At 36.4% G+C, this 288,358-nt stretch overlaps 4 protein-coding genes across 7 annotated transcripts in view; 3 read left to right on the top strand and 1 right to left on the bottom strand.

The window, feature by feature from the left end:
• Positions 1 to 10,347: 10,347 nt before the first annotated feature.
• On the top strand, positions 10,348 to 151,918 carry LOC123547592 (DNA replication complex GINS protein SLD5-like). Its single transcript, XM_045334819.2, has 7 exons — positions 10,348 to 10,515; positions 33,426 to 33,572; positions 61,600 to 61,653; positions 63,074 to 63,177; positions 63,333 to 63,421; positions 86,185 to 86,275; positions 151,520 to 151,918. Exons 1-7 carry the CDS (start codon positions 10,417 to 10,419, stop codon positions 151,614 to 151,616), a joined length of 681 nt encoding a protein of 226 aa, XP_045190754.2. The 5' UTR covers positions 10,348 to 10,416; the 3' UTR covers positions 151,617 to 151,918.
• A 9,125-nt stretch (positions 151,919 to 161,043) lies between these two features.
• LOC123547593 (protein phosphatase 1 regulatory subunit 3B-like) lies at positions 161,044 to 175,326 on the top strand. 2 transcript variants are annotated; one of them, XR_006685676.2, is made up of 3 exons: positions 161,044 to 161,203; positions 166,326 to 168,090; positions 169,425 to 175,326. XR_006685676.2 is itself a non-coding variant. In XM_045334820.2 (2 exons), exon 2 carries the CDS (start codon positions 166,334 to 166,336, stop codon positions 167,333 to 167,335), a length of 1,002 nt encoding a protein of 333 aa, XP_045190755.1. In that variant the 5' UTR covers positions 161,044 to 161,203; positions 166,326 to 166,333; the 3' UTR covers positions 167,336 to 175,326. The 2 variants fall into 2 exon arrangements, 1 of the variants encoding a protein (XP_045190755.1); XM_045334820.2 differs by having other exon boundaries at positions 166,326 to 175,326.
• Positions 175,327 to 199,540: 24,214 nt separating this feature from the next.
• Positions 199,541 to 242,969, bottom strand: LOC123547594 (E3 ubiquitin-protein ligase MARCHF5-like). 2 transcript variants are annotated; one of them, XM_053551880.1, is made up of 7 exons: positions 242,833 to 242,969; positions 219,708 to 220,094; positions 219,018 to 219,220; positions 218,197 to 218,327; positions 210,522 to 210,708; positions 206,990 to 207,153; positions 199,541 to 202,574 (listed from the first exon to the last, which is right to left on the bottom strand). In XM_053551880.1, exons 2-7 carry the CDS (start codon positions 219,746 to 219,748, stop codon positions 202,437 to 202,439), a joined length of 864 nt encoding a protein of 287 aa, XP_053407855.1. In that variant the 5' UTR covers positions 219,749 to 220,094; positions 242,833 to 242,969; the 3' UTR covers positions 199,541 to 202,436. The 2 variants fall into 2 exon arrangements, with proteins under 2 accessions (XP_053407855.1, XP_053407856.1); XM_053551881.1 differs by having other exon boundaries at positions 219,018 to 219,246.
• Positions 242,970 to 260,793: 17,824 nt separating this feature from the next.
• Positions 260,794 to 288,358, top strand: part of LOC123547595 (cytoplasmic polyadenylation element-binding protein 2-like) — a 76,518-nt gene continuing 48,953 nt past the window's right edge. The window contains exons 1-3 of one of the 2 annotated variants that reach the window (XM_045334824.2): positions 260,794 to 261,747; positions 280,281 to 280,386; positions 282,646 to 282,669. In XM_045334824.2, coding sequence (XP_045190759.1) covers positions 260,866 to 261,747; positions 280,281 to 280,386; positions 282,646 to 282,669 — 1,012 coding nt within the window. In that variant the 5' untranslated portion in view covers positions 260,794 to 260,865. The remainder of the gene's footprint in view (positions 261,748 to 280,280; positions 280,387 to 282,645; positions 282,670 to 288,358) is intronic. The other variant, XM_045334825.2, reaches the window with a different exon arrangement.

The following is a 288,358-nucleotide window of genomic DNA, read 5'->3' on the forward strand; positions in this document are numbered from 1 at the left end:
AATTTAAAAAAACACACACTCACATTACTTTTGCCCAAATTTAGAAATAAAGATTTAAACTGATTTACCGTTCCGGTTCCCCGGTTCAAAAAAAAAAACGAAAACTAGGCCATCGATTAAGGACACATCAATATTACATTAAATTATTCAACCAGTTTTTAACAACTTTAGTCATAATACGGTTATGTTCACCGAAGCATATACAAATGGAAATCAACTAAACACGATTAAATTATTCAAAAACATAAATGCGGACAATTTTAATGAAACGGAGCCAAGTTTTTTTAAACCAAAACATTTCATTTTTATCAATTTTATGCAGAATTTTAGTTAAAATCTTCAAGGTTAATTTAACAAACAAAACTGTCAATTAATTGGTTTAGTTTTTTTAAAAGTGATGTAATTTAAAAATTGAGTGTTTAAATTTACCTTCAAGAACCCAACCCAAAAACATTAAAAAACCGCAATCCAGGTCTGTTGTGTCTTTTAAAATATCTCTTTCTAATGAAACAGTACAATAAATTTATTCTGTTTAGTCTTTAGGAGAGAATCATTTTTGTCAAAATTTTAAGAACAAATTCATCAAAAAAAATAATTGTTGAACTAAAAAATATTTTTTAAAAACACAATTTTTAAAAGGGAAAGTAAGGGGAAAATCAGATTAACCCCTTTCTCAAACGGGTTCCAAGGGTTTTTTTTTTTAAAATTGAAATAAAAAAACAAGACAGTGTTACCATAACCACACATTCTATTTTAAAATTTATTCCGGGGGTTTTTAGTTCCGTACTTTAATACGTTGAAAAAAATTAAGCCTTACATACATCAAAAGTGATTCCCTCTTTCATTTAAATAAAAGAAAAATTAAAAATAGCGGGACCATTTTTAAAATACTTACCACTCCAAATCAATTACTGCCCTAAAATTTTCACTGACTACTGCTTATAAATTATTTGCAACCTTTTAAATTTAAATAAAAGTATGTTTTACGTAATTATTTCTTAAATGAAGATGCTGATTTTGTGTAAAAACATTGCACATCAGCCCCTTTTTTTCCCAAATAACGGGACTAAAAAAATCTCCATTCAATTTGGGTGTAAAAACCCCTGCTATTTTTAACATACCTCTTTACAATTTTTTATACTGGCAAAAAATCAAAGATAAGAGACAGGGTCAGAAAATGGCAGCCTTTTTGGGGCTCAAAACCCAGGACCTTGCTTTCTGGCGGTGCTCTAAAATGACCCAACTACACAAATTCTCCCTTTATAATTCCTGTTATTTGGAAATTTTTCCTCAAATTTTTAGGGATGAGGATTTTGAACATGATCTCGGACTATACGGACCATCCCCTGTAGGGGGGAAAAGCCAAGGGCGGACACTTGTGGTTTTCCAGATCCCGGGACACTTTCCTATCACCAAAACGAAACCTACACAATTCTTTAATTTTTTGTAACATATTCTAAAAACCCCCAAAATTAAGAACTAAAGAAGTAATAAAAAGTTTAAATTTTATCCAAAATAGAGATTAACCCACCCGCTCAAAAACCAAAACCCCTCTTACTTTGAATCATAAAAACGGTAAGACGACTTCGAGAAAAAACCTTTAACTGCATTTTCAAAAAACTTATAAACGTACTCAAAAATCACCACACCGGGAAAAAACAAAGACCAACTTTCCCCTCTGTAAATGCGCGGCATAAAATTTTTCTAAAAACTTCACTGCACTTTCCGTTTCATCCGAAAAAAACATGAAACCCTAGGTCAAAAAATAATTCTGCCCCAACAATTTTTATCTATATATTCACATAAAAAAGTTTTAACCCAAATACTGACCAAACCTTCGTTTTGTAATCCCAACCCGCCCCATTGACCCAGACCCGAGCAAGGGGGCCCAAAAAATTGCAAATGAGGTTTACCACATCCAAATGCATTTTCGGCTGTTTTCTTTAACTTTTTAACCTGTTAAATGGCCGTAAACAAGAAAAAGAGATGTTTAATTAACTTTAATGCCATACAATTTATACCCTTTTTAAAATGCCGTAAAAATGTATGATTTAAAATTTCCCAAAATTTAATGAAAAACCCCTTTAAATAAATATTTACAGGTTTAAAATTTGGATGGAAAAGTCGAGATTAATATCATGGAAACAACTACATTGTTTTAATAATAAGTTCTACATTTGTTACATCATGAAAAAACCACAAAACTCTGTCTGTGGCAGACAATAAAAAAAATATCCCCGGGAAAAGTAAAAATGTTAGTGCTATAAAAAAAGGTCATATGCTTTTTTAACGCTTTAAAAAAAGTCTTTTTTTTAAAGTCTTGGTTTTATTCATCCTTTAGCATTTTTGTTTTTAAACATTTTGTAGTGTTTTTTAAACGTCAGCGATTTCTGGAGGCCTGTCAGGGGAAACATTTGAGTAAAAATTTTTGCAAATTATAAAGAAAAAGACCCAAAGTATACTTAAAAAATTGGTTATAGTATTTAGAGAGAGGTGATTTAAGTCCGCGAATTTGTCGCAAAGGGGTGGACTGGGAAAAATTTTTTAGGGGCGTTCAATAGTTGATAGTCCGGGGAAAAAAGGAATTTGCATTACAATGTTTTTGGACGGGGGAAATTTAAGAAGTTTTTAATTTTTGTGTCTGTTGGGGATTGATGGTCCACTGCCCTAATTTATTTCTTTTCTTATAGGACAAATCAGCGGGAGATTTTTTTTTGTTCTAGGGGCTTTCCAATTAAAACTGATAACAATCCGGGCGCTACCCGTATAATGGTAGTCATTTAAAAAAAAGCGGGGCAGAAATTTTAAAACCCCTTTCTACTTTAAAATGAATAATTTTTTCCCGGGGGGCCAGATGTTAACAGTACTCGACCAGGGGGGACAAAGTTTTAAAAGACATTTCTTTTCCTATTGTTAGCGTTTTAAAATTCCAAAAAGAACGAAGGGGTTTTTTCACCATGGCTATTATTTTTTATTGATTTACCCGGTTTAGTTTTAAAAATTGGTAACACCAGAAATTTTTCATGGCAGTGGGCTAAAAGTTGGGGCTTTTGTAGGGGAAGGGTATAAGACAGGTTTCTTTTACGGTATATTTTTAAACTTCACATTTTCGGGATTAAATTCCTTGACCATTCTTTTTCCCATAATAAAAGATCCTTTCTGAAGCTTTCTCGGAGGATTAGATTTGATGTAAAAAAAGACAAACCCTTACCTAACCCTTAATCACCTCTCATCTTTTTTTATATTCTGGGCCCCTTTTATACTCTAAAAATTACCGAAAAAATACTGGCGCAAAATCACAAACCTCAATTAAAAGCTAATTAAAAACCTTGAATTCCACAAAAATAGAGAAATTTCTAAAAATAATAATGGAGAGTAAAAAACGCCCCCCCACCCCCCCCCCCCCCCCCCCCCCCCCCCCCATTCCCCATCCCCTGTTAAATTTTACCGCTGCTTCACTTTTTTAATTATTAAAGTACTTTAAAAAAGAAATGAAATTTTAATTTTTAACCTCTTATTAAACTTTTCATTTTAAGATACTTTAAGTTTTGTTTTTTTTTTTATTTTGGGTTTTTTCGGCGCACCCAAACATATAAAATTTTTTGGCCCAAAAAAATACAATGTTTTACATGTAAGCTAATTGGGACAGGGTTTAACAAGTTCCGTCACATCATTTTAAAAAAATGTCCATCAAAAAAACAAAACAAAAAGGTTTTAAAATTTATGTATGCATCTTTTTCATTTCTTTAATTAAAATCCAAATAAACATCATATGGTTTGGGGGATAGTTAAATTTTGAAAGGTATATAATTAAAGGGACTTTTCATTCTGCGGTCTGTCTTTTTTTTCCCGTGTAAGTGCGCATGCACAAATTTTGACATCTTTCCCGGTGAAAACCCTTTTTTATATTTAGTTTAGTTTTACTATATTGAAAACCCATGTTACTTACCCAAAGTTTTGGACATCAGTAACTAGTTGTTTTATTCTTGGGGTTCAGATGTTCTCCACAAACTGACCCAGTTTTGGGGGAAAAGTCAAAAAGTTGTTTATATTTTTTTTGTGTTCCCGAAAGTTTAAAAACCCTAAAACTGAAAAACAGGGTGTTCGATTATTTTTAAAGTTTTATTTTCTTGGTTTTTTTTTCCCGAATATTCTTTTTTTTCTTGGAAAAGTTCTGGGGAACCTTTCCCTAACTTTAAAAAACAAAATGTTTGAGGGTGGAAGCCCAAAGGAAAAAGAAAAGTGGGAAACCCACAGGGCGCTCAAACGAAAAAATGAAAAAGTTCAGGCCGGTTTGATTGACTGTTTATGAATTATTGGAAAAAATTTTCCCGTAAATTTTTAATTACGGGAAGATATTTTAAAAAACCCCATTTTTATGGGGATTGCTTTACAAAAATTCAAAATATTTTGGGGGTTTTTTTGGTAAAATTATAAAAATTTTTATTAAAAAGGGCACCCAACGTTTTGGGACAAACCGCAACCCTCAATCAAAAAGAGAAAAATTTTCTTTTTCGAGGGCTTAGAGCGAAAATGGTCATCTGCTTCAATTTTTTAAATAAAACCAGTTTTTCCCCTAACCCCGTTTTGTGTGTGACGAACTTTTAAGTCCCACTTGTTCATTTCATTTCCGCGCATTTTTGCCGTGTGGTGCCCCTAAAAAAAGTCTCCCCCTCAGAGCGGGTTTTTTTTGTTTTCAATCGGTTTCAAAACGACAATTTGTTTGTTAGTAAATAAATGTTTAAACTTTTTTTTTAGTTGGGCATTTTTGACTTGGGGTTTCCAAACCCCCAGTTTCTACTTTTGCATTGTTTAATCACTCCCTTTGGTATGGTGCCGTATTTTAATTTTTTTCCTTTGGCAGTTTCTGGGAAATTCAGGCCCTAACATAGATCCCCTTTTTAAAATTCCAGTTTTTTTTAAACCCGCCCAGACCGAAATTTCGAGATAAAATTAAAAAAGTACACATACTACAAAAAAATTCTGTGAACGATTGAAGGAAACGAAATTACACTTGATTGAATACAGGAACAAACCGGACTGTAAAATTTTTATTTTTGTCATGTTGAGCGACCCCTGGGTTTCCACAGTTTTTTTTTTGCAATTTCAAAAACCTGCGAAAAGGTTTATCAAAATTGACTTTTTTGATAGCCCCCCCTTTTGCAAACTTTTAAAATGGTCATGGGGAATTTTAAAGGATTTTTTAGAAGATTTTTAAAATTTCATTAAAATAGGTTATGACTGATATTTTGGAACATAACATGTTTGGTTTTGCTCTTTTACAGAAGGGGCCACTTTTATTTTTTATTGTGTCTCACGGGCAGTTGGGGGTCTCGTGATAGAAGTTCTTAAACCTACTGGAATTGAACTTCTTTTCATTTCCTCTGGGCCCGTTTTACTGGCCGTTAATGACGTTTTCTGTTGCTTTTCTCGAAGGAAATGCCTGACATGCCTTTGTTTTTTTCGGTTTTCTTTTATAAAATTTTTACGACATTTTGAGATAAACCTGGTCTGCTAGAGTCCCTTTTACAGTAAATCAAAAAGCTGTTGTATATGTTCATTTTAAAGGCCTTTTTTCGCTTAAAATTTTAACCCTTTTTTTTTGTACAAAAACCTGTAAATGTTGAGTTCGTCACCCGGGGGCTATAGGGCATGGTAGTTGCATTTTCCCCTACCCTTCATGAACGTTCCCGTTAAAACCGAGGCCGCAACATTTTATTTATGTTGTTGAAACCTGTGGTTTTCCCCTTTTTCTTTTTTTACCCTTTTGTTTTATTGTGGACCGGGGCTCAGTTCTAGGCCGTGTATCTTTTTCTCATATATAAACGATCGCTTTTTGGCAACTAAGTTAAAGCCAAAATTTTTTCAAGATAACCGAATTATATCTTAAAGTCAATTCTTTGCAGATTTACAAACCGTTTCAAAATACCCAGTTTTCTTTACAAAAAAATAATGGACTGGCCATAAATTCAATTCACTCGATCTCGATCGAACCGAGTCCCGCTATTATTCGGGGTTTTGGTGCATCCCATGGTTTCCAATTGATCAGTACATTTTAATTACTATTCAACCCGCAATTTATAAATGCCCGGTGGCACCCCTTTAAAGGGTTTCTCTTCTTGGGATTTGGTGTTGCCTATTTTTTTTTTTTTTTTGGTCCTTTGGAAACTGGGGAAAATCCAAAATATTTAGAGAATTCCGCTTTTTAATATAAAATTTCGCTAAACCGGGTGAGGTGGGGTTTTGACTTTCAAGACCCCATAAAACCGGGCAACCAATTTGCAAAATTTTTCTGTTGGGTTGCATTCAAGTTCCAAAGGCTTTAAGATTTTACTTACTTCCAACAACTATTAAAAATGCTTTTGGCGGGGGGTTAAAAAAACCCCGTACTTATTCGGTGTTTGTTACATTTTGGTCCTTGGGGACAGGCTATTACTCATTTTTTTATAAAATCCGCTTTTGTTATGTTCCCTTCAGCTGTTTATGGGCCCCAACCTCTCCCCGGACGGAAATCTCAACAAGTTGCTTTAAATTGGCTTTTTTGAAATTCTATGCTTCCCAAATGGGTTTACAAAATTTTATTTACTATCAAAAGTAATTTTTCGTGTCCCCTTTGGGGGTTTTGGGTCCATTAAAATTGTAAACAAATTCCGCTTTTATGGAAAATTTCTTTTCCTCAAACATAGGGGGAATTAACTTTTCATTAACCCTTTTCTTTTTTGAACAAAAAATCGTGTTGGGGGGCCTTTGGTTTTCCCCATTTTTCTATTTTATTTTTAAACAAACCGATTTCATTATTTCTTGTTTTTTTTCTATTCTTTCCCAAAGGATCTTTAAGACTTTATAAGGGGCCTCCGTGGCCGAGTGGTTAAGGTCGCTGACTTCAAAAACACTTTCCCCTCTCATGGGGTTCGAGCCTCACTCGGGGGTTAATTCTTTTGGAGGAACCATCCCCCTGGCTTCGGAAACGGTGCCCGTCGTGATGACAAAATGCACGGAGGGGGACCTGGGGGGCTTCCTCCACCATTAAGCTGGAAAGTCACCATAAAAACTAACATGTCGGTGCGACTTAAAAACCAACAAAAAAAAATTTACCAACACAACCGTAGTAAACAAAAACTAAGGACCCATGAGCCCAAAGCTTAAAATTTTACCCGTCTATTACGTCAAGTCTGCCCTCATTTCATCCACAAGGGAAAAAAAATTATTAAAATTTATATTTTCAAATTAAAAATAAGCAAAATCCAAAATTAAATTTTAAAACCAAGATTAAAAACCAAAACCATTTATCTTACACAAAACAAATACTGTCAGTCATCCATTCTCATTTTTTTATTTTTGTAGCTATTAATATAAACCCCATTAACCTTTAATCATGGGACTTTTTCTTTTATTCTTTTAACTTATTTGCTATTTGTTTTTTGTTTATGTGTACATGTTTGTTTGAAGTGGGAAATTTAAACAAGCGGCAAAATTCACATTTTACCCTTTTTTTAAAATTTTTCAAAAAGATTCTTTCCGGGGGCAAAAAAAAATTAGAAATGAAAACCCCTTTTTTTTTGAAAATTTTTTTGCTCTTTTTTCAGGGAAAATTTTTAATTGATTTTATATGACTAGATAAAAATCTGTTCTTGTTCTTTTCGGGGGGGTTTTTTAAAATGAGAGAAAACGGTGTTTTTGAGATTCTCGCGCTCGCGTGCTGTTTTAACACCCTTTTTAAATTTCGCGTTCCGTGCAAAGAAAAAACGTCATTCGGCCCCAAAACGGATAATTCAAAAACGAAAAACGTCAACGTAAAAGAACAACTAACATTTCCCCCCATTTCGTTTACAAACACAAAAAACGTACTTCGCAAATTCAGTGCTTTTTATATCTGATATCACTTCCCCCATTTATTTTTTTTGTCAACAGAGAAAACACTGATCTTAAAAAAATTTTGTGTATTCAAATATACGTTGCTTAAACACTAAAAAAATCAAGAAAATCAAATTAGTTGATTAATTTTTTCTTATTTTTTGACACTCATATTTATTTTCTGCTCTCTAGAAGCACTGTCCACCAATAAAATAGCCCCTCTTTCCCCCTTTGTCCTTTCCAAAGCATCCTGTTTATTTTACAGTTTATCTATGTTTTTCAGTATATATTGCATGCTCTGTACTGCTTGGTAAAAAAATTTTTATCCGTCCTAGGTTTTTCACTGCTCGGAATTGCCCAATATTGCTCTTTTTGAGCCCGGGAAATCAAGGGCTGCTCTTAATGATAATTTTTTAATTAAATGACTCGTCTGTGGCAGAGAAAAATCAGCATGAAGTAAAACGTTTTAATGATTGTATTGCTTATGAAAAGGAAGACATTTTTTTATATACTTGCTTTAAATTATTTGTTTTTATTAAAATAATAAAAAGTAGATAAACATTTTTTTCTTTTTTAAAAAAATTTTATTTTCCCTTTTTTGTATGAAAATAAAAAAACTATTAAAAAGTGAGTAAAAACTAAACAAAGTTTTAATTTCAAAAGAAAGATTTATAAAAAAATATTTTTACTATAAAACAAATTTGGTTTGTGCATAGATAAGGAAAAACTATTCTTTAAAAACTGAAATCGTGAATTTAAAAAAAGGTGACTAAATTTTTTTAAAATGAAAAATAATAAGAAATTTTCTGATAAAATTTTCATTTCAATTTTTAAAAATAAAATAGTGAATGTTTGGCATCGATATTACATTTGAAAAACAAATTGTAAACACCCCCCTAAAAGGGGCCCATATGTCCCTTTCGAAAAAATTTTTCTTATTTCAAGATACACACCTAACAAATAAAAATCACTGGCATTTCAAATTTAAAAATTTTAAAAAATTGTTTAAGTTATTTCGCATTCATAATATCTGAGAAATAATGGAAATCAGTTAAAGAAAACAAAATAAATGTTGTTGATATGTCTTTAGTAGATTTACACAAAATATTTAAGTAATAGGTCTTTTAACAGATATTTTGCTACACCTGAAACAGCATGAAGTTTTGTGAAGGGTTTTTTACAAAATTCTAATTTTTTTCCCGTTAAAAAGGTTTTTTAAAAAGAAGTACTTTATGATGACTTTAGGGTGGGTATTTACAAAATGAATACAGGGTGTGCTTTAAAATAATTACAATAATCGCCATCGGAAACATTACAGAATCGTTTCATTTGCAACCCCTTCTTTGATACAAAAAAATTAAACAAGGGAAAAAAAAAAAAAAATAGTCAAATGCTTGGGCATTAGACCAAAAAAACAAGTTTTTTTAAACTTCTATAATCGATAATCAAATTAAAAAAGAAAATTAGTGGGGAAAAATTAAGAAGACTATGATTAAAAAAAATAATCTCATCCCGTGATTTGTCTTAATAAAACATTTTTTGGGGTAAAACGAAAGGGAAATTTTAATGAGGGGCAAGCCCGAGTGATATAATAATACCATCTGAACAACAACAAAAATTTATTGAAGAGCAAAAACCTAATGAGATATATTATTTTGTTCTAACACGTTACCCAAGTTTTTAGGTAATCCTTTTTTTACATATTAAATATTGCCCCTTTTCATTTTTTTTTTTTCCATGCAGCTATGCCCTTTGACGCCATGACGTAATAATTGTGACATCAGAACAAAAATTTGTTTATAATAATTCTCTTTTTTTCCCTTCTTTGTTTAATAGGAAAATGAATTGGTCGTGTAGAAAAAAAAATTCTTGTCACTTTTTCAAAAAATTTAAAATTTTTTAAATAAAAAAATTTGGGGCCCTGATTTTTTTTTATATAAGGTCTAATCTTTTTCATTTCGCTGATTCTGGTTATTGATACATACACAGAATGAAAGGCAGCCTGTATAAATAGTGTCATAACATAAGATAAGATTAATTAGTATAGTTGCAGTGGCGTAGTGGTGCTGACTAATTGCTAGCAATCATATGCACACAATAAGAACCTAATTAACACCTTGGTGTGAGAAGGAAAGAAATTTTGTAGTATTTTTGTTTTCCCCGGGCATATTCCATGGACTGTTGTCGAAATTCTGAAAGAACCTTGGTAGATGAATGGATAAAAATGGCAGCATAAGAATTTTATGTCTCGAGAAGGGACATTGAAAGAAGGAAAAAGTGGTAAATTCCGAGGGTTGTACATAATAAAGCAAAACATTCTGATATAAAATTAGCACCCCGTATTCTAGAAAATGTAGAGATAACGTTATCAAACTTAGTAGTAAGTGGATTTTATATCAAATAAAGATCAGCTAGATTTAGTAGTTTTTCACCCTTATCGTAAAATAGTATGGTCGTTGTGATTTCAGTTGTTATTTTTCATGGAATCGCAATAATTACGGGCGCATAACATATGGCGGGAGAATTCACGTTAGATTGTTTACAAATAAATAATTACTAAAAATGTCATCGGCTCTTGACGTATTAGAAGGGTTAGAGGATGACAGTGGAGATGATACAGAGGCAATGACTGCTGCTGATGTTCTACAGAAATTGGAGGAGGTTAAATGAATTACTTGCCAATTAAAACTCAAAATATTTCGTACGAAACAAAAGATGATACAAGATACAAGAAAATTTATTTAAACAGGTTGGGGAAGGTATCAAATTTAGCTATTTATAGCTAATATAGCCACATATGGCTTAAAAGTCCCTTGCTCACATTTTTAACAGGAGCATCCTGTCACTAAGTCCATCTATGTCACACAATTCTCTACACATGAATTGATCAATCAAGTACAACATTTACCGATGCAGTTTTTGTTAATTGCTTTGTTTAATTGGAGAATTAAGCTCAGTTGTGCCAGTAATCACAATAGCCTGTATTAAACACCTAGAGTGACTTTAAGGCCAAAGTAAATTGAATCCGTGTTTAACATCCCCTGAATGGTAGTTGTCTGCACATTACTAGATCTATTTCTAAGTGTTTTGATATTACATAAAATTTTGTTAGCTTAGCTCATGCTACAAGTATGCACCGTTTTGTTTTATTGCAATGAATGTCCTTCATTTCTTTCAGTTAGTTATATTTGACACAAACACTGAAGTGACTGAACACAAGAACAACTTGTCAGGCGTAAAAAAAAAAATTGTTTGTTTCCGGTGGCCCGACCTACTCTATTTTTTTACCGCCGATCCTAAACTTTTTTAGCGGTAAAATGGGGCCGCATATTTTTGCAAATAAGTATATTATTATTTTTTATAGCTCTTTGCACGAATGGACTACTCCACCGATCGGGCGAGTGGTTTTTACGTGGTAACTTTACCAAATTGAGAAAATTGAGAAATACATCAGGCAAAATTACCTGGATTGACTGGAATTTACCCGCGAATCGTAAAAATGTCAGAACATCATGCTGGTAATTTTCCATTCCACAAACACGTGCGCCCTATCGTAATATCTTATTTACATCGCGGTTACTTTTGATACAATAAACGCGCGTGGTGCATTCATTTTTCAATGTAATCGCTTCAAATTTTCAACACCGCTTGAGAACTAATACAGTTTGAGTTCTATAACAATTTTAATAAGATATCGACAGGAATATAGGCAAAATTCTTTAAAAACAATCAGATTTTCATATAATGTTTTGTAAAATTTCAAACAGCGCGATCTTGATTATTTACTTCTTTCTTAAAGTAAATAAACGGTACATACTATGGTAATAAAATTCAGACTCTTGACCAGAATGTACAAAAAACACAATTAAAAAATCTTAAATAATGAAAAGGTGGCAGCAATTTAAATACATGGAGTAAAACGATTTTTGGCAAACAGATTTCTGTTAGCACGGCAGAATAGGTTAAGTGACCTCGTGAACGTAAATAGAAATGTGGTTTTAAAATAAAGCAGTATGATGTTGTTGCGGATTTTAATAAGTTTTAAATTATTCCTAGCACATGTATTTTTTGACACAACACTTTGTTAGATATTCTTTTCAAACAATAATGTAAATTCCTTGAGGGCAAATAGGTCACAGAGGTAGGCTATCCACTATCATCGTTCACGACACATTTACATGTCAGTTTATTCGGGATATTGCACATTCGTTTTTAAAAAAAAAAGATACAGAAAAAACTTTTTTATTGATTTCTTCTTAACAATTTAAGGAATCGAGAAAGTACGATCAGACAGTGATGTGTCACATGGCGCGAAAACAAGACATAATGCCATGACAATCTCGGGCAACTATACCGCTTTGATCTCCACTTCAGATGCCATAATAACCGACACACTTCTTTTAGCTCTTGAGGGAGTGTTAATTGATGATGAAAACAAGGCTAATTACTTAGTTTATCATCAGAATAATTACCGATAATTATTAATGTTTTTTTTTTTTCACTTTCAACACGGGTTGACGTCGGGTGGATGATGATTATTGTGTCCATATTTTGGGACACTTTTCAAAATAATTATTTTTTGGGATAACAGATTGCTACAGTCTTCCATTTTTAATTATTTTAGAAATAAGTCCTGTTTCTTTGAGTCATATGAAGTTATGGCGTCTACAACATCACAATTTATGTGATAGAATTGGAGGTCCACTAAAGTCTGAGCAGCTCTCCTAGATTTCAGCAGTTGGTGGACCTGCTGAAAAAAGTTAAGGTCGAGGCCTGCAGAGTCTTGAAAAGTCAGGTTTTAGATGGGATTTACAGGGTTTTCCCTAGCCCCAAAAAAGGTGGTAAATTTACCACTTTTCGAGGTCCATGTCCCCCTTTTCTTAACAAAGGGGGGCATGAGTTTTCCCAAAAAAAAACAATTTTTCAAATTAATTAAAAGTTAATTTCAATCAATTTAAACTATTAAAAGCCCAAAAAGTATCAAAGTATTCAAGCAAATCCTAACATGTCCCCCAAAATAGTCTCTTTTTTCTAGAAAAATAAATTTGGGGGGACATGATGTCCCTCAAAATAAATTTCCTAGGGAAAACCCTGGATTTATAGTAGTAAGACGTTGAACAACCACTTGCAGCTTTATTAGTTCACAATTTGGGCATACCAGTCAAAACTCCATTGTCTAGCATTTCCAGTTAATCCAGAATTTTAGACTGGGATAGGGGGTGACGGTATTAATCTCAATGCAGATCAAAGATGCAAATCATATTCCTGGCCAGTGTGCTTTTACTTGGTTTTAGTTTGAAATATAAATGTTGGTTGTTGAATAATATTTAAAGAGAGAATCCACAGCAAGATTTCATTCAAGTTTCATGTTTAATCAAATATAAACCATGTTCTCCGCAAGTAATTGCCAACTTCTCCACATGAATTAGCGGCGGAGAATGAATGATATAGGACACAACGATCCTATGACCACTTGATCCGTAGATCGACTGCTCTACCTATTGAGCTAATCGGATTGGCTACTCTGGAAATGAAAAAACAACAACAACAAAACACAAACATAAAGCATATATTTATTTCATAAGATTTAAATACACAATCAAATGGCATTTTATATTGCTAAAACATCATCAAAGTCATTGTACATTCAGGTGTAAATCAAACATAACAATAGGATGCATGTTTATAAGGTTTATAATCTCCCTGTTTGAAACTAGGATGGTGTTAGGTTTAAAAAAAAAAAAAATGCCTACCTACCTACCCTATTTTTTTTGGCCATGTCACTTGAAACAAACAATTTTTTTTGTTAGGCCTCATAGCCTAACACACCAGTGTATAATTTGAGTGAGTGACCATGCATTGTTTATATAAGAACAGAACAGAACAGAACATATAATTTATTTCAACTTGTACATACGTACATCGTTGTAACGTATACATAGTTTGCACACATATAACATTTTAATAGTCACGTAAACTATATATGGTACTACTTCTAGTTGATAAATAAACCAATATCAATCTAAGTTACCACCATTACATAAATAGTCAGAAAAAAAAACAAAACAATTTAACTGAAACAGTAGTCGTTTCATCAGCGATTTATGAGGATGAACTTTGATAACCGTGTGGGTACTTATTTCATCCATTACATTTATATACATGTACAAATTTCATAAAAGTGGTATTATGCGCATTTTTAAGCATTAATCTAGCTACTGCATTTAGGAAAATGAACTGCATGCAAGAGTTACTTCCCTTCCCACTATAGAAATCTCAATCTACCTAAACACAACACAAGGGAGATCACTGCAAAAACAATACAACAGCAAAATAACATAATGTTATTTCATCAGCCCAATTTCTTTGTTTCTAAAACATGCGGCATTTGCATAAAGTAATACCTTTAATTCAAAGCGACTGAAAATTGCTTCAATAGAACTTTAAGATGCACATAATGTCACTTTAAATTAGTATGAAAATATGCAATACTAACTAAATATAAAGTATTCACTGTATTTAACTATGGGCTTCGCCAACTATATAGCTCACATGTATTATTGAAAAAATTAAGCACTTAATATTGAGGTTCTTAAAGCTAATGCATTTTTCATATACTTTGCTAGCAATGTTATCTTATTTTTATTTTCCGTTTGGATTAGTTCAATAAATTTATACATACTTGGCCTAGTGTAATGATATCTTTTTATAAACTTTTTGCGAATTTCTTCAAAACAAGGACAAATTAAAACAAAATGATATTCATCTTCTAAATCTAGCCTATTGCAACATAAACAGTATCTTTCATTTCTTGGAATTCTGTTTCTTGAATATCTACCTGTATGAATTCTCAAAGAATGGGCCGAAATTCTAATGCGTGTTAGGTACATTCTTAAAGAAGGTGGTACGAAGTCTAAATACGATTCATAAGCAAATGTTGTTTTACAATAATTATACAACTCTAGTACACCACTATTTTCCTTACTAACAGTCCACCCTTGAATAAAACTATCTATCACTCTTTGCTTAAATGCATAAACAAATGTATTTAGGTTAACTGAGTAAGGATCATTCCAGACGTTTGTAAAACCATAATCATTTAATAATTTTCTAACTTGTGATGCCCAATTTTTATAACCTTTATTGCAATCGTTCACTGCCTGTTTATATACTGTACTCATGACAATGTTGTCTGTATTCAAAACTTTACACCAATACTTAATAATACATACATAACGATTAACAAACAATGGGTACCTGCCAAGTTCTCCATATATACCTACTGAACAAGAAGTACGTCTTACTTTAAGTATCCATTTGCAAAATTTTAAATGAATACGCTCTATTTCCTTTGATTTAGTGTTTCCCTTCCTAAACCCGAACTGAGCATCAGTAATAACATTATTTTCTTCACAGAAATTCATTATACGTTTATTCATAACAGTTGTAAAAAGTTTTGACATGCAACTTACTAAGGTGATACCTCTGTAATTGTTAACATTATTTAATTCACCCTTTTTATGTGCTGGTACTATAATCCCTTCCGTCCAAATATCAGGGAAATAACCCGATTCAAAAATTACATTAAACAAATCGCATAAATGTGATGATATGATATCAATACTTTCTATAAAATATTCATTTAATATAGCATCGGTTCCAACCGATTTCTCACGTTTTAAATATTTAACTGCATCCACTCTTTCCTGAACCGAGATATTTCGATCTAATTCTTCAAAACGACAATCAAGTTCATTAAAATCATTTTCGCTGCAAAAATTTTCTGCGTCTACATTTGTATTTTGAAAAATATCACTTCCGATACTTTCAAAATACTTTTTGAAATCTTCAATTTGTATATCTCTTTTTACATTCTTTTTCTGTTTCCGAAAATAATTCCAGAATTGTTTTAGATTTTTATATTTTAAGTTTTCAACCTCATTTAATTTTTTCAACTCAAAAGCGTTACACTTCCTACGACACAAGCTTTTATATTCTGCTTTAAAGGTACAAATTGTTTTCTACTATAATCTGACTTGAGCCTATTAAATACACTCAAGGCTTCTAAATAAATACGCCTTGCCCGAACACATTCCTCATCAAACCAGTCTGCTTGTTTAACAAAGTCACTTTCACTAAAAATGGGCGATTCATTTGACCTTTCATACGACCTTTTACATAAAGGGTCACCCACCTCTCGTAAAATATCGGTAAAATTACGTATACTAACATTTATTGACTCTCTATTTTGTTTATTTATATTTTCCACTAATCTGTTCATTTCTGGCAACTTTGAGATTATACCCGATCTGAAGACGTCTCTGAGTTCAAAATTCCATTTAAATTTAACCTCTTTATCTGGCTGCAATAATTCCTGTTTTATATTACACTTTAATGAAAAGAATATAGGCGCATGATCACTCCATTCATTGAAGGATTTAATACTAAAATCATTCAACTGCGAGAAATCACTCTCTTTCGCCAACAATAGGTCAATCACGGATGCCCCGTGCATACCTGCGTAAGTAAACATTCCACAGCTAAAATCGTCACCAATTCGACCGTTAATTATACGTAATCCCGTTGCTTTACATAGATCTAATAACCGTGTCCCAAATGCGTTACAATGTTTATCTTGAGAGGCCCGGCAGATGTATGAATCCGGAATATAATCATCATCGTCAAAAAATCTGTTACATTTATCTGAAATAATAAAGTCATGTTTAGTTCCAACTCGACTATTCCAGTCGTCCACCAGATACAGTTTACCCATATTTACAAAATCAGAAACATCTTCTTGTATTGTATCAAATAGATCTACATTTGAAATAGCATAAGCAGGCGAATCTTCACCCCATATATATGTTCCACAAATAAACACATCTGTTTCCATTTGAAAAAACTTATGATCCAGCTTTATCCACACAATTGTATCGAAATGAGATCTAACAATCTGAATACCACTTTTCAATGAATTTTTGTAATACAGAACAATCCCACCACTACACCTTCGTGCATTACGATTTTGAAATTTCCGATAGAAGTTATGTGCCGTAAAACCTTCCAGTTTCACATCGCTACTTTATGTGTCCATGATTCATATAGAAAAATAATATCATTTTCGGCAACCAAATTTATAAACTCTGGAGAATTTTTCTTGTTTGCAGTTAACCGGTTTACATTCCACGAAAGAATTTTAAGTGCATCCCCACTGAATCCCTACTTATCATCAACAAGTTTACCATCCACATATAGTTTGTCATAGGCGAGCCACGCCCTTTTACCCTCACTCCTAGCAGCTTTTAATTTTGGCATCAATTCCTTCCGTTTATCATTTACTTCCTTTGGAAATTGTTCAGTTATAAAATATGGCGTACCTTGCAGTGATTTCCACTGCTTGCGTACAAACTCACGCTCCTTAAATTCAGTAAATTTAGCAACTATGCGCCTGCTTCTGTTTTCACTCTGTTTGCCCATCCTGTGTACCCTATCAAATTTGATTTGTGAAACGAGATCCTCAGCTAGCTTCATTTCCTTTAACATGAAATCTCTTAATACCTTTTCGCAATCGTGTGGCGTCTCTGTCGGGGCCTCCGATATATTACCGAATAACAAATTGTTCCTCATGGACTGTGACTGAAGATAAACAATCTCTTCTCGTAAAACCTCACACTGTTTTTCCATATGGATAACTTTATCATTTACAAGCCCTGTTGCAAAATCGGCACTTTCTACTTTATCTTCCACTGAACCTACTCTAGAATCCAACCGTTTAACGTTATCATGAACATGATTCCATAACTTTTTCAATTCTTGGTCAAATTTATCTACTTTTTTGACTAATGTTTCTAAGGTAACCAACCGTTTTTCCAGTCCATTTATCTTCCAATCCATACTCAGCAACAGTTTCATAATGTCTGCATTTGACGGGGACTTTTCGCCATCTCCTGTATTTTGACTCGGGTTTTCATTCATGATTTCTGCGTGGGCGGGATGTACTTGCGTTTCTGAAGGAATATAATTGCTACACAGATCGCTTTCTGTTTCACTTTCAAAAAGTTCTGCTAGGTTTAGGTTAAAAGCATCATCACTTTCATACAATACAGAGTTAGTTTGACTTAGAATGTTACTGACACTCACCACCTCCGGCGATTTCGTAAACCTTCCCGCCTTTGTAAAACTTTCATTGTTCAAACTGTCATTACTTTTTTTCCTTTTTCCTCCCTTTCTACCCATGAATAAACAATATTCTATAATCTGTGTACATACTAAAGCTTATATATCCAAAACAAATCCAACACACTGTTTTATAACGTTATTAAATTCCAAAATTTACATTTTTTGACTGACCGAAATTTACATGTACGTCCATAACAGATCACGTGACTCTCTCCTATATAAGACATTAAGCTGGTAGGAGGACATCATGTGTAACTGTATTATTGCATGAAATGTTCATGAAAAATGTGCTAGTTTACATCTTCATTCAGTTCTTTTCACCTCCCTCACATGTTGTTTGATTTCACAGATCTTTCATAAATGACACTTTTGTGTACATATTTTCATAGATGTGTTAGAGTGCTTGTGAAAGAAGAGCTGAAAATTACCAAAATTTCGAAAAATAATATTTGTTTTGTGTACTTTATTGGATGTGATCCAAGGATGAATTAAAATTATTGCTGAAAAAACGCATCGGTAAATATTTTATTTTATTTCTGTATAATGTTACAAATGCCAACTTCGTTTAATATGCAAGTAACTAATATGCACCTATTTTCAGTTTAGGAGTTATTAATAGAAACATGCAATTCTTTTGTTCACTTTTTAGCCATATATAGCTGTATTAGCTATATATAGCTCAATTAGCTAAATTTAATACCTTCCCCAACCTGTTAAAGTCGGATAAGTACAACATATAACATTAGCTTAAACAGGTCCCAGAAAAGTCACAAATTAGCTATATAGCTAAATCTAGATATATATAGCTAGAAGTAGCTATAAAACCAATACCAATAATGCAAAATATGTAAAAACAAGATGCAAAATGGTCATAATTACGTCCAAAAGGTTTAGAAGATGAAAGACAATAACACAAATCTAAGATCTTTGTAGTCACATTTTCAATAACTGTGGCAGTATTTTGCGATAAATCATCACTGAATTTTTCACTTGTGATAATCATCGTAGTATAAGACAAATTTATAAATGACTAATCGCAGAAATTCGCAACATGTATTGAAACTGAAACTGCATAGATCTCCATAAACCATTTGAATGGGATAATAATTATTTTACATTTAATATACACATATGTTAAACAATTGTTATTGGTTTTATAGCTATTTCTAGCTATATATAGCTAGATTTAGCTATATAGCTAATTTGTGACTTTTCTGGGACCTGTTAAAGCTATTTTACGACAAACACAAGTAAATAAACTTAACATAAGTAAACCAGCTGTAAGAAATTGCATACATTTTAAACTTAAAGCACGTGTCATTTAAACTAAGGCGGTGGCTATGATTACGGTACCGTAATCCTAGCCTCCGGTTCTAGGATTATGGAAATTCCATATTCAGCCTAGACAACCCTTTGAGGATAGACTAGGATTACTGTAGTATTTAAGAGTTATCATCTATATGTTAAGACATGCATAAATGATGTTGTAAACTTACTTATTTCACTTAAACAGGCTGGGCACATCTCCCGATCGGGGTAAATTAGCTCGTTCGGGGTATTTTACCCCGATCAAGGTAAAAAACTAACAAAAGAAATCATAAAATACTAAAATTATGACCGGAAGCGTGTAAAAGCGATTTCTCTTCCATGTCTCGATGTTTTCTAAGTGTAACAACAAGGCAAAATAAACTAATACATGTACATTTTTCTTTAGCATAAAATGCGCATTTTGGGTAGAAAAATAGCAATTTTTGAAAATACAGGTTAAAATGACCCCACACTATCACTTACACTTACAGATCGAGAATTATTCGACAATTCAACGCAGCAACTCAATCGCCGCCATCTTGAAGTGAATGGATATTTTCCGTGATGTACACAAGCCGTTATTTCCATTGTTTTTAATTCCCCGCCGTGGCGGAGGGATTATAGGAATGGTCTGCGTCCTTCAGTCCGTCCGTCCTTCCGTCCGTAACAAAATCGTGTCCGGTCCATATCTCCTAAACCCCTTGAAGGATTTTCATGAAACTTGGGTCAAATGATCACCTCATCAAGACGATGTGCAGAACCCATGAGTCAGCCTTGTCTGTTCAAGGTCAAGGTCACAGCTCAAGGTCAAAGGTTTGAGCCTGCCATTTTGTGTCCGCTCTATATCTCATCAACCCCTTGAAGGAATTTTATAAAACTTGGGTCAAATGATCACCTCATCAAGACGATGTGCAGAACCCATGAGTCAGCCATGCCGGCTCAAGGTCAAGGTCACAACTTAGGGTCAAAGGTTTTGAGCCTTCCATTTTGTGTCCGCTCTATATCTTCTAAACTCCTTGAAGGATTTTCATGAAACTTGGGTCAAATGATCACCTTATCAAGACGATGTGCAGAACCCATGGGTCAGCCTTGACGGCTCAAGGTCAAGGTCACAACTCAAGGTCAAAGGTTTCAGCCTTCCATTTTGTGTCCGCTCTATATCTCCTAAACCCCTTGAAGGAATTTTATCAAACTTGGGTCAAATGATCACCTCATCTAGATGATGTGCAGAACCCATGAGTCAGTCATGCCGGCTCAAGGTCAGGGTCACAACTTAGGGTCAAAGGTTTGAGCCTTCCATTTCGTGTCCGCTCTATATCTCCTAAACCCCTTGAAGCAATTTTATAAAACTTGAGTAAAATGATTACCTCATCAAAACGATGTGCAGAAATTATGAGTCAACCATGCCAGCTGAAGGTCAAGGTCACAACTAAGGGTCGAAGGTTTGAGCCTTCCATTTTGTGTCCACTCTGTATCTCCTAAACGCCTTGAAGGATTTTCATCAAACTTGGGTCAAATGATCACCTCATCAAGAACTCATGAGTCAGCCATGTCAGTTCAAGGTCAAGGTCACAACTGAAGGTCAAAGGTTTCAGCTCTGTATCTCCTAAACCCCTTGAAGGATTTTCATGAAACTTGGGTCAAATGATCACCTCATCAAGACGTTGTGCAGAATTCATGAGTCAGCCATGTCAGTTCAAGGTCAAGGTCACAGCTAAAATCAAAGGTTTACCCTTTCACTATCCATAGCAGTGGCGGGGGATATAGCTGTCTTTCAGACTGCCTTGTTAATAATAAGTACAGCCTGTACTCATAATCGTTGAACCATCATGTTAAATTTTTTTTATCTTATTCTGGAACCTGAAGAAATTTTCTGTATTATTTAAAGGTCTCCCTCACTATACTCAATAACACGTTTTCCACACTTTCCTAATTTATTTTGTATTTAATTACATAATACAATGATACGTTTTCCACACTTTCCTAATTTATTTTGTATTTAATTACATAATACATTGATAGATAATACAAGTCACACTGTCAATGAGAGTGCGGGAGGTCGTGGGTTCAGTCCCCGGCTGCGTCATACCAAAGACGTAAAAAATGGTACTAGTAGCTTCCTCGCTTGGCGCTCAGCATTAAGAGGATAGTGCTAGGACTGGTCAGCCCGGTGTCAGTATAATTGGACAGGGTGGAGTATCATGCCACGTGTCTACGGTGTGATATTCCAGTGAGGCAGCACTATAAAGTTGGGCATTGTGCTCACTGCTACAAGTAGACACCGTCGTTTATATAACTGAAAAATTGTTGAAAAAGATGTTAAACCTGAACACACACACACACACACTCTCAATGAAGCTACTGGTTAGTAATACCGGTATATATATAAATCACTAACTCGTGTATTCATAATTTTAACATGTGCGAGACTGCGGAATGATACTAAATTCATTTAGGTAATGGTAACATTTTACTCGGCCTTTATCATAGAATCCTTGTGTAAAATCTTAAAATTTAAACTAAAATAAAACCATGAAATCCATAAAAAAATTCGATAAAACTTCGATGTTTTGTAGTTTGTAGCATCACCTGGGACATGTGCAGTCAGAAATCTTTCTCGACGAAAAAGTGTGATATTCACTGATTTTAGTCAGTACGGACATGCAAAAAATTGCATAATTTTGCCGTGCGGTCCAATAAATAATCATTCCGGGCATGCGCTTGACGGCTGCACTGATCTGTAATGAGAAACGTCGAAGTGGAAACAGGCAGATACTTGAAAATGCAGCGCTCTGATTGGTCACTTAAAACTCCCGATGTCATGACAAAGTTTTGAATTCGCTCTGCAGTTGGTCGCAGTTATCACTTCAAACGTTATGACAGATAAAGGACATAAATGCTGTTTTATTATAACCACATTGTTTAAATAACTAACTTCTTTTTCATAAGTTAAATTGTATATTTTAATGATTTTGCGCACACCCTGTACTAATTAACATAAAACAGTAGAATATTCTTTAGTGTGCATCACGGATAAAATTTATTCACTTCAGAATGGCCACTGTTGAGATGCTGGATTGAATGAGAAACATTTTTTGGCTAATGTTAAAGCGTAAGTGATAGTATTGGGTCACTCTTGTCTGTATTTTCAAAAATTGCTATTTTTCTACCCAAAATGCGCATTTTATGCGAAAGAAAAATGTACATGTATGTGTTTATTTTATCTTGTTTTTACACTTAGAAAACATCGATACATGGAAGAGAAATCGCTTTTACACGCTTCCGGTCATAATTTTAATATTTTATGATTTCTTTTGTTAGTTTTTTACCTCGATCGGGGTAAAATACCCCGAACGAGCTAATTTACCCCGATCGGGAGATATGTCCAGCCTGTTAAAATAGCGAAAACGAAATTTAAAAAAACGCGTACGGATGTTGATTTTGCCTGATTCTATACGCACGGAAATCTAAAGTGACAGGCAAAATCAAATCATGAAATTGAAAGTATATTTTTGAAAGCCCGCCCGCTTAGCTCAGTAGGTAGAGCGTCGGTCTACGGATCGCGGGATCTTGAGTTCGATCCTCGGGCTGGGCGTATGTTCTCCGTGACTATTTGATAAAACGACATTGTGTCTGAAATCATTAGTCCTCCACCCCTGATTCATGTGGGGAAGTTGGCAGTTACTTGCGGAGAACAGGTTTGTACTGGTACAGAATCCAGGAACACTGGTTAGGTTAACTGCCCGCCGTTATATGACTGAAATACTGTTGAAAAACGGCGTTAAACCCAAAACAAACAAACAAAATATTTTTGAAAACCCTTTTTTGAGCTATTATTAAGAATATAATTCTTTGTTTGTCTGCCAATTTTCAAAAAAAAAAAAATGATAATAAATATATTTAGTATAAACAACTCTAAAAATTTAAAGTATAGAAACTTTGACCCTCATATTTCTATAATATTTCCGCGCGCCGCCTTTAATATATCGTTTAAGATTTACTAACCTAAAATGGCTGATCGATAACACGAAATAATAAGGCCATGAAAAAAACTGCTATTTTAAGTGAAATAAATAAGTTTACAACATTATTTATGCATGTCCTAACATACATTTGATACCTCTTATATACTTGCGTAATCCTAGCCTATCATCAAAGGGTTGTCTAGGAATACGGAACATCCGTAATCCTAGAATCGGAGGCTAGGATTACGGTACCGTAATCGTAGCCACTGCCTTAAAGTAAACTCTGGGAGAGAAAATACCAAGGTCCCTACGGGGGCTCGAACCCTATACCTCGTGAACCGTAGGCGGACACTAACCACGTAGCTAAAGGGTTAACCCAACAGCAAGGCTGTTGGAAGTGGCCTATAAACCTACTATCACTACACTTCTCCCCCTTCACTTTTCAGAGCTTACCAGCTCTCCAGAATGACACTCCATGCCCACCGCATGAGTCCGTCAAACACTTCTGACACCATTAAAGTAAACCCTGGCAGAGAAAATACCAAGGTCCTTACTGGTGTTCAGACCTCATGAGTCATGATCTGTAGGCGGACACTCTAACCACATCGCTAAAGTGTTAACCCAACAGCAAGGCTGTTGGAAGTGGCCTATAAACCTACTATCACTGCACATTTAAAGATCATGCAAAGCGTTTAAGACCACCCCTCTGGTTAAACCTTACTTATTTGGCTTATCTGGATGACTTATTTTATTATCTGTTATTTTATAGTTGTCATCCCTCTAAGCCTTGTCCGTATCTGCATTTTACTGTTAAGAAAATGAAGATGTTAAAAAATCCAAAAAAGTCATAAAATACTGGTCAAACTTACTTGCTTCAATAGATTAAACATTTATATTCATGTAGAAACTTCAAATGAGTTGAATATAACCCATAACTTTAAAAAGAGACTTAAATTATCGGAAATATGTGTAAACAGGTGCGAGGAGATATCTATCGGACACCGGTTTCAGTGGACTGCCGATGACACAAAATTGCAGAAACAAAACACAAAATATACATTAAAAAAATGTCGAGCAATTTATGCTTTAATGTCGACAAAATTCATTATCAGAGAGAGATGTAATCGTTAAAAATACACTGTAGATGTACCAGAAAACGTTCACAACGGATTTCATTGGGGATTTCTTAACAGAAATATGCAGAAAAAGTTTGGATGTGATGTGACAGCGACAGTCAAAAGTTATCGCGCTGACTCAAAACGTCATATTATTTGGACTATATATCCTCTGGTAAATTTTCATTTTGGAAATTATACCTGACCGACCCATATTATTCATAATATATATGGAATTGTTCAGAATTTATAAGTAGAAGATACTTTCTATAGCGGTCACCTTGTTTGGTAATATGTATTTTGTCTTACAACGCATGTACTTTGACTGTCCACATTCTATTTTGCAGAAAATGTCAAACTTCTTTTTCAAACATATTTTTCCTCTAAATCAGGTTTTTTTCCCCACTTTTGGGGGAAGTGGGTCAGTGCCCTTAGCTGAATGAGCTGAAAGGGGAATTTTTGTGGACTGTTTTATTTCACATACAGGGATCACTTTTGGCCGCGATTTCGCGATATTCTCGCATTATTTTGGCAAAAATCGCATAAATTTTGCTCAAATGCGCTTAAAAATTGCATCTGCGTGGCCATAGATCTTTTGCCGAAATTGCAACTTTTCGCTGAAATGTGGTCTTGCCGTTACTTAATTTTCGTATGACGTTCATTTAGGCGCTTGAATTTCGCTTTTATCTCCATAGAGCGTCCGATGATTATGACTACCAGACAAAAATCTGTTTTCGCGATGTTTCAAAATACCATTGAAACAGAAATTTAAGCATTTGGAAGGACAAACTTTCTGCCTCCATTCGCACGGAAGAATAGCGATGAGAATAACAAGATGGTGGAGAAACCTCCGCTGAAGTCCCTTCATAAAAAATGCTGAACGCCTGAATTTCCAAACGAAATGGTTGAGGGTAGGGTAATAAATAAGTTTGACTTTAACATTGTTTTGACCTAATGGAAGTGTATCAAGTCCAGAAAGATTAAAACATAACTGAACTTCAACTTTGACAAAGCAGCTTTGAAGTAAAATCATTAGGGGAATAATGCATGTGGACCTAAGACTTGGTTACAACTTTCATCAACCTATTCAGCAATTCCTGGCACTGAAGTTTAGAGTTATAAAAGGTGTCTCTGAAAGGATATGTTTTGTTTATTTACAAGATAATTGTTCTTACAAATAAACAGATGTTTGTTTTTCAGTGTAATAAAAGCTGTCTGCCAATGAAAAATCCCATTATAAAAAGAAAAAATCCCATTAATTTTGTCAAAAATCTCATTGATTCAAGGCAAATGGGAATTAATCTCATAATAATAGTATCTGCCAAAAGTGATCCCTGCACATAGAATCTTGGATAGTGTGGTTATTTAAGCCACTGGTGGATAATATACAACCATTTGGCTAATCCAACATCAAATATTTGATGAGTATTTTTTTCCTGCATTCGAAATTGACCTGTTTTGCATCGGCAAAATAAAATTACAAAAAGTGCAGACCCTGATAGATTATCACAGAAATGACACGGCAATGCTAGTCCATATATTTAAAAATCAAGAAATTCACTAATTGATATTAATGACAATGTGCAAGAAACAAGTTTAAAAAAATGAGTCGTTTTTGAGTCGGCTAAACGCTTTCAAGCGTTTGACGAGTCCTTGCTATCGCCCGATTTCTCATTCTTAAATGGCCTACCAACACAGCGAAGTGATGTATTTCCATTAGATTGTCTCTAATTTCAAAGAGATCATTGATCGAATGAAGTTCATTTATGTCAATCCTATTTGCTATGACCAGTATACGATGTAATCTGTCATATTTATGACTTTTAATTGTGCAATACTCGAATAAAGCCACGTATTTTCTTCCGCGGTAGCTCATTAAGCATAAACACGCATAACGATTCTGCATGATTTGGTAATATATTTGCGCATATGATTATGGTGACGAATTTTATGCCCTTTTGTCACAAAATAGCAAATATGATGTTCACAAATTCAAATAAAAACTGCATATTAACTTATTAGCCAAATTATCCATTTGTTACCCTGTCCGTTTCAAAAAAATAATCTTTAAAATCATTGCGCAAATAACAAATTTATTGCACTGCGCATTTTATGAATTGCGCAGGCTTACCAAGCTTGCGTAACATCCAGCGAAAGACAAAATATAGTTCCAGAACATACTGCTAGTATTTTATTGAGTGGGTACCTCTCAAAGCATTAGAATGTCTCTTATCAAAGAGTTTACCACATCGATAAAAGTAAATTATGACAGCTTCATTTTAAATGACCCGAATAAGATATGTGCAGTATGTTAATTATTCCGCGAGACTTCGCGGATGAATCCTAACTACATTCTGGACACTTGTTGGCGAACACGCGTGACCTGTTTATAACAACGCCTTTACGACTTTGCGTGGGTTGAATTTTGCAGTTAGTAAACGGATAAATTATCGAAAGAAGAAGCTCTTACTGGTTTGTTTAATTACTACTGATATTAAAAATGAGTTTATTTCTTATTTTTCGAGAAATAAACAAATCGGCGAAACATTAAATTGTATTTTTAGTTTTTGAAATCGAAAGTAGATCGTCTGTTTGGCTGCTTTGACGAAACGAAACAACTTTTTTATGAAAAGATTTAAATAAGAGGTAATTTAACCGTAAACTTCAATGTCAGCTACTGCCAATTGCTGCTAAATGTCTTCGTATCATCACAATTTGTAAAACATATTGTTGAAACTGGAGAAAAGTGTAATCGTATCCGGATATAATATTTTGGGTAAATATCGAGCTGTGCTATGAAATTTTAACATTCAAGTAACAGACATGATAGATATTATTGTAACAGAAATGATTCTAGAATTTATTTTTATAACACCTACATATAATCTATATCAGACTCATATTCTAGTCCTGAGGCATGATCTGAAAGTAAAAAGATGAAGTGACAGTCATACTTTGGATATTGTAATACTAGAAAGAATCTAGGTAATATTTAGAAATTGAAACGTAAGATTTTCAGTTAAAATCGCACCAAAGGCTGTATCAAGGGTCTACATATTCAAAAATTTCTTGTGGTGATACTCCAAACCCTACTTGCAGGAGGGGGTATCCTCCCACACCCTTCCCCCGTATTGCCACTTTACAGTTTGATACATTTGCCCTTTTACCACCTGCCGCAATGCCCATTTCAAAATCTGACTGCAATTTAAAGCAACATTTTTATTTCTGCGAACCACTCTTCAATTTTAGAGAAATATATTGCCAATGGGTTTAAATTCTTGTATAATGTCAATCAAAGTTTTACTAGGCATCAACCGAATGTTCATTTCATTTATTGTAACAAAATCTCTCTTTAGTTGGGGAAAAAAACTAAAAACAAACTGAAACTGGTAGACTATACGGTCAGTACATCAATCATTAGCCGACTCAGGCCCTTCAGGCCTTTGATTTGACAAGTTGTCAATGGAAAATTCATATCCTCGATTTCTCTTGATTTGCCGAGATGTCACGTCAAAAAGGATAATGCACCACGCAGATGGGAAGTACCTTTGAGATAGAAGTCTCTGATTTAACAGAATGTCAATTTTCTTAGACCCTTTAGCCGTATTTTGTCTCTTTTTCAGGCTAGACTTCGCGTTGTGCGACATTTTGAAGCCATTGGCGGGACGCTTGACTGTGAAAACAAAATGAATGTGGAAAGTGCCCACGTGATACGGTGGACGGATAGCTCAGTGGTTTGCACACTGGCCTTCCAATCCTGAGGTCGGGGTTCAATCCCTGGCAGCTACTCGGGAATTTTCAGAAACGCTTTTCAGTGTTTCCCACCCAACTAGAGGTGTACTGGTCAGGAACCCAGGCAGTCCTTGCGTGTATCAGTGCTATACACTGGGCACGTTAAAGAACCAGGCTGTCTATTCGAAACGAGCTAGGCTAAGTTAGCCGGATAAGCCTGTATCTGATTTCTGATCTCTCTGTCGTGGGGGCTTTGTCTCACTCTGTCCCTCTGGTCAGATCGCTCTGTGTCTGTACTAGTAGAGGATGAATTATGCGTCTTGTGTGGCTGCATTTGAACTATGTAAAGCGCCTTAGGCGCTATATAAAGCTGGTAAAATATAATGTACAACGCCAGTGAATATACAATGTGTAAAATTAGGCGTTTAATCAAATAAAGCAGTTTCAGTTTCAGTTTCAGTTTCACGTGATAGTACTTGGTATTGAATAAAACCCGTCGCCACACGGTATCGAACAAAACCCGTCACCACATCGCTTGATGTATTCTCTGGCGAGGGGAAAATTTTTTTTAAAATGGGAAAATAACATACTTTTCAGAGGGGGGAATAGGGCCGAATTTTGCCGAATATTTTAGCCAAAAATACCTGTAAATTTATTTTTTTGTTAGTCTATCGTTCTTATCTAGGTACTCGGGGAAATGAAAAATAGTTAACTTTTATATTTTTTTAAACATTTCAAGTCATTTTGACAGCTCTACTTTCCCTTTCATTTTGCAAATTTTCTGCTTTTTGTGCCCCCAAAAGTGAGCATATTAAATCCGCACTGTCCATCCATGTACACATGTGTGCATGCGTGTGTGCATCTATCTGTCCGTATAAATTCTTGTCCGTGCTGTAACTCTGCCATCAAAGGGATTTTAAGTAACTTGGCATAAATGTTTACCATAATGAGATGATGCGTCATGCGCAAGTCCCAGACCCCTAGCTCCAAGGTCAAGGACACACTTAGAACTCAAAGGTTAACAGGGTCTTGTTTTGTGTCTGGTTCATAACTCTGCCATTCATCAAGGGATTTTGAAATGAGGCGACATGTCATGCGTAGGGTTGGACACTGGTAGCCAGTATCGGTACAGTACCGAATAATCACTTCAAAAAGTACCGGTATGTACCGTTTCGTAAAGAATAGGTTCCGATTTCTATATTTCCATAAAAGTAAAAATAAAATTCTACCCAAATCTGCGGCAAAATAAAGCAGAAAATAAGCAAATATCGTAATAATGCGATCAACATTGTTTACTTTGACACCGCTCTGAGTAACCTCCCTTGAAGTAACATGGAGAGCTAGCCTCTACCCTGACCTTGCGAATAGTTGCGTATGCTAGATATTATTTGAAAAACTTCTTTTCCCGTCGTTTTAAATTATGTAAACCAGTACTTAATTGCAAAATATATAGAGGATATTTGTTTGTTTTGAGTGAATATGGAATATATGTCACTGAGAAGTGAGAAAATTTCAAATATTGTCACGAGCGCGTAGCGCAAGTGAAAATGTGAACATTTTCTCACTTCGAGGTGAGATATATTCAATATTCACGAAAAACAAACAAATTTTCTTTTTATTTTATGTTCAATTACGTTGAGATGTGCATTTTGCAACAATTTTTAATCTCAGCGCGGGAAACAGACGTGCGTAAACAGACATGATGTCAGACGTGTTGTGACGTTAAAGAAAGACGCACACAACATAAAGTTTCATTTTATTAGCTCATCTGATTTTTTGAAAAAAAATGATGAGTTATTGTCATCACTTGAGCGGTTGTCGGCGTCGGCGTCGGCGTCGGTGTCGGCGTCGGCGTCTGCGTCGGCGTTGCCTGGTTAAGTTTTATGTTTAGGTCAGCTTTTCTCCTAAACTATCAAAGCTATTGCTTTGAAACTTGGAATACTTGTTCACCATCATAAGCTGACCCTGTATAGCAAGAAACATAACTCCATCTTGCTTTTTGCAAGATTTATGGCCCCTTTTGTACTTAGAAAATATCAGATTTCTTGGTTAAGTTTTATGTTTAGGTCAACTTTTCTCCTAAACTATCAAAGCTATTGCTTTGAAACTTGGAATACTTGTTCACCATCATAAGCAGACCCTGTACATCAAGAAACATAACTCCATCTTGCTTTTTGCAAGATTTATTGCCCCTTTTGGACTTAGAAAATCAGTTTTCTTGGTTAAGTTTTATGTTTAGGTCAGCTTTTATCCTAAACTATCAAAGCTATTGCTTTAAAACTTGCAATACTTGTTCACCATCATAAGTTGACCCTGTATAGCAAGAAACATAACTCTGTCCTGCTTTTTGCAAGATTTATGGCCCCTTTTGGACTTAGAAAATATCAGATTTCTTGGTTAAGTTTTATGTTTAGGTCAACTTTTTCTCTTAAACTATCAAAGCTATTGCTTTGAAACTTGCAACACTTGTTCACCATCATAAGCTGACCCTGTACAGCAAGCAACATAACTCCATCCTGCTTTTTGCAATAATTATTGCCCCTTTTGGACTTAGAAAATCATTTCTTGGTTGAGTATTATGTTTAAGTCAACTTTTCTCATAAACTATCAAAGCTATTGCTTTAAAACTTGCAACAGTTTTTCACCATCATAAGTGGACACTGTACATCAAGAAACATAACTCTATCCTGCTTTTTGCAAGAATGATGGCCCTTTTTAGACTTAGAAAATCATGGGTAGGACAATATTTCTATTACACAAAAAAAATCAGATGAGCGTCAGCACCCGCAAGGCGGTGCTCTTGTTTTATTTTTTGCTGCATAATGTTATGAAATTCTCATTAAGTAAAATAATTTGAATTGAGAAATATACTATAAAGAACAAAGTGCGACTACAATTTTCATATTGTTTTAAGCAAATAATTTAAAATTCATACAATGTATGAGGGGGTGGAGCTATATCTCTCACAGTGTGAAAATATAGATTTCAGACCCAGGTCTGTAGCTCAAAGGTCAAGGTCACACTTAGACGTTAAAGGTCATATTTCATGATTGTGCATTGATGGGCGTGTCCGGTCCATATCTTTGTCATTCATGCATGGATTTTAAAACTATTGGGCATGAATGTGTACCACAGTAAGATGATATGTCGTGCGCAAGACCCAGGTCCATAGCTCAAAAGTCAAGGTCACACTTAGACGTTAAGGTCATATTTCATGATAGTGCAATGATGGGCATGTCCGGTCCATATCTTTGTCATTCATGCATGGATTTTAAAATAACTACGCATGAATGTGTGGCAAAGTAAGACGACGTGTCGCGCGCAAGACCCAGATCCGTAGGTCAAAGGTCCTAAACTCTAACATCGGCCATAACTATTCATTCAAAGTGCCAATGGGGGCATGTGTCATCCTATGGAGACAGCTCTTGTTCTCACAAGAATGAATAGATACAAGGATTATGGGAAGGGCTGTATGCTGATGTTGAAATAACTCGTAGCCCAACCCTTTTGTTTTTTGTTGTGTGTTAAAAATGTATGTAATATTGTGTGTAATATTGAAACAGAGAGCAATAAAATATGATTAAACTAAAAAAATACAAGGATAACGCTTATAATATAAAGTGGAACTTGTGTAATAATTACAAATGTGACTTTGACAAAAACTGATTTTTATGCCCCCAGCATCTACTGATCTACTGATGCGGGAGGCATATAGTGATTGTCCTGTCCGTCTGTCCGTTCGTTCGTTCGTTCGTCCGTCCGTACGAGGTTAACCAAATGGGACTGTTTTGTCTAGCATCATTACCCCTTACTAGAATGAGTTGATACTAATGCAGATGTAACCTGTGACCATTCCTCATCTTCAGACATCACCTGACCTCAGTTTGACCTTGACCTCATTTTGGACTTAGGTTGCTTTATATGGGCCATCTCTTGGTTAACCAGATGGGACCGTTTCGTCTAGCATCAATACCCCTTACAAGAATGAATTGATACTAATACAGATGTAAACTGTGACCATTTCTCATCTTCAAACATCACCTGACCTCAGTTTGGCCTTGACCTTGACCTCGTTTTGGACTTAGGTGCAAAATCTATCGACAAGGATGCCATCGGGGGGCATCAAGCGTTTATTGAACGCAGCTACTTGTTTTTTCCCAAATATCTAAAGTTTTATTTTATTAATCCCCCGCCATGAGTGGTGGGGGGTTATAGGAATGGTCTCCGTCCATCCTTCCGTCTGTCCGTAACACTTCCGTGTCCACTCCATATCTCCTAAACCCCTTGAAGGATTTTCGTGAAATTTGGGTCCAATGATTTCCTCATCAAGACGATGTGCAGAACTCATGAGTCAGCCTTGTCGGCTCAAGGTCAAGGTCACAACTCAAGGTCAAAGATTTTAGCCTTCCATTTTGTGTCCGCTCTGTATCTCCTAAACACCTTGAAGGATTTTCATCAAACTTGGGTCAAATGATCACCTCATCCAGGCGATGTGCAGAACTCATTAGTCAGCCTTGTTGGCTTAAGGTCAAGGTCACAACTCAGGGTCAAAGGTTTGACCTTGTGTCCGCTCTGTATCTCTTAATCCCCTTGAAGGATTCATATGAAGCCTTGGTCAAATGATCACCTATCCAAGATGATGTGCAGAACTCATGAGTCAGCCATGCCGGCTCAAGTCAAAGGTTTTAGCCTTACATTTCGTGTCCGCTATATATCTCCTAAACCCCTTGAAGGAATTTTATGAAATTTGGGTCAAATGATCACCTCATCAGGACGATGTTCAGAATTAACGAGTCAGCCATACCGGCTCAAGGTCAAAGGTTTTAGCCTTACATTTCGTGTCCGCTCTATATCTCCTAAACCCCTTGAAGGAATTTTATGAAATTTGGGTCAAATGATCACCTCATCAAGACGATGTTCAGAATTAACGAGTCAGCCATACCGGCTCAAGGTCAAGGTCACAACTTAGGGTCGAAGGTTTGAGCCTTCCATTTTGAGTCCACTCTGTATCTCCTAAACCCCTTGAAGGATTTTCATCAAACTTGGGTCAAATGATCACCTCATCAAGACGATGTGCAGAATTCATGAGTCAGCCATGTCAGTTCAAGGTCAGGGTCACAGCTCAAGGTCAAAGGTTTACCCTTTCACTATCCATAACAGTGGCGGGGGATTTAGCTGTCTTTCAGACTGCCTTGTTAAACTAAACACAGTTGCTGTTAGTATTGTTATAAACCAATTGCTTCGTCTCACTGTTTTGTTTTAACTTTTTCAGGCATGGTTGAATGAAAAATTTGCCCCGGAGTTACTTGAAACAAGGTCGGACTTGGTGGAATGTATGTTAGAACAAATTACACAGATGGAAGAGAACATTAGACGGGCCAAGAAAGGTGACTTTAAAGTCAGCTTACATAGTATGGAGGTACTTACATACAGAATTATCAATAATAATATTATATTACTCTGTGAAAATTTTATTTATTCCTAAAACTTTAAATCATCTGTTGCCATAAAGATGAGTCTCTGGAATTGTTACTGAACCTTCTGAGTAACTTCAGTCAGGTTTTATATTAGAAAATTGTTGAAAGTGTTCTAATAAATACTACGTTTTTCACTGATGTTCATTTTACTTGAACAGCTAAAGTTAAGGCACCCAAAGTTATGGTAACACTGCTTTGAGGTAAGATGCCGCTGTTTTGGCAACAGGCACATGTAGCCATGTAAATGATGTCATAGTTGTTTTGTCTGATGATCTGTATGACTGGGACGCTGATTCAAACATTGATATGTGGGATTTATAAAACAAAATGTGGTTAAGAACAAAAAATGAATTTTATTTTTTTTTGTTCATGCAATGTGAATGACAGAATGTGATATGAACAACAGAATGTGATCGACATTTCAATGAATTGAGCTAGTTTTTAATGAATTCAGCAGCAGGATATGGTTTATTATAACAAACTTCCTAAACCCAGTTTCTCACCTTGCCCTAATTTATTTGTGTCAGTCTTGCCACCAAGCTTAAAAATCCTGGTGGGAACAGGCCCCGGTTTCACAAAAAAACTTAAGTCTGTTGTAATGACTTAAACTCAATAGTGTACTCATCTTTTGACTTAAGTTGAGTAATTATTTGAGATGCGTTTCACGAACATTTTATCGACTCATGTAAGTACTCAAACCTTGAGTTGAGTCTGTTAATTTGAGACAGCTCTATGGCTTCCTCAAATTGTTGTTATCTACTCAAATATGGCCGACTTTGTAAGACGCCTCGAGAGATTGCGCCGTAGACAGCGAGTAGAAAGGGTTATACCCGATCGTATAAACCCTCTTGAGGTTTTATCACGCTCCGAGATTAGGCAACGCTACAGATTCCATCCGGAATCTATTGTTTTTCTATTGGGAATGATTTTCAACGCGTTGGAGAGCCCGACTTTTCGTTCGTCTCCCCTTCCCCCCCCAGATATATTCCTGGTTACGCCCCAAGTTTTTTGCCAGGGGGAAAGCCCATTATCTTGTTATTGGAGACATTAAACGGGTCTCCAAGTCGGGGGTTTTTCTGGGGCCCTGTTCGGAGAACCACACCGAAATTTTTGTTCACTAAGAGACAGTACATCAAATTCCCGAGGAAGGACGCGGGGGGGCAAGAGCAATCCACAAAGAATTTTAAAAACATAGCAAGTAAGTTTTCGGACGAAGCGATATGTTTGGGTTTCCCCCCTTTTAAACATTACCACTTATTGACCCAAAGGTATAGTAAATACCCGAAATCTTAAATGGGATCAATACTTTAACTTTAAAATTGTTAAAAAATTTTTTATTTATTTAAAAGGTTACAACATAGACTATCATGAAAAGTTTTTTAAAATTTTAAAAAACCCGGTTTTTATTTTAATTTAGTAGGGAAAAATAATCCCCAAAATCAAATCTTAAATTTTTACGGGTACCCCCCTTTTTTCCCAAGAAATTGTAGAGCCCCATATAATCCTGGATATAAAAAAACCAAAAAAAAAATTTTTTGTGAAATCCCCCCGGGATTTTTTTTCTCAAGAAGATGAAAAAAAAAACCCCTGTTTCATTTTTTTTTGTTTTTTGGTGGCGTTTTTTTTTTTGCAAAAACTATATAGGATAAAATGTGGCATGAGGGGTGAAAACCCAGAAAACCCAAACCCGTTTTTTCCCTGAACATTTTTTCAAACCCAAAAAACATAACAATAAATATTTTTCATTTTAAGTATACATGATTAAATCCCTTAAATGTGCAGGGAAAATTTAAACCACCGTTTTTCTCGAGCTGGCTCAGTTGTAAAAATGTGGTGTACTACCAGAGAATTGTTGCTGTTACACACGGGAAAGGAAGGTGGGTACCATGGACAGGCAAAAAGACTTTTAAAATTATATCATAATTAAATCATTCCACTTTTTCCCCTATTCTAAACACTTCCCTTTAAGATTAAACAAGGTATTATTCTTCTCTTTATGTAAAAGGCCAAAAAAAAATGCATAGCTTTCCCGGGAGTGATCCTAAGTTAATTCTTTTTTTACCCCCTTTTTAAATGTTTTTGTCTGGATCTGCACGGGAAAAAACCCCGTTTTTGTATGTGTCAATCTCTTGTTACAATGGTAAATCTTTGTAATTGATCTAAAAAAACTTTCACAAACTAACTAGAGACAGGTAAGGGGTTTTTAAAGTCAGATATCTTTTGGTTGAAGGTTTTTTTTGAAGGTGAAGGGGTAGGGAAAGAGATTTCTCTAAAAAGCCCTTTAGGAGGTTTTTAAAGTTTAATTTGTAAAAAATTAATATTAGGTTTATATAAAAAAATCAAACCATAGTTTAATTGGTTCAGAGGGAGGGGGAAATTCAATTTTATTTTTTATATATTACCCTTATTTTATATAGTAAAATATCACAAAAGGGGCAGGGCCCTTTTTTAAACCCTTACATAATTTTTTAAACATTAAAACCCCTTTTTTTATCACACCCAAATGTCAAAATTTTCACTGTTATGTACCCGGTTTTATAAAAAAAATCAAAACCATAAATTAGGGATTCGATTGGGAAATTTCAATGTTTCTTTTTTTATTATTAGCATTTTTATATAAGGGGTGTGTTTTTTCCCCCCCTAAAAAACTTTAAAACCCCCTTTGTATCACACCCCAAAATTTTCAAAACTAAATCCATGTTTCAGCAAATTTTTCCAAAATTTTCCCAATACATAAAAAAACCTGCCCATTAAAAACATGTCACACACCAAAAAATTTATCCATTTCTGATTTAAAAAGGGCTTTAAATTTGAAAAAAAAGGGAAACCCAAAAACCTTTCCCATCATTTGCTAAATATCAAGACTTATTGTTTTATAGTTATTATGGGAATTTATTTTAAATATAAACAATAAGCATTATAGATCAAAAATAAGGGGAAAATTTCTTTTTCCCTTTTTTTAGCCTAATCACATGTCCATGTCATTTACATGTGGGGAACTGAAACGCTTTTTGGGTTTAAAAGGCCCTGAATAAATTACGGGTAAAAACCCCGGTTTTAAATTTTTTGCAAAAATTTTTATCGCTTGGGCTTGATCTTTGAAAGACGGCCACGAAATTCAGTTTTTTAAAAGTATCTTTAAAATACTTCTTGGTTTCAAAAGTTGTTTTTAAAATGAAAAAAAAAGATAGGGGGGATAAATGCACAAACCTGGAATACTAGGAACAATTATTGTATATTTTGTAGAGGTCACAAAAGGGGGGTAATGTGAATGAAATTATTTTAAAATAAAGCAAAACTTTTTAACACAAAAATTTTTATACCCTACCCCTTTGGTGTGACATTTTTTTCCTAAGGCCCCCAAATAGCTAATCAACCCTTTTTTAAAATGATACAAGACTATTATTTTTATTATTATCCCAAAGTTTTATATAGCGCCCTTTTCATGATAAATTTTTCACGTTAAAAGGGCCCGCTTTCCCTTTTATTTTTTTTAAAATGCGGGAAAACCCAGGGCGAAAACCCTTTCCCCCTCTATTTACAGACAAGAGGATCGCCCCAGAGGGGACAGAGTGAGAAAAAACCCCCCTGCCCGAATATCAAAATCAGATACGGCTTGTCCGGCTAACTTAGCCTGTATTTCAAAATAGACAGCCGGGTTTTTTTTAAAAAGGGGCCAAGGGGTTATAGAAACTGTCCCCGAAAGGTTTGGGCCTGGGTTCGGGCCCAGTAAAAAACCCCTTTAGTTGGGGGGGAACCCTAAAAAGCGTTTCGGGAAATTCCCGAGTAGCTGTCGGGGATCGAACCCAGCCTCAGGGGGGGAAGGCCAGTGTGAAAACCATTTAGTATCCGCCCACCCAAAACAAAATTAGGGTAAATTTTTAAAAAGAGCGTCATGAACCCAATCGTCCCCTGATTTTTTTTTTTTTTTTTATATGACCCAACTTTTTAAAAATTTGGCAAACTTAAGCAAAAAAAATTTTAAAAGGGGTAGGTCAGTGGGTTTCATATTTATTGTCACTGAAAGCCCTTTAAATTTCAGGTGAAAAAAATTTTACACTTACCCAAAATTTTAAAGGCTGTTTTTTAAAAAACAAGAAAGTAGGTCAAAAGGTTTCAAGGTCATAGCCCAAGTAAATTTAAAATCATTTGGGGGTCATCAGGAATTATAATTAAGCAGTCTAGAAAATAGGATTGAAAATTTTTTTAAGTATTTTTTCCCTATTAACTCATAAAACAAGGGGGAAAAACCCAGGGGGGGGGCCTTTTTTCCCCCCCGGGGGGCATAATTTAAAACAATTTTGGGTTAGAGGTCCACTACATAGTGTTCCCATCCCAAATATAAAAGGCCAGGCCTTTAAACCCTTTAAAACAAGAAGTTTTTTAAAAAGGGTTCCCTTTAATAAGTCTTTTTAAAAAATTGGGGGACCCCCAGGCCCGGGCCCTTTTTCACCCCAGGAGATAATTTTGAATTTTTTTCAGTAGGAACCACGGGGTTAACCATTTACCAAATTTTAAAAAGCCTGGGCCCTTGGGCAGTTTCAGACGAGAGATTTTAAAGTTTTTTCCTAAAAAATGTTTTAAAAAAAACTTAGGACCCCCATGGCGGGCCCCTCTTTTAAAACCCCAGGGACTTATTTGAACAATTTTCACAGAGGACCTTTAGATATGTCATATCCAGGCTTTTGCCTTGGGGTTTTTGGACAAAAAATTTTTTAAGTTTTTCCTGGGGGTTCCCCAGGCAACCAAAGTTCGGGAGGGAATTCCCCTTCTTTGAAAAAATTTGAAAAGGGGGAAACCCAAGGGATTTTCCGGTGATTTTTGGTGAAATTCCCCCAAATTGGTTTTCAAGAATTTTTTTTTAAAAAATGGGGGACGGAACAGACACATGAGGGACACGGAGGCCCCAAAAAAAGCTCACAAATGACCCTTTTGGTTGGGGTTAGCAAAAAACCCTGATAAACTGGTGTTGTTTGAAACCTTCTCTGGGGGGAACTTTTCAGTTTTTTTGCTAAAATAGTTAAAAAGAGCTATCAAAGGATTTCAGAGCGCTCAAAACTATTTAGGTTCGACAGTGAAAAGGGGCCCCATCTTAGGAAACTTGGTATCTCTGGAACATTAGATGATTCAAGGTGGTTTTGATACAATGGACAAAACGAGAGTCTATTTTTTAAAAACAAAAAGTAAAAGCAATATAAAGCGGGCCCAAACATTTTTTATATGTTTAATTCTAAGAAAGGGGGGGCATTTTATAAAATTTTGGGTGCAAGATTTTATTTTCCCCAGTGTCATATAATGGGAAAAAACTACTTCAAAGTTTGAATCAAACCCAAATTTAGTAAAATTTAACCATTGGTAAAAATTGATCAAAATTCCCCCAAAATTCCCAAATAAAAAGGGTATAATTCATGAAAAATTTGTTCCAGAGTTATGTCCCTTGTTGTAAAAAATGTAGTTGATAATTTTTGGAACCCAACTGTGTCAAGTTTGCTCATACCTTTTTAGTAATGACTTAGAATGAGTGGAAGTGTTTTCAAAACTTAAACCTTTACTCAAAGTAAAAGGGGGGACAATTCTTTAAAAAGAACAGCGCAAGAGCCCTATCATTGTGTCAGTTGATGCAGTTATTATGCTAACTTTTATTTTTTAATTTTAAATTTCAAACTTTTATTGGTTTTATTTGAGATAAATTGAAAGTGCTTTCAAAGAAAAAGGGGTGGGGGAAAATTACGAAATTTTGGTGGGAGAGTGACGGGCCTTTGTGCCATATGATGTTTTTTTTTATTGGGAATAAAAATTTTTTAGATGAAGAAGTACATAAAAAAATAAAAGAGTTTGAAGAAAAATGCAAAAAAATTTTAACCCTTTTTTTGGGGAATTTGAAGGACCCCGATGTGAATGAGTAGGGCAACTCTACAAAACTTCAATAGCAGAGCAAAAAACAAGAGAATAAAAGGGTTTTAAAGGGTTCTTTTTCCCTTGAGAACGTTTGTCTTTTTAAATTTGAATATCCTGTTTTAAAATGCTAAAACCAAATGTTTTCTTTTTTTTGACCAGGGGACCGTATTACCAACCAAAATGACCCATGTATAAACTCCCCCAAAGGTTTTTACATAAAGAAAAAACCTTTCAATTCTTTTTAATGAAGATGCTCCGAAAAACGGGAAGCCCCTGGGAAATCCCAAAATTTTCTCTTTGATATGACTAGGTGTTTCTTTTTTAAACCAGCCATAAACCCAAAATAAAAATCTGAAAAAAAATTTCACCAAATCATTGTGATGAAATTTCTTTAAAATTTCCCCTGAAAAATTCAGGTCCCTACTGTATAAAAAAAGGTTTTCTTGCTTTGTAAAAGGGACCTTTTTAAAACCAAATATTCGAATTTTAACATAGTTTATATCATAGAAACTTTTTTACAAAATTTTATAAATATTTAAAGGCAAAATGCACCCCAATGGCATCCCAAATTTTTCCTTTCTTTTAATGGGTGCCTTGTTTTGTATCCACATAATTTGCTTGAACTTGACATGATTTTTTAAAGGGAAAAAACTTTATGATAAAGATTTATTAAGATTCAGTGAAATCCTGAAAAAATCATTAATATTCAGGGGGACAAATTTTTTCGTGGTTTTCGTGGTTGATTAAACCCAAAAAATTTTAAATCCCCAACCCCAACAAAAAAAAAATTCCCATTTTTTTTATGTTCAAAAATTAAAAACCCAAGAATTAAATCCCCTAAATTGCCTTTTTTGCCCAAAAACCACGAAATTTCTTTTCCCCCCGAATTTTAAGGGTTTTTACAGTATGCGGGTCCATTTGGAAAAACCAGGGGTTTTTTTTTTTTTGACCTATTTTTTTCCCCCAGGGGAACCCTTTTTCCCTACCCGACATGATTTCATCAAGGAAATTTCATTCGACAACTTTAATTACTTAAATAAAAAATACAGCCTCTCTTAAAAAAAGCAAGGAAAAATTGTAGACAGCCCAACAGAAAACCCCCTGACTTTGACCCGTCAAAATTTATTTCAAATGGCATTCCCAAATTTGAGTTAAAAAGATCCTTCCCCATTACTTTGAAAACATAAAAAGGCAGGCATCATTTAGAGATTACATGTATTTTCCAATTTGGATTATGTCATAAACTTCAAATGAAATTTTAAAATTTAAATTTTTAATGATAGAAAAAATGGGATTAAAATAGCAAATAAAAAAATTGGGGGGGTGAAAAATGAAATTTTAACATTTTAAATTTCTCCCCCTTTTTGGGGTTTCCCAAAAGGTAGGGGGCCTCTTTGATGGTACAAAAAATTAAGTTTAAAGGGTCCAAAAAAAATAAAAATGACTTGTGAACCGTAAAGTTATCATTCAAAAATGTACGGTACTAGAAAAAATTGGAGATACATGCCCAAAGGAAAAACAAATTTGGGGTAAAAAGTTTTACATTTCTTTTAAATTTCCTCTGATGAGACAATAAAAAAACCCCCAACTATTTTTCAAACATTCTTTAAATTCTTTTCAATTTGTATAAAATTTTGGCCCCCTTTAACCCTTTCAAAACATTCAAACCGTCCTTTCCCCATACCGGTTCTACCAAAAAGACCCAAAATCTTTTAACAACTGAGGCTGATGGAATGTTCTCGTTTATTCTGTGAATTTTCCAAAAAACCATTATCGTTTCTTTTTGATTTATAAATTTTCAGAGGGTTTTGGGTGATGCTAGTTTCAAAATTACAAAGTGGTGGAAAAGTGGCCTGGGGAAAGTTTTCCCCCAACAGCCGTATTTTTAGGGAATCTAAAATGTGCAAAAAATTTGAGAATGGTAAGAAAAAGATTTAAATATTATTTATCGGGAAATAACTTTAAAAGTTAAAAAAAAATTAAAACGTGCAGGGTGCATTCCCAAATGCCAGTAAAAAAACAAATGATATTTTAATTTTTATTTTCCTCAATTTTTTTTTGAAAACCTGAAAAAAATTTTTTTTTTAAATTTTTTTTTTCCAAAAACAATCTTTTAAAAAGGGGGGAAAAAAACCCGGGCTTTATTTGGGCGACTCAGGGTTCCAGCCCCCCCCATCCCGATGCCCCTTTTCCCAAAACAAAAAACGCCGCTCAAGGGGGAAAATTTTTGGGGCAGGTAATCTCTTTTCATTCGTTGATGTTTTAAAAAAAAATTATTTTAAAATTTTTTTTTATTTCCCAAAAAAACATTTTAAACCATGTTTTTTTTGTGATCTGCTGTTTTTTCCCCCCCGGGGAACCCTTTTTAGGGGCCCTTATCGATTTTTTGGATTTTGATTTTGTCTTGTGCCCCGTTTTGGACCTTTTTTAGCTGTTTTGGAAGGGGGGAAGAATTGGGGGGCCCATTTTCCAAAGAAAAAATTTTTTGTTCCCTGTTTTTTTCCTCCCTGTACCCCTTACTTCATTTTCCCCCAAACCCCCCCAAATTTTTTATGTCTTTTCTTTTAAAATTTTGGGGTTTTTAAAACATTAGGGGGTTTTTTTTAAAATTTCCTTTCGGGGGCCCCCCTTTTCCCCTTTTCCAAGATACAAATTGGGGCCCATTAACAAAAACAAGAGGGGCTTTTTGGCCGTTTTGGTGTGTTTGGAATTTTCCCCCCACTTGGTTAAAAGGGGAAACACGTGCGGCTCGGTTACGTGGCGGGGTGTTACATAAGGGAGGGAGGGGAAATAAGGGGGCCGGAATGGGGCGGGGCCTTTTTGGGGGGACCCGGGGGCCCTTTACGAAGGGGTGGGGGGCCCCAAAACTTTCGTTTGGGGCCCCCGGGGGGAAAGGGGGTTTTCCCCAAGCAAACCACATTTTGTTTTGGGGGGCCCAAAAAAAAACCCTGTTTGGGGTTTTTTTCCCCGGGAACTTTCTAAAAAAATTAAGGGGTGGGGGGTGGAAATTTTTTTTTTTTTTTTTTTTTTGGGGGGAACCCCTTTCCCCTAAATTTTATTTTTTGGGGTTGTCCAAAGGGAATCCCAAATAATTTTCCCATTTTGGGGGCTTTAAGGTAGGGGGAAATTTTAAAAAACACACGGCCCAAAATTTTTAAAAGTTTAAAAAGACCCGTTTTCCCAATTTTTTTTCGGAAAAATTTTCTAAAGGGAAAAAAAATTAGGGGGCCAAAAGGGGTTTGGTGGGTTGGGGGGGGATCCGGCCCCCCAACATTTTTTTGGGGCCTTATAAAAAAAAAAACAAAAAAATCACATATCTATAAAATTTTATTTATTTTTAAGGTAATTTTTGCATTTTGTCTGTGCCGGAAAAAATTTTTAAAAAGGGAAAGGGGGGAAAAGGTTTAGGTCTTAAATTCCCTTAGAAAAAAAATTTGACATTTATTTTGGGTTTTTTTCGGGCCCCTATGTAATGCCAAAAAAAAAGGGCCTTGGGGAAAAACCGTTTAAAATGCCAAAAGGGTGTCCTTTTTGATTAAAAATTATACAAACTGGGGGATTTTGTTTTTTAAATAAAAATTTTTAAATTTAATGCACCAAATTATAAAAGTTTTTTAAAACCCGTTTTGGACAGTAACAAGAGCACCCCCCTTGCGGGTGCTAAAGCTCATCTGATTTTTTTGAAATTATAAAATAAAAATATTGCCCTCCCCAGGGTTTTTCAAAGTAAAAAAAGGGCCCATCTTTTTCCCAAAAACCCGGAGGGGAGCTATGTGTTTTAAACTGTAAAGGTAAAAAAGGGCAGGATGGAGTATTTTCTTGCTTTTTAAAGGGTCAGCTTATGATGGTAAACAACTTTTGGGAAATTTTTAAAGGGAAATACCCTTTTGATATTTTAGGAAATTTTTTACCTAAACATCAATTTAAACCCAAAAAAATCTGATTTTTTTTAAGCCCAAAGGGGGGGCCCCTAATTCTTGAAAAAAGAAAGAGGGGTTATTTTTCTTGTGTACAGGGTTTCAAAACTATAAGTGAAAAAAGTGATAAAATTTTAAAAAGAATAGCTATGATATTTTTGGAAAAAAGCTGACCTAAACATAAAATTTAACTAAGCAACGCAGGGGTCGATCAGGTGATGACAATAACTCATTTTTTTTTTTAAAACAAAAATCAGAAAAAGCTAAAAATGTGTTAAAAAACGTAGTGCTTACTGATTTTGAAAAACCCCCTAAAAGTAGCATAACAGAAAGTTTAACATTTAAACCTGTTTTATTTTTGGGGTAACCCCAAAAAATTGCTAAAAATTTAAAACTCTGTCAAAAAACCCGTTGCAATGATGCCCTAATTTTGTAAAACCCGGAAGCAGTCTAAAAAAGGGGCATCCAAGGGTATTTCTATACAAATTAAACTGCTCGGGGGAAAACTCCCAAAGCATAAACATCATAATCATTTTTAAAAAGGGACTTTAAAAAAAATTAATGTTTTAAAGAAGGGTTAGATGAACGCCCCCCAAACCCAATTCATAAAAAGTCATCATTTTAATTTACCAGTCATTTTTTCCTCTCCCCTGCCCATAAAATGTTTAAAGTAAACCTTTTTTGGAGGGGAGTACCTTTTTTTAAAGCAAAGTTAAAAATTTGGGTTTTTTAATTCTGGCTATCAGATGAGATGTTATGTAAATGTTGAGCAACAGAGGGCAGACATTCACCTACACTGGTACCCACACTGGGAAACCTTCAGTTCATGTGAGCAAAAGGTGAAGACATTTCAAAAAAAGAATTAAGAATAATACATCTTTTTTGAGTGATTTATCGCTAAATTTTCTTTGGTTTGGGGTTAAGTGCAAGGGAAAGTTTTTTTCACAAAGGGGCGACCCAAAAGTGTTTATAATAAAAGCCCCTGACGACAAAAAAGATGTTTTTAAAGGGGAAAATGACAAAAAGGGGATTTTTTTTCGTTTTCTAACCCCCTTTACCAAAATTTTAATTTATACCCTTTGAAAACTTTCCCATTAAATTTTGAAACTTTTTTAAAATTGGTTTTTTTTCCCAAAGCCTCCCTTGCCCTTTTGATGCAAAACCTTAAAAATTTGGGGATTTCAGAAAAATAAATTGTTTTTGAAAACCAAATTCCCTGCTTCAGCCTTTTTTGGTTTAAAGGAAATGAATCGGGGGGTTGAAAATTTGCAGAAAAAAAAAAAAACCACCCCTAAAAAAAAATATAGAGATTCAAATCATTAATGTTTTTTAAATGACCACATTTTTTTTTAAATTTTCAAAAACAAACATTATTACAAAAACGTTAAATTTTAGTAAACTTTTAAATTTTTGGAAAGTGGGGGAAACAGCTATAACCTCAAGTCGGGCCCAGTATGAACATGTAATCACTTTAAAATGAGAAAACAGTTCAAACCGGTATACAGCAAATGTGGTTTTGTTCTTCCCCAAATTACATTATCACATTTGGGAGGAATCAAAATTTTTGACAAAAAACAAAAATTTTTAAAAACAAGAGGGCAAACGAAGGCCTTGTATCGCTCACCTGACTATTGACCTAAAGATCAAGATTAACATTCTGACCACTTTTCCTTTAAGATATGGCCCATAAATGGGGCCCTCTAAAAGGGTTAACAAAGATTTTCCTTTGATTTGACCTGGTGACCTATTTTTTTAATCCTACTTGACCCAAATTTTCCCCAACCCAGATCTTAAGATCACAAGATTCCCATTCTGACCAATTTTCATGAAAAACGGGCATAAATTTTGGCCCTCTTGGTTTTTAAAAAAATTTTCCCTTTTTGTTTTGACCGGTGACCTATTTTTTAAAACCCAAGATGACCTAATTTCAACATTATCCAAGTTTTTTATTAAAGGGTCATTCTACCAAGTTTCATTAAGAAAAGGGCCCAAAAAAATTTTTTGCCCCTCTTTTTTTTTTAAAAAAATTTTTCTTTGATTTGACCTGGTGCCTATTTTTTGCCCCAAGAAACCCAAATATAAATTTTTTCCAAATTTTTTATTTAGGGAAAACTTTCTGAAAAAGGGTTTCATTAAGTTTGGGCCCCCAAAAATTGTAAACCTCTAGGGGGTTTAACAGTAAAATTGGTTGTTTGAGACGGACCCGGCTTTGGGGGTTTAAAAATTCCCCCCCCCCCAAAAAAGTCCCCTTTGAGCACTTCTTTGCTCATTGAGCTAATAAATACTGGACAAACATCAAAAATCATGTCTTAAGGTTCTTTAAAAAGAAAAACTTTGCCAAATGGTTAACAAATTTTGAGAAATCCATTTTTTTACATGTTAATGTCATAAACTAAATTTTTCAGACATTTATTTTTTAAAAGATATTTTTCGGGAAAAACTGTAAATGAAACCCTTTCCAAAAAAGAAAGTTAAAAAAAAAAAACTTTTTTCTTTAAAATATTTAAAAGCTCTTTTAAATTTTTTTTCAAAAGGGTTTCCCCTTTAAGTTTGGGAGAAAGTCCCTTTTAAAAAAACATTTTAAAAAAATTTTTCTTATATCTTTTCTCTTTAAAACATTTACCTAGAATGATGTTTATATTAATGTGTGTTTAAATCATAGGTTTTTTTGTTTTTACCCAAAAAGGGAAAGGGTTTTAAATTTTTTTACTGTTTTAGTTAATTTATTAAAATCAAAAAAGACTTATGCAACACCATGTTTTTAAAACTACTTTTCCCTTTAACGGGGGATACAATTACAAATAAAATTTTACTTGGGGCTGCCTTGGGAAATTTTTTCACTGACAAATTAAACCGGGGCCCATTGTACTTGTGTTAAAACAATATTTTTCTATAATTAAATTTTTGTATTTTTTTGGTTTTTTAAAGAAAAAAAAAATTTACTGTTAGTTTGTTAAATTATGAATAGGCGAATTTTTGGGGTTTTTATATTTTCTTATTTTGCTGTGGCTTTTCTTTTGGGGCAATAGGTTTTTTTTTTCCAATTATCAGTTTTTTACCCAACCCCAAAAAACCGACCGATTTGTTTAAAAATATAAACAAATTTTTGTTTTTAGTACACCAAAATTTCATCTATTTCAGATTGAAAAATTTTTAAAAATGAACTTTTTTACAAAAAAAAACTGTAGTTTGGTAGAAGTAAAAATGAAAAAAAGCACAAATATATGATAGTTACTTGTTTTTTAATTTTTTTTTAAATATATGAGTACACAAAACTAATGGTGTGAGCAAAAATAGAAACGAACCCCCTAAAAAACATAAAAAAAAAAATAATACAAACCCAAAATGAAACGAATGCTGGAGCTAAAAAAAAAAATAAATTTTTTTGGGAAAAGGGGCTCCCGAGTTTTCCCCCAAACTTGGGCTATTTTAAAAACCTTTTAAAAAGATAAAAAATTCCCATAATATAAATAAAAAGAGGGCCATGATTGGGCCCCAGGGCTCTAGAGAAACATCCAAAACAAAAATTCTGACAACAGTTTCTAAAGATGGGTAAAAACTGTGGCCTCTAGAGTGATAAAAAGCTTTTCCTTTTTACTTTACCCCGGGGGGGCCCATTTTTTTACCCCACTGACTAGAGCTATCCTACCCCCTTTAAACCAGAGGTCGTAATGATCATACTTCTCATAAGGGCACCAGTGGTGGTTTTTTTTTGGAATTGACTCGAGAGTGGTTTTCCCAAAAAGCTTTAAAACTTTCATCCAATCAAGCTTTAAAAAAAATTAAACTAGGGTTTTTTTTTTTTTGTCCCCCCCCCTATGTAAACCTTTAAACTCTGGCGGCCAATTTTTTGGAGCAAAAGGGGGGGGTTCGGCAATTGCTTTACGAGGCTTGGTTTTGATCACTCCCGTGAATTTTGTCAAAAAACCAGCCAGCCGTTTAAATGTTGAAAGCCCTTTTTTTTTTTTTTTTTAGCTCTGGTGGCCATTTTTTGGGAGAAAACGGAACCTAACGGGGATATGGGACAAAACCCGGGATGGGGTGAGCATTCCCTTTAAGGTTTTGTTAAATTTTTTGGCCAGCATTTTACCTGTGAAACGGCACGGTTAATGCAAACCGACAAAAGATTTGGAAAAGGGCAGAAAGGCAAAGGAAAAAAAAAAATTAATTTTAAAAAACTGGTTTTTTTTGGGCTAAAAAATTTCAAATCCAATAATGTTTTCAAAATTAATTGGCCCAAACCTCATAATGCCCAAAAAATTTACCCAAGGGCAGAAATTTCCAAACTGCCCCATAAAAACCCGTTTAAAGAATCTTTCATTAAATTTGTACAGGCATATAAATTTTATTCTGGGTATTCATCCAGCTGCTTTAAAAAAAATTCCTTTTTTTTAAGTAGAAAAAAATTCGTGTTCTTTAGCCCTTTTTTTGTTCCAAAGATCAATTTTTTTGAAATTTTTGTTTCTTTTTTTCCTCCCCTATAAAATCGTTTTTTCCTTGTCATCTTTTTTTTTTTTTTCCTGTTTTTTATTTTTTTTTTTTTATTACTAAAATATAGGAAATGTTTTTGTCCAGTTTTTGAAACAAATAAAAAAAGGGGGTCAATTTAAAAACACCCTTTAAACTTTAAAACAAACAATGAAAAAAATTCCCCCCCCCCCCCCCACCCCCCCTAAAATTACCCTCGGGCCGGAAATTCCCATCTGCACCCATAAAAACCCGTGAAAGAATCTTATTTTCCCCGCAAAAATTTTAAAGTAAATTCCCGCCCAAATGGTTTTTTAGAAGAAAATTTTTTTTAAAAAAATGGGTTTAAAGGACAAAAAAAATACAGGAAAGGGGAAAAGAGCGGGCACAAAAATCCCATAACCTTCGGGTAGGTTTTTAGGGGTCCAAAAATTTGGAAAACCAAAATTTTAGGTTTTTGGTTTCTTTTTACAACACCTTTTTTTTCAATGAGCCCAAACATTGTATATTAGAAAATTGGGTTTTTCCAAAAATTTTTTTTTAGGTTTTCCCCCCTGGACAAAGTCAACAGCAGACAAACAAGAATGTTTGGGAAAAAATAAATTCCTTCCATTTTGTAGCCCAAAAAAATTTCCCAAAATTTTCATTAAATTTAATTTAAAACCCTTTTTGTTGACAGACACTCAGAAAAATTTTAAAAAATTATTTTTGTAAAAGGGGGAAAAAAAACGTGTTTTTTTCAACAACCCGCTGTCGGAGGGGGCCCCGCAACCCTCGACTATTTAACAGCCTTTTTCAATTGAATGAATACAAAGCAAAAAGGGGCATAATTTTTTAAAAAAAGGGAAAAAGGGTTATGGGGAACCCTTTAAAGTTCTTTATCAGCTCATAAAATGAAAAAGTGCGTGAAGTTTCAATCCTTTCCCTTAAGGGATAATGAAAAAACCAGGTTACATACAAAAAATTAACAAAAACTTTTAAATCGAAAAAAGGGGATAATTTTTTAAAAAAATTGGGAAAGTAAGTTATGGGAAACCCATTTTCAGTGCATGTCAGTTTAGACATGAACCAAAAGGTTAAAATTTCCCAAACCAAATTTCCCCCTTAGTGTGTAAAATGAGAAAAAATGCTTCCCTTTCCCAAAAACCCTTTAAACCCAAAAAATTTTTAAGTCCCAAAAAGGGGGGATAATTTTATAAAAAAAAAACAGAGTTTGGAAAACCCGGGCAATGTAGGGGCAGTTTTCACAGGAGTAAGTGTGTAAAGTTTTAAAAAAATTTTCCCCCCCAGTCGTTACTGAATAACCCCGCTTACCAAAAAAACCTTAACCAAGAAAATTTTTAAATCGAAAAAAAAGGGGCAAATTTTTTTAAAAAAAACAAAATAAGTTTTTGGAAAACCCGTGCCCAAAGTAGGTCGTTTTACAGTGAATAATTTTGGGGGAAGTTTTAAATCCGTTCCTGCTAGGGTTTTCTGGGTACCAGCCTTTCATCAATCCTTAAACCCCCAATTTCTAAGTGAAAAAAGGGGGGATAATTTTGTTTAAAAAACAAAAAAGGTTATTTAACCTGGCAGTGTAGGTCGTTTATCACAGTGGGAAAAATTTTGAAGTTTCCCCCCTTCCCACAAGTGGTTTCCGAAGGGAAAACCCCTTACATACAAAAACCCTTAACCCAAAAGGGACGCGGGACGCGACAGGAAGCGGACGCCCCACGGGAATTGGGAGTCCAAAGCCTAAATTTCTATTAATAGTCCCAGCTAAAATCGGGTATTTTTAGCAATATCACCTTAAAAATTTTTGGGTTTTGGGGGAAAAAAAATGGGAGCTGAAAACCTTTTACTCCAAGTGTGACCTTGAGGGGGGGAACCATCCAAAACAGGTGTCTGACTTTGTCTTGATGTGGTGAAAATTTGTGCCCGTTTGTTAAAAAACCCCTTTAAGGGTTCAAGAGTTTTTTAGCGGTCACGAAATTGCTAAAGGACTGAGGACGGACAAAACCCGGGGGGGTAACAATATGCCCTTTGGGGGTGAAAAAAAATGGACTTGGGACAAATTTTTTTATTTAATATCCAAGTCCCAAAGGGGGTTTTAATTCCCGGGCCCAAAAATTGGGCCGAGTTATGAAATCTGCTTAAAAAATGGACATGGTTTATTGGGCCCCAAAATTTGAAAATTTCAAAGCTTTTTTCCCCAAAAACAATTTTTCAAAATGGGACTTTTTCAAAAAAAATTAAACCCAAAGGGGTTTATGCCGTCGCCCTGGGAGAAAATACCCCCCCCACTTTTTTTTTTTTTTCTTTTTTTTTTTTTTGAAAAGAAAAGTTGAAAAAGAGTTAATCTGTTACCATTTCCATTTTTTTAGGTTTTTTTTTCCCAACATCCCCCGTGGGAATCAATGATGGGTGGTCCCCCGAGTAGTGTTTTACTGAAACCCAAAAAATTTAAATTGGTATTTCCCCCCCCACCCCCCAATTTGGTTTATGTTGAGGGGAAAGGAAAAAAATTTCTCCAGTAAGTTTAAAGATGTTTTACAAACACTTTACATGTTGGGAAAAAAGAAAGTTTTTAAAAGGAAAATTTATGGGAAAAAGTTGAAAAAATTTTGTCCAAATTTGGGTTTTTTTGTTATAAGGGCCAAAAATGGGACCCTTTTTAAAAATTTTAAACGGGCCCCGTAACTTAAAAATTTAAACAAAAGGGTCCTGGGGCGAAAATTAAATGTCAAAATCCATATAATGGTGGAAAATAAATTCAATACAAGTTTCAATAGTTTTTAGGGCAAAATGTCACAATTTAGGAAGCAGAAATAGACATTTCAAGTACCTAAATAGTTAATCTAGAAACCCTTTAAGTAAAACTTGGTTTTTCTTTAAAAACAATCTGATTGAAACTTTACAGGCCATTTTTTCCCCTAATGGGGGGACCTGGTTTTTGAATTTTATCTTTAAAATTCCAAAACCCTTTCCCAGGGGAAAGGGTTCCCCCCACTGCTGAAAGCCAGGGCCCAAAACCCAAATCTTTTGGCCTTCGGGGAGGGGGGTTAAGCATAAAAAACTCAAAACTTTAACCTGGATAAACTTCTTATAGGGGCTAAAATCTAGCCAAAAAAATTTATCCAGGGCCCAATCCCCAACTAAAAAATTTTTGCGAAAAACAAATTTCCCAAATTTTTTGGGTTTTTTTTGTAAAATTTTTTACAAAATATAGTGTAGTGATAAATTTTTGGTTTTTAAACTCCATCTATAAAGAGTAAGCTTTTTCAGCAATTGGTATAAAGGGGCGCTTTTAGGGATGAAATATTTCCCGGTTTTTACAAAAACTGAGGAAGGGAAATTTTTAGCCCCTTACCAAAAGTGTATGAAATAAAATATACAAAAGTAAAATGAGCCCGCCCGGAAATTTAAATACCAGTACATTACTTGGGGGGTGGGCCCCCTATTGCGTAAAAATGGGCCCCCTAAATTTGGGGTAAATTTTCCAAAAACAATGTAATAGTTTTTTTTAAAACTCTGACAAATTCCATTTAAAATTTTAAAAGCATTTTCCCTAAGGTTTTTTCAGTTGCATTACCTTAATTAGTTTCACCTTCAAAAAACTTCCGAAAATTTTTTACATGTTTTTTTCCCGGGTTTTCAGGGAGTCACATGTTTCTTTTTGGGAAACCCGCTGTGAAACTTTAATTTGGGTTTAAAAAGGGTAATGATAAAACATGGGTAAATTTTGTTTAGGGTTTAAAATTTAAAAGTTTCACGAATTACATAAGTAAAACATACTTTTTGGTATGTAATTAATCAAATTTTTTTTGTTACCTACTTTTTTTTACATGCCCTCTATGTTCAAAAAATACAAAACCATAAATGCCCTTTTTTTAGTTACCCAAGGGCAATGTAGGAAATTTGTAAAAGCAAGGGGCAGACACCCGAAAAGTGTAAGAAAAACCCAAACCCTTTTCATTAACCCTACATTTCCCAATTTTAAAAAAAAAACCATTGCGATGTTTTAAAAGAAAATATTCTGTCTTAAATTTTCCTATCATTCAAAAATCCCGGGAGAAAAACTCATTAAAAGTAATTTTCTAAGTATATAAAAATTAATTTTCCCCCAAAAAAAGAACACCTTAAGTCTTACAAAAAATGCCATGGGAGGGTTTTCACTTGAATTTTTTTAAACATTCTAAATTTTTGCAAAAGGAGTTTTGAAATTTTACCGAGTTTAGGGTGTATGTGTAACCGATTGTTATTTCAAATATAATGACATTGCAATTTCTGTTATAAAAAACAAAACCCGTTTAAACTTTTCTTTTAAAAATAATACAAGTAGTGGGTTTTTTTAATTCCCAAAAATTTTTAAAACGGAAAAAAATACATACAAATATTAAAATCAAGTTTTAGGGGGTCTACACCACCCCCCGCCCAGTAAATTTTAGACTTTTTGTTTATCATAAGGGGTTTTTAAAAAGCTCTTCTTTTGGGCTTAGGCTAATTGCGGAACCCCCCAGTCTTTTTTTTATTGTCATACTTTTCTTTTGCTACAAATGAAGATTGAAATAATAAATTTGGTATTTTTATTAAACATATTTTTAATGTAGGGTTTCCCCTTTACTTAAAAATTAAAAAGGGGAAAAGGGTTCCCCTCCAATGCAAAAAATGAACCCAAAATTTTGGGCCAAACAATCCTTAAATAAAAACTCTTTGGTTCCATTTGGGTTACTGATTTTTTATTGCAAAAAAACTTTTTTTGGGCCCTTTTGCTTCATTTGTATTACTATTAAACATTGGGTTTAATTTCCTTTTTTTCCCCAAAAAAAACATAAAAATTGGGAACACCCATAATGCCCAAAATAAGAAAACATTTTTTCCAAAATGCAGGGGCAAATAACATTATGTGCCCCCGTATGAAAAAAAGAGCTGTCCGTTTAAAACAAACGGCTCCCCTATTGGGGGGTTTGACAGAAAATTAAAATAGTCTGAATAAGAGACCTTTTTAAAAAAGGAAGATAACCCCCCTTTGGGATAAAATTTCCCTCAAATTTAAAAAAATTTTTGAGTTTTTTAGGATTTTTACAAAAAAAGCCGATGATGATTGGGAAAAAATATTTTAGTTTCAAAATTATCTTAATAGTTTCCAAAGTTTTGTCTAAAAAATTTAAGGTTTTTTTAAAAAAAAAAAGTGTAAAAAGGGGGATAAATTTTTTTAAAAATACAAACAGAGTTTTTGGGGGTTGTTTTCCACAATTTTCAGATTATGGAGATAAAAATACATCTTAAATTTCAAGTCTTTTTCCTTTTATTTCATTAAAAATAAAATCCAAAAAAAGCAAAATTGCAAAAAAAAAAAAAGTTTAAAAAAAGGGCATAATTCTGTACGACAGTTAAAAAAAACCTTTAAAAACCCAAAAAGGGGCACGACGCCCCCCGCCCCCCAAACCCCGGGGGAGTAGTTTGGGCCCCCCCATTCCCCCCGAAAAGTGGAGCTAAAAAAAAAAATTTTTTGTTATCTTTAAATTTAATTTCTCCTTTGATTTACAGGTTTAAAATTTCCCAAAAAAAGTTTAAAATTTCAAATATTTAAAATAAATTTTACCCAAAAAGAACTTGAAATTCTCCAAGTTTTCTCAAAGGTTTTTTTACAAAAAAGAGGGGGCCCAAAAGGCCCTAGGTTGCTCACCCGAGAAAAAACACCATAACAGTGTAAAAATGTTTGGGCCTAGTGATTTTTAAGGAAACAAAAAATTTGAACCAAATTTTTTTAAGACTGGACCAAAAATGTGGTCTCTTTAAATGTAAAAAGTACTTTCTTCCAAAATGAACCCATGACCTAGTTTTGAGCCAAATGACCAATTCCCAACTTGACCTAGTTTTTTTGGCAATAAATTTTGAACCATATTTCTCAACCTCAATTGAAAAAAAAAAACCGTATCGCAACAAAAAAGTTTTTTGACCCAAAATGCCCCCTTTCAATCTTGGCCCGGGTTTCATTAAGGGAACATTTGACTCAAAAATTTATGAAGATCCCCAAATTTAAAAATACGCTATCCCAAAAACAAGGTTTTTTCCTTTATTTGACCTAGTGCCTATTTTTTTATCCCACAGACGCAATTTTTTAAACTGCCTAGTTTTTCAATGCCCTCATTCTGACAAAATTTTATAGATAAATTGAAAGGGTACAAACCTTATCGGTACACAAGGGTTTTTTTTTTGATTTTAAACCCAAATTTAAACCCAGTTTTTGAAACCCCCGATTTTACCCCTTTTCGAAAGGTAGATTTATTAAGGGGAATCCTTAGATCAAAATTTTAGAAAATCAACTGAAAAATAAAAGCCCTACGCTACACAAGGTTTTTTTTGATTTTCCTAGGGACCCTAGGTTTTTTAACCCCGAAGACCCCCTTTTTGAACCCTTGGGGGGGGCCACATTTCTCCGGGTTTTAATTTTGACAAAAATTTATGAAGATCATTTTAAAAAATACAGCCGGTTTTCGCATACACAAAAATTTGACAGGGCAGGGCGCCGGACATCGAGTGATCACAAAAAAATCCCTCCCGAGCATTTCCCCAGGTTGAGCTAAAAACATAATTTTGCACAACTGTTTTGTTTTAATTTGAAAATAAACAGTATATGTCTTTAGGATAAGGAAAATTTTCAATAAGACTGTCATGCCGGGTAGTCTCGGGCTGGCCCCCAAAATTTTTTTTTGAATTTAATTAGCTTTCCCCTGCTTTTGGGCATTTCCAAAAATTTTCTTTATTTAGGGGGTGTACTAAAATGATGCTTGCCCAGATCTGTGAAATAAAATTGGGTGAATAAAAACAATGAAATTGTAAGCGAAGAAATTTAAATCATGATAAATTAAAAGGGGCTAAATAAAGACCAAAAAAAACAAGGGGCTGCCCCTTCAAAAACGCTTTATGGCCCCCGGGGGAACCTTTTCGATTAAAAACAACCCCCAAGTTTATAATGAGGTCAAAAGGAAAACTAGGTCCGGGGATGTTTAAGGGAGGAAGGGGCACAGGTTTAAACTGTAATACATGCCTGTTTAAAAAAATTTGAAATTTTTTCACTTCGCAGTGAAAGATAAAAATTTCCCTATTCACTCAAAACAAAAAAAAATATCCTCTAAAGTATCGGGAAAGGGCCGGGAGGGATTCAAATTCCCCTTAATCTATCGTTGGGAAAATTTTTCAATAATATCAAATTTCAAAATTTTTTTTTGATTTAAAACCCTTTTGTATTTACTGTACACTTTTAGCGTTTTCCGTGTGTTTTCCCACATATAAAAAACCAAAAAATTTAATGACTTGTAGTGGGTTTAAAATCCTTATTTGGGGCCCCAAGTTTTGACGTTTTTGATTTTCCGTCAAAATATAAAAAAAGAAACCCGCCTTTTTGGGGGTGACCCTCTTTTGATTTTTTTTGTGTAAAAAAGAAATATTGTCCTACCCATGATTTTCCCAAGTCCCAAAAAAGGGGAAACATTCTTGCCAAAAACAGGAAAAGAGTTATGTTTTTTGATTTTTACATTTCCACCCCCCTTTTGATGGTTAAAACTGTTTCCCCAATTTTTTTAAAACAATAGCTTTTTATATTTTTTGAGAAAAGTTTATTAAAAAATAAAACTCAAACCCAAAAAAATGATTTTCAAATCCAAAAGGGGGAATAAATTAGCAAAAACGGGGGATGGGGTTATTTGCTTGCGACCGGGGCACTTTTGATGGTTTAACAAGGTTTGGCAAGTTTTTAAAAGGGAATTTGCTTTGATATTTTTAAAAGGAAAAAATGACCTAAAAATAAAATTTTAAAAACCCAAAAAAATTGATTTTTCTAAGTCCAAAAGGGGCCAAAAAATCTTTCAAAAAAAAAACGGGGGCGGAGTTTAAAGTTTTTTTGGGTATAAAAAGGGTCAAAATTATGAGGGGGAAAAGGTTCAAGTTTTTTAAAACAATTTGCTTTTATAGTTTTGGGTAAAACTACCTTTAAAAATAAAAAATTAACCCAAAAACTGATTTTTTTAAGTCCCAAAAAGGGGGAAAAAATCTTGCAAAAAACAAGATGGAGTTATGTTTTTTGAGGGGAAGGGTCGGGTTATGATGGGGAACAATATTTAATTTCCAAAACAATAGTTTGATAGTTTAGGAGAAAAATTGAACCCAAAAATAAAAATTACCAAGAAAAACGGGTATTTTCTAAGTAAAAAAAAGGGGGAAAAAATCTTTTCAAAAAAGCAAGATGGATTTATGTTTTTTTTTGATGTACAGGGTTTTGCTTTTGATGGTGAACAAATATTTCCAAATTTCAAAGCAAAAGCTTTGATAGTTTTTGGAGGGAAAAAATTACCCAAAAATTTAAAAATTTAAAAAAAGGGACGCCACGCAGGCCCCCGACCCGACAACCCCCTCAAATTTATGGGCAATAACCCCATCATTTTTTTTTAAAAAAACAGATGAGTAACATATAATGGGTGTGTGCGGTTCCGTATCGGGGGGCCTCGGGATCAATTGGTAAGCCCTTGGCCGTTAAACCAAAGGTCCGAGGTTGATCAGTTCGAGGCTGAAAAATTTTTTCCTTTGCGACTGGGACTTTTGGGGGCTCGCCCCGGGGTGCTCACCCTTTGGGGCCCTGTGGGCGAAGCGTTGGCTTGGGTGTGCTCTGAAATTTGGGTTTTAAAAGTCTGCGGCAGACTTGGGCCCGGAGTGCCATTTCTCGCAATAAGAGGGGAAAGGGGTTTTAGCGGGGTTTTTTTATCGGGTTGGGCCCCGGGAGCCCCAATTGGGGAGAGCGTTGCCCCGGAAGCCAAAGGGGCCCCGGGGTTTTGGGCCGGTCGAGGCGCCATTTTTTCCCGCCCACAGGGTTTTTGTTAATTAATTTTAATAATCCCAGTTTATCCCCAAAAAAATTGGGCTAGGAAAGGGCAGAACTTTTCCCTAACCTAGAATTAGAGGCTAGGATTCTGTAACCAATCTAGCCCTGCCTTCAGATTTTCATTTTATCATTTACAAAAAAAAAAATGATTAATACTTATAGGCCAAATAAAATCTAAGGGCCCTGGCACAGTCCCGGGCAAGATAAAATCTGTTCGTTTCCAAGTCTTTTGCAATTAGAAAAACCTTGGCAAAAAGGAATCCCGCGGTAGAAAAACACTAGGGGGTTTTCCCCTGGCACGGCTCCTAACTCTTTTTAGTTAAAAAAATGAGAAAAATAGGCCGCAAATTTAGAAAGTTTCATCCCCTTCTCTTTTTAAAACCCAATTCCAAATATTCTTGCAAAATGTTTCCCAGCGAAAAACCCGTTATTTTTTCAAGAATATAGTGATTTAACCCCATTTTTTGGTCTTTTTGGGCAGTTTTGAAAACTTTTACGGGGTTTAAAAAAAATTTTTAAAACTCAGTATATATATCCCTAAACGGTTTTTTTGTTTTAAAAAGCTCCCCTTTTGTCAAAAACCCCCCAAAGACAAAAAGTTCCAACAAAAGGAAAAATATGTGCTAGGGAATCACACGATTTTAAAATTTCCTCCTGGGAAAATTATGTTTTTATGCTTTTTTTACAGGTTTTTTTTCGGTTTAAAAAATGTAAAACGGGGGAAATTAAGTCCCCCCCTAATATCTAATCCCCCGAAAGATTGAAGGGTTCCCCCCCGTCCCCGGGAAAAAAATTTTGATCGATATGATTCAATGGTTTTTATCTAGTTGTTTCGTGAAAAAATTTTTAAAATTTTTTAAAAGTTTTATCTTAACATCTTTTTCGAAAACTGCTTGAAAATTTTTAGTAAAGGGGAATTTTGGGCTACTCTGGGATACTCACGCATTTCCCAAATGGTCCGGGGAAGGTTTTTGCAGGCCCCCCTTTCTTTCTCTTTCGGCCCCCTTTGGGGGCACCCCTAAAAATTTCCAAAAAAAATGGGCCCCATTTACATAATATAAAATCAAAATGCCCCGGGGACGTCCCTTGCCCCAGTTTTGGGGAAAAGTTTTTGTGGACTTTTTCCCCCTCGGGGGCCGATAACGAGTAGACAAGGGTTCGCGGGAAATTTTTTAAGTTTTTTTTCCTTCTTCCCCCGCGAGTTCGGAAGAGTTACCGTAAAAAGTAGTTTTTAAACAATACGAATATTTTAAAAAATTTTTAGTCCCAAATTTCATTCAATGAGCAATAACTTAAAATTTTTTGTGAAAAAAGCCTCAAACTAATACTCACTGAGTGTTTATTTTGACTTAAATTTTAACTTGAGTTAAAAAATGAGGAAAAAAAATTTAAATTTTTTGTGAAACCGGGGCCAGATGTTTCTGGTTTTAAAAAAAACTGAAAAACAATTTCAACAATTATTTTTTCCCCTTCAAAAATAAGGGGAAAAGGGTTTTTTTTTTGACCCAAAAATTTTTTTATTGAGGTTTTGATTTAAATTTAAAGCATTAGATAAGTTGAATAATTTATGGTGGCAACCTTTTCCCACGAAAATAAACTTAAGTTTTATACATTTGGGAAAAATTGTCACCGTAAAAAATTTGGGAAAAGGTTTATTTTCCCTAATTTTGGGCTCCCCCTTCCCCCCCGGGGGAGACAAATTTTTTTTGGGCCCCCTCGGTCCGTCCCTACGTCCCACTTCTTTTCCCATCAATAACTGGAGAAACATTTGGTCTAGAACCTTCAAACTTCATACGGTTGTAGGGCTGCTGGAGTAGACGACCCCTATTGTTTTTGGGGTCACTCCGTTAAAAGGTCAAGGTCACAGGGGCCTGAACATTGAAAACCATTTCCGGTCAATAACTTGAGAACCACTTGACCCAGAATGTTGAAACTTCATAGGATGATTGTACATGCAGAATAGATGACCACTATCGGTTTTGGGGTCACTCTGTTAAAGGTCAAGGTCACAGGGGCCTGAACATTGAAGACCGTTTCTGGTCAGTAACTTGAGAACCACTTGACCCAGAATGTTGAAACTTAATAGGATAATTGGACATGCAGAGTAGATGACCCATATCGATTTTGGGGTCACTCTGTTAAATGTTAAAACTTCATAGGATAATTGGACATGCAGAGTAAATGACCCCAATTAATTTTGGGGTCACTCTATTAAAGGTCAAGGTCACAGGGGCCTGAAGATGGAAAACCATTTCCGGTCAGTAACTTGAGAACCACTCGACACAGAATGTTGAAACTTCATAGGATGATTGGTCATGCAGAGTAAATGACCCCTATTGTTTTTGGGGTCACTCTGTTAAAGGTCAAGGTCACAGTGGCCTGAACATTGATAACCATTTCCGATCAATAACTTGAGAACCTCTTGATCCAGAATGTTGAAACTTCATAGGATGATTGAACATGCAGAGTAGATGACCCCTATCTGTTAAAGGTCATGGTCACAGGAGCCTGAACATGGAAAACAATTTCCGATTAATAACTTGAGAACCACTTGACCCAGAATGTTGAAACTTCATAAGGTCAAGGTCACAGGAGCCTGAACAGTGACTTGAGAACCACTAGGCCAAGAGTGTTGAAACTGAGCGGGATGACTGGACATGCCAAGTAGATGATCCCTATTGCAGCCAACCATCAGTGTCTCTGACTTTTGCTCCTGACCCGTATTGACTTCTTGCCTATACGACTTTGCATTGGGGGAGACATGCGCTTTTTTACAAAAGCATCTTCTAGTTTGTATTATGCAATTATTAAATGGCAGTGGCTATTAGCAAGACTAAGCCTGTATTGCAAGGGTGCCTAATCCGAGTACCAATAGAGGTTTAAGAGTGCTAATAACCATGTGAGGAACGTCACTGCCATTTAATGAGTCGTTTATTGCACCCCCCGACAACAAAGTTGTGAGTGGGGGGTATACTGGTTTCAGGTTGTCTGTCCATCTGTCTGTCTGTCCGTAGACACAATCTTGTGCGCACCAACTCGACAACAAAGTTGTAAGGGGGGGTATACTGGTTTCAGGTTGTCTGTCTGTCTGTCCATCCGTCTGTCTGTCCGTAGACACAATCTTGTGCGCACCAACTCGACAACAAAGTTGTAAAGGGGGGGGGGGGTATACTGTTTTTTTCAGGTTGTCTGTCTGTCTGTCCGTCCTCTGTCCGTAGACACAATCTTGTGTGCACCAACTCTCCTCATCCCCTTGACACAATTTAATGAAACTTCACAAAAGTGTTCAGTAACAACTGTAGTTGTGCATGTTAGGTTCTTTCAGAAAAAAAAATTGCAGAGTTACGGGACTCTGATTTTTGTTACTATACTATATACAGAGAGTCTGCATATGCAATCTTGTGCGCGCCAACTCTCCTCATCCCCTTGACACAATTTAATGAAACTTCACAAAAGTGATCTGTAACAACAGTAGTTGTGCATGATGCATGTTAGGTTCTTTCAGAAAAATATTTTGCAGGGTTATGGGACTTTGTTTTTTGTTACTATACTATATACATAGACACAATCTTGTGCGCACCAACTCTCCTCATCCCCTTGACACAATTTAATGAAACTTCACAAAAGTGATCAGTAACAACAGTAGTTGTGCATGATGCATGTTAGGTTCTTTCAGAATTTATTTTTGCAGAGTTATGGGACTTTGTTTTTTGTTACTATACTATATACATAGACATAATCTTGTGCACACCAACTTTCCTCATTCCCTTGACACAATTTAATGAGACTTCACACAAGTGTTCAGTAACAACTGTAGTTGTGCATGGTGCATGTTAGGTTCTTTCAGAAAAAAAAATTGCAGAGTTACAGGACTTTGATTTTTGTTACTATACTATATACATACAGTCTGCATATGCAATCTTGTGCGCACCAACTCTCCTCATCCCCTTGACACAATTTAGTGAAACTTCACAAAAGTGATCAGTAACAACAGTAGTTGTGCATGATGAACGTTAGGTTCTTTCAGAAAAAAAATTTGCAGAGTTACGGGACTTTGATTTTTGTTACTATACTATATACATACAGTCTGCATATGCAATCTTGTGTGTGCATAATCTCCTGAACCCATGCACACAATTTAATGAAACTTAATACAAGTGATCAGTAGTAACCCTAGTTGTGCATGGTGCATGTTAGGTTCTTTTAGAAAAAAATTCTGCACAGTTATGGGACTTTGTGTTTTGTTAATATACTATATACATACAGTCTGCATATGCAATCTTGTGCGCGCCTAATCTCCTGAACCCTTGCACACAATTTAATGAAACTTCACACAAGTGATCAGTACTAACCCTACTTGTGCATGGTGCATGTTACGTTCTTTTAGATAAATATTCTGCAGAGTTATGGGACTTTCGTTTTTGTTACTATACTATATACATAGAGTCTTTATACTTACAGTCCACATAATTATGCAGTCTTGTGTGCGTCAAATTGCAATGTACTGTGTCAGTGCGTGAGGGGGGTACATTCATCACCTTCAGTGATAGCCTGATAGGTCTAGTTATATATCCATTGCTTAAATCAATCTTATAAAATATCAATATTTTCAATTTCTTTTAGTGACGACACAGGGTAAAATGTTGTCAGAAATGATGTCACTCATTCATGGCAGGCCAATAATCAGTTTAAACCCGTTTCCGGTTATAATGCCAGCTTACAGTTATTTGACCAGCTTGACAGTTATTGGTTACAGGATTTTGTCAGATGCAGTTTTGTTACCATTTATAGTAAGTTATGTGAATAAAGGTATTAAATTTCTTTCAGATTGATCGTATACGATATATTCTCAGCAGTTATTTACGATGCAGATTACAAAAGGTAAATGTTTTAATTTTGTGGCAAAGTAAAGGAATGAATCAAGCTCTTGTAGTTTTCTTTTAGGTATGAAGGTTGTCATGAATACTTTTAAACACAACCAAAGAATGTATTTCATTTCCAAATAAAAGTTACTTGAAACTTGGTTCATTTCTTACATATTTACAGTTCTGAAAAGATGAAATTATGTCTCCCACCACACAGTGGTGTGGGAGACATATTGATTTACTCCTGTCTTTGTATGTATGTGTGTGTGTGTGTCACAAATCTTGTCCGCGCTCTAAGTCGAACATTTCTCATCCGATCTTAACCAAACTTGAACAAAATGTGTTTTACCATAAGTCCTCGGCCAAGTTCAATATCTAGTCAAATCTGCCCAGGCACTTCGGAATTATGGCCCTTGAATTACCGGTAGGCCGCTTACTCCAACACACTTACTCCAACATACCAATAGACCGCTTACTCCAACACGCTTACTCCAACACGCTTACTCCAACACTTATCAGATAGGCTGCTTACTCCAACACTTACTCCAAAACTATCAAAGGTATTTTCTGTGAGTAAACAGTATATAAAGACAGACTTACTATTCAGATGATTAGGCAGTTGTGGGAGACATGAGCTTTTCTCAAAAGCAGCTCTAGTTTCATGTTAATGTTGCGTCACAATGCACACATTTTAGGGTTAATGTTTGACTAAGTGTACATAATTATTTCTGGTTTAGGTTATGGACTTGTAATGGCAATTTTTGTTAAATGACGTAATTTCCATTTTGTGATTTTGACATTCTTAGGTTTTTAATGAAAGCCTGGTGTGCATTAAGCTACATTTACATCTGAAGATTGCTGGATTGTCTAACGAAAACGCATAATCTCACGCAAATTGCCAAGTGTCATCGCTCGACCATAATGAAATAATGCCCAGAGAGGCTCCAAGGTCTTCCTCCATCAAAAATTGGGAAATCACAATATGACATATAATTGTGATGTTTAACCCAACAAAATCTTGGGAAGGCCTTAACCTATGATCCTCAAACTTGGTGGGCACATTCTTATGGACAGGGAATGACTCTAATTGACTTTGAGATTACTCAGCCAAAAGATGGTGACAGTAACCATTAGTATAAAAGCACATTTACCAAGGACCCCTCTTGATTTTGAGTTTCTGAGGCAAAGGTCTTAGTGGTCATGTAGACAAACATTCGCACCATATGTGCTGAATCTCTCGAGGGTTTTGTTTATTCGACATCAGTAGCATCAGAGCAGTCTTCAGTTATAAATTGCCCGCTCAGCCGTGCTCTTCTTATTAAAAAAAAATCCTGTGTCTTGCCATTGCTTCAAATCTTTGTTTTAGTACAGGTTAAAAAAACAGATTATTGTCTTCAGAACTCGTTCCAATTTAAGGTTTTGTATTTCTCTTTCAGATTGAGCGTTATACATCTCATATTTTAGACGAGGCTGAGGACACATTAAAGAAGGATGAAGATTCAACCAAACTTTCAGATGAGGAACTTACATTTGCTAGGGAGTATGTTTCTTTGTTTTTTTGTCTTCGATTGTGAACTTTGTTACCCCTTATAGTCTGTATGAAGTATGTTTTTGGAAGAGTTCTCACCCTTGTACATGTCACGTAAATGCATTAAGTTAAAAAAAAGTCTAACATTGTGTGTGTTTTTTTTTCAGGTATGCTCAAAATATGGAGAGTCACCTGCAGAACCTTGCTCTTAGACATATGCCACAAAATCTACAGTCACTGAACAGTAAACAGACAGGTATGTGCATTTTGGGGTAATAGATACTTTTTATGCCCCCACTTTGGGGGGGGGGGGCATATAGATTTGCTCTTGTCCGTCCGTCCTTCCTTCCGTCCATCCTTCCGAAAATGTTGTGTCGCACGTAGCTCTGAAAGTATTTGACGTAGAGTCACAAAACTTTACAGGAATGTTGGTCAGCATGTGTAGTTGTGCACCTGGGGTTTCGCGTCCGGATTCATTCAGTCATGTAGAAGTTATGGCCCCTGACTTTGTAAAAATTGGTCATTTTAATGTTGTGTCGTGCCTAGCTCCAAAAGTATATGACCTAGAGTCACAAAACTTTACAGGCATGTTGGTCAGCCTGTGTAGTTGTGCACCTGGGGTTTCGCGTCCGGATTCATCCAGACATGTAGGAGTTATGGCCCCTGACTTAGTAAAAAATTGGTTATTTTAATGTTGTGTCGCGCATAGCTCCAAAAGTATTTGACCTAGAATCACCAAAGTTTACAGGAATGTTGGTCAGCATGTGTAGTTGTGCATCTGGGGTTTCACGTCCGGATTCATGCAGTCAAATAGAAGTTATGGCCCCTGACTTTGTAAAAATTGGTCATTTTAATGTTGTGTCGTGCCTAGCTCCAAAAGAATATGACCTAGAGTCACAAAACTTTACAGGCATGTTGGTCAGCATGTGTAGTTGTGCACCTGGGGTTTCGCGTCCGGATTCATCCAGTCATGTAGGAGTTATGGCCCCTGACTTAGTAAAAAATTGGTCATTTTAATGTTGTGTCGCGCATAGCCCCAAAAGCATTTGACCTAGAATCACCAAAGTTTACAGAAATGTTGGTCAGCATGTGTAGTTGTGCACCTGGGGTTTCGCATCCGGATTCATTCAGTATTGTAGGAGTTCTGGCCCCTGACTAATGTCATGTAGTGGGGGCATCTGTGTCCCATGGACACATTTCTAGTTGTTACTCAAGTTTACAGTCCTTATATTGAATACAAGATGGATACATTTCTGTCCAACATGGGACTGCATTTTGTAGATTTTGAACAAGAGACAGAAAGACATAACAGTTTTTGTTCAGTTGAGTCAAAACTTTTGTCCAATAATGTTGTCTCATGTAAACTCTGATTTTGTTAATAATCGTGTCCGAATTTCTCAGACCTTTTCTGTAGTAAAAGACTTCATTATAGTGCACATAACTTGTTGATGTTGAGTTATACATTATAAGTTCGGGGAAGGGGAGAATTGGCATACTGAGATGGAAACCAGGATGTAGCAGCTGAATTTACTACTTGCAGATGTATGACCACTACCTTAACCCTTACCCTGCTAAATTTCTACTATGAACTTGTCCATCTTTCAATTTAGACAGTACCATTGACTGTTGAAAGGGGTGCTTACCAAAAAGATACTGACCGAATGGTCAACAGTGCAGATCTTGATCAGACTGCATGGATGTGCAGGCTGATCATGATCTACAGTGGTCGCAAAGGCAGAATCATTCATGTCCAGCATGATGAGGGTTAAAATAAAAGATAAATGGAAAAAAAACAACATCCAGATTGTAGGTATACACAGTCCCAGGCAGTCTGTCAAAATCATCATTTCTTTACATTACCTGCCCATTTCATGTTCTACAGTACTGTCTTGAACGACTTGATACTTAAGATATTCTCAGAAAGCTGTCCCCCTTTTAAAAAATGAATGCCATTTGTAAAGAAATTTCTGAAATCTACATTCCACGTAGTTTTGTGAAACTTAAGCACTGAAACATTCTTGCAAATATATCAAATAAAGATATGTAACAGTTCTTTGAAAATGGCGAGTTTTTAAAGACGTTGAACTGTCTGAAACTTTGGCAGCTCCTTTATGCAAGTCCTTTTTCCAGAATTCAATGTATATATTGGTAAATTGACAATTGTTGTGTAGAGAAATGTACATGTTTTATATGCTGTTCAGTTTTCATCCTAAACAGCCTTTTCTTTCTATGATTTGATGTTGTTTGATTTTTTTCTCTCAAAATATGGAGCTAACCGTTGACTTCAGATCACTTGCTGCTGCCCACTGTAGATTCAAAACATTGCATTGGGTGTAGAATTCTTTCATGTAAGGAAACCATACAGCTGGCTGTTGGAAAGTTGGTGGTTCTACCCAGGTGCTCACCTGTGATGAAATAGAGGATATTTGTTTGTTTCAGTGTAAGCTCGAAATATATTTCACTGAGTGAACACTATAATTAAATGTGTTCACGAGTGGCGCAGCCATGAGTGAAAATGTAAATTATGGTGTTCACGAGGGAAATATATTTCGATCTTACATTGAAACAAACAAATTTTCTTTTTATTTTATGTATTTTCAATTGTTTTAAACAAATTATACCCATTTTACCCACGCAGCGTCATGTGCATCGCATCATGACGTCATGATATCTTTGTAGAAAAACTGTCAAGTAGTTCTGTGACATTTCCAAATTTCTTTTAGATTTCATGATTACGATGGATCATATCTTTATGATCCTGTAAGTATCTATATACATCTATATCTTTACTGAAGTATATTTTGCAAGGAATTTATGATTATGTATAATTCATATTCATTCGCATTCAAGTGTAGTTCCCTACCAGTGAAAAATAAAAATGATATTTTTCCTGTTTGAAGCAGTGGAAATATCAATTTTATTTCACTGATAAATTTCAGTATTTCCCTGAAAAGCATGAAATAAATAAGACCCTTTGCACCTGGGGTCTTCCTCCACCATGAAAAGCTGGAAAGTTGCCAAATGATAATAATTGTGATGCACCCAACAATATTTTAAAGTATTTTAATTCATTGGCTTTCCGCCACCATGATGCCATTTATTTCAGCTTTTATGTAGTTTTATTGAAGGGAGAATAAAACTATAGAGAATGGTAAGGTAGTAGTTCAGGTTGTGTCCCTTTAAGTATTGGTGGAATTTAGCAGTGCTCCAGATAAGGTGCATACCTACGTATTTGACGCTCAAGAAATACTGGAATACGCTCATAATTTAAGATCTTTGCATACAAGTTACGCCCGTTTTTCAGAATTTACGCAAAACACGAAAACATGCAAGCGTACTAATTTTTGAACAGCTGATTCTTACTTCCGCTACTGTATTGGACTGCTACGCCCGACTGCTTAAATGCAATAATATTTGTAAAAAGCAGCTCTCATGTGTGAAATATGTAAACCAGTTGTACTTCGCGGAGACGCTTATAAAATTTTGCAAGCGTCTGCATGTTGTTTATCAAAGATTATCCCGAGCATGGCTTCAAATCCAAAACATTGAAAGATCCAGAACTATTTCAAGACTGAAAACCGATGTCTGCAAAGGCTGCTGTCCAACCTATTTACAGGAACTGATTGATAATATATTTAAAAGAAATTAGGACTCATTTATCAGTATCTAAATCTACAATTGAAAGTCATCGTTCCCGTGTTTAAAAGTACTCAATGCGAACAGCGATGAATACGTCTGAAATGTGCAATCTGCGAAGCCAACAATGTTGAAAGTGTATGGGCCAATGAAGGTGCCATAAATATTCAAATAATAAAATAAAATTGCTAAACCTCAATGGTTTTATTTCACCCTAAAACCCCTATTTACCCCCAACTTTTTTCATATTTTCTAATTTACCCCCACTCTTTTAAAACTGGACGTAATTACCCACAGGGTCAAAGAGTTATCTGGAGCACTGAAATTTTAGTTGTGAAACACACCAGATTACTAAGGTGTTTTTAAGACCGTAAAAATAAAAGCTTTTTTATGCCCCTAGGGCATATAGTGATTGAACTGTCTGTTAATCCGTCTGATTGTCTGTACAAACCAAATTGCCTACAGCCCACATTAATGCCTCGATTTTGTTCATACTCACTCCACAATCCTTGTGACAAGACCTACAAACTGACCTGTATGTAGTGTCCTTGACCTTCATACGTTTTTCACCTTTAAACTTAAAACCTAAAAAAAAAAACATCTTTGGTCATACACCAGGGGGCATAATTTTGTGTTTTGAAAACGCAGCTCCTTGTTTCTTTTAACAGATTTTTTGTAGTAGAATATTAACTATAAACACAAATTCTTATGAATGAATATTAACAATTATAGCAGTGCCAAAAACTTAAGTAACAAGGTCAAGACATGGAGAAACCTTTTTAACACAAGTGACTGAAACACAGCAAAGTTACAAAATCTTGGTCAAGATGGAAACAAGGTCACTAGGACAAATTATAGTAAAGCCTTATGAAAACACTAAAGAGGCCACATTTTGATCTACTTAAAATTTGGTTAGAATGTTTGTCTGTATGAAACATATAGCAATGTTGAATGAATAGATCTCCACAAAACTTTTCTTGTCTGTTGAATTTTTTTCTCTCATTGATGGATGGGAGGTTACACTATGTTATGTTTGAGCTTGGTGTACTTAAGATTTGTCCAAGTGACCTTGACCTTGCCATGTACTTAAGATTTGTCTAAGTGACCTTGACCTTGCCGAAGAAAGCACTAGTACTAGGTGGGTGAATTAGGGCCATCATGACCTACTTATTTGGATTGCATATATGATATTATCCATAGTTTAGTGTTCTAAATTTCGCTCCTTTAAATGGGGATTCAGGGGGGTTTTTTTGGCCAGTTTTATAGCCGTTATTCGGTTATGTTCCCAGTTGAAAATAGTGTCTTTTTTCCCCAATTTCAAGCAAAAAATTTCCAATTCAAAGCCAAAAAAAATCTGAGAAAAATCGACACGTTTTACAGAGAAAAACAGCAAGTACGGCGAAAATTGAGTACGAAAAACGGTAGTACAATTGGATACATTCGGCAATCGTCGTTTCTATTAATCCACCCATTATCTTACAGAAATAGATCGATATCAACAACAACAATGGTAATAACATGTTACACAGATTAAAATATTATGTTAAAAAAAAAACCCTGAAAAAACGCAAAGAATAGACAATTTATTCAAACAGACAGCATTATCAAAAGCTATAACAAGTGTAAGTGTTAGTCAACCAGCAAAATCGACCACAACCCGCCCGCTTAGCTCAGTAGGTAAGAGCGTTGGTCTACGGATCTCGGGGTCGCGAGTTCGATCCTCGGGCGGGGCGTATGTTCTCCACGACTATTTGATAAACGACATTGTGTCTGAAATCATTAGTCCTCCACCTCTGATTCATGTGGGGAAGTTGGCAGTTACTTGCGGAGAACAGGTTTGTACTGGTACAGAATCCAGGAACACTGATTAGGTTAACTGCCCGCCGTTACATGACTGAAATACTGTTGAAAAACGGCGTTAAACCCAAAACAAACAAACAAACAAAAATCGACCACAACTATTGAAATAACTGAAAATCAAGCTTCTTCCCCTTAGACAGCTTTGGATTCTCAAACTTCATCTCATTCTGAGGACAATGAATTGAATGAAAGTGTGCTTGTTCCTGACCAGCGGCTTTTTACTTCAGCCAAGTATGAGAAATTATATTTCCTGGTTGTACTATAGTTCTGCCCTCAGCCGTGTTTTAGATAGTACATGTATATATTTCTCAGTTAGATTTGCTGGTGTGTGTGTGTGTCATGTAAAGGATTTCAATGAATGTAAGAATATATTACCATGAAGCTGGGGGAATATTTTACTCAGTTTTGAAATTTGGTGGAAATTAAGACAAAGTTGGTTTGGTAGTAACAGTTTCATGAGACAAGGAAATCTATGATGATAGAACCTGTTGGACATGATCTGGACAATGACAGGTTGTATTCATACACTAGAACTGGCAAGACAGTGAAGTCTATGCTCTTTTTTCAGATAATGTACGAAGTGCCACATTCCAGACTTTTGGCAAAAACAAAAGGTACTCTTAAATATTCTCATAACAGAAAAAGGAGAGCGACACAGATGTATAAAACTAGTGTTATTACTCTACGTCATTCAGAAATGTGTTTACTTGTTAACACCTGACAGCCAATCTAAATGCGGTGACTTTGATACTGGGACAAAGTGATATACCACAGAAGACAGAATGTCTGAAATTATTTTCCATATCTGGTTCATGTGGAGGAGTTGCCATTTACTTTCTGAGAATAAGTGAGAAATGATATAAATTCTGGGAATACTGGGTTAGGTAATTAACCTTGGTCCATAAATATTGGAAACTGAAATACTGTTCAAAGATGTGTTCAAGATATCTCTGCTATTTTCTACTGCACACCTTTTTGTGCATTAAAAATTACCTTATTATGCCTCAGCAAAAATGTTGTTTTTAGCTGGTCTGAATTTTGAAAACAGTCTACGCAGTATTGTTATCACTTTGTCGGCGTTGGTTAAAATTTTTGTTTATGTCCATCTTTTCTCAAACACTAAGAGCTACAGCTTTGAAACTTTGCACATTCGTTTATCATCATTAGGGGACTATGTAGGCCAAGAACAATAACTCTGATTTGCATTTTGTCAAAATTATGGCCATTTTTGTACTTAGAAAATTTCAGTTTCTTGGTTAAAATTTTGTTTAGGTCCACCTTTTCTCAAAAACTATAAAAGCTACAGTTATGAAAAAAAACCCATCAAATTCTTCAAGACATTAGGGTCGTGAAAATATGTGACAAAACGAGAAACTATGCAGTTGTTGTTTTTAGCTTGACTATTTGAAGAATACAGAGAGCTAAACTATTCACCCTGGCATAAGCGTCGGTTAAAGTTTTTATGAAATGGAAATGATACATTCATCACCTTCAATGATAGCTCTAGTTAAAAATGAATTTATTCTTGCATGATAGTGCCTGCAAGACGACATGAATAATTTTATAATACAGTCTGGCCCTGACATGCATGCTTTTAGTAAACAGTTGACCTTGACATGAATGAAGGCTTACATTTCATTATATTGAGCCAGTTTCTGTACAAAAATCACTTGAGGTTTATTTTACTAATGGTAACACATGTAATAGTTCAGACATGCCAAGGTGCAGGGAATCTGCATAAATTATCTGTTTTTGGTGCATTGACTGATTTAAAGTATTTCTATGCTTTTCTTCTTGAAGTCAAGTTAGTGAATAATTTATCAAAGCCACAAAACATAACAATGGCTAATTTGTTTGTTTAAGTAAATTGATTGCGCTAACTTTTTTAGGCCAGAGTTTTTTATTAGCTCACCTGTCACATAGTGACAAGATGAGCTTTTGTGATCACCCTTCGTCCGTAGTCTGTGCGTCCGTCCGTCCGTCCAGTCGTGCATCAACAATTTCTTGTCTGCACGATAGTGGTTTCATTTATGATTTTATTTTAACCAAACTTGCACAAAATTTGTATCACCACAAGATCACAGTTCCTTTCTTGAACTGGCCAGATCGCAGTATGGGTTCCAGAGTTATGGCCCCTGAAAAGGCCAAAATTAGCTATTTTGACCTTGTCTGCACAATAGCAGCTTTATTTATGATTTGGTTTTTACCAAACTGGCACACAACTTGTATCACCATAAGATCTTGGTTCCTTTCTTGAACTGGCCAGATTCCATTATGGGTTCCAGAGTTATGGCCCCTGAAATGTCCAGAATTAGCTATTTTGACCTTGTCTGCACAATAGCAGCTTCATTTATTATTTTATTTTAACCAAACTTGCACACAACTTGTATCACCATAAGATTTTGGTTCCTTTCTTGAACTGGCGAGATTCCTATATAGGTTCCAGAGTTATGGCCCCTGAAAGGGCCAGAATGAGCTATTTTGACCTTGTTTGCACAATAGCAGCCTCATTTATGATTTAAATTTAATCAAACTTGCACAAAACTTGTATCACCATAAAATCTCTATTCCTTTTTTGAACCGGCCAGATCCCATAATGGGGTCCAGAGTTATGGCCCTGAAAGGGCCAAAATTAGCTATTTTGACCTTGTCTGTACAATAGCAGCTTCATTTATGACTTGATTTTAACCAAACTTGCACACAACTTGTATCACCACAAGATCTTTCTACCTTTCTTGAACTGGCCAGATTCCATCATGGGTTCCAGAGTTATGGCCACTTTAAGGTCCAAAATCGGCTTTTTTGGCTTTTGCAGCCATATAGAGACTTCATTTATGGTTTTATTTGAGACAAACTTCCATGACAAATCAGATCCAGTCGTAGGTTCCAGAGTTATTTTATATCTGATTACCACCCCTGATTGTAATCAAAATGGATTTATATCAGTAAGTACTTATAGGACTTATTTGAAATTTCATTATTGTTATTAGTTGGACTGAGACAATCAGGGTAGATAACTATGGACTGATTTTATGTCAAATTACCTCCCTTTATTTCAAATTAAAATTGTTATATCTCCGTAACTAATGAAGATACTGATCTGAAATTTCATTTATGCCAACAGATTTATTTGGCAGATCCTTCTTTTGTTCACTTACAATATTTTTAGCTCATCTGATTTTTTGAAAAAAAATGATGAGTTATTGTCATCACTTGAGCGGTTGTCGGCGTCGGCGTCTGCGTCGGCGTTGCCTGGTTAAGTTGTATGTTTAGGTCAGCTTTTCTCCTAAACTATCAAAGCTATTGCTTTGAAACTTGGAATACTTGTTCACCATCATAAGCTGACCCTGTACATCAAGAAACATAACTCCATCTTGCTTTTTGCAAGATTTATTGCCCCTTTTGGACTTAGAAAATATCAGATTTCTTGGTTAAGTTTTATGTTTAGGTCAACTTTTTCTCTTAAACTATCAAAGCTATTGCTTTGAAACTTGCAACACTTGTTCACCATCATAAGCTGACCCTGTACAGCAAGCAACATAACTCCATCCTGCTTTTTGCAATAATTATTGCCCCTTTTGGACTTAGAAAATCATTTTCTTGGTTGAGTATTATGTTTAAGTCAACTTTTCTCATAAACTATCAAAGCTATTGCTTTAAAACTTGCAACAGTTTTTCACCATCATAAGTGGACACTGTACATCAAGAAACATAATTCTATCCTGCTTTTTGCAAGAATGATGGCCCTTTTTAGACTTAGAAAATCATGGGTAGGACAATATTTCTATTGCACAAAAAAAATCAGATGAGCGTGAGCACCCGCAAGGCGGTGCTCTTGTTAAATTTGGACCACATTCGTGCGTGCGTAAACTTTTGCTTGTGACCACTCTAGAGGTCACATTTTTCATGGGATCTTTATGAAAGTTGGTCAGAATGTTCATCTTGATGATATCTAGGTCAAGTTCGAAACTGGGTCATGTGCCTTCAAAAACTAGGTCAGTAGGTCTAAAAATAGAAAAACTTTGTGACCTCTCTAGAGGCCATATATTTCACAAGATCTTCATAAAAATTGGTCAGAATGTTCACCTTGATGATATCTAGGTCAAGTTCGAAACTGGGTCACGTGCCATCAAAAACTAGGTCAGTAGCTCAAATAATAGAAAAACCTTGTGACCTTTCTTAAGGCCATATTTTTCATGGGATCTGTATGAAAGTTGGTCTGAATGTTCGTCTTGATGATATCTAGGTCAAGTTCGAAACTGGGTCACGTGGGTTCAAAAACTAGGTCAGTAGGTCTAAAAATAGAAAAACCTTGTGACCTCTCTAGAGGCCATATAGTTCATGAGATCTTCATGAAAATTGGTCAGAATGTTCACCTTGATGATATCTAGGTCAAGTTTGAAAGTGGGTCACGTGCCATCAAAAACTAGGTCAGTAGGTCAAATAATAGAAAAACCTTGTGACCTCTCTAGAGGCCATATTTTTTATGGGATCTGTATGAAAGTTAGTCTGAATGTTTATCTTGATGATATCTAGGTCAAGTTCGAAAGTGGGTCACATGCCTTCAAAAACTAGGTCAGTAGGTCAAATAATAGAAAAACCTTGTGACCTATCTAAAGGCCATATTTTTCATGGGATCTGTATGAAAATTGGTCTGAATGTTCATCTTGATGATATCTAGGTCAAGTTCGAAACAAGGTCATGTGCGGTCAAAAACTAGGTCAGTAGGTCTAAAAATAGAAAAACCTTGTTACCTCTCTAGAGGCCATACTTGTGAATGGATCTCCATAAAAATTGGTCAGAATGTTCACCTTAATGATATCTTGGTCAGATTTGAAACTGGGTCACGTGCCTTTAAAAACTAGGTCAGTAGGTCAAATAGTAAAAAAACCTTGTGACCTCTCTAGAGGCCATACTTTTCATGGGATCTGTGTGAAAGTTGGTCTGAATGTTCATCTTGATGATATCTAGGTCAAGTTTGAAACTGGGTCAACTGCGGTCAAAAACTAGGTCAGTAGGTGTAAAATTATTAAAATCTTTTGACTTCTCTAGAGGCCATATTTTTCAATGGATCTTCATGAAAATTGATCTGAATGTTATCCTTGATGATATCTAGGTCAATTTCGAAACTGGGTCACATGAGCTCAAAAATAAGGCCAGTAGGTATAAAAATAGAGAAACCTTGTGACCTCTCTAGAGGCCATATTTTTCATGAGATCTTCATGAAAATTAGTGAGAATGTTCACCTTGATGATATCTAGGTAAAGTTCAAAACAGGGTCACGTACCTTCGAAAACTAGGTCAATAGGTCAAATAATAGAAAAACCTTGTGACCTCTCTAGAGACCATATTTTTCAATGGAACGTCATGAAAATTGTTCAGAATTTTTATCTTGATAATATCTTGGTCAAGTTCAAAACTGGGTCACATGGGCTCAAAAACTAGGTCACTATGTCAAATAATAGAAAAAACGACGTCGTACTCAAAACTGGGTCATGTGGGAAGAGGTGAGCGATTCAGGACCATCATGGTCCTCTTGTTTTAATTACTTCCCTTTTACGTTACTATAAGTAGCTTATTTTAGTAACTTTTTTATTATTGGCCATAGGGAAAAACCGAGACCACTTTTCTGTGGTACAACATGGATGGTACCTCCAATTTTTAGGTGTATTTTGACATATCTATACCTTGTAAGAATTGTTTTTTCTTTTTGAATAAATTTCTTCTCTTAGTTGTTCCTGTCCTTTGGATTTAGATATTTTTTCTGAGGACCTTCTTGTCCTCAAGTGCAATGATAACAGGTGAGCGATATAGGGCCATCATGGCCCTCTTGTTTTAAGTTTTACGGGAATTTTTAAAAAAATGAGCATAAGGAGGAAATAAAAATAAAAGTAGAAAAAGTGAGGAGTCGATAAAAAAAATAAAAATAAAATGGAGAATTTTTAAAAGTGGTTTGTATATTGCATGTTATAATGTAGTTATACGTACTAAAGGCCAGAAAAGCAGGGTTTTTTTTCACAAGATAAATATTACTACTTTAATAGTTTGACAGTACGAGTAACACTATTTTAATGGTTCCTTGTGAGAAACCTTCTTTTCTGGTCTTGGTCACTGAAATTCACACTGGTCAACCAATCTGTTTTTGCAAGAAAAAATACCACTTTTAAATCAGAAATCAGGGTGGTTACCTGCAAAGGGAATTTCAATGTCCATTTATAACAGACTAAACACCTGGTAAGTAGTAGAGTTCTATTTCTGGTGTTTTGGTGCACTGGCACCAGAACAGAAAGAAAATGCCTATGTACATGTTATACCTTACCCCTAGGTATTCTGTAAGAACCATGGTCATGAAGGGGAGAATTTACTAACCCGTTTCAGTCACCCATTTCATACTTAAAACATGCAGTTCGGTAAGTGTGTACTATGGATATCAAACATGTGGTGATCTATCTTCCACTGTGTCCTGGTCTCATTTCTTCAATACATCATATATTAGAAAAACAACGCATAGTTTATAGTTATTTCAACGTTACACAAAAAACTTGCTTGACCTTCCCTGGTGAAGTTCCTTTCTAGATTACAGAACCATTCTGATTGGCTGTTGTGAAAATGTATGTCAATCGTCATTTTACTACACGTGTTCGCTAAAATGTGAAAATGCAGCATAAATGTGCAAAATGAATAAAATAAACAGAACAGATGCAGACCAATGTACGATTTCAAATTAAAGATCATATACAAGATGAATTTCATTCATCATTTCTAGTTTTAGTGTAAAATTGTATTTTTTTTTAGCTCACCTGTCACAAAGTGACAAGGTGAGCTTTTGTGATCGCGTGGTGTCCGTCGTCAGTGTGTGCGTCCATCCGTCCGTAAGCTTTTGCTTGTAACCACTCTAGAGGTCACAGTTTTCATGGGATCTTGATGAAAATTGGTCAGAATGTTCATCTTGATGATATCTAGGTGAAGTTCGAAACTGGGTCACATGCCATCAAAAACTAGGTCAGTAGGTCTAAAAATAGAAAAACCTTGTGACCTCTGTAGAGGCCATATATTTCATGAGATCTTCATGAAAATTGGTCAGAATGTTCACCTTGATGATATCTAGGTCAAGTTCGAAACTGGGTTACGTGCCGTCAAAAACTAGTTCAGTACGTCTAAAAACAGAAAAACCTTGTGACCTCTCTAGAGGCCGTATATTTCATAAGATCTTCATGAAAATAGGTTAGAACGTTCATCTTGATGATATCTAGGTCAAGTTCGAAACTGGGTCACATGCAATCAAAAACTAGGTCAGTAGGTCAAATAATAGAAAAACCTTGTGACCTCTCTAAAGGCCATATTTTTCATGGGATCTGTATGAAAGTTGGTCTGAATGTTCATCTTGATGATATCTAGGCCAAGTTCGAAACTGGGTCACGTGCGGTGAAAAACTAGGTCAGTAGGTCTAAAAATAGAAAAACCTTGTGACCTCTCTAGAGGCCATATATTTCATGAGATCTTCATGAAAATTGGTCAGAATGTTCACCTTGATGATATCTAGTTCAATTTTGAAAGTGGGTCACGTGCCTTCAAAAACTAGGTCAGTAGGTCAAATAATAGAAAAACCTTGTGACCTCTCTAGAGGCCATATTTTTCATGGGATCTATATGAAAGTTGGTCTGAATGTTCATCTTGATGATATCTAGATCAAGTTCAAAAGTGGGTCATGTGCCGTCAAAAACTAGGTCAGTAGGTCAAATAATAGAAAAACTTTGTGACCTCTCTAAAGGCCATATTTTTCATTGGATCTGTATGAAAATTGGTCTGAATGTTCATCTTGATGATATTTAGGTCAAGTTCGAAACAGGGTCATGTCTGATCAAAAACTAGGTCAGTAGGTCTAAAAATAGAAAAACCTTGTGACCTCTCTAGAGGCCATACTTGTGAATGGATCTCCATAAAAATTGGTCAGAATATTCACCTTGATGATATCTGGGTCAAGTTTGAAACTGGGTCACGTGCCATAAAAAACAGGTCAGTAGGTCAAATAATAAAAAAACCTTGTGACCTCTCTGGAGGCCATACTTTTCATGTGATCTGTATGTAAGTTGGTCTGAATGTTCATCTTGATGATATCTAGTTCAAGTTTGAAACTGGGTCAACTGCGGTCAAAAACTAGGTCAGTAGGTCTAAAATGATTATCTTTTGACCTCTCTAGAGGCCATATTTTTCAATGGATCTTGATGAAACTTGATCTGAATGTTCATCTTGATGATATCTAGGTCAGTTTTGAAACTGGGTCATGTGCGGTCAAAAACTAGGCCAGTAGGTATAAAAATAGAAAAACCTTGTGACCTCTCTAGAGGCCATATTTTTCATAAGATCTTCATGAAAATTAGTGAGAATGTTCACCTTGATGATATCTAGGTAAAGTTCAAAACAGGGTCATGTACCTTTGAAAACTAGGTCAATAGGTCAAATAATAGACAAACCTTGTGACCTCTCTAGAGACCATATTTTTCAATGGATCTTCATGAAAATTGGTCAGAATTTTTATCTTGATAATATCTAGGTTAGGTTCAAAACTGGGTCACATGAGCTCAAAAACTAGGTCACTATGTCAAATAATAGAAAAAACGACGTCATACCTCAAAACTGGGTCATGTGGGAAGAGGTGAGCGATTCAGGACCATCATGGTCCTCTTGTTTAATTCTGTTTTTGTTTGTTTACATTTCGCCAAACATGTGCACACTGCCGTGACCTCTAGACTGGATGTTGGTTAGGGAAGGTCAAGCAAGTTTTTTCTGTAACGTTGACGAAAGCATAAAATATGTTGGTAATCTCAGCAATATGGAATATTGAGACAAGGTGACTGGTGCACGATGGAAGATAAATTATCGCTTGTTCAATATACTAGGTACCCATTAACCGAACTGCGCATTTAAGATGAGAAATTTACGATTGAAATGGGTTAGTATATTTTCCCGTTCATGACCATTGTTCTTAAAGAATACCTAGGGGTAGGGTATAACATGTACAGAGGCATTTTCTTTTTGATTTGGTGCCAGTGGTTTGGTGTGCTTAATATGGCAATGTGTCACATGTAGGTTTAAACTTCGAATCCAAGACTTAGTATTCGGGGAATTTGCACACTACATTATTGCAAATGCTTGCATAAAATACACTGTTGGCATTCTTACTGTATATTGTTTTATTAATTACAAAGTTGAGAGTGCCAGTGAGGCATTGCCAATCATGCTAACAGTCTCTTACTAGACAGTCCCAAACTTGTGTAAAGTGTGAGGGGTCTCTGCTATTAAAAATGAAAACAAAAATGCCCATCATTTCAACCATCAATTTATTCAAGTATTTAAACACAGCTTAAAACTTTAGTATTCATTTAAAAGACAAGCCCCTCCTCACAACTTAAGTTTTGTTTTGAAAGTAAAGCCTTTATGTCTACGTCCCCATGAGGGGTTTGACATAATTGGAAAATAGATAGATAAGATAATAGCCAAATGCAAAATGCCAGTAGTTATGTCTCCCACCACACAGTAGTGTGGGAGACATATTGATTTACTCCAGTCTGTGTGTCTGTCACAAAGCTTGTCCGCACTCTTTAAGTCAAACATTTCTCATCTGATCTTCACCAAACTTGAACAAAATGTGTTTGCCATTAAGTGCTCGGCCAAGTTCGATAACTAGCCAAATTGGCCCAGGCAATTCAGAATTATGGCCCTTGAATAACCGAAAAATGCTCGGGTCTAGGGACCTAAAAAGACCCATATACTACTAAGGACATGTGTCCTTTTAGTGCCCTTTATGTGCGCTCTAAGTGCTATCTTCACCAAACTTGAACAAAAAGTGTTTGGCTTAGTTAGTTAACTAGCCAAATCGGCCTAGGTTTTTCGGAATTATGGCCCTTGAATTACCGAAAAACAGAGTTTTTACTCTTGTCCGAGCTCTGAGCCAAACATTTCTCGTTTGAACTCCACCAAACTTGAACAAAATGTGTTTGACCATAGCTCCTCGACCAAGTTTGATAACTAGCCAAATCAGCCTTGGCACTATGGAATTATGGCCCTTGAATTACTGAAAATCAGCCTCTATAACTCTTGTCCATGCTCTAAGTCAAACAGTTCTCATCCAATCTTCACCAGACTTGAACCAAATGTTTTTGACAATAACTCCTCAACAAAGTTTATTAACTAGCCAAATCGCCCAAGGCACTTCAGAATTATGACCCTTGAATTACGCAAAATCAACTTTTTTACTCTTCAAAGGTATATTTGTAGTGAGTAAACAGTATGTAAAGACTGACTTACAATTTAGATGATTAGGCAGTTGTGGGAGACATGCGCTTTTCTCAAAAGCAGCTCTAGTTTCTTTTGTTTTTGACACTTTCATTTTGGATTTTTTCACCATATTTTCAAACATCTGATGAAATTTTCATTTTCAACACTCAGACTACTTAGATAAGCATATTGCACACATGAAAATGAGGAGTTTTTGAGAAAGGATGTTTTGAATAAAGAAGTTTGCATTTTATACAAATTTTACCTGGAGTACTCAAAGAATTTTTTGCAGAAAAGAAACAACACATACCTGAACAAAATATTCATTGTAGAAAGCTTGTATTGATACCACTTCTTGCAAACAGTTTTGGGCTTGTCATATGTGTGTAGTTTGTTTATAATGGTAAAAAATGAGGGGCAGAATTCATTTTGGGGGCCTCATCAAAAGACTTAAGAAGAAGAATTTTTTGTTGCTCACTTGCGGACAAAACAACTAGGGGCAAAAGAAATCACTGAAGTCTTTACAATTAGATGTGAAAAAACTGTCCAAGGCAACATACCTTATTTTACGACACCAGCACCTGCATTCAAGAGATGCCTCAGGAAGTTCAAATTGCTAAAATAAACAAAAAATAACAAACCCAAGTTCCTGAACTGCTCGTACCGGCATGTCAAGCCGGCACAAGAACAGAAATGTGTCCATTCTTTCTAGGGCTTACATCCTGTTTATTACTTGATCTTGGATATCACCTATACTTGATGAAAGAGCCGTGGCCACATCATCATAAGTGTAATACAGTACAGCAAATCATGTCACATCATCAAATTGACACTATAAAGAGCTACAGAGGCATTTTACAAACATTTCTTCTCAGTCTTCTTATTTATGTTCTCCCGTTTGTTTTTGCCCTGTCCGTCCATCCGTACGTCACACTTTATTTCCAATCAATAACTAGAGAACCATTTGACCTAGAACCTTCAAACTTCATAGGATGGCAGGGCTTATGGAGTAGACGCCCCCTATTGTTTTTTGGGCTACTCCATCAAAGGTCAAGGTCACAGGGTCCTGAACTTGGAAAACCATTTCCGATCAATAACTCCAGAACCACTTCACTCAGAATATTGAAACTTCATAGGATGATTGGTCATGCAGAGTAGTTGACCCCTATTGATTTTGGGGTCACTCTGTCACAGGTCAAGGTCACAGGGGCCTGAACATGGAAAACCATTTCCGATCAATAACTTGAGAATCACTTGACCCAGGATGTTGAAACTTTATAGGATGATTTGACATGTGGGGGGTCACTCTATTAAAGGTGAAGGTCACAGAGGCACGAACATGGAAAACCACTTCTGGTCAGTAACTTGAGAACCACCTGACCCAGGATGTTGAAACTTCATAGTATGATTTGATATGCAGAGTAAATGACCCCTATTGATTTTGGGATCACTCTATTAAAGGTCAAGGTCGCAGCGGACAGAACATGGAAATCCATTTCCGGTCAACTTGAGAACCATTTGACCTAGAACCTTCAAACTTCATAGGGTGGTAGGACTTACAGAGTAGATGACCCTTAATATTTTTAGGGTCACTCCATGAAAGGTCATGGTCACAGGGGGCTAAACATTGAAAACACTTTCCAATCAGTAACTTGAGAACCACTTGACCCAGAATGTTGAAACTTTATATTATGATGATTGGTCATGCAGAGTAGATGACCTACTGATTTTGGGGTCACTCAATCAAAGATCAAGGTTACAGGGGCTGAACATAGAAAACGGTTTCCAATTCATAACTTGAGGTTCACTAGGTCCAGAATGTTGAAACTTAGTGGGATGATTGGACATGCCAAGTAGATGATCCCTATTGTAGCCAACATCAGTGTCTCTTTGACTTCCGCTCATGTCCCCTGTTGACTTCTTGCTTATACGACTATGCATTGGGGGAGACATGCGCTTTTCTACAAAAGCATCTTCTAGTTATCACCACAGTTTCAATGATTCATGCAAGAGAATACCTTATTTGTAAGACACATAACATGGCTCTTTGATAGCCTTGGACTTTTTCCAATATTTTGGCCGGCGTCCAAAGCATGTCCGCTTTCTAAGTCTAACAGTTTTCATTCGATCTTCACCAAATTTGCTGATAATGTTTGTGGGCATAGTATTTTGGCCAAGTTTGATAACCACCCAAATCACCCAAGGCACTCTTGGATTATAACCCTTGAATTGGGCCAAGTTCAATAACGGGCGTATTTTGTGACAGTCTGGCACTCCTGTTTTCCTCAAAAGAACGAACGATGACTTTTTTTCCAGATGGATTCCATGCAATTATCCAACGGAGCATTTAAATTATTGGAGGAATCGGGAACCATCCTTGGGTAATCTCTCAGATGAAACAGTGATACATGATATAGTTACTTGCATGAAATATTATTCTGTGTGCTTGGCGATTGCATTTGCGGCCTATTTTATTTCGTTTTGAACAGAACCAGATGAATCAGCAGAGAAAAAAGAATAAAATTTAGGAGTTTCTCTTTTATTTTTATTCCAGTTTCTGGGAAATTAGGTTAGGTGCTCCCATAAAACGAAAAATAAAAAAATTCTTGTTCACACATTTGAAGACATATAAGAAAATGTGTAGTTCTGAGATTGCAAATGGACAAATTATAGCATGTAACTAGATTGTTGGTCAGTTTTGATGATCGTGCTCACAAACAACAATGTGCTTGGAGTCACAATAGGTATTAGCTTGGCCAGTTTGCACAATGGAGCACAAGATTTAATGTCAGGAGCTTAGGCTTTCATTAAATATTGGAGTAAAAGGTGAAATTATTTGAATAAAAGTTAGGTGGTTGGGGAGAGTGGGGAATGTCTTGGGGGGTCCTCCCATTTAGACCTTTATTTACTACAGGAAAAGTAGCCTGTGTTTCATACCACTGTAGGGAGGAGAAAATCTCCACACGTTAATGAAATCTGTGAGGTTTGATTCTCAGCCAAGGCTTATACCCCAAACTATGTTTGCGGTTGTCTGGGTCGGGGGAGATATATAGGATTCACTTTGTCACATCCTGTCTGTTGGTCGTTTTTTCTACATAGGTACTCAACCATTATAATATAATAATATCAAAAGCTGGAAAGTCACCATTATGACATATAGTTGTGTAGCTGTGATGTTAAACCCCCAAAAATGAAATGATGCCTGCAGTCAGTAGATGACCAATATTCCTTTTTTGAGAGGGGTGGAGGGGGAGGGGATTACTGGATCAACTTGACAGATTTAAATAATTTTTGGTACACAGGTGTAACATCATAAAATACAGGTCAAGTTCGACTTTGAGGTCAGTAGGTCAAGGTCACAGTGACCTGGAACAGTTAAACAGTTTCCAGATGATAGCTTGAGAATGCTTGGGTCTAGGATTATAAATTTTGGTACACAGGTGTAACATCATAAAATACAGGTCAAGTTCACTTTGAGGTCGGTAGGTCAAAGGTCAAGGTCACAGTGACCTGGAAGAGTTAAAGTTTCCAGATGGGAACTTGAGAATGCTTTGGCTGTGGATCATGAACATTGATAGGAGGTTACTCATGACCGGCAGATGATCCCTATTGATTTTTAGGTGAGTAGGTCAAAGCTCAAGGTCACAGTGATGCAGAACAATTAAACCATTGCCAGACTATAACTTTGAGAACGCTTGAGCGTAAGATCATGAAATTTGATGGGAAGGTTAGTCATGACCAGCAGATGACCCCTATAGATTTTGAGGTCAGTAGGTCAAGATCTGTATTGTGGGAGTATAATTTGTCACTCCTGTGACAGCTCTAGTTTTTAGATCACCTGTCACAAAGTGACAAGGTGAGCTTTTGTGATCGCGCAGCGTCCGTCGTCCATGCGTGCGTGCGTAAACTTTTGCTTTTGACCACTCTAGAGGTCATATTTTTCATGGGATCTTTATGAAATATGGTCAGAATGTTCCCCTTGATGATATCTAGGTCAAGTTCGAAACTGGGTCACGTGCGGTCAAAAACTAGGTCAGTAGGTCTAAAAATAGAAAAACCTTGTGACCTCTCTAGAGGCGCTATATTTTATGAGATCTTCATGAAAATTGGTCAGAATGTTCAACTTGATGATATCTAGGTCAAGTTCGCAACTGGGTCACGTGGCCTCAAAAACTAGGTCAGTAGGTCAAATAATAGAAAAACCTTGTGACCTCTCTAAAGGCCATATTTTTCATGGGATCTGTATGAAAATTGGTTGGAATGTTCATCTTGATGATATCTAGGTCAAGTTCGAAACTGGGTCACATGCGGTCAAAAACTAGGTCAGTAGGTCTAAAAATAGAAAAACATTGAGACCTCTCTAGAGGCCATACTTGTGAATGGATCTTCATAAATAATGGTCAGAATGTTCACTTTGATGATATCTAGATCAAGTTCGAAACTGGGTCACGTGCGGTCAAAAACTAAATCAGTAGGTCTAAAAATAGAAAAACCTTGTGACCTCTCTAGAAGCCATATATTTCATAAGATCTTCATGAAAATTGGTCAGAATGTTCACCTTGATGATATCTAGGTCAGGTTCGAAAGTGGGTCACGTGCCTTCAAAAACTAGGTCAGTAGGTCAAATAATAGAAAAACCTTGTGACCTCTCTACAGGCCATATTTTTCATGGGATCTGTATGAAAGTTGGTCTGAATGTTCATTTTGGTGATATCTAGGTCAAGTTCGAAAGTGGATAACATGCCATCAAAAACTAGGTCAGTAGGTGAAATAATAGAAAAACCTTGTGACCTCTCTAGAGGCCATATTTTTCATGGGATCTGTATGAAAGTTGGTCTGAATGTTCATCTTGATGATATCTAGGTCAAGTTCGAAACTGGGTCACGTGCGGTCAAATACTAGTTTAGTAGGTCTAAAAATAGAAAAACCTTGTGACCTCTCTAAAGGCCATACTTCTGAATGGATCTCCATAAAAATTGGTCAGAATGTTCCTATTGATGATATCTAGGTCAAGTTCGAAAGTGGGTCACGTGCCATCAAAAAATAGGTCAGTAGGTGAAATAACGAAAAAATGTTGTGTCCTCTCTAGAGGCCATATTTTTCATGGGATCTGTATGAAAGTTGGTCTGAATGTTTATCTTGATGATATATAGGTCAGGTTTGAAACTGGGTCAACAGCGATCAAAAACTAGGTCAGTAGGTCTTAAAACAGAAAAACCTTGTGACCTCTCTAGAGGCCATACCCTTGAATGGATCTTCATGAAAATTGGTCAGAATGTTCACCTTGATGATATCTAGATGAGGTTTGAAACTGGGTCACGTGCGGTCAAAAACTAGGTCAGTAGGTCTGAAATTAGAAAAATCTTTTGACCTCTCTAGTGGCCATATTTTTCAATGGATCTTCATGAAAATTGATCTGAATGTTCACCTTGATGATTCCTAGATCACTTTTGAAACTGGGTCACATGAGGTCAAAAACTAGGTCAGTAGGTATAAAAATAGAAAAACCTTGTGACCTCTCTGGAAGTCATATTTTTCAGGAGATCTTCATGAAAATTAGTGAGAATGTTCAACTTGATGATATCTAGGTAAAGTTCAAAACTGGGTCACTTACCTTCGAAAACTAGGTCAATAGGTCAAATAATAGAAAAACCTTATGACCTCTCTAGAGACCATATTTTTCAATAGATGTTCACGAAAATTGGTCAGAATTTTTATTTTGATAATATCTAGGTCAAGTTTAAAACTGGGTCACATGAGCTCAAAAACTAGGTCACTATGTCAAATAATAGAAAAACCGACGTCATACTCAAAACTTGGTCATGTGGGAACAGGTGAGCGATTCAGGACCATCATGGTCTTCTTGTTTTTTTTAGCTCACCTGAGCACGAAGTGCTCAAAGGTGAGCTTTAGTGATGCCCTGTGTCCGTCGTCCGTCCGTCCGTTGTCAACAATTTGACTGTTAACACTCTAGAGGTTACATTTTTGGCCCAATCTTAATGAAACTTGGTCAGAATGTTACCCTCAATAAAATCTTGGACGAGTTCGATATCGGGTCATCTGGAGTCAAAAACTAGGTCACCAGGTCAAATCAAAGGAAAAGCTTGTTAACACTCTAGAGGTCACATTTTTGGCTCAATCTTAATGAAACTTGGTCAGAATGTTACCCTTAATAAAATCTTGGATGAATTTGATATTAGGTCATCTGGGGTCAAAAACTAGGTCACCAAGTCAAATAAAAGGAAAAGCTTGTTAACACTCTAGAGGTCACATTTTTGGCCCAATCTAAATGAAACTTGGTCAGAGTGTTATCCTCAATAAAGTCTTGGACGAGTTCGATATTGGGTCATCTGGGGTCAAAAACTAGGTCACCAGGTCAAATCAAAGGAAAAGCTTGTTAACACTGTAGAGGCCGCATTTATGACTGTATCTTGATGAAACTTGGGCAGAATGTTGATCTTGATGATCTTAAGTTCCAGTTTGAATCTGGGTCAGGTGGGTCAAAAACTAGGTCACTAGGTCATATCAAAGGAAAAGCTTGTTAACACTCTAGAGGCCACATTTATGACTGTATCTTCATGAAACTTGGTCAGAATGTTAAACTTGATGATCTTTAGGTCAAGTTTGAATCTGGGTCATGTCGGGTCAAAAACTAGGTCACCAGGTCAAATCAAAGGAAAAGCTTGTTAACACTTTAGAGGCCACATTTATGACCGTATCTTAATGAAACTTGGTCAGAATGTTAATCTTGATTATCAATAGGTCAAGTTTGAATCTGGGTGAGGTGGGGTCAAAACTGGGTCACTATGTCATATCAAAGAAAAAGCTTGTTAACACTATAGAGGCCACATTTATGACTGTATCTTCATGAAACTTAGAATGTTAAACTTGATAATCTTTAGGTCAAGTTCGAATCTGGGTCATGTCGGGTCAAAAAACTAGGTCAAGGGGTCAAATCAAAGGAATAGCTAATTAAAACTTTAGAGGCCAAATTTATGACCATATCTTAATGAAACTTGGCCAGAATGTTAATCTTGATGATCTTTAGGTCAGTAGGTCAGGTGAGCGTTACAGGGCCTTCATGGCCCTCTTGTATGATGGAACTGATTCAAGACTTTTAAGAGCTGATTTAATACATGAAGAAGCGAAGTTGGATGGAGTCTTAACAAATATGGGGCACCCATGTGAGAGGAGACATTTCTAGCCTTACAGCTTTATTTCCATGCCCTGTCTTTCTGCTTATAGCCTCAAGACCAAATCTCGACAAGTATGTTTTTCTGCGGGTCAATGAGTCTACAGATGGTGTTTTGGTTGAAGAGGAAACTTTAGATACTGGGTAAGGCTTTTGGAGTGGATATGGAAACACCTTTAAAGGTGGAGTGTTTTTTAGCCCGCCTGGGCAGGAAGTGCTGAAGGTGAGCTACTGTGATCCCTCTTTGTCTGTCATCTGTCTTGAACAGTTTGACTGTTAACAATCTAGGGGTGACAGTTTTGACCCAGTCTTAATGAAACTTGGTCGGAATGTTACCTATAGTATAGTCTTGAAAAAATTTGTTACTGGGTCATCTGGAGTCAAGAACTAGGTCAATAGGTAGGGAAACCTTTTAGGCTCTCTAGAGGCCACATTTTCCAACTTATCATCATAAAACTTTGTTAGCATGTATAAAATCTAGATCAGGTTCATCTGAGGTCTTAAATGAGGTCATAGGTCAGTTCATAGAAAACCTTGTTAACATGCCAGAGGGCACATTTTTATGCACCCTAAGGGAGGCATATAGTTTTTGAACCGTCTGTTGGTCTGTCCGCAATTTTCGTGTCCGGTCCATATCTTTGTCATCCATGAATGGATTTTCAAATAACTTGGCATGAATGTGTACCACAGTAAGACGACGTGTCGCGCACAAGACCCAGGTCTGTAGCTCAAAGGTCAAGGTCACACTTAGATGTTAAAGGTCATATTTGATGATAGTGCATTGATGGGCGTGTCCGGTCCATATCTTTGTCATTCATGCATGGATTTTAAAATTATTGGGCATGAATGTGTACCACAGTAAGACGACGTGTCTCGCGTAAGACCCAGGTCTGTAGCTCAAAAGTCAAGGTCACACTTAGACGTTAAAGGTCATATTTCATGATAGTGCAATGATGGGCATGTCCGGTCCATATCTTTGTCATTCATGCATGGATTTTAAAATAACTACACATGAATGTGTGGCACAGTAAGACGACATTTTGCGCACAAGACCCAGGTCCGTAGGTCAAAGGTCCTAAACTGTAACATCGGCCATAACTATTCATTCAAAGTGCCATCAGGGGCATGTGGCATCCTATGGAGACAGCTCTTGTTCTACATAATCTTCATAACACTTTATCAGAATGTTGGTCTTTATCAAATCAGATTAAGTTTAAAAAAGGACAAAAAACTCAGTCACAGAAAAACCTTGTTAAAACTCTATAGGCCTCATCTTCTACTTGATCGGTATGTCTACGAAATCTAGGTCAGATTAAAAATGAGTAATCTGAGGTCACCAAGTCAATTCATCGAAAAACCTTGTAAACACGGCAGAGGCAACATTTTTTATTTGATCTTAATAAATCTTTGAATGTGTTTCTATAAAATCTGTGTCAAGTTCAAACCTGGATCACATGAGATAAAAAAAACTAGGTCAAAAATATTAAAATCTTGTTAAACTCTGTAGAGGCAACATTTCCTGCTTGCTCTTCATAATACTTCGAATGGTTATCATTATTATATCTAAGCCAAGTTCAAATTTAGGTAACCTGATGTCAAAAAATGGGTCAGTAGGTCAAGTTATAGAAAAACCCTGCTAACAAACCAGAAGCCACATTTTCTGCATGATCTTCTTAAAACTTTGTCAGAATGTTTGTCTCTATCAAATCTAGGTCAGATTAAACTCTGTTACATGAGGTCAAAAACTAGGTTTCATGGTCAGATCATAGAAAAACCTTTCTAAGGTTCTAGAAGTAACTTTTTGTGTTGGTTTATCATAAATCTTTTTCAGAATGTTTGTCTCAATGGAAATAAGGTCAAGTTTCAAAGTCAAAAGCTATGTCACAGACATGTTTTGTTAGCACTCAATGAAGATTACATTTTCTTTTTTATCTTCATAAATGTTTGTCTATGAAGACAAGGTCAGGTCTGAAACTGGATTAACTAGGTCAAAAACTAGGTCACTAGGCCAAATCATAGACCATGTTTGCACTTTTTCTAACTGCTCTTCATGAGAGTTTGAATGTTTTTCTGTATGAAATCAAGAAAATAATTTTTAGCTGGGTCACTTCTAAAACACTGTCTTTTGGTCAAAAACTTGAAAAACTTACTTAATGATGTACTGATTTACATGAAATATGGGCAAAATATTTGTCTGTATGAAATCTAGTAATAATAATTTCATAGAAATGTTCCTTAAAAAGTTTGGTGACTCTATACCAAGTTTGTTCAAATTATTCCAGCTTGTCGAAAACATGGCCACCAGAGAGGGTTGTCACTCTTTCATATATGTATAAAGTATTTTCTATATGCATATAGTGGAAACTTTAAAAATCTCCTTGTTAGAAAACACTGGCCCAATTTCAGAATAATTATTTCAAAGATATTTTTCAAGCATTATCCACACTGCTAAGCTTGTTCTAGCAATCTGTGAAACTCAGGTGAGCTGTCTAGGGCTGTCCTGGGTCTCTTTGATGATGGTTGAAAAGTGATACTGTTCTTTAAACATTTAAGACATCAAGTTTAAAATGAAGTTGAATTTTAAAAAGGTAGATGTATCAAGAAAATGTTAACATGTCTGGTAACTATGTCCACTAGTGACACTAAGGTCAAGGGCACAGTGACATGAAGGATGAAAACAGTTCACGCTCAATAATTAAGGAAAAGTTTTACTTACAGTTATATCAAACTTCAAAAGTTCATTTTCTGTGGCCAGTAGATGACCCCTATTGTTTTGGGAGTTGGTGAGTCAAAGGTCAAGGTCACTGTGACCTTGAGACTGAAAATGGTTTCCCTGCAATGATCAAAGAATGCTTTGGCTGACAATCTCCATAGGATGGTTGCCTGTAGTCAGTAGAGGATTTCTCTTGTTTGTGATAACTTGATCAAGGGTCAAAGGTCAAAGCATACAAAAGGTCATGTGATTTAAGACCCAACTATATAATATTGATTGTACTTTCTGAAAGAATTAACAACCTCCCATATTTCTGACTTAATAGAATAGCTTAGGTGGAAAAATGGAATTTTTGTAAGAAATTTAAAAGGCAGAACAAAGTGACAAACAAATAATTTTAATATTTAGACTGGAAGCCTGGAGCACAATTTCTTTGTGACTTTACAGCTTTTGTTTTGCTTTAAGTAATCTTTTACAAGCAGTATTAAACTTAGGACTAGAGCTGATGGCATAGACCACCGTAATGTGGTTGTGTACACACAATTTCATTCGGATTTATTTGTAAATTAAGAGTTACTGCCCTTTAATTGTATAAAAATCCACATATTTGTACATAACAAACTTACCATTTGGTAGAATTTCATTAAATTTCTTTCATTCTTTTCCATGAACATTTATTGTAAACATGTGAAGTTGTGTACCCACACCTGGTTATCCCCTTACCTTGATCACACATCTCCCCCCTATCCCCCCCCCCCCCCCCCCCCCCCCCCCCACACACACACACAAAAAAAAAAAAAATCCTTCCTTATTTTAGATTTTTTTCAAACAAACTTCATATACATGTTCACCACTATGAGATTATGGGGCCCATCAAGTTTCAGACAGATTGCCCAAGTAACACCAGAGTTATGGCCCTTAGAAGTTTCTAGTGTTAACTATATAGGGTACTATAGATATGGCAATTTCTGCATCATAACTTTTGATATATTTGACCTTGAACTATGAAACTTTAACAGAATTTAGAGCTCTATAATGTGGTTGTGCGCACACAATTTTGTACGGATTTCTTTTGTAACTTCAGAGTTATTGCCCTTTAATTGTCTAAAAATCCACATATTTGTACATAACAAACTTACCATTTGGCAGAATTTCATTAAATTTCTTTCATTCTTTTCTGTGAACATTTAATTATTATAAACATGTGAAGTTGCGCACCCACACCTGGTCACCCACTTGCCTTGGTCACGCACCCTCCCGCTCCCCCCACCAAACAAATTTTTTTTTTTTTTCATTACTTATTTTAGATTTTTAGCTCACCTGTCACAAAGTGACAAGGTGAGCTTTTGTGATCATGCGGTGTCCGTCGTCCGTCCGTGCGTGCGTCCGTAAACTTTTGCTTGTGACCACTCCAGAGGTCACATTTTTCATGGGATCTTTATGAAAATTGGTCAGAATGTTCATCTTGATGATATCTAGGTCAAGTTCGAAACTGGGTCACGTGCCTTCAAAAACTAGGTCAGTAGGTCTAAAAATAGAAAAACCTTGTGACCTCTCTAGAGGCCATATATTTCACAAGATCTTCATGAAAATTGGTCAGAATGTTCACCTTGATGATATCTAGGTCAAGTTCAAAACTGGGTCACGTGATATCAAAAACTAGGTCAGTAGGTCTAAAAATAGAAAAACCTTGTGACCTCTCTAGAGGCCATAAATTTCAAAGATCTTCATGAAAATTGGTCAGAACGTTCATCTTGATGATATCTAGGTCAAGTTAGAAACTGGGTCACGTGCCGTCAAAAACTAGGTCAGTAGGTCAAATAATAGAAAAACCTTGTGACCTCTCTAAAGGCCACATTTTTCATGGGATCTGTATGAAATTTGGTCAGAATGTTCATCTTGATGATATCTTGGTCAAGTTCGAAACTGGGTCACGTGCGATCAAAAACTAGGTCAGTAGGTCTAAAAATAGAAAAACCTTGTGACCTCTCTAGAGGCCATATATGTCACAAGATCTTCATGAAAATTGGTCAGAACGTTCATCTTGATGATATCTAGGTCAAATTCGAAACTGGGTCACGTGCCATCAAAAACTAGGTCAGTAGGTCAAATAATAGAAAAACCTTGTGACCTCTCTAAAGGCCACATTTTTCATGGGATCTGTATGAAAGTTGGTCAGTATGTTCATCTTGATGATATCTAGGTCAAGTTCAAAACTGGGTCATGTGCGGTCAACAACTAGGTCAGTAGGTCTAAAAATAGAAAAACCTTGTGACCTCTCTAGAGGCCATATATTTCATGAGATCTTCATGAAAATTGGTCAGAATGTTCACCTTGATGATATCTAGGTCAAGTTCGAAAGTAAGTCACGTTCCATCAAAAACTAGGTCAGTAGGTCAAATAATAGAAAAACCTTGTGACCTCTCTAGAGGCCATATTTTTCATGGGATCTGTATGAAAGTTGGTCTGAATGTTCATCTTGATGATATCTAGGTCAATTTCGAAAGTGGGTCACGTGCCCTCAAAAACTAGGTCAGTAGGTCAAATAATAGAAAAACCTTGTGACCTCTCTAAAGGCAATATTTTTCATGGGATCTGTATGATATCTAGGTCAAGTTTGAAACAGGGTCATGTGCGGTCAAAAACTAGGTCAGTAGGTCTAATAATAGAAAAACCTTGTGACCTTTCTAGAGGCCATACTTGTGAATGGATCTCCATAAAAATTGGTCAGAATGTTCACCTTGATGATATCTAGGACAGTTTCGAAACTGGGTCACGTGCCTTAAAAAACTAGGTCAGTAGGTCAAATAATAAAAAAACCTTGTGACCTCTCTAGAGGCCATACTTTTCATGGGATCTGTATGAAAGTTGGTCTGAATGTTCATCTTGATGATATCTAGCTCAAGTTTGAAACTGGGTCAACTGCGGTCAAAAACTAGGTCAGTAGGTCTAAAATTATTAAAATCTTTTGACCTCTCTAGAGGCCATATTTTTCAATGGATCTTCATGAAAATTGATCTGAATGTTCACCTTGATGATATCTAGGTCAGTTTCGAAACTGGGTCACGTGCGGTCAAAAACTAGGCCAGTAGGTGTAAAAATAGAAAAACCTTGTGACCTCTCTAGAGACCATATTTTTCAATGGATCTTCTTGAAAATTGGTCAGAATTTTTATCTTGATAATATTTAGATCAAATTCAAAACTGGGTCACATGAGCTCAAAAACTAGGTCACTATGTCAAATAATAGAAAAAACGACGTCATACTCAAAACTGAGTCATGTGGGAAGAGGTGAGCGATTCAGGACCATCATGGTCCTCTTGTTTTCAAACCTTCCATGATTATTTATTAACATGCTAGTTGTACCATTCCCTCACCTCACTCCTCCACCCAGTCATGCCCACCACTGATCATGCATCCTCTGCCCCCAACCCCCACCCCCTCACCTTCACCCTTTACCCTTTTTTTTTTTTTCATTCTTAATATTCCATCAATATTTATAATCAACATGTGAAAGTTTGTTTCCTCTCCCGTTTCCCCGCTCCCCCACCCTCTAAAAAAATAATATATACATATATATTTTCAAATAACTTGGCATGAATGTGTACCACAGTAAGACGACGTGTCGCGCGAAAGACCCAGGTCTGTAGCTCAAAGGTCAAGGTCACACTTAGACGTTAAAGGTCATATTTCATGATAGTGCATTGATGGGCATGTCCGGTCCATATCTTTTTCATTCATGCATGGATTTTAAAATTATTCGGCATGAATGTGTACCACAGTAAGACGACGTGTCGCGCGCAAGACCCAGGTCCGTAGGTCAAAGGTCCTAAACTCTAACATTGGCCATAACTGTTCATTCAAAGTGCCATCGGGGGCATGTGTCATCCTATGGAGACAGCTCTTGTTTTGCCATACCTCACCACAAACCCTTCCGGCAGGGGATACCAATTCATCGAATTTACTTGTTATGACTAGCAGATGATTATTGATTTTGAAGTCAGTGGTCAAGGTCACAGTGACCCAGAACAGTTAATCTGTTTCCGGATGAGAACTTGAGAACGCTTGGGCCTAGGATCACGCAGACTTAATAGGGTGGTTGATCATGACCAGCAGATGACCCCTATTGATTTTGAGGTCAGTAGGTCAAATGTCAAGGTTACTTTGACCCAGAAAAGTAGAACTTTTTTGCCAAATAACTAGAGAATGCTTTGGTCTAAGATCACATTGGATATGGAGGTACCTCATGTTTTTATTTCGATGTAAATGAGATGTGAAACCAAAATTTATAGTCCTGTTTGGCGCCATATAACCTATACTGTGTTGGTGCGCCGTAAAACCCAAATAAATAAATAAATAAATTAGACCTTTTGAAGGATGAAGGGTCCTCCGTGGCCAAGCGGTTAAAGTTTTTGGCATCAAATCACTTGCCCCTCACCGATGTTCGAGCCTCACTTGGGGCGTTGAATTCTTTGTGAGGAAACCATCCAGCTGGCTTGCGGAAGGTCGGTGATTCTACCCATACCATCAAAAGCTGGAAAGTCACCATATGACCTGAACTGTATCGGTGTGACGTTCAACTCTAAAAAAAATGAAGGATGATTTCTTTATTACTGTTGTTTGAAGTTATCATTTACATGTATTTGAAAAATGACCAGCTTCAATTCTATTGCTCCAATAACAGTAAAAAAATCCACTGCGTCAAAATGCTACAAGTTGCATGCAGTCAGCATGTCAAGGTCAAGGTCACACTTGAAGGCCGAAGGTCACAATTACAACAGTTTGATTATCCTGTATTAATGTATTAAAGCTGCATCTAGGGGTATTAATTACCTGTAGTGTGATAGCTCTCGTTAATTTTTTTCACGAACATTTTCATACATGTGCAAAAGTCTACTTTTGACTATACAGTTCTTCGTAAAACAGATTGTTTTTAGCTGAGATTGTTTTTAGCTGTCACTGTAGACATTTATGAAACCACAAACCATGTAACTACCTGTATTAATTAGCATTTAAAGCCAAGACTACTGAAATAAATGTCATTTTATCTAATTAATAGTCACCTCAAAACAAGTTGTTAATTAGTTAAAATTATTATGCTGAACACACACTCTCTAGACATCAGAAAATCATCTTTTTTGTAGGAAAGTCAGTAATGTGATTTTAATGTTAATCAGCTCTCTTGTGAAAGGAGTATTTCTCATCACATAATGGCCATACATCGTCACCTCAACGCAACAAAGTTGTATCTTATAAATTTATAATAAGATGCAACTTTGTTGGTTGGACATGTATTTATTTATAAAAAAGTATTCCTAAGGGAATAGAATAGAATTTTGAATGATCTGGTTTTAGCTCACTTGAAGAAAAAGGTCATGGTGAACTATTGTGGTTGTTGGTCATCAGTCACTTTATAATCCAAACAACTTTTCCTCAGGAATCACAGCATGAATATTTAACAGATTTTGCTCAAGTTGGGTCACCTGTTTAATGTCTTTGAATAAACACAGTTTTTTACCATGTAATATAATATATATATATACAAATGTATATTTAAGGTCAAGTACTAAATTTCTGATGAGCCACTATAGCCTTCTTGTTAGTCCCCAATTGGCGGAACACTGGAGGGGACTATAGGAATGCATTCCGTCCATCCGTTTGTCCATCTGCAAATCTGGATCCTTCAGTTACTCAAAAAGTATTAAAGCTAGGTTCATCAGGGTTGCCACTTACCTTGAAAAGTCAGGGAGAAATGATTTTTTTTTCAAGGTCATAATTTGTCAGGAAAATCTTGATAATGGTCAGTAAAAAATGAAATTTTAGAAAAGTCAGGGAAAAATGAAATTCTGGGTCGATGTTTAAAATATTCAGTGGCTATGGCAGTCTTCAAGCAGTATTTATAAGTATTTCCAAACACATTTTGGTGTAATTGTGTATAGTCATGGCAAGTGAAGTCAATTATTGTCACTGACTAATATCATCAGTATAATGTTTACACTCATATATGTTTGGCATTTGTTAATGAAAGTTTGTTATATCTGAAACAGAATAAATATAAAAGGAAGGATTCGATGTCTGTAGGGGAGGAGGCCAGAAAAAATATGGTGGTATTGGTCAGTGAAAAGTATGTTTTAGTCAGGGAAAAGTCAGTGAAAAGACATGGAATTTCCACTGGCACCAGAGCACCAAACTGTGCTTTAAATTATGCCAAAATAAGTTTTAAACAAAAATAATCCAAAAACAAACTCAAAAACGCAGATTTATTGATATGCCCCATTCATACTTTGTCTATATTTACATATAGACAAAGTATGAATGGGGCATATCAATAAATTTACATATAGACAAAGTATGAATGGGGCATATCAATAAATCTGCGTTTTTGAGTTTGTTTTTGGATTATTTTTGTTTAAAACTTATTTTGGCATAATTTAAAGCACAGTTTGGTGCTCTGGTGCCAGTGGGAATTTCATTTTCTCAACTAAGTGGCAACCCTGTTCATAAAACTTGTATTGTGAATAGACGTTAATATGTAGATTATGCATGTGCATGACATGCTTGTAAGTCAAAGGTCAAAGTAACTATTGAAGGTAAACACAGACATTCTCCATGTCATGAGATAATTATGTCTCCCACCACACAGTGGTGTGGGAGACATATTGATTTACTCCAGTCTGTGTGTGTGTGTGTCTGTCACAAAGCTTGTCCGCACTCTAAGTCAAACATTTCTCATCCGATTTTCACCAAACTTAAACAAAATGTGTTTGACCATAAGACCTCGGCCAAGTTCGATAACTAGCCAAATCGGTCCAGGCGTCTTGGAGTTATGGCCCTTGAATTACCAAAAATCGGTCATTTTACTCATGTCCGCACTCTTAGTCAAACATTTCTCATCCGATCTTCACCAAACTTGAACCAAATGTGTTTGACCATGAGACCTCGGCCAAGTTCGATAACTAGCCAAATCGGTCCAGGCATTTTGGAGTTACGGCCCTTGAATTATCAAAAAATCGGCCTTTTTACTCTTGTCCGCACTCTTAGTCAAACATTTCTCATTCGATCTTCACCAAACTTGAACAAAATGTGTTTGACCATGAGACCTCGGCCAAGTTGATAACTAGCCAAATCGGTCCAGGCATTTTGGAGTTACGGCCCTTGAATTATCAAAAAATCGGCCTTTTTACTCTTGTCCGCACTCTTAGTCAAACATTTCTCATTCGATCTTCACCAAACTTGAACAAAATGTGTTTGACCATGAGACCTCGGCCAAGTTGATAACTAGCCAAATCGGTCCAGGCATTTTGGAGTTACGGCCCTTGAATTACCGAAAAAATCCGTCTGTTTACTCTTGTCCGCTCTCTAAGTCGAACATTTCTCATCCGATCTTCACCAAACGTGAACAAAATGTGTTTGGCCATAAGACCTTACCCAAGTTCGATAACTAGCCAAATCTGCCTAGGCACTTTTGATTTATGGCCCTTGAATTACTTATTGGATCCACTCATCCAGACCATCTAATTGGATCGACTCGTCTAAAACATCTAGAGAAACTAACATTTTTCATAGGGGCAATTGTGGGAGACATGCGCTTTTCTCAAAAGCATCTCTAGTTTCAACACATGATCTATGCTTGTTGGTAAAAGGTCAAGGTCACTGTTTAAGATTATTCACTCCATAACTTTTATATGCATTGAAGGATTTTCTTACCACTACAAGGAAATGCTCCTCGTGACCATACCATTTGTCGCATACATGACCATGCTTGGTGGTCTAAGGTCAAGGTCACTATTGAAATTGAAGTAAAATAATTTTTGTTTCTTTAAGCTCCTAAATGCATTGAGGCATTTTTGACCTTTAAATTCTGTTACCACAAGGGACGAACACTAACTAAGTTTTCCACCTGTAGGGGACTTCTATATTGCCACTGCAGTACTCGGTCACTTGTTTAGGGTATTTGCTGGGGTGGATATAAGGGGGGGGGGGGGCACTTTTAATGTTTGTCTGTTCGAGGTATTTGCAAAAATATTATTTACTCTCAGAACTGTTGTTCCTGCCTGTCGTAGTACATGAAACAGAGTGTAGTAATTTTGTCTGCTTTGCTTGTAAAAATGGCTTGTCAATCTTACCGACAGAATAATGTAAATACCTGTGTTGCAAACAACTGAAACTGAAGTCCAGACAACAAATATTTAATTTTATCACATATTGACATGGTGGGAGTGAAATTAAGCCATTGCCTAATTTAGGGATTACATTAGTGTTATTAAGCTTTGATGTTGACATCTTTTAAGTACAGGAAACATTGGTGGAATGGTCTTGGTCTATAAAAGGTAATGAAAGAAGACAGTTTGATGTTTCAGCAGAAGAAGCTAACATATGATGAAAAGAATATTGTATTAGTGCCTTTCCACATTGAATAAAATTGATAAAATGCTCGGCATTAAACATTGATCGCAATTAAATTTAGGTCAGAAAAGAGAGATCTATATCATTTTTATTCTTGAAAATGGAAATAGATGAGTAGAAATGTCTCTTTGCAGTGTCAGTCTGCTGATTTTTAGCTCACATGTCACAAAGTGACAGTGTGAGCTTTTGTGATCGTGCAGCGTCCGTCGTCCGTCCGTCCGTCAGTCCGTGCGTGCGTGCATAAACTTTTGCTTGTGACCTCTCTAGAGGTCACATTTTTCATGGGATCTTTATGAAAGTTGGTCAGAGTGTTCATCTTGAAGATATTTAGGCCAAGTTCAAAACTGGGTCACATGCGGTCAAAAACTAGGTCAGTAGGTCTAAAAATAGAAAAACCTTGTGACCTCTCTAGAGGCCATATTTTTCACAAGATCTTCATGAAAATTGGTCAGAATGTTTACCTTGACGATATCTAGGTCAAGTTCAAAACTGGGTCACGTGCCTTCAAAAACTAGGTCAGTAGGTCAAATAATAGAAAAACCTTGTGACCTCCCTAGAGGCCATATTTTTCATGGGATCTGTATGAAAGTTGGTCTGAATGTTTATCTTGATGATATCTAGGTCAAGTTCGAAACTGGGTCAGCTGCGGTCAAAAACTAGGTCATTAGGTTTAAAAATAGAAAAACCTTTTGACCTCTCTAGAGGTCATACTTTTGAATGGATCTTCATGAAAATTGGTCAGAATGTTCACCTTGATGATATCTAGGTCGAGTTCGAAACTGGGTCACGTGCCTCAATAACTAGGTCAGTAGGTCAAATAATAGAAAAAACCTTGTGACCTCTCTAGAGGCCATATTTTTCATGGGATCTGTATGAAGGTTGGTCTGAATGTTCATCTTGATGATATCTAGGCCAAGTTCGAAACTGGGTCAACTGTGGTTAAATACTAGGTCAGTAGGTCTAATAGTAGAAAAACCTTGCGACCTCTCTAGAGGCCATATTTTTCATGAGATCTTCATGAAAATTGGTCAGAATGTTCAGCTTGATGATATCTAGGTCAGTTTCGAAACTGGGTCATGTGCCATCAAAAACTAGGTCAGTAGGTCAGATAATAGAAAAACCTTGTGACCTCTCTAGAGGCCATATTTTTCATGGGATCTGTATGAAAGTTGGTCTGAATGTTCATATTGATGATATCTAGGTCAGTTTCGAAACTGGGTCAGCTGCAGTCAAAAACTAGGTCATTAGGTCTAAAAATAGAAAAACCTTGTGACCTCTCTAGAGGCCATACTTTTGAATGGATCTTTATGAAAATTGGTCAGAATGTTCACCTTGATGATATCTAGGTCAGATTTGAAACTGGGTCATATGCCTTCAATAACTAGGTCAGTAGGTCAAATAATGAAAACACCTTGTGACCTCTCTTAGAGGCCATATTTTTCATGGGATCTGTATGAAAGTTGGTCTGAATGTTCATCTTGATGATATCTCGGTCAGGTTCAAAACTGGGTCGAATGAGCTCAAAAACTGGGTCACTATGTCAAATAATAGAAAAAAATGACGTCATACTCAGTTCAAAACTGGGTCATGTTGGGACAGGTGAGCGATTCAGGACCATCATGGTCCTCTTGTTTAGCTCACCTGAGCCAAAGGCTCATGGTGAGCTTTTGTGACCGCTCAATGTCCGTCGTGTGTCGTGTGTCCGTTAACATTTTCTAAAAAAATCTTCTTTTTGAAAACCACTGGGCAGAATTACACCAAACTTCACAGGAATGATCCTTGGGTGGCCCCCTTTCAAAATTATTCAAAGAATTGAATTCCATGCAGAACTCTGGTTGCCATGGCAACCGAAAGGAAAAACTTTAAAAATCTTCTTGTCCAAAACTAGAGCCTTGATATTTGGCATGTGACATTATCTAATGGTCCTCTATGGAGATTGTTCAAATTGTGCCCCAGGGGTGAAAAGAGGCCCTTCCCTGGGGGGTCTCAAGTTTTACCTAGACTTGTATAGGAAAAAAATTTGAAAATCTTCTTGTCTGAAACCGCAAGACCTAGGCCTTTGATATTTGGTATGAAGCATTGCCTTGTGGTCCTCTACCAAGATTATTAAAATTATGCCCCTGGGGTGAAAAGAGGGCCCGCCCGTGGTGGTCCCAAGTTTTACATAGACGTATAGAAAAAAACTGAAAATCTTCTTGTCTGAAACCGCAAGACCTAGGCCTTTGATATTTGGTATGAAGCATTGCCTTGTGGTCATCTACCAATATTGTTAAAATTATGCCCCTGGGGTGGAAAGAGGCCCCGTCCTGTGGGGTCACAAGTTAAACATAGACTTGTATAGGAAAAAATTTAAAAATCTTCTTGTCTGAAAGTTCAAGGCCTAGGCCTTTGATATTTGGTATGTAGCATTGCTTAGTGGATAACAAGATTGTTCAAATTATGCCCCTGAAAAGAGGCCCAGTCCTGGGGTTCATTTGTTATATAGGAATAAATACTTCAAAAATTATCAGATCATATTTCCTAGACTGTTTAATTATAATTACCTGATGACCCCAAGCAATTAGGAGTCACTTGACTGTGACCTTGACCTACTGACCTACTTTCTTGTTTTTTAAGATACAGCCATGAAATTTGGATGACATGTACAGTTTTGCACACCAATCTTAAAACTGACTTTCAGTGACCATGAATGTGACCTACTGACCTACTTTCTAATATTTTAGCGTCAGTTTGCCATTTGAAACATGTGGCTCATATTACTCAGTAGACTGTGTTCAGACCCTATGTTTTGTTCACAGGAGATAACTCCTAAGGCTATACAAATTTTGTATCATTATGTCTCTTTTATTCTCAAAACATAGATAATCAGAGCCAAGACTGATGAAGTCAGAATATAGAAAAGAATTATTTTTTCTAAAAAAAAAAGATTATCTAGTCGGTAGCCAGACTAATTACTCAGGTGATCGATTCAGGGTCATCATGACTCTTGTCATGAATATTTCTCCTGATTATTTTAATAAGACAAAAAATCACGGCAAAATTGCATATAAGATACTGTCAGCTATTGTTAAACTGTCTTTGCATCATCACAACTTGTCAAACATTTTCTTTAACCCTTATCATGCTTGATATGATTGATTCTGCCTTTGCGACCAGTGTAGATCATGATCAGCCTACACATCCGTGCAGTCTGATCATGATCTTCACTATTCGCCATTCAGTCGGTATCTTTTTTGTATGCACCCCTTTTAACAGTTAATGGTACTGTCCAAATTGAAAGATGGACAAGTTCATTATCAGCAGGGTAAAGGTTAAACTTGCAATTTTAGAGATTTTTAAGAAAATAGTAGCAGGATATAAAACATTTGATACCGGGAATACAGTCATGCTCTTATTTTTGACCAATTTAAAATTTTGGTTCAAGGGGTTTTTGATGGAAGCATCTAACTATTAATTTTCTGTTGCCTAATAATGGTAATATTAAATTATTTTTCAAGGTTGTATGTATAGTTTATTCAGAAGTACTTATAACCTTTATGTGAACTCTGAGAAAAAATGTGTGCAATATCCGACAGGTTATTGGGTTAAACTTTGTGAACTGAGGGTGAGGTCAGTAACCTGAGATACACAATACTAAAATAGAAATCACTCACAGCAGAAAGATTGTTTTGTAATAGACAGAGAAAAATTAGCCTTACTCATTTGGTGTATGGGATGACTTATTTTATGATCTGATATTTTATAATTGTCATCCCTCGAAGCCTTACCCATATCTGCATTTTACTATTAGGAAAACAAAGACATTAAAAAAATCCAAAAAAGTAATGAAATACTGGTTGGACTTATTTGCTCCAATAAATTAAACATTAATATTCATGTAGAAACTTCAAATGGGTTGAATCTATATCATAATTTCAAATAAGAGACTTCAATTTTCGGAAATATGATGTGAACAGGTGCGAGGCAATATCTACCCTGACACCTGGTTTCAATACACAACAGACTGCAGATGACATTAAATTGCAGAAACAAAACACAAACTGTGCATTCAAAAAATGTCAGCGAGGCAATTTTATGCTTTAATGTCCACATAAATTCATTATCAGGGTTGTAATCGTTACAAATACATTGTACATGTACCAGAAAACGTTCCAAACGGATTTCATTGGGGATTTCTTAACAGAAATATGCAGAATAAGTTTGGACGTGACAGGACAGGGACAGTCAAAAGTTATCACGTTGTCCCGAAATGTCCTAATATTTGGACTATTGAAAAATTAGAACAAGTCAGTTTGAGCAGAAGATATATTTGTTGTTTTGGTAAATAAATGAGAACAAAATATTTGTCTTTGTTTGTAAACAAGAAAAGTATAAGTTTTGTCAGATAAATCATGTTATTGTTGAAGTCTGCATTTCACATTTCACATAAATGAAGGCTCAAGGGTCTTCCCAGCCCGAGACAGTCCGAACAGTGGGGTACCGGTTCCCCTCCAGGAGCCACCTGACCGGGGTTCCTAAGGTGACGGCCTTGGGGACAGACGACGGAACAGGCGATTCCGGTTTAAAGTAATTTTTGTTTAATCATTATCGTAGAAATTGATAATTATGTCTGGTTGGCTTAATTAAGTTGTCTGATAGGCTTATATAAGTTGTCAAGTTGGCTTGAAAAAGTTGTCTGGTTGGCTAAAGGAAGTTTCGATTGGCGGTGAGACCAAAAGACCTCTGATCTAGAGATTGTGACTTCAGTCCTCTGGTCATAAATGACGTCCTACAACAAATGCTACCCTGTAAACAGAACTTCAGTTTGGATTGACATATTGTCACCAATCTTGGTATTTTTGAAAATTTATATAAAGGCATAGCTTAGCCACTTTTGTCAAGGCAGCTTCTACTACTAATATGAAAATGATTTCCACTAGGAAGGAGATACTGCGATAAAACTTAGTATAAGAAATTTATTGTAGCTTTTTCCATCATTACTAACAGGGAATATTTGATTTTTACAGAAACATGTGAGAATTAGTTGTTTTTACTAATTTTTAGCTCACCTGAGCAATGTGAGTTATTGTCATCACTCGATGTCTGTCGTCTCTAGTCTGTCAACATTTAGCTTGTGTATGCGATAGAGGCTGTATTTTTCAACTGATCTTCATGAAATTTTGCCAGAATGATTACCTTGATAAAATCTAGGCCAAGTTCGAAAATGGGTCATCTGGGGTCAATATTAGGTCACTAGGACAAATCAAAGAAAAACCTTGTGTATGCGATAGAGGCTGTATTTTTCAGTTGAGGCTGATCACTACCAAATAGAATGTAAGCCTCCGCAGGTCTAGTCACAAGTAGTCCAAATATAAATAGTACTAATCTTTTTTCCTTTCCTAGTGCATTTTCTCGGCAGCAACGTGCTTACTTTTACCCTACCGCGTTTCAGTAAGTATCACTTTGCATTGTAATGAAATCGGCATGTTCCTATCGCATGCTAGATAAAAATGGCGGCGTAAGAATTTAATGTCACGAAAAGAGAAATTGAAAGAAGCGAAAAGTAGTAAATTCAGCGGGTTGTATTTAACGAACTGTAGTTTTCTTATATAAAAGTTAACACCCCCTTTTCTTTTTGTTTTTCTAAAGTAGCGATCTAGTTCTTTATGGGAATATAAGTCTCTGAAAATCTGATATGCTAGAAAATGTTGAAACACCGTTATGAAGTGAGTGCATTTTATATGAAATAAAGAACAGCTGGATTTAGTGGTGTTCAGCCTATATAAGGGGCAAAACATGTTATTTTCTGAAAGCCCTCGAAAATGAATGGAAATGCCATTAATCTATTCTTTATGATGTAAAACGGTAACAAATGGCTGAAAACGCTTAAATTTCTTGTGTTTTGGAATTTAGATCGAATTTTCGACCAGGTGGCACTATTTTGGTTCGTTTTAGGACCTAGTAAATGTCTTTTCTCGCAGTTTAGCACTTCAGTTGTCTAAATAATATTGAAATTAGCATGTTTCTGAATGAAAATGACAAACATCGTAACGATTAAATGGATGGTAAATGTAAATTCCACGAATAAGGTAAAATTAATTGAAATATTGCTTGCACAGGGCTAAATTTTGCATATTTTTGGGGATGGGGGTGACCTGTAATGAATTGTCATTTCTCTACATTTTCTCAATATTTTGCACCAAAACAAAGCAGAATCATTGTGAAATAGGTGTACCTTGAGAATGAATGCAAATTCATGGAAAATTCAGACAAAAATTTTCTCTTATAGGCTGATCACTACCAAATAGAATGTAAGCCTCCGCAGGTCTAGTCACAAGTAGTCCAAATATAAATAGTACTAATCTTTTTTCCTTTCCTAGTGCATTTTCTCGGCAGCAACGTGCTTACTTTTACCCTACCGCGTTTCAGTAAGTATCACTTTGCATTGTAATGAAATCGGCATGTTCCTATCGCATGCTAGATAAAAATGGCGGCGTAAGAATTTAATGTCACGAAAAGAGAAATTGAAAGAAGCGAAAAGTAGTAAATTCAGCGGGTTGTATTTAACGAACTGTAGTTTTCTTATATAAAAGTTAACACCCCCTTTTCTTTTTGTTTTTCTAAAGTAGCGATCTAGTTCTTTATGGGAATATAAGTCTCTGAAAATCTGATATGCTAGAAAATGTTGAAACACCGTTATGAAGTGAGTGCATTTTATATGAAATAAAGAACAGCTGGATTTAGTGGTGTTCAGCCTTGATCTTCAAGAATTTTGGTCAGAATGATTACCTTGATAAAATCTAGGCAAAGTTCGAAAATGGGTCATCTGGGGTCAAAAACTAGGGCACTAAGTCAAATCAAAGAAAAACCTTGTGTACGCGATAGAGGCTGTATTTTTCAACTGATCTTCATGAAATTTTGTCAGAATGATTACCTTGATGAAATCTAGGCCAGTTTCGAAAATGGGTCATCTGGGGTCAAAAAGTAGGTCACTAGGTCAAATCAAAGAAAAATCTTGTGTATGCGATAGAGGCTGTATTTTTCAACTGATCTTCATGAAATTTTGTCAGAATAATTACCTTGATGAAGTCTAGGCCAGGTTCGAAAATGGGTCATTTTGGGTCAAAAACTAGGTCACTAGGTCAAATCAAAGAAAAACCATGTGTATGCGATAGTAGATATGGCCAGGAACGTGCACTTCTGATAAAATCTAAGTCAGTTTCGAATATGGGTCATCTGGGGTCAATAACTAGGTTACTAGGTCAAATAAAAAAAAACCTGGTGTATTCAATAGGGGCTGCATTTTACACCGGATCTTCATGAAATTTGATCAGAATGTTTTTTTGGATGAAATCTAGGTTGAGTTTGAATATTGGTCATCTAGGGTCAAAAACTAAGTCACCCGGTCAAATCAAAGGAAAACCGTGTGTACGCAATAGGGGCTGTATTTTACACTGGATATACACAGTGTTCGCATTTACGGCGTAAAAGTATCTAAATATGCAACGAATTTGGTTGGTACGCAAATTTTTTAAGACCATTGTGTACATGGGACGCAAAGTAAAAACGGAACTGAAGACAACAAATACTAATCACGATGTCATTTTCAGCAGCATTATTTTCTAAAAATAACACAGAGTGACGTAGCCTGTAGTCATTCAGTGACATAATTTCGCCTCTGTCTCCTGATACAGAGAAGTTTGAAAGCAATTATAATGGTCGCTGACACCTTTGATTTGATATTAAACTAAACAGTAGGGATTTAGAGCGCTGTATATTACATTAACTTGTACATTCTCCTTTGACTTTTCAAAAAATTATCTTACCTTGAATAATTTCCTTAAATCCGCGTAATTTGAATCATTTTACTCCGAACTTAGAAACATATCACTGACACTTTCTGTGACGAAAATAACTTTACTGAAATTTACACAAATTTCTGACAACTGCTGCCGAAACTGGGTTAAACATGATTGACAACTTTTTCTTTTGATGTGTGCCCACATTTGGGAATCAAAAGGACCGTGTTACCTTTTGTGTGACGTCACTGCTGCTGATGTCATGATGGCATGTATTTAACTCACACAGTCAGTTAATTCTAGTACAGTATTGCTTTTATAGATTTTAGTGTTTTGAATTAAACATTGCACTAGGAGCTTGATTTATTTTTTGCTGGGCTAATTTTAGAATATGAAATGATCAAACTGTTTTGAAATTGTATTCATAGATCTAACTAAAGGGTGTTTGGTTTTGGCAGTGATTAGGAAATTAACTGGAAAAAATACTTAGAATTACAATTTACAAGGATGAGAAATTAGATTAACAAGGATAAGAAAGCAGATTCACTGACCTTTTCAGTTGGTTTGTTTTATAATTTGATAGACTTGAAAAAAAAAATAGATTTAAACAAAGAAGTGACCTTTTCCGAATTAAAATCTTATTTTAGTGCTTAAACCTGTTAAAGTAACTATTAGCTGGTCAAACCCATTATATTTGATGTAACTTTGTGGATTCCAATATTTTTATACCTCTTATCAGAACTGGAATGCATTTATAAATGAAGTTAAAGAAGTGGTGTTATTTATTGTAAAACATGGACATTTGTCAATATTGTAGCCGCAAAACCTGGGACTCAACCATATTTGGCTGGGACTCAACATTTTTGGGAGTACTGAGTCCCAGGGACTCAGTGAAATTTTCAGAAAACGCGAACACTGATACATAAAATTTAGTCAGAATGATCGCCTTGATGAAATCTAGGTCAAGTTAGAATATGGGTCATCTGTGATTAAAAACTAGGTCACTAGGTCAAATCAAAGAAAAACCATGTGTATGCGATAGAGACTGTACTTTTCAATTGATCTTTATGAAATTTGTTCAGAATGATAGCCTTGATGAAATTAAGGTCAAATTTGAATATGGGTCATCTGGGGTCAAAAACTAGGTTGCTAAACAAATCAAAGAAAAATGTTTTGTATGCGATAGAGGCTGTATTTTTCAATTGAGGTTCATGAAATTTAGTCAGAATGATTGCTTTGATCAAATCTAGGTCAAGTTCCAATGTAGGTCATCTTGGCTCAAAAACTAGGTCACTAGGTCAAATTGAAGATAATACTTGTTTACACTGTCTTAAAGAGACCACATTTTTGGTCCAATCTTAATGAAAATTGGTCAGAATATTTGTTTCCATGAAATCACTAGGTCAAACATGTTTACACTGTTATGGTGTGTTTCTCAGGTGAGCGACCCAGGGCCATCTTGGCCCTCTTGTTCTGTTCAAGGTAGGTAGCATTATTCAGTATCACAGATACACTTTGGGGACATACATCAATGTACAGTGACAGCTCTTTTTAGTTTTTAGCTCGACTATTCGAAGAATAGGGGAGCTATCGTACTCGCCCCGGCGGTGATCGCGTTAGCGTGAGCGTCACACAAATGTTGAAGTTTGCGTACCTGCTTATTGTAATGTTAAAGTTTTACTCATAGCTTATATTATACTATCAAGCACTGAGAATAGTCGAGCGTGCTGTCAACTGACAGCTCTCGTTTAATCCCCTGCCAAGAATGGTCTCGGTCTGTATGTCCGTAACAATCCTTGAAGAATTTTCATGAAACTTGGGTCAAATGATCACCTCATCAAGACGATGTGCAGAACTCATGTCGGGTCAAGGTCACAAGGTCAGAGGTTTGAGACTGTGCTTAGAAACAACCAATCCGATTCAAGTCTTAATCTAGTTTATCAGTGATGTATAGACAAACTTCTTTTGCTCAAGAACTCGGCAATTTGAACACCGCCCTTTGCTTGAACTCTATCAGATCCCGGCAAAATCCCAGTATAATGTAAATTGTTGGATGGTTCAAGCAGCTGATAACATGAACAAATTTTGCCGGTTCTGTCCAGTTTCAATGAACTAAGTTTAACAGTTTGACTGTATCTAAACGAGATTTGGAGTGTTTTAAATGATATAACTATCACCTACTAGAGCTGTAGTGTGATATGAGGAAGAGATATACTTGTCATTGATCTCTTTCAATCTGACACGGCCAGATCAAAGTAGGGGGTAAGTTATGGCTAACAGTAAATTATGAAAGTAAATCAATTAGAAATGGCAAATACAGGTTGAAAAGGGGTTAATTCAGTAGCAAAATGACAGTACACTGTGAAAACTGATCAATTTCTGCAGTAACTGGAAGTACTGACTGCTGACACCACATATAACAAAGCTTCTATCCATGAAGGCACTGAGTGTTTTTCCACATTTTCATACCAGGTTTTTAAGGGAAAGACATCAGATAGAAATGACCTTATGGTAAACATCTCCGCTGTTTTCACCAGGCTTATAAAAAAACAGACTACGGTTTAATAAAAAAAAAAATTCTGCCGAAAATTTACCACTTTGTCCAAGCCGTTACAAACCAGTAGGCGGATGTATGCACTGATGTCAGGACAATGGATTTCTTATGGAAAGTAAGCACCATTGCTTGGTATATGCACCATTTATTCACATAAATAGTTGATTTAAAAGGTGGAGACATTTGACATGATTCCAGATATATATTCTTATGTATGATCAAGCAGAATTGTAACATTGAGAAAAATTCAACCTTCTGTTCAGTTATATGAGCAGTCAGTGAGCCAACATTTAGAGGAAGTAATTCATAGCAATACTTAAGAACTAGGCTTGTGAGTGAATTTACCAAACAGTTTTCAGATCATACACTTCCATAGTTATATTCCTTTCTAATTGATGTCTTTCAATTAAAAACTGCTGTGAAAATGACAGAAATCTTTTTGAAGAATTCTTTCCACCATCTTGGATGGTAGCACTAGGTAATACGAAAAATTGGGAATGATTCACTACCAGAAAGTGACTGAATGTGTAAATAAAAGGACTGATACACCAGGGAAATGGTGGTTGATATTTCAGTGAATGATATTGAAAGATCTTTTTTTAGCTCACCAGAGCATGAAGTGCTCAAGGTGAGCTATTGTGACCGGTCATTGTTCGGCGTCTGTCATCCGGCGTCCGTCAACATTTGCCTTGTGAACACACTAGAGGCCACAATTGTGACCCAATATTGATGACACTTGGTCAAAATGTTTGTCTTGATGATCTCCAGGTTAAGTTCGAAACTAGGTCATGCAGGGTCAAAAACAAGGACAGTAGGCCAGATCAGAGGAGAAGTAGAGGCCACAGTTTTGTCTCAATCTTTATGAAACTTAGAATGTTGTAAAAAATGGTATTAGTAGCTTCCTCGCTTGGCGCTCAGCATTAAGAGGGTAGTGCTAGGACTGGTCAGCCCGGTGTCAGTATAATGTGACTGGGTGGGGTATCATGTCGCATGTCTATGGCGTGATATTCCAGTGAGGCAGCACTATAAAGTTGGGCATTGTGCTCACTGCTGCAAGTTGACACCGTCGTTTATATAACTGGAAAATTGTTGAAAAAGACGTTAAACCCGAACACACACACACATTGTCTTGATGATCTCTAGGTCAAGTTCGAATCTGGGTCATGTGGAGTCAAAAACTAGGTCACACGGTCAAATCAAAGGAAAAGCTTGTGAACACTAGAGGCAACAGTTGTGACTCAATCTTTATGAAACTTGGTCAGAATTTTTGTCCTGATGATCTCTAGGTAAAGTTCAAAACTGGGACATGTGGGTTCAGAAACTAGGTCACTAGGCCAGATCAAAGGAAAATCTTGTTAACGCTCTGGAGACCACAGTTTAAGTTTGAAACTCATGAGAAATAGAATGTTTGTCTAGATGATCTATAGGTCAAATTTGAATCTGGGTCATGTGGGGTGGAAAACTAGGTCACCTGGTCAAATCAAAGGAAAAGCTTGTGAACACTCTAGAGGCCACAGTTGTGACCCAGTATTGATGAAGTTTGGTCAGAATGTTTGTCTTGATAATTTCTAGGACAAGTTCGAATCTGGGTCATGTGATATCAAAAACTAGGTCAGTAGGCCAGATCTAAGGAAAAGCTTGTGAACACTCTAGAGGCCACAGTTGAGACTCAATCTTTATGAAACTTGCTCAAAATATTTGTCTTGATGATCTCTAGGTCAAGTTCGAATCTGGGTCATGTGGGGCAAAAAGTAGGTCACCTGGTCAAATCAAAGGAAAAGCTTGTGAACACTAGAGGCAACAGTAGTGACGCAATCTTTATGAAACCTGGTCAGAATGTTTGTCTTGATAATATCTAGGTCAAGTTCGAAACTGGGTCATGTGGATCAAAAACTAGGTCACTAGGCCAGATCAAAGAAAAATCTTGTTAACTCTCTAGAGACCACAATTTAAGTTTGAAACTCATGACAATTAGTCAGAATGTTTGTCTTGGTGATCTATAGTTCAAGTTCGAACCTTAGTCATGTGGGGTCAAAAACTAGGTCACCTGGTCAAATCAAAGGAAAAGCTTGTGAACACTCTAGATGCCACAGTTGTGACCCAATCTTTATGAAACTTGATCAGAATGTTTGTCTTGATGATCTCTAGTTCAAGTTCGAAACTGGGTCATGTTGGATCAAAAGCTAGGTCAGTAGGCCAGATCAACTCTGGTGAGCATATAGGGCCATCATGGCCCTCTTGTTTTTTGTGGGGGATTTATTTTTAGCTCGACTATCCGAAGAATAGGGGAGCTATCCTACTTGCGTCGGCGTTAGCGTGAGCGTCACACAAATGTTAAAGTTTGCTTACCACCCCAAATATTTTCAAAGTCCATTGAAATATTGCTTTGATATTTTGCATACTTGTTTACCATCATGACCCCAGTCTGTTAAAAGAAGGATGCAACTCTATCAAGCATTTTGACTGAATTATGGTCCCTTTTCGACTTAGAACAAATGTTAAAGTTTGCATACCACTCCAAATATTTTCAAAATCCATTGAGATATTGCTTTGATATTTTGCATACTTGTTTACCATCATGACCCCAGTCTGTAAAAAGGAGGATGCAACTCTATCAAGCATTTTGACTGAATTATGGCCCCTTTTCGACTTAGAATAAATGTTAAAGTTTGCGTACCACCTCAAATATTTTCAAAATCCATTGAGATATTGCTGTGATATTTTGCATACTTGTTTACCATCATGACCCCAGTCTGTAAAAAGGAGGATGCAACTCTATCAAGTGTTTTGACTGAATTATGGCCCCTTTTCGACTTAGAATATGCTTATTGTAATGTTAAAGTTTTACTCATAGCTTATATTATATTATCAAGCACTGAGAATAGTCGAGCGCGCTGTCCACTGACAGCTCTTGTTTGCCATATTTGTTAACTACTTCTTTGCATGAAAGTAAATACTTGGGAAACTGTTGTAATTTATATAAATAGCTATGTATAATTGTTCACAAGATGGCCCTATACCGCAGATGTTCTAAGATGTGAACCAGTTCCTGTTATAGATACAGCGAATTTTAAGCCTCACAAAAAACACCTGATTTAACAGTTAATATTCTTTAAAATAATACCAATTTGAGTGAACTTGTGTTAACATTGATCTTGAGAATACATCTTTTGGTTGAGTGGAAAACAACTATGCTCAGGTGAGCTAAAAAGATGTGTTCCATTATGATAGCACCTTCATTTCTTCACAGATCCTGCTCATATTAAATATGAACTCATGTAAAACCATGTTCAAGTTATAATTATTATGGTGAGATAGATCATGCCCAGACACCTGTGTTGGTGGGCAGGGAGCATCCACACAAGTTGTCCACACTCTAACTTGAGCAGTTCTTACCCAATGTTTATCAGACTTTGTCACATTGCTTATGGGCATAATATCTTAGCCAAGCTCAATAGCCAGTCAGAGTCACATGAGTGATTCGACTGGCATATTTTATGACACCTTGGCACTCTTTTTAGCTCACCTGTCACATAGTGACAGGGTGAGCTTTTGTGATCGCATTTTGTCCGTCGTCCATCCGTCGTCTGTCTTCAGTTCACAATTTCTTGTGAACACGATAGAGACCACATTTTGCAATCAATTTTAATCAAACTTGCACACAACTTGTATTGGCATAATATCTCGGTCCCTTTTGAAAACTGGCCAGATCCGATTGTGGGTTCCAGAGTTATGGCCCCTATTTTTGGCTTGTGAACACGATAGAGACCACATTTTGTAATCAACTTTAATCAAACTTGCGCATAATATCTCATTTCCTTTCGAGAACTGGCCAGATCCCATCATGGGTTCCAGAGTTATGACCCCTTAAAGGGCCAAAATTCGCTTTTTAGCTCACCAGAGCACAAAGTGCTCAGGGTGAGCTATTGTGATCGCTCACCGTCCGGCGTCCATCGGTCCACACTTTCCTTTAAACAACATCTCCTCCTAAACCAACAGGCCAATTTTGATGAAACTTCACAGGGATGTTCCTTGGATGGTCTTCTTTAAAAATTGTTCAAAGAATTGAATTCCATGCAGAACTCTGGTTGCCATGGCAACAGAAAGGAAAATCTTCAAAAATCTTCTTCTCAAAAACCAGAAGCCCTAGAGCTTAGATATTTGGTGTGAGGCATTGCCTAGTGTAGCTCTGATTTGTTCAAATCATGACCCCGGGTCAAAATTGACCCCACCCTAGGGGTCACTTGATTTTACATAGGAAAATCTTAAAAAATCTTCTTCTAAAAAACCAGAAGCCTAGAGCTTAGATATTTGACATGTAGCATTGCCTAGAGGACCTCTACTAAAGTTGTTCAAATCATGACCCCGGGGTCAAAATTGACCCCACCCCAGGGGTCGCTTGATTTTACATAGGAAAATCTTCAAAAAATTTCTAAAAATAAACAGAAGGCCTAGAGCTTAGATATTTCACGTGTAGCATTGCCTAGTGGACCTCTGCAAAATTTGTTCAAATCATGACCCCCAGGTCAAAATTGACCCCACCCTAGAGGTCACTTGATTTTACATAGGAAAATCTTCAAAAATTTTCTAAAAATAAACCAGAAGGTCTAGATCTTAGATATTTAACATGTAGCATTGCCTAGTAGACTTCTATAAAATTTATTCAAATCATGAGCTCCGGGGTCAAATTGACCCCGCCCAATGGGGTTACTTGATTGTACATAGAAAAATCTTCAAATTTTTCTAAAAATAAACCAGAAGGCCTACAGCTTAGATATTTGACATGTAGCATTGCCTTATGGACCTCTACAAAATTTGTTCAAATCATAACCCCCCGGGGTCAAAATTGACCCCGGCGCAGGGGTCACTTGATTTTACATAGGAAAATCTTCAAAAATTTTCTTAAAATAAACCAGAAGGCCTACAGCTTAGATATTCCACGTGTAGCATTGCCTAGTGGACCTCTACAAAATCTGTTCAAATCATGACTCCCGGGGTCAAAATTGACCCCGTCCCAGGGGTCACTTGATTTTACATAGGAAAATCTTCAAAAATTTTCTAAAAATAAACCAAAAGGCCTAGATCTTAGATATTTGACGTGTAGCATTGCCTAGTAGACTTCTACAAAAAATTTTCAAATCATGACCCGCCCCATGGGGTCACTTGATTTTACATAGGAAAATCTTCAGATTTTTCTAAAAATAAACCAGAAGGCCTAGATCTTAGATATTTGACGTGTAGCATTGCCTAGTAGACTTCTACAAAAAAATTTCAAATAGGGACCCCCCAGGGTCAAATTTACCCAGCCCCAGGGGTTACTTGATTGTATATAGGGAAATCTTCATAAATTTGCTAAAAATAAACCAGAAGGCCTAGATCTTAGATATTTGATATGTTACATTGCCTAGTAGACTTCTACAAACTTTGTTCCATTCATGACCCCCGGGGTAAACTTGGCCCTGCCCCAGGGGTTACTTGATTGTACATCAGAAAATCTTCCCAAAAAATTCAAAAAATCATCAGTTTGACATTTGAAACATGTAGCTCATATTACTCTGGTGAGCGATCCAGGGTTATCATGACCCTCTTGTTTGGCTTTTGCAGCCATATAGAGACTTCTTTTATGATTTGATTTGATACAAACTTGCTAAATATCTTCAACAACAATAAATCTTGCACACCATGATGAATCTGTCAGATCTAATCATAGGTTCCGGAGTTATGGCCCCAAATTGACACCTGAAAGAGCCAAAATTTGTTAATTTTTACCTTGTGAACACCATAGAAGTGACATTTTATATTTGATTTTAACCACACTTAAACTCAACTTAAGTCACAATTAGATCTCAGTTTCTTTCCAAAACCGGCTAGATTCCATCATGGGTTCTGGAGTTACTGCCCCTGAAAGGGGCAAAATTTTCTAGTTTGGCCCTTTCAGCCATATAGAAGTTTCATTTATGCTTTGATTTGATACAGACTTGCAGAGAATGATTATCTTGATGATTTCTAGGCCTGGATTGAAATTGGTTCATTTGGGTCAAAATCTAGGTCATCAGGTCAAATCAAAGGAAAAGCTTGTTAACACTTTTTAGGCCACATTTATGACCCTATTTTCATGAAACTTGGTCAGAATGGTTATCTTGATGATTTTTAGGCTCAGTGCGAAACTTGGTCATATGGGGTCAAAAACTAGGTCACCCAGTCAAATCAAAGGAAAAGCTTGTTAACACTTTTTAGGCCACATTTATGACCCTATTTTCATGAAACTTGGTCAGAATGGTTATCTTGAAGTGCGAAACTGTGTCATATGGGGTCAAAAACTAGGTCACCCGTTCAAATTAAAGGAAAAGGTTGTTAACACTTTTGTTCATTTGATGTGCATGAAACTTGGTCAGAATGTTTGTGTGTATGAAAAATCAGATGAATTCTTATCTGGGTCATGTAGGGTCAAAAACTAGGTCACCAGGTCAAATCAAAGAATAAGCTTGTTTACACTCAAGAGGCCATGTTTTTTGGTCCAATCTTAATGAAAATTTTGTCTAGGTAAAACATGTGTACACTGTTATTGTGTTGCTCAGGTGAGCGACTTAGGGCCATCTTGGCCCTCTTTTTAGCTCACCTGTCACAAAGTGACAAGGTGAGCTTTTGTGATCGCGCGGTGTCCGTCGTCCGTCGTCCGTCCGTGCGTCCGTGCGTCCGTGCGTCCGTAAACTTTTGCTTGTGACCACTCTAGAGGTCACATTTTTCATGGGATCTTTATGAAAGTTGGTCAGAATGTTCATCTTGATGATATCTAGGTCAAGTTCGAAACTGGGTCACGTGCCTTCAAAAACTAGGTCAGTAGTTCTAAAAATAGAAAAACCTTGTGACCTCTCTAGAGGCCATATATTTCATAAGATCTTCATGAAAATTGGTCAGAATGTTCACCTTGATGATATCTAGGTCAAGTTCGAAACTGGGTCACGTGGGTTCAAAAACTAGGTCAGTAGGTCTAAAAATAGAAAAACCTTGTGACCTCTCTAGAGGCCATATTTTTCATGAGATCTTCATGAATATTGGTCAGAATGTTTACCTTGATGATATCTAGGTCAAGTTCGAAACTGGGTCACGTAGGGTCAAAAACTAGGTCATTGTGTCTAAAAATAGAAAAACCTTGTGACCTCTCTAGAGGCGATATTTTTCATGGGATCTTCATGAAAATTGGTCAGAATGTTCACCTTGATGATATCTAGGTCAAATTCGAAACTGGGTCACGTGGGTTAAAAACTAGGTCAGTAGATCTAAAAATAAAAAACCTTGTGACCCCTCTAGAGGCCATATTTTTCATGAGATCTTCATGAATATTGGTCAGAATGTTCACCTTGATGATATCTAGGTCAAGTTCGAAACTGGGTCATGTGGGGTCAAAAACTAGGTCATTAGGTCTAAAAATAGAAAAACCTTGTGACCTCTCTAGAGGCCATATTTCTCAATGGATCTTCATGAAAATTGGTCAGAATGTTCACCTTGATGATATCTAGGTCAAGTTGAAACTGGGTCATGTGGGGTCAAAAACTAGGTCAGTAGATCTAAAAATAGAAAAACCTTGTGACCTCTCTAGAGGCCATATTTCTCAATGGATCTTCATGAAAATTGGTCAGAACGTTCATCTTGATGATATCTAGGTCAAATTCGAAACTGGGTCACGTGGGGTTAAAAACTAGGTCAGTAGATCTAAAAATAGAAAAACCTTGTGACCTCTCTAGAGGCCATTATTTTTCATGAGAACTTCATGAATATTGGTCAGAATGTTCACCTTGATGATATCTAGGTCAAGTTCGAAACTGGGTCATGTGGGTCAAAACTAGGTCATTAGGTCTAAAAATAGAAAAACCTTGTGACCTCTCTAGAGGCCATATATTTCTCAATGGATCTTCATGAAAATTGGTCAGAATGTTCACCTTGATGATATCTAGGTCAAGTTCGAAACTTGGTCATGTGGGGTCAAAACTAGGTCAGTAGATCTAAAAAATAGAAAAACCTTGTGACCTCTCTAGAGGCCATATTTTCTCAATGGATCTTCATGAAAATTGGTGAGAATGTTCACCTTGATGATATCTAGGTCAAGTTCGAAACTGGGTCACGTGCAGTCAAAAACTAGTCAGTAGATCTAAAAATAGAAAAACCTTATGACCTCTCTAGAGGCGATATTTTTCAATGGATCTTCATGAAAATTGGTCAGAGTATTTACCTTGAAGATATCTAGGTCAAGTTCGAAACTGGGTCACGTGGGTTAAAAACTAGGTCAGTAGATCTAAAAATAGAAAAACCTTGTGACCTCTCTAGAGGCCATATTTTTCAGAGATCTTCATGAATAATGGTCAGAATGTTCACCTGATTATATCTAAGCCAGGTTTGAAACTGGTCATGTGGGATCAAAAACTAGGTCAGTAGGTCTAAAAATAGAAAAAACCTTGTGACCTCTCTAGAGGCCATATTTCTCAACGGATCTTCATGAAAATTGGTCAGAATGTTCAGCTTGATGATATCTAGGTCAGGTTCGTAACTGGTCATGTGCGGTCAAAAACTAGGTCAGTAGGTCAAAAAATAGAAAAACCTTGTGACCTCTCTAGAGGCCATATTTTTCACGAGATCTTCATGAAAATTGGTGAGAATGTTCACCTTGATGATATCTAGGTCAAGTTTAAAAGTGGGTCACGTGCCTTCAAAAACTAGGTCATTAGGTCAAATAATAGAAAAACCTTGTGACCTCTCTAGAGGCTATATTTTTCAATGGATCTTCGTGAAAATTGGTCAGAATTTTTTATCTTGATGATATCTAGGTCACATGTGCTCAAAACTAGGTCACTATGTCAAATAATAGAAATAACGACGTCATACTCAGTTCAACACTGGGTCATGTGGGGATAGGTGAGCGATTCAGGACCATCATGGTCCTCTTGTTTCACATTCTGTCCGGAAAAATGTTTGCACTTTCTGTAATTAAAAGCTTTTTTTAGCTCACATGTCACAAAGTGACAGTGTGAGCTTTTGTGATCGCGCAGCGTCCGTCGTCCGTGCGTCGTCCGTGCGTGCGTGCGTCCGTAAACTTTTGCTTGTGACCACTCTAGAGGTCACATTTTTCATGGGATCTTTATGAAAGTTGGTCTGAATGTTCATCTTGATGATATCTAGGTCAAGTTCGAAACTGGGTCAACTGCGGTCAAAAACTAGGTCAGTAGGTCTAAAAATAGAAAAACCTTGTGACCTCTCTAGAGGCCATATTTTTCACAAGATCTTCATGAAAATTGGTCAGAATGTTCACCTTGATAATATCTAGGTCAAGTTCGAAACTGGGTCACATGCCATCAAAAACTAGGTCAGTATGTCAAATAATAGAAAAACCTTGTGACCTCTCTAGAGGCCATATTTTTCATTGGATCTGTATGAAAGTTGGTCTGAATGTTCATCTTGATGATATCTAGGTCAAGTTCGAAACTGGGTCAGCTGCGGTTAAAAACTAGGTCATTAGGTCTAAAAATAGAAAAACCTTGTGACCTCTCTAGAGGCCATACTTTTGAATGGATCTTCATGAAAATTAGTCAGAATGTTCACCTTGATGATGTCTAGGTCAAGTTCGAAACTGGGTCACGTGCCATCAGAAACTAGGTCAGTAGGTCAAATAATAAAAAAAAACTTGTGACCTCTCTAGGGGCCATATTTTTCATGGGATCTGTATGAAGGTTAGTCTGAATGTTCATCTTGATGATATCTAGGTCAAGTTCGAAACTGGGTCAGCTGTGGTTAAAAACTAGGTCAGTAGGTCTAAAAATAGAAAAACCTTGTGACCTCTCTAGATGCCATATTTTTCACAAGATCTTCATGAAAATTGGTCTGAATGTTCACCTTGAATATATCTAGGTCAAGTTCGAAACTGGGTCACGTGCCGTCAGAAACTAGGTCAGTAGGTCAAATAATAGAAAAACCTTGTGACCTCTCTGGAGGCCATATTTTTCATGGGATCTGTATGAAAGTTGGTCTGAATGTTCATCTTGATGATATCTAGGTCAAGTTCGAAACTTGGTTAGCTGCGATCAAAAACTAGGTCATTAGGTCTAAAAATAGAAAAACCTTGTGACCTCTCTGGAGGCTATACTTTTGAATGGATCTTCATGAAAATTAGTCAGAATGTTCATCTTGATGATATATCTAGGTCAAATTTGAAACTGGGTCACGTGCCGTCAATAACTAGGTCAGTAGGTCAAATAATGAAAAAACCTTGTGACCTCTCTAGAGGCCATATTTTTCATGGGATCTGTATGAAAGTTGGTCAGAATGTTCATCTTGATGATATCTAGGTCAGGTTCAAAACTGGGTCACATGAGGTCAAAAACTGGGTCACTATGTCAAATAATAGAAAAAAATGACGTCATACTCAGTTCAAAACTGGGTCATGTTGGGACAGGTGAGCGATTCAGGACCATCATGGTCCTCTTGTTTACTTTCTATGGTGGAAGAGGAGCTTTTTCATTTTCTATTCACTTTCTTTCTTGAAGAGTTTTCAATTTCTTTTGAAAGATGTAAAGATTGTGCAATAGATTTGAATTGAGAATTATGAATGAAACATCCTGTTATCTTTATCCGTGTCAGCAACCTAAAATTAAGGTCCTCTTATCTTTATCCGTGTCAACAGCCTAAAATAAATTAAAGTCAAGACTCGCCTTAAATGAACTTTGTTTAACAGCTGCCCTATCAAGGTCTTTAAATGGTTAGACACAACAAACTTTATGAAGTAGACATAAAAAGAATGTTATCAAGGTAAATATTTGACCATGCATTAAACATGGTCCTATTTGTGTCATTGACCTTGGAAAGTTATCACTTGTGTTGATTAAGTACCTTATACAATTTTATGAACTATAAAAGCGTGACAGAGGTCATTCTCTTTTTTCAGCTCATAAAAAAATATCATATACCACAAATAAAAGCTGCATTTTGCAAAATCAAATGTTTATTTAGACCCCTTTCAGGGGCGGATACAGGATTTTGTGTTGTGGGGTGGGGGGCATAAAATATTTGTAGTAGAGCAACAAGGGGGGTTCAGGGGCATGCCCCCACCCCGAAATTTTTTGAAAAACAATGGATACATCTGGTGCATTCTGGGCGTTTTGAGGTACTTTATTTGGTATTGAAAAAGGACAGGTTTTATGACAAAATCAACCCAAATAACTTGCTAATGTTAGTCCATGTTTTATGACTTGTCAGATTTATTCTTGCGTAAGTATCTCGGAATTTCTTAGCCCGATTTCTGAGGATTTTTATGGGGAGGGGTTACTAAGGGCTATTTTACATAGAAATGGTAAAGAGCGTTATAGGAGCTTGTGCCAACTTTGTTGGATTTTTATTGTGCGAGCATAGCGAGCGAGAAAAAATGCATTTTTTTTTTTGTTCACTCAGAACAAAAGATAAATTACGTATACGAGCGTAGCGAGCGAGAAAAATGCATATTTTACATGTATATTTTTTCACCCAGAACAAAACAAATTACCTATGCTAGTGGCATAGCAAGCGAGAAAAAATGCATATTTTATATTTTTTCACCCAGAACAAAAGACAAATTACATATGCAGGTGTAGCGATCGAGAAAAAAATGCGTATTTTGCACTTTTTTTCACCCAGAACAAAAGACAAATTACCTATGCTCCCGCAGTGGGCTGTAATGTGGAATGAACAGGTCATTGTTCAAATCCTTGTCAAGGCCTTACTTTGCTAAAAGGTCAAAGTCAAACTAATGACTTGAGTCAGGAATTACGGCAATGACACATCTATGTTTGTTGTATCTGTACTTCTGAATTGCATGATTGGATGCAGTCAAATATTTATAACAGAATATTATCCTTTTTAGCTCGACTATACGAAGTATGGAGAGCTCTCCTACTCTACCCAGCATCAGCGTCGGCGTCCTTCCGCATCCGCACCTTGGTTAAAGTTTTGATGTACTTTCTCTTTATCTCTGTAATTACTTGATGGATTTGTTTCAAACTTAAAATAGTTACTTCTCATCATCACCCACATCATATGGCACAAGGGCCATAACTCTCACACCAGTATTTCATGAATTATCTCCCCCCTTTTACTTTGAATTTCAGGTTAAAGTTTTGATGCACTTTCACTCTATCTCAGATATTACTAAATGGATTTGATTCAAACTTAAAATAGTTGTTCCACTCATCACCCACATCATATGACACAAGGTACATAACTCTAGCAGCATTTTTAGCTCACCAGTCCTGTCACTACATGACAGGGTGAGCTCTTGTGATCACCCTTGCCCATCGTCCGTCCGTCCACAATTTCCTTGTGAACACGATAGAGACCACAATTTGTATATGATTTTTATCAAACTTGCACACAACTTGTATGGGCATAATATCTCGGTTCCTTTCGAAAACTGGCCAGATCCCATCATGGGTTCTAGAGTTATGGCTCCTTAAAGGGCCAAAATTTGCCATTTTTGGCTTGTGAACATGATAGAGACCACATTTTGCAATCAACTTTAATTACACTTGCACACAACTTGTATTGGCATAATATCTTGGTTCCTTTCGAAAACTGGCCTGATCCCATCATGGATTGCAGAGTTATGGCCCCTTAAAAGGCCAAAATTTGCTATTTTTGGCTTGTGAACACGATAGAAACCACATTTTGCAATCAACTATAATCAAACTTGCACACAACTTGTATCGGCATAATATCTCAGTACCTTTCGAAAACTGGCCAGATCCCATCATGGGTTCCAGAGTTATGGCCCCATAAAGGGCCAAAGTTTGCTAATTTGGCTTTTGCGGCCATATAGAGACTTCATTTAATGTTCGATTTGATGCAAACTTGCAAAATATCTTCAACAACAACAAATCTTCGATTCCATGATGAATCAGTCAGATCCAATTATAGGTTCCAGAGTTATGGCCCCTGATTGACCCCTGAAAGAGCCAAATTTTGGTATTTTTTTAGCTCACCTGAGCCAAAGGCTCATGGGGAGCTTTTGTGACCGCTCAATGTCCGTCGTCCGTCCGTCAACAATTTCTAAAAAAATCTTCTTCTTGAAAACCACTGGGCAGAATTACACTAATCTTAACAGGAATGATCCTTGGGTGGCCCCCTTCCAAAATTATTCAAAGAATTGAATTCCATGCAGAACTCTGGTTGCCATGGCAACCAAAAGGAAAAACTTTAAAAATCTTCTTGTCCAAAACTGCAAGGTGTAGAGCCTTGATATTTGGCATGTGACATCATCTAATGGTCCTCTATGAAAATCATTCAAATTGTGCCCCTGGGATGAAAAGAGGCCCCGCCCTCGGGGTCACAAGTTTTACATAGACTTAGTTAGGAAAAAAATTTAAAAATCTTCTTGTCTAAAACCACAAAACCTAGGCCTTTGATATTTGGTATGTAGCATTGCCTTGTGGTCCTTTGCCAAAATTGTTCAAATTATAACCCTTGGGTGAAAAGAGGCCCTACCCCGGGGGGTCTCAAGTTTTACATAGACTTATATAGGAAAAAACTTTAAAAATCTTCTCGCCTGAAACCGGAAGGCCTAAGCTTTTTAATCCCCGCCACAAGTGGTGGGGGGTTATAGGAATGGTCTCCGTCCGTCCTTTCGTAACACTTTCGTGTCATATCTCCTAAACCCCTTGAAGGACTTTCATGAAACTTGGGTCAAATGATCACCTCATCAAGGCGATGTGCAGAACCCATGAGTCAGCCATGTCGGTTCAAGGTCAAGGTCACAACTCAAGGTCAAAGGTTTGAGCCTTCCATTTCGTGTCCGCTCTGTATCTCTTAAACCCCTTGAAGGATAATCATGAAACTTGAAACATGAAACTTGAATCAAATGATCACCTCATCAAGACGATGTGCAGAACCCATGAGTCAGCCATGTCGGCTTAAGGTCAAGGTCACGACTCAAGGTCAAAGATTTGAGCCTTCCATTTTGTGTCCGCTTTGTATCTCCTAAACCCCTTGAAGGATTTTCATCAAACTTGGGTCAAATGATCACCTCATCAAGATGATGTGCAGAATTGATGAGTCAGCCATGCCAGCTCAATATCAAGGTCACAACTTAGAGTCAAAGGTTTGAGCCTTCCATTTTTTGTCCATTCTGTATCTCCTAAACCCCTTGAGGGATTTACATTAAACTTGGGTCAAATGATCACCTCATCAAGAACTCATGAGTCAGCCATGTCAACTCAAGGTCAAGGTCACAACTCGAGGTCAAAGGTTTGAGCTCTGTATCCCCTAAACCCCTTTTAGGATTTTCATGAAACTTAGGTCAAATGATCACCTCATCTAGACGTTGTGCAGAATTCATGGGTCAGCCATGTCAGTTCAAGGTCAAGGTCACAGCTCAAGGTCAAAGGTTTACCCTTTCACTATCCATACCAGTGGCGGGGGATTTAGCTGTCTTTCAGACTGCCCTGTGATATTTGGTATGTTGCATTGCCTTGTGGTCCTCTACCAAAATTATTCAAATTATGCCCCTGGGATGAATAAGAGGCCCAGCCCTGGGGGGTCCCAAATTTAACATAGAATGATATAGGGGAAAAATACAAAATTTCTTGTCTTTAAGTTCAAGGCCTAGACCTTTGATATTTGGTATGTAGCATTGCCTAGTGGATCTCTAACAAGATTGTTCAAATTATGCCCCTTGGTTGGAAAGAGGCCCTGCCCCAGGGGTCACTTGTTATATGAGTTGTATAGGAATATATACTTCAAAAATTATCAGATCATATTTCCTAGACTGTTACATTATAATTACCTGATGACCCCAATCGATTAGGGGTCACTTGACTGTGACCTTGACCTATGACCTACATTCTTGTTTGTAGCTCACCTGAGCACCAAGTGCTCAAAGGTGAGCTTTTGTGATCGCCCTGTGTCCGTCCGTCCACCGTCCGTCTGTCCATCCGTCGTCAACAATTTGACTGTTAATACTGTAGAGGTCACAATTTTGGCCCAATCTTAATGAAGCTTGGTCAGAATGTTATCCTCAATAAAATCTTGGATGAGTTCGATATTGGGTCATCTGTGATTAAAAACTAGGTCACCAGGTCAAATCAAAGGAAAAGCTTGTTAACACTCTAGAGGTCACAATTTTGACCCAATCTTAATGAAACTTGGTCAGAATGTTACTCTTAATAAAATCTTGGACGAGTTCGATATTGGGTCATCTGTGTTCAAAAACTAGGTCACCAGGTCAAATCAAAGGAAAAGCTTGTTAATACTCTAGAGGTCACAATTTTGGCCCAATCTTAAGGAAACTTGGTCAGAATGTTACTCTCAATAAAATCTTGGACGAGTTCGATATTGGGTCATCTGGGGTCAAAAACTAGGTCACCAGGTCAGATCAAAGGAAAAGCTTGTTAACACTCTAGAGGTCACAATTTTGGCCCAATCTTAATGAAACTTTGTCAGAATATTACTCTCAATAAAATCTTGGACGAGTTCAATATTGGGTTATCTGGGGTCAAAAACTAGGTCACCAGGTCAAATCAAAAGGAAAAGCTTTTTAACACTGTAGAGGCCACATTTATGACTGTATCTTCATGAATCTTGGTCAGAATGTTAATCTTGATTGTCTCAAGGTCCAGTTTGAATCTGGGTCATGTAGGGTCAAAAACTAGGTCACCAGGTCAAATAAAAGGAAAAGCTAGTCAACACTGTAGGGGCCACATTTATGACCTTATCCTAATGAAACTTGGTCAGAATGTTGATCTTGATGATCTATAGGTCAAGAACAAATCTGGGTCAGGTGGGGTCAAAAACTAGGTCACTAGGTCAAATCAAAGAAAAGCTTGTTAACACTCTAGAGGCCACATTTATGACTGTATCTTCTTGAAACTTGGTCAGAATGTTAATCTTGATGATCTTTAGGTCAAGTTTGAATCTGGGTCTTGTGGGGTCAAACACTAGGGCACCGGGTCAAATAAAAGGAAAAGCTAGTTAACACTTTAAGATCATATTTATGACCATATCTTTATGAAACTTGGTCAGAATGTTAATCTTGAGGATCTTTAGGTCAATAGGTCAGGTGAGCGATACAGGGCCTTCATGGCCCTCTTGTTTAAGATACAGCCTTGAAAAATTGGATGACATGTACAGTTTTACACACCGATCTTAAAACTGACTTTCAGTGACCATGAATGTGACCTACTGACCTACTTTCTAATATTTTAGGATCAGTGTGCCATTTTAAACATGTGGCTCCTATTACTCGGTGAGCGATTCAGGGTCATCATGACCCTCTTGTTTTACCTTGTGAAGACGATAGAAGTGATATTTTATATTTGATTTTAACCACACTTACACACAACTTAAGTCACAATAAGATCTCAGTTCCTTTCGAAACCTGGCTAGATTCCATCATGGCCTCTAGAGTTGCTGCCCGTGAAAGTGGCAAAATTTTCTATTTTGGCCCTTTCAGCCATATAGAGGTTTCATTTATGCTTTGATTTGATACAGACTTGCAGAGAATGATTATCATGATGATCTCTAGGTCTGGATCGAAACTGGGTCATTTCAGGTCAAAAACTAGGTCATCAGGTCAAATCAAAGGAAAAGCTTGTTAACAACCTAGAGTCCACATTTATGATCCTATCTTTAGAAACTTGGTCAGAATGTTAATCTTGATTATATCTAGGCCAAGTTTGAAATTGGTTCATTTGGGTTCAGAAACTAGGTCATAAGGTCAAATCAAAGGAAAAGCTTGTTAACATTCTTCAGGTCACATTTATGACCCTATCTTCATGAAACTTGGTCAGATTGTATATCTTAATGATTCCTAGGCCAAGTTTGAAACTGGGTCATATGGGGTCAAAAACTAGGTCACCCAGTCAAATCAAAGGAAAAGCTTGTGAACACTCTTATTCATTTGATGTGCATGAAACTTGGTCGGAATGTTTGTCTGCATGAAATATTTTATGAATTTTTGTGCCCCCCCATCAGTGGTGGGGGCATATAGATTTGGTCTTGTCCGTCCATCCATCCATGTGTCCGTCCGTCAGTCCGAAAGTATTTGATATAAATTGATGAAACCTTGCATGAGTCTTTATCATGATATAAACTTGCGCACCAACTATTTTTCGTCTGGCTCCGCCCCCTATTTTCAGAGTTATGGCCCCTGAAATAGTCAAAAATGCACATTTTCACCTTGTGACACGCCTAGCTCAAGAAGTATTTGATATAGATTCATGAAACCTTGCATGAGTCTTAATCATGATATGAACTTGCGCACCTTTTATTTTTCATTTCGGTTCGCCCCCTATTTTCAGAGTTATGGCCCCTGAAATAGTCAAAAATGCACATTTTCACCTAATTATGTGCCTAGCTCAAAAGTTTTTCATATAAATTTATTAAACCTTGCATGAGTCTTTATCATGATATGAACTTGCGTACCTCCTATTTTTCATCTGGATCTGCCCACTATTTCCAGAGTTATGGCCCCTGAAATAGTCAAAAATGCACATCTTCACCTTGTGATGCGCCTAACTCAGAAAGTATTGCATATAAATTGATTAAACCTTGCATGAGTCTTTATCATGATATGAACTTGTGCACCTCCTATTTTTAGCTCGACTATTCAAAGAATAGTCTAGCTATTCTACTCACCCTGGCGTCGGCGTCGGCATCACACCTTGGTTAAGTTTTTGCATGCAAGTACATACAGCTGTCATTTAAAGGCATATAGCTTTGAAACTTATTTATTCTTTTTCTAGGTCAATTACCAACCTCACTGGGTCAAGTTCCATAACTCTAACATATATTTTGAGCAAATTATACCCCCTTTTGGACTTAGAAAATTCTGATTAAAGTTTTACATGCAAGTTACTATCTCCAAAACTAATGCAGATATTGAATTGAAACTTCACATGTGTCTTCTGGGTTATAAAACTAGTTGATAGCACCAAGTCCCATAACTCTGACCTTCATTTTGGCCAAATTATGCCCCCTTTTGGACTTAGAAAATTCTGGTTAAAGTTTTGCGTGCAAGTACATACAGCTATTACTGAAAGGCATATAGATTTGAAACCTATTTTTTCTTTTTCTAGATCAATTACCTACCTCACTGGGTCAAGTCCCATAACTCTGGCATGTATTTTGGCCAAATTATGCCCCCTTTTGGACTTAGAAAATTCTGGTTAAAGTTTTGCGTGCAAGTACATACAGCTATTACTAAAAGGCATATAGATTTGAAACTTATTTTTTCTTTTTCTAGATCAATTACCTACCTCACTGGGTCAAGTCCCATAACTCTGACATGTATTTTGGCCAAATTATGCCCCCTTTTGGACTTAGAAAATCCTGGTTAAAGTTTTACATGCAAGTAACTATCTCCAAAACTACTACAGATATTAAATTGAAACTTCACATGTGTCTTCAGGGTTATAAAACTAGTTGATAGCACCAAGTCCCATAACTCTGACTTGTATTTTGGGCAAATTATGCCCCCTTTTGGACTTAGAAAATTCTGGTTAAAGTTTTGCGTGCAAGTACATACAGCTATTACCAAAAGGCATATAGCTTTGAAACTTATTTATTCTTTTTCTAGGTCAATTACCAACCTCACTGGGTCAAGTTCCATAACTCTTAACATGTATTTTGAGCAAATTATGCCCCCTTTTGGACTTAGAAAATTCTGGTTAAAGTTTTACATGCAAGTTAAGTTACTATCCCCAAAACTAATGCAGATATTGAATTGAAACTTAACATGTTTCTTCGGGGTTATAAAACTAGTTGATAGCATCAAGTCCCATAACTCTGATATGTCCCCTTTTGAACTTAAAACTCTTTTGATATTTAACATTTTGGGTAATAATTTCCAGCTTCTGTGACAATATTTCGAATAGTCGAGCTTGGCTGTCTTACGGACAGCTCTTGTTTGTCTGCCTCTGCCCCCTATTTTCAGAGTTATGGCCCCTGAAATAGTCAAAAATGCACATTTTCACCTTGTGACGCACCTAGCTCAAAAAGTATTTAAATATAGATGGTTGAAAACTTGCATGAGTCTTTATCATGATATAAACTTGCACACTTCATTTTTTTTTGGCTTGCTCCACCCTGTTTTTAAAGATATGGCCCCTGAAATAGTAAAAAAATGCACATTTTCACCTAATATGTGCCTAGCTCAAAAAGTATTTGATGTAAATTCATGAAACTTTGCTCGAGTCCTTGTCATGATGTGACCTTGCAAACTTGGCACTCTTCTTGAGAATCTTAGCTTATTACAGAGTTATGGCCCTTGAAATAGCCAAAATAGTGGATTTTTTGTTTGTGATGCTCATAGCTCAAAAAGTATATGGCCTAGAATAATGTATTCTTTTCATAAAATGTTTGTTGAGGCTATACCCCATTAAGACTGCAAACTTTTGAATTATTGCCCCTTATTTGTGACAAATGTACCAGTGGGGGCACACCCTGTGTCCTACAGACACATTCTAGTTATCTGGGTCATGTGGGGTCAAAAACTAAGTCACCAGGTCAAATTAAAGAATAAGCTTGTTTACAACCAAGGGGGCACATTTTTGATTCTATCTTCATAAAGTTTGATCAGAATGTTTGTTATCATGAAGTCTTGGACGATTTCTAATCTGGGTCACGTGGGGTCAAAAACTAGGTCACTAGGTCAAATCATAGGAAAAGCTTGTATACACTCTAGAGGCCACTCTTTCTCTCCAATCTTCCTGAAACTTTGTCATAATGTTTGTTTTCATGAAATTTTGGACAAGTTCGAATCTGGGTCATGTGGGTTAAAAAACTAGGTAACTAGGTCAAATCAAAGAAAATGCTTTTTACACTCAAGAGGCTACGTATTTTGGTCCAGTCTTAATGAAAATTGGTCAGAATATTTGTCTCCATGAAATCACTAGGTAAAACATGTTTACACTGTTATGGTGTGTTACACAGGTGAGCGACCTAGGGCCATCTTGGCCCTCTTGTTTAGCTCACCAGAGCACAAAGTGCTCAAGGTGAGCTACTGTGACTGGTCATTGTCTGGCGGTGTGCGTTGTCTGTTATTATTTGCCTTGTGAACACTCTAGAGGCCACAGTTATGAACCAATATTTTTGAAACTTTGTCAGAATGTTTGTCTTGATGATCTCCAGGTAAAATTTGAAACTCGGTCATGTGGGTTCAAAAACTAGGTCAGTAGGCCAGATCAAAGGAAAAGCTTGTGAACACACTAGAGGCCACAGTTGTGACTCAATCTTTATGAAACTTGGTCAGAATGTTTACCTTGAAGATCTCTAGGTCGAATTCAAATCTGGGTCAGGTTGGGTCAAAAACTAGGTCACCCAGTCAAATCAAAGGAAAAGCTTGGGAACACTATAGAGGCCACAGTTGTGACCCAATCTTTATGAAACTTAGTCAGAATGTTTGTCTTGATGATCTCTAGGTCAAGTTTGAAACTGGTTAATGTTTGGTCAAAAACTAGGCCAGTAGACCAGATCAAAGGAAAATCTTGTTAACACTCTAGAGACCACAATTTAAGTTTGAAACTCATCCGAGTTGGTCATAATATCTGTCTTGGTGACCTCTAGGTCAAATTTGAATCTGGGTCATGTGGGATAAAAAAACTAGGTCACCCGGTGAAATCAAAGGAAAAGCTTGTGAACACTCTCGAGGCCACAGTTTTGACTCAATCTTTACCAAACTTAGAATGTTTGTTCTGGTGATTTATTTGTCAAGTTTAAAACTTGGTCAAAAACTAGGTCACTAGGCAAGATCAAAGGGAAGTCTTGTTAACACTAGAGTCCACAGTTTAAGTTTGAAACTCATGAGAATTGGTCAGAATGTTTGTCTTGATGACCTCTAGGGCAGGTTCGAATCTGGGTCATGTGGGGTCAAAAACTAGGTCATCCGGTCAAATCAAAGGAAAAGCTTGATAACACTCTAGAGGCCACGTTTATGACCCTATCTTCATGAAACTTGGTCAAAATGTTTATCTTGATGATCTTTAGCCCAGTTTTGAATCTGGGTCATCTGGGGTCAAAAACTAGTTCACCTGTTAAAATCAAAGAAAAATCTTGTGTATGCAATAGAGGCTGCATTTTTTATTTATGTGCATGAAACTTTGTCAGAATGTTAAATTTGTCTGCATGAAATCTCGGATGAATAAGCTTGTTTACACTCTAAGGGCCACATTTTTTATTCTTATCTTCATAAAACTTGATCAGAATGTTTGTTATACCCTCGGTGTCCATCTGTCCATCTGTCTGTCCATCCGTCCCTCCGTTAGCAATTTCGTGTCCGCTCTGTAACTCTTGAACCCCTTGAAAGATTTCAAAGAAACTTGACACAAATGTTCACCACACCGAGACAACGTGCAGAGCGCATGTTTTGGATGTCTCGCTTCAAGGTCAAGGTCACACTTAGGGGTCAAAGGTCCTAACAGTTATTTTCGTGTCCGCTCTGTAACTCTTGAACTGCTGGAAGGATTTCAAAGAAACTTGGCACAAAATTTAATGTTCACCACACCGAAATTACCTGCAAAGCGCATGTTTCGGATGACTGGCTTCAAGGTCAAGGTCACACTTAGGGGTCAAAGGTCATATATGACGTTGCTTTGTGTATATTGTTCTGCATTGCAGTGCTCTTGTTTTTATTTGGCAGATCCATTTTTTGATCACTTACAATAATTTTTTATTAGCTCACCTGTCACAAAGTGACAAGGTGAGCTTTGTGATCGTGCGGTGTCCGTCGTCCGTCCGTCCGTCCGTCCGTCAGTAAACTTTTGCTTGTGACCACTCTAGAGGTCACATTTTTCATGGGATCTTTATGAAAGTTGGTCAGAATGTTCATCTTGATGATATCTAGGTCAAGTTCGAAACTGGGTCACGTGCCTTCAAAAACTAGGTCAGTAGGTCTAAAAATAGAAAAACCTTGTGACCTCTCTAGAGGCCATATATTTCACAAGATCTTCATGAAAATTGGTCAGAATGTTCATCTTGATGATATCTAGGTCAAGTTCGAAACTGGGTCACGTGCCTTCAAAAACTAGGTCAGTAGGTCTAAAAATAGAAAAACCTTGTGACCTCTCTAGAGGCCAAATATTTCACAAGATCTTCATGGAAATTCATCAGAATGTTCACCTTGATGATATCTAGGTCAAGTTCGAAACTGGGTCACGTGCCTTCAAAAACTAGGTCAGTAGGTCTAAAAATAGAAAAACCTTGTGGCCTCTCTAGAGGCCATATATTTCACAAGATCTTCATGAAAATTGGTCAGAATGTTCATCTTGATGATATTTAGGTTAAATTCGAAACTGGGTCACGTGCCATTAAAAACTAGGACAGTAGGTCAAATAATAGAAAAACCTTGTGACCTCTCTAAAGGCCATATTTTTCATGGGATCTGTATGAAAGTTGGTCTGAATGTTCATCTTGATGATATCTAGGTTAGGTTCAAAACTGGGTCAAGTGCGGTCAAAAACTAGGTCAGTAGGTCTAAAAATAGAAAAAAAATTGTGCCCTCTCTAGAGGCCATATATTTCAAAGATCTTCATGAAAATTGGTCAGAATGTTCACCTTGATGATATCTAGGTCAAGTTCGAAACTGGGTCACGTGCCTTCAAAAACTAGGTCAGTAGGTCAAAAATAGAAAAACCTTGTGACCTCTCTAGAGGCCATATATTTCAAAGATCTTCATGAAAATTGGTCAGAATGTTCATCTTGATGATATCTAGGTCAGGTTCGAAACTGGGTCACGTGCCATCAAAAACTAGGTCAGTAGGTCAAAAATAGAAAAACCTTGTGACCTCTCTAAAGGCCATATTTTTCATGGGATCTGTATGAAAATTGGTCTGAATGTTCATCTTGATGATATCTAGGTTAATTCGAAACTGGGTCACGTGCGGTAAAAACTAGGTCAGTAGGTCTAAAAATAGAAAAACCTTGTGACCTCTCTAAGGCCATATTTTCAATGGATCTTCATGAAAATTGGTCAGAATGTTCACCTTGATGATATCTAGGTCAAGTTCGAAACTGGGTCACGTGCCATCAAAAACTAGGTCAGTAGGTCAAAAATAGAAAAAAACCTTGTGACCTCTCTAGAGGCCATATTTTCAAAGATCTTCATGAAATTGGTCAGAATGTTCACTTTATGATATCTAGGTCAAGTTCGAAACTGGGTCACGTGCCGGTCAAAAACTAGGTCAGTAGGTCTAAATAATAGAAAACCTTGTGACCTCTCTAGAGGCCATATTTTTCAATGGATCTTCATGAAAATTGTCTGAATGTTCATCTTGATGATATCTAGGTCAAGTTCGAAAGTGGGTCACGTGCCATCAAAAAATAGGTCAGTAGGTCAAATAATAGAAAAACATTGTGACCTCTCTAAAGGCCATATTTTTCATGGGATCTGTATGAAAATTGGTCTGAATGTTCATCTTGATGATATCTAGGTCAAGTTTGAAACAGGGTCATGTGCGGTTAAAAACTAAGTCAGTAGGTCTAAAAATAGAAAAACCTTGTGACCTCTCTAGAGGCCATACTTGTGAATGGATCTCCATAAAAATTGGTCAGAATGTTCACCTTGATGATATCTAGGCCAAGTTTGAAACTGGGTCACGTGCCTTCAAAAACTAGGTCAGTAGGTCAAATAATAAAAAAACCTTGTGACCTCTCTAGAGGCCATACTTTTCATAGGATCTGTATGAAAGTTGGTCTGAATGTTTATCATGATGATATCTAGGTCAAGTTTGAAACTGGGTCAACTGCGGTCAAAAACTAGGTCAGTAGGTCTAAAATTATTAAAATCTTTTGACCTCTCTAGAGGCCATATTTTTCAATGGATCTTCATGAAAATTGATCTGAATGTTCATCTTGATGATATCTAGGTCAGTTTCGAAACTGGGTCATGTGCAATCAAAAACTAGGCCAGTAGGTATAAAAATAGAAAAACCTTATGACCTCTCTAGAGGCCATATTTTTCATGAGATCTTCATGAAAATTAGTGAGAATGTTCACCTTGATGATATCTAGGTCAAGTTAAAAACAGGGTCACGTACCTTCGAAAACTAGGTCAATAGGTCAAATAATAGAAAAACCTTGTGACCTCTCTAGAGACCATATTTTTCAATGGATCTTCATGAAAATTGGTCAGAACTTTTATCTTGATAATATCTAGGTCAAGTTGAAAACTGGGTCACATGAGCTCAAAAACTAGGTGACTATGTCAAATAATAGAAAAAACGACGTCATACTCAAAACTGGGTCATGTGGGAAGAGATGAGCGATTCAGGACCATCATGGTCCTCTTGTTGTATTACTTCCCTTTTATGTAACTATAAATAGCTTATTTTGAAACTTTTTTATTTATTTGCTGTAGACCGAGACCACTTTTCTGTGGTACAACATGGATGGTGCCTCCAATTTTTAGGTGTATTTTGGCATACCTGTACCTGGTAAGGATTTTTTTGTGAACTTAGAATATTTTTTTGTGGACTTGGAATTTTTTTTTGAAATTTCTTCCCTTTGTTGTTCCTGTCCTTTGGGCTTCAACAGTCAAGTTCTCTAAATTTTGCTCCCATCCTCTGATGTAACCCTTCGGGCGTATATTGCCCCGCTTGGCGAATCTCTTGTTGTCATAAAGTCTTTGATGATTTCGAATCTGGGTTACGTGGGATCAAAAACTAGGTCACTTGGTCAAATCAAAGGAAAAGATTGTATACACTCTAGAGACCACTTTTTTGCTCCAATCTTACCGAAACTTCGTCAGAATGTTTGTTTTTATGAAATCTTGGAAAAATACGAATCTGGGTCATGTGGGGTCAGAAACTAGGCCTCTAGATCAAATCAAAGGAAATGCTTGTTTACACTCAAGAGTTCACAGTTTTGGTCCATCTTAATGAAAATTTGTCAGAATATTTTTCTCCATGAAATCATTAGGTGAAACATGGTGTGTTACTCAGTTGAGCGACGTATGGCCATATTGGCCCTCTTTTGACTTTGAATTTCAGATTAAAGTTTTGGTGCACTTTCACTCTATCTCAGTTATTACTAAATGGATTTGATTCAGACTTAAAGTAGTTGTTCCACATCATCAGCCACTTAATATGACACAAGGTGCATCACTCTTGCACCAATATTTTATGAATTGTGCCCCTTTTTGCTTAGAATTATACTTATTTAATGTTTTGATACACTTTATCTTTATCTCTCTTATTACTTAATATTTTATGATGCAGACTCAAGCTATTGTCCAATATTTTCATCCACATTGGAGTCATTAAACACTCCACTGACATCTCCAGCTTCCTCAGATGTGCCTAGTTTCACTATCCAGCATCGAAATAGTCGAGCGCGCTGTCTCCTGTGACAGCTCTTGTTAAACAGACCCTGTTGGTCTGATGGAATTTTCATGTTTCTTGTTTACAACAGGGAATCTTTTTTAATCCCCGCCAAGGAAATAATGTGTTATGACAATTGAAAGGTCAGATCCTTTGTGTTTATTATGTCTGCCACCAGTTTTATATCTCCCAGCCATGACCTTGCACCAGTTCCTGTTGTTAGCCGCCTTGGCATTCAGTTTTACCACCATTCAAGGTGAGAGCAGTAGTAAGCATTTACTAAAAGGTGATATCTTAACATTGACCCTGCTAATTTTCTAAAATGGACTGGTCTATCAGTCAGTTTGGGCAGTACCATTTCTTTTTTGAAGGGGTGTTCACTGAAACTTTCCTGACTGAATAGCTAACAGTGCAGACCTGCACTTGTCGCAAAGACAGAATCATTTGCTTCCAGCAGGCTTAAGGTTAATAAATCTTCACTGATTAATATCTAAAGTCCCATAACTCTGCTAAAAAGCAGTGAACAAGGACATGCTTAGAATTGGAGGTTGTTTTATACACACGTCAACCTTTTTTATTAGATTACAAAACTAGCATTCCCTCATTAATTTGTACAGAAGTTTTTACATTAATGACACTGAAGTGTCAGTGGTTTGAAGGGCACATTATGTAGGCTCCTGTCTCATTTGTTGTTTCCAGTTAAAAATGAAAAAAATTAGGTAAAACTCCAAAAATACTGTAGTTTGGCCATATCTGTTCACCTATTCTATGATGAATCCTGCACTGGCATGACTTGTGAAAGCCATAATTAAGCCATTATAGACCAGTCTTGCCAGAGAACTACCAACATATTTTCTTATTTAAAGGCACTGACCTCCAGATTTGGCTAAAAAATAATCTTTCTTTCAAATTGAAGTTTGGTCATATTATGAACATTAGAATATGAATTTTTGTTTCTAATGTATTTTAAAAATTCTAAATCAAGAAAAAAAGATGACCGCGTCTGAAATCGAACCCCGGACCGCTGCGGCAATAAAGACATTTTCCCGTCGTTGTAACCAATAGCGCTATAGCTGAAGTAGTGAATAATGACTTCAAAATATAGATATTTATAATTGAGACAGTTTACCAAAAGCGTGACAAACGCTTTTCGATTTTCATCGTAAAAAGTAGTAAAAACAGCAAATTCTCATGTGTTTCCATAATATATAGTTTGTCAGTAATTAAGTTTTAAAGCCTTCTTAAGAAATATTGCATTTATTTCAAGATATCTAAAAAAAAAATTATTTTTTTTGTTGTCGAATGATCTGGAGGCCAGTCGCTTTAATGCTTAGTTTATACAGGAAATGGGTTTTGCAAGTTTACTAGCTAGGGCACAAAATGTAGAAGTAGACTGTAGCCCAGTTTTAACAGAATCCTGGAAATAAAATTCAGTCAGTATGATGGACATTGGAAGGCTGAATGCCAAATAATGTCCTTGACAAGTATAAAAACTAGAGCACCAAAAAGATCTGCTTAATACTAAATTTTGTTCTGTTCTATTTACAAGAAATAAGAGCAGACACTTTCTGTTGGAACTGTCAAAAATTGGAATTTGGATCAGAATTAAATTCACCTTGTAACTTGTTTGCGATTGTAAAAGGTGATAATTGAGTATGTAGAATAGTTGTATATGTATTTATAATCATGTAGTTATAACAAGGGCATTTTCTGATGTTTAACTGTTATCAAGGTTGTTTGCTATAGTAGATAAATTATTATGTAATAATGTAGAGAAACAATATTGTACATTATGATTTTTGGTTGAGGGTTTATCCCGCTACCAAAGTTAAGGGTATTTCTGACACAAAAGACCACCTACAGAAAGGGCAAAAAAGGTGGTCTCTTAACACAAATGGTCTCTTGATACAACATAATTTACTCTTTAAAAACCAAAAAAAAAAAGAAGAAAAAAGTGGTCTGTCAATGCAAGTGGTCTCTTTATAGATGTGGTCTCTCGAGCAAGTTTGATTGTATTAAAGTATCTTTCAGTTTTTGATTGTATTAAAATATCTTTCAGTTAGTCTTTCTTTAATAGGCAGCACTAACTTGATCTTCAGCTATTAATAACTCTTGCAAAATATTTTTTAAAGAAAAATGTTATATTAAAGATGTATTATGGAGTAGGATGTACCAAATTGATCTTCAGCTTTTAATAACTCTTATCTGCCAAAGATTTTTTAAAAGAATTAAAAATTAAATATTATATTAAATATGTATTCTGGAGTAGGTTGTACAGAGCTTGCCCTCCCATTTCTGCTTGTGAGTATAAAGCAGCCGAAAGTATTCTCTTCTGTCATATTGTTATATATTCTCCTAGACTAAGTGGTCTTGTGCTCTCTGAGCAGACTTAACTGGGCCAGGCAGTCATTTACTGAGGTAATTTGATTTATGTGCAGGGAAATGCCACTTTCTAAATTTGAGATAAGTGATGGCCTAGTTCACAGACATGCTTGTAAAAGTTCACCTTGTACTGTTGTAAAACTTCAGCATGTCCTGATACGCTGCCAGTTTGGAACTCCCAGGTAAAAGTGCAGGTTTCCTTTATTATTGAATAAAAAATGTGATTTTACATAAGATAAGGAGTGAAACAAGATCTTTATAGGTAATAGGTATTAACTTATGTAGGTAGGCTTGTGTTGTACAATGGACTTGTGTTTTAAGTATTTTAGAGAAAGGTTTTGAAATGTTCAGCCCCATTGGACAAATGAGCCCTTAGAGTCTTTCTTGGCCCAGTCTACCTATATATTCCCCTATTAATGACCTGCCTCAATTAAATGCCGCCGCCCCCCCCCTATGACCCTATCTTCATGAAACTTGGTAAGACTCTTTATCTTGATGATTCCTAGGCCATATTCGAAACTGGGTCATGTGGGGTCAAAAGCTAGGTCACCCACTCAAATCAAAGGAAAAGCTTGTTAACACTCTAGAGGCCATATTTATGACCTATCTTCATGAAACTTGGTAATAACATTCAAACGGTTTCCGGATGATAACTCAAGAACGCTTGGGCCTAGGATCATGAAAGTTGATAGAGAGGTTGGTCATGACCAGCAGATGACCCCTATCGATTTTGAGGTCAGTATGTGAAAGGTCAAGGTCACAGTGGCCCTGAACAGTTTAACGATTACTGGATGATAACTCAAGAACGCTTGGGCCTAGGATCATGAAAGTTGATAGGGAGTTGGTCATGACAAGCAGATGACCCCTATTGATTTTGAGGTCAGTATTTCAAAGATCAAGGTCACAGTGACCTGGAACAGTTTAACGGTTTCCGGATGATAACTCAAGATTGCTTGGGCCTAGGATCATGAAAGATGATCAGATGACCCCTATTGATTTTGAGATCAGTAGGTCAGAGGTCAAGGTCACAGTGATCAGGAACAGTAAAATGGTTTCTGGGCGATAAGAAGGCTTGGGCCTAGGATCAGGAAAATTGATAGGAGATTGATCATGACCAGCAGATGACCCCTATTGATTTTGAGGTTATTAGGTCAAAGTTCAAGGTCACATTGGCCAGAAACAGTTAAACAGTTTTTGGAGGATAACTTCAGAACACTTGGGCCAAGGGTCATGAAAGATGATAGAGAGGTTCATCATGACCAGCAGATGACCCCCATTGATTTTGAGGTCAGTAGGTCAAAGGTCAAGGTTACAGTGATCCGGAACATTTAAACCGTTTCCAGACAATTACTTGAGAACGCTTGGGCCTAGGATCATGAAACTTGATAGGGAAGTTGGTCATGACCAGTAGATGACCCCTATAGATTTTGAGGTCAGTAGGCCAAAGGTCAAGGTCACGGGAGGTTGATCATGACCAGCAGATGACCCCTGTTGATTTTGAGGTTAATAGGTATAAGGTCAAGGTCACATTGAACTAGAACAGTAGAACTTTTGTTTACTGTGAGCATATAATTTCTGTTCCTTGTGCAATTACTGAATGCATCAAGGGGGGCATTTCGTGTTCGACAAGCTCTTGTTAACAAAAGGTGGCAAAACTGAACTTTGTATGCTTTAAACATGGTCAGTGATGTTAGACATCAACTTACTGATGTTCTAAAGGCATAACCCCCTTATTTGTATTCATTTTTTATCACAAAAGTAATTTCCGAAAAGTCCCACTTAATAAAAAATAATAAAAAAAACCCCCCGACCTACCTACCCTAATTTTTATACGCCCAAAGGGACCTATTATGTTATACCCCTGGTGTTTGTCTGTCTGTCTGTTAGCAGTTTCGTGTCCCCTCTGTAACTGTTCAACCCATTAAAGAGTTTCGACGAATCTTGACACAAATGTTCACCACATCAAGACGACATGCAGATTGCATGTTCTGAATGGCTCGCTTCAAGGTCAAGGTCACACTTAGGGGTCAAATGTCATATGAGTTTGTTTTGTGTCCGCTCTGTAACTCTTGAACTACTTGAAGGATTTTAAAGAAACTTGGCACAAATGTTCACCACAGCGAGACAACATGCAGAGCGCATGTTTCGGATGGCTCGCTTCAAGGTCAAGGTCACACTTAGGGGTCAAAGGTCATATGACTTTGTTTTGTGTGTATATTGCTCTGCGTTGTGGTGCTCTTGTTTTTAGCTCACCTGTCACATAGTGACAAGGTGAGCTTTTGTGATCACCCTTCGTCCGTCGTCCGTCGTCTGTGCGTCCGTCAGTCCGTCCGTCCGTCCGTCCGTCCGTCAACAATTTCTTGTCTGCACGATAGTGGTTTCATTTATGATTTTATTTTAACCAGACTTGCACACAACTTGTATCACCATAAGATCTCGATTCCTTTCTTGAACCAGCCAGATCCCATTATGGGTTCCAGAGTTATGGCCCCTGAAAGGGCCAAATTTAGCTCTTTTGACCTTGTCTGCACAATAGCAGCTTTATTTATGATATGATTTTTACCAAACTTGCACACAACTTGTATCACTATAAGATCTTGGTTCCTTTCTTGAACCGGCCAGATTCCATTATTGGTTCCAGAGTTATGGCCCCTGAAAGGGCCAAAATTAGCTATTTTGACCTTGTCTGCACAATAGCAGCTTTATTTATGATTTGATTTTTACCAAACTTGCACACAACTTGTATCACCATAAGATCTTGGTTCCTTTCTTAAACCGGCCAGATTCCATTATGGGTTCAAGAGTTACGGCCCCTGAAAGGGCCAGAATTAGCTATTTTGACCTTGTCTGCACAATAGCAGCTTCATTTATGATTTGAATTTAATCAAACTTGCACAAAACTTGTGTCACCATAAGATCTTGGTTCCTTTTTTAAACCGGCCAGATCCCTTAATGGGTTCCAGAGTTATGGCCCCTGAAAGGTCCAAAATTGGCTATTTTGGCTTTTGCAGCCATATATTTACTTCATTTATGGTTTTATTTGATACAAACTTCCAAAATATCTTCAACAACAATAGATCTTGAATTCCATGACAAATCAGATCCAATCGTAGGTTCCAGAGTTATTTTATATCTGATTACCTCCCCTGATTGTAATCAAAATGGATTTATATCAGTAAGTACTTATAGGACTTATTTGAAATTTCATTATTGTCATAAGTTGGACTGAGCCAATCAGGGTAGATAACTATGGACTGATTTTATGTCAAATTACCTCCCTTTATTTCAAATTAAAATGGGTATTTCTCCGTAACTAATGAAGATACTGATCTGAAATTTCATTTATGTCAACAGATTTATTTGGCAGATCCTTATTTTGTTCACTTACAATAATTTGTTTTTTTAATTACTTCCCTTTTACTTTACTATAAATAGCTTATTTTTAGTAACTTTTTTATTATTGGCCGTAGGGAAAAACTGAGACCACTTTTCTGTGGTACAACATGGATGGTACCTCCAATTTTTAGGTGTATTTTGACATATCTGTACCTTGTAAGCATTTTTTTTTCTTTTTGGTTAAATTTCTTCCCTTTGTTGTTCCTGTCCTTTGGACTTAGATATTATTTCTGAGGACCTTCTTGTCCTCATATGCAATGATAACAGGTGAGCGATATAGGGCCATCATGGCCCTCTTGTTTATTTGGCAGATCCCTTTTTAGCTCAACTATACGAAGTATATGGAGAGCTCTCCTACTCACCCCGGCGTCGGCGTCTTTCTGTGTCCCCACCTTTTTTAGCTCACCTGTCACAAAGTAACAAGGTGAGCTTTTGTGATCGCGCGGTGTCCGTCGTCCGTCCGTGCGTGCGTCCGTAAACTTTTGCTTGTGACCACTCTAGAGGTCACATTTTTCATGGGATCTTTATGAAAGTTGGTCAGAATGTTCATCTTGATGATATCTAGGTCAAGTTCGAAACTGGGTCACGTGCCATCAAAAACTAGGTCAGTAGGTCTAAAAATAGAAAAACCTTGTGACCTCTCTAGAGGCCATATATTTCATAAGATCTTCATGAAAATTGGTCAGAATGTTCACCTTGATGATATCTAGGTCAAGTTCGAAACTGGGTCACGTGGGTTTAAAAACTAGGTCAGTAGGTCTAAAAATAGAAAAACCTTGTGACCTCTCTAGAGGCCATATTTTTCATGAGAGCTTCATGAATATTGGTCAGAATGTTTATCTTGATGATATCTAGGTCAAGCTTGAAACTGGGTCACGTAGGATCAAAAACTAGGTCATTAGGTCTAAAAATAGAAAAACCCTGTGACCTCTCTAGAGGCCATATTTCTCAATGGATCTTCATGAAAATTGGTCAGAATGTTCACCTTGATGATATCTAGGTCAAGTTCGAAACTGGGTCACGTGGGGTTAAAAACTAGGTCAGTAGATCTAAAAATAGAAAAACCTTGTGACCTCTCTAGAGGCCATATTTTTCATGAGATCTTCATGAATTTTGGTCAGAATGTTTACCTTGATGATATCTAGGTCAAGTTCGAAACTGGGTCATGTGGGGTCAAAAACTAGGTCAGTAGATCTAAAAATAGAAAAACCTTGTGACCTCTCTAGAGGCCATATTTCTCAATGGATCTTCATGAAAATTGGTCAGAATGTTCACCTTGATGATATCTTGGTCAAGTTCGAAACTGGGTCACGTGCGGTCAAAAACTAGGTCAGTAGGTCTAAAAATAGGAAAACCTTGTGACCTCTCTAGAGGCGATATTTTTCAATGGATCTTCATGAAAATTGGTCAGAGTGTTTACCTTGAAGATATCTAGGTCAAGTTCGAAACTGGGTCACGTGGGGTTAAAAACTAGGTCAGTAGATCTAAAAATAGAAAAACCTTGTGACCTCTCTAGAGGCCATATTTTTCATGAGATCTTCATGATTATTGGTCAGAATGTTCACCTTGATGATATCTAAGTCAAGTTCGAAACTGGGTCATGTGGGGTTAAAAACTAGGTCAGTAGGTCTAAAAATAGAAAAAACCTTGTGATCCTCTAGAGGCCATATTTCTCAACGGATCTTCATGAAAATTGGTGAGAATGTTCAGCTTGATGATATCTAGGTCAGGTTTTTAACTGGGTCATGTGCGGTCAAAAACTAGGTCAGTAGGTCGAAAAATAGAAAAACCTTGTGACCTCTCGAGAGGCCATATTTGTCATGAGATCTTCATGAAAATTGGTGAGAATGTTCACCTTGATGATATCTAGGTCAAGTTTAAAAGTGGGTCACGTGCCTTCAAAAACTAGGCCATTAGGTCAAATAATAGAAAAACCTTGTGACCTCTCTAGAGGCCATATTTTTCAATGGATCTTCATGAAAATTGGTCAGAGTTTTTTATCTTGATGATATCTAGGTCACCTGTGCTGAAAAACTAGGTCACTATGTCAAATAATAGAAATAATGACCTCATACTCAGTTCAACACTGGGTCATGTGGGGATAGGTGAGCGATTCAGGACCATCATGGTCCTCTTGTTTACACTTTCTCTTTTTTCTCCTTATCTCTGTAATTACTTGATGGATTTGCTTTAAACTTGCAATAGTTATTCTTCATCATCACCCACATCATATGGCACAAGGGCCATAACTCTCACACCAATATTTCATGAATTATCTCCCCTTTTACTAAGAATTTCAGGTTAAAGTTTGATGCACTTTCAGTATATCTCAGTTATTATGCCCCCCTTCGAAGAAGGAGGGGTATATTGTTTTGCAGATGTCTGTCGGTCGGTCGGTATGTAGACCAATCTGTTTCCGGATGATAACTCAAGAACACTTGGGCCTATGTTCATGAAAGTTGATAGGGAGATTGGTCATTACCAGCAGATGACCCCTACTGATTTTGGAATCAGTAGGTCAAAGGTCAAGGTCACAGTGACCCGGAACAGTTAAACGGTTTACTGATGATACCTCAAGAATGCTTGGGCCTAGGATCATGAATGTTGATAGGGAGGTTGATCATGACCAGCAGATGACCTGTATTGATTTTGAGATCAGTAGGTCAAAGGTCAAGGTCACAGTGACACGGAACATTTAAAAGGTTTCTGAATGATGACTCAAGAATGCTTGGGCCTAGGATCATGAAAGTTGATAGGGAGGTTGGTCATGAGCAGCAGATAACTCTGATTGATTTTGAGGTCAGTAGGTCAAAGGTCAAGGTCACATTGACCCGGAACAGTTAAACGGTTTTAGGATGATATTTCAAGAACGCTTGGGCTTAGGATCATGGAAGTTGATAGGGAGGTAAATAGGGAGGTTGATCGTGACCAGCATATGACCCCTATTGATTTTGAGGTCAATAGGTCAAAGGTTAAGGTCATATTGACCCAGAGCAGTAGAACTTTTGTGTACAGTGACCAAATAATTTCTGTTCCTTGTGCAATTACTGAATGCATCAATAGGGGCATTTCGTGTTCTGCAAGCTCTTGTTACTAAATGGATTTGATTCAAACTTAAAATAGTTGTTCAACATCATCACTCACATCATATGACACAAGGTCCATAACTCTTGCACCAATATTTCATGAATTATCCCCCCTTTTTAATCCCCCGCCGTGGCGGAGGGATTATAGGAATGGTCTGCGTCCGTCCTTCCGTCCGTCCTCCCGTCCGTCCTTCCGTCCGTCCGTCCTTCCGTCTGTCCTTCCGTCCGTAACAAAATCGTGTCCGGTCCATATCTCCTAAACCCCTTGAAGGATTTTCATGAAACTTGGGTCAAATGATCACCTCATCAAGACGATGTGCAGAACCCATGAGTCAGCCTTGTCGGTTCAAGGTCAAGGTCACAACTCAAGGTCAAAGGTTTGAGCCTGCCATTTTGTTTCCGCTCTATATCTCCTAAACCCCTTGAAGGAATTTTATAAAACTTGGGTCAAATGATCACCTCATCAAGACGATGTGCAGAACCCATGAGTCAGCCATGCTGGCTCAAGGTCAAGGTCACAACTCAAGGTCAAAGGTTTGAGCCTTCCATTTTTTGTCCGCTCTATATCTCTTAAACCCCTTGAAGGAATTTTATAAAACTTGGGTCAAATGATCACCTCATCAAGACGATGTGCAGAACCCATGAGTCAGTCATGCCGGCTCAAGGTAAAGGTCACAACTTAGGGTCAAAGGTTTGAGCCTTCCATTTTGTGTCTGCTCTATATCTGCTAAACCCCTTGAAGGATTTTTATCAAACTTGGGTCAAACGATAACCTCATCAAGGCGATGTGCAGAACTTATGAGTCAGCCATGTCGGCTCAAGGTCAAGGTCACAACTCAAGGTCAAAGTTTGAGCCTTCCATTTCGTGTCCGCTCTATATCTCCGAAACCCCTTGAAGGAATTTTATAAAACTTGGGTCAAATGATTACCTCATCAGAACGATGTGCGGAAATTATGAGTCAACCATGCCAGCTCAAGGTCAGGGTCACAACTAAGGGTCGAAGGTTTGAGCCTTCCATTTGGTGTCCACTCTGTATCTCCTTAACCCCTTGAAGGATTTTCATCAAACTTGGGTCAAATGATCACCTCATCAAGAACTCATGAGTCAGCCATGTCAACTCAAGGTCAAGGTCACAACTGAAGGTCAAAGGTTTCAGCTCTGTATCTCCTAAACCCCTTGAAGGATTTTCATGAAACTTTGGTCAAATGATCACCTCATCAAGATGTTGTGCAGAATTCATGAGTCAGCCATGTCAGTTCAAGGTCAAGGTCACAGCTAAAATCAAAGGTTTACCTTTTCACTATCTATAGCAGTGGCGGGGGATTTAGCTGTCTTTCAGACTGCCTTGTTACTTACAATTTCAGGTTAAAGTTTTGATACAATTTCACTCTCAGTTATTATGCCCCCCTTCGAAGAAGGAGGGGTATATTGTTTTGCAGATGTCTGTCGGTCAGTAGGTCGATTGGTCTGTTGGTATGTAGACCAATCTGTTTCCGGCTGATAACTCAAGAACACTTGGGCCTAGGATCATGAAAGTTGATAGGGAGGTTGGTCATAACCAGCAGATGGCCCCTATTGATTTTGAGGTCAGTAGGTCAAAGTTCAAGGTCACAGTGACCCAAAACAGTTTCCAAATGAAAACTCCAGAAAGCTTTGGCTAGGATCATGAAAGTTGATAGGGAGGTTGGTCGTGACCAGCAGATTACCCCTATTGATTTTGAGACCAGAGGTCAAGGTCACAGTGACCCAGAACAGTTAAACCGTTTCAGGATGATAACTTGAGAATGCTTGGGCCTAGGACTGTGAAAGTTGATAGGGAGGTTAATCATGACCAGCAGATGACCCCTATTGATTTTGAGGTCAATAGGTCAAAGGTCAAGGTCACATTGACCCAGAACAATAGAACTTTTATGTACAGTGACCAAATACTTCCTGTTCCTTGTGCAATTACTGAATGCATCAAGGTGGGAGGGGGGGGTGAGCATTTCGTGTTCCATGAGCTCTTGTTACTAAATGGATTTGATTCAAACTTAAAATATTTGTTCCACCTTATCACCCACATCATATGACACAAGGTGCATAACTCTGGCACCAATTTTTCATGAATTATGCCCCCTTTTACTTAGAATTTAGTTTGATGCATTTTCACTATATCTCAGTTATTACGAAATGGATTTGATTCAAACTTGAAGTAGTTGTTCCACATCATCATCATCACCCACATCATATGACACAAGGTGCATAACTCTTGCACCAATACTTTATGCATTATGCTCCCTTTTTGCTTAGAATTATACTTATATAGTGTTTTGATACATTTTATCTTTACCTCTCTTATTACTTAAAGGGTAAGGAAAGCCTGAGTTTTATATGAAAGCCATAATCAAGCCTTTCGTAACGCTGAAAGAATTTTTAAAATCGGACAACTGTTGAAAAAGATATGGCTGTTTGAAATTTAAGAAAATGGCTGATAATGGAGGCAGCCATTTTAGTGTGTTTATGACGTCATTTACACACTACTGAATAATTTATTTAGCAAATAACCTTTTAAAAGACTAATTCTCATATGTTTCTTGAGTGTAAGATGTAAAACATGATAATTTCTTTCATTATAGCTGGAAAAGGTAGAGAAATTATTTTACAGTATTAAGTAAGTGCAGTTCAAATGTGTATCTAAAAATTTATTAAATCTGCCATTTTGTTTTTTGTTGCCATGGAAACAAAATCACCGCCAATTTGACCAAATATTTAAATGCTCATAACTTTCTCATTTTTACTCCAATTTTGAAAATTCTTTAAGAAATCCCAACTGACAAAATTAACATTAGAATAATGTTGCCTTTCCCTTTAATATTTTTAACACATACTCAAGCTATTCTGCAATCTTCAATTACCATTGGAGTCATTAAACACTCCAGTGACAGATCCAGTTTCCTCTGATGTGCCCAGTTTCACTATCCAGCATCAAAATTGCGCACTGTCTCCTGTGACAGCTCTTGTTTGTTCACTTACAATAATTTTTAGGCCTTAATACTCACTAGTATTTATTAATCCCCCGCCGTGGCGGAGGGATTATAGGAATGGTCTGCGTCTGTCCTTCCGTCCGTCCGTCCGTCTGTAACAAAATCGTGTCCGGTCCGTATCTCCTAAACCCCTTGAAGGATTTTCATGAAACTTGGGTCAAATGATCACCTCATCAAGAGGATGTGCAGAACCCATGAGTCAGCCTTGTCGGTTCAAAGTCAAGGTCACAACTCAAGGTCAAAGGTTTGAGCCTGCCATTTTGTGTCCGCTCTATATCTCCTAAACCCCTTCAAGGAATTTTATAAAACTTGGGTCAAATGATCACCTGATCAAGACGATGTGCAGAACCCATGAGTCGGCCATGCCGGCTCAAGGTCAAGGTCACAACTCAAGGTCAAAGGTTTGAGCCTTCCATTTTGTGTCCGCTCTATATCTCTTAAACCCCTTGAAGGATTTTCATCAAACTTGGGTCAAATGATCACATCATCAAGGTGATGTGCAGAACTTATGAGTCAGCCATGTCGGCTCAAGGTCAAGGTCACAACTGAAGGTCAAAGGTTTGAGCCTTCCATTTCGTGTCCGCTCTATATCATGTAAACCTCTTGAAGGAATTTTATAAAACTTGGGTCAAATGATTACCTCATCAGACCGATGTGCAGAAATTATGAGTGAACCATGCCAGCTCAAGGTCAAGGTCACAACTAAGGGTCGAAGGTTTGAGCCTTCCATTTGGTGTCCATTCTGTATCTCCTTAACCCCTTGAAAGATTTTATCAAACTTGGGTCAAATGATCACCTCATCAAGAACTCATGAGTCAGCCATGTCAACTCAAGGTCAAGGTCACAACTGAAGGTCAAAGGTTTCAGCTCTGTATCTCCTAAACCCCTTGAAGGATTTTCATGAAACTTTGGTCAAATGATCACCTCATCAAGACGTTGTGCAGAATTCATGAGTCAGCGATGTCAGTTCAAGGTCAAGGTCACAGCTAAAATCAAAGGTTTACCCTTTCACTATCCATAGCAGTGGCGGGGGATTTAGCTGTCTTTCAGACTGCCTTGTTTCTTTAAGGGCCTAAGTAAACTCCCCAATTTTTCAAACTAACACATACAGGGTGCATTAATAAAGTAGTTACAGTATGTTCTGATAGGCAGTGGGACATTATTTTTTATCTTCCTCCTCCAGTATCCTTAGTACAGCAGACCATAACAGAGAGGTTGAGATGAATCAATATTAACTATGTCATATGATTATCCTACTTTAACTTGAGACTCAAGTCAGTATTTATGTCTCCCCCACTCTGGGGGAGACATATTGTTTTTGCCCTGTCCGTCCGTCCGTACGTCACACTTCATTTCCGAGCAATAACTGGAGAACCATTTGACCTGGAACCTTCAAACTTCATAGGGTTGTAGGGCTGCTGGAGTAGACGACCCCTATTGTTTTTGGGGTCACTCCATCAAAGGTCAAGGCCACAGGGGCCTGAACATTGAAAACCATTTCCGATCAATAACTAGAGAACCACTTGACCCAGAATGTTGAAACTTAATAGGATGATTGGTCATGAAGAGTAGATGACCCCTATTGATTTTGGGGTCACTCGTCAAAGGTCACGGTCACAGGGGCCTGAACATTGAAAACCATTTCCGATCAATAACTAGAGAACCGCTTGACCTAGAATGTTGAAACTTCATAGGATGATTGGTCATGAAGAGTAGATGACCCCTATTGTTTTTGGGGTCACTCCGTCAAAGGTCAAGGTCACAGGGGCCTGAATATTGAAAACCATTTTCGATCAATAACTAGAGAACCGCTTGACCTAGAATGTTGAAACTTAATAGGATGATAGGTCATGAAGAGCAGATGACCCCTATTGATTTTGGAGTCACTCCGTCAAAGGTCAAGGTCACAGGGGCCTGAACATTGAAAACCATTTCCGATCAATAACTAGAGAACCACTTGACCCAGAATGTTGAAACTTCATAGGATGATTGATCATGAAGAGTAGATGACCCCTATTGTTTTTGGGATCACTCCGACAAAGGTCAAGGTCACAGGGGCCTGAACATTGAAAACCATTTCCGATCTATAACTAGAGAACCACTTGACCCAGAATGTTGAAACTTAATAGGATGATTGGTCATGAAGAGTAGATGACCCCTATTGATTTTGGGGCCAAAGGTCAAGGTCACAGGGGCCTGAACATTGAAAACCATTTCCGATCAATAACTAGAGAACCGCTTGACCCAGAATGTTGAAACTTAATAGGATGATAGGTCATGAAGAGCAGATGACCCCTATTGATTTTGGAGTCACTCCGTCAAAGGTCAAGGTCACAGGGGCCTGAACATTGAAAACCATTTCCGATCAATAACTAGAGAACCACTTGACCCAGAATGTTGAAACTTCATAGGATGATTGATCATGAAGAGTAGATGACCCCTATTGTTTTTGGGATCACTCCGACAAAGGTCAAGGTCACAGGGGCCTGAACATTGAAAACCATTTCCGATCTATAACTAGAGAACCACTTGACCCAGAATGTTGAAACTTAATAGGATGATTGGTCATGAAGAGTAGATGACCCCTATTGATTTTGGGGCCAAAGGTCAAGGTCACAGGGGCCTGAACATTGAAAACCATTTCCGATCAATAACTAGAGAACCGCTTGACCCAGAATGTTGAAACTTAATAGGATGATAGGTCATGAAGAGCAGATGACCCCTATTGATTTTGGGGTCACTCCGTCAAAGGTCAAGGTCACAGGGGCCTGAACATTGAAAACCATTTCCGATCAATAACTAGAGAACCACTTGACCCAGAATGTTGAAACTTCATAGGATGATTGATCATGAAGAGTAGATGACCCCTATTGTTTTTGGGATCACTCCGACAAAGGTCAAGGTCACAGGGGCCTGAACATTGAAAACCATTTCCGATCTATAACTAGAGAACCACTTGACCCAGAATGTTGAAACTTAATAGGATGATTGGTCATGAAGAGTAGATGACCCCTATTGATTTTGGGGCCAAAGGTCAAGGTCACAGGGGCCTGAACATTGCAAACCATTTCCGATCAATAACTAGAGAACCGCTTGACCCAGAATGTTGAAACTTCATAGGATGATTGGTCATGAAGAGTAGATGACCCCTATTGATTTTGGGGTCACTTCGTCAAAGGTCAAGGTCACAGGGGCCTGAATATTGAAAACCATTTTCGATCAATAACTAGAGAACCGCTTGACCCAGAATGTTGAAACTTATTAGGATGATTGGTCATGAAGAGTAGATGACCCCTATTGATTTTGGGGTCACTCTGTCAAAGGTCAAGGTCACAGGGGCCTGAACATTGAAAACCATTTTCGATCAATAACTAGAGAACCACTTGACCCAGAATGTTGAAACTTCATAGGATGATTGGTCATGAAGAGTAGATGACCCCTATTGTTTTTGGGGTCACTCCGTCAAAGGTCAAGGTCACAGGGGCCTGAACATTAAAAACCATTTTCAATCAATAACTAGAGAACCACTTGACCCAGAATGTTGAAACTTCATAGGATGATTGGTCATGTAGAGTAGATGATCTATATTGATTTTGGGGTCAGTCTATTAAAGGTCAAGGTCACAGGGGCCTGGTCATGTAAAATCATTTCTGGAGAATAACTTGAGAACCACTTGGCCTAGAATGTTGAAACTTAATAGGATGATTGGACATGCAGAGTAGATGACCCCTATTTATTTTGAGGTCACTTGATCAAAGGTCAGGGTCACAGGAGCCTGAACAGTGACTTGAGAACCACTAGGTCAATAGTGTTGAAATTTAGCGGGATGACTGGACATGCCAAGTAGATGATCCCTATTGCAGCCAACCATCAGTGTCTCTTTGACTTTGCTCCTGACCCCTATTGACTTCTTGCCTATAGGACTTTGCATTGGGGGAGACATGTGCTTTTTTACAAAAGCAATTTCTAGTTTTGGCTTGCTTCTCTGACAAAACCTGAGTGGTACATACAATTACTAAAGTGGTGGCAATGGATGATAGTGTAATTATAAAACTGTCAAAAATTGCTTTTTTGAATATATACATATTTAAATGATGACATAGTGTCAAATATTCATGTTTGAACTATGTCAAATGTACACAAGATTGCACCGTTTAGGGTATACTGGGGGCATGGGACACCCTAAAAACTTTGCCCAACCAAAATCCTGGATTAGCTACTGCTGAATATCTTGGGATTTAAGGGGAAGTAACACCAGACATGTAAGATAACCAAGGGTCTGTTAGACAGACTAGATGACTACTATGTGTGTGCCAGGCATTGAAGTGCCTTTAAATCTATTAATTTATGCATTATTATATCAGGGGAATTTCAAATACCTGAAGACACCTGATCATATGCCATTTTAATTAGCAGTAAATTAAAGTGTACAGGAGCCAAACGGGTAGGGGGCATTTATTGCTTGGCTATAATTCTTTCTATGATAGATATATCTTTTTTGTCAGACCACCATATAGATCAAAGCTAGTTCAGTGCACAAAACACAATACTGCAATTTACACTTTTTTAAATGAGTTCTTCAATGTAGAATTATATAAAATGTAAACTTATTACTAATAGGTTTACTGTAGCATTTAATTTATATAGTACATTTTATTTTGCATTTTACTTAGTTAATTGCCTTATAATTCTGCTTTAATGTTATTTTTGTATTTTCTTTTTTTTTCACTTCAGAAAAGAAATTGTTTAATAAAACTAAAAAAAAATACATAAATATATATGTATGAAAATATGATAAAATCTGCCTTCTTCAGTGGTGCTGTCAAGATGTTGAAAAATAAACAATGCAAGTACACTTTGGTACAAAAAAATCTAAAAACACACCAAACAAAAAAATCTAAGAAAACAGATTATATTTCCATGAACCTTGCCCCTTGTCTGCCTGCCAAATTTTTTATATACCTTGAGGTGCAGTGAATGACAAAATGGTTGTGTGACCTTACTCTTTAAATAATCTTTTGTGTCTCAAATTTATTATCTGATTTTCAATAAGATTGAGCTATTTGTCATTTAACTTGTCAGGTTTAAGATTATGACCACATAGATAGGTATAGGCTGGGCCGATAAGGAGTTATATTACCAAAACCACAACGTACCATTCAAGATTTGTAATCATTCGTAAAGCGCATGATCCGTTAAATTTTGTGAATGAAATTTTAGTTTTTTGAACTGCTGATAAAGCAATATTCGTGTTGCTGTCCATATAATATTATGTCCTTGTCTGCACTGTTTTAGCCTTGAAGTTCTGCAAAAACTAGAATTGATAAATCATTTGATAAGATAACTTATTGAGGAAAAGTAAACAAGTTAAAGTAAAATTAATCGTAATATTTAGTTGCGTCACCAAAACAGGTGTTGCAGTTTCTACGCAATTTAGGCATTCATGCTTTTATTCGTGCGTAATACTTCGTTTTTAAGTTCTGTTTAGTAAAATTGTTAAAGACATTTGTTTCTCATTCCTCATCACCTCAACAAATATTTTTTTCTGTCTTAATATGCATTTCATTTCAAGATTTACACATTGACTTCGGTGCGAAATGGAAAATTGTATGTAACCGTATTTAAATTCTAGTTAGTCACGTGGGCAAAAAAATATTGGTAAATTCGGTGAGTTATCTAGATATGCAGATAAGTTGCAAGTTGATGTTAAATTGCATTGCAAACTTGGTGAATTTAACATTTTGAGACAGTAAATACGAAAATTCCACAGAAATGCGAGAAAAATCATAAAATATACAATTCAGGGAAATGTCAGGCGAGAAAAAAGCAGATCTATTATATATACTTAGCAGTTCATCTTCTGGCATTTGCAGCCTGCCAGTTTAGTTGTTTTCAGGATATAAGCTAGTAAAATATTAGTTTCAGGACATTAAATTCTGAAGCAGAAGTGTCCAAAATGGCACACATAGTGAGACTTGCCCTCTAAAACATATGTACCTTTTATAGCGTGAGACTAGATGTAAACTACGTAAGTGAGAAAGGTGTCTCATAACCATTTACTTTTTCACAAATTTGAGCTGAATCTAGATGGATGGATGACCATTTCCATTTTGACTGACTTTAGTACCTTTGGTTAGATTTTAGACACAACCATCCCAACGGAGTTTCAACTATTGTTTTATTTTACACAACAGTTACTCATTTGTGGGAAGCCTTAGTTATTAACCACTTGAATATAAATGCCGTAAAAGTATTTCAGAAAAGTACCTGGGCCACAATATGAAAATGGCCCTTACATAAAACATGGTCAGAACATGGTTTACATAAAACATAAAATGTCTGTCTTTAAATGATATCACAGAAATATTCGTTCAGTGACCCTTTTCCAAGTATGTTTAGATTATTCCAGTTCGTCAGAAACACGGCATCCGAGGGGTTGTCACTTTTCATAATGTATACAGTATATATATATAGTGGATGCTATAAAAAATCTTCTTGTGAAAGAACACTGGCCCAATTTGAGAATAATTTCACAAATATTTTCCATGCATGACCCTCTATACCAGAATTGTTCAAGCAATTTGTGAAACGAAGGTGAGCGATCTAGGGCTGTCATGGTCCTCTCGGTTCTCCCAAAATGCAAAAGCAGCCTTAAGCTTGTTAATTCTATGTTATATATAAATTACATGTTATTTATGTTTTCCTTTTATGTTTGTTCTATTTTCAGTGAAGAGATTGTTGATTTAGAAAAAGGTGATCAACATATCATGCGATACCGGCCAATGATGTCACTTGTCAATTCTGGGGCAGTTTCTTTGATATGAGTTGACTGGCTACATAGATCTGAAAAAGAAAATTGGAGGATTACACAAACAAATGGAAAGATAAAACCACCTGGGAAGCTGGTACACACATAATGGAAACATTGTTTAGATATGTATGCACCTTGCCAACAGCTGTTCAGGAAATTGCGCAATGTCTGGATCATTTTTAGCAACATTTTAGATGGAAAATAGTTAAAGATGATTCATAGACTTTATCTGGAAAAAGATTTTTCTTGGAAAGGTTGTTTTGTCCTGATAAATTTGTTGTATTATCATTATTACTATTAAAGCAGAACATCTTATATCTGATTATTATTTGTAAAAAGAAATTTGGTTCATGAAATTGTGTCCACAAGAGTTCAATATTCTCTGACAAAGTCAGTGGGGATATAGTTTTGTCATTTTTTGTGTCTGTTTATCTGTTCTTACTTAACAGCTGTATCTTTGAAATCTTTAGTTATGTTTCATGATTCTGCGGGATCCAGCGTTTTGCTTTGAGATAACCGAAATTAAACTTCAAATGATATTTTGTGCAAGTGTTTTCAGGAGTGGACTTGAAAATGTCTAAATGTTAACAAAACAGGTTCTGTAACTGTATATGACTCTGGAAAACTTTTAAAAAATTTCCTCTCGAGAAACTGATGGCATGATTTTAAAACAATTTTACAGCAATGCTCCTTCAAATAATTTTGTTTCATTAACAGACATGGCAGCCATTGGGCAGATATGGCTAAACTTTCTCAGCCCTATTTGAAAATAATTTCACAGCATTGCTCCTTGGTCCAAAATTATTCAGTCCAGCTGGAATGTAAAGTGAGTGATCTAGGGCCATCAAGGCCTTATTGTTATACTAAACACAGATGTTACCATTCATGATTCAGTGTGTCTATATTAAGGGTAAACAGTTGAATGCAAAGTGATGGATTTGGGGACACTATGGCCTCTTCATGTATATTTTTGGCATCTGAATTGTATTTCATACTCTGTTGTTTCTGGAAAGCGTCCGGACACTGTGTTTATCACTAACAGCAAGAAAGGAAGTTTGTTTTGGGTTTAATACTGTTTTTCAACAGTATTTCAGTTATGTAACGGTGGGCAGTTAACCTAACCAGTGTTCCTGGATTCTGTACCTGTACAAACCTGTTCTCCGTAAATAACTGCCAACTGCCCCACATGAATCAGTGGTGGAGGACAATTGATATCAGACAATGTCTCATCAAATGGTCACGGAGAACATACACCCTGGAATCGAACTCACAACCCCGCGATCTGTAGATCGGCGCTCTCCCCACTGAGATAAGCGGGTGGCTAAGAAAGGAGGTAACCAGTGAAAAAGAAAAGAAAGGAAGTAACAAAAGTAATGTTGGATGCCATATTTGATTAGATCACCTCATATATCTGATGTGATTCTATTAACCAACAGAATGGTTACAAATTAGTAGGAGATTAGATAATGGATTATATATGGTATTAAGACTGAAACAAAAATATCTGTTTTGATCCAAAGGTTAATTGAGCTCATTAGTTTTTCAGGTTTTGTTTGTGGAGCCATTCTGAGAAAGAATGGTATTTCCTACAATAAAAATATTGTTACCCATACTGAAATTCCTAGCAGTGTCCCAGTAAATTCCCAGAAAATTATCTTGCCAGATGTATTTTCGGTAGAGGTATAACTGCTTCATTGCAGATTCCTGGCGGCACCTCTAGAAGAAATGTGCTAGAACAAGTGGCATGAATGTTACACTTGTACCAGGTAAATGTATTAAGCTCACCTAGGCTGAGCTTTAGCACTGTGTGAACAATATACCTGTTCTTGTATGAACTCGGTCACAGACTACCTGGTAATGAAATCTTGACTTTAAAAGCTATTTTCCCTATGAAAAAAATGGCTCGAGAGAAACATTTTTTACTTCCTTTAGAAAATATTTTGCTAATAAACGAGCTATCCATAGACTGGGTGCTCCACTATTTTGACAACTAACGAACAAGGTTTAACTTTATGTAACCGAGTTATCCTATTACAATAGCAATGATGACAACTTTCATTCCAAAAAAAAAAAAAGTAGAGCTATTGCACTCGCCCCGGCAGTGGCGGTGCCGTTATAGTTTTTGATAAAGTCAATATCTCTGTTACTTTCAAAGCTATTGACTTGAAACTTAAATAGTCATTCACTATCAAAGTCTACACCAGGAGAAACAATCCCCATAACTCTGATTTGAATTTTGACAGAGTTATGCCCCGTTTTAACTTAGAATTTTGATGCCCCACTTTGAAGAAGGAGGTGTATATTGTTTTGCAGATGTCGGTCGTTCGGTATGTAGACCAATCCGTTTCCAGATGATTACTCAAGAACGCTTTGGCCTAGGATCATGAAAGTTGAGAGGGAGGTTGGTCATCACCAGCAGATGATCCCTATTGATTTTAAGATCAGTAGGTCAAAGGTCAAGGTCACAGTGACCCGAAACAGTTAAACGGTTTCAGGATGATAACTCAGGAACGCTTGGGCCTAGGGTCATGAAAGTTGATAGGAAGGTTGGTCATGACCAGCAGATGACCCCTATTGATTTTGAGATCAGTAGGTCAAAGATCAAGGTGACAGTAACCCTGAACAGTTAAACGGTATTTTGATAACTCAAGAATGCTTGGGCCTAGGATCATGAAAGTTGGGAGGGAGGTTGGTCATAACCAACAGATGACCCCTATTGATTTTGAGATCAGTAGGTGAAAGGTCAAGGTCACAGTGACCAGGAAAAGATAAACCGTTTCCAGACGATAACTCAAGAACGCTTGGGCCTAGGATCAGGAAAGGTGATAGGGAGGTTGGGCATGACCAGCAGATGACCCTTTTGATTTTGAGGTCAGTAGGTCAAGGTCACAGTGACCGGGAACAGTTAAACCGTTTCCAGGCGCTAATTTGAGAACGCTTGGGCCTAGGATCACGAAACTTGATAGGGAAGTTGATCATGATCAGCAGATGACCCCTATTGATTTTGAGATCAGTTGGTCAAAGGTCAAGGTCACAGTGACCCGGAACAGTTAAACGGTTTTCAGGTGATAACTCCAGAACGCTTGGACCTAGGATCATGAAAGTTGATAGGGAGGTTAGTCATGACCAGCAGATGACCACTATTGAGTTTGAGATCAGTAGGCCAAAGGTCAAGGTCACAGTGACTTGGAACAGTTAAACACTTCCCGGAAGATATCTTGAGAACGCTTGGGCCTAGGATCACGAAACTTAATAGGGAAATTGATCCTGACCAGCAGATGACCCATATTGATTTTGAGTTCAGTAGGTCTAAGGTCAAGGTCACATTGACCCAGAACATTAGAACTTTTGTGTACAGTGACCAAATGATTTCTGTTCCTTGTGCAATTACTGAATGCATCAAGGGGGGCGCATTTCGTGTTCTACGAGCTCTTGTTTTGTTAAAGTTTTTGATAAAGTCAAATATCTCTGTTACTGTCAGAGCTTTTGTCTTGACACTTAAAATAGTTATTTACTATCAAAGTCTACACCAGGAGAAACAATCCCCATAACTCTGATTTGAATTTTGACAGAGTTATGCCCCTTTTTATGCCCCCGAAGGGAGGCATATAGTTTTTGAACCGTCTGTCCGCAATTTTCGTGTCTGGTCAATATCTTTGTCATCCATGGATGGATTTTCAAATAACTTGGCATGAATGTGTACCACAGTAAGACGACATGTCGCGCGCAAGACCCAGGTCCGTAGCTCAAAGGTCAAGGTCACACTTAGATGTTAAAGGTCATTTTTCATGATAGTGCATTGATGGGCGTGTCCGGTCCATATCTTTGTCATCCATGGATGGATTTTCAAGTAACTACGCATGAATGTGTGGCACAGTAAGACGACCTGTCATGCGCAAGACCCAGGTCTGTAGCTCAAAGGTCAAGGTCACAATTAGACGTTAAAGGTCATATTTCATGATAGTGCATTGATGGGCGTGTCCAGTCCATATCTTAGTAATTCATGCATGGATTTTAAAATTGTTAGGCATGAATGTGTACCACAGTAAGACGACGTGTCACGCACAAGACCCAGGTCCGTAGCTCAAAAGTCAAGGTCACACTTAGACGTTAAAGGTCATATTTCATGATAGTGCAATGATGGGCATGTCCGGTTCATATCTTTGTCATTCATGCATGGATTTTAAAATAACTACGCATGAATGTGTGGCACAGTAAGACGACGTGTCGCGTGCAAGACCCAGGTCCGTAGGTCAGAGGTCCTAAACTCTAACATCAGCCATAACTATTCATTCAAAGTGCCATCGGGGGCATGTGTCATCCTATGGAGACAGCTCTTGTTAACTTATTTTTTTTGTTAAGGTTTTATAAAGTTTTTACTGGCAAAGCTCTAATTCAGAGTCCAGCATTGAGAAAAGCCCAGTATGATGTCTTACGGACAGCTCTTGTTACCTTAACATCTTCTCCTCTGAAACTACAGGTCAGAATTATACCAGACTTGATCATTAGCATCCTGGCATGGTCCTCTATCAAGTTTGTTCAAATGGTTCACCTTGGCCCCTTTTGGAGGCTGCAAGAGCTAAAAATAGAAAAACCTTTAAAGAACATACTTCTGATGAACTGTTTAATGGATCTTCATCAAACTTGATCTGTAGCATCATTATAATGTCCTCACCCAATTTTGTTCAAATGGGGGCACTTGGCCCCTGTTAAGGCCGCTAGAGCTAAAATTAGAAATACTGTTAAACGCCTTCTTCTCATGAACCACTAAATGGATCTTCATCAAACTTGGTCTGTAGCATCGTTATATGGTCCTCTCCCAGTTTTGTACATATGAGGGCAATTGGCCCCTTTCATAGGCAGCTAGCTAGTCAGAAATACCAGTAAGTGTTCTTCTCATGAACTGCTGGATGGATCTTCATCAAACATGGTTTGTAGCATTATTATAAGGTCCTGTCCCAACTTTGTTCAAATTGGGATGAGTGACTACTTTTCGGGGCTACCAGAGCTATAATTACAAATGTCTTTAAATGATTTCAGTCTTCTTCTCATGAACTGCTTGATGGAACTTCTTTAAACCTGGTCTAGAGGATCATTATAAGGTCCTTTGTCAAAATTGTCCTATTGGGGGCACTTGGCCACTTTTAGGGGTTGCTAGAGCAAAAAATAGAACTACCTTTAAATGACCTCCTTGCAAACCGCTTGATGGATCTTCAAACTTGCCCTGTATCATCATTAGACGGTCCTATCGGGGTCTCCCAGTTTTATTATCCCCCCACCAAAGGTGAAGGGGATATTAGAAATGCTCTCCGTCCGTCCGTCTGTCCGTCCGTGCATCCGCAACGATATTTGTCCGGAGCATAACTCCAAAAGTACTTGAGGGATTTTCTTCAAACTTCATACACTGATAGAACACATTGGGAGGAAGTGCAGTGTGCAAGAACAATAACTCTACCTTGCCTATTTTTTGAGTTATTCCCCTTTATCTTATTTTCTTAAAAAAATTTGTCCGGAGCATAACTCCAAAAGTACTGGAGGGATTTTCTTCAAACTTCATACACTGATAGAACACATTGGGAGGAAGTGCAGTGTGCAAGAACAATAACTCTACCTTGCCTATTTTTTGAGTTATTCCCCTTTATCATATTTTCTTAAAACATTTTGTCCGGAGCATAACCCCAAAAGTACTGGAGGGATTTTCTTCAAACTTCATACACTGATAGAACACATTGGGAGGAAGTGCAGTGTGCAAGAACAATAACTCTACCTTGCCTGTTTTTTGAGTTATTCCCCTTTATCATATTTTCTTAAAGAAATTTGTCCGGAGCATATCTTCTTCATGCATGGAGGGATTTTGATATATCTTGGCACAAATGTTTACCACCACGATGCAGAGTGTCATACGCAAGAACTAGGTCCCTAGGTCTAAGGTCAAGGTCACACTTAGAGGTCAAAGGATACAAGAATAAAAACCTTGTCCGGAGCATTTCTTCTTCATGCATTGAGGGATTTTGATATAACTTGGCACAAATGTTTACCACCACGAGACGGAGTGTCATGCGCAAGATCCAGGTCACTAGGCCTAAGGTCAAGGTCACACTTAGAGGCCAAAGGTCAGATACAAGAATGACTGTCCGAAGCATTTCTTCTTCATGCATGGAGGGATTTTGATGTAACTTGGCACAATTATACACCATCATGAGACGAAGTGTCATGCGCAGTTCCCTTCTTTAGAATTACTTCCCTTTGTTGTTACTTTAAATAGCTTTTATTGTAACTTTTTCATCACTAGTCGTAGGGAAAAATCGAGACCACTTTTCTGTAGTACAACAAACATGCTAAATCCAATTTTGAGGTGTATTTTGACCAGTCTCTTCCTGATAAAGATTTTTGTGTGGACTTGCAATTTTTTTTTTTTTTAAGATTAACTTCCCTTAGTTGTTACTATAAATAACTTATATTGTAACATTTTTATAATTGACCCTAGGGAAAAAACAAGACCACTTTTCTGTGGTACAGCATAGATGTTACTCTCCAGTTTTAGGTGTATTTTATTAATTTTATTATATATAAGGTATCTCTACCTAGTAAGGAGTTTTTTTGTGGACTTTAAAAAACTATTTAGCAGTAAACCACCTCACTACTGACTTATTCTTTCTTCCACATCTTAAAACCCCTGATGCGGACCACATCCTTCAATTATGATATGCCCGGTGGGGGGATTAGCCATGTCTGACATGGCTCTTGTTCTAATGGGGACGGTTGGCCCCTTTTATGGGCTGCTAGGGCTGAAAATACCTTTAATCACTACTTCCCGTGAACCGCTCAATGGAATTTCATCAAACTTGGTCCGTAGTGTAATTATAAGGTCCTCTCCAAAAGTTTTCATTTGTTGGGTGTTTGGCTTCTTTTAGGGGCCACTAGAGTTAAAACTTGAAGTGCCTTTAAATGATTTCTTCTAATGAACTGCTTGATGCATCTTCATCAAACTTGATTTGTCGCATCATTATAAAGTTCTTTAACAAATTTGTTCAGTTGGATTCACTAATAATTAAAATAGCCCCTTTTAGGGATGTTAGAGTTAAAAATAGAAATACTTTCAACTAACTTCTTATTAACTCCCGGATGGATCTTCATCAGACCTTGTCTGGAGCACCATTTTAAGGCCACAAGAGCTTAAAGTAGAAATATCTTTAAAGTACTTCTCATGATCTTCATGAGGTCTTATGTCAAATTTGTTCAGATGGGGGCACTTGGGCTCTTTTAGGGGCCACTAGAGTTAGAAATACCTTTAGGCCTTAAAAAAAATTCTTTGTTTCCAGTAGCGTGCTCAAAAAAATCAGGGTAGGTAGGTCGGAAATTTTTGGGGGGGGATTTTTTTTTTATTAAGAGACTTAGGAAATTATTTTTGTGTCAAAAAATGAATACAAATAAGGGGGTTGTGCCTTTAGAGCATCAGTAAGTTGACTTCTAACATCACAGACCATGTTTAAAGCATAAAAAGTGAAGTTTTGCAACTTTTTGTTAAAAAGTGGAAAAAATTATTCTACAAGACCATAAAAACATTTAGAGTCCGGCTCAAAATTTAGGGTAGGTCGGGATACTGGAAACAAAAATTATTTCTTTTACGCCTTATTGATTTCTGCTGTTAGTTTTGCGTTTTTGGTGTGTTACAGCAAAATATAGATTTTTTTTTCGCTCACCTGAGCACAAAGTGCTCAAAGGTGAGCTTTTGTGATCACTCTGTGTCCGTCGTCCGTCTGTCAGTCGTCGTCGTCCGTCGTCAACAATTTGACTGTTAACACTCTAAAGGTCACAGTTTTGGCCCAATCTTAATGAAACTTTGTCAGAATGTTACCCTCAATAAAATCTTGGATGAGTTCGATACTGGGTCATCTGGGGTCAAAAACTAGGTCACCAGGTCAAATCAAAGGAAAAGCTTGTTAACACTCTAGAGGTCACAATTTTGGCCTAATCTTAATGAAACTTGGTCAGAATGTTACCCTCAATAAAATCTTGGACAAGTTCGATATTGGGTCATCTGGGGTCAAAAACTAGGTCACCAGGTCAAATCAAAGGAAAAGCTTGTTAACATTGTAGTGGCCATATTTATGATCATACCTTAATGAAACTTGGTCAGAATGTAAATCTTGATGATCTATAGGTCAGGTTCAGATCTGGGTCAGGTAGGGTCAAAAACTAGGTAACTAGGTCAAATCAAAGGAAAAGCTTGTTAACACTGTAGTGGCCACTTTATGACCATACCTTAATGAAACTTTGTCAGAATGTTAATCTTGATGATCTATAGGTCAAGTTCAAATCTGGGTCAGGTGGGGTCAAAAACTAGGTCACTAGGTCAGATCAAAGGAAAAGCTTGTTAACACTCTAGAGGCCACATTTATGATTATATCTTTATGAAACTTAATCAGGATGTTAATCTTGATGATCTTTAGGTCGAGTTTGAATCTGGGTCATGTGGGATCAAAAACTAGGTCACCAGGTCAAATCAAAGGAAAAGCTAGTTAACACTTTAGAGGCTACATCTATGACCATATGTTAATAAAACTTGGTCAGAATGTTGATCTTGGTGATCTGTAGGTCAGTAGGTCAGGTAAGCGATACAGGGCCTTCATGGCCCTCTTGTTTTAAAATAACTTTTGTTTCAATTAACAGCTTAAAGGATTTTCACACCAAACCTTAATTAGTAATTAGAAACAAAGTCAGACTGTTAAGGTTTTCTTCAGGTGAGCGACTTTGGACCATTTGGGCCTCTTGTATAGTTTCTTACCAGTGAAATATGTATTTGATATTTTTTTCACTATGAAAATTTGAAATATATTTCACTGTAATAACTAATATTTCGATAATTCACTGAAAAACTAGCCCTGAGTTATATTTGAAATGCAGGATTCTATAAGAAACCTATTATGGATCTTAGTGAAGAGGCACAGATAGGTCAATTTCAAACCATTTAACTTTTTAAAAAAAAAACAAAAAAAAAAAAAAACACTAACATGATTTTAAATGGAAGTAAAGTCGTGCTATATGTATGACCATTTGTTTGACCTGGCCAGTATTGCACTACTGACCAACTGAACGTGCCGTGGTCATATCAAGGTCAACCTGCTCACGTGTGCGTATATTAATGTACCTAGACCAGTTAATGCTAAATATGTAAGTGCGGTTAAAACATACATGAAATTATGTATTTTTTTTACTCCTCGATAGTATGGGCACATTTAGGTAACACAAGTAAAATCAGTGCCCTTTTAATTGGTGTTTACAATTTAAAATCTATTTTTAACTATCATGCACTCATGTATTTTGTCCCAGTTAGTGAACACTGGTTATTGGACCAGACTTCATTGGTTGATTAAAAATAAGCGCATTTTGATTGGCTTCTGTGTTGAACTTGACCTACCATTACATGATCACATGTCAGCTGTTAGTCCTTGAATGTGCAGTTTCATTTGAAACCGAGCAAAACATGAAGAACAGTTCTGTCAGAGCCGGGGTACTGTTGTGAATAGACTAAACGAGTCTGGATAAATAAAATAAGTGCAGGGATTCCATTATTGTTTTCGAGGGAACCAGTATAAGGTAAGTCTTCTATTTGGAAATGAAATAACTGTAATTATCATAATAAATTCAACATTACTGGGAGTGGGAGATGATTGTGACAGGTAGGCCTACTGTATCAAGGCACAGATGGACGTACTTTAAATAATATTAACAGTTACGTTTGTATAATTGATATGTACATTATTTTTATGTAATTTTAATAAAATTTGTTCCAACTATACAGGTGAGGTTGAAATTATGTAGGACTAGGAAGGGCTGACAGGAAGAAAATTTATACACGTGTGTACATGTAATGTACTGATTACCATCCAATAACTGCGGTTTCTTTGTTAAGACTGAGTTAGTTGAGTTGTAGCTTTGAATTCAGTCATTTGAAACCACAGGCAGCAAGATATTTTGTGATGAATGAAACTTTAAAATCGGAGTCCTGAAAGGACCGAAGCCAGTGCTTATTGAGTGATATTACAGGGGTCTGAAGAATCAACATTTCATTGTGCATAGACCAATCATGATTTGAACAATGTTGGTAGAGGTCCACTAGACATAGTCCAAATATTAGGACGTTTTGGGACAGTGTGATAACTTTGACTGTCGCCATGATAGATATAAAATATCAGATCATAAAATAAGTCATCCCGATAAGCCAAATGAGTAAGGCTACACTAGACAATGTTACATGCCAAATATCTGTGCATTGTGGTTCAAGACAAGAAGATTTTTAAAGGTTTTCCCTATGCAACTCTATGTAAAACTAAGGGGCCAATTTCAACCCTAAGCCTTCCCCTAACCCTAGAGTGGAGCGATTCAGAATATTTCACATGTGAATATAAAGTTCATAATTATTATTCTAGAATCAGGCGCTGCTTTTTTGTTGTTGTTTCAAACAGTAGTCCTCAGTTGCGCACACGCTCACACAATACCAAGATTATAAAAACTATTTTTTTACAAGTCTGGCCACATAGAAACAGAAAGAAAACTCAAATGCCGCGAGGCTGAAACTTTGTAGTTTATTTAGAATAGAGCTATAGCCAGTTGCTATAAAGCACTGGCTAAAAAGTGCTCTGGGATGAAAACATGTTTATCAATCTGAGCATATTTTTTCATGTCCGTACTCGGTCTGAGAAAATGGTATGAAATATACAGATTATCTGAAAATTTACAGATATTCTAAAAATTTACAGATTTTATGTAGGAAAACTGCTGAAATTACAATTTACATGATTGTGTCCTCAAAATTGCAACTTCTTCTTCACAGGTATATTCGTTCAATATTGATTGAAGCTCCTGTCTTCAAGAGAGTAACTTGAAATTAATTGGTATATTTATATGTATAAAATGATAAATACAGATCGTTTGTGAGTTTCAGCTTTTTTTTGTTAACTTTGATTTTTCAGAAAAACCAGTCGACAGAAATGACTGAAATACACAGTTGACCTAAGTCCTTTATTTAGATGCATACCATAAGTAAATTAATTCATTTCAAGCTGGGATTTTGAGCACAGATGTAATTTCAACAGTTCTCATGAATACAGTCTCAGCCTTATACAGTCATAATGTAAACTTATACTAGATAGATAAATCTGCAAATCTATAGATTATAACTTTTAAGTACAAAATTTGTAAATAAACCACTTTCTCTTGCCTATGTTTGAAACAAGATTTTTATGCCCCCGAAGGGAGGCATATTAGTTTTCAATTGTCCATTCGTTAGTTCGTTCGTTCGTCACAACGTTAACTGTTTGCATGAAGGCACTTTACTCGCGAACCACTGCACCCAGGACCTTCAAACTTCACATGCTAATAGTACGTATTGAGTACATGACCCCTATTGACATTGGGGTTCAATTCAAGGCGCTGCGGGGACATTTGTCACCATTAGTGACAGCTCTTGTTTCTATTTAATTTGCACTGTGGGCTGTTGAGGGGGGAGTAAGTAAAGTGAAGTTGCTAGCAATTTAAATGATCAAGGTCTGAGGTTTAATATAGTAGAGCACACTACCAGTATGCTCTTTTCTCTGTGTTATAATAAATGTTTATACTTTAATTATAGACTTTTTTCTTTAGTTTGGGAAAATGACACATACTAAAATTTTTTGTCTTGAAACATTTTGTCAAAATAGATACTAATTTTCTTCAGGAAATCTCAAAAATTCATCCTGTTACAGCACATTGGGGTCTCACACTTTCCTTATGCAGTCCCCAGGACTTATTTTCAACACTGGAATCAAGTGACATACTTATGTTGTGGAATAATAACAGATTGGTTTAGTCAACCATCATGCATTGTTTACATGCACACACTTTCACCTTATAGTATTTGATAGGAGGAATAACCTTCTTTTTTAAAAAAAGACTGTTTAGCATACATTTTTAGAACATGACCGGTACACTGTAGGTGCTACAAGTATTTGAGTAAATAGACTGGTTCATGAAGCCATCATGTGTTATTTGCATGTTAGTCACTCTAACACGGCATGAAAGCCATGGTGTTTGGTTGTGAACTTGGAGGATGCACTTTACCATAAAATGATAAACAATCCAAATACATTGTCAAATTGAAACTTGGATTAAAGGATTAATCAGATCTTGACAAAACTTACCAACATACATTTATCAAGCTGTGAAATTCTTAATGCTTAAATACAAAATAAACATGGCTGTTCAGTTTAAAAAAAAATGGGTAGCCTGAAAGGACATACTGTTGAGTGTTGTTATAGGATGTGCTTGATTCATTACAATACAAAGTTCTGCTGGAAGTAGATTCAGATGGACTAAGAACTGAAAATGGGATCATGATTGTGTTCTTTCTTCTCTTATTGACTTTTAAGGATTGGTTACAGTGAGACAATTTGCTTTCTGAGAGTGAAACACATGCAAGCAGTTCATGTACATAATGATAATATGGTATATTGACTGGTAACCACTAACCAGTAGTGACACTATTGATTATGCAAGGTTTACTTATTAAAAGGTGGTCAGGCTTATTTTAAAAGCAACATTTTAGGACATTTTTTTATTTTTAGTATTATTTTTTTATGAAATTTTGTAATTACATGTACTCGCTTTTATTATGAGAGTATTCAATAGGAGGACTACTTTTTTTTGTATTTCAGTATATTTTCTAGTTTTACATTTACATTTAACAGATATTGAGATATTTCAACAATCTGAATTAAAAGGCAAGTTTTAAGGTAGTGTGTGGCTTCCAAATTCATTGATTTCCAGTCTATCCAGTGTCTAACAAAGATAGGTAATAATATATTTACAAACTTGCATTTCTAATGAATTTTGGCTAAATGTATATTTATAAAATTTAATGTAAATCTTTATGTCAAATATAATACAATAGCTCGTATGTTGATATCAAACCTTTGTTAAAGTAGATCTACCTGTATGTTTATTAAATTTAGACATAATATTATGCTTAAATAGCCATCTTGTTTGGGCAACCAGGATATGAAAGTCAAATTTTAAGAATACCTCATACATGCCTTGTATTAAGCATTTAAGTGTAAATGATCATTTATTAAGCTTTCGGACAAATCGATAAGGCATTCTTTTATTAAAAACTGTAACTGCAAAACAAAGGATTTGTTTGAAACTAAACATCTGTTCATCTTTGACTTATCTTATTTATTTTCATTTCTGGCCAAAAACGCCATGTTTAATTTGTTTGATATTATCTGAACACAGTTTTTCAACAATATTTCAGTTATGTAAAGTGTAATGATTGTCAAGTGTGGCTGTGTTTCTGATTACTACACCAGCACTATAACTAGGCTCAGCAAGTACTTTACAACTTCCACACATAACCACACCAGTACTATAACTAGGGCTCAGCAAGTACTTTACAGCTTCCACACATAACCACACCAGCACTATAACTAGGGCTCAACAAGTACTTTACAACTTCCACACAACCACACCAGCACTATAACAAGGGCTCAGCAAGTACTTTACAACTTCCATACATAACCGCACCGGCACTATAACTAGGGCTCAGCAAGTACTTTACAACTTCCACACATAACCACACCGGCACTATAACTAGGGCTCAGCAAGTACTTCACAACTTCCACATACAACCACACCGGCACTATAACTAGGGCTCAGCAAGTACTTTACAACCTTCTCACATAACCACACCGGCACTATAACTAGGATTCAGCAAGTACTTTACAACCGCCACACATAACCACACCGGCACTATAAGTAGGGCTCAGCAAGTACTTTACAACCTCCTCACATAACCACACCGGCACTATAACTAGGGCTCAGCAAGTACTTCACAACTTCCACATACAACCACACCAGCAGTATAACTAGGGCTCAGCAAGTACTTTACAACTTCCACACATAACCACACCAGCACTATAACTAGGGCTCAGCAAGTACTTTTACAACTTCCACACATAACCACACCAGCACTATAACTAGGGCTCAGCAAGTACTTCACAACTTCCACACATAGCCACACCAGCACTATAACTAGGGCTCAGCAACTTCCACACATAACCACACCAGCACTATAACTAGGGCTCAGCAAGTACTTCACAACTTCCACACATAGCCACACCAGCACTATAACTAGGGCTCAGCAAGTACTTTACAACTTCCACACATAACCACACCAGCACTATAACTAGGGCTCAGCAAGTACTTTACAACATCCACACATAGCAACACCAGCACTATAACAAGGGCTCAGGAAGTACTTTACAACCTCCTCACATAGCGGCTACAGGAGTACAGATTTCTGTCAGTTCTATCTCAAGATCATTCACCTTGTAATCTCTGTATCAATCCAGATTTGACATAAAAGCCATATTCAATAACAAAAAGAAGTATTAACATAAATAATTTGACAATTAGATAATGTAAAATTAGATATATTGCCACGACTAGAAGTTCACAATTTAATTTGTGTGCATGCTAGAATATATGTGGTATATAGTCAGCTTAAGAAAATACCAGATTTAAATGCTTATAGCATTAATACCACATTCATATATATTTGTTTTTGCTAATACGGACATATAGTCTGTAAAGAAAAAGATAGATCCCTCACAAATTTTTCTGATTTTACGACTACTTGTGAATTTGTTTTGTTATATCACAGATCAACGTTATATATTTTCAGCTACACAGATGTTAGACCTTGAGACAGTCCCTCGAATGGCTAAAATGCCTATGGATTTCGCAACGTATCTACTATCTTCCAGCCCACCTGCAAGTAATCTTGAGCTTCTAAGCTTAGCTTTTGATCCTGAAGCTGCGCGACACTGGGCGCAGGCAAACAATGAACAAAATAATGAATGCCAATTTAATGGTTGTGATCCAAATGGAAATTTCGTGAGTCGCAGAAAAGCAATCAAGCCGATTATAATTAAGAAAGATGAAACGGCAAGCGACTGTGATATGTCAGAAGCTTCAAGTGACTCCGGGCGGGTAACTCCTACAAGCCCCTGTTCACCACGAGTCAGTAAAAAAGTTTCTTTTGCAGATCACAAAGGCTTTGCATTAGCAACAGTTCGAATAATGACGGAACCTTCGGACCATCCCCCAAGGTTAACAGAAGATGTAATGAAAAGCATAACGAAAGATGAGAAGGCAGTTGTTTCGGGATTACCTCCATATAAACTAAAATTTACACAACCTGCCTCCGACTATATGGCATTCCGTGATGCTATTGAGAAAAACTGTGTTTCTCTTGAAAATGTCATTTTACGAGACTATACTGTGCTCGGAACAATAAAAGTAAAAAATATTTGTTTTGATAAACACATTTTTGTGAGATGCACATTTGATTCCTGGAAATCTAGTCAAAACATTGAGGCGAAGTTTGTTCAGCCATTCGGTGGTAACTTGGTGCATAACTTTGACACTTTCTCATTTGAATTTGAAATAGATTCACATTGTGATACAAAGAATAAGGTGCAGTTTGCCGTCTGCTTCGAGACTCCATCTGGTCAGTATTGGGACAATAATTCAGGGGCAAACTATGAAATAGTTCCTACAGACTTCAGTTCTGCAGAAGAGCACACCACAGAATTGTTGCCAACAACAACGCTGACATCAAAGACGAAAGCTGGTTCTTGGTCCGAATATAGTTGCTGGCGCCATGTCGATACTTCATCACCCTACTATTGAGTTGCCATTGAAATCACTTGCCTGCTTCAAGGCAGCAAATGTCCTTGGACACCTTAAAATCAAATGGTTGTGTTTCAACAAACCAGCCAGTATCCACAGCAACCAAAGGTCATTGAACTTGTCAAGTAGAAGTTCAGCAGATATAGTAATAAAATTCTGTGTTGTGAAAATTGGTTTGCTGCAGACAAGATAAAGTGACATGATGTCATACATCAATAACATCTATAGTGACATGATGCCATACATCAATAACATCTATAGTGACATGATGCCATACATCAGTAACATGTAAAGTGCTTTTTCTCATTTTAAAGCTGCAGATATTGCAAGAAAACAAAGCATTACAGTACTTAGTGTCAGCTGTAACCATGGTTACAGTAGGAGAAAAAAACAAGCAAGAACATAGTGCCATATCATGAAATAGCTGGCCGATACGGAAGTATCAAAAAATGTAAAGTGAACAAATAAGACGGTATGGTGGTGATTTTAAGCATAATGGACTCACCGTACTTTGGCTTCAGACTGCTGGCCAAGCAAGTAGATAGATCTGAGAAAAATGACACTTGAAGATGTTAAAAGTAAAAGGACCTACACATTAGACTGGAGCAAATATGCCAGAAGTCATGATTGAAGACCACATTAAAGAGTCAGAATTGTAAAAGGCTTCTCTTTAAAATACATGTTAAGAACTGCATTGTCAAGCGTTGAAAGAAGACTGGTCTAAAAGAAGGTCCACTTTGTGGAATGGTATAAGAGTATGTCAGTTTTACCTGTGCATATTTATTGTATAAGCTGGTTTTTACAACAGTGTTAGGTCTTTGAACATTTGTGATCATTTTGTGATGTTTTTTCATCTAAAATTGACTGAACATGTTACATGCAGATTTTGATCTTATCTGTATACCACTAATAGTCTGTTAGTATTATAGTGATATTAACAATTTTGTACCAATTTACTCATTTAGTTTAACAGATTACACCTTTTTTGGCCGAACTTACAGTCTTACTTCAGTACTTTTGCGTTTATTGCAGTTGTGTATAGCCTTGTTCGTTCTCGTTTTGCAGTTTTAATGTCAAGACTTTAATTTTATTGTCTAGGCCTCATTATATGACAGAAATATTTGTCAGTTTGTATACTAAATGAGCATAATATATCTGACTCATCAAGTTGTTTACAAAATTTATACTTACGTGACTGGACTTACATATTTGTGTATTTTGTATATATCTTGATACTTGTCCAATTTCCAACTTAATCAAAGTCGTGACAAGTAAAATACCTACCTTATTGGATAAGGTGTTTTCATTAAATTCCTTCAAGTTTATTGATGTAAAAGGCATATTTCAGAAGATCTTATTTGCCTTGAAAGTTACTGAATTGTGAAAGAAGTTTCATTTTAACTTAGGTAAATTATGGAAATGATCAAACTTTAGTGTCCTCAGTAGGCCAAACGAAAATACAGCTTGTTTTTGAGCATCGTAAATTTCAATGGAAAAGTTTATAATGTCAGTCCTAGGTTATCTACTATCTAGTCTCAATAGAAATTCAAGTTTTTACTTTATTATACGGTATTTCAAGTCTGTTGTTAGTGGTATATGTTGTAAATGATACAAATACTAAACAATCATGGAGGGTGTAAAACCTGAATAAAAATTATTGTCACAGTCATAAAGCTTTCAAGATAACGAGATATAAATGATCACATGTGTAATGATGCCTGTAATTCAATTATTAAAACAAGTGATGCGAAAATGATAGGAAAGACAGTGACCTGTCAACTGCAATTCATGTTTTGACAGAAGTTTTTGCTTAATTAAGTTTTATGCTCGAGGCGGTGACTGGTAGATTGGAGAATTCAAGATTTTAAGATATGTAGATATTTTATGAATAATTATAAGTTGATTATGAATTTGAAAAATATATAATTTGTGAAAAAGGTCACCATTGTTACGAATTAGTCATTTTAGTTAAAATGAGAAATTAGTGTTGTCAGGTTTTAAGAAAAAACTATAAAGCATATCGTTGCACCATGAAAATGCTATAAATTAAAAAAAATATGAATAGTAATAAGGTAACTTCATATTTTAGGTAGCTGAACGATTACATGAATTGAAGTCAAAAAAAAAGAGACATGAATTCAGTGGAATTATGAAAGCAACTTTATTTCCAGTGAAATAATTACGAGCGAAACAGCCGGGCTCCAAGCTGTTGCATTGTGGGTTATTATTGAATAGAATTTCTCATCTCAGAGTTCATGCTTTCTCCAGTAGGATAAAAATTACTGATGTGTCACGCAGGATCGATACTACATCACCAACGTGATCGTCATAAGGCAATTTTCATGTACGCATTATTTCTGCGTAGCTTTAAGAGAATCAATAAAGCGAGACAAACAACACTTGTATGGTTTCCACAATTTTAGGTAGTTCAGTGCTACTGCTGATAAGGGAAAAAAGAAAGAAAAGGGAAAAAAGAAAGACAAGGTGAAATTTGTTTTGACCATGTTTTGGTTCAAGTTTAAGTTGATAAAAGGTCCGTTCTTGAGAAGAGTGTGGCATGCTATGTTTGTCTATTTTTCTTCAAAGTTTAATTTATAAAAAAATATAAGTATTTTCTGACCATACTGAATAGAGAATGCATATCCATGTAGAACATGTGTATGTAGAAAGAAAAAGTGCAATAAAGCTTTACTTGAATTATTGCCCAAGTTTTACTGAACTTTGTAAAAGTTTAAACCAAGATTAATTTTAGGAAAAAGTTTACTGGTTGGGAACCATTTTCCGGACACATTTTCATATTTCGGCTCCATTAATTCTTAAAAAAATATTTGACATAAATGAAGTCCATACTGCACAAACTTCAGCCCCTTCTGCATCCGATGTTGTAATCAGCATCGCGTTGTGACGTAAAATATGGGTTCCGTGGGGCCTCAAATGGGGTCACTAAAATGAGGTATTTTTCCCGTCAGGTAAACCAATTTCCGGACAAATATTTTGACGGTGTTTTGTTGTTAATTTGATATCAAAATAAGTAATTAAACTATTTCTACACATTTTTTAATCATTCATCTCTTCAAAATTGCACTTGAAACATAACCCGACGTTCAATAGCAGCTACGAAAGCAAACCGAGGTTGACTATAAAAAACTCGAATTTCGTCTAACACGAATCCTTGATAATTCCAATAGAAATAGAATAAAATTAGTGCAAAAATCGACAGCCCTGCATTTTACGTAACATTTAGCGTGAAATTAAAAGTAGAACAAGTTATCAGCAGACAATCATTATATAGTTTGATTATTTCTTCCACACTTGATATCTCAGCATGTGTGAACTACCGCGCATGCGCAATGCTATCTTCATGCCCCGTTAAGACAGAAAGTTGTTTCGTAAACGCAGGTGAGTTATCATCAAAAACCCAAACATTATACAGCCTTATAAAATAATGGTTTGTTGTAGACATGAAGAACAAACATCTAAATGTTCTAGATAAAACAATAACATGAATAACAACGAAATAAAGCGGATATTGCATGTGTCCGGAAACTGGTCCTGTCCGGAAAATGGTTCCTTACCAGTATATCAATAGAAATTTTAAGGACAATTTAAAGTTGATTAGGAAATCAACAAGTAATACATGCTATCTAGTACTGGTGCTGTATAAAGGTGAATGAACAGAGAGAATATGTGTCTGTATTGTGGAGCAAATCGATATGAATTGCGTATATAGGGCTTGTTTACTAACTTAGCTCAAATGTGAAGGTCATTGTATCCAAAACAGATAAGAGGGGAGAAAAAATAAACCAGTCTATGTTATTTCTGAGTTATTCAAGGTCATTTTTAACAGCTCCGAATGAACATGGTAGGAAGAGAATACTGCAGCCATCTTGAAATTTCTCATGTTAAAAAAATGTGAGATCTTTCTCACAATTACATAAATTGTCTTAGGAGAAAATGTACTCTTTTGTAATTGTATTGCAGGAGTAGGCTATTGTTAAAAACAAGCTAGCAGGACACCTGTTGAACAAGTGTGCTTTCCATTAGACCTCTGTGATGTAGTTGTTTTTTTTTTGTGCCGTTTTTCTTATTCACCAGAAAAATGGATTTAGATTTCCTATTTTCCCAACCTTTAATAAAAGCATTTTATGATTATTTTGCAATGAAAGTAACATAAATTTTATTTTATAACCATTCCCTGCACCCCCACCTCGGCTTGAAAGCTGCACTTGATGGTAAACCTCCCCCGCCCCCTTTGTTGTAGATGTTAGAAAAGCTGTAAAACAGTTAATGTGTCTGACCACATTCTGAAACATTTCTGTAAAACAGATGCTAGGAATTGTTAAAAGTCGAGGGCTAAATGGAAGACTGTCGTAAGATATGGTGCATGTTTCTGTGAATTCTGGCAGTTTTCCATTTAACCACTGAGATGCGACCTTGAGTTTATTAGAAAATTACTTAATTTATTATATACCATTATATTTGTAGAAGTTACAACATTCCTTGTTTTACCTACTACTGTTGTTTCTGGAAGCAGTGAAAAAGAACATTGATGTGAATCATATTATTATTTTTGAAAGCATTGTTTTTTACATTTATTGTAGGTAAATACTTACATTTGCTGGCAAATCAGTCACTCTGTTTACAGTAGGTATGATTTAATAGTTAAGAGGTAAATGTTTATAGCCTTCTAGGGACATTTACTGATAGTGATTGAAAGGCTATTTTTAGTATCAAATTTAATTTCCCTTGATGAAAGGTGTGGCAGACGTGTCTAGATTACACATTAGCGTCAGAAAATTGCTTGATCAAAGCATGGTATACCACTATATTGCCTTTTTTTTGACAATGAATACAAAGTGTGCCAAGAGTTCTCTGACATGAACTGTTTCTATAAATAGATTTTTAGGTGAAATGCTGTTCTAAGCAAGTAGTCAGCTCTTGTTTAAAGACGTGGTTTGCTCAATAAAAAAATAAGTATTACCTGTAATAATCATTTTAATTGCATAATTATCTATTACAGAAATAGCACCTGCTTAATCATTAATCAACATTTGAGCCGCACCACGAGAAAACCAGCATGGATCCAGGCCTATCTGCGCAGTCTGGTCAGGATCCATGCTGTTCGCTTTCAAAGTCTATTGCAATTAGAGAAACCGTTAGCGAACAGCATGGATCCTGACCAGCCTGCGCATCTGCGCAGGCTGGTCTGGATCCATGCTGGTCGCAAATGCACTATGTTGGTTTTCTTATGGCGCGGCTCTTTTTTTTATTATTGAATTTTATTTTGCTTCATGCATCCCAGGTTTGTACAAGAAAAAAAGATTCTACTTTTTCAAACCATCAGTGGTTCGTGTATATTTCATAAAATTAGACCATTTTTTGTAGTTTTTTCCATATACAAATGTAATCGGGTTCCTTTATTATTGAAAGTGCATTATAATCCCAATATTTTAATATTTTTCCTGTGTATGTATCACTAAGACTTTTTTCATGTGTTGTCATGCTTATTTTTTGTGTGTGTTTATTGTGGAGAATTTTTTTCAAGCTTGCTTGCAAATTAGAAATTACTTTTATACATTGCTATTATGAAAATTTATATATAATATATATATTAATTGTTCGTCTGTTTCAAACACCTTTCTAAAAGATGTTCAAGCAGTAAGAATGCGGAGATAAATTTAGTTGTTATTGTTGATTATTTTTTACATTGTACATACATGTATGTATCTTAAATATATTATTTAAACAAGGTACATTTTGAAAGCTTTAGGTGATACAGCTTTAATGCATGTTTTTTTTTTTGTTTCAAGCTTAGCTTGTTGCCGATTCATATTTTTTCAGAAAGGTGGGTCAGTCAGAGCTGCCTGTTACACATCTACCTGTCCTCATGTACATAATGTCTATATTGTTGTAATTCAAATCAGAGTTTTATATTCTATGTAGATATTAGCGTGATTGTCTAGAAAAACACTTATAATTGTTATATTAAAGGATTGTACTCCACTTCCTAGAACAACACAGTTAAGGATTGTATTCAGTTTCCTACCTCTTTACATATTTGCCGGTACATGATTATAACAAGGAAAGACGAGAAATAAACAGGGAAATAAACAACGTGTGTACTTTCATATCTTACAGGGAAGTCATCTAATCTTCTCCTTAAAAGTATTTCAGGGTGTGTTGAAAATATTGCTGTAAAAATGTGACTTTGTTGAGCAAAATAAACATTTCAATTGTTGTCTTGGCATGAAATTATTCTATTGATTCATAGATTTAAACAGATAAGATAGTTTTGCATTGGGGCGACAAAAAAACACCACTCTCTTACAAATTTGACTATACAAGTTTGACTTGTGAAACTTCCCTAATTTTATTATGCACAGACAGGAATATACTGAAAAATATGTATTTTATACCTGAAGGAAAAGTTTTTTGTGTTGGAGGGCATTAAAGATGTTGAGATGATTACTTTACTAATGCCAGTCTGGTTTTCAGTGTACACACAATGGCACAGTCTATACATTTAAACTGTCATGATAATGCACTGTACATCATATAAATGTGACAAGTTTGTAGAAAAGTTATAAATGCAGGTTAGCATGTGTTTTACTGAATGTTACATAATAGGAAATACTATCCACTTAGGATGTTGAAAGTTACTACTTCAGGGCATGTTTAGATAAAATATTTGATGTGTCAAATTTGGCTCAGTAACTGTAGACTTGGTATTTTTTGTAACAGTTATTTCACAACTTGATTGACCATAGAGCTATTTGCATTGTTGAGAATTTGTGATTCAGAATTATTTACGGTATACTTTGGGAGGTAATACATCTAATATTCACAAATTTTGAATTGGTGTGCACCTGTTTTGGTCAATATTAGCAAAAAATGAAATGGTTGCAAAAATTACCCAATTAACAGATTTAAATTTGCACAAATTTAGGATGCAGTTGGGATGTTTTGACCTAAGGGTTTCAGAGCAGTGAAGATTAACATCCTATAACATGTTCCCTAGTTATTAAAGGACAGTAAACTGTTAAATATTTAGTAGTATGTACCAAGGTTATAGATCAGTAATCATTTGCAGTTATCAAGCATAGCAAAGTGGAGTATTTTTTTTGGTGATCACTTCATTTTTTTTACTGCATAATCTTATGGGTGGGGCGATCATTCTGAATGGGTGTCAGCTTTAACTGACTTGTTTTGATTAAAATTACTGTCTTTATATTTACCTCATGAGCTCTTACACTTTTTTTGTTTTTTGAAAGAGTTTGCAGATTTTTTTTTAGGGAGGGGGGGGGGGGATATCAGAAGAGGACTATTTAACAGGCTTATTATTTTGGCCAGTTTGCCAAATTTACACTTGGTTTGGCACATATCTCGATCCGATTGTCATTTTGAGTATTTTAGCTTGATTAGGGTAACAGAGGGAACAAAATTTCATCAACTGTTTGTTAATTTCTAGGAAAAGGCTAATAATGATACTTTCTGTGAAAGGAATTAGCATTGCATAGGTGGTAATTAAAAAATACTATTTTTAAATGCATAGTTCAAATCATCTGACAAGATACATGAACTTTGCATATTATTATGAGATTTTTCCTAGAATAAAATGTTACTGAACATTTTCTGACTTTCTGTTACTTTCTATTGCATCAAGCTAAAATACTGTGAACAAGCTAAATTTATAGATTATGATTCTCAGATGTGCTATGTTTGTTTACAGTAACAGTCAGTTAAAATATTTGTGTGTTGACATATTTGTTATCTCTTTTTATCAAGATGCCATTTGTACCATACATGATATATATTTCAACATACTTTGTTATTTGTTAATATTATGTTAAATACCTGTATATAAGATAATGTACTCATGTTTTGTGTGTGATACAACAGGTTTCCTGTTTAAGGAGCTATGTCATTATTGTAAGACACAAAAGTTTGTCATGTGTGAATATTCATGACAAATAAAAAGTTGTTGAATTATAGTTTTTTTGTTTTTTTTTTGTTTTTTTTGTTTATATAACCTGTTCCAAATTTATGATACCACATGCACTGCGTACATCTGGGCATGCATTGTACACGGAGATATATAGTGATATATCAGCGAAATATTGAATGCTCTAGATGTTTACATGTACTTACCATGACTCCTAGAAAAAATGACTTGTTTTGCCTGGCATTAGGTAAAGATTCTGCATTCCATTTCAAAGTGATTAAGGAGAACCTTGCTACATGTTTTATTTCGTCTATGTACTTTCAAGATCCGTCCTCTAGAAGCACTGTAGTTAGTGCACATACAGCATTTACTACAATGGGGGGGGGGGGGGGGGAAATATTGTTTTTGCCCTGTCTATCTGTCCGTCTTGTCACACTTCTTTCCGATCAATAACTGCAGAACCGTTTGACCTAGAACCTTCAAACTTCAAAGGGTCATAGGGCTTATAGATGGAATTTGTTTTTGGGGTCACTCTATTGAAGGTCAAGGTTACAGGGGCCTGAACAACGGAAACCGTTTTCGATCAGTTATTTGAGAACCATTTGACCCAGAATGTTGAAACTTCATAGAATGAGTGGTCATGCAGAATAGATGACCCCTGTTGATTTTGGGGTCACTCCATCAAAGGTCAAAGTCACATGGGCCAGAATTTGTCACACTTCATGTACGATCAATAACTTGAGAACCACTTGACCCAGAATGTTGAAACTTGATACAATGATTGGACTTGCAGAATTGATATTGGGGTCACTCCATCAAAAGTCAAGGTCGCAGGAGCGTGGAAAACTGTTTCAAATCAATAACTTTAGAACCTTTTGACTCGGAATGTTTAAACTTCATATGGTATTTGTACATACAGAGCAGATGACCCCTATTGATTTTTGGGTCACTCAATCAAAAGTCGAGGCCACGGGCCTGAACATGGAAAACCGTTTCCAATCCTTATGTGGAGGAGAATGGGGTGTGTGGAGGTCCGAACCCCAAGTGTCTGTGATTTGGCTTAAGATATTGATGACCCCTATTGTTTTAGGGGTTAGTAGGTCAAGGTCATGGTGATCACAGGATTGAAAAGAAAATACCTCATGGGGGCATAGGTGTTATACAAACACCGCTTGTTTTTAGCCTGACTTTACAGAGTTTATGGAAAAGTGTTCTACTCGCCCTAGTGTTGGCGTCTACAGTATGGTTGAAGTATTGATGCACTTTCTCTTTTTAGCTCATCTTCAGAGGCTGCTAGGGCTAAAAATAAACTTTTATAATTTAAGTTATCAGCTCCTTGATCTGTAGAAAATATTCCATCCCATTCTTTCCCACGTCTTATTTAATAACTAATAAACCAAAATGTATGCGCTGACATTCTCGAGACTAAACAATATGTAACCTTTGTATAAGTTTAACTGGACAAACTAGAGCTATCACTAAAGGTGATGAATGTACCCCCCGCATGCACTGACACAGTACATTGCAATTTGACGCACACAAGATTGCATAATTATGTGGACTGTATGTATATAGACTGTATGTATACCGTATAGTAACAAAAAACAAAGTCCCATAACTATGCAGAATATTTATCTAAAAGAATGTAACATGTACCATGCACAACTAGGGTTGGTACTGATCACTTGTGTGAAGTTTCATTAAATTGTGTGTAAGGGTTTGGTAGATTAGGCACGCACACGATTGCATATGCAGACTGTATGTACATAGTATGTTAACAAGAAACAAAGTCCGATAACTCTGCAAATTTTGTCGCTGAAAGAACCTAACATGCCCCATGCACAACTACTGTTGTTACTGATCACTTGTATGAAGTTTCATTAAATTGTGTCAAGGGGATGAGGAGAGATGGTGCGCACAAGATTGTGTCTATGTATATAGTATAGTAACAAAAAAACAAAGTCCCATAACTCTGCAATTTTTTTTTCTAAAAGAACCTAACATGCCCCATGCACAACTACTGTTGGTACTGATCACTTGTGTGAAGTTTCATTAAATTGTGTCAAGGTGATGAGGAGAGATGGTGCGCACAAGATTGTGTCTATGTATATAGTATAGTAACAAAAAAACAAAGTCCCATAACTCTGCAAATTTTTTTTCTAAAAGAACCTAACATGTCCCATGCACAACTACTGTTGGTACTGATTACTTGTGTGAAGTTTCATTAAATACTGTCAAGGGGATAAGGAGAGATGGTGCGCACAAGATTGCGTCTACGGACAGACGGCCAGACAGACAGACGGACAGACAGACAACCTGAAACCAGTATACCCCCCCTTACAACTTTGTTGTCGGGGGGTACAAAAATCTGATATTGTCTTAAAAGCAGGGCTTTCATTGAAAGAATATTTTGAAATTAAATTTTTGTTTATTCAGCTAGTGGCAAGCTATATATTATGGTATTGTGCCTGTCTTGGGACATTTTGTTATATCAGGTTGGCTTTTATAGCACAAGTAATTGTGCCGTATAGTCGCATGTGCAAATGCGCCATAACGAAATTTAAAATGTTTTGTGTGTCGTTTTGGTGCGAGCGCCAATGCATCAAAACGAAACTAACAATGCCACATAAAGAAATGTAGAAAATGACAGAACGAAACACGTTGTGTCATGTTGGCGTGTGCGCAATAAACAAAGACTTCATTTTGATGTGCTAGCATGTGCCAAGACGAAATATAACTTTGTTATGTGGCATTGGTGTGCAAGGGGCAATGTAGCACATTTCATAGTGTCATCTTGCATGTGCCAATGCGAGACAATAAAACATTTTATTTTGTTCTGGCACACAAACACGCTAAAATGAAAATATTTGTGAATGGCACGCAGGTTCTCGTGAAACAAGGAAACATATCATTTCGACTTGGCAATGGCACCACCAGTTGATGGCATGTGACAAACTAAATACTCATACAGATATGTAATTATTGACTTTTTACAGCTTTTACTATTTCAGTTTCAGCACCCTGGCTGAATGTTGTTTTTTTTTGTCATTTTAACCTTTACCCTACTAAATTTCTAAAATGGACTGGTCCATCATTCAATTTAGGCAGTACCACTTATTATTCGAAGGGATGTTCACTGAAAATTTACTGACTGAATAGCGAACAGTGCAGACCATGATCAGCCTGCACAGATGCATTAAAATGTCAGTATAGAAACAACCTGCTGGAATTACTTCCCCTTTTAAAATATAACCAGCAGCCAGTCTATATAATTCAGATAGACACGACAGCCAGTCTATATTTCAGTGACCATGACAAATTTTTATTGTAAAAATAAGAAGATTCTGCTGACAGACAAAACAACCAGGTTTATCAAACAAGAGGGTCATTGACCCTAAAGCGCTCACCTGTGTACAAGGCTTCAAGTGTGTTTGTATAAGTACAGAGTTAGGTTTCTTCTCTGTTAGCCTATATTATATACATGTCACACACACTTTTGAACCTAGGCCAATAATTTGAACAACTATGGTAGACATTACAAATCTGATATCACACGCCAAATATCAAGGCTCTAGCTATTATTGATTCAGAGAAGAAAAGTGACCACGCCCCCTGGCAGCCATGTTTTTTGATGAATCAAAATAATTTGAACAATCTTGGTAGAGGGTCACACAAGAACCATTTGTGTAAAATTATTTTAAAATCGTGCTTGCAGTTTCAAACAAGAAGATTTTTAAAGTTTCCACTATATACATATAGGGAAAAGTGACCACACCCTCTGGCCGCCACGTTTTTTTACTAATCTAAATAATTTGAACAATCTTGGTAGACGGTCACGCAAGGACCACTTGTGTAAAATTATTCTAAAATCGGGCTAGCAGTTTCAAACAAGAAGATTTTTAAAGTTTCCTCTATATACATATAGGGAAAAGTGACCACGCCCTCTGGCAGCCATGTTTTTTGACAAAACAAAATAGTTTGAACAATCTTGGTAGAGGCTCACATAAGGACCATTTGTGTAAAATTATTCTAAAATCGGGCAAGCAGTTTCACACAAGATTTTTAAAGTTTCCACTATATACATATAGAGAAAAGTGACCACGCCCTCTGGCGGCCATGTTTTTTGATGAATCAAAATAATTTGAACAATCTTGGTAGAGGGTCACACAAGGACCATTTGTGTAAAATTATTCTAAAATCGGGCTAGCAGTTTCACACTAGAAGATTTTTAAAGTTTCCACTATATACATACAGGAAAAAGTGACCACGCCTCCAGTGGCCATGTTTTTTGACGAATCAAAATAATTTGATCAATCTTGGTAGAGGGTCACACAAGGACCATTTGTGTAAAATTATTCTAAAATCGGGCAAACAGTTTCATACAAGAAGATTTTTAAAGTTTCCATGTTTTTTGACGAATTGGTATAATTTGAACAATCTAGGTAGAGTGTGACATATTGACCATTTGTGTGAAATTATTTCAAAATCGGACCATCGGTTTAGGAGGAGATGTCGTTTGAAGTTTTTTCTATTTTTAGCTCTGGAAGCCCCTATGTGCAACCAAGCGGAACCGTTTGAACAATTTTGGTAGAGGACCACCCAATAGGGAACATCATGGCCAAGTTTCATCAAAATCCATTCATTGGTTTTAGAGGAGATGTCGTTTAAACACAAATGTTGACGACTCGACGGATGCCGGACACAGCATGATCACAATACCTCACCATGAGCACTTTTTGCTCAGGTGAGCTAAAAACTCCAGCAAAAGAAATGATATACATTTAACAATACAAAGCATTGCCTACAACCTTGATGCAAATAGTCGATTTAAGAATTTTATTCTTGTTTTAAAAGATAATTTTAGGGTCATCTTGAAACTGTAACAGACAAAAAATTCATGTAGTCCAACAACTAGTACAAAATATGCAAGTAAACAAACCTTGAGCTATTTTTACTCTGTGACATGAAAAAATCATTAAACCGAGAATGTAGTTTGGCTCACGTTTTACTCAATTTGGCCTAGAGACTAGACTTATAACAAGAGCTGTCTGATGACAGCGCGCTCGACTATTCGAGGTATTGATTGAAGAATGGGGTCAAAATATTTCCACGGATATTCAGACAAAAGAAATAAATAGATTAGACAAACAATGTTCCTGTATTACTTTGATTTCGATAAGTCTTGCACTAAATGGCAATATATGAGCCAATTTCAAAGTCCAAAAAGGGCCATAATTCAGTCAAAATAGTTATGTACTCTTGCCTACAGATGGAAATCATAATGATAAACAAGTGTTCAAAGTTTAAAAGCCATATGTCAAATAGTTTTGACAAAACATGGCCTTGTATGAAAACAGAACCAATTTCAAAGTCCAAAATGGGCCATAATTCAGCCAAAATAGATGACAGAATTATGTTCTCTTTCCTACAGATAGAGACTATTATACTAAACAAGTGATAAAAGTTTCAAAGCCATATGTCAAACACTTTACAAAAAATATGAACTGGTACAAATAACTTAACCAAGATTTCTAAGTCAAAAAGGGCCATAATTCAGCCAAAATCCTTGATGGAGTTATGTACTGTTGCCTATAACTGGACATGGTGATGGTAAACAGGTGTTGAAAGTTTCAAAGCTTTATCTCAAAAGACTTTGTCAAAATATGAACTGGTACGAAATATTAACCCAGATTTCTAAGTCAAAAAGGGCCATAATTCAGCCAAAATCCTTGATGGAGTTATGTGCTCTTGCCTATAACTGGACATGGTGATGGTAAACAAGTGTTGAAAAGTTCAAAGCTTTATCTCAAAAGACTTTGTCAAAATATGAACTGGTACGAAAAACTTAACCATGATTTCTAAGTCAAAAGGGGCCATAATTCAGCCAAAATCCTTGATGGAGTTATGTGCTCTTGCCTATAACTGGACATGGTGATGGTAAACAAGTGTTGAAAGTTTCAAAGCTTTATCTCAAAAGACTTTGTCAAGATGTGGACTGGTACGAAATATTAACCCAGATTTCTAAGTCAAAAAGGGCCATAATTCAGCCAGAATCCTTGATGGAGTTATGTGCTCTTGCCTATAACTGGACATGGTGATGGTAAACAAGTGTTGAAAGTTTCAAAGCTTTATCTCAAAAGACTTTGTCAAAATATGAACTGGTACGAAAAACTAAACCATGATTTCTAAGTCAAAAGGGGCCATAATTCAGCCAAAATCCTTGATGGAGTTATGTGCTCTTGCCTATAACTGGCCATGATGATGGTAAACAAGTGTTGAAAGTTTCAAAGCTTTATCTCAAAAGACTTTGTCAAAATGTGGACTGGTACAAAAAACTTAACCCAAGGTGTGACGCAGACGCCGACGCTGTGGTGAGTAGGATAGCTCTACTTATTCTTTGAATAGTCGAGCTAATAAAAAGAACAAGAGCACCACCTGTGGATGGCATCGCTCATCTGCAAGTGCTGGACAATATGTGTTCCGATTTTCTAAGTACAAGAAAGGCCATAATTCTGACAAAATGCAGGTTAGAGTTATGGTTCTTGAACTACAAAGTCCCCTAATGATGATAAACAAGTGTGTAAAGTTTCAAAGCTGTAGCTCTTATAGTTTTTGAGAAAAGGTGAACTAAACAAATATTTTAACAAAGAAACTCATTTTTTCTAAGTACAAAAAGGGCCATAATTCAGACAAAATTCATACGATGTCCATCGTCCGTCGTCTGTCATCTGTTCACACTTAGCTTGTGTATGCAATAGAGGCTGCATTTTTTACTTGATTTTCATGAAATTGATCAGAATGATTGCCAATCTAGATCAAGTTCGAATATTGGTCATCTGGGGTCAAAAACTAGGTCACTAGGTCAAATCAAAGAAAAACCTTGTGTATGCAATAGGGGCTGTATTTTGCACTGGATCTACATGAAATTTGATCAGAATGTTTGTCTTGATGAAATCTAGGTCAAGTTCGAATATGGGTCATCTGAAAACAGCCCGCCCAGTCAAAGAAAATCTTTGTGTATGCAATAGGGGCTACATTTTTCACAGAATATTTGTGGAATTTGATCAGAATGTTTGTCTTGATGAAATCTAGGTCAGCTTTGAATATTGGTCATCTATGGTCAAAAACTATGTCACCCGGTCAAATCAAAGAAGAACTGTGTGTGTGTGCAATAGGGGCTGCATTTTTCACTGGATATTTGTAAAATTTGTCCAGAATGATCTTCTTCATGAAACAGGTCAAGTTGGAATATAGGACATCTGGGCTCAAAAACTAGGTCACCTGGTCAAATCAAAGAAAAACCTTGAATATGCAATAGGGGCTGCATTTTTCACTGGATATTCGTGGAATTTGATCAGATTGTTTGTCCTGATCAAATCTAGGTCATCTGGGGTCAAAAACTAGGTCACTCAGTCAATTAAAAGAAAAACTTGGTGTGTGCAATAGGGGATGCATTTTTCACTGGATATTCATGAAATTTAATCAGGATAATTGCCACAATGAAATCTATGTGAAGTTCGGTTATGGGTCAACTGGGGTCAAAAACTATGTCACTAGGTCAAATCAAAGAAAAACATTGTGTATGCAATAGGGGCTGCATTTTACACAATATATTCATTAAATTTGAGCAGATTGTTTGTCTTGATGAAATCTACATCAAGTTTGAATATAGATCATCTGGGGTCAAAAACAAGGTTACACAGTCAATTCAAAGAAAACCTTTGTGTATGCAATAGGGGTTGTATTTTTCACTGGATATTCATGAAATCTGATCAGAATGATTGTCTTGATGAAGTCTAGGTCAGGTTCGTATATGGGTCATCTTTTATATTCTTAGCCCTGACCTACAGACCTACTCTGTTGTTTTTGAAGCTACAGCAAAGAGATTTGGACCACCTGTATAATTTTATAACAGATTTCAGTAGTTATTTTGAATAATCTTTACTATGACCTACTCACCTCGATTTTTTGTTTTTGAAGCTTTAGCAAAGAAATTTGTTCAAGCAAGCAACTAAACTCTTGTTCTAATTTTAGCTCTGGTGTCCCCTAAAAGGGACCATGAAGGACCATTACAATGATTGAAGTTTGATGAAGATCCATCAAGAGAAGAAGTCATTTAAAGGTTTTTCTATTTTTAGCTCTACTTAAAAGGGGAAAGGTGCCCCCATTTGAACAAATTTGGGAAAAGACATTACAATGATGTTAAGGCCAAGTCTGATGAAGATGCAACCAGGCTGAGCCAGCAGTTCAGAAGAAGTCATTTAAAGGTTGTTGTTTTTTTATTTTTAACTCTAGCGGCCCCTGAAAGAGCCAAGCAACACCACTGAACAAATTTTTGAGGGGGTCCTATAATGATGTTATAAACAAAATTTAATGAAGATCCATCAAGCTGTTCATGAGAAGAAGTCATTTAAAGGCATTTCTTTTTCAAGCTCTAGCAGCCTCTAAAAGGTAAGGACCTTATAATGATGCTCAAGAAAAGATTTCATGAAGACACATCAAGCAGTTCATGAAAAAATGTTATTTAAAAGTATTTCTATTTTCTGACCTAGCAGCCGCTAATAGAAGCCAAGTGTCCCCATTTGAACAAATTTGGTAAAGAACCTTATAAAGATGCTATAAATCAAGTTTGATGAAGATCCATCAAGCTATTTAAGAGAAAAAAGTCATTTAAAGGCATTTCTATTTTAAGCTGTAGAGGCCCCTAAGAGAGGCCCAATACCCCAATTGAACAAATATATGAGTGGACCTTATAGAGATGCTACAGACAAGGTTTGATGAAGATCCATTGAGTGGTTCATAAGAAGTAGTCATTAAAAGGTATTTTTACTATTAGCCCTGGCAACCCCTAAAAGGGGCCAACTGCCCCCATTTGAACATATTTGAGAGAGGACCTTATAATGATCCTACATACCAAGTCTGATGAAAATCAATCTAGCTATTCATTAGAAGAAGTCGGTATTTCAAATTTTAGCTCTAGCATCCCAACTGAAAAATTTTGATGAAGGACCTTATAATTATGCTATAATTCAAGTTTATATGAAGATCAATGAAGCGGTTTGTGAGAAGAAGTCTTTTGGAAGAATTTCTAATTTTAGTGCCAACTGCCCCCTTTTATATAAATTTGGGAGAGGACATTATAATGATGCTACAGACCAAATTTGATGAAGATCCATAAGAGTGTTCATGAGTAGAAGCCTTTAAAAGGCATTTCTATTTTTAGTTCTAGTGGCACCTAAAAGGGGCAAAGTGCTCCAATTTGAACAAAGTGAGAGAGCACCTTATAATGATACTTCAGACCAAGTTTGATGAAGATCCTTCTAGTGGTTCATGAGAAGAAGTTGTTTTAAGCTATTTCTAATTTAGCTCTAGTGGCACCTAAAAGGGGCCAAGTGCCCCCCCCCCCCCCCCCCCCCCCCCCCCCCCCCCGCCCCTCTCCCCCCAATTTGAACAAATTTGGAAGAGAGGATATTATAATGATGTTTCAGACCAAGCTTGATGAGATCTTCCAGGCAGTTCACCAAGTTTGATGAAAATCCATCAAGCGGTTAATTAGAAGAAGTCTTTTAAATGCATTTCTATTTTAAGTTCTTATTTTGAACAAATTTGGGAGAGGACATTATAATGATGTTATAGACCAAGTTTGATGAAAATCCATCACAGGGTTCACCAAGTTTGATGAAAGTCCATCAAGCAGTTTATGAGAAGTATTTTTTAAATGCATTTCTATTTTTAGTTCTTATTTTAAGTAAAATGGGCCAAGTGCATTTGAACAAATTTGGGAGAGGACCTTATAATGATGCTACACCAACTTTGATGAAGATCTTTCAAGCAGTTCATGTGAAGAAGTTGTTTAAAGGTATCTTTAATTTTGGCTCTAGCTGCTCCTTAAAGGGGCCAAGTGCCCCCATTTGAATTAATTTGAGAGAGGGCCTTACAGACCAAGTTTGATGAAGACCCATCCAGCAGTTCATGAGAAGAAGTCTTTATCATTTTTCAGTGTCATATGTATACATTCTATGCGAAACAAACATGTTAAAAAATTTCATCCAAACTGTGGGCCTGTAGCATTAAGAGTGGAACTGTACAAAAATTTAAACCTCGACAATGAAGTACAAAAGTCAAAGGTTGCTCACAATAGCTCAGTTATATATTCTACTGGAATATCAGGGGAGGTAATTAGTCAAGTTTTATCTTACAGTAAGTTTCAATATTGATTTGACATACTTTTTGAAAGTTAAGTGACAGCGGTGATAAAGTTCCACTGGGGTGGGGGGTGAGGGAGTGGAGTTTGGTTTGATTTGGAAAATGCTCTTTGTGGTGAACTCACTAATAGCACTTACTGACCAAGTTATAACATTATACTGAGAATAATAGCATGCCCTGGATGGACATTTAATAGTTACTAATGGATGTTCCAGGCTTATTAACTAATTGGTAACATAGATTTGACAAGGAACAACTGGTCTATATTTAGTCCCTAATAAATCGTATTTTGTCCCATTCAAATATTGTCTAAGAGCATACTCACTATATAACTATTTTGTGAAAATTCGGTTACTTTTCTAAATTTCAATTGGAGCAGTACTGTTTATTATTCAAAGGGATGTTCACCGAAAATTTACTGACTCGATAGCGGACAGAGCAGACCATGATCAGCTTGCACAGATGTACAGGCCGATATTGGTCTGCACTGGTCGCGGAGGCCGAACCACTTGCAGCCAGTAGGCTAAAGGTTAAAGTGGTTGTAACCAACTCTGGAAATGTTTAATGCAACCAACAATAGTAATGGAAGCACGATTTCAGCATACAGTAAACAAAGGGCCAAACAAGTAAGTCACAGCTCCTTCAAACAGGCCTCAATATATAAGCAATGGAAAAGGGTAAATGTATAATTATGCTACCAGGAAAAAAATATGTAATGAGGAAGATTATATACATATGTAACATGAATTTAAATCTTACCAACAACTAGGAAACCATTTAATTTTGTCGGGAGGAAATTTAGCAGTTTTGGCAAAAGCAGCTACTGTAAAATCATTTAATTTCATGGTTTTAGTCAAAACGGCAATTTCATGGGGATATGATTTCGTGGATTTCAACTTTTGAACTTAAAATGAATGGGAATTTTCCTTGTTCCTTGGGATTAAATTTCGTGGATTGACTTAACCACAAAATCCACGAGAATTAGTCCCCACAAATATTAATGATTTCACAGTATAAGAATTCATGGATTTCAACTATTTAACATAAAAGGAATGGGACATTTTTCATGTTTGTTTGAATTTTTTCGTGGATAGACTCAACCACGAAAATTAGTCCCCCACAGCCCACGAATATATTGATAATTTCACAGTATTAAACAAGTAAATTCAATGGATTGTGTGACGATCATATGATGTTTTACGTATTTTTTTTCTCTGATCAAGTAATGTAAATGCATTTCAAACATGCCCTAGAATGTAGATGACCAGATTACAGGCAACTGAAGTGATGATTAACATGCAAACCAAACAGCTCCATCTTTTTCATGTTAACTGAATTTTAGATTGACTATACTGAGATCTATGACATTAGTTACAAAAAATAATATTTCACAGAAAAAAAAACATGAATAAAATCAAATCATGTGTTGTGTATTATCATATTGAAAGATAACAAACAGTTACACCGGGGAGAAAATAAAGCTTCTGTTATTGAAGTCCATGTATGTGACACTTTAAAGAATATAATTTAATTGAAACCTGTAATAATAAAAAAAAGAAAAAGTACAAATATGTTAAGTCCTTTACCATGAACCTGGCTATTACATGGTCATTCTAAAAATAGACACATGGGCTGATTTGTGACTGTGCTGAATATTGACCAACTGACATCAAATCACATTAGGATCTATTAGATATATACACTGGCTTCAGTGGCCATTATGGTCATTTACCTCTACACACTGCACTTGTGTATGAAGGCACGTTTACATTCTGAGCTAGTGACCTCCTTCTGTGATGAACTTCTGCCCAGTTTGATATCTGGCATGTTCTAAATTCTGGCCTGGACTGGCCTGGTATGGCCTGGCCCAATGAGCCCTATTTTTGACTTTGCAAGGACAGGCCAGGTCATAGATGTCATTGTTGTAAAATGTGATAGCCATTTCAATAGCATTTTTAAAATCTGACTTTAAGGACTACGTTTTAATTAAATGAGGAATAAGTTTAGATATTTCAGACATTATTTAAAAACATTATGTGTGGGATGTTTGGATGTTGGTTTTTTCTCACTCAGCAAAATTTCACATCTGGGAATAATCCTGATGTAAACATTACAGGTTAATACTGTCTTGTACAATGAGTAGTTGTGTGTTTAGATCCTGGCCTGGCCAGTTGAAATTCGTCTCATCTAGCCAGACCGAGCCAGGCCAGGCCAGAGATTAGAACAGGCCGTTTGACCTTCCATTATTTGGCTAAATTGCAGGTAACACAGTAATCTGTATTTTGCTTATCTTCATCTTAATGCTACCCTTTCACAGAAAATGGGCAAAAGCAAGATTTTGAGTCGGAGGCATACCCAAGATTTCGAGTCAGTGGCTCCAATTTTTTTATAAACAGACAGTTTGCTTGGTTTCGTTCCGGCTTAAACTTCATGTAAGATTACAGAAGACTTCCAAAGGATCTATTTATTTGACTTGCAGAATAGAGTGATGATACTTTCATAGTTAATGTTTAAACAAGGACAACTTCAACAAAATACAATCTAAATGTAGGGTTATCCCATTTTTTCATGTAACAACATCTGCAGAACACCAAGGGATTAGTTGGTGCATGAGCCCATAGTCATTTATGTTAACAGAAAGTTTTAATATTTGTAAGAATAAACAAACATTTTTCAAGGTTATCTAGACCTAAAAAAACAAACTTGATCTCCCATTATGAAAACAAGTGACGGTGTACTTGATCGTTATCAAACAAAAACGTATAGAGTAGCCATTTACATGATAAATAACTATCAATTAACTTTTCTGATTCACCGTTTAAGGTGATATATAAGGCTTTATGAAATTTAATTGGCTAAAATCTTCAAAGATTTGTCTCTTTTATAGAAAGTAAATAAATCTATATATTTCAAAGGTCTTTAAAACCTCTCAACTTATAAACAAAACTAATCATACAACTTATGACAACAAAAAGATGTAGATAGACTGATATCTTTTATTCCCCCAATAATGGAGAGTACCCCTGAGTTGGCTAAGAAGTTACCTATACTCATCAAAGTTGCACCAACTATTCTGGCACAAAGGAATAATATTTTCTCAAAATTAAGACCCACGATTTCATACCGTTATGTCATAATTTTCCAAGGGAAGACCCCCTGACCCCCTAACACAAGCAGAGAACCCCCTCCTGTAGCTAGACCCTCTCAGTGCTATGCACCTTCATTCTAAACATGTGCCCCCACCCCCCATCAAATATTTCTGGATCCAGGCCTGATGATCACTTTTATTTTATATAATTTATGTACTATTTAATATTATTAGCCAGGAGGTGCTGAGGAATATTCTTGTTCAATATGATGTGCGTGATGATGAGGAATAGTTACTCTAAGTTTAAAGCAAATCCATCAAGTAATAGAGTCAGTGCATCAAAATTTTAACCAAGATGTTGACACAACAGTCGTCAGCACTGGGTTCGAGTATGATAGCCCTCAAGCTAAAAATCATCTGACTGGAACATAAAGACAGTATGCGCATTTCCTCTTGGAAGTGAAGCTTTATATTATTTTTATTTAAATTCCAGCCAGCAGTTGACAATACTTCCCCTTTCAGAGAGCTTAACTTGAAATTCAACATTTCAAGGGAGGGAATCCAAATCATTTTCCAATTTTATTACTGCAAGAGTTACTGAGGACAAATTTTGGAGCAAAATTTGAGTAAGGGTTTTGACATACAGAATCCAAAATAATGACATTATATGAAATTGTAAGGTAGTTTTTTGGCCAGCAGTAGTAGTAAGGATAATATTCTATTCACAGCTCAATCTCAGTTTAATTAAAAACACCACAACTTTACCACTTATAAGTGGCCTAATGTATTAGTGCTGTTTTTTCTTTCATTATCTATGAATGACAGTTCAATAAGGTTACAAATTTTCTAGCAAGAAAATTCCAGTTGTTGACAAATGGTATGAAATAGCACAATGTCATACTGTGTTTTAATACAAAGCATTTATTTTCAATAAAATGTCTCATTTATCTAACCAATCACATTTTTGTATACAATAAATAACAATGAAGTTATAGCGAACTATTTTAACATCAATGATCAAAGTGCTAAAAACAGCTACCATACTATATATACCCTTAGGCCTAGCTATGTCCCGTTTCTGCAAACCTAGCACCCTATGTTTACTTGACCTCAAAAACATTTTCAAACAAATGAGTTTTTATCATTTTAAAGAGACCAACAGTTACTGTCCAAAAATGAGAAAAAAACTATTTTATTATCACAGAAAAGTTCACTTTTTTCGATGAAATTACAACTTCTGCTTCTTTCAACTGCAATGACAATTTCTTCTAAAACGTCTATCACATGTTCTATGTGGTCCTCAACCGCTAAAAAAATGAAAAGTACTAAACACTTCTTTCACACAATTTGAAGTACTACACACTTCTTTAACGCAGTTCAAAGTACTACACACTTCTTTAACACAGTTTGAAGTACTAAACACTTCTTTAACGTAGTTCAAAGTACTAAACACTTCTTTAACACAGTTTGAAGTACTATAACACTTCTTTAACGTAGTCAAGTACTAAACACTTCTTTAACACAGTTTGAAGTACTAAACACTTCTTAACGTAGTCAAGTACTAAAACATCTTTACACATTGAATACTAAACATTTTTAACGTAGTTCAAAGTACTAAACACTCTTAACACAGTTTGAATACTAAACACTTCTTTAACGTAGTTCAAAGTACTAAACACTTCTTTAAAACAGTTCAAAGTACTAAACACTTCTTTAAAACACTTCAAGTACTAAACACTTCTTTAAAATACTTCAAAGTACTAAACACTTCTTTAATGCAGTTCAAAATACTAAACACATCTTTAAAACAGTTCAAAATACTAAACACTGATAACACAGTTTGAAATATAAAACTCTATTTGAATGCAGTTTGAAGTACTTAACACTCATAACACAGTTCTAGGTACTAAACACTTCTTTAACAGCATAAAGTACTTAACACTTCTAAGACACAGTTTAAAGTACTAAATACCTCTCTGAAACAGTTTTGATCATTTTTACTAACAATTTACTCAGTCCATTATTTCTAATGCTGTTTCTCCTCTGTTTATCAATACTCTAGCCCATCTTGCAAAAATCCTTAAACAGATTTTCATATCTAAATGTGAACACATTTCTGTGATTATGTACATTAAACCAGTAGGGAAGATATTTCATAATTTTGAAAGGATTTCATCAACTCCTTCAAATTAATGGAAGGCATAGGGTTACTGTAAGCACAATTCATGGAAAGGGCTTCGTCTCACAACTGACTGACATTAGATGATTGACATTTACTACAGACAAAAAGCTTAGAAAAATAAAGCTCATATGAGCTAAAGAACCTCACACAAATGAAAATCAAAACTTGTTACATTTTATAAAGTGGAAATATTAGATTTTCAATAATATCACAGCCTCTTTACTGTTCTATTCATTAACCTTTAGCCTGCTGGCGGCAAGTGATTTTGCCTTTGCGACTAGTGCAGGCTGATCATGGTCTGCACTGTTAGCTATTCAGTCATTAAATTTTCAGTGAACACCCCTTAGAATAATAAGAGGTACTACCCCAATGGAATGATCGACCAGTCCATCTTAGAAATATCGCAGGGTAAAGGTTAAAATGGATTTAGTCAAATGATAAAACACCCCTAGATAGCTCACTTTAGTTTCACGGCTTACTGGAACATTTTTGATAGACAATCGTGTGATGAGAATATCTGTGAAATTATTTGAAATCGGACCAGCAGTCTACTGAAAAGAAGACTATCAAAGTTTACTATATACATAAAGAAAACCTGGACAGCTCCCCTCCTGGCCATTTTTTTAACATTGTGGAATGATCTGAAAGAATTTGGGTCATCAAAGGAACTTTTTTGTGAAATCATTTTGAAACCAGAATATCAGTTTCAGATGATTTTTTTTATAGTTTTCTATATAACCCTACTGGGAAAACCAGCCCCATCTCCTGGTTTCTTAGATGTTTGTAGTTTTCCTTTCGGTTGCCATAACAGTCAGAATTCCTAATGGATGACCCAGATTTAAAGACATCTGAAAGGGGACCACCAAATGAACATTGCATTGATGTTTAATTGAAAATGCCTTGGTGGTTTTGGAAATGTTCTTTACAGACATTGTGGACGAACAACGGCCATCCAACGATCCTAAAACCTAACTATAAGCACTTCGTTCAAAAGTGAGCTTAACTAGAGCTATCACTGAAGGTGATGAATGTACCCCCCGCATGCACTGACACAGTACATTGCAATTTGACGCACACAAGACTGCATAATTATGTGGACTGTAAGTATAAAGACTCTATGTATATAGTATAGTAACAAAAAACAAAGTCCCATAACTGTGCAGAATATTTATCTAAAAGAACGTAACATGCACCATGCACAAGTGGGGTTGGTACTGATCACTTGTGTGAAGTTTCATTAAATTGTGTGCAAGGGTTCGGGAGATTAGGTGCGCACAAGATTGCATATGCAGACTGTATGTATATAGTATATTAACAAAAAAACAAAGTCCCATAACTGTGCAGAATTATTTTCTGAAAGAACCTAACATGCACCATGCACAACTAGGGTTACTACTGATCACTTGTGTTAAGTTTCATTAAATTGTGTGCATGGGTTCAGGAGATTATGCGCGCACAAGATTGCATATGCAGACTTATGTATATAGTATAGTAACAAAAATCAAAGTCCCGTAACTCTGCAAATTTTTTTTCTGAAAGAACCTAACGTGCACCATGCACAACTACTGTTGTTACTGATCACTTGTGTGAAGTTTCATTAAACTGTGTCACGGGGATGAGGAGAGTTGGTGCGCACAAGATTGTGTCTATGTAGTTAGTATAGTAACAAAAAACAAAGTCCCATAACTCTGCATTTTTTTTTTCTGAAAGAACCTAACGAGAATCATGCACAACTACTGTTGTTACTGATCACTTTTGTGAAGTTTCATTTAATTGTGTCACAGGGATAAGGAGAGTTGGTGTGCACAAGATTGTGTCTATGTATATAGTATAGTAATAAAAAACAAAGTCCCATAACTCTGCAAAAAAAAATTCTGAAAGAACCTAACATGCATCATGCACAACTACTGTTGTTACTGATCACTTTTGTGAAGTTTCATTAAATTGTGTCAAGGGGATGAGGAGAGTTGGTGCACACAAGATTGTGTCTACGGACAGACAGACAGACGGACAGACAACCTGAAACCAGTATACCCCCCCTTACAACTTTGTTGTCCGGGGGTACAAAAATAGTTTGACATGAACCCTTTTCTACAATTGTAACAATAAATGTGGCAAAACAATTTCCATCACAAGAGGAAGAACTGTTGAATTCACTTGCTGTACATCATGACATTTTGAGACAAGTGGCTAATCTCTAGTTTACTGGGAGCAGTTGCTGGTGTAAAGTGTGTATGTCCAGAGGCAAGGGTGTAGGAGCACAAGTCCCACCCCTCCCTCCACTCACCCAAGAAAAGTTACCTCAAATGTTTAATTCATAACTCAACATGTCAATGAATCAGCTGCTGACTATTTTACATTTACATTGTATAATATTTTATCAAATACAATGTACAATGTACACTATTTTACATACAAAGGTGTGTCAGAGGTGTGCCAGATATAGTATCATCATGACACAGATGTCTTTATTTCAGAACAAATAGATTATTCTTATACTCATGAATATGTGAAGTCACATAGATTTATGTTTATTCAACTTCTATATCAAAACAGCTGATAACGCAGATATAAACTCTCTAAATAACATACAACAAATATGTTAACCTTTGGTATGCCTTGATAGTCCTTTTAATATCATTTCATTCAAAGTCAGTGTGAAAAATTTCTCAACATCTTCATTAACACATAGTTCGGTAAATAAAAGTGTCTCCAACACAGACAAGCAAAAACCGGCATTAAATATTAGTACACGTAAATATCAATTTAGCATAATACTTTTATCATAAAAAAAAAATCTTAGACCATTTTACTCCCTTTGTAGTACTACTTTCTTACTGTCTATGGATACGTTGAAAAAAAGTTTATAAGTAAAAAAGGAATTTACTTACATGAAATGAGTTCCAATAAATTTTGAGTGGACTTCATTATTTTTTTTAATCAAAACAGTGAGGGAGTTCCTCTAAATTCACAACAATCTACAACTACTCTGGAATCCTTTCATTTCATGGGCATTAAATTTCATGGCTTTTACACAGTTGGGGATATGAATAAACAGATTTCAAGTTTTAGAGATATATTAATGTAAACTGTATGCGTTTCATGGATTTACGGAACTGCTAAATCTACAAAAAATAGTCCCCCATGAATATCAATGATTAGTCCCCCATGAATATCAATGATTTTGAAGTATTATATATAACAGACAGGTAATTTTTGCACAACTCGTTATTTTGCAGTTCAATAAATAACAGCCATCTTTTTAAGAATTTGCAATTTCATAGCAGGTCAACATTCACAAATGTTTTGATTTCTTGCTTCATTCCCGTAATAATATTAGCAAAAATAAACCAATTACACATTTATTTATCAAATAATAAAGGTCTAAAAGTGGTTTGTCGCCTGAGTTTTCACGGTTCAGAGTTCTAAGTTAAATGCGTAGGAATCGATCAAGGAGGGTGCTAACCTGAGTGGTTTAATATCTAAGCATCTGAACAAAGAGCTGTGATAAAATTAGACGACATACCATGACAAGGTCTTTACTGTTTTCATTCTTACATGTCCACTGAGATATTTTAATTAAAATCACGCTGGACTTCATTGATGAGAGTAGTAATAAGTTAAATGTCATGTGGCAATTTGACATCATAACTGATGTTATAAGCTTGAGTTTCTACCTTGTTTAACTGGCAATCAAATCAAACCATGTTAGAATAAATATTATTACTACATACTTGTTTTTACTCTCCATTAAGTTACAATGGAACTAGAAACATCAATATTTTTCCATATTGACATCTGAATTTTAAATTGGGTGTGTGACATCATTTTAGTGTGTGTCGACACCATATTTTTTTATTTGCATCAGTATTGTCATTTTTTTCAGGCTATTGAAGAAAGTCATAAAATCTATGCAATGTTTATTTTTTAGATACGTATGTAATAGAAAGATTATTAGCTTTACATCAAGAAATATGCATTCGTTCTTTAGCGGAATAATACTGCGCTTCTGAAGTTACGCAATATTTCCGCTGCAGGACTTGTGTTTATTTTTCTATACAAAGCTTATAACCTATAAATCTACAGTAGTGTCTTAGTCATATAAAATGTTGATATGTTGACACACTGCTCACTGTGGCAGTAACATACTTTAATTCATAACTTTCTGAAAATAAGAATAAGTTAATAAGTCAAATACATATAACACTTTCATAACACAATCAACAAATAAAATATAAAGTACAGATCATAAATGTCACATAACTAAAAATCTATTCCTTTTTTATACAAATTTCCTAGCCATATACAAATATGCTAGACAATCAGAAACAAAGAATACTTTTTTTTACCTACGAATACAATCAAATATAAGACAGGCATATTGACACCTTCAGTATGATTTTAAACCCTAGTGCTTTTGTATATCTACATGTCTTTGTACTGTACAGAACAATGGTAAATTAGCCAATAATACTAAACAACAACAACAAAAACTATAAGATACGAGGCTAAGTGCCCATTCTTTTTCTCAAACCAGTTTTGTATCTGCAACACAGAGAAGGGAAATAAACAAATGGCTAAATGAAAGTATCTGCTGGAGTTACTTCCCATTACAGAGATTGTGAAAAATGTCTGTATTTTCTAACAACAACTAAAACAATAACATTCTATTTCTATTCTTTTTTTCAGCCAGAAATATGAAATCACACTGCTTTAAATGGAACAATTCTGTTCTGTTGACAAATAAGTAGTATATTTTTTTAAAGTGTTTTCTTACATAATCTTTTCAAACTGCTTAAATAATTCATGATACCATAATGTTACATGGTAAAGTACACTATAAACATATACAAGCATCAATCAATGAGTCTCTATTTTACCCATACCTATGTAACTTACTTAACACATTCTCTGAAACCAATTTTTTTGTTGTTGTTATCTCACTCAAATGTTGACCTATCTTAAAGAAAATTGGACACACTAATCAATGATCATTTCATTTAAATAAAATATAACTGTAATAACAATCAGAAACAAGAGGGCCATGATGGCCCTTATATCGCTCACCTGTTATCATTGCACTTAAGGACAAGAAGTTGAAGAAATTTAACCAAAAAGAAAAATAACAAGAGATCACAGAGTGATCTTGGCGCCCACCAATGTGCCATTTTTGAGTGTTCCAAATTTCAAGACTTATTGACCTGCTCAAGGTCAAATTTCATTTCCGTACACAACACAAATCTATGCATGTGGTCCAAATTTGAAGCCTGTACCTTCAAAAATGTGAAAGTAGGTCACTAGGTCAATGTCAAGGTCAAAGTTTGTTTCGGTACACAAAACTATGCATGTGGTCCTAAATTTGAAGCCTGTAGCTACAGAAATGTGAAAGTAGGTCACTAGGTCAATCTTAAGGTCAAAGTTCATTTCGGTACACAAAACTATGCAAGTGGTCAAAATTTGAAGGCTGTAGCTTGAGAAATATAAAAGTAGGTCACTAGGTCAAAATCCAGGTCAAATTTTACTTCGGAATACAAAACTATGCATGTGGTCCAAATTTGAAGCCTGTACCTTCAAAAATGTGAAAGTAGGTCACTAGGTCAATGTAAAGGTCAAAGTTTGTTTCGGTACACAAAACTATGCATGTGGTCCAAATTTGAAGGCTGTAGCTTGAGAAATGTAAAAGTAGGTCACTAGGTCAAAATCAAGGTCAAATTTTATTTCGGTATACAAAACTATGCATGTGGTCCAAATTTGAAGCCTGTACCTTAAAAATGTGAAAGTAGGTCACTAGGTCAATGTAAAGGTCAAAGGTCATTTCAGTACACAAAACTATGCAAGTGGTCCAAATTTGAAGGCTGTAGCTTGAGAAATGTAGAAGTAGGTCACTAGGTCAAAATCAAGGTCAAATTTTATTTCAGAATACAAAACTATGCATGTGGTCCAAATTTTAAGCCTGTACCTTCAAAAATGTGAAAGTAGGTCACTAGGTCAATGCCAAGGTCAAAGTTTTTTTCGGTACAAAAAACTATGCATGTAGTCCAAATTTGAAGGCTGTAGCTACAGAAATGTGAAAGTAGGTCACTAGGTCAAAATCAAGGTCAACTCATGTCAAGGTTCATCTTGCCACTCAAAAATATACATGTGGTCCAAGTTTGAATGTTGTAGTTACTGACAAGAACATTTTAAAAGCTTTTCCTTATATAAGTCTATATGAACCATGTGACCACCGGGGCGGGGCCATATTTAACCCTAGGAGGATAATTTGAACAAACTTGGTAGAGAACCACTAGATGATGCTACATTTCAAGTATCAAAGCCCTAGGCTTTGTGGTTTGGACAAAAAGATTTTCAAAGTTTTTCCCTATATAAGTCTATGTAAACCATATGACCCCCAGGGCGGGGCCATATTTGACCCTAGGGGTATAATTTGAATAATCTTAGTTGAAGACCACTAGATGATGTCACATACAAAATATCAAAGCCCTAGGCCCTGTGGTTTTGGACAAGAGGTTATTCAAAGTTTTTTCCTATATAAGTCTATATAAACCATGTGACCCCCAGGGCGGGGCCAAATTTGACCCCAGAGAAATAATTTGAATCATCTTGGTAGAGGACCACTAGATGATGCTTCATACCAAATATTTTGGACAAGAAGGTTTTCAAAGTTTTTCCCTATATAAATCTATATAAATTATAGAAATAAACAAAGGGCCATAACTCACTCATAAATTGTTGAACCAGTCTGATTTTCAGGGGGACACAACTGGGGTACCAAAACATCATTCTGACAAAGTTTGGTCAAAATCCCCCCAGTAGTTTCTGAGGAGATGCGATAACGAGAAATTGTTAACGGACGGACGGACGGACGGAATGACGGACGGACGGACCACGGACGCAGAGTGATTTTAATAGCCCACCATCTGATGATGGTGGGCTAAAAATCAAGTGACCCCTGGGGCGGGGTCAATTTTGACCCCAGGTGTCATGATTTAAACAAATTTGTAGAAGTCTACTAGGCAATGCTATATGTCAAATATCTAAGACCTACGCCTTCCGGTTTATTTTTAGAAAATTTTTGAAGATTTTCCTATGTAAAATCAAGTGACCCCTGGGGCTGGGTCATTTTGATCCAAGGGATTATGATTCGAACAAATTTTGTAGAGGTCCACTAGGCAATGCTACATGTGAAATATCTAAGCTCTAGGCCTTCTGGATTATTTTTAGAAAATTTTTGAAGATTTTCCTAGTAAAATAAAGTGACCCGTGGGGCGAGGTTAATTTTGACCCCGGGGATCATGATTTGAACAAATCTTGTAGAGGTCCACTAGGCAATGCTACATATGAAATATCTAAGCTCTAGGCCTTCTGGTTTATTTTTAGAAAATTTTCCTATGTAAAATCAAGTGACCCCTGGGGCGGGGTCAATTTTGACCCCGGGGTAATGATTTTAACAATTTTAGTAGAGGTCCACTAGGCAATGCTACATGACAAATATCTAAGCTCTAGGGCTTCTGGTTTTTGAGAAGAAGATTTTTTAAGATTTCCCATGTAAAATCAAGTGACCCCTGGGGCGGGGTCAATTTTGACCCCGGGGTCATGATTTGAACAAATTTGGTAGAGGTCCACCAGGCAATGCTTCACACCAAATATCTAAGCTCTAGGCTTCTGGTTTTTGAGAAGAAGATTTTTAAAGTTTTTCCTTTCGGTTGCCATGGCAACCAGAGTTCTGCATGGAATTCAATTCTTTGAACAATTTTGAAAGGGGGCCACCCAAGGATCATTCCGGAGAAGTTTGGTGTAATTCTGCCCAGTGGTTTTCAAGAAGAAGATTTTTTTAGAAATTGTTGACGGACGACTGACGCAGACTACGCACGACGGACATCAAACGGACTTCGTGACAGGTGAGCTAATAAATACATTGGGCAGTAACAGTTAAAATAAGGCAATCCTAAAACTAGAGCTATCACTAAAGGTGATGAATGTACCCCCCGCATGCACTGACACAGTACATTGCAATTTGACGCACACAAGACTGCATAATTATGTGGACTGTATGTATATAGACTGTATGTATACAGTATAGTAACAAAAAACAAAGTCCCATAACTATGCAGAATATTTATCTAAAAGAATGTAACATGCACCATGCACAACTAGGGTTGGTACTGATCACTTGTGTGAAGTTTCATTAAATTGTGTGCAAGGGTTTGGTAGATTAGGCACGCACAAGATTGCATATGCAGACTGTATGTACATAGTATGTTAACAAGAAACAAAAGTCCCATAACTCTGCAACTTTTGTCGCTGAAAGAACCTAACATGTCCCATGCACAACTACTGTTGTTACTGATCACTTGTGTGAAGTTTCATTAAACTGTGTCAAGGGGATGAGGAGAGATGGTGCGCACAAGATTGTGTCTATGTATATAGTATAGTAACAAAAAAACAAAGTCCCATAACTCTGCAAAATTTTTTTTCTGAAAGAACCTAACATGCCCCATGCAAAACTAATGTCGTTACTGATCACTTGTGTGAAGTTTCATTAAATTGTGTCAAGGGGATAAGGAGAGATGGTGCGCACAAGATTGTGTCTATGTATATAGTATAGTAACAAAAAAACAAAGTCCCATAACTCTGCAATTTTTTTTTCTAAAAGAACCTAACATGCCCCATGCACAACTACTGTTGGTACTGATCACTTGTGTGAAGTTTCATTAAATTGTGTCAAGGGGATGAGGAGAGATGGTGCGCACAAGATTGTGTCTATGTATATAGTATAGTAACAAAAACAAGAGGACCATGATGGTCCTGAATCGCTCACCTATCCCCACATGACCCAGTGTTGAACTGAGTATGACATCGTTATTTCTATTATTTGACATAGTGACCTAGTTTTTGAGCACATGTGACCTAGATATCATCAAGATGAAAAATTCTGACCAATTTTCATGAAGATCCATTGAAAAATATGACCTCTAGGGAGGTCACAAGGTTTTTCTATTATTTGACCTAATGACCTAGTTTTTGAAGGCAAGTGACCTACTTTTGAACTTGACCTAGATATCATCAAGATGAACATTCTCACCAATTTTCATGAAATATCTCATGAAAAATATGGCCTCTAGAGAGGTCACAAGGTTTTTCTATTTTTCGACCTACTGACCTAGTTTTTGACCGCACATGACCCAGTTACGAACTTGACCTAGATATCATCAAGCTGAACACTCTCACCAATTTTCATGAAGATCCATTGAGAAATATGGCCTCTAGAGACGTCACAAGGTTTTTCTATTTTTAGACCTACTGACCTAGTTTTTGACCGCACCTGACCCAGTTTCGAATCTGACCTAGATATCATCAAGATGAACATTCTGATCAATTTTCATGAAGATCTCTTGAAAAATATGGCCTCTAGAGAGGTCACAGGGTTTTTCTATTTTTAGATCTACTGACCTAGTTATTGACCGTACGTGACCCAGTTTCGATCTAGACCTAAATATTATCAAGGTGAACATTCTCACCAATTTTCATAAAGATCCCATGACAAATATTGCCTCTAGAGAGGTCACAAAGTTTTTCTATTTTCAGACCTACTGACCTAGTTTTTGAATGCACGTGACCCAGTTTCAAACTTAACCTAGATATCATCAAGGTGAACATTCTGACCAATTTTCATGAAGATCCATTGAGAAATATGGCCTCTAGAGAGGTCACAAGGTTTTTCTATTTTTAGATCTACTGACCTAGTTTTTGATCCCATGTGACCCATTTTCGAACTTGACCTAGATATCATCAAGGTGAACATTCTCACCAATTTTCATGAAGATCCATTGAGAAATAAGGCCTCTAGAGAGGTCACAAGGTTTTTTCTATTTTTAGATCTACTGACCTAGTTTTTGACCCCACGTGACCCAGTTTCGAACTTGACCTAGATATCATCAAGGTAAACACTCTGACCAATTTTCATTAAGATCTCATGAAAAATATGGCCTCTAGAGAGGTCACAAGGTTTTTCTATTTTTAGACCTACTGACCTAGTTTTTGACCGCATATGACCCAGTTTCGAACTTGACCTAGATATCATCAAGATGAACATTCTGACCAACTTTCATAAAGATCCCATGAAAAATGTGACCTCTAGAGTGGTCACAAGCAAAAGTTTACGCACGCACGGACGGACTAACGCACGGACGGACGACGGACGCCACGCGATCGCAAAAGCTCACCTTGTCACTTTGTGACAGGTGAGCTAAAAACAAAGTCCCATAACTCTGCAATTTTTTTTTCTAAAAGAACCTAACATGCCCCATGCACAACTACTGTTGGTACTGATCACTTGTGTATAGTTTCATTGAATTCTGTCAAGGGGATAAGGAGAGATGGTGCGCACAAGATTGCGTCTACGGACAGACAGACGGACAGACAACCTGAAACCAGTATACCCCCTCTTACAACTTTGTTGTCGGGGGGTACAATAAAATCACAAAATGAGTGTAACATGGTGTTGGCTGCTATGTGACAAGTTATGCCACCTGCAGCATTAAACACAGTCATAAAATCAGTATATAATAATATGAATTAATCAATTTCTCAAGTTCACGTGTACTACTGTCATTGGGGATTTAATGATCATGTGAATTCTGCTTTTTGGGATTCTTGATTGTAACTGTTATGGCTCAATGAATTTAAATCCAATTTTTATCTTTGTTATGACTTATTAAAATACAGTAATACTTCAAAATAGTGTTCAATTTTCATTAATATCTGTCAATATTTGGTAGACACAACATCAAAGAACAAAATCTTCTAGTGTATTCTAACACTTGTTTACCCTAATTCATTTTCGCTAGTGTGATTTATTAAAATTAATCTTTAGTTCACTTTATGGAAAAAGCTGTTTAAGAAGTGCTGTCATGACCCCAGTGGGGCTGACGCCCACAACCTCCTGGCTGAACGGTCAACATCTTAACCTTTAGACTACTGATCTCTTACCATACTACAGTCAAACTTCGTTCACTCACTCATCAAGACTGGTAAAATTTGTTCGAGCTGACGATCAGTTCGAGCGAATGAAGTTGGACTGTATCTTGAAAGATGCTTGGCAAAAAATCTATTTACTAAATTAACCAAATTCAGAAAATCATTTCAACTGAATTTTCTATCAGATACTGAACTGGAAAACATGTGTAATGGTTAACATTCTTCAGATGAAAAGTAAGTTAACATCACTACATGTATACCCGTATGTGTGAAAGTATCACTATTCTATACGACTTACTATCGTCCTCACGGAGTTCTATGTACCTATTTTGAAATAAATTATGTTTATATGTGATCATTGCCTCAAAAACTACAATATAGATTTTTTTACATGTTCATAATGTATAACACAAGTTGGTTAAGAAAATATATAGCCACTTGTACATTTGTCGTTAAATTTTTACATATATTTAGAGTAAATCCACCTAAATCGTACTGAAAATTATAACCACACTGACTACTTTAAAACCATGTGTCATCAAAAAATAGTGTTACAAGATGGAGTATTTTCAAATGCAATGACCAACACATTTCAAATAGTTACATCTAAATGTCTTAAAGGATTTACATTTCAACACAAGATGGTCTATTTTTGAACATAATGACCAACAAAACTTATATACAACTTATTTTCTACACACTCTCAAGATCTTGGCGGCACATTTGTATCTGTTGTTGAAGGCTCATAGTCCTGAATTATTCTATTGGCTTGTCGGATATATTGCTGCTGTTTATAGTAAATCTTTAACACACCTTTAATTGCCACAAACGCTACACCTCCCTGAAAAACACACACTATATTTATATCATCACAGGATAAATACAGTCTGAGAGAGGTTCCTTAATACAGTTAAAATTTGTTTGCTCAAACTCAGATAATTCCAGCATCAGCCATTGCTCAAAAACATGTCAGGTCCTGGCAAAATCCCTGTACAAAGTATATTGTTCGATATCTCGAACTACTCATACCTCAAATTTTCCGGGCCCTGTCGAGTTCGAGAAAACAAAGTTTGACTGTATAAGAGTTACTGTGAAGTCACTTCTATTCATGGTGGATTAATTTTTGTTCATTTCGAGGCTGAATCAATCCTGGAAATCAAATTCCAATGATCTGAAGAAAATACCTCTTCATTTTATCTTCAAAATTTGAAACCCACAAATTTAGATACCCATTAAATAACTGTTATAGGCAAAACAATGTAATTTCATCCCCATGGAATTTAATTATTTCACAATATTCGAAACAATGTTCAAATATCTTGACAAATATAACGTTAATATAGACAACACTCCCAAAAAGTTAGCAATTCTAGTTATTTTCAGGGTATGAATACAGTTTCGTGACGTTATAAGACGTTCAACATGGATATATAAACCAATAAAAAGTTACAGTCGATCTTCATATGCTCGAACTCATCTTCAACCAGGCAAAATCCATTTATAATATATATTATAATAAAAATTGTTTGATACCATAACTCAAATAAATTTTGCCAGTCCTGTCAAGTTGAAGCAAATGAAGTTTGCCTATAAATAAGGACAGATCTTTGAGAAATCCTTGGCTGACAACTGTTAAGTGACTTTATTTCAACTCATCTTAAACACTGAAAGCTAATTACTACTAAAGGGAAACAAAAAATGTAAATAGATGCAGACAAAATTACACTCCCACTAACTATCTAAGGACTAAATGCTTTATTGTTATCTTCTATAGCCACTTACCTTTTATGTTTTTACAGTAGATGTAACAAACTCACTTTGTTTTCAAGCTACTTCTCCAGCATTAAAATCTTTTAAAATGAAATTTGACCAATGAATCTACTGATAGGAAACCAAAAGGCTCACCTGCAGACCTACCCACCGACAAGCAAAACTATACACTCACACTTCTTTGAAGAGGGGACATAAAAAGTCCCTACTGTATGATCTACCTACTCCATAACATGGTTCTTCATGAACTGCCGCTTTATTTTGCAAGATACAGATACAAACAATACATCACTCTAAAGGTCTTTGAGGGTGTGGTAGTTGCATCTTTTTAAATTTTCAAAATATTTTGAATAATGGCAATTTATGGAGAAAAAAAAAAGCAGGCAAAATCACAATTTCGCTTTTTTTTTTTAAATTAATTTTTTTTAATTTAACAAAATTTTTGCATGGAAATATTGCTTCTATGCTTCATACAATATCCTGAAGGTTTTCTTATGATCCATTCACAAGTAAAGCCCAAACTGAACTTTTTTTCAAAAAACAGTGGTGTCAAAAAATGGCTGATCTACAATGGAAAATATCCCTATCAAAATCAGATTTTTCATGATATTATTAAAACTGATCAAGATATTTTGAGATTTTAACCATTACCATGCTAAATTTCTTGAACTTGTCTACCTTTCAATTTGGACAATACCATTAACTGTTAAAAGGGTTGCTTACCAAAAAGATACTGACTGAATGGCGAACATTGCAGATCTTGATCAGACTGCATGTATGTGCAGGCTGATCATGATCTGCACTGGTCACAAAGGCCTAGCATGATAAGGGTTAAAAGATCCTATTACCACCCTTGAAGTTCTTTAGAAATTGTGTACTGGTTTCGAAGCAGTTTCCGTCATAAAATGAAGGTTTTTAAAATATCTTTTTCCTTGAATGTTTCAGTTCCGTAAAATGCTCCCAAAGAGAACACCTTAGCTCTTCTGCTTTACGAAAACATAAATATCAATAGTGTCTAGCGCATGTGATAACACACAGAGGGGCTCCAAAAGGGGTGAATAAATAGAGCTGAATCAGTTGACTACAGAAGCAGTTTCCGTCATCAATTTTTGTTTTAATATTTATGTACATTTTTACAGTGAATACGACTAGAAAAGCACCATCCGTGTTTTTTTTATCTTTCTGGTGAAATTAATTAATACAATATTTAGAAGTTTGAAGGTTCAGGTGTTAAATTAGGCTTGTTGAAAATAGGAGGTAAAAAAAAAAGCAAAACCTGAGACTCGAACTCGCGACCTCATGCTTGTGAAGCCGATGTTCTACCGATTGAGCTAATCGGCCAGTTGACATCACAGCATCTTATATACACATATACTACGTAAGGGATACAACCATCACTTTGTATAGCACATAGTATGTGACCAGTTACCCCCCTTGGATAAGAAAATCTGGCAGGGGTAACCTAATCATCTATATTTCATATTGGTTTTTGCTTTCTTAATTGTGAAAAAAATAATTATTACCGATGCACAAAAATGACTCATTTTTATCTTTATTATGTATTTTTGGTAAATCATCTGGTTTCGACTGCCAAAAGGAGGAACTTTCAACTTAATTGGGGACTACTGATTTATTTTTTGCGCATGCGCATTAGTTGCAAGTGAAATCCCTCATGTGCGGAATGTAAACAAAACAATTATGGAATGAACAATTCGAGTTTTCTTGGAAAGTTTTTACCCTTTGTTGCTGAAATTTCACAGAGCTCTCGATTGCAGGGTAGCGTTATGGAAACAATCTCGACTTCATTGTGAAGAACGTCATGAAACGTAAAATAACGCGTTAACGGATACTACTAGCCGACGGAAACTGCTTCGAAACCAGTATAATATCAGTTTTACATTTAAAGAGGCATCAGGAAAACACCCTGTAATGGAACAAGAGGACCATGATGGTCCTGAATCGCTCACCTCTTCCCACATGATCCAGTTTTGAGTATGACGTCGTTTTTTCTATTATTTGACATAGTGACCTAGTTTTTGAGCTCATGTGACCCAGTTTTGAACTTGACCTAGATATTATCAAGATAAAAATTCTGACCATTTTTCATGAAGATCCATTGAAAAATATGGTCTCTAGAGAGGTCACAAGGTCTTTCTATTATTTGACCTATTGACCTAGTTTTTTAAGGCACGTGACCCAGTTTCAAACTTGACCTAGATATCATCGAGGTGAACATTCTGACCAATTTTCATGAAGATCCATTCAAGGGTATGGCCTCTAGAGAGGTCACAAGGTTTTTCTATTTCAAAACCTACTGACCTAGTTTTTGATCGCAGTTGACCCAGTTTCGAACTTGACCTAGATATCATCAAGAAAAACATTCAGACCAAATTTCGTACAGATCCCACAAAAAATACGGCCTCTAGAGAGGTCACAACGTTTTTTCATTATTTGACCTACTGACCTACTTTTTGATGGCACGTGACCCACTTTCAAACTTGACCTAGATATCATGAAGATGAACATTCTGACCAATTTTCATACAGATCCCATGGAAAATATGGCCTCTAGAGAGGTCACAAGGTTTTTCTATTATTTGACCTACTGACCTAGTTTTTGAGTGCACATGACCCAGTTTCGAACTTGACCTAAATATCATCAAGATGAACATTCAGACCAATTTTCATGAAGATCCATTGAAAAATATGGCCTTTAGAGAGGTCACAAGGTTTTTCTATTATTTGACCTACTGACCTAGTTTTTGATGGCACGTGACCCAGTTTCGAACTTGACCTAGATATCATCAAGCTGAACATTCAGACCAACTTTCATACAGATCCCATGAAAAATATGGCCTTTAGAGAGGTCACAAGGTATTTCTATTATCTGACCTACTGACCTAGTTTTTGATGGCACGTGACCCAGTTTCGAACTTGACCTAGATATCATCAAGGTGAACGTTCTGACCAATTTTCATGAAGATCCAATGAAATATATGGCCTCTAGAGAGGTCACAAGGTTTTTCTATTTTTAGACCTACTGACCTAGTTTTTGAAGGCACGTGACCCAGTTTCGAACTTGATCTAGATATCATCAAGGTGAACATTCTGACCAATTTTCATGAAGATCCATTGAAAATTATGGCCTCTAGTGAGGTCACAAGGATTTTCTATTATTTGACCTACTGACCTAGTTTTTGACCGCACATGACCCAGTTTCGAACTTGACCTAGATATCACCCAGTTGAACATTCTGACCAACTTTAATAAAGATCCCATGAAAAATGTGACCTCTAGAGTGGTCACAAGCAAAAGTTTACGCACGCACGCACGGGACGGACGACGGACGCCGGACGCTGCGCAATCACAAAAGCTCACCTTGTCACTATGTGACAGGTTAGCTAAAAAGTGGATCAGATCAATGGGCAAATTGTGAAAACCATTTGTAACTTTTTCTTCCCTGAATAACCTATACGAATCAACTTACTAGCAATGTTCGTTGAAAGTTTGATGAAACATTTCCAAACAAGACTTTTCCTGCAGTGGTTGCTATGGTAGGCAGGATGAGAGCCCCACACAACATTCGGGTTATAGAGATTGGGTCGGAGATACTGGCAGTCTCTGCTGGAGTTCGGGCAAGGTTCGCATAATCTGTAACAGAACAGTTTGTAAATGTAACCATGACAACTGACTGTACCTCATAAAAAGCTTAAGTTTTTATATATGATATGCTTTAAAACATTTACAATTTTATAACATTTTGAAGATAGTATACAGTTAAACTTCAATCGTCGAACTCGACAGGATTGGAAAAATTTGTTCCAGTTATCAGTAGTTTGAGCCATTTCACATTTAAAATATACAGGAATTTTGCCGGGACCTGACGATGATTTCGAGCTAAGGGTGGTGCTCAAATCATAAAGTTCGAGAGAACGAAGTTTGACTGTACGACATAACACCAAAACGATGCGACTTATTTGAAAAACAAATAAAATATCTACATTTCCTAATAAGGTATTAATAATCCTAATCTAGTAACTTGTAGCGTGAGCCGTTTTGAAACTGCTTCCAATTCTGCAATTGTGTTGGGTACTGACAAAACAATTTGAGAAGAATTGTATTACTGTAGACAGAATAATGAGCTGTTTGACTCTCAGGGGTATTCAAACAATATCGCAGAAACTGTTTTCCTGTAACTTATTTTAATCCCATATATGCAAATTCAGCAATTTACGTGTTATATTCAATGCAGTAACCAACTCTATTAAGAATGCAGCTGTGTACTGGGCATACAATTCTCATGTGTCTGAAATTTAGATGCTGAACATCCATTGTACATGTCAATCTTTTTTACCATGTATTATAATGAAACCCTCCTAAATTGCCATACAGCACACAAAAAAACATTAGCAGTTTTGAAACATATGAGGTTATGGCACATTTCACGAAGTTAAAATCTGACAAAATAGACCCCAGTCTTTGTGTCCCTTTCTGCTGGTTATATACTGTAGTTAGACTGTTTGTTTTTAGATATCTTTCTTGTTTCCACTGGTAACCCATATGGGCAACTCCACTAGAAGACTGTTAGAAGTTTAGGAGGAGGATAGTTCATGAAACAGAAAATGCTTCCAGAAGCTTCCATTGTTCTTCAGCATTTCAAGTGTCAACATCAATATACTAGGGATTGGAACAAAAATTCGAAGATTCAAAAATCGGCCAAATATTCAAATGTAAAAATCAAATTCGAATATTTGTAAATTAGTGTATATCTTTTTTTTTTCAAAATAGGTATCGTTGATTTTGAGCAATCTAAGCATGCTAATTATGCAGAATAAAACCGTTTGTCGTGTTTGTTAATCTCATGTCAAAAATTGTCCAATAAACAAGAAAATTGCAATGCATAATCGGCAGGGGCCACCGTTTGTAACAGGCGTAAATGTGATGCATGTCAAAAATTGTCCAATTAAAAATTGCTATGCATAATTGCCAGGGGTCATCGTTACGGATTACCAGTTTGCAACAGGCGTAAATGTGATGCCTTTTTATCTTTTGTTCATTTTAATTGGCGCTAGATAAATTGGTTAATGAATGCTCTTTGAAAAAGATATCTTTCTACAGACTACAATGGGGAGTCTCTGAGCAAAGTTTTAAACAGTGCCTTTTTCCATTTTTCCCAGCAATATCACAGTTACTTTTAACAAACATACTTTTACATGAATTTCACTTGAGCATAGGCTTAAATTACAAATTTCAAAGAAGCATTGTGGCACTGAAATTGGGCATTATGTTTTATTACTGAAAGGTAAGTTCTTGTCTTCTTAAATATAGTCACCAAAATTCCTAAATCTATGAGAAGTATGGCAGGAGTTTGGAGACCAGTATTTGAATGTAGATCTCTGCAATCTTGGACCCAGGTTGAAAAACGTGCACAAAGTAAACATTCACTACATACAGTCAAACTTTGTTCGCTCGTACTCAGATATTTCAAACCACCCTTTGCTTGAACTCATCATAAGGTCCAGGCAAAATCCCTGTATAATCTATAATATTCGATGGCTTGAACTACCGATAACTCAAATTTTGCCAGTCTCATAGAGTTTGAGATTACGCAGTTTGACTGTACATACTGTGAAATCATAATTTTTTCATTGGGGACTGAATCTTATGGATGTTGTGGCAACGTTGATTCACATTCCCAATGGAAGATGACTTAATTCTGTCTTTGAAATTTTAAATCTACAAAATCATAACCCCGAAACACAACATAGTTTTGCCGAAACTCAGAATTCATAGTATACCATAAACAAGAGGGCCATGAAGGCCCTGTATCGCTCACCTGACCTATTGACCTAAATATCATCAAGATAGTTTCATTAAGATATGGTCATAAATGCGGCCTCTATAGTGTTTTGATTTGACCCAGTGACCTAGTTTTTGACCCCACATAACCCTGATTCAAACTTGACCTAAAGATCATCAAGATTAACAATCTGACTAAGTTTCATGAAGATATAGTCATAAATGTGGCCTCTAGAGTGTTAACAAGCTTTTCCTTTGATTTGACCTGGTGACCTAGTTTTTGATCCCACCTAACCCAGATTTGATCTTGACCTATAGATCATCAAGATTAACATTCTGACCAAGTTTCATCAAGATATTGTCATAAATGTGGCCTCTAGAGTGTTAACTAGCTTTTCCTTTGATCTGACCTTGTGACCTATCTTTTGACCCTACATGACCCAGATTCAGAATGGACCTTGAGATCATCATGATTAACATTCTGACCAAGTTTCATGAAGATACAGTCATAAATGTGGCCTCTACAGTTTAACAAGCTTTTCCTTTGATCTGACCTGGTTTTTGACCCCTGATGACCCAATATCGATCTTGTCCAAGATTTTATAGAGGGTAATATTCTGACCAAGTTTCATTAAGATTGGGCCAAAATCGTGTCCTCTAGAGTGTTAACAAGCTTTTCCTTTGATTTGACCTGGTGACCTAGTTTTTGACCCTAGATAACCCAATATAAAGTTCATCCAAGATTTTATTGAGGATAACATTCTGACCAAGTTTCATTAAGATTGGGCCAAAATTGTGACCTCTAGTGTTAACAAGCTTTTCCTTTGATTTGACCTGGTGACCTAGTTTTTGACCCCAGATGACCCAATATCGAACTCATCCAAGACTTTATTGAGGGTAACATTCTGACCAAGTTTCATTAAGATTAGGCCAAAATTGTGACCTCTAGAGTGTTAACAGTCAAATTGTTGACGATGACGGACGGACGGACTGACGGATGACGGACACAGGGCGATCACAAAAGCTCACCTTGAGCACTTTGTGCTCAGGTGAGCTAAAAAAGTAGATACTTGTGTCAAAATGAAACAAAGCTCTCCACTACACATAAAAGTTTCTGACTGTAAAGTAGTTACTAGCCTGTCTGTCACAATTTGAGCTGATAAGTGAATGCTTTTGTTATTTAATAACCCCATACCATCAAAGCTGTCATTTAACATTACCGTTTGGGAATAAATATTTAAGAATTGGTGATTTCATGCAGTGTTTTCTCCAGAGACGAAGTACATAGTCCTCCCATCGGATCATTTTTCCCAGGATCAACATGGAGGGTATCAGAGGGAGCCCTATCAACAGAACCAGGGGATCTGACCCTTCCATCACACTCAGTCCTTCTTTATGACCAAGGACCTGAAAGATGAAAAAATATATATCAACTTAAAAACTCTAAATACTGACTCAGGCAGGTAATTTTATTCTAACATGGCTGTACTCAAACAAACATAAACCACATACCAATATTTAGATATCACTATGTTTTTTGTTATACAATTATCAACTAGTGAGCCATAGAATATGACATGATATTTACAGGTAGAATGCCATACTGACCAATTTGAAGCCAAAGTCAATATGACTTTCTTGCCTGTAAATATCAGGTCATATTCTATGGCCTGCTAGTCAGTAAGTGTTTAATATCACAACGCCCAGGTAAACATGATTTTCAGCCTGTGAATATCAAGTCATATTCTATAGTCCACTGGTGAACAAGTGTTTTAAATGACACTGCTGAGGTCAATATCACTTTTTGCCTGAGAATATCAGGACATATCCTATGGCCCACTGTTCAAGAAGTCTTTTATATGACACTGTTACCTTTTTATATTCAAATTCATCAATAAAAATAATATATTTTTACTGATCATTGACATTTCATACTCTATGCCTTGTTAAATTATTTGATTTTATGCCAGCTTAATAATAAAGGATGGTCATGATGACGACGGTGAATGTCAATGACAACAAAGAATACCAACAACAGTAAAGCTGGGTACCAGTGCATGACTACTTGTATCTATATGCTAATGTTTTTACAAATCTTGCCAGAAAAGATTATCACTGACATGCAACATCTTTGAGAATGGATACAGGCATACCTCTATCTCCTATTTTGTACAGGCATAAAGACATGGAAGCAGAAAAAAAACTAGATGTATGTCCATAGGACATCGGTGGGTGCCTCCACTCTTATCACTGTATGCATATTTTTTATTAGATCAAGGGCCATAACTCTGGTCTGCCTATTTGAAATCCCAGTTAAAACACAGGTACACAACTTCACCTGCTGAGTAACAATTCTGTGAGGTCTGATGATTCTAGGTCAAATACTTTATGAGATATGCATGACACAAATTCCAAAAAGCAGAAAGATGGATGGACAAGTGCAAATGCAAGTAACCCCCTAAAAACTGGAGGGTGGGGGTGCAAACTGCTTACAAGCAATACTTTACCACAATTTACTAGTTAAAAAGGAGCATAATTTTGACAAAATAGTTACGTAACTTGCCCTGTGCAGGGCTTGACCTTAAGGACTGCCCTATTAAATGGGGCAGGTAAATATGGAGTGGGGGCAGGCAAAAACTCATACTCATGCCCGTGGGGCAAGTGAAATACATGAAAGATCCAAAGAAATACTTCTCAGAAGATCATGTTCTACTGTTTTTGTTGCTATACTGCATTACTGTATCTCAGCACATCACCATGTTACATTTGGGCAACAAAAATCGGGTTTGGGCAAATGAAAATATAGTTGAAGTTGCCCTATGGGCAAGTGCTCTACAGAATTAAAGTCAAGCCCTGCTGTGAGGTCATCTCAAGATGCAAAAGGCATATGTAAAGTTCTAAACCTATCATTTTGGCAGATTTCAAGATATCTGCTAACATGCACCAACAAAAGTATAACCACAAAGGCTTTACTATCTGAACAATTTTGTAAAATCAGATCAGGGACTGCTTTCTGTGGCATTTTTTCTCTTTTTTTTAAGAAAGTTACTCTGGAAAAAATGGATTTTTTTTCCTTGGAAAAAATTACAGCTTACATGAAGATTAACGTTATCAGACTGTTTTCAAATTTTGGAAAATTTTGGTTGCATGAAAATATCTGATATTATAACAGTACATCTATTTAAGGAATTTCACTCTAACAATAGATGTTATGTAGGTGGGAAAAGACAGGTTTGTTATATTTTAAATTAATAATAATAAAAAAAGATTTCTATATCTGGTGTCTGGTATTTAGAGATTTCTAATCCTTTTATAAACATAGGATTGCAAGAGTGTAGGTGTTTTGAAGTTAAAATCACAGGAAAAGATGTCTTCTTTATAGATTTCTGCTAGCTTTGCAATGATACAGACTTGTCAATAGAGATACTGTATGACTTGCTTAATAAAATAGGGATTGGCATTACTGTCATAGAGGTGTAAACCCCGAAACTATGATGACATATTTCTGCATAGTACTATTACGATAACTGGATATCTTTTGTGAAAATTATGAAACTTGAATAAACTTTCATAATTTTATTAATATTTCACAACAGAAATTGCTTAAGCCCTACCATGCTCATTTGTCTAATACGAAAATCGAGTACAATTTTTTCTAAGAACAAATTAAGTTTAAATCATGTGCATTTTATCATTATATAAAATATAAACTTATTCTTCAACATTTTTTTTTCCTAAGACATCAAACTACCACTTTTAATAAACTAGACTTAATTAATAAAGGTTTTGCACAAGATCATCTACAATCTAGCTGAATAAAACAGGAACCAAAATGCCTTTAATCATTATATTTCTAAGGGATTTTTGTAAAACCTTCTTTCTACTATAGGTTTCATCTAACTGTATAAATCATCTCTACAAAAGGCATTTTGCAGATATATTTCCTCTGATCAATACAGGTTATTATCTCAGTCTCAATCATGACACTTTTAATTATTGTTCTCTGTCTATATTCTCTCATAACAGATGTCAATACTGCCCTGGAATTGCATATCTAAAACAGACCTGATCAATATTCTGCAACAGATGGTTCATTTTGCATTTTCATGCATATTAATAACTTCTGTATAAATATTCATAGCTGGAAGATGCCCATTAAACAATTTTCTTAATATATTTATATACACAAGCTTTGCTTTCAAGACAGATGTTTTTTCATGTAATACAATTATTTCATACACACAAGTTCTAAATCAAGAATCAATTCTTGTTTTAACCAATTCCCCAGTACCCAATCAGAGGGTATAATAACTATTGATTACAGTATAAACTGCCCTAGCCTTCACAATAAGTAGATCATTAGGTCCCAAGAACTTAATCCCATTACACCCAGAAAACTATGGGAGGGTAATAAAGTCAAGTTAATGACATAAAATGTTGACTGGACGAAATTTTTTGCAATGTAGATCAGTACAGTTAAACCTGCTTTATGCTGCCACTCAGTCAACTTCCCAAATTGACATTTTGTTCTAATTTCAACTTGTCTTAAGCAGACAGACTGTGTCACTCTCATTGCTGACTGCTTTACAAACTAAGGCCCTTTTTACGCATATCTTTGAGTAATTCAAGAGCCATAATTCTGGTCTGGATGTGTGAGATCCAAATTAAAACCCAAGGTGCACACCTCCCTTGCTGAATAATAATCCTGTGAGGTTTAATGACGCTGGGTCAAAAACCTTTTGAGATATGAACCACACAAATTCGGACAGATGGACTGACGGACCTTCCTACATATGGCTACTCTTTTGTTCTCTCTATTGTTCTTTTAGCCACATAAAAGAAAAATAGCCACATAAAAGCCATACTGAATGAATGACATAAAAGAACAAGAGCTGTCTCCATAGGATGACACATGCCCCCGATGGCACTTTAAATAAATAGTTATGGCCGATGTTCGAGTTTAGGACCTTTGACCTACGGAGCTGGGTCTTGCGCGCGACACGTCGTCTTACTGTGTCACACATTTATGCGTAGTTATTTTAAAATCCATCCATGAATGACAAAGATATGGACCGGACACGCCCATCAATGCACTATCATGAAAAAAGACCTTTAACATCTAAGTGTGACCTTGACCTTTGAGCTACGGACCTGGGTCTTGCGCACGACACGTCGTCTTACTGTGGTACACATTCATGCCAAGTTATTTGAAAATCCATCCATCAATGACAAAGATATGGACCGGACACGCCCATCAATGCACTATCCCTTAATGTCTAAGTGTGACCTTGACCTTTGAGGTACGGACCTGGGTCTTGCGCGCGACATGTCGTCTTACTGTGGTACACATTCATGCCAAGTTATTTGAAAATCCATCCATCGATGACAAAGATATGGACCGGACACGCCCATCAATGCAATAACCTTTAATGTCTAAGTGTGACCTTGACCTTTGAGCTACGGACCAGGGTCTTGCGCGCGACACGTCGTCTTACTGTGGTACACATTCATGCCAAGTTATTTGAAAATCCATCCATCGATGACAAAGATATGGACCGGACACGAAAAATGCGGACAGACCGACAGACTGACAGACCGACAGACCGACGGTTCAAAAACTATATGCCTCCCTTCGGGGGCATAAAAAGAACTGTCTTCCGTAAAACAGCACACTTGGCTCTTCTAAGTGCTTGACTCTGAATTAGAACTTTGCTAGTAAAAAACTTTAAGAAACTTTAACCAAAAAATTCTGTGTTAAAAAGGGGCATAACTCTGTCAAAATTCAAATCAGAGTTATTGTTTCTCCTGGTGTAGACTCTGATAGTAATACTAATAGTAAATAACTAATTTAAGTTTCAAGTCAATAGCTTTGACAGTAACAGAGATATTTGACTTTATCAAAATGTTAATTTAACCAACGCCGACACCGGGGCGAGTGCAATAGCTCTACTTTTTCTTCGAAAAGTCGAGCTAAAAAGTACAGTTAACTTTTGTTCCTATAGCCACCTAAGTATGCAAATGTGGGCTCGGACTGACGGACGAACAGACAGATGGACAAGGGCAACTGTAAGTGCCTCCCCCCTAAACTTTGGGAGGTACAAAAAAAGGTTCCAGCCATAATTTGAACCAAAGCTATGTTCATGTACTAGAATGCTATCATGACAGGCCAACCCACATGACTTTTGGATACCGTACACATGGAGAAAAGTCTTGATTCAGGTAATATTTTCATTTTAAAAACAAGAGCACCGCAATGCAGAGCAATATACACCCAAAGGTATGACCTTTGACCCCTAAGTGTGACCTTGACCTTGAAGTGAGCCATTCGAAACATGCACTCTGCACGTCATCTTGATGTGGTGAACATTTGTGCCAAGGTTCTTTAAAATCCTTCAAGAGTTACAGAGCGGACACGAAACAAAGTCATATAACCTTTTACCCCTAAGTGTGAGCTTGATCTTGAAGCGAGCCATCTAGAACATGCGCTCTGCCCGTCGTCTCGATGTGGTGAACATTTATGTCAAGTTTCTTTGAAATCCTTCAAGGGGTTCAAGAGTTACAGAGCGGACACGAAATTGCTTACGGACAGACAAACGGACAGACACTGGTGTCGTAACATGATACGTCCCTTAGGGCGTATAAAAAGTGCATCGAAACCAGCAAAATGAGTGTTTTTATCAACAAAGCATCTTTGTCAGTTCTCAGTACTTTTCTCAAACACTTTGTCCAACTGGTTTTCATGGACAAACTGTGTAGATAACCTATACTTTTGCAGTTGGGCAAAGTGGTTGAGAAAAACACTGCGAACAGATCATATACTTTTTGTGCGGAGGAAAGCACTGATTTTGCTGTCTCCAACGCTCTTTATCTTATGAAAATTTCTCAATAAGGAAAATATAGACAAAATGTCACCTGAACTGGGGCATTTTCTCAGTGTGTACGATATCAAAAAGTCAAGTGGGCTGGTCACCCTGTATCACATGTAAACTGATATCTGTATCAATTGTACCTAATTTCCAATAAACAAAAATACATTACACACAAATCAATTGTCTGCAATGACATCACAATACACACCTGCATACAGATGTATATACACATTACACCTTTATGTGTGTGCAATCAATACCCTAAATTATCCACCAGGTGTGATTTACATTGTATGCTTTACTGACTGCATCAATTTGCATGACTACCTGAAACCAATGTACCATGTTATAGAAGAGGAAAGTCGTAAATGTAATACAAAGTTGATTGGGCTGATTTTATTCAATTTTGTTGTTTTTTTTCTTTACATATTATGAATAACTACAGTAAATTAGACCATTATTAGTTATTTGTGTGTTTACCATATCATCGTAGTCTGTCATAAGTATCCACTTTTAAGCAAGGAAGGGGGAAAAATAACATGAACAGATTAAATTTCAAATCTAGGAAACACTTTACCAAAACAAAAATCCCTTCACTACATGGGATTTTGTTTATTCTATATACTAATACATTATCAGCATTGGCCTCTTCAGTATTTCTATTTTCATCCATAACAATATTCCAAAACTCTGTACCGATATACCAGCAGCTGAATATTATTATCAATGCATATACATCACCATCCTGTTTAACAATGACAGTCCTACTTTCTTTGTATTACAACAATTTACCAAAATATTGATTCTATCAATAAAACAGTCATCATTAGGTTTTGTTTCAATCAAGCAACATTTATATAACCTATAAGGAGCAGCTCACTGTAGCACTAAATAAACTAACTCAATAACTAATCAAACACATCCTTATTAAGCACATAATCCATGAGGTCAAAACAAACTGCTCCAAACAAATCGGATTTTACAGGCAATTCCCTAGTGAATTTCTATAAAATAAACAGATACAATATTGAAGTTCAGCTGACCTTTTAAACAAGGCACAAACCAGTTGAAATCTTTTGATCTTGGCTTTATGGCACACAAATACAGAAAACAAGTGATATGGTTCCAAATAGAACTCAAAATTGTGGTTTCACATCTCACTGACATCAAAATAAAAATATGAGGTACAGAAAAACTTACATATCTGCTGGAATCAAGAGATACAGGCAAAATCAAGACTACGAGGGTTGAACGCAATACTGTCATAAGTCCTTCTTTATTTAATAGGAGTTACTACAGTATTGCGTTCAGCCCTTATTAATTTAGTGTTCTGACCCTTTTAGTTACCTCTTATGACCATGAAGGGTGGAGGCTGTGGTTACAATTTTTATCACACATAAGTTGTCAACCCAGAACCACATCAGATCTCTGATCCATTTGAAATCAGAATGTCACAAGTTAATGATGAATTAGAGCAAATATGTTTCCTCAATAATTTTGAAACTTAATCATCCTTAAGCTTGACTATACTTAAAATCATGAGGATCCAGTAGTGTAGAGATACAGCATCCAACTTTTGATCAAAAGACAGGGAGTTTAAATCCCCCCAAAAGTGAGACTGAACTGCGCTACACATGGGACTGTCCTAGGCCTATGGTTATAAAACGCAGTTCGGAAACAAGTCTCAAATCTAAAGCATCTTATCGGTTTACTGGTTCTAAGCTCAAACTTGAAAATGACCAATGGTAGGGCACAATTCTGAGACTGGTCTAAAAACTCAGTTTTATAATCGTGGATCCAGGTCAGAAATAGATGAAGTCAATAAGCATAATACATGTTAGCTTTACAATTTCAATTACAATTGTAAAGTTTAACCGTAACTAAAATATTTAATATTAATGGCACCTGAATTCAAGTAAATTTTATATACATTTGACTCTGAAATACCTTCTTTAACAAAATATAGCAAACTTTTCCCAAAACTCTATGAAGCATTGTAACAGCTTATATGCTATTTGTATCATACCTGCATCACAGTTACAGCACCATAGGTGACCATTGTCCAGTATAATGAACCTATAAATATACCACCAGCCACAAATGGACACGTCTTGTTGATAAGTCTGTCTAGTGGCTCCATTATTGATATCAATGTACCTGTAAACGATAGTCAAAACACTAAATTTCTTTATAACTCCTCTGTAATGCTGATGTACGTCCTGTTGCTATATTTTATGGGAACATTATTTAGTATAATATACGGCATTACATGATCTTTTTCATATCTAAAGGCCATTTCCTATACACACTGAACCAGAATCAAAATTGTCTCGAAAAAATTAGAATGCATTAAGTCTATGAGTCATTTAAATACTAGTACATGCCAAAACAGAACTGAACAGTAAACTTAAACTGAACCGAAAACATGTACAAATTGAAAGCCTGGATGGGTGACGGACTTTGGTTTGAAAAGGTAAAAGCGGCAACATTATTCTACAAGCTGGTTGATTTACTAACTTTTTCCCAGGCAGTTGGATCAAAATTTGGTACATGTCATGGAACAACAGTTGTTTATTAAAAACAACTTCCAGTTTTTTGGTGGAAGTACACATTTATACTTTTGCTTAGCTATATCATGTGTACTGTACTGTAATCCACATATATTTGTTAATTTTATGTTTACATTACATATAGTAATTGTTCATATTTTCAAATAAGAAATTTGGATCTAGTACCAGTATACTCTTACATGTTATTCTAAACATGGTGCATCACTGAAAACATAATAAATGCTCTGACATCACTGAATACTAAGAGCACAAAAAATGTTTCAGAAATTCTACATACTCAGTTTAGGAAAGATGATAATATATTCAGTATTGCACTGGGGGCATGCCACTTTGGCATTACTATTTCCCTTCTGTTTCTCATCAATCCATCGCTGAAGACAATTCTGATGAACCCACATCGTTGTTCCCCGGCACCTACATGGTTTTACCCACATTGCAGTGCGGTCATCTTCGTCAGTGGCAAAACACACCCAGCATGACCTTTAATTTCAATACAATCAGCAAATCTTAGGAGAAAAAATTTAAAATTTTGATCAATATGATAATATATTTCTTCCTGAAAGGGCAGATTACATCTATTGTAAGTAAGTAGTACACGTTATTTTTACATCAGGTAACTTAAAAGTTTATTATATCTAATAAGATATTTCTTGAAATGATAAAGCATGAATATTTTTGTCTTTTGCAGTTGCAAAATGAAACAAAAGTTCTAGGCAGAAATGACGAGGGCCCTTGTGTATTAATCGGTACTGTTACTGTACAGTGCAAAAGATAAGCTTTTGAAGTCAATTAGGATAAGTAAGGTTACCACATTGTTGCTGTTTGGAGAACACTGATGAAATGCAGGCCACAACCGTGGACTGCAAATTTTTGATTTAATATTAATTTTATGCAAAAATGAAGCTGTGTATTAATGCAGAAATGCAGCTATTCCATTGCTCTAATACATGCTAAAGGATCTTCTTACCTATTATCCTCTGTGCTGTCCTGATGTCTGCTTAATGACATGTTGAAAACAAGCAATTTCAATGTTACTAATGAACTGTTGGAAAACTGCTTTACTAGTTTTTTTGTGTTTTTTTTTTCTACTGGTGTCAACAATCTGCTATGGAACTTCCATGTCTGTTAATCTATTTCTGGGTTGAAAGTGAGGCTGGTATCACTGAAGTAACGGGTGAAATCAGTTTCTGTGTAAATAACTGAGGTCTGTATCACAGTATATGTATTGAAGGATGAAATCTATTTCTGTGCTTGAAAGTGAGGTCTGTATCACTGTACTGAAGGGTGAAATCCGTCTCTGTGTTGAAAGTGAGTTTTGTATCACAACTGATCTTAGTATTTTTCTATTACTCTTCTGAAAAAGAAAGTTTTATTAAGTTAAGAACAATTCAACATATTTTTTAAAACAGCATGTCACATGCTTTTTTTGTCTAAAACCATAAGGCAAGTTATCAATTACAACTAAAACTGGTTAACTATGTACTTTTACCTATAGTTATCACACAGGTCTCAAATAGGAAGTTATTGTGAGTGTTCTGCATTAAAAGAAAACTGCCAGCTAAAGTTAACCAGAGTTTAATTAATATAAATACATACAGCATTACCTTTACAACATCATCAGGGTCGAAATGGTATTTACATTCTAGAATTAATTATTTTAGCATTTAAACAGGCGTACTACGAAACTATTGAATAGCGAATGCAGCCATACTACTAACATAAGCTTTTGTCCTAAATCCATGGTGTGTGTTACATTATTGTGCCTTCCATATTTTTACGAACAAAACAAATGGGCTGAGAAAGGACACTGTGATCAATTATAAAATCTGAAACTGACTTTAACAAGAGCTTGTCGAACACGAAATGCCCCCCTTGATGCATTCAGTAATTGCACAAGGAACAGAAATTATATGCTCACTGTAAACAAAAGTCCTACCTTTCTGGTTTAATCTGACCTTGACCTTTAACCTATTAACCTAACAAGAGATTACAGAGTGATCTTGGCGCTATCCACTGAGCCATTTTTGAATGTTCCAAATTTCAAGACTAGCTCAAGGTCAAAATCAAGGTCAAATTTCATTTTGGTACAAAACAATGTGTATGTGGTCCAAATTTGAAAGCTGTGGCTTGAGAAATGTGAAAGCAGGTCACTAGATCAATTTCAAGGTCAAAGTTCATTTCGGTAGACAGAACTATGCATGTGCTTCAAATTTGGAGGCTGTAGCTTGAAAAATGTGAAAGTAGGTAATAGGTAAAAATCAATGTCAAATTTCAATTCAGAACACAAAAATATGCATGCGGTCCAAATTTGAAGCCTGTAGCTTCAGAAATGTGAAAGTAGGTCACTAGGTCAATCTCAAGGTCAAAGTTCATTTCGGTACACAAAACTATGCATGTGGTTCAAACTTGAAGGCTGTAGCTTGAGAAATGTGAAAGTAGGTCACTAGGTCAAAATCAAGGTCAAATTTTATTTCGGAACACAAAACTATGCAAGTGGTCCAAATTTGAAGCCTGTACCTTCAGGAATGTGAAAGTAGGTCACTAGGTCAATCTCAAGATCAAAGTTCATTTCAGTACACAAAACTATGCTTGTGGTTCAAATTTGAAGGCTGTAGCTTGAGAAATGTGAAAGTAGGTCAATAACAAGGTCAACTCATGTCAAGGTTCATCTTGCCATTCAAAACTATACATGTGGTCCAAATTTGAATGATGTAAGTAATGGACTTGAAGATTCTAAGTTTTTCCCTATATAAGTCTATATGAATCATATGACCCCTGGGGTGGGGCCATATTTGACGCTAGAGGGATAATTTTAACAAACTTGGTAGACAACCACTAAATGATGCTACATTACAAAATATCAAAGCCATAGTCTTTGTGGTTTGGACAAGAAGATTTTCAAAGTTTTTCCCTATATAAGTCTATGTAAACCATGTGACCCCCAGGGCGGAGCGATATTTGACCTTTGGTGAATAATTTGAACAATCTTAGTAGAGGACCACTAGATGATGTCATATAGAAAATATCAAAGCCCTAGGCCCTGTGGTTTTGGACAAGATATAAGTCTATATAAACCATGTGACCCCCGGGGTGGGGCCATATTTGACCCCAGGGAAATAATCTGAATAATCTTAGTAGAGGACCACTAGATTTTGCTACATACAAAATATCAAAGCCCTAAGCCCTATGGTTTTGGACAAGAAGATCAGAAACCGTTTAACTGTTCCTGGCCAATGTGACCTTGACCTTTGACCTAATGACCTCAAAATCAATAGGGGTCATCTGCTGGTCATGGCCAACCTAACTATAAATTTTCCTGAAACTAGACCCAAGCGTTCTTGAGTTATTGCCTGGAAACCATTTTACTGTTCCTGGTCACTGTGACCTTGACCTTTGACATACTGACCTCAAAATCAATAGGGGTCATCTGCTGGTCATTACTAACCTCCCTATCAACTTTCATGATCCTAGGCCCAAGTGTTCTTGAGTTACCATCCGGAAACCGTTTTACTATTCAGGGTCACTGTGACCTTGACCTTTGACATACAGACCTCAAAATCAATAGGGGTCATCTGCTGGTGATGACCAACCTCCCTATCAACTTTCATGATACTAGGCCCAAGCCTTCTTGAGTTATCATCCGGAAACGGATTGGTCTACATTCCGACCTACCGACAGACCGACCGACCGACCAACATCTGCAAAACAATATACCCCTCCTTCTTCGAAGGGGGGCATAATAACTAGATGTGTGTCCATAGGACACAGGTGTCCCCACTCCTGCCACTGTAACAATAAACATGGTTTTATGACTCAGGTTAAACAATTTTTAAGATGTTTGCAACACAAACTTTTAAGAACCTTATGTGTATTTTTCACTTAGTTGGCCATAACTCTGGCCTAGCTGAGTAAAATCCTAAAGAGAACACTTCATAGGCTATAAAACAATCCTCTAATGTTTTATGATTCTAGGTCAAGTACATTTTAACATACATGTTTCACAAACTTTTTTTTTTGAGTAAGTCTGGACAAGAAGTCTGGTTTTGTGTAGTGAAATAATGACTGTAGGTAAATATTTTCGGAGCTACGCGCAACAAAACATTAAAATCACAATTTTTTCCTAGATCAGGTGCCATAACTCCTACAATACTGAATGAATCCGGACGGGAAACCCCAGGTGCACAACTGCACATGCTGACCAACATTCCTGTAAACTTTGGTGACACTAGGTCAATACTACGGCGACTGGAGCTACGGGCGACACAACATTAAAATAACCAATTTTTAACTAAGTCAGGGGCCATAACTCCTATAAGACTGAATGAATCTGGACGCGAAACCCCAGGTGCACAACTGCACATGCTAACCAACATTCCTGTAAACTTTGGTGACTCTGGGTCAAATACTTTTGGAGCTACGCGCGACACAACACTAAAATGACCAATTTTTAACTACCGTAGATACCCATGTATAATGCGCACTCGTGTATAATGCGCACCCCCGATTTTGGCCCGAAATCCTGGGAAAAAAACATTTTTGGTCAATTTTGAGGTGGATGGAAAACGAAAGTAGAGTTTACATCGACACCGGTAATAAATTTTATCTCCGCGGCAGAGAGCAGTATCGGTCTCGCGGTACTATCGATTTTTGTTTTCTCGAAAGTAAAACCAGTAAAATATTGTTTTATTTGATGTTTTACCTTTTTAATTAACTTTTTTGAATAAATAAACAGCAGCTGATTTAATATTTCGTAATGGTATTTTTCAAAATGACATGAGCTTCTCAATTCAAACCAATAACAAAAGGTGTGATAGTCTTTTTGTCACGATCAAATAGCCAGTAATTACCGGCAATTAACGTGTCACCTCGTGTCAATTATGTTGTTCACAGTTTGATCTCGGTTAAAGATAATTCTCGATCTTTAATTAGTATCATAATTTTTGTGATTTATTAGCATTTCTTTCATCAAAATACTTTTAAATTTATATGAAATTAATTTTGTTTGAAAGAAAAATAAACCATTCGATCTTTTACGGAACGTAACGGCGATCTTAGATTTTAGATTTTAGCGGTGACAGTAAGCGCGGGGAGTAGTTTCCCTTTACCAAAATGGCGAACATCAGTAACAAACTTGTTTTGAAGTTAGAAAATTGTCTATACCTGTGTATTATGCGCACCCACGATTCGCGGGTGGTCCCGGGGGTAAAAAAACTGCGCATTATACATGGGTATCTACGGTAAGTCAGGGGCCATAACTCCTATAAGACTGAATGAATCTGGACGCAAAACCCCAGGTGCACAACTACACATGCTGACCAACATTCCTGTAAAGTTTTGTGACTCTACGTCAAATACTTTTGGAGCTAGGTGTGACACAACATTCTTGGAAGGACGGACCGACGGAAGGACAAGAGCAAATCTATATATGCCCCCACCACTCCTGGGGGCGAGGGGAGGGGGCACAAAAAATGTCTTATACACAAAAACATTAAAATTGTATTTTTGTAAACAATCTTTAATAGCAACATATGTGCATGATGAAATATGAAGAAACAATTAAAAACTTTGCAATAATAAACATATGGTTGACCCTTTCTGATCATGTTAAGCCCGTTCAAAGGAAAACACACTTTCCAGTATGGCAGCAGCTAGGGTTCTGTTAAACTGAATCTCTAGATCTGGAGTTTAGAGGTCCAGTAAACAATACAGTCGCACTTCGTTACGTTGAACTCAGAGGGACCAGCAAAATCTGTCCGAGTTATCGGTTGTTCGAGCCACTGAACAAAATATATTATACAGCGATTTTGCCCGGACCCGACATCAAGTCGTGTGAAGGGTGGTGTACGAATTATTTGAGTTTGAGCGAAGAAAGTTTGACAGTATACACAGTTACTGTATTACATGTGTATACAGTAACTGACAAGGTAAAACTATAAGTTGTCGTAAAATTGCCGTTATAGAGTACATTCTAGTAAGTATTTTTAAAGATAGCTCTGACACTGGTTGGACTTGGAGCCACACTGAATATGAAATCTTAACAACAATATCCGTTAGTCACCATTATTTCTCAAAAAGTTGAACAAATTAAACAGTTTATGAGAACAATGGAAATGAAAAATACTTAATCAGTCCCGATAAAAAATGCTTCCATTACCCCACACATATTACTTATTACTACTTATAATTTGTCAAATTGGCAATCATGTTTTTCCCAGAATTAAAGGATAATAAAATACTTCTGCTTCCTATCACTTACAATGTATTTCAAAAAACAAAACAAACAAAATCTTATTTACAAGAAAATCTTAACTGTATATTTGAGTTTTGAAATTGTCTCTTATTTTTGATTGCTAATTCCACCTAATAACCACTTGAGGCCCACCATTGCCATTTCTTAAGTGTAATGTGGTGGGGACGCAGTCAGAGGTCACAGGAAGAACAGTCAATCAGTGAAGAGAAAAAAGGTCACAAGGCTAGACGGACCAATTATTGAAGAAGAGCTTCTCTCTTCACAGTCAGACTCCACCAAACATAGATGTTATAATCGGCTAGTTGAAATCCAAGGCCATTTTAGGTAGTTATTCATATGCATTTGTATCTGACTGTTACGGTAAGAAACCCCTTCCACCACTAAAATTATAGAGTGACGACTCCAGTGTAGGGAATACTATTTTCACTATTGTGTATTACTGGACCTATTGACAGCCTGTATACCAGTTATCGAGAAGGCTTGGAACCGGAACTCTAGACTTCAAGTTTTTACGGTATCTCTAGCCACTGCCTCCTGATATCTAGTCATAACAATGAGAAATAGCCTAACCTAAAGAACATCATATGCAATATTTCCAAGAGTGGGGTAGCTGTTGTTCACGAGTGAAGTGAAAGATATTTCTTGTTTAGTTATTTTTCTTATGGGCAGTATCCAATGTTGGCAAAAAGCCGGTCAATATGAGTATTGACCGGGCCTGCGGTCAATACTGGTTTAAACCGGTCAATACTGGTCAATACCGGTCAATACTGGTCGATTCAATACTATGGTCACTTTTAGTTGGTCAATACTGGTTTATTCAACACTTTTACATAATGTACATTCACAGCTTATCATAGGCTGTAATAGTAATATAAAAATAAATTAAATAATAAAGCAATTTGAATAATATAAAATTTTGTTCATTAAAAAGTATAGTGCTCAATACTGGCCGATTCAATTTTGGTCCTTGTCAATGTGCCCTGTTCAGGCTCCATTTTGGACAATATACTTAAGACTAGTCAATACTAGTTTATTCAATGCTTTTATCTTCTTACAGTAGCCTTTATTTTAAATTAATTAAAGATTTTATTACTATCAATTACACTCATTGAAATGGACAGTGCTGGTCAATACAAATTTTGGTCCCACACAATATACCTGATCAGTATATGTAGTGGTCAATACTGGTCTATACTTTGATTGCATTAATTATTTTCAAAATAAAGTTATCATGTTCAATCATTGAGAATTGTACAGTGGGATTAATGATCATGACAGCTAAATTAGTGACTGTGGAGATAAACAGGCCAGCAACATATTGTATATTGTAAGACATGGTGTCAATTAGGCAATGTGACAATAGCTATCAAAACACAAACCACTTCCATCAAAAGGTCCAGGTGTTCACAGCAATTTTTCATTGAATTATTTATAACAGTAAAAATAGATTTATTACTTGTGAATCAAACACTTACTGCTACAGTTTAATACTTTCTGCAAATTAAGTTCAGTTAAATTAGTAGTTTTTCCACTTACTGTGATATTTTTGTAGAAAAATAATATATCTTTGTAATCTATGATCTAACAGAAAATGTTCAATGACCAGTAAAAATTCATCCAATATTGACCAATCAACCACTTCTGACCAATTTAGGAGTACTGATTAGGTTGCTTTAACTAAATAATAATGCCTGCATTCACCATAATCAAGTCCCAAATGCCCCATAACAGTCATTATTTAATTGTTCATAAACTTTGCAAAATATCTTAACAGTCAGTATTGATTAATTGACCAGTATTGACCAATCGACCAGTATTGACCGGTATTGACCACTTCAGGGAGTATTGACCGGGGCGGTTTTAACCGGTTAAAACCGCCGGTTAAAACCAGGGGCAGTTTTAACCGCCCAACATTGGCAGTATCTCCACTCGCGTCAAACACTTAAAAGACCGAAATAGTGGAGGAAATTTCCGATGAAATTGTCATCGCTGAAATTTGGGTTTAAATGATGATTTTGTTGCGAGTATGAAATAAATTCAAATGAAACTTACATGTATCGAAAGGGGATTCTATTCCTCATTGTTTTATGTAAAAATTATCAAATATTTTCCAAAATTACGAATTTTGTGGTGATTTAAACCTGTGTATGTACTGTACATGATAAAAGTTTACCGCGTCTACACGACAATATGGGCAAGTGATAAAACTAAAAACTTTACATGACGGTGTACTGTGATTTATCCTCTATTATTTTGGTCCTTCGATCTGTCAAATTATTTTGACTACCGGAGACACATTCATATTACTGTAGTGATAGTATGTTTATAGGCCACTTCCAACAAAGGCTGTTGGGGTAACCCTTTAGCGAGGTGGCTAGAGTGTCCGCCTAAGGGGTTCAAGCCCCAGTGGGGACCTTGGTATTTTCTCTCTCAGGATTTACTTTAATGGCGACGAGCATGTTTGACGGACTCATGCAGTGAGCATGGAGGGTCATTCTGTAGGCATTGTAACTGAAAATACAGACTTCAGATAGGAGCTATCATTATTAGATGTATGTGAAGTCAACTGCATCAAAATAAAAGGACTGAAAAAAATATCAAAATATAATTTCCTGAAAAAGAGTTATTTGAGCTGAAAAAAATGATCCCGGATGAAATATTTGGAAAAAATGGAGACAACTCCGCAAAGACTTTATGATAGGCTTAGATGACTATTGACCTAGATCCTCATGCAAACTACCCACTTTTTACCACTAATCATGAAAAAAGCATGCATACTTGCCACATGGATTAGCAACCTGAATACAAAACTATGTAAAGATCAAATAATTGATTGCCCTGGGGAAAGTAGAACATTTTTTTGTAGTGAAATTTGTCAACAAACAGACAAATTTTTAAAAAAGTCAAAACCCACAGAATTTCACAAGGTGAACTATGTTGAAAAGGCTACTGCTGGAAATAGAACAATCTCGACTACCCATACATATGCGTCAAAGTATGGGAAAAATATCTAGAAATATGAGAAAATCTAAGAAATCAATTTTGAGACTGTTAGATGCATAAATGTGTAATCATACATGACATTTATCATAGATAGGTTACTTTTCCTTTACACTGATATAACATGGGCAGGATTGGGATTAAGAAATGGTGTTCACTCAACAATATCACTATATAAACAGATTGTTTCCCTTGTGTAAAGAAGGCTTAGGGTAAGTCTCTACATTCTGGAGACCTCTGAAAAGTACAGGAGGAGAAGTGTAGTGATAGTAGGTTTATAGGCCACTTCCAACAGCCTTACTGCTGGGTTAACCCTTTAACGACATAGTTAGAGTGTCCGCCGGACCATAAGGTCTGTGGTTCAAGCCCCAGTGGGGACCTTAGTATTTTCTCTTTCAGGGCAGGCCTTTCGGTAGGTTCTGAACCTCAAGAATCATTGACACTTCAGCCTAAATTTTCAAGGGTCAAAATCAGATTTTCAAGAGTCAAGATCATATTTTCAGGGGTCAAAGTATACTGTTTTAAATGCAACTTCCACAGACTTTATCTAAAACTAGAAGATGCTTTTGTAAAAAAGCGCATGTCTCCCCCAATGCAAAGTCGTATAGGCAAGAAGTCAATAGGGGTCAGGAGCGAAAGTCAAAGGGACACTGATGGTTGGCTGCAATAGGGATCATCTACTTGGCATGGCCATTCATCCCGATAAGTTTCAACACTCTTGGCCTAGTGGTTCTCAAGTCAATGTTCAGGCTCCTGTGACCTTGACCTTTGATCAAGTGACCCCAAAATAAATAGGGGTCATCTACTCTGCATGTCCAATCATCCTATTAAGTTTCAACATTCTAGGTCAAGTGGTTCTCAAGTTATTTTCCAGAAATGATTTTACATGACCAGGCCCCTGTGACCTTGACCTTTAATAGACTGACCCAAAAATCAATAGGGGTCATCTACTCTGCATGTTCAATCATCCTCTGAAGTTTCAACATTCTGGGTCAAGTGGTTCTCAAGTTATTGATCGGAAATTGTTTTCCATGTTCAGGCTCCTGTGACCTTGACCTTTAACAGAGTGACCCCAAAATCGATAGGGGTCATCTACTCTGCATGTTCAATCATCCTATGAAGTTTCAACATTCTGGATCAAGAGGTTCTCAAGTTATTGATCGGAAATGGTTATCAATGTTCAGGCCCCTGTGACCTTGACCTTTAACAGAGTGACCCCAAAAACAATAGGGGTCATTTACTCTGCATGACCAATCATCCTATAAAGTTTCAACATTCTGGGTCGAGTGGTTCTCAAGATACTGACCGGAAACGGTTTTCCATGTTCAGGCCCCTGTGACCTTGATCTTTAAAACAGTGACCCCCAAAATTAATTGGGGTCATTTAATCTGCATGTCCAATTATCCTATGAAGTTTTAACATTCTGTGTCAAGAGGTTCTCAAGTTATTGATCGGAAACGGTTTTCCATATTCAGGCCCCTGTGACCTTGACCTTTAACAGAGTGATCCCAAAATCGATAGGGGTCATTTACTCTGTATGATCAATCATCCTATTAAGTTTCAACATTCTGGGTCAAGTGGTTCTCAAGTTACTGACCAGAAATGGTTTTCAATGTTCAGGCCCCTGTGACCTTGACCTTTAACAGAGTGACCCCAAAAACAATAGGGGTCATCTACTTTGCATGTACAATCATCCTATGAAGTTTTAACATTCTGGGTCAAGTGGTTCTCTAGTTATTGATCGGAAATTGTTTTGGGCATGAAAATGGGTATACTAATTTCCGCAATTTTAGTTTCTGCGGATTTCTGTAGAGAGGTTACTTTAATTTCTGCGTTTATCCATGGAGAGTTCAGACGGATCATCATCAAAATTCAACTTGCGTTTCTTTGAGGTTTTAATCTCCGTTTTATACCTGTCTCTGAAATATCTCACAGTGCTTTCTCTAAGACTGGGAAATTCATTGCGGAAATGTCTCTATGTCGGTCCATGCATACTTGCATATTTTGCAATTTGTGCCCGATCCTTCGGCGAATACGTTGCATATTTTCCCCTCTTTTTACTTGATGAACTTGCGTTATTTCAGAATCGCACCTATTTTCACCGTCAGTTAATTTTTTTACAATTTCATTGCAGTCGTTTATTTCTCGTGGCGACAAGCTATCAGACAAGGGCCCGTTGGGATCCGGCAAGCCTTTTCTAACAAGGTATTTCAGCAGAGCCATTAATTTACAAATCTTGCTTGAACTATCACAAACACCAAACTGGCTAATTGATTGTACACATAAACTGATAAATTCTTTTGTATTTTACTGCTAGTGTTACAAAAGTTAAGCGAGGGGCTACTAGCGGGATACGTGTATTGATTAAGTAATTTAAAGTACACAGGTAAAAAGAGGCGACAAACGGGGCGATCCGATATACGAAACTACGAAATATTTGCGAATTTAATTTTTGCGGCTGGAAGAGACCCGCAAAATATCGCAGAAATTACCTACCCGCAGAAATAACCAGTTATATGGTGCAACATTGCCTAAAAGTAGGTCGGGTTTGGTGCCTTTGCACGTTTTATTTTCGGAAAATGCTTCAAAATAAAAGCTGCTTTTGCAACAGTTGTCATATTTTTCTTAAATGCAGACTTTTTATTTAGATTGCACTAGAAAATCTCGTAGGAAATGACCGAAAACCATGGTCGCGAAAACAGCTGACTAATATGGAAAACGAAAGTAAGCATTAAATTCTTGATAAAATATCTGTTTTAAATTTCATTTCTTTCATCATACCTATTCAATACTTATAATTTTTGCTTATTTAAAGCATTTTTATTTGGGCCAAATGATAATATATTTGCTATAGATCGTAATGGCCAACCAGCTCATATAATCGTATCAACACACAAAATAATGGTTTTAATTATCCAATTTGTTGTTCAGTAATAAGATAAGATAAGTTTTATTTTAGGAAGTGTCTAGCCGTCCGGTGCCATCCGGTAATAGATTTCCTAATGAATAAGCAATGATACCTGTTATTTACTAAAGATATCGATACTCAGGGTTTCCGCTGCTATTCGCCAATTCCTTTTTTGGCGAAAATAAAATTAAATTGGAGAAAAAAAATTCCAGTTAACAATTTTAAATTTACGTAAAATAAACATCCGAGGTAAACCTGTATAGCGGTCTGTTTTACTACCAGATATCGTCTCAAACAACACCGTTACAATAGAATCGTGCCGACTATCACCGATCAATAATATTATACACAGCGTGTCACGGATAATCTGATATTTAGCAATACATGAAGACAATACACCGTGTCGATACCGAATTACATCTCTGGGCATAATTTAAAACTTCGCCGAGTCACAAGAGTGTTCCTCCACGCAAGAACGATTATCAGTCAATCTGATTCGCCAAATTATGCCCCGCCTACTATTACGGAAGCAAATGAAACGAAATATTTGCTGAGCGCTTCGTCTAAAGCCCCACCCATTTTCTTGAGACTAAAACGGAAGTTATTTTTAATATCAAGCCCATTTGCCGAAGTAATCGATAATAATGACAATTCGAAGAAATTATAGATAAATTTGCGCGATAGATATTTAGACAAATTTGCGCGATCGTAAAATATTACTTCTAAATATATCTATGCGCTCGTAAATTTCAGTCCCATATTTCAGCGCGTTCATACAATTTCAGTCGAAGAATCTTTGAGATACAAATGAACTAAAGCAGTTCTTTTGGTTCTTTTACGTGCCCAACATATAGCATTGATACACGGCCCCATCCAAGGGCATCAAATAAAGAGCTACTTGAACCTTTAGGTGGTATTTTCGCTATACATTTTTTTGTATGAAACATTATAGAAAATTAGATTTATATATAACGAAACATTAAGCTTTTTAAAAAGCTTTTCAAATGTCATAAAATAAAATAAAACACGCTGTTTTGGATAAATGACCTTATATAAAGTTTGAAATAAAAAGTTAGAAATTAAAGAGTTAAATGTTCATGTTTTCGAAACATCTTAGTAGTGAAAAATGACCATTAAAGGGAGATAATTCAAAATTGGTAAACTCTATATAGGGATAGTTTTATAGATTTGTTTTGAAAATTGTTGAGAAGATTAAAACCTATTTTTGATTCAATGTGATATTAGGATAGACTGGTTCAAGAGCAAATTGCATGGTTAAAGTATCAATGAAAAAGAGATTGAAATCAAAGGCCTGAAGGGCCTGAGAGTCGGCTAATGATTGATGTACTGGTAGTATAGTCTACCAGTTTCAATTTGGTTTTAGTTTTTTTCCCCAGCTGAACAGAGATTTTGTTACAATAGATGAAATGGACATTCAATCGATGCCTAGTAAAACTTTGATTGACATTATACAAGTATTTAAACCCAATATATTTCTCTAAAATTGACGAGTGGTTCGCAAAAATAAAAATGTTGAAAGTACTAACTACAATTTGACAGGTGACACTAAGATACTGCCCATGACTATAAATATTTTTCCAGTAAACATTTGCCTCCGGCATTACCAAAACAGGCAATTATCGGCTGGTATATATTCGCACATGATAAAATTTGAATATGATAATTTATATATTGAAATTTATTAGCGCGGATTGCCACATACAATTTGTAACGGATGGACGAAAGAACTGTTCAGATATTTTACAGATAAGGGGCCTGGCAATAACCGTGTCACACGCTAGGTATTGTTCAATCATATTATAAGGGATGTGAATTTAAAGTATACTTACTTTTGCGTTTAAAGATATGTAAATGTTGCTGAGTGTCAATATATAGTGTCATGAATGTTTACACTGACAGGAAAATTGCGCATTCGAAACTTAGAGAAGTTACTCGGACTAGCTACCAATTTCGGAAAAGATAACCAATATTAATAAATGCAGTTCTTTTTTAGTTAAAACCATCATTTATTCAATTTCAGACCTGTTAACCCCTTCAAAACCATGTCAGTAGTCCCCAAGTCTATGTACTTTCAATGATCCGTTTTGATTCATGTAGACAGACAGGCCCAGACTGGGCTGAAAAAAATGTTTGAGCCATTTTTACGTGGTCGGTAGCAGGGTGGGTGTGGGGAGGGGTGTTCCTTCCTGCTTTGAACTGCAGTCAGATTTTGAAATGGGCATTGTGGCAGGTGGTAAAAGGGCAAATGTATCAAACTGTAAAGTGGCAATATGGGGGGAGGGTGTGGGAGGATACCCCCTCCTGCAAGTAGGGTTTGGGGTACCACCACAAGGAAATTTTGAAAATGTAGACCCTTGATACAGCCTTTGGTGCGATTTCTAACTGAAAATTTTATGTTTCAATTTCTAAATATTACCTAGATTCTTTTTAGTATTACAATATTCAAAGTATGAATGACTGTCACTTCATATTTTTTGACTTTCAGGTCATGCCTCAGCACTAGAATATAAGTCTGATATTGATTCTATGTATGTATTATAAAAATAAATTCTAGAATCATTCCTGTTACAATAATATCTATCATGTCTGTTACTTTAATGTTTAAATTTCATAACTCAGCTCGATATTTACCCAAAATATTATATCCGGATATGATTACACTTTCTTTTATACCGCCAAAATCTCCAGTTTCAACAATATGTTTTACAAATTGTGATGATATGAAGACAGTTTAGCAGCAATTGGCAGTATCTGACATTGAAGTTTACGGTGAAATTATTTAAATCATTTCATAAAAAAAATTGTTTCGTTTCGTCAAAGCACTCTAACATAACGATCTACTTTCGATTTCAAAAACTACAAGAAAATACAATTTAATGTTTCGCCGATTTGTTTATTTCTCGTAAAATAAATAAAATCATTTTTAAAATCAGTAGTAATTAAACAAATCAGTAAGAGCTCTTTCTCGGGATAATTTATCCGCTTACTGACTGCAAAAGTCAAGCCATGTGTCATCATGAAAAGCAGAATGGGTGACGGTTTCATTTTTTTGCGAACCTGAATCGTAAGCAAATTATCCAAACCAGTCAAAATTCCAAAAAAGGTTACGATCTAGATTCTTTCTAGTATTACAATATCCAAAGTATGACTGTCACTTCATCTTTTTACTTTCAAATCATGCCTCAGGACTAGAATACGAGTCTGACATAGATTATATGTAGGCGTAATAAAAATAAATTCTAGAATCATTTCTGTTACAATAATATCTATCATGTATGTTACTTGAATGTTAAAGTTTCATAACACAGCTCGATATTTACCCAAAATATTATATCCGGATACGATTACACTTTTCTCCAGTTTCAACAATATATTTTACAAATTGTGATGATACGAAGACATTTAGCAGCAATTGGCAGTATCTGACATTGAAGTTTACGGTTAAATTACCTCTTATTTAAATCTTTTCATAAAAAAGTTGTTTCGTTTCACCATCATAAGCAGACCCTGTACATCAAGAAACATAACTCCATCTTGCTTTTTGCAAGATTTATTGCCCCTTTTGGACTTAGAAAATCAGTTTTCTTGGTTAAGTTTTATGTTTAGGTCAGCTTTTATCCTAAACTATCAAAGCTATTCTTTTAAGACTTGCAACACTTGTTGACCATCATAAGTTGACCCTTTACAGCAAGAAACATAACTCCATCCTGCTTTTTGCAAGATTTATGGCCCCTTTTGGACTTAGAAAATATCAGATTTCTTGGTTAAGTTTTATGTTTAGGTCAACTTTTTCTCTTAAACTATCAAAGCTATTGCTTTGAAACTTGCAACACTTGTTGACCATCATAAGCTGACCCTGTACAGCAAGCAACATAACTCCATCCTGCTTTTTGCAATAATTATTGCCCCTTTTGGACTTAGAAAATCATTTTCTTGGTTGAGTATTATGTTTAAGTCAACTTTTCTCATAAACTATCAAAGCTATTGCTTTAAAACTTGCAACAGTTTTTCACCATCATAAGTGGACACTAAACATCAAGAAACATAACTCTATCCTGCTTTTTGCAAGAATGATGGCCCTTTTTAGACTTAGAAAATCATGGGTAGGACAATATTTCTATTACACAAAAAAAATCAGATGAGCGTCAGCATCCGCAAGGCGGTGCTCTTGTTAATATCAGTAGTAACTAAACAAACCAGTAAGAGCTTCTTCTTCCGATAATTTATCCGTTTACTGACTGCAAAATTCAACCCACGCAAAGTTATAAACAGGTCACGCGTGTTCGCCGAGAAGTGTCCAAAATGTAGTTAGGATTCATCCGCGAAGTCTCGCGGAAGAATTAACGTACTGCACATATCTTATTCGGGTCATTTAAAATGAAGCTGTCATAATTTAATTTCATCGATGTGGTAAACTCTTTGATAAGAGACATTCCAATGCTTTCAGAGGTACCCACTCAATAAAATACTAGCAGTATGTTCTGGAACTATATTTTGTCTTTCGCTGGATGTTACGCAAGCTTTGTAAGCCTGCGCAATTCATAAAATGCACAGCACAATAAATTTGCTATTTGCGCAATGATTTTAAAGATTATTTTTTGAAACGGACAGGGTAACAAATGGATAATTTGGCTAATAAGTTAATATGCAGTTTTTATTTGAATTTGTGAACATCATATTTGCTATTTTGTGACAAAAGGGCATAAAATTCGTCACCGTAATCATATGCGCAAATGTATTACCAAATCCCGCAGAATCGTTATGCGTGTTTATGCTTAATGAGTTACCGCGGAAGAAAATACGTGGCTTTATTCGAGTATTGCACAATTACAAGTCATAAATATGACAGATTACATCGTATATTGGTCATAGCAAATAGGATTGACATAAATGAACTTCATTCGATCAATGAACTCTTTGAAATTAGGGACAATCCAATGGAACTACATCACTTCGCTGTGTTGTGAGGCCATTTAAGAATGAGAAATCGTGCGATAGCAAGGACTCGTCAAACGCTTGACAGCGTTTAGCCGACTCAAAAAAATGGTATATAATTTTGAACTGACTACTTATCCTTACATGATAAATCAGTTTTAATGTGTATGTATCTGCTTGTTGAGTTATTTGTGGAATGTAGAAAATAAATATTAAAAACTGAACTAATTGAGTGGTATTAAATTCATTCTAATTTTTTCGACATTATTCATCCTCCGTCCGCCGCACGCAACTTTTTCTTTAAAAAATTTAAGTGGCGGAAAAAAAATGTGCCCAGTGGAAACCCTGGGTACTTATCTGCAAACAATATTTTGTGTGAATACATACTAAAGATTTACTTTTAAACGTCTCAAATAAATCACTGCATTATTCAGTTGATAAAATGAAAGTTTGCCAAAATAAATAATGGCGAGATCGTCGTGACGTCACTCATTAAAATCTGTTCATCTGGTAGCGGGCAAAACAATGTTTTTATGGGATCGGATTTGCAAAATTAAAACAGTTTTGAAATACTTAAAAGTTTCATATTTTAGTATTCAAATATTTTTTTTAAATGAATAACTGTTTTAAATGACATTTAATTTCAACTGCGGCAGTGTGATGTTCAAAACATTTAGAAAAACAGTAGTTAAGCGTTCATAATTAATCCTTTTTATTTTGAAATAATAGTCAAAATTATTTAATGAATTGCTTTCCATTCATCAAAAAAAATATTTGTAAATTTGTGTTTTAAGAATTAAAGTTTAGGCCGTTAGAAAAACATCACTTTTTACAAAATAACATGGACGTTCGGCGATCAATGTTTTATCATTTCTAAAAATAGAATAGCAACGGATTTGTATACAAACACTATCTCATTTGTTTTATCAACTGAAAACTCGGTAATCTGTTTGAGACAATGAAAATATATACAATATTTCAATTACAGATAAGTATTGATACCTTAAGTAAATAACAGTTAAAACTATATAAAATCATTACATATAATTATATTCATTAAGAAATCAATTACCGGATGGTCCGGTAACCGGATGGCTAGAACGCAGGCTAGGCATCTGGTTACCGGACGGGTAGACACTTCCTTTATTTTACGTCAGCAAGACAAATAACAATACATCATAAGCTGTATGAATACTACTAATTAACAGGGTTCCCGTTGTCGGTCGCCAATGGCGCCAAATGCGACAAAATATAAATTCTGGCGCTAAAAATATTCAATTGGCGAATTCCATTGGCGCCTACAAGATAATCGTCGATCTGATCTTCTGATCTTTCTCAATGACGCAATAACGGATTATCCGATATTTAACACTACACGAAGACAATACACAACGTGTCAATACCGATTTACACCTCGGGGCATAATTTAAAACTTCGCGGAGTCACTAGAGCGTTCCTCCACGCAAGAACGATTATCAGTCAATCTCATTCGCCAAATTTAGCCCCGCCTACTTACACGAAAGCAAATGAAACGAAATATTAGCTGCGTGCTTCGTCTAATGCACCATCTTTTTATGATGCAAAAAAAAAAAAAAACGCGAGATAAATTTACAGGTTATTTTAATGACAATCAGATTCGCCGAAGTAATCGAGACCGAGAAAATGCCGGAAATAATGACACGTCAAAGCTCGATCAAAAGATACACATATTCTTCGATCGTAAATAGATAAATTTTGCACAGCGTTGTTTAATAAATCTACGCGTTCATAAATTTCAGTCGCGGTCGTATAATTTCAATCGGAGAATTTTTGAGATACAAATGAACTAAAGCAGTTCTTTTGGTTCTTTTACGTGCCCAACGTAAAGCATTGATACACGGGGGATAATTTAAAAAGCTCAACCCCAGAGCTTCAAAACAAAGTGCTAATAATACCTGTAGGTGGTATTTTCGCTATACATTAGTATGTATGAAAGGAACTAGAAATTTACTTATATATATAATAAAACTTAAGCATTTTAAAAAGCTTTTCAAAAGTTACAAAATAATATAAAACAACACTGTTTTTGATAAATGACCTAAATTAATTTTGAAATAAAAAGTTAAAAGAATAAAGAGATAAATATTCATGTTTTAAAAACATCTATTAAGTGAAAATGACATTAAAGGGAGATAATTAAATATGGCAAACTATATAAAGGGATAATTTAATAGATTGCGCAATTACTTTTGTTTAGAAAATGTTCTTGAAAATGGTTGAGAAGATTAAAAACTTTTTTTGATTCAATGTGATATTAGGATAAATATTCATGTTTTAAAAACATCTATTTAGTGAAAATGACCCTTAAAGGGAGATAATTAAAAATGGCAAACTATATAAAGGGATAATTTTATAGATTGAGCAATTACTTTTGTTTAGAAAATGTTCTTGAAAATGGTTGAGAAGATTAAAAACTATTTCTGATTTAATGTGATATTAGGATAGACTGATTCAAGAGCAAATTGCATGGTTACTGTAAAGAATCAAATGAAAAAGAGATTGAAAAAGAAAATGGTATGTCGCCCATCACAGACTATTGGCTCCAACTTGAGAGCCACTGGCGCAAACTTTTCCTGATTGGCGAATTTGTTGGCGCAAAGTGAAATTGACCCAGAGGAAACCCTGTAATTAACAAGTTGTGAAAACACGATAATAGCCTAGGCTGCTCTTCACATTGTTTATCAATTGTTGATAATGACCGGCATTATTGTATTAAACAGTGTCAGTCGGCGAAAGGCATGATTGATATCTGTCAGTAGCCAATTCCCAACAAACACATGACGTCGAAACAACGTTGCATTTTGGTCGCGATGTCGGCGACCTAAATACAACGTCAACGTCTGTTCAACGTAATATTCATGACGTCTAGTAGACGTTAGATTTAGATGTCTATACGACGTTGGATTCTGGTCGAACTGGAAGAAAGTGCAATGCTGTTCTTTGTTAAACTGTCTGCTTTTAGAATTAGAACAATAATAATAAATTTTGTACAGGAAATCAATATACATTGAACATGAATAAATTATTAGACTCTTAAACTTTTATAACCCAGGGTCTTCTCTACACATGTTTGTCTATTAGTCACACATCCTCCAGATAAGACGGCTTTTGTTTACACTATTTCTGTAATTTTAATGTTATTTCTAGAGCGATGCAGCGGGGCACCCCGCCCTGCCCTTTTTTACTGCCGCCATGCTGCCCTTAAAATGTGCCCTCTTGCTTTTGATATTCTGCTAAATCCCGCCAATTTCCCTGTTGACATGCCTCGACGATTTTTTTGTTTAGTATAATAACAAAGTATATATCAATGCAGTTTGATTCTACTGTGATTTCAACTAGATAATGCACAAATTTTAATGAATATCGAAAATAAAAGTAAGGTTAGAATGTCCGTTCACGAGTCTTATTACTCCCGATGTCGTATGCAACTTTTCCATATTTCCTTTAAAAAAGCTGACTGTTGGTGTATTTTTTATGATGAGAAACATCAAAATTTTAAGAAGTATGTCTGGTTTAACCTTGTGGGTCATGTAAACTGTGTAAAAACTATTTTCAGACAACATTCCGAAATGTGTACCAGTATCCGGATAGTATATTTTGGATATGCGTTTTAGTAAACTTTAACCTGACTGTAGTAGCACTTTTCTGTTAATGAAATACTGATGAAAGACCTGATCAATCCAGCATGACTTTTGATAATTATTAGTTTACAATGTGACATGAAAAAGGCCTTTTACTATGTTGTTTACAACATGATCTTGGTTTCAAGATTAAGCTTATATTAAGGCCCTCCACTATTTCATATTCATATGAATAAGTTGACATTCTTGGTGACATTTTTTAAGAGAAAGGCTTGAATGGTTTAACCTAACCTATAAAGTAAGTAAAAAGCCTTTGTAAACTATGTTACTGGTTTTGGGAAGATTTACCACTTTATTCTGTGACATTTCTTTTAAGTGTGCAATAAAGATAAATGGAATACATATTAACTATAGACATCTAGAAATGCAACTACTGCTTTGGTAACTTACATGTCTAAAAGAGCACCCTGCCCCTTTCGTACAGCACCCTGCTCATTTTAGGCAGCACCCTGCCCTTTTTGAGCTCTAGAAATAACACTAAATTTGATACATTGGAGAGGTTAGATAGAGCCAGCAGTGATTTTTTTGCGCCGATTTGACTCCGAAATTCGGCGTCTTCCCAATTGAAAAAAATGGTCAAAATTCCCAAAAAATGCTTAAAAATTCCCCAAAAGAAGATGATTTTTCCCAATTATATTGATTTCTTGTGAAAGTTGAACTAAAACGACGCAAGTAATCATAAAAATTCCGACTCTAATTATGGTTTATTCGCAGAATTTTGTTACCAACTCGAAGCGCGTTGTTTACATAAAACGGGTCACGGCATAGTACGGCATTTAGTATGACTTTCATCACGGTCGCTAAACGCTTTTTCATGCGTCAAAATGAGTCGGAAAAAAAATTGTTAGAAAATTACCTAAATTATCGAAAAATGTTGCATAATTCCAAATATTATAATAAGAAAATAAAACTTAAACACGCCATCGGTACTCCAGACATTCGAACATCTTTTGGTAAAGTTAAAGAGAAATTAAATTCAAATCAAACGTCATAAAAGCAAAGTGATCTGTCCAAGAAATCCGAGTCGAAATCAACAGAAGCTCATGGTGACCCTAAGCTATCTGAGCCATCAGATCCTGTGACATCAGAAAATAACCTGTCTGTTCAACCTCAGTGCATATTTGAATGAAATAAATTTACCTTAAAATAAAACTTTTGAAAATGATTTCTTTATTATAAGGTTTGTTAATTTTTCCCAATTTTGAAGTTTATTGCGCTAAAAATTCCCAATTGAAAAGGCATGGGCTGTTGCCAAAAAAAGTAAAAAAATCACTGGCCAGTTTACAAACACTTTACACAAAGCGGTTTGCAACGCGAGTAAAATATTTTAAAACGTAGGCTTAGGCCAAATTTAAAATATTCTTTGTTTCCCCATCCCGACCCAAGCAGGTGAAGTATGGGTAGGTAGGTAGGTAAAATATTTTTTTTTTGTAATTTGTAGGAATAACTGCAAGGAGAATACCAACACTCTAAAATTTAAATAGGTACCAAGTTTACATGTATTCAATCTGAATGCCTTTCTGCAAAATGACCAAGTGATTCTTGTGAAGCACATACTTTATTTTTCTTTCACTCCTTGCCTGTTAACAATAATTAAGGTATTTGGTTGCAATGTTTCTTCATTGTCAATAGTAAAGGGTTCACTATTTTCGATGGTGGACAGTTTTACGCTAAACTGGCTATTATCAATTGCTGCATTTACTGTGGTTTCAATTTATCACCAACAGCTTCGTCAACAATGTCACACATTGTCAACTTCGTCGACAACGTGCAAATTTTATTGTTAACCAGCGAACGATTTGTGTTTCCATTTTTATAGTTATTTTTTATTCCGACTAGAAACCTAAATTACTTAATCCCCATGTCTCACACTCAGTACTTTTCTAACTCCTACTTCCCTAGGACCATCCGACTCTGGAACTGCCTACCAACTTATGTTAAATCTAGCCCCAGTCTCAGTATCTTTAGAGAGAGGCTGGCGGTGGTCAGTATGTAATTCTGTTGCCTCTGTTCCATTTTAACTGTAGCATACTGTCTTTTTTAGCTTTTATTCTTTTAACATTGTAACATATCAGTTCTTTAACAACTGTTTCTCTGACAGCGCCGCCCAGTGATAGTCGGAAATCGACGGTTGGGTGAAAGATGTAGATGTAGATGTAGAGATGCAAACTGAATGCTCCGTCATTTTCTAATTTGTCATCTCCAAGCGTCTTTTTACCACCAACTGTTCTAATACTTACTTGCGCCAATGCGATACAGATCAAAAGATCAGTTTTTTAGAACTGCATTCTACCAAAGTTTGTAAACTTTTTTGCGATGTCAGGGAAGATTTATTTATTTATTTGGGTTTTACGGCGCACCAACACAGTATAGGTTATATGGTGCCAAACAGGACTACAAATTTTGGTTCCACATTTCATTTACATCGAAATAAAAACATGAGGTATGGAAGTCAGGGAAGATATCTGAATCTTAGATATATTATATATTTGTTTTGCAAGAAGTGATTATGATTCTAGCTCTTACGAAATAACATTTTCGCTTTTTTATTTCGATTTAGTGGACATGAAAACTTCGTATTTTATACATTTCAGGTGGATGTTTTAGCTGTGTTGAAGAGACATGCATAATTGACTACACTTTATCTTTTGGACTTATTATTTAAAGTTATTTATGTTGCTACAGTAGGAAATAAAGATTAGAAAATAAGATATAATTGTGTTGATAATATGCTTGGTCACAAGTAAAATCCAACGTTTAAACAGCAGAAATTCAATGCCTAAAATAGTTAAATTAAGGGTAGAATGCAGTCGTTAACACGTTGGGTTTTGATTGGATTGTGGTTGGGTTAAGGTTGCATCATGGTTGGATTCTCGACGTATCAATGTCTAAAAAACTTTCAAATCCAACTAAAATCCGACGTTGATCCAATGTCAATTCACCGGGATTTTGATTGACATGGGGCAGAACTTTCGAACTAGAGACTCATCAAAGAATATTTTTGCGGGTCAAGCAGACGAACAGGGCGCTTTCTGTGTGGGTCAAATATAAGTTTTTCTCCATTTAGCGGGACAAAACCCAGAACCTCAGGTCAACCAAATGCCCCGCTCAGGGTTTACTTTATTATTTTTATGAGGATTTAAAGTCTTGCAAAAAATTATCAGGTCATGGTGCCCTAAGAAAATATTTGTTGATAATAACATAAACAAAATATTTCCCGAACTGTCACCTAGTCACGAGTGTCAAAATAAATTATGTACAAATGGGTGGATAGGTAGAGGTCCAGGTTCCTGTTTACCTCACTGAGGTGCTCACTTCTTTGTCTGTGCCATAAAAACAATGTTTTCCACCATTCTGGTTCATCAGAATTTAATAAAAGATTGTAAAAATATCAAATTCTGTGCGTCCAAAATCCACGAAATAGGTTTTGCTAAATTCACGGAAGTACCTAACATTTTAAGATATCGTTGTAGTCTTCCATCCGGTGCGTTGTTTTCTAGATCGGTTGGTACTAATACTTTTTCTTCTTAATTTCTTATGAACAGGGATGAATATCCAACAAGGAAAGCCACATTTAGCACCCTCCCCAAACGTACAAATAAAGTCACAGAGTCATCTGTAGACACTTAATTGCTACTATATGGACAATTGGCATTTATAAATGCTCTAGAGCGGCCACAGGCAACAGCCGTAGAAACAAATTATTAAAGATTAATAGTTAAAACAAATTATGAAACAGAAAAAATATTGTAAGAGTATTCTGTCACGCTCTAGCTGTTTTGCCTAAATTTATAATCTATAGATGCTGCATCAATATTGAACCTGGGAGATTATAAAAAGGTTGGATATGTTTACACAGTGAACATCTTTGTCTATTTTATAAGAAAAAAAGAGGGCGAAAAACATGTGCCTTTGGAATATGTGTTAATTATAATACACATGTATTTTTTAGACAAACAACAGGGCAATTTAAAAAAATGCTTACACCACATATGTCCGCCCCCTTTACAATATTGTTTAAATATTTGGCTACTCTTACCCCACGTCGTATTCTAAAGTTATCTCCGTCAGGTGAAACCCTAACATACGCAAAGGCAATAGAAAGCATGTTATGTAAAACACAAAAATGCTCTTGAATATTAATATAAAAAGCAATCCTTAATAACCTAAAATGCACGTGCTCATTGCCTTTGTAGAAGACAGAGCAACAAGGGAAACACCCTTATATAAGGGCCCAATGAAACAGGTCAAAAGAAAGAAATCAAAATAGCTCTGTCCCGGCCGGTTTTAAGAACTACCTATTATACAGTCCTCCACCTGTTCCGTCAGACACAATCAAAGAGGAAAGTGTAGCGTCTAAATGTTAAAAGGGCTGAACACCAAACATGCGATGTGTCTGAAAACAGTTGGGTCATAAACTCTTTTAATGAAAATTTTAATAACTACTAAATACAATTGGAAAATTGCCATGACCCAAAATCTTACAAAGTTTATAAACCACATGCCCATAAAAAATGAGTTTTGATATACTTTCTCGCAAAAGTGTCTTTAAATTACTACACAAAAACAATGATGAATATCCGACAAAGTCACGTTCTAAAAACGCAGCCTCCCCAAACGTAAACACAGCACGCGGACGCGCTCACACACACTCACACACAAGGACAAAACAAACAATAAATGGAACACAGTGGGACACCGCCTTGGAATGGTCAGTGGCAAAACAACCACTGGGGAGCTTAAACCGGTTTATGGTGCACCTAACCTCACTATTACCCTCTTCCCCCCCCCCCCCCCCTCCCCATGTTCCAACGTCACAGGACAGTGTAGATAAAAGTCATCCCCGCCAGGTGAAACCCTAACATACGCAAAGGCAACAGAAGGCATGTGATGTAAACACAAAAATGCTCTTGTATATTTATATAAATGCAATCCTTAAGAACCTAAAACGCATGTACTCAGTGCCTTTGAAGAAGACAGAGCAACAAGGGAAACACCCTTAAGGGCCCGACGAAACAGGGCAGAAGACATAATTCAAAATAGCTCAGTCCCGGAGGGATTTAAGTACTACCTATCATAGAGTCCTCCACCTGTTCCGTCAGACACAATCAAAGAGGAAAGCGTAGCGTCTGTAAAAGGGCTGAACACCAAACAAGCGGTGTGTCTCAAAACAGTTGGATCATAACCTCTTTCAATAAAACGTGACCCAAAATCTTACGAAGTCTGTAAACCACCTCCCAAAAAAAGCGGGTTTTGATATACCTTCTCGCAGAAGTGTGTTTACATAACTCTAAATTTCAGTTTGTTTATTTCTGCCCATTGTTTTCTCGTTTAGGGCATAGCCATTTTTATATCTGGGGACAATACGCCGCTTTTCATGGTATTGCACTCTGTGCATCACTGAAGGTCCCACGTGCACCGCCGTATGAATACATCTGCGGATGTCTCGGATGTCTCTAAATTACATTCTGGTACTTTAATAACATGTGTAAATGTTGAGTTCAGCTCAACCCTGGACTAGAGGGCGTGGACGGCAGCTTGCACTTCCACTACCGTCCATGAACAGGCTCAATCAAACCGGGCCTTCAACATTTTCGTTTATGTCGTGTTGGGCGACCTGTGGTTTTCCACCTTTTTTCATTTTTTTTAATTGCTATTGTATTTTAAAACTTCTCCGCAATATAAACATTAATGATTATGAAGAATGCCATGTCAATATAAATGTAAATAGGTTACTTGTTTTAGTTCAATGAATAATGTCAGTGTTAATCAGTTCATTAAAAAAATTATGAGATGATAGTGCTTTAGAAGCTTTGCTATGGTATTAATTAACAGTCATTTTTGGTGATATCTTTTAATTAGCTTCTAGAAATCCTTAATAATTATTGCATGCAGTCAGTTCAAGGCTCGAATACGTGACTCTCGCTTACAGGGCGACTGCTCTACTGACCCGGCGAGCTAACTCTGTATTTTACAATGCCTACATTCTACCACACCTAGATTATTGCTGTACCATTTGGGGGAACTGTAATGATGAGCTATTAAAAACTGTTCTAAAATTCCAAAAGCGTGCTGCAAGAATTATTCCCGACAAAGATTTCAATGCTCCATCATCAGAATTATTTCTTGAACTGAAATGGATGACATTTCCTGACAGAATAAAATACAAAAAAGCTATCCTAGTATATAAATCAATAAATATGCAATCGCCGGACTATCTTACTTCAAAATTTAACCACAACCAAAACCAAACATGTGATCGTGAACTTAGATCAAATCAAAACAATGAACTAAAGGTACCAAAACCAAGAATAGAATTTTTTCGTAAATCTTTGAGCTACTCTGGACCCACAATCTGGAATAACATACCCAATCATATACGCTCATCTGATACTCTTGCAAAATTCAAACAATCCTATCTTCAATGGCACTTTTCTCACCCAAAATTACTATCAGAAAATACTGCCTACCAAATTCTTTAAGTTTCTACATGTACAGACTTTTAATGTAAGTCATTAACTTTACTTAGAATATTTTTGTTTGTTTATACATGTATATAATTTTATTTCAGTTCATATTGCTTTTTTTGTAATTGTAGTTATGGATTATATCTCATAACAGTTGCTGTCATGTTCTGTAAAATTTTCTCTTATTATTGTTTATAATCATGTTTATTGTACTTGTACATATTTATACAGTGGACCATATTGTAAATTGGCTCTGCCAAATATGTCATCCACTATAAATAAAGTCGTTACTTACTTACTTACTTACTTACTTACTTACTAACTGGCTGTCTATAGTCAGTCTCCCTCTTTTAAATAATAAAAATCCTACACCATGACATATATTTCCCTCCCATTTTGGAATTCGTCATCGAATTTCTGTGGGTATTTTACAAATCTAGCATTTGCAGGCGCTGCATGCGGCCTGAAGTTTGGCGCCAAATGTCACAAGGTGAGAATAATGTGCAGTCACTCCTAGCTCGAATCATAGACCCCTTGCTTAAGGGTGAGCGCTGAATCGACCGAACAAACCAACTACGTACATGTATATACATTCTCCCCTTTTTAGTAACAAAAACAAGTATGGATATAAAACAGATAAAGCCACGTTCCAAAAACACAGCACGTGGATGTGCACAAGCACATATAAACAAACATATGCACAGAAAAAGAAAAACGAACAAATAACAGAACACAGTGGGACAGCGCATTGGCATGGTCAGTGACAAAACCACCACTGGGGAACTTCAGCCGGTTTATGGTGCGCACCTCACCCCACTATTACCCCCACCATGTTCTAAAGACATACGACAGTGTTAACAAGTGAATGAAGTATTGCCATGCAATACAAAGTCCCCTACTGGAAGGCACCAGTATAACATAATGAATTGATATATGTCAATGATGTATTTAAACAATATTGTACTATACTGGTTGGGAACCAGTTTCCGGACAGGACCAGTTTCCGGAAACATGTAATATCCGCTTTATTTCGTTGTTATTCATGTAACTGTTTCATCTAGATCATTAAGATGTTTTTTCTTCATGTCTAGAACAAACCACTATATTACAAGGCTGTATAAAAATTAGGTTTTATGATGATAACTCACCTATGTTTACAATTCAACTTTCTGTCTTAACGGGACAGACATAAAGATAGCATTGCGCATGAGCAGTAGTTCACTCTTGCAGAGGTATCAAGTGGGGAAGAAATAATTAAACTACATATTGATTGCCTGCTGATAATTTGTGTTTCTTAAAATTTCACGGTAATAGCTACATAAAATGCAGGGCTGTCGATTTTTGCACTAATTTTATTCTATATCTATTGGAATTATCAAGAATTCGTGATAGGCGGAATTCGAGATTTTTATTGTCAACTTCTGTTTGCTTTCGTAGCTGCTTTTGAACGTCGGTTTATGTTTCATGTGCATTTTTGAAGATATGAATGATAAAGAAATGTGTAAAAATAGTTTAATTATTTATTTCGATATCAAATTAACAGCATAACACCGTCAAAATATTTGTCCGGCTACTGGTTTACCTCACAGGGAAAATAACTTCTTTTGATGACCCCATTTGAGGCCCCGTGGAACCCATATTTTACGTCACAACGCGATGCTGATTACAACATCGGATGCGGAAGGAGCTGAAGTTTGTGCAGTGAAGGCTTCATTTATGTCATATATTCTTTTAGGGAATAATGGAGCCGAAATATGAAATTGTGTCCGGAAAATGGTTCCCAACCAGTATATACAATATGTTATAACAAAACACTTGGATTAAAATTTGCATACATAAAACTTATAGTTGCTTTCATATATAGATTTATTTTGGCCAGTTATGAAAAAGTTATCATATAAGTTGTCTATAGTAACAACAAAGGGAAATTAATAAAAAAAAATCTATTAGAAAAAAATATGTTACAAGTCCACACAAAACTCTTTTACAGGTAGAGATAGGTCAAAACACGTCTAAAAATTCAATGTAACATGCATGTTGTACCACAGAAATTCCCTACGGCCAGTAATAAAAAAGTAACAATATAATCTATTTATAGTAAAAACAAAGGGAGGTAATTCTTAAAACAAGGGTGCCTCATGGCAATGCACATTTTTGCCAAGTTACATCAAAATCTCTCCATGCATGGAGAAGAAATGCTCTGGACAAAGTCATTCTTAAATTTAACCTTTGACCTCTAAGAATGAACTTGACCTTAAACCTAGAGACCTGGTTCTTGCGCACGACAATCTGTCTCATAGTGGTGAACATTTGTGCCAAGTTTCATCAAAATCCCTCCATGCATGAAGAAGAAATGCTCCCGACAAAGTCATTTTTGTATCTGACCTTTGGCCTCTAAGTGTGACCTTGACCTTAGACTAAGGGCCAGGGTCTTGCGCATGACATGTTGTCTCATCCAGGGAAATATTTGTGCCAACTGATATATAAATCCTGCATTGCATGACAAAGTTATAGACCCGACAGGAAAAAAATCCTATTGACCTTTGATCTCAAAGTGTGACCTTGACCTTTAAGCCAGGGTTCTGGGTGTTCCGCATGACACGTCGTCTCATCATGGGGAACATTTGTGCCAAGTAATATTAAAATCCCTTCATGGATGGCAGAGTTATGGACCGGACAGGAAAAAAGCCTTGTTGACATTTGACCTCCAATTGTGATCTTGACCTTTAAGCTAGGGGTCTGAAAGTTGGGCATGACACATCGTCTTATTATGAGGTGCATTTGTGCCAAGTAATATTAAAATCCCTTCATGGTTGGAAGAGTTATGGACCGGACAGAAGAAAAGCCCTGTTGACCTTTGACCTCCAATTGTGACCTTGATTTTTGAGCTAGGGATCCGAGTCTTGCGCAAGACACGTCGTCTCCTCATGGGAAACATTTGTGCCAAGTAATATTAAAATCCCTTAATGAATGACAGAGTTATGGACCGGACATGAAGCAGACCCTGTTCATGCCATGCTAACATTTGACTGCTAAGTGTGACCTTGACCTTTGAGCTAGGGGTCTGAAAGGAGTGCATGACACATCGACTTATTATGAGGTACATTTATGCCAAGTAATATTAAAATCCCTTCATGGATGGGAGAGTTATGGACCGGACAGGAGAAAAGCCCTGTTGACCTTTGACCTCCAAATTGTGACCTTGACCTTTAAGGTAGGGGTCCGAGTCTTGCGCATGACACGTCGTCTCATCATGGGGAACATTTGTGCCAAGTAACATTAAAATCCCTTTATGGGTGACAGAGTTATGGACCGGGCAAGAAATTGCGGACGGACGGAATGACGAAAAGCGCATTCATATAGTCCCCGAAACTGGTTTTCAACCAGTAGGGGACTAATAAAAATAATCCCCACCAGGTGAATCCCTTACACACGCAATAAGAACAGAATGTATATGGCATGTAAAAATTAATGTGCAGGATCGGTTCGAGTGGGCCTCTTCATGAACGCAGGTGGAAATGCAAAAACACAAAAAAAAAATCTAGTATTTTTTATATAAAAAGCAAAGAATATCCAACAGGGAAAGCCACTCTCTAAAACGCAGCCTCCCCAAACGCGCACATGATCAACACACACACACACACGAACGCACGCACCAACGCACGCACGCCACAAAAACGCATAGACTCAATGCCTTTGCAGAAGACAGAGCATCAACAGAAACATTCTTAAGGGCCCAAAGAAATAGGCTAGAAGACAGAAATCAAAACAGCTCAGTCCCACTTCTTATCACATGCGGAGTCCTCCGCCTGTTCTCTCAGACATGATCAAAAAGAGAAGCGTACGTAGCGTCCAACTGTAAAAGTATTGAACATTAAACAGGCATTGTGTCTTAGAACAGTTGGGTCATAACCTCTTTCGTTTTATAACTTTACCAAATACAAATGGAAAATTGCCATTACACAAAATCTCCATGAAAACGGGTTTTGAAGTGTCTTTAAATTACTATTAAATTTTAAAAAAAGCAAATCTGAAACTTGGCAAAGTATTTACGTAATTTATATCAACGATAGCCTTGCTGTAGAAATTTATTTATATAGTAATATATTGATTACGTTCACTGAAATCTTCAACATGACTACACACTGGCAAACCGAATTAATTTAGAAATATATATCCCATAAGATTTTGCGTGGGATTCTACCTCATCCAAATAGGGGAAATTTACAATCATCACTCTTGTCATAATTGTTTGCATGTATAAAATTGTCATAATAGAGGGTTGTAAATCTAAACATGAAACAGTAGTATCCGAATTGTTAGCTTTTCATGGAATTTCACTCTGTGTATCATTGAAGGTTCCATGAACACCGCCGTATGAACGCATCTCTAAATTGTTACACATATCGTGTGCGTGCGCTAGGGATCCATGCACCTTTCTTTTAGAATATAAAGAAAAATTATAATTAAAGATATGTATGTATATAGTTTAAACGTCTGCTCAATATATAAATATACTGTCGGATGATCTCCATTGTACTGGATATTTCCCAAAATTCATTTTCTTAAATACATTTCTTGTAAAAATAATGTTTTACCTCATTTGTTTTCTATATGTGGGCGTAAATTCATCTTGGTTTAGGGCCAGAACTGAGAAGATTCCAGATAAATAAATGGCATCTCATTTGTAGTCACTCTATTGACCTAATTTAATTACTAAGGGTGCCATCACTGACAGTACCTTACACTGCTGCATTTAAAGAGTGCCCAGACTGCATGATGGCTTCTCTTACACAGTAGGGAATGGTGGGCATGTCGGTAGAAGTTTGCTCTAATTTCTGCTAGTGTACTGAAAAGCGGACTTGCTCTTCTTTGTTGTTTTCAGCCTTTTACAAGGATTGTCAAGCATGGACTGTCAAAAGAAAGAAAAAGAAAAAAGTCAATTGATTTAATAGATAAGTGTTATATGCATATTAATGTTCCTTATCTAAGCCTATTGATATGTGTATCATTCTGAATTCAAGTAATCAATCTACCAATAGAGAAGTAAAATTGCCGAAAACAGTGGAATAATTAGAAATCAGAGACAATTTTGCTAACCTTTTGGTGGGTATAGGGAGGTGCTTAGAAACGACACCAGGAGCACAAAAATGAGAGAAGAAGATGCTTCCTCTGACTTACAGATAATATTTGAATTTGCCCTGCTCTTTGTCATTATTAAAATATTTGTGCACGTCAGTAATTCAAGCATATAACCATCGACTGTATCCACAAGTCACGTGGGATCCCCACCAATTAAACTTACTGGAATAAGATATCAAAATTATGATCAAGAAGAATTTCATTATTATATTTTCTATTTCTGGATACAATTCTACAGTTTACTACCACTTGATCTCTTATAGTAGAGCAGCAAAACCTAATAAATGGCTTAGTTAATGAGTAACCTAGCCACAAAAAGTTACAAAACATGTCATATACCAAAATGTTTGGCAGGGTCTGAAGTTTATCGGACTGCCGGCATAAATTGCGAATTTTTGGTGCGGACCGAGAAATCCAAGATGGCGTCCAAGATGGCCGCCATTTTAAGAGTTTATAGGTAAATTTAAAATAAGGATGTAAATAATTTATGAAGAAAAACCATGTAACTTAGCTGTATACAAATATTTAAACTAACAATGTGTAAAAACATATTATATTTTTGAGGTCACTCAAGGTCAGTTTAAGGCCGTAGGCAAGGTCAAAAGGTCAAAAATGTCTAAAATTACTATTTTATCTGCAATTGTTTTACATTCTCTCCAAATTCTATGACATAACTGGCCATTTTTCATTTTAGAACAAGTTTGTGTGCATGACAATTTCGTTTGTAATATTTTTAGAGGAGTACATTTGGCTAACATGGTTACCATGGTGAAACAAAATTGGTTCTAATATATCTGTTAATATGATCTAGTTGGTGGAATCACATACAAATGTGAAAAAAAAACAAACACATTTTACAAACTGCTTTTAATTGTTTGTAGTGAAAGGTTCTTTTATATGTTATATTGTTGGGAGTGATTGAGGTCATTCAAGGATAGTTGGTCAAAATAGCAAAAAAGGATACATAAAAAAACACTTTTTAATATACCATTGTCACAGGGTGAGATAAATGTGCAGTCAGTCCGGGGCTCGAACCCGGGACCCACCGCTTACAGGGCGAGAGCTCTACCGACCGAGCTAACCGGCTGCCTGAAACATCTTCTCCCCTAACGTGACCAAGTTCGTACCTTGACATACATCCCCACAAATTGGAAATTCGTCCTCGAATTCCGGAGGTATATAATATTGCAAGCGTCGTAAGACTGACCAAGCAAGCATGCCACGGTCCAATGTTGGGCGCCATATGTCACAGGGTGAGATAAATATGCAGTCAGTCTGGGGCTCGAACCCGGGACCCCCCACTTACAGGGCGAGTGCTCTACCAACCGAGCTAACAGGCTGCTGGAAACATCTTCTCCCCTAACGTGACCAAGTACCGTGACAGTTTCACACGTTTTCATTTTTTTTCAAATGGTACAAATTTTCATTTCAGAATAAACCTATGGTTTTACAATTTCATTTGCAATCTTAATTAAGATATATTTGCAATATACTCAAATGTTTAAAATATGTTATAGTTTAGGTTTATCAAGATAATTTTTAAGGTCCTACATATAAAGGTTAAAATGTTAAAATAACCATGATATCATTTTTAACTATACAAAATGACATTTATATCATTTTTTTATCTATTAAATTGTTTCGATTCCAAAAAGACATATTCGTATTTATTACCTACATTAACAAACAAACTTATTCTAATATGAATTCAGTGACAAGATCAATATTAATACCTGTATTTAAATCATCTTTTCTTTGTAGTTATAAAATACTTAAACAGCACTTGCATGAACATCTTAATTGCAGTCGCTGCATGTTTCATATTGAAGCTTTATCTAAGTTCCAACGCTTAAAATTGACGTAAACATTTTTTTCTGAATTTTGAAAAACTACTGCCAGTAGCGAGACAAAAAATAAGCTAACCAAGGACTGGGTTTATGCGAGATATAAAGAAAATAAAGCTGTTTTGTAACGTAACTCTGAAAATATTTCTACGCTATTTTCTATCTCTGTGGTAATGCCAAAGTTTCTTTCAGACATTAGTTATGGGTCTAACATCAGATATAAAGTGAGAATGTGAAATAACTACAATTAAAAGATAAAAACATTGCTTACAATGCAGTGTTTTTTTTAATTTAATTTTTCTATTTTTCAAACAACATGTTGTTTTTCCTTTAAGAAAGTATAGCAGGAAAATACTCCAAATGGGGATGTGGGGCAATTTCAATTTTGTGTGGTTTGACTTGAGTGTATGGATGCAGATGGTAGGTGTATATTCCAGCTATGTCATGTATGGATGGATAAGAGTTTTATATGGTAGAGTTTTGACATTTTCACTGGCTGTTGTGATGTTCTTTTATGAAGCCTAAAGTTAAATTTGCATTAGAAGCTATTCTAATTATAAGTCAATGTTTTCTAACAACTATTTGACATTTGCTTTAAAACTTTGAACGCTTGTTTATATATATTAGTCTCTACCTGTAGGCAAGAGTACATAACTCTGTCAAGTAATTTGGCTGAATTATGACTCCTTTTGGATTTTAAAATTGGTTCAGACTTCGTACAAGTCCATGTTTTGTAAAAGCTATTTGAAATGTGGCTTTTAAACTTTGAACACTTGTTTATTATAACAGTATCTACCAGTAAGCAAGAGTAAGTAACTCTGTCAAGTATTTTGGCTGAATTATGGCCCGTTTTGATCTTTGAAATTGGTTCAGACTACGTATAAGTCTATGTTTTGCATCATCTATTTGACATATGGGTTTGAAACTTTGAACACTTGTTTATTATATTAGTCTCTATCTGTAGGCAAGAGTACTTAACTCTATTACGTATTTTGGCTGAATTATTCCCCTTTTTGGATTTGAATATTGGTTCGGTTTTCGTACATCGTACATGTTTCGTCGAAAACTATTTGTATTTGACATGTGGCTTTGAAACTTTGAACACTTGCTTTTCATCATGATTTCCATCTTTAGGCAATAGTTCAACTATTTTGGCTGAATTATGACCCTTTATGGACTTGGAAATCAGTTAAATTTTTCATACCGGTCCATATTTTGTCAAACATGTTTGTCAAATGGCATTGACCACTTGTTTACCATCATAGCTACAAATGTAGGCAAGACTACATAACTAGGATAAGTACTGTAGCTCAGTTATGGCCCTTCTTTGACACAGAAATTAGTTAACTTTTGCAAACCATTCCATATTTTGTCTAAACTTTTTAATATATAGCTTTGGTGGATTCATGTACAAGTTTTTGAAAAGAACAAATGTTACAAACTTATTTCTATTGTGTGAAGTAAGAGAATCTATTGAGTAGGAATGCCACAGGCCACTCGAGAAATTGTAGGGAAACGCCTTTAGAAGAAGTTTGAGTGGTTTACCTTTTCAAAAACTAAACTTAGGTCTAGCAAGATCAAGTTAGTTTGTTTATAAATCGTTATGTTTCTAGTCATTTCATCTGTTAAATTAAATACAATCAGCTGAGTCAGACAAGACTTTATCATGAAAGCCATGTTGGAGGTCATGTGGAATGTTGTGTTACGTAAGGTGAGCTAAAGCTTAACCAAAACATAGGCATAAGCCAATAGTCTGCTAAGTTACTTGGGTCTCCCTCTTTGAGCAGCGGGACTAATCTGCTAGGCTAGTAACCAAAGGAGATAGGTTTGGAAAATTATTACCAGAACATCAACAATTTCTACCCAAAGCGCCTAAGGACAACTGGGTGAATACAGTCTTATTCTGAAGCTTTGTCTGATTTAAGGTTAGCTAGCACTTTTAGACCATGCAATTCTCCCAATTAGGATTTAAGAAATATTGGGATACTGGCAATGTTACAATAGAAAGATATAGACCCGCTGTTTTTGAAAACCTTTTCTTGTTTGAAAGTTTATGGTGATTTGTTGGCCAATACAAATTGAAACTTGGTATCTAATAAATTTGCTTTAATGTCTGATTTCATGGTTCCTGCAAATTTAAGTTAGATGTAAATATCTACCAGAGTTTAACTATAAATATATAATAAGTTTATATAGAAAAAGTGGCAATTTGAAGGTGAAAAACCATTAGCAGTGTCATTTTCCAGTGACTTTCAAAACATTTTGTGCTGGTGGCATCCGTTACCACAAAAGATCTGCCTTTGCACAACCATTTTACATGTGTAGATGTTAAAGCCGACGGAAATTGATAGATATCAAAAAGATTTGAAGATAATGTTTATTCTGAGATAAAATATTAACTAACTGTACAAAGAAATACTTCCTTTGGATTGGAAACGTTCTTTTATAATATGTGGTTAAAATGCTAAAGGAAGTGTTATATTTGCAATATTTTGTAATATATTTTAATGATTAAGACATTTGAAGAAGACATGATAACAATAACAATCGGATGTAGATTATTTACCATACCAATTACAAAATCAAATGTTGCACACGTAACTAAAGTAATTATGTAATTTCTGTTATACAATTTCCAACTTTGAAATGGAACATCTGTCAATATTGTTGTTAACTCAGGCGTGTGACGTCACTAATGACAGCCGTGGTGTTGAAACGTATTATATACTTAGTATGAATATTACTAAATTTACGTTAAAAGTTTACAAAAACTGTTTGGTACATTTGTCGAAACATGATATTGTCAATAAACATATTAGGTGTGCGTTCTGCTCTAAGTTGCAGTGGTTTATGGTGAAGGTATCAACCGCTCAACCCGGGGTCTCTGAGTACAAGCCCTACTGAGGTCATGACCATGCAAACTCATATGGCATCGGTACTAGTTTTTCCAGGAGACGGACTCCAGATTGGTTCAAACTTTCATCATAATCAAGCTGAAAAAAGGACATCCTAATGGCACATCTAGTTTTACAATGGCCCTCGGGTCATTATAGCCAGAACGCCCACCGAAACCATATATTAACTTCGTGATCTTGACGTCTACAATTGTCTTCTACACAGCCAAACGAGCAAAATATGTATCATTATATATGTTTTAACAAATATACAATCTTTAATATGAAAATTCGTGCAATTTAAAATATTGAAAATGTGTATAGGGTTTAGATGATTTTAGGCTATTTTCACCCTTTGACTTTGAATATGACCTTGAAAATGGCCGTGACCGGTTTCCACTAACTAGATCTAAACTAGTGGCTATATTGAAACGCATTTGGTTTCACCATGGTTACTGTATATGGTAACAAAGTTTTCTACCCTAAAATAGTGCAAATGAATTGTCATACACACAAGCCTAGTCTGATATATGAAAAATAAAAAGTAATGATATTCATTTTGGAGTCTCAGAATGAAGAAAAGTTGCAGCTGAAACGGTGATTTTAGACCGTATTTGACCTTGTGTATGACCATGAAATGACTATTGGTGATATAACATTTATTTTAAACTTTATTTAGTTCGAATACCTGTATGCCATTAGGCCACATGTGTTTTCTTCATTGATATTTAATAGCCTTACTTTTGACGCGACCTAAAAGGACCGTAATAGCAGTCATTTTAAAACACTGCAATGACATTGAACATGGACCAGAATATTTTGTATGTTAAAAACTGTCTTTCAGAAAAAAACAGGTTTTCTGTTACATGCGTTTTCTTCATAAGTATATCTAAATCTGCCTAATAGAGATAAAATTCCGGCCATAGTAAAGAACATTTAGGTATTACTATAGTTACTAGATCTATCCTCTCAATTTGTCAGTGAAAAAGTCATTTTGGTCTATTTTGACCTTGACCTTGGCCTTGAAATGACATTGACCAGTACCAAAATTATATCTCTTCTTTTTACTACACACAACAGAAGTAAATTTGTAACATTTGTTCTTTTCAAAAACTTGTACATGAATCCACCAAATAGATCTGAAATAATGGCTATATTGAAACGTTTTTAGTTCAGCTATGGTAACCATAGTAACCAAATTGTACTCCTGTAAAATAGTGCAAATGAAACTACAGTACACACAGATCTACTCTGATATGAGAAATGACAGATTACCTTATTCAGTTTGGAGAAAATAAAAAAGATTGTAGCTAAAACAGTGATTTTAGACCGTTTTTGACCTTTTGACCTTAAGTATGACCTTGACATGACCTTGAGTGACCTCGAGAATATAACAATTATTTAACACTTTCTTAGTTTAGATACTTGTATGTGGTTAAGTCACTTGTGTTTTCTTTATAAATATTTACTAGCGTTATTTTCAAATCTACGTATAAAGACTAAAATGGCGGCCATCTTGGACGCCATCTTGGATTTCTTGGTCCGCACCAAAAATTTGCAATTTATGCCGGCAGTCCAATAAACTTCAGACCCTCCCAAACATTTTGGTATATGACATATTTTGTAACTTTTGGTGGCCAGGTTGAATGCTAAAACTGGGGGTTTGCTGCTCTACTATTATGGATGGACAGGTAAATAATCTATCGATATATGTTCGCTTCCTTATTTTTCGCCAAAGTTAAGAAAATTATTTTTTTATATATATATTATAGCTATTTTCCTATAAAACTATATTGTCAATGGTCAAGTACCGGCAGGGGTGAATATAAATGAAACAGGGTAGCTGGTCAGAAATTGTTTTTATTTGACTGAACACATGTTAAGCTAAGTAATCGTTCCATAGTTGAACTTTCTGCCAATTTGTGGTTATTTGTTTTTGTTGTTGTTCTTTCAGACGGGATTACGATATTGGAATCACTTTTGGTCACATTTTTTAAAACATTTTACACGTAATATATATACTTAACGCAATTCCTTACGAATGACATTAATATTTACCGCATTGACCTTACATTTTTTAATAAACTATAATTTGTTTAAGATTTTCTTACTAGATTTCTACCATTTATGTACGGTATTTCTTTATTTTACACATCATTCGAGCAACTAAACAATAAAATATGCACCGATTTAAATAAAGTTTGTGTTTTATCATACTCGTATTGTAATTATATAGGTCACCGTGTACTACGTGGCCCTATACGTATGAAAAGCGTGTTAATCTGTGAACGAGAAACTCGTGCATGTTTCAACGCTTAAAGTTTTGTCAGCGGTTTAGTAGTCCGTACGAATTTGCATCAGGAAAAACATAAAATGGTACGTTAAACTTTCTGTTAAAAAAGGACCAATTTGTGAGTCTTGTGGAGAGCAACACGTCCTTTGCATGGTAGGCACGTTCTAGATCGACATATTAGAGTTTTAGTTATTTTGTGAAAAATATTAATTCTAATATTGAAGGGTATTTAAGTAAAGCATTTTCCGCTAAGAACATTTTCCACCTCGTTGACAACGAGCCCTAATATCAAATTTTGATAATACTCAGCTTAGGAAACAAGCCATTTTATTTTGTTTTATGTCAAACAGAAGTCTGCAACTGGTGTAGTCTAGCTATATTTGTAGACCTGTTTTGCTTCCTGCACATTTAGTGAATGTATTTGAACGACCTACCCGCTTGCCTGATCTTAATCCCTTAAAATACTTGTTGGATGTTTTGTGGCAAAAAGTGAAGGATTTGTACCGAGGAACAGCAAATATGTGTTGTGCTGGTCCAGAAGTCACGAAATATCATTTAAAATTACCATCTGCTCGAGATTGAGGCTCAACAGGGACATTTCGTTATAAATGTGTCCAAATACTACTGATAGTCTTGCGTTTGGCCGTTTTTTTTGCGTGTGTATTTTCGTTACGATTCTGTGTCCTTCCTATGATTTTTTGTGACTTTTCAAAAGTGTGTAGTGATCGTAAGTTTATTTACACAATATTTTTCCTATTTATCTATTTCTAACTTCTTTTCTTCCCAAGAACAATTCGTTCCTGGAATGGTCTTCCCCTACACATACAGTCCAGCCCCAGTTTGATTCTATTCACCGAGAGGATGGCATCTGTAACCTTCTAATCTATATCTATGTTTTTAATCTTAGTAATTGTAGTTCTTTTTGCACCTAATGAGCTTGCTCAACTGTACAAGACAATACAATACAATACAATACAATACAACAGAATAGAATACAGGTTTTATTTACTGCCGGTATAAAAACGCAACTTGACCCCGATGGTTGACCTTTGTATTATAATACATAATGAGGCACAACCTATTATTGAAAAGGAGTGTACGTTAAACACGAGCTACACGAGAAACAGGAAATATAAATTTATGTAATATAAATTAGTGTATTGGAAAGTTTTACCTGATCAAATATAAGTTTACGTACTTTGATACTGCAATGTTTACAAATTAATTCCATATAAATATACACGGATACCCTAAGCACCCTTGATTTCTACAATGAAATAATCGATATGAATAATCAGCCTAAGGTCAATCATCGCGGCCAAGTTGCGACTACAATATGCCATAACAAAACAACATTAGCTATGAATAGCTATTGACCGACGCATTTAACAAATATATAATGATTAATACACAATTTTAGTATGAGTAAAAGCATTTGCACACATATTATCGAAGCAAACTAATGTAATAGCACATTTACATATAAAAAGAAAAACCGAGGTACTGGTGCTAATCTTGACCGTGGCCTAAAAAATGCCTTAAGATAAACATGGGATAAAAAAACTGAAGATGAAAAACAGCACAAGTGTGTCTAAATTAAGAAAGTACTTAAACACATATCAATTTGAATTAGATTCAAGTTGACCTGATTAGCACCAGCATCTCGAAAGTTGCAGCAAACATAACGTCATATAGCATGCATACAACCATAAAGCACAACACAAGTAATGCAGGTACAACAAGCCAACTTGAAGCAAGGAAAATCCGGTAATAAAAGGCTATCAGAAATACTATGCATAGATAAGTTACGCAAGCACAACTCTCTCACTCTCTCTCTATCTCTCTCTCTCTCTCTCTCTCTCTCTCTCTCTTCATCCAAATATGTATAAAATACATGTTTATTCTTATAGTTCCTTGCTTCATCTTTTCTCTCTTCAATTAATGACTTCGATCAAGTCTGATCATCACGTTATGCTGGTGGCAACTTAAGCAAACAACAAAATAAAATCAGCAAATGCAAGATGAAAATAAGCAAATAAAAGAGGGTTAACTCAAAACAGCACAAGAAGAGCATCTGCAACTCTGTCCGCTCCAGGCATTGACCAGACTCCGGAACTGACTCAGTTTTGTCTCTTCGCGAAAGTGCTTAGTGAAATGAGTTGCAAAGTCTGGGCGCTGCCGAGCGGAAAGAGTTCAAGACCATGCGCATCCCAGTTATGTTGGGCAATATGTACACAGTTGATGTAGATTTATCATACGTTTCCATATAATATCTACAGATCGTATTTAGTAAAGGTTGCCTTCCTGGTAGTGTGTACACCCCATGTGCATTTAGACACGTGCTTGCAATAACAAACACGCCCCCTTTATCGGAATGGCCCTGGAATATGGATATTTTATGCAGATTAGCTTAGAGGCTTTATATATTTTGTGATTTTAAAAATATTTCTGTATAAAAAGACATTTTTAGCCAATTATTATTAAATAAATATTACAGAATATATTATTATTGGCAACTGAAATATCTCATTAACATTAAATATCCAATATTTGGAAATAAAATTTCATTGACTTTGGGTTCCACAATATTTTTCGCGATAGCACAGTTCAGCGCGGAGGACGTGGCGAAGCAGAACAACACAGCAGTGTTTTTATATTATCCCCCAGCACTATTAAATACTTTTTTATCTAATGGGGGAATACGGTGTAGGATTACAGTCACTTTCACCTGTGGATTTTAACCGTTTTGTGAATAATCAGTCGTTGTTTTCACCTGAAAATTCTCCTCGTACGATGCAAGATGAAATTTTGTTGGAAAAGTCGGCTGCTAAACAGCAGCAACTTTCACCTTCATATAACCAGATTTCGGATCAAAACGGAGATACTGTAGTGAAAAATGGACAGTCAGACGTCCCAAGTTTTCACAATGATGATAAAACTATAGAAAACGTTGTAAATACGTCTTCATCTCCTATAGAGGCAAATTCACAGTTGATCACATCTTTGGCAAATGTAAGCCAGAATTTCTGGACGCCCCCTCAAGTGCAGGAGGATACATTTAATCAGGGGGCATTTCAAAGTATTAATGGAACTGTCAGTTTTCAACACTTGCCACCTAATGCTCTAGTAAATGCTGGAAACATAATGCAAGCAGCTCAGATCTCGTCACAAAATTTGGGTCAGAGACGAGCAATCACTGCACAGCACAACTTTCCACAGAGGCCAATGCAGCAAGGTATGATTCTGAATAATGCCAAAAATTATCCCCAGTGGAGTAACGCCCATGGTCAAGCCCATGCCACATTATCTCCTTGGACCCAAGCCCAGCTTCAGCAGCATCATCAACATCAAAGAAGATCTGTACCGAATATGAACATTCCTGCATTTGCACAACTAAAGAATATAAAAAGTTTTCCACAGGCTCAGCAGACACTTTCAGTAATTGCACCGTCCAAATTTCGCAGAAGTACCTCTTTCCCGAGCCAGATACATCAAGCTACCTTTGCCAAGCCAAATGTGGATTATGTAGGACTTGATGAAGTACAACAGAGGGAAAATTATTTGTCGTACCAGGTATAAAACAGAGTGTTGTAACAGAATTTACAGGGATCGAATTTAACTTTTTTTTAGCAATTGTTTGCTAGTGCCATTTTTTTCCACTAGCAAAATAGTGGGTTCCACTAGCAATTATTTAAATGCTGTTTTACATGCTGAATTAATTAAGTTGTTTAGTTGTTGTTTGGTTTCATATATAAAAGTTTAAAGTTCTGCTCCGTTTCCCACTTTTTCACGGAACAGGCCGGGACTTTCTGGTTTCGGAAGTACGAACCAAAGAACTCGTTAATTCTTTGGACTTTTAGCTGGACTCTGAAGTTTTATTTCTAAGTTCTTTCAGGTCACTGCCTGTAGTGTCGCTAGCATTTTAGGTCTCTGTGGGCCTGTTTTGCTCGAAGAAACTTGTAATTTTCCTCTCCATTTTCGCAGTTGCGAATGTAACAGTCTCGGGTAAAATGTGCAGCCTCGACCAGGATTCGAACCTCGGACCTTCGGCTTACCGTGCCAACGCTCTACCAATTGAGCTACCGAGGCCACCCGATACGAGAACCGCTACACACCTTCCCTCTTATTGCGAGACATTGGCACTCATGGCCAATGTCTGCCGCAGACTGTTGATTGAATTCAGATGCACACCCCAGCCAAACTGCTTCGCCCCGCATGGGCTCCAAGGGTGAGCATCCCGGACGAGCCCCCAAATGTAAGTCTCAGGAAAAATGTGCAGCCTCGACCGGGATTTGAACCTCGGACCTTCGGCTTACCGTGCCAACGCTCTACCAATTGAGCTACCGAGGCCACCCGATACGAGAACCGCTACACGAATATCACTGACCAAAACGAAAACAAATATCATCTAGACGCTTGCTTAGATATCCTATAATAACATTTGTATAAAGCGACAAGCGTCTACAAGCGGTCACGTGATTATCAGTAAAATAACTACCCCAAAGGAGTTTTTAAAGAGCAAAGGACAGTTTGAGCGAATTCGTCGGTTTTCGAACATGATTGCGAAAATATTTGAGTGCCCTGATTTCCTACTCGCATTTTTTTATTCTTACTCAAATTTTGCGAGTTAGCGGCCACTAAATTCTATCTCTGATTTATTATGTTTGAAACCTGGATGGTTAAACAGGTTCCAGAAAAGTCACAAATTAGCTATATAGCTAAATCCAGCTATATTTTGCTAGAATTAGCTATAAAACCAATAACAATAATGCAAAATATATCAAAATCACATGCAAAATGGGCATAATCGCGTCCCAATGGTTTTTAAGATGAAAGACAATAACAGAAAACCAAGATATTTGCGGTGACAATAAGTCATTGAAGAATGTGTCACTTGTGAGAATCATCGTTGTATAAGACAAATTTTATAATGACTTATCGCAGAAATTTGCGACATATATCGAAACTGAAACTGCATAGATCTCTGTTCAGGGTTCGATCTTAACGCAGTCCCGCGATCCCGAGGACACCTATTTTAGCGGAGGGCCTCCTGAACTTGGAAGCTGACTGTCCCGTCGGGACAGTAAGTTTTCAGTTCAATATAGCTAAAAAACTTATCAAAAATACCAAAATGACAGAAAAACCTTGCTTTGAAACGATTTTCGAAGTCGACATCTGTTCTAACCACAGTCCGGATGTTTACTCTCGAATACATACATGTACGTAGACTGGTTCCACGTCCTATAAAGTATATAGTGTGAAATCACAGAAGAGACAGCGGGTACCAGTCTAACATGTACGGTAGTAGCAACCCCAGCTAAATTTTCAGAATCAAAATATTGAAAATTAATTAAATTCATCTTAAAGAGCTGTGTTTTCCTAACTCAGAACAGTTTAAATTTTTGAAATATCTTAAAAAAATAAAAAAAGTTATGAAGAATTGAAGTTTGGAAAAAGTCGCATTTTTCTGGAAATTTTTACCAGTGTATTATATAGGAAATCAACTCGCGTTCACGGACCGAAGAAAGGGACATTTTCAACATCAAATCTTCATAACTATTTTATTTTTTATGCTATACTCATGAAACTTCACAGTCAGATAGGAATTTTCCTGTAGAATCCATTTCTGTCATCAGTTTTTGTATAGTGCAAACAGGCACTGCCATAATACAGGAAAATTCAAGGAAATTCAGGTTTTTTTTTCCATTTTTTATTTCAGTCTCAGCATAAAATTATATAGCAATTTAATTTTTGACAATCAGTATGATGATACAATGTTGTGAATGTTCATCAATCATAGTGTAGTGTTTTAAAAGTAAATGCATACAGTGATACACTTCATATAAAAGACATTATTTAGTTTAAAACATTACCAGATGCCGACTAATTTAGTAAAATATTTAGAATACATTTTAATTTCATAAATGTTTTAATATATATTAAACTGGTCAACACTTTTAGCAAATATCATACAGTAATTTTGTGTAAATTCCACTTTGTGTTACTTTTTATAAAATTAACAGAACATTGAATGAAACTTTCTGTAAACTTTGTCAATGCACGTTTTCACGTTCGATGATTTTCCTGTACATTAATTGTAGTTGCTGTTAGATGGACAGTACTTTCTGTTTACCTGCAGCTTGACTGAATATGGGATGTCAATGTACTGTTTCTTAGTCAAATTCTTAGTGCGGCAATAACTTTTAAGTTCAAGAGACACATCTCTAAAAACTGATATACATCCTTCAGCAAGTAGGGTTTCTGTCAGTCCTAGAAACTTACAGAATGGTCAAAGTTTCACAATCTATTGCCCCCCAAAAATGATATTAATAATGTAAATGATTTATTTCAAAAAACCATTTTCATGTTCAACAATGATACCAACAGCAGACATATGGATGTCCCCCAAAAATAATATGTATATCACACATAAATATCTGAACATGATACACAGCTTGCCAGTAATCCGAATCGTTTTATCCGAATATTCAAACACCTCGATAATGAAAGTGGTCACGAGAAATTTGTGACCACAACATAACATACATTATGTGATAATACAAATGCAAATAATTGTTTTTATTGTAAATATGTTTCGAGAATATGTTTTCAATCATATACAAATCGATTTTTACAGGCAATTATAGAATCTGATTCCCAGTAGAACAGAAAATATTCGGCGAGTAATAGTATACGGTGCGGCTGAAAAAGACGAACAGTCTTCAACCACAAAATCCCCTTTCTACTGCATGTTTACGTCGTATTATTTAAAAAATAATAATATTCTCGTATGAATTATTAACTTAGCAATTGATTTACGTCGGCTATGATGTTTTTTTACGTTGAATGTGTTCAAGACGAAGCCTTTTATCGATACCGCTATTTGGAAAATTAAATCGGCCGCCATTTTGACAGCATTCGCGTGATTCGGGTCAAGGGTCATACTTTTCAAATCAAAATGCGGTATACTTAGAATAGGTTCCGAAACATGTTTTTGGTATCAAATTAAAGATAAAAGATTGAATTTTTCAATTATGTATGAAGACTTTCGGAAAAATAATTTTCCTGAGTTGTGATTTTGATTAAATTTTCGCCGAACTATATCTCGGGAAAGGGTCGGCCCACATTAAAAATTCGAACGCCTACTGAAAGATCGACCAATCAGCTTTCACGTGACGTTAAAATTGTGAATATTAATTAGGTCTTAGGTACCCGCATGTGTTGGCAAAACATGCATGTACTTTGCATCACGGTCCGTGATCTCAATAAACAGCGAGGTGCAATAAACAGGTCAACATCCTGTGTTTATATAGCCATGTGGTTTAACTTACACTAGTGTCTGTTAAGTAATTTATATCACTGGAAAGAGAATTTTATAGGCTTTCTAAAGGTGTATGATGCAATCTGTTATCATTATGAATAATGATTTTATGAACAAATAATTCAAGTGACCGTCTGATATTGGAAAAATTCCAGTAGATTCTCACTGTCAAGGCTTATCAGCTGGGGTTGCTAACGGTACGGTCCGGGTACGGGGTTTTACTATGTAGCCTCGCTTTCGGTTGTCCTATATTTTCGCGATTATTTGTTTACCTGTCAAAAAGTCATGGGAAATTTATCGATGGCGTTACGGAACCAGCCATTAAAAAGCCAGTGATTTTATCGATTGTTCACTGAAAATGGGAGGGATTCCTGAAATCAGGGAGGGACAGCTGAATTTGTAAGGAGGAATCCCGCCAGGATTGTTAGAAAAAAAGTAAGTATCTAACCCTGCTGTTCTGTGTGATTGTCTTTTGTCTCATAAACCCTTTGGATGGGATAATAACTGTTATATATTAGATATTGACATATATATTGAACAATCATTATTGGTTTTATAGCTATTTCTAGCTAGATTTATCTATATAGCTAATTTGTGACTTCTGGGGCCTGTTAAATTTCTGGTTCAGAAACTGAGTTACTGTCATGTTTGGGGGGAGCATATAGATTTGCCCTTGTCCTTCCGTCAGTCCGTCCTTCCGAGAATGTTGTGTCGCGCCTAGCTCCAAAAGTATTTGACGTAGAGTCACAAAACTTTACAGGAATGTTGGTCAGCATGTGTAGTTGTGCACCTGGGGTTTCACGTCCGGATTCATTCAGTCGTGTATAAGTTATGGGCCCTGTCTTTGTAAAAATTGGTCATTTTAGTGTTGTGTCGCACCTAGCTTCAAAAGTATTTGAGATAGAGTCACAAAACTTTACAGGAATGTTGGTCAGCATGTGTAGTTGTGCACCTGGGGTTTCATCTCCGGATTCATTCAGTCATGTATGAGTTATGGCCCCTGACTTAGTAAAAAATTGGTCATTTTAATGTTGTGTCGCACGTAGCTCCAAAAGTATTTGACCTAGAGACACCAAAGTTTACAGGAATGTTGGTCAGCATGTGCAGTTGTGCACCTGGGGTTTCGTGTCCGGATTCATTCAGTCATGTAGGAGTTATGGCCCCTGACTTAGTTAAAAATTGGTCATTTTAATGTTGTGTCGCGCGTAGCTCCAAAATCATTTGACCTAGAGTCACCAAAGTTTACAGGAATGTTGGTCAGCATGTGCAGTTGTGCACCTGGGGTTTCGCGTCCGGATTCATTCAGTATTGTAGGAGTTACAGCCCCTGACCTAGGAAAAAATTTGTGTCCTTTGTCAAATAGTGGGGGCATCTGTGATCCATGGACACATTTCTAGTTTCATTAAGATGGATATGATTTAGGGGGAAAAAATAACAGCATCAGTATTTTGGCCAACCTATTGCAATGCATACGTTTAAAGAAGCCCTTTAATGACCTTTATTGTAGAAGAAAAATTCCATTATGTGTTATCTTTTACTATTATCAATATGCAGGATGTACAGACAGATATTGTATCAATCACTATTTATAGTTACTTTGGAAATGTATCTCCCTACCTACATGTATTAAACTGTCATTGGTTGAGAGGGGAAACAAATAGATTTAGACCATGTTAGATTTTCAAGTCCTACCTGAGGCGAAATGAATTAAGACCCCATTGTTTTTCTGGGCAAATTGTGCAGGGCGTCAAGTTACCTATATTTACCTATATTTTCCTATATTTTAGCCCTCTACCTATAATAACCTATAAAATCCTATATTTTGCCAAAATACCTATAAATACCTATAATCTGGAAATTTTGTGGTAAGCAAGGAATACAAAGGTCATTCAAACCATTAAAAAAGAAGTAATTCTATGATAATTGAGTTTATAAATATGCTGTTACCTTTTAGGCATTGAAATTTGTATTCCTTTCAGGTGTAGCGACCCTGCCCAGCCCAGCTTTAGGAAAGCTTTAAGAAATGGAAGTTCTTTTTTCAATTGGAATTGAGTACCAGTATTGGTAAAGTTTTGTCTGTTGGTGAATTAATAGTTTATTATGAAAGTAAGATATATGTTAAAATGTTATTTGTTTAAAATCATAAAAGTAGCCACTTTTTCTGTTCCTTTGTATTTTATGTTTAATAAAAGAGAGTGCTGGTAGGTGGTGGAGGAGGATAAAACACTTGTCTGACTTGTTTTCTTCATTATAAGCAACCTATATAATCCTATATTTCTGGCCCCCAAATACCTATATTTCAGGATCCTACCTATATTTTTGACTCCCAAAAGCACTTGACGCCCTGATTGTGTGTAAACTGCTATTTAACTGAATATACACATAGTTCCAATATACATCATTTAAGTTGGCATTGTCCATATCCTAGTATTTGTGACCACGATTTATTCCCTCTAGTTTACTTATTAAACACAACTAGATTTTATCATTGGCATCGTCTGACAGTATAGCAGTGCACACTCCAGGTGTTGCCTTCTGCCAGAAATAGAGACGTTGAAGTATGTTTTAATAAAGATCCTCTTGAAAGTAGTAGTTTTTAAATGCAATTACAGGAATTTTTTTCCCCTTCATAAACTGGCATAAACTCCGTTTACCGGAGTCTGTCCCTAGCTGAAAAAGATTGCTTTTTCCCCCCCCAAATGAAGACAAAAATTCCCAAAATTTAGTTGACAAAAAAATAAGTGGAAGGTTTTGTCATATCCGAAAATTACCATTATATAAACATTGTCTTTTAAGAAAAACATATTCAAACACCACTGTATATTTCTCGCAGCAGATGGCACACGGTGCAAAACAATTATACATAACTTGTGACGATGCCAGTGATAAAATTTAGTCGTTAACGTTTAACACAATTTCTAAACATCCAGTAAACTGCATGAATAGTGTGCAGATATATGGATGATGCAAATGCAGAATTTTTGTATTACTGAAATAATATATGTTAAAACTGACATATTGATTGAACTAAATAGCATTTTATCGCTGATCAGCTCATAAAATTCAGAGGTATCTAATTCCAACTGCTTCGGGTCAGTCTTCATGTTGGGATTTTTATTTCTAGTCTTACACACCAAATAAGTCCAATAATATGACGTTTGGGACAGCATGATAGCTTTAACGACTAAGGCTAACACCAAATATTTTCACTATCAGCACCGAATCTACAAAATGTATTCCCAAAACCCTTGAGTATCACACCTGCTGCCCTACCGTCAAAATTCTGATTTGGTGCACAGAAAAGCATTTTCTTTAAGGATGGCGTAAGCTTGTAAACAAATTTTTAGCCCATGTGAATTTGAGCTTTTGTCATACCCTTGTGTCAGTGATTCATTTTTCATTTCCTGCCTATCTTCATGAGACTTGGTCAGAATTATTGCATGTTTAAAATCTAATATATATTTGTAACCGAGTCAGAAACTAGCTCACTAAGGCATATCATTAAAAAACATTGTTAAACTTGCCAGACTTGTATAAAATATGGTCAGAATGTTTTGTTTTAATGAAATCTAGAACAAATTAGCTGGGCATTCAGAGCCTGCTTTAGACTAGCCACAAGATAATGAAGTTTTATAATATTGTTTTTTCAGTGTTCCCACTCACGTAAAATATTGCGTAAATCACATAAAAAATAAAAATCACGCATATATTCAGGGTTTTCCCTGACGCACAAATCCTGCGTCATAGTCACACTTTTCTGACTAATGACCCGTAAAAATAAATTCTGTGCGTCACAGTGGACACAATTTCTTGAAAATCTAAATCAGGCCAATTTTGTTTACAAAGAGCGATTTTCTGAAAATGTACTTTCAGTTTCATAATTTTATGCAAACTGTGTCACCAATTTTCTATATTTGCGTCGATTCATATTTCACAAATTCAATACCCAGTCTGATATTTTGACTGATTAACACTTTGTAACAGTTGTTATCGCTGCTCGCTACTACTACCAGTAGTTTGCTGTTTACTAAAAAAATGGCTCAAAAGCAAAGCAAGCTGAGTGCTGCTGACGATGTTTATGACATCGTCGGCAGCGAGTACAGTAGGACCCAGTGGTTCAGATCGCCTGTTCCTACTATAACACTGCCTGGTAAAAAGTACTTAAACCTATTTTAGCACATATATAAATACAGGGTTTTCCCGGAGGTTTTCTGCGTCCCTGACGCGCTTTTACTGCTTTGAACTCGCATTTTTTAGTGCCTCTGCATCCACTGGACCCGCAAAATCGGTCACGAAACTCCTTTGCACTGAAGCCTCCTTTGTGCAGATACCCATGTAAAATGCGCAGTTTTTTACCACCGGGACCATCCCCGAATCGTGGGTGCTCATTATACACAGGTATAGACGATTTTCCAACTTCAAAACAAGTTTTGTTACCGATGTTCGCCATTTTGGTAAAGGGAAACTACTCTCCGCGCTAACTGTCACCGCTAAAATCTAAGATTGCCGTTACGTTCCGTAAAAGATCTAATGGTTTATTTTTCTATTAAACAAAATTAATTTCATATAAATTTAAAGTATTCTGATGAAAAAATATTAATAAATCACAAAAATTATGAAAAGGATCGAGTATTATCTTTAACCGAGATCAAACTGTGAACAACATAATTGACATGAGGTGACACGTTAATTGCCGGTAATTACTGGCTATTTGATCATAACAAAAAGACTATCACACCTTTTGTTATCGGTCTGAATTGAGAAGCTCATGCCATTTTGAAAGATACCATTCCAAAATATTGAATCAGCTGCTATCTAAATTAAAAAGATACAAGTTCATTCGGTTTTAGGGTAAATTTTTATAGTAGGAAGTGGCTATTCCTACGGTCCCGTAAGAATAGCCTCACCGGAGTCTGTAATTTATACCGGCACTCCAAGTCTGCATTGAGTCACAGTCTTCAGTATCACATCGAGAGAACAGGAAGTTATTTCGAATATAGGAAAAGGCTAATTTATGTCTATGTGCAATATTGTTGTCATAGAATGATATATATGTATAGATTTATGCAACATGAAAATGTACGGTCCTAAAAAAGACCATTTTAGCCCTTAAAAGTACTGTTTAAAAAAGGTAGCTAAACAATGCAGAGCATCGGCGATGCTTTCTGCGAATTCTGGTTCTTCTGATCTTCTCAGATGAGTCTTGCCTCTTGGATCAATATTGCTGGTACTTTATAATTTGAGTACAGATATTAATGATAATTTTCGACTGTCTTTAGAGCCGTAGGGATAGCCACCTGCGGGCTATTTCACTATTCTTACGGGAGAGCCATAGGAATAGCCTGCGAGGCTATTCTTACGGGACCGTAGGAATAGCCACTTCCTTTATAATAATAATGTCCATTTTCAAGATCAATAATTTGTGGACCCCCAAAAATTATTAAGGACCCTTAAATTAGCAGCCATGGGAGTCCATGGACACCCAAATGAAAAACCCGAGGGAAAACCCTGTAAATAAAAGTCAAACAGCTGTTTTTATCATTTTATTCAGTGACAAATATCAGGAAAGACTTCAGTCTGTATAATCATTCAAAATACTAATTTTAGTATATCTGTATGACCCCCAAAATTTGGAAATGACCCCCAGATGTGAAACACTGGGGTCACAATGACCCTCATTTTCAAAAGTCAAGGGAAAACACTGATATTTTTTACCCTGTACGAGATTGCGCGTTTGAATGTCGGGAAGGAATAGGTTAAGCTAGAATCCCATGGTACGTCCTAAAAATAAACTTTGGAAATACTACATTCCCAGTGAACCGATTGGCTAACTGCAGATGTTTTCACAATGACGTCATAAAAATGAAGACAGGTTTTATACTTTAACGCCTCGCGAAATGAATTAGCTCTTTAAAATTGTAACCAATCTAATCTCTCCCATCTGCAAGAAAGTCGCAATCAAAGCTTTCGGCGTAGGGTAATTCGCCCTTGAGTCTGACTTGCCCTAAAGTTGGACGACTTTTCCAGTAGACTTTACCCACAATTAGCTGTTTTGTGTCCACATTCACCCTAATTTTATAGCAAATAACAAAACAACAAGTTGATACTTCGCAACAATCTAGTAAAGAGTGCAAGCTGTTTACAAGAACTGACACTACTAATGCTAAAGTTAAGAAAAAGTTCCCAAAATGTTTCCAAAATAAGTGGTTGTCGGAGTTTAATTTTAGTAGCTCTATGGAAATTTTTTTATTTTATAATTTTCATACCCTCAAAAATTGAGATTTACACCCAGTTTTTGTGTCGAGGGGGTAAGTTGACCCTTGAAAAAAATACCGAGTGGGAACACTTTTTTTATACGCCCGAAGGGACATATTATGTTGTACCCCAGGTGTCCGTCCGTCTGTCCATTAGCAATTTTGTGTCCGCTCTGTAACTCTTGAACCTCTTGAAGGACTTCAGAGAAACTTGATACAAATGTTCTTCACATCGGGACGACATGCAGAGCGCATGTTCTGGATGGCTCGCTTCAAAGTCAAGGTCACACTTAGGGGTCAAAGGTCATATGAGTGTGTTTCGTGTCTGGTCTGTATCTCTTGACCCCCTTGAAGGATATCAAAGAAACTTGACACAAATGTTCACCACATTGAGATGACGTGCAGAGCTCATGATCTGGATGGCTTGCTTCAAGGTCAAGGTCACACTTAGGAATCAGTAGTCATGTGACTTTGTTTCGTGTCTGCTCTGTTACTCTTGAACTGCTTGAAGGATTGTAAAGAAACTTGGCGCAAATGTTCACCACATGGAGACGACGTGCAGAGCTTATGTTCTTGATGTCTCGCTTCAAGGTCAAGGTCACACTTAGGGGTCAAAGCTCATCACTCTTGAACTCCTTGAAGGATTTCGAAGAAACCTGACACAAATGTTCACCATATCGAGACGATGTGTAGAGCGCATATTCTAGATGGCTAGCTACAAGGTCAAGGTCACACTTAGGGGTCAAAGATCATACCTTCAGGCGTATATTGCTCCGCATTGTGGTGCTCTTGTTAGATTTTATTTTGATGTAATTTCAAAAACCAGTCTATTCTGGAAATTTTGTAAGGTTATCAACTGTGATATTGGAAATAGAAATAGACTTGCTCCGTTCACCAGAATTGAAATACAATATAAAATACAACTGAAAAATATATAGTCTAGGAGTAGTCTAGGCCGTTGGACTAGCATTGTTACCCTGTCCAGATTTTGACTAAAGAGTTGTTACAGCTATTAATATAGCACATACAATGTAGAAGCTTATAAGAATTGAAATTGTACTGAACACCTGATGCTGGGCAATGGGTTAAAACAGGATTGGAAATCAATGAAATTAAAGCTAATTGTAATGATCAGACAACAGCTGCTGTGGTGAAACATTCATATAATTTCTGTTTTTAGCTTTGATGAAAAAGCCTTCCTTTTTGTGTAGAAAGTGAATCACCTTTTTCATACATTTTTTTTAAAATTGCTTTTAATTTAGCATTGTTCATTGGTGAGTCGAATATGGTAAAGGAGTTCAAACAAGTTCAAATTTCACTGGCTCTTCAGTGTTTATAAGGTAACAAATGACAACCTGCAAAAAATGTTGAAAAATGTATTATTTGATCCTATATAGACAAAGAAAAATGTTACTACAGTACATTCAGTTTTCAATCTTAGTGAAATTTCCACCATATGCTACAGTTACTGATACTTTGTGTGCTAGGAACAGATGTGATTAATATATACACAGTGTCAGGATACTGGTTATATGACCCAGGGAAGTGCCTACGCCTTTAGTATCTTGAACAATGGTTTGGGTCCAATCGCTAAGGTGACTATGTCTTAGACTAGCTGACAAACGATGTAGAATGTCCTTTGTTAAAACGTAAAGCTAGTGAGACCAAATATCTCAGATATAGAATTTTCCTCTGGCTACCTTGCCTAAATGATTCGTGTACCAATGATTCGTAAATGATTTCTTATTATGAGCTAGACAATTTCAGGGATCAGGCAAATCAATAAATATTTCAAACTAACAATTTCCATTTAGCTCAAACTCCTAAAGGCTGGAGACCCTATACTTGACTGGTATTTTTGTTGAAGTTCCTGTCAGACAATGTCTTTGAATCAACAACATACGAGTCCTATCGCATAGATGCTCGGCCTCTGTCCTCTCAACTCTATATGAATGCCCTGATTCCTGGATGCTCAGCGCCTATATGCTATCATATATAGCATTCAACTACCATATAGATATATCCCCGATACCTTGGCTGTACTTCGCCAATAATGCTGAATCGTCTATAAGCTGGAACCCTCCTACTATCTCAGTAGATTACCAAACTCTGGGTCTCTGTCTCAGCTTCCCGATGCTCAGCCTATATATGCTATGGTCTATAGCATTCAATTACCTTTAAGGTAAAACTCCTATGCGCTGGCCCTATAGCTCGAAACCTTATCGAAATTCTGCTACTCTTCTTTAGTTTAAGAACTTCCAAATTCTTCTTTTTAATAATTTATCCGCCCTGACAGGGTAACTGCAATAGTCTCCTTCTCAAGGTACTGGGATAAATTATTAGTTGAATCCTCGATGTGTCTTCTTCAACTGCAGGATACCGAATGACCTCTCTGTCATCCATCCATCTATTTATACCCCAGCAGACGTGCTATTTTTAGAACTTGTTTCTGATTGGTCCAAATTTAAACACAACGTCTTACAACGAGTACCTGCTCTATTAACTATCTGGTTCCCTTTTAACTTTTGTATATGACAATGTGCGAAGCAGGGACCCAGTCATCCATATAATAAACCCAAATCAGCCATAAATGACCCAAATTCTATTATTAACAGCAATTCAACAATAATTATAGCAAAGATAGCATGAAAATGGAGTCGAGCACTATCTGTGCTCTTATGTTACGTAATCAATACATCAATTATATAAATTATTCTGACAATAGCCCCCTTCTCAAGAAAATACTTTCAGTTTTTCAAACACTTAAAGAATAATTTGTATACAAAAATCTCCTTTTATTTTTACTATTTCTCGATTTTTATATATCACTGCTATCATTAACTACATTCACTAATATACTGATTAAATCAGTATCAAAGATCAAACATCTCTAAAAGACTTAGCATAAAGTATATGATCTCAATAATATCATACAGCGTTAATCTCCTGACCTTTTAATTTACTATCATCATTCTTCATGAATGATATTCATTTGTTTCTCTGATTGTGAGAGTACTTGTCATCTTTTCTGTTGACATAATAATTGTTTTCACTAAAACCTCCTTTTACATGATAACTCCCGTCAAACCTACGTATAAACTCTTTACCGAGATCATCTCTCATGTCATTTTGTCTCCATGACTTCTTATGGTTAGATTTATATGGGCCATGGTCTTTATAACCCCTATCATCTCGTAGGTTAATATCTCTATCATATATACCATTTCTGTTATGCCAACGTGATCCTCTGTTCACGTACTTAATAGATGACCTCTCATTATACAGGTTGAATCCTTGATCATCAAAATTGTATGACTCTGGTCTGTCATTAGATTGTCTCCAGTTTCTTTCTGTTCTATCATGATGCTTATATTCTTGCAAACCATGTCTACCGTAACTGCTCTTTGATGCCAGGTCAGTCTTTACTTTCTGGCATACATCACATGACCGGCAAAACCTTGTTACTTCATTTGTTATACCAGGCCAGTGAAAACTTGTTCGTATTTCATCAACTGTCTCTTTAGCTGATAAGTGTCTCCTGGCTTTTGACTTATGAGCTAATGTCATAACACTTCTCCTGAACTGTGTTGGGACTACTATCTGTTTAACAACTCTGCCCTTCTTCTCCTCGAAGATCCTATATAATACGTTTTTCTTCACTTCATAATGAAACCTGAAACCTCTTTTTGTTTTCAGTTTCGCCTTATCTTTAGCATAAGTCCAAAGTTTCTGTAACGTCTCATCATCTTTCTGAGCAATTTTCATTTGCTCAACATTAAACGTTTGCTCTTTGACTTCGCAAACCTCAGAGGGTTCTGTAAGACCTACATTTATTGCGTGCTGGGTTTCCGTCATCCCAGTTGCAGCAATATCTTCGCCGGATGAAGACTGTCTTTCATCTCGGGTTTTCCAGTTTTTGTCTGGTTTATCTGAAACTCTTTTTATATTTCCGATTATCAAATCACATGTTATGGTCGACAAAACCATTGCCTCAACTTCACCTATAAAATATGGTGTATCAACCTGTATCTTTGCTACAGGAACTGTCCTTGAACGTCCATCAATCGCAACCATAAGATATTGCTTATCTAACATTTGACTCTCAGACACAAGGCCTTTCCTGACAGCCGCTAACTCACAGCCTGTGTCTCTCAACACCTGGACTTCTTTATCACCTATATATCCTTTCTTCAATACCAAGTTCCTTTTACCTGTTGCTGACTGAATGGTACAGGTGCTTGCTATGACCGAAACGGATTGTCCATCTCCTAATATAAGTCGTCCATCTTCTATGTTGTCTTTTACTTTTTTGTCATATAATGGTACAGCTATGCATGAAGCTGAAACTTTTCTGTCATCAACCTTTCTGTCTTTCTGTGCTTGACCTTCCTTTCTCCAGTTTGTGAGTGTAGAATCTTGCATTCCATGCCTATTTCTCTGTCTCTCCTCATAGGACCCCCTACTAGCTAAAGCTGCACCGCTTACTTTTCTCTTGGATAGGTCTCTGCATTCTCGTGCTATGTGACCTTCCTTATTACATATAAAACATACAGGCTTTTTAAAAGCTGGCCTTTCTCTTTGTGTAGGCTGGGACACTGGCTGAACCTCGGTCGAAGGCTGTGGCTCTTTGCTGCATGACGAATTACTTCTATTCAACCGGTTAGATGTGATAGAGCCACCATGAGCTTCAATATATTGTTCTGCCAACTGCGTGATCTCAGCTCTCGATTTTGCAACTCTTTCCTTTAAGAACAAAGCAAGATCCTTGGAACAAGTTTGGATGAACTGTTCTCTGATCATAAGGTCTTTAAGCATTTCATACGTTTCGTCAACATCTGCCATCTCTGTCCATCGACTGAAATACCTGTCCAGCCTTGCCATGAACTGAAAAACAGTTTCACCACGCTCTGGCTTGCATTCCCTGAACTTCAATCTAAAACCTTCTTCTGTTAACTGATAACGCTTCAGAACTGCTTTCTTCAATGCCGTATAGTCATTGGCTTGGTCTGGAGGCATGCTTGTGTATACGTCCAGGCCTTTTCCTGTAAGTAATGAGCTGAGGCTCACAGCCCAGGTTTCTTCTTTCCATCCCTGGCTTTTTGCAAAACGCTCAAATCGCTCGAGGTATGCATCCATATCATCTTTACTTTCCTCGAACTTCGGAAGCCTTGGCCGCAATGTTTTACTGCTCAAGTGCTCAGCACCTTTATCAGCTCCCAAAGCTCCGGCTTCAGCCTTTATTTTAAGCAATTCCAGCTCATGCTCTTTCAAAGCTAAGTCTTGCTCCTTTAAAGTTCTTTCCTTTTCCAAACGTTCCAACTCAAATAACCTTTTCTTCTCAGACTGTTCTTCTTCATAATGCCGTAACTTCTCGGCCTGTTCAAGCTCAAACAGTCGTTTCTTCTCAGCTTCTTGAGCCTCAAATCTACGCTTGTCTTCATCTCGTCTCTGTCTCTCGTCTTCCCGTCTCAACATACGCTCCTCACGTTCAGTATACTCCTTCTCTTTCCTATCCACAAACTCAATGAGCTCTGAACCTGAGAGACCCATACGTTCACCCATCTCAACCCATTTATCGTAGTTCATCTTTAAGCTTTAGGCTGGAACTAATTCTAAAATTCAACTATATGTGACTCAGACTACCTTCAGTCACAGCGCCTTCTGGTACACCAACAGAACGTTAAAACCACTAGTCTCTGTACCTCCTTGGATATAGATCCCGGACGAGCCCCCAAATTGTCAGGATACTGGTTATATGACCCAGGGAAGTGCCTACGCCTTTAGTATCTTGAACAATGGTTTGGGTCCAATCGCTAAGGTGACTATGTCTTAGACTAGCTGACAAACGATGTAGAATGTCCTTTGTTAAAACGTAAAGCTAGTGAGACCAAATATCTCAGATATAGAATTTTCCTCTGGCTACCTTGCCTAAATGATTCGTGTACCAATGATTCGTAAATGATTTCTTATTATGAGCTAGACAATTTCAGGGATCAGGCAAATCAATAAATATTTCAAACTAACAATTTCCATTTAGCTCAAACTCCTAAAGGCTGGAGACCCTATACTTGACTGGTATTTTTGTTGAAGTTCCTGTCAGACAATGTCTTTGAATCAACAACATACGAGTCCTATCGCATAGATGCTCGGCCTCTGTCCTCTCAACTCTATATGAATGCCCTGATTCCTGGATGCTCAGCGCCTATATGCTATCATATATAGCATTCAACTACCATATAGATATATCCCCGATACCTTGGCTGTACTTCGCCAATAATGCTGAATCGTCTATAAGCTGGAACCCTCCTACTATCTCAGTAGATTACCAAACTCTGGGTCTCTGTCTCAGCTTCCCGATGCTCAGCCTATATATGCTATGGTCTATAGCATTCAATTACCTTTAAGGTAAAACTCCTATGCGCTGGCCCTATAGCTCGAAACCTTATCGAAATTCTGCTACTCTTCTTTAGTTTAAGAACTTCCAAATTCTTCTTTTTAATAATTTATCCGCCCTGACAGGGTAACTGCAATAGTCTCCTTCTCAAGGTACTGGGATAAATTATTAGTTGAATCCTCGATGTGTCTTCTTCAACTACAGGATACCGAATGACCTCTCTGTCATCCATCCATCTATTTATACCCCAGCAGACGTGCTATTTTTAGAACTTGTTTCTGATTGGTCCAAATTTAAACACAACGTCTTACAACGAGTACCTGCTCTATTAACTATCTGGTTCCCTTTTAACTTTTGTATATGACAATGTGCGAAGCAGGGACCCAGTCATCCATATAATAAACCCAAATCAGCCATAAATGACCCAAATTCTATTATTAACAGCAATTCAACAATAATTATAGCAAAGATAGCATGAAAATGGAGTCGAGCACTATCTGTGCTCTTATGTTACGTAATCAATACATCAATTATATAAATTATTCTGACACACAGCAGACTGGTGTAATTAGCTATTCTATTGTTAATGCTAACTAGTGTATTTCCAATTTCAGGAATTTACACCATTTAATTGAGAAATTTCCTTAATCATTATCCATATTACATCTTGTAGGAATCACACATAGTAGCATTTTTTTTTTGCTTTTCTGGCTCCTAGCACTGAAAGTGGCTTGTTGTGATGCTTCTGTTTTTATATTGAGAATAAGGGCATGAACTGGTAGTATCTGAGGAATGAAGAGAATTCCAATATTGTGCCAAATTGCAAGTGCATGTTCTAGACTTTCTAGATGATTACCATCTGTTGTGTGTGAAATATCAATAAGCCTTGGGGTTATGGGTAATTTTGTTAATTCACCCCTAGATGTTTTTACTGTAAATTCTCCATATAATTGCTCCAGGGCATTTACAGTATGCAAGGTGGGGTATTTATCGAGGCCCTAAATAATCTTCTACTGAATATAAACTAATAAATCAGGAAATTGGGAAGATGCCCTGGCCTTTTAAATTTGGAAATTCTTACATGATAATTGCCTACTTTGGAAAAAGCACAGACACATTTTTCCTCCTGCAAAAAATTTGTGTAACTGAAGGAAGAGATTTGGTGGTTTCCTAATCCTAAGTGATCTCATTACTTCTCAACCCAATGAACAGGATTCGAATTTAAGCTCGCATACTCGCAAAAGGCGAGTACAACTTGAAAGATGCAAGTAAATTTTCCCCAAACTCGCAAAATTTTGTAAGTGCAAAATCTCGAGTAGAAATTACGACGTTTTTAATTTCTTTAACTTTCAGTTTCAATCTGCTGTAAATATGCATTTAATGATGATGTTGCACACAGTACGCACCAATCGATGATGTTTTTACATAGTGCGTGGACTGTTTGAAGATTTTGATTATGCAAAACGGTAACTATCAGTATGTGCGCGCACGATATTTGATGGAAAACCGTGTTTTGTGTACATTTACCAGTAGTGTTATAGAGGACAGAATCATATATAGAAAAAACGGTTGAACAAATTGTGACTAATGTTGATAAATTGCGAGTTGAAATTTTTTGTACTCGAAAAATTTGCAAGTACGAAAAACTGTTAAATTCTAACCCTAATGAAATACACTTTTTTTACATTTAGAGAAGTTCACTGCCACAGTTTGGGAAAAAATAACTTTGTTTTCAATTGGAAAGTGGCCAGATATTGGCCTCTGGTATATAAGGTTTAAATGCCCTGTAAGTCCAAGATTTATTTGGCTAAAATAATGTCAGTCTTTTTTTATTATACTGAATTCAATATTGGTGTCATTTATTTGACTTAATACAAGTTACTGTATGGTTCGAGCCTCACTCTGGGCGTTGAATTCTTCATGTGAGGAAGCCATCCAGCTGGCTTACGGAGGGCCGATGGTTCTACCCAGGTGCCCGCACATGATGAAATAATGCATGGAGGGGCACCTGGGGTCTTCCTCCACCATCAAAGCTGGAAAGTCGCCATATGACCTATAATTGTGTTGGTGTGACGTTAAACCCAGCAAAAAAAATATAATGTTAGTATCATTTATTAGACAGTGTCATTTTTTTCAGGAGCGAGGCGGCTCAACTGATACCATGAAGTTTACAAACTTTGAAAACCAGCTACTGGACATTATGAGAACAACAAACATGGCAGATCAGGCCAATCAGATCAAAGGTATTAACCCTTACCCTGCTAAATTTCTATAATGAATTTGTCCATCTTTCTGTTGGGACAGTACCACTAACTATTAAAAAGGGTGCTTACCAAAAAGATACTGACTGAATGGCGAACAGTGCAGATCCTGATCAGACTGCATGGATGTGCAGGCTGCACTGGTCGCAAAGGCAGAATCAATCCTGTCCAGCATGATAAGGGTTAAATTTTAAACACAGTTTTTGATTGAAGACAAGTATAAAAAGGTGTGTATTGCATGGGTGCTGCAGAATTATTTTAATTTGGTTTGTCTGGGGAAAAAAATGGTTTTCAGTTTTAAAAGCTGTAAATTGTAATTGTTTCACTGAATGAAATTGCAATATTTTCAAAATATTTCTTTGTATACATGTATGCTTTTGGCAACATGCTTATATTTTGCACAGATAATGTTCAAATTACATGATGATTGTGAAAAGACAATAGCTAGAGGAATCCCAGGGTAGTCTTACTATTCTGTCTTTTCCAGATACAATCTAGCTCAAGACTGTGTCTATATCTTAGTTTTCTGGTTCCAAGGTAATAAAATAGAGTTTGGATGGAGACCAGTCTAAGGATACAGCCATTGGTCAATTTAAATTTCTGCTAAGCATCAACCAATCAGATGGTGTGTAGTTTTTGAGGCTGGTTTCAGAACTCAGTTTTATAACATTGGGGTTGGATATTTGAGTAACAACATAAATTTCTGTCTTGGGGTCTTGGTCTGATATAATGGACACATGTTTGACATTTTTTATGATGTAGTGGGTTCTGGGCATTTTAATTTTTAACTGTTTGCAAAACCTTCTGAATTTACATATTCTCATTTGACACATTGAGGAAAATTGTTTAATTTCAAAAAAATAATTAATGTATGCTTGAGTGTATTATAAAATATCTAACAAAGTAAGATTATATCGGCTGGATTCCTCAGGCAATATTGCTTGAATAATAATGGAAAAGGAAAAGCTAGTGCATGCATGTTACTGAAATGTTTGATGTGTAGGAATACATGTTCCAGTGGCTTGTATCTGTTATATTACACTTGAGTAATAAAATGTATATATATTTTTTACTGTCATATATACAGCTTTATGGTGGTAACTAGTCAATGCTGGTCAAATTTCTTGTGATGTTTTGTACAAACTTTGTGAAGGAAGCCAGAATTTTTGACCTCATTCTTGTTTTAGACTAGTTTTTAGCTGGACTATTCATAGAATAGTAGAGCTATTGGACTCGCCCATGCGTCGGCGTCCGCGTCCGCGTCCCGATTTGGTTAAGTTTTTGTATGTAAGCTGGTATCTCAGCAACCACTTGTGGGAATGGATTGAAACTTCACACACTTATTCACTGTGATAAACTGACTTAAATTGCACAGGTTTCATAACTCTATTTTGCTTTTTTACAAAATTATGTCCCTTTTTTGACTTAGAAATTTTTGGTTAAGGTTTTGTATGTAAGCTGGTATCTCAGTAACCACTTGTAGGAATGGAATGAAACTTCACACACTTATTCACTGTGATAAACTGACTTACATTGCACAGGTTCCATAACTCTAATTTGCTTTTTTACAAAATTATGCCCCTTTTTCCACTTAGAATTTTTTGGTTAAGGTTTTGTATGTAAGATGGTATCTCAGTACTCACTAATTGGAATGGATTGAAACTTCACACACTTGTTCACTGTCATGATCTGACATGCACAAAGCAGGTCCCATAACTTTATTTTGCTGTTTTACAAAATTATGCCCCTTTTTCAACATAGAAATTTTTGGTTAAGTTTTTGTATATAAGCTGGTATCTCAGTATCCACTAATGGGAATGGATTGAAACTTCACGCACTTGTCCACTGTCATGAGCTGATAAGCACTATGCAGGTTCCATAACCCTATTTCTTTTTTTTTTAAATTATGCCCCTTTTTCGACTTTCGTATTCATTCAATCGACAAGGCTGTTGAATAGTCGAGCGTTGCTGTCCTTCGACAGCTCTTGTTAGTTTGGCTGTTACAGTAATAATGTGCAAACTCGAGGTCTGAAAAGGAAACTGATATTTATTTCTTATGCAGAGACCTAGTCATAAACCCAGTGGGATTTGAACCTACCAGACATAGCTAAGTAGCCGACGTGTGTTTCAGCCACACCAATGCTCCCTGTTCCATTGCCCATTGAACCTGTTACTATAGTATTGTTGTTAAGAATTGCTTCTTTAAAAGAATTACATCTTCAGTTTTGTCTTTTCTTGCAGCTTTGAATTTCAAGCAAAAATTAGGTACATGTATATAGTTGTTTCATTTACTTGCAAGCTTACAGTGTTATGTCCAAAAGAGCATGTTTGGTTGGTAATTTATTAATAACATAAACAGCAAGAATCCAGCAGTGCAATGAGCCTTCAAATCTTATTGCCTGAGAAAGATTGGGGAGGAATGACATGATAGAGGCAAACAATTATTTGGAAAACATGGATTTATTGTTTTTAGATAATTTAGTAGTTCAGGAAGTCCTTCCCAAAATCTGTCAAATGAAATTTTTCTTGTATTAAACAGGGGATATTTTTCATGTTCATTAGCATGACATGCACACTTCCCTGAAAATTTAAGGATGTTTGCATTTGTGTCATTTGAGCTCATAAAATTCCTTTTTTGGGAAGGAGTTATATCTGTTTGAATTTATATCATATCAGTAGATTTTAGATGATGCACTGCGGGTGTGTAGAATGCACTTGTTTTTTTTTACTAAGAACATTGTTTCAGATTGTTTTTGTTTTTTAATTCAGTTTAGTTGAATTGCTTGTGTTTATATTGAGCCGTTTGCTTTCTTGTTGATATTTTGTTTCCTTTTATTATGTAATGTAATCCTCCCTTTCACTTAGACCTTACATAAATGCTGTAACTGTAATTTATTTTATTCCAATGAGGGTGCTTATAGTCCTTATTTATAGCACTAAAAAGGTATTTGTGAGACTTTTGGGAAACTGTTCTACATGAACATGATTTAAAGTATTTGAATTCTTAAATGCATGCTGTATTTTAAGCTTTCATCTCTTCTCTTTCTTTAGGTTTATTTATTTTTGTATTTTCAAAATGTGTGGCACAAAAATGTGCAGCAAAAACATGACTTGTGGTGTTTTGAAGTTATATGACCCCTTTTGTTCCGAGTCAGTATATCAAAGGTCAAGGTCACAGTGACCTATAGACTGAAAACAGTTCCACTCTGTAAAAGGAAAAATGCTTTGGCTTACATTTAATAAAGTTTATAGGATGATTGTCTGTAAAGGTCAATGTCAAGGTCACAGTGACCTCTAGACAGATAACAATTTTCCCTTAAAATCAAAGAATGCTTTGGCTGTCCATATTAGTAGGATGGTTGCATGTAGTCTATCAGTTGACCCCTGTTGTTTTTGAGATCATTTGGTCAAAGGGCAAGGTCACTGCATACAAAAGTACATACCCACTTGCCTCGGACAGGTCATCATGGGGGTCATACATGTTTTACAAACACTTAACAGATGTTTTTCTCTTTCTTTCTGTTATTTATTTCTGTAATATGTTTTCACCTTTTCAACATGTTTACCTTGGAAATATGCAATATAGAATCTTAGATTCAGAGTGTTTTGAAATATCAGCTAGCTATACCACTGATGTGACAAGTTCAGTCACCAGTGTCCTTGTGATGAAGACATTTACAGGCCTTGGTTTTTTAACCAGTTATTAGTCCCCTAATTGTTGAAAACCAGTTTCGGGGACTATAGGAATGCGCTTTTCCGTCATTCCGTCTTTCCGTCACTCCGTCCGTCCGCAATTTTGTGTCCGGTCCATAACTCTTTTATCCATGAAGGGATTTTATTATTACTTGGCACAAATGTTCCCCATGATGAGACGACGTGTCATGCGCAAAACCCGGACCCCTAGCTTAAAGGTCAAGGTCACAATTGGAGGTCAAAGGTCAACAGGGCTTTTTTCCTGTCCGGTCCATAACTCTCCCATCCATGAAGGGATTTTAATATCACTTGGCACAATTGTACCTCATAATAAGACGATGTATCATGCACAACTTTCAGACCCCTAGCTCAAAGGTCAAGGTCACACTTAGTAGTCAAATGTTAACATGGCATGAACAGGGTCTGTTTCGTGTCCGGTCCATAACTCTTTCATCCATGAAGGGATTTTAATATTACTTGACACAAATGTTCCCCATGATGTGAGGACGTGTCATGCGCAAAACCTGCACCCCTAACTCAAAGGTCAAGGTCACAATTGGAGGTCAAAGGTCTACAGGGCTTTTTTCCTGTCCGGTCCATAACTCTCTCATCCATGAAGGGATTTTAATATCAATTGACAAAATTGTATGTCATAATAAGACGATTTGTCATGCACAAATTTCAGACCCCTAGCTCATAGGTCAAGGTCACACTTAGTAGTCAAATGTTAACATGGCATGAACGGGGTCTGTTTCATGTCCGGTCCATAACTCTGTCATTCATTAAGGGATTTTAATATTACTTGGCACAGATGTTCTCCATGATGAGACAACGTGTCATGCGCAAATCCCGGAGCCCTTGCTCAAAGGTCAAGGTCATACTTAGAGGTCAAAGGTCTAATTCAAGAAGGACTTTGTCTGGAGCATTTCTTCTTTATGCATGGAGGGATTTTAATGTGACTTGGCACAAATGTTCACCACCATAAGACAAATTGTCTTGTGCCAGAACTAGGTCGCTAGGTCACAGGGCAAGGTCATACTTAGAGGTCAAAGGTCAAATTCAAGAATGACTTTGTCCTGAGCATTTCTTCTTCATGCATGGAGAGATTTTGATGTTACTTGGCACAAATGTTCACCACCATGAGGCACACTTTTTAGCTCACCAGAGCACAAAGTGCTCAGGGTGAGCTATTGTGATCGCTCACTGTCCGGCGTCCGTCCGTCCACACTTTCCTTTAAACAACATCTCCTCCTAAACCAAAAGGCCAATTTTGATGAAACTTCACAGGGATGTTCCTTGGATGGTCTTCTTTAAAAATTGTTCAAAGAATTGAATTCCATGCAGAACTCTGGTTGCCATGGCAACAGAAAGGAATAACTTTAAAAATCTTCTTCTCAAAAACCAGAAGCCTAGAGCTTAGATATTTGGTGTGAAGCATTGCCTAGTGTACCTCTACCAAGCAGGGTTTTCCCTCGGGTTTTTTATTTGGGAGTTTATGGACTCCCATGGCTGCTAATTTAAGGGTCCCTAATAATTTTTTGGGGTCCACAAATTACTGATCTTGAAAAGGGACATTATTAATATAAAAATTTACCCTGAAACCGAATGAACTTGTATCTTTTTAATTTAGATAGCAGATGATTCAATATTTCGGAATGGCATCTTTCAAAATGACATGAGCTTCTCAATTCAGACCGATAACAAAAGGTGTGATACTCGTTTAGTTAAGATCAAATAGCCAGTAATTACGGCAATTAGTGTGTCACCTGGTGCCAATTATGTTGTTCACAGTTTGATCTCGGTTAAAGATAATATTCGATCCTTAATTAGTATCATAATTTTTGTGATTAATTTATATTTCTTACATCAAAATACTTCTAATTCATATGAAATTAATTTTGTTTGAAAGAAAAATAAACCGTTCGATCTTTTACGGAACGTAACAGCAATCTTAGATTTTAGCGGTGACAGTTAGCGCGCAGAGTGGTTTCCCTTTACCAAAATGGCGAACATCGGTAACAAAACTTGTTTGAAGTTGGAAAACTGTCTATACCTAAGTATAAATGCGCACACACACGATTCGGGGGTGGTCCCGGGAGTCAAAAAACTGTGCATTATACATGGGTATCTGCGCAAAGGTGGCTTAAGTACAAAGGAGTTTTGTGACTGATCGGATTCCATTGGACGCAGAGGCACTGAAAAATCCGAGTTCAAAGCAGTAAAAGCACGTCAGGGACGCAGAAAACCTGCGTCCGGGAAAACCCTGACTAAGTTTGTTCAAATCATGACCCCGGGGTCAAAATTGACCCTGCCCTAGGGGTCACTTGATTTTACATAGGAAAATCTTAAAAAATCTTTTTCTCAAAAACCAGAAGCCCTAGAGCTTAGATATTTGACATGTAGCATTGCCTAGAGGACCTCTACTAAAGTTGTTCAAATCATGACCCCGTGGTCAAAATTGACCCCGCCCCAGGGGTCACTTGATTTTACATAGGAAAATTTTCTAAAAATAAACCAGAAGGCCTAGATCTTAGATATTTAACGTGTAGCATTGCCTAGTAGACTTCTACAAAATTTGTTCAAATCATGACCTCCGGGATCAAATTGACCCAGCCCAATGGGGTTACTTGATTGTACATAGAAAAATCTTCAAATTTTTCTAAAAATAAACCAGAAGGCCTACAGCTTAGATATTTCACATGTAGCATTGCCTAGTGGACCTCTACAAAATCTGTTCAAATCATGACCCCCGGGGTCAAATTGACCCCGCCCCATGGGGTCACTTGATTTTACATAGGAAAATCTTCAAAAACTTTCTAAAAATAAACCAGAAGATAGATATTTGACGTGTAGCATTGCCTAGTAGACTTCTACAAAAAAATTTAAATCTGGACCCCCCAGGGTCAAATTTACCCAGCCCCAGGGGTTACTTGATTGTATATAGGGAAATCTTCATAAATTTGCTAAAAATAAACCAGAAGGCCTAGATCTTAGATATTTGATATGTTACATTGCCTAGTAGACTTCTACAAACTTTGTTCCATTCATGACCCCCGGGGTAAACTTGGCCCCACCCCAGGGGTTACTTGATTGTACATCAGAAAATCTTCCAAAAAAATTCTAAAAATCATCAGTTTGACATTTGAAACATGTAGCTCATATTATACTGGTGAGCGATCCAGGGTCATCATGACCCTCTTGTTTAGAATTACGTCCCTTTGTTGTTACTATAAATAGATTACATTGTAACTTTTTTATTACTGGCCGTAGGGAAAAATCGAGACCACTTTTCTGTCGTACAACATGCATGTTACATCCAATATTTAGGTGTATTTTGATCTATCTCTACCTGGTAAAGATTTTCTTGTGGACTTATATTTTATAGATTTTTTTTTTTTTTTTTTTTTTTAGGATTAATTTCACTTTGTTGTTACTATAAATAACTTTTATGATAACTTTTTGTATAATCGGCCAAAAAAATTCCAAATGAAAACAACTGTACGTTTTTATATATGCAAATTTTAATCCAAGTGCTTTGTTATATTATATTGTATATATAGTACAATATTGTTTATACATCATTGACAAATATCAGTTCATTATGTTATACTGCAGTAGAGAAAATTAGGTGCCTTCCAGTAGGGGACTTTGTATTGCATGGCAATACTTCATTCACTTGTTAGATTGGGGTATGTCGTCGGGTGGGTGGGCGGGCGTCAAACTTGGTTTCCGCACAGTAACTTTAGTTTGGAACAACTTGGCCTTTAGATAGATGGTAAGGAGACGAAGGGTGGGATTGCATTTGGGTCAAGGTCAAGGTCGCTGTTGCTAAAAAATGGTTTCCGCATAATAACTTTAATTTGCATTGATGTATTGAAATTAAACTTGGCCTATAGTTAGCTTATAGAAAAACCAAGGTTGGGATTGTATATGGGGTCAAGTTCAAGGTCAGGATGACTTATTTAATCTCCACACTTAAAAAATTCCATGGTGGCGCAGTGATTTAGAGCGTTGACATTTTAGTCAGTGGAACGGAAGGGCGTCGGTTCAAATCCTACTGAGATCCAAACATTTTTTATGCCCCCGAAGGGAGGCATATAGTTTTTGAACCGTCTGTCTGTCGGTCTGTCCGCAATTTTCGTGTCCGGTCCATATCTTTGTCATCGATGGATGGATTTTCAAATAACTTGGCATAAATGTGAACCACAGTAAGACGACGTGTCGCGCGCAAGACCCAGGTCCGTAGCTCAAAGGTCAAGGT

This window comes from Mercenaria mercenaria, chromosome 9 (assembly GCF_021730395.1).
Source record: "Mercenaria mercenaria strain notata chromosome 9, MADL_Memer_1, whole genome shotgun sequence".
Lineage (NCBI taxonomy): Eukaryota > Metazoa > Mollusca > Bivalvia > Venerida > Veneridae > Mercenaria > Mercenaria mercenaria.

Bases quoted from the DNA above. Each gene is read 5' to 3' on its own strand.
- LOC123547594 (XM_053551880.1), bottom strand. From the start codon at position 219,748: ATGTCATTAAGCAGACATCAGGACAGCACAGAGGATAATAG. The intron at 219,221-219,707 runs GTAAGAAGATCC...TTGAAATTAAAG, and splicing joins GACAGCACAGAGGATAATAG to GTCATGCTGGGTGTGTTTTG. The intron at 218,328-219,017 runs GTATGTAGAATT...TATCGTTTACAG, and splicing joins TATCATCTTTCCTAAACTGA to GTACATTGATATCAATAATG.
- LOC123547592 (XM_045334819.2), top strand. From the start codon at position 10,417: ATGTCATCGGCTCTTGACGTATTAGAAGGGTTAGAGGATGACAGTGGA. The intron at 61,654-63,073 runs GTAAATGTTTTA...TTTCTCTTTCAG, and splicing joins TACGATGCAGATTACAAAAG to ATTGAGCGTTATACATCTCA. The intron at 63,422-86,184 runs GTATGTGCATTT...TTCTGCTTATAG, and splicing joins ACTGAACAGTAAACAGACAG to CCTCAAGACCAAATCTCGAC.
- LOC123547593 (XM_045334820.2), top strand. From the start codon at position 166,334: ATGTTAGACCTTGAGACAGTCCCTCGAATGGCTAAAATGCCTATGGAT.